At 39.8% G+C, this 243793-nt stretch overlaps 8 protein-coding genes and 1 long non-coding RNA gene across 20 annotated transcripts; 6 read left to right on the forward strand and 3 right to left on the reverse strand.

The window, feature by feature from the left end:
* Nucleotides 1–1458: 1458 nt before the first annotated feature.
* On the reverse strand, nucleotides 1459–48508 carry LOC144195938 (zinc finger SWIM domain-containing protein 6-like). Its single transcript, XM_077715838.1, has 14 exons — nucleotides 47558–48508; nucleotides 17800–18156; nucleotides 16545–16693; nucleotides 14595–14745; nucleotides 12855–13034; nucleotides 12367–12537; nucleotides 12141–12287; nucleotides 11928–12074; nucleotides 11287–11547; nucleotides 9723–9858; nucleotides 3386–3543; nucleotides 3099–3262; nucleotides 2906–2987; nucleotides 1459–2633 (listed from the first exon to the last, which is right to left on the reverse strand). The coding sequence occupies exons 1-14, from the start codon at nucleotides 48174–48176 to the stop codon at nucleotides 1768–1770; spliced, it is 3588 nt and encodes a 1195-aa protein (XP_077571964.1). The 5' UTR covers nucleotides 48177–48508; the 3' UTR covers nucleotides 1459–1767.
* Nucleotides 48509–53149: 4641 nt separating this feature from the next.
* Nucleotides 53150–54747, forward strand: LOC144195616 (small integral membrane protein 15). Its single transcript, XM_077715373.1, has 2 exons — nucleotides 53150–53279; nucleotides 54169–54747. Exon 2 carries the CDS (start codon nucleotides 54173–54175, stop codon nucleotides 54386–54388), a length of 216 nt encoding a protein of 71 aa, XP_077571499.1. The 5' UTR covers nucleotides 53150–53279; nucleotides 54169–54172; the 3' UTR covers nucleotides 54389–54747.
* Nucleotides 54748–55085: 338 nt separating this feature from the next.
* LOC144195615 (NADH dehydrogenase [ubiquinone] 1 alpha subcomplex assembly factor 2-like) lies at nucleotides 55086–70829 on the reverse strand. The gene is made up of 4 exons (XM_077715372.1): nucleotides 70577–70829; nucleotides 59263–59352; nucleotides 57610–57650; nucleotides 55086–55472 (listed from the first exon to the last, which is right to left on the reverse strand). The coding sequence occupies exons 1-4, from the start codon at nucleotides 70689–70691 to the stop codon at nucleotides 55224–55226; spliced, it is 495 nt and encodes a 164-aa protein (XP_077571498.1). The 5' UTR covers nucleotides 70692–70829; the 3' UTR covers nucleotides 55086–55223.
* Nucleotides 70830–70928: 99 nt separating this feature from the next.
* Nucleotides 70929–78719, forward strand: LOC144195614 (DNA excision repair protein ERCC-8-like). The gene is made up of 12 exons (XM_077715371.1): nucleotides 70929–71309; nucleotides 71411–71506; nucleotides 71707–71808; nucleotides 71918–72041; nucleotides 72278–72359; nucleotides 73017–73085; nucleotides 73634–73700; nucleotides 74523–74626; nucleotides 74943–75067; nucleotides 75528–75725; nucleotides 76000–76086; nucleotides 77704–78719. The coding sequence occupies exons 1-12, from the start codon at nucleotides 71233–71235 to the stop codon at nucleotides 77761–77763; spliced, it is 1191 nt and encodes a 396-aa protein (XP_077571497.1). The 5' UTR covers nucleotides 70929–71232; the 3' UTR covers nucleotides 77764–78719.
* A 602-nt stretch (nucleotides 78720–79321) lies between these two features.
* On the forward strand, nucleotides 79322–83868 carry LOC144195515 (very long chain fatty acid elongase 7-like). Its single transcript, XM_077715217.1, has 9 exons — nucleotides 79322–79362; nucleotides 79439–79491; nucleotides 81130–81203; nucleotides 81281–81471; nucleotides 81569–81649; nucleotides 81925–81981; nucleotides 82047–82152; nucleotides 82232–82368; nucleotides 82838–83868. The coding sequence occupies exons 3-9, from the start codon at nucleotides 81140–81142 to the stop codon at nucleotides 83081–83083; spliced, it is 882 nt and encodes a 293-aa protein (XP_077571343.1). The 5' UTR covers nucleotides 79322–79362; nucleotides 79439–79491; nucleotides 81130–81139; the 3' UTR covers nucleotides 83084–83868.
* Nucleotides 83869–86817: 2949 nt separating this feature from the next.
* LOC144195985 (3',5'-cyclic-AMP phosphodiesterase 4D-like) lies at nucleotides 86818–205682 on the forward strand. Of its 11 annotated transcripts, XM_077715941.1 has the most exons (20): nucleotides 86819–86987; nucleotides 87643–87748; nucleotides 91828–92022; nucleotides 97412–97516; nucleotides 101937–102073; nucleotides 106599–106837; nucleotides 185573–185764; nucleotides 188226–188262; nucleotides 188346–188422; nucleotides 188770–188819; nucleotides 191960–192072; nucleotides 197293–197386; nucleotides 197635–197810; nucleotides 197933–198031; nucleotides 198106–198270; nucleotides 198867–198966; nucleotides 200036–200190; nucleotides 200325–200447; nucleotides 200520–200702; nucleotides 201077–205682. In XM_077715941.1, exons 6-20 carry the CDS (start codon nucleotides 106647–106649, stop codon nucleotides 201611–201613), a joined length of 2292 nt encoding a protein of 763 aa, XP_077572067.1. In that variant the 5' UTR covers nucleotides 86819–86987; nucleotides 87643–87748; nucleotides 91828–92022; nucleotides 97412–97516; nucleotides 101937–102073; nucleotides 106599–106646; the 3' UTR covers nucleotides 201614–205682. The 11 variants fall into 11 exon arrangements, with proteins under 11 accessions (XP_077572062.1, XP_077572063.1, XP_077572066.1 ...); XM_077715936.1 differs by lacking the exon at nucleotides 101937–102073 and having other exon boundaries at nucleotides 86818–86987; XM_077715937.1 differs by lacking the exon at nucleotides 101937–102073 and having other exon boundaries at nucleotides 86818–86987; nucleotides 87702–87748.
* A 1878-nt stretch (nucleotides 205683–207560) lies between these two features.
* On the reverse strand, nucleotides 207561–215305 carry LOC144195986 (ras-related protein Rab-3C-like). Its single transcript, XM_077715947.1, has 5 exons — nucleotides 215138–215305; nucleotides 213631–213855; nucleotides 211348–211466; nucleotides 209384–209508; nucleotides 207561–208758 (listed from the first exon to the last, which is right to left on the reverse strand). Exons 2-5 carry the CDS (start codon nucleotides 213853–213855, stop codon nucleotides 208568–208570), a joined length of 660 nt encoding a protein of 219 aa, XP_077572073.1. The 5' UTR covers nucleotides 215138–215305; the 3' UTR covers nucleotides 207561–208567.
* A 920-nt stretch (nucleotides 215306–216225) lies between these two features.
* LOC144195717 (uncharacterized) lies at nucleotides 216226–217558 on the forward strand. The gene is made up of 3 exons (XR_013326145.1): nucleotides 216226–216630; nucleotides 216697–216747; nucleotides 216816–217558. It is a non-coding gene; the product is annotated as an uncharacterized LOC144195717 (long non-coding RNA).
* A 112-nt stretch (nucleotides 217559–217670) lies between these two features.
* On the forward strand, nucleotides 217671–223428 carry LOC144195312 (serine/threonine-protein kinase PLK2-like). Of its 2 annotated transcripts, none has more exons than XM_077714853.1 (14): nucleotides 217671–217856; nucleotides 217932–218039; nucleotides 218151–218267; nucleotides 218724–218853; nucleotides 218936–219119; nucleotides 219467–219665; nucleotides 219754–219901; nucleotides 220395–220489; nucleotides 220644–220779; nucleotides 220916–220996; nucleotides 221164–221323; nucleotides 221420–221549; nucleotides 221630–221740; nucleotides 222591–223428. In XM_077714853.1, exons 1-14 carry the CDS (start codon nucleotides 217671–217673, stop codon nucleotides 222780–222782), a joined length of 1977 nt encoding a protein of 658 aa, XP_077570979.1. In that variant the 3' UTR covers nucleotides 222783–223428. The 2 variants fall into 2 exon arrangements, with proteins under 2 accessions (XP_077570979.1, XP_077570980.1); XM_077714854.1 differs by having other exon boundaries at nucleotides 217690–217856; nucleotides 220674–220779.
* The last annotated feature ends 20365 nt before the right edge of the window (nucleotides 223429–243793 follow it).

The following is a 243793-nucleotide window of genomic DNA, read 5'->3' on the forward strand; positions in this document are numbered from 1 at the left end:
TCAGTTGATGCAGTTAGGTGATGCTTATTTGAGCAGAATACTTATCGTAAAATGTTCTCTGCTGGATCGATTGCAACCAAAACAAAGTAGGTTAACCCAAAAAATGACTTCAAATGAAACTTTAAATATAAACTTTAGACCTTTTGTAAATGAGATGCAAAACAGGTATAAATGTGCAAAATGGATCAGTTTGACAATACACTGATTTAAAAATGGTTTAATTAACAATTACTACATTAATTGTAACTATTAATTCAATAAATAATATGCAAAAATGTTTAAAGTTTATATTGCTGATTGGTTTCCTTGTATAATTTACAAAGACAACTGATAATTTAATGAAATAAAAGAATGATTGAATGAAAGATTCGCTTAATTTATGCAATACATGTTACAGTTAGCCTGATAGACCAATTCCTACCACACTTCTTCATTATATACGATTGGATTGTTTTTTAACCAATATCTGTATCATGGAATATGTCCCAATCCGTTCGGTAAATCCATAAATTCACCTTAGTTATTAATCTACGCAAAGAAATGACATTTTCTCCCTCTTTTTGAAATGTATGGAGATGCACCAGTCCAACTCAACAGAAAGAAAAAGAGGTTTGGGAACAAAACATTATCGTTCTCCTTTCATACACACGCAGACGCACAACATTCACAATGTGACGAATTTCCTCTCGTTTATAAAAAAAAAATCTGTACACGTAGTAGTAATAATATTATTATCAATAATAATAGCGATAATGTTTGTAACGAGAACAACAGCAAGAACAATAATACCGCCTGTGGCTCTGTGGAGTTTGTTTTTTCCTTTTCCGCTTCAGCGCTTCGTTTTGCAACCTGTTTTTTTTTTTTGTCTTTTTCTTTCCTGGGAGTTCCAAAAAATTAGACTGCGTTCTGGCCAGCCTCCAGTCAGAAAGATTAAGTCAAACTCACCGCCCCTCATTTGGATCGTAAGCTGTATTATGTGCATTACAGTAGTGCAACGTAGTGGCTTTATTAAAAAAAACTATTAAAAAAAACTATTAAAAATAGATGGATAAAACTGGTCCATTCAAGTGGGACACTGGACCACCCCTGGAGTCCAACTAATGTACTCTAATTGAGGTACAAGTTAAAAATTAAGTAAAACGACCCTTTTTTCTCAAACTGTGATTTCCATTAACCACTCCAATTTTGGGGACCACCCAGAGAATCAAACTAAAGCACAAAAATAACATGTGGCATTACAAGATACTTTTAAAAATGTGTCATTTCATCTAATTTCATAGAAAATTGAGATATTCAGGAACCATTCTACTTTTGTTTTACACTAGAGTAGCTCAAGACTGACCATCTCAAAATAAATGAAGCTTGAAAATGATTAATTTTGATCGTAATGCAAATTAAATGGTGTTTCCAAAAGGTACTTTGAAAATGATCATATTTAGTTTTTTTTTTTTTTTTTGCCTGATTTGAGCCTCCGAGATATGCATTCCACTTTGTACTTTTACTTTGAAATTAATAGATCTTCAAGGGAGGTTCCAGTGTTGCCTTGAAGAGTAGCTGTTCTCAAATATCTGTTATTTTCTTTTCTATCAAATTTTTAATAAAGTGACTTTCATTCTGAAGCCACTCATGTCTCATTCCCCTAATGCACATAACGAAGTCTATGAAAAAAACGATGGGCGGCTGGCTGGGCTTGGTCTTTCCGAAAAGGTGACTGGCCTGACCGCAGTAAAAGAAGGCAGAATCGAGTCGGTATAAAAGTAGCGGAGCTCAGCCGAAGCGCTCCCTCACCAGCATCATGAGTTTCTTTTTGCCCTTGTAGATCTGTTTCAGGTTGTCTATGAACTGCGTGAATTGGATGTGTCCGTCATGTGCCATCATGAACGTCTCACGTGCCTTCCCCAGGAACTCAATGAACTCGCTGTAGTGTCGTGGGCTGATGTGCGTGAGGCGTGAGTGCGTGGTATTGATGTAGGCCCCGATGGTAGCGTCCAGCAGCTGCCTGAGCGGCGCCTTGTCCAGCGACATGAGCTTTCCCGAGTTTCGCCGGCTGTGCAGCGCCGACACCATTCCCGGCGTAGTCAGCGTACAGCGGCGCAAAATGTCCGAGAGCACCGTGGCGCACTTGACGCTCTTCACCACCAGCGGGATGACAGCGGCCAGCTCGTTCTTGCCCAGCGACTGACTGAGCGCGCAAGCCCAGAGCACGTCGTTGATGGCCGGGTGCGTGTCCTGGTTGTAGCTGAGGTTCAGGTGCGCCATGGCCAGCGTGGCCAGCTTGTAGGCGCGCATGGGGTAGCCACGGTGCTCCATGTAGCGCGCAATGGTAAACAGCTGCGTGTAGCTCATCCCCGTGGTGGCGGCGTCCAGTACAATCTGGTAGGCTGTCTCGAAGGCAATGTGGTCCTTTTCGCAGAGCGTCAGAGCCGAAAGCGCGCAGTTCTGGGGGTCCTTCATGGCGCACTGCAGGGCCAAGGTGCGAGCAGACGACGCCAGGTTCTCCTGCTGGTGGCAGTCCAGGTGTAGGCGCACAATGGTGCTGTTGGACATGACCGTGGTGGCCACGATGCTGGTGGCCTCGGTGGGAGTGAAGAGGGTGAACCAGCTCTGCATGATGCTGTCCAATGCGTACACGCCTAATGCAAACACACAACGTGCAAAGACCAAGGGGTGAACTACCTTACAGTTTCCATGCCGTTGATGTAATAACACAACTGGATCGTCTTTTACAAAATGGCAAAAATGCTTTTGTCATACTTTTCATGCTTCCCTACCACTTGACAACAGGAAGCTTTGTATTTTTCTCACAATTTTACGATGCGACATCTAAAATTAAAGTTTCTATGAGATGATAGCTTATTCATTCCATTTATTTTTAATAATTGAATACAACACAGCGATAACTTACCGACTTCCGTGGCACACGTGACTAGCCAGCGTACCATTTCTCGCCGCCTCCAGTTTAAGGTCGAAAGCGTTATTCTCATCACCTGATCAAGACAAAAGAAGCATCAGTTAACAGAAGCTCAATGGAAATATTTTAGTCCTGAGATGTATGGATCAAACCAATTGAGCCCCACAGTTTTCCACAGTGCACCTACTTGCAGTCCCAGCTCAAGGGCAACTTTTAGCAGCGTGATGTCAGGCAGGCTGTCCATCAGCGTGGCAATCTTGAACGCGTCTTGCGCCAGTTTGAAGATATGAGACGATGAGTGGATGTTCTTCTGGATAGACTCCAGCACTGTCTCCAGCCTCCGACTGTCACCTGAAAAACCAAGAGAACACAGTTGAATATATTTAGGGCGAGCAAGTGCACTAGATAGCCAAGCCTGTTTTGTCCTAATACTTTCACAGTTTGTTTTGCTAAGGCGTGTGCTAGAGTACATACCTTTGGCTGCAGTGAGCATGGTGGAGGCCAGCTCACACTGCTGAGATTCAATGTGGCTGAGCGTGAACCAGCGTGGGTAGCGGTTAGGTACCACCGACACAATATGGTGAGGCCTGGACAAATCGCCGGACGATGCCGCCGACTCCAACACGGGCAACCTGGGAAAAAAATGACATCATGTGATAAGATCCCACAATTTCAATGTTTTTTTATGATTTTCATGTAGCATGGGCTGATTTAGAGATTCGGGATTTGCAAAATGACAGTCATCAGGAGGAAAATGCAGATAGAGAGCCAACAGGAAAAGAAACATTATTATTTATAAACCCACCCGAGATGTAACAAAACTTTCGCAGAGTGAGATACATTTTACATACAAAGCCATGACTACTCTGTACAAAAGGCACACCTGCTGGATTGAGAGTGGCTATTGGGGAGATGAGAAATGAAAACCTTGAATATTAAAACATGGTTTCAGCGGACTAAAAATTTGCATACAACCCTCAAGTTGCTATTTAGTCAGCATGGATCTCAGCGAGACCTGCTTTGACCGGAGGAACCTCAAGCTCTCATCATTCTCATCATCAAGGCAAGATGGGCCAGGGTTTCTGAGGCTTATCCTGTGGCCGTCTCATCTCCTATTCTGCTTCACTCTTCCTGCTCTGTACCGCTCCCTTTTCAAAAGGTCTCCTCTGCTTCACAAGGCAGAAACCTGGCCTCCTCTCAACCAATCACAAAGCTAATTGACTCCGTGGGGAAATTAGAGGATTCACCTTCCAGCCGCACAGGGGCTGGACATACATCAAACAAATACCAGCACATGCTCACACACACATTCACATACAGACAAAGTCACACACACACACCTGCCCTTTTGGAACACATCAAAGCAACCCGGTAAAAAGCAACGTGATGCTCAACACCAACTTTCAATTTCGGCGCATGTTGTCCTGTTAGTGTACGAAGGCCTGTTCCAAAAGACACTTTCTGCATGACACAGTTGCCAAAACATGTTACTGTGAAAATGAATACTTGCAAGTAAAATTATCCCTTTTTTCTTCTTAAAAGGAACAGTTGCTGCTATTAAAAAGACCTATACAATATTCACAATTAAGCATTAGCATTTTTTTTTAGATTTACTAAGAAGCTCACATAACAGTATTACTTTGAAGCCAACTTGTGGGACAGCCAACTTTAATGCACTTAAATGCACAAAGTGGAAGTTAATGTTTGTTTATGCTTTTGTCTTAATGTGGCTACCAAAACCTGTGTAGTCCACTCGGCTGTTTTACTTTGCTTGTGTTTAATGATGTATAGTATTTATGTACAGTACTAGTGCATTTTTAGTCTGCCTATGCGTGTAGTGTGTTTTTCAAAGTTGTATGATAGCGCCAAATACGGTATTGTTTAGAGGTTAAGTAAAGGTTGGTTTTTGGTTGAAAAAATTAACGAGAGTTAACTACTACAGTTGATGAACAATGAGTGAGAGAAAGTTTGATCACATAATTATTATAATTGCCACTTGCACTGGCCCTTAACCCATTTTTGAAGAGATTTTAACCTTTTGAACTCACTTTTCCACAAATTTTGTGCAATGATGACACGGATGTTGTACAGCAGACTGCTGAGCAGCGAGGAGAGTTTGAAATCGAACTGTTGCTTGTCAATGACAAGATTTAGACAGTTGGTAGATGAAAATGGACCAAAATAAATCTGTCATATTTTGCATAATTGAACCCAAAGGGCAGTCAGGAGTATGCTGCAGGAAACAATACTGCTTTTAACCCAAGATTGAAATGTATTTTGATGATGCGCACCTCTGCTACGATCTTACTATCTATGAGTTCATTAACATGAATATGTTCATGCTGTCCCTTTATTAAATAAATCAATCTGAAGTAGAAAGTGCATTATCATGATGAGAATACACTCTCTTAAGCCAAATGCCCAGCAGACACTATAAGACTATGCACCTGAAGAGGATACAGCAGTATTCAGGCATAGTACAGACAATTTGTGCTTGCACAGCAGGGAACATTCCTATGTCGAGTAAGCTGAATAGTATTTTAAGAATGGATGGCATGGGCATGGGGAGATGTGTGCTGATAGCTAATAGCCAGTAGGTTGTGTCCCACAAGCAAACGGCTTCATCTCCAACCTCAACACCATCTGCCACGATAGCCAATTTTCGTTGCAGTCTGGGGTGAAATATTCAGTGCAGAGACGAGTGGTTTTCGGCCAGTCCTCTCTAGTCATCTCGCGTCTGTTGACGAAAACGCTTCCACAGATTCCTAGCGATATCTTTTAAAGAATTGAGCCATGTTATCACATTAGGTTTAGTAGTCAAACAATAGGCACGTGTATACTATTCTATTCTATGCAAAAATATGAAAGGAATGGATGGACTTTTAACTGATATAAGAAGGATGTGTGGCCTCGTGAGAGTGTAAACACCTCATGTAACATTATACTCTGGGCCTGAAGCTCTTGTAGCTCAGTGAGGCAGGCACACTTGTGATGCGGTTGCGTCATCTACTGGACTAATGGTTGCCATTATGTATGTTTACTGTGTGGGCTAGTAACCTAGAATTGAACAACTTGTCCATGAAACTTTTTTTTAGTTAATGTATGATTCACTGGCTGAATTTCTGTTATTTCAAGCTGTAATTGTGCAGGAACCAGTGAGGAGATGGGGAAGATCAGGTGCATAGATGTGAATCAATATAATTGTATGTACTGTTTTAACATGAACACTGCACTTGGATACAGTATAGTAAACTGTAACTCATTCCTGATTTACTGTAATATAAATGTATATTCTACATGAGACTGAGACTCTTAATAAACATTACACAGCAAGCGGGAAGTGACAAAAAAGAGCCTGCTATGATTCATATAATGTGGCGACCATTTGCACTTGTTTAAGATGGTCAAGCAAGAGCCGATTTCCTTCCTCTCTCCCCATCCAAAACACGAGTGACTAAAAGTCTTTGCCATACTGGGGGCCCTTGTGGAAGATTCCTGGGGTGCGGCAAAGCAAAGAAAAAGGGCCCTGGGTAAAAAAGATGGAGGCCTCATCAACATTCCACGCTTTGTTTGCTTTGCACCAGAGAGAGCCAGAGGGCCTTCATTGAATTGGAGCTGGAGAGGCCAGCCAGGACTGCTGAAAAATAACCTCCTCGACGTGTTGGGAGTGGAAATCCATATTGAGCTTTTGTTCGCTATCTTCTCCATAGGATGTTGTGCAAGCGTTCCCTCAAGTATATAAGTACAGTAGCATGCATCCATGCTGTGGGACCAGATCAAGTGAGAGTAGGCAAGATAGAAAACATCTCTGAACAAGGTCTATAGATGCAGGGGTTGCAGGGAAGATAAAGCCTGACACAGCTCACTTTGTTTTGTATACATATCTCAATGGAACCCCCGATAAGACAGAGGAAAGGGACAGGAAAGGCAAAACTGATCACAGGGCATATATAGGCCAAAAATCCATCACAGTCACAATGGAGTCTCCAATGTAGGTAGTAACATGCTTGTAGAGTACAGTAGAGTGCACTGTAAGCAATTCATCATAAAGTAAATGATGGCTAACAAACATTGCTGCTTTCTGAGACCCAAAATACGAGTCTGTATTACGTCGACAAGCATTGTTAACACTGAAAATGATTTTCTGCTAAAAAAGAATTTTGGCATATTAGAGGGTTTTAGAATGGGCGCAAAATCAAGAATATGGAAATAAACCACAGAACAAAAGGAAAAGCCAAAGAAGGGATTTGTCGTAGCTAACCTATATCGAGTTAATCTGGGATAATGAATTGGAGGTAGCACTCTTAAAACACCTAGAGATATATTTACCACAAGCGGAACAAAGATGTGGGAAGTGGGAGGTGGGGGACCCAGTTTGGCCTGTTTTACTCAAATCCCGAGGCCACCAGATGAGGTATTTGGTCAGCATCTCCATGACGACCAACCCTCCCCTGTGTCACGGTGTTTTTCTCATGTCGACAGTAAACCCCCTTTGCATCAGCAGACAAGAGCCCCTTCCATACACAACCTTCAGAGACCTCTGGGACTTTTCATTTTGGAGAATGTTGCAGACAATGAGAATAGACATTTTATTAGGGACTCTATTTGAATTTAATATTACAGATTAAGATTATACTTTTAAAACAGTCTGCGGTGTCTAGCCCCATTTCAAGCCAATGTCACTGCTTTAACATTGTCGCAATGAGAGCATAAACAGTGCTGCGTCGGCAAAGATTATGCAGCGGATCAAAGGTTGTGGATTATGGAGAGGATCTAGCTTCATTAGCATTGCAAGGCTTGTATCGCCTATGGAAATCGCGAATGAAAATACCAGGCGCTCTTTGGCTTTGGAGAAACAGCGATAAGGCAAATGTGGAAGAGCAACAAGAATCATATTCTTCTTCATCTCCTTCAACATTTTGATTCAACTCTAGTTTATTCTCTCCCAAACCAATATGTCAGGTCTGCATCACATTTGGTACACCCACGGTGCAAATATGTCTTAGTAGGAAACGTACAACCCTCTCAGTAAAGCCACGTATGTCCACCCACTTAAAATAGTGCCTCTTGTTTCATGTAAATTTCCATATAGATGTTAAAGGCAAAATTAGTCATTTCTGACATGATTAAATGTGAAGCTGTCAATTGTAGCCTAATACTAAAGGGGAGTAATGTGAAAAGGTCTTTTGCTCTCTCTCTCTCGCTCTGTGTGCATGTATCAATGATAATCTTATAATGGGGCCATTAAAATAGCCTTGGCTCCTTTACCTCCTCCTCTATATTTAACTGTCTACCATCCCATGGGAACGGTGAGCTATATGCTCTCGTATTACACTATGCTACATTACACACATTCATTATGTGCTGAGTAGACACCACCGGGCTCCCAAGAGCACCCATAAGTGGCCCGTATTATTCTAAATCGGCCTGTTTCACACGACAGCGGGGTGTGCGGAGGTGTAACAAGTGGGAGAGGTTGACTCTGGGAAAAGTTTGGTGAGCAGTTGTTGCGAGCGCTTCTTTGTTGTGTTCAATTAATCCAAGTGGGTTGCCCTCGCTAGGAAAAAAGCAGAACTTCATTCAAGTTATCATTCACCTGACTGTGCATTCAGACGACTAATTTTCCTTCAATTTCCACTACCTGCTGCCTTTTGCACACTCATTGGTGTGTGCGTATGCACCCCCTTCTCCTCATTATAGCCACACTAATTACACTCTCATTAACGTAATTAATATTCACTGATCCAGCTCCCGTGAGTCACAACATCAAAACACAGCAGCAGAGTCTGATTAACACACATTGTCCACACACTGATGCGCACGTAAACAACACACACAAAGGAGACCCAAAATAGAGAGATCACACACACCATTGGCACAAGAGGGATGCAGGCCAAAATAAACACACTCAACCACACAAAACGGTCTGGTGAAGACACATGACAAGATATTGAGCAGAGCAGTACTATCACGATCCTGAATTAATAATGCAGGTCCAAAAGGATTAACATAAACCCTTCAAGCTTAATTAAACCAAATGGCCAATGTCTGACTAAAGGTGTGACAGGCAAATTTGTTTGGCACATTTCAAACATTTTGAAGCAGCCGATTAGTGAGGTCACATTTTGTAAAAGTACTTTAAACTACAATTACAGGAGGTTAAATATTTCCACTCTGTCCAATAGAATAATTAAAATATTAAGATGTTTTATATGACCTCGGCCCACACCCAAAGGCAGGTGTGAATACTAGACGAGTGCAATAATACTCTGGTAAAATAATTACACATTTACTTTTTCATATGTATACTTTTCAGAAAATAAAATGTTAAATTTAGGTCTTTATAAATGTTGTGAAAATCAAGTAAACAACTTTCAAAGCCAAAAAAAGGGCCGTTTAATAATAAAAAACAATTGAGACTCAGTTTCTTTCACCGAGAAAAAGCAATACTTTTTGTTTGAATCCCAACTAAAACTAATAATTGTAAACACTGTTTGACTTTAAAATCTGTGCATGAGTGTGTGTGACACTGAGCTAGTGGAGTGGGTAACGATGTGTCCGAGTCACCAGAGAGCAGTTCTCCGCTGCTCAACAGCCCCTGATCTGTTTGATGGTGACTCAGCAAGGTTTAAATGTTTAACATTCATTCTTTCATGCATTAAATGGAGTGAGGGTCCCTAAAGTCCAGATCACAGTCATTGCCCCTAACTTAAGACCTAAAACTTAACAATGTCAGTAAGAGTGTGAGTTTTTAAATCTTTCCTTAAAAACAACAGCTCCCTTTAGAGTGTGTGTATAGTGCATCACCTACCGTATGGCTCTCAGTGCAATTTTGTACGCCAAATCAGCGTCATGAGGTAGGAGAGAGGTGAAGAGATAGCGTGCGAAGGTGTGCATGGGGACGCTTTCTCGATGGACGATCTCCCCGAGGCCAGAGTACGGACCAGCTGCAAAGGACAATCAATGTAAAGGCTCGCGTTAGTCAAAGACAGAATGGAAAGTATAGCATCCGTTTATAGTAGCTATGGAAATGCAATGCCGGTATTTAAAAAAGAAAAAGGGTAAACAGTCTGGTGTCTGTTTTTTTATGACACCACAATTTACATTTACAGTCTGTTAAATTCTACTGGTATACATTCATCTAAATGTTTAACTATTGTGGCTGTGGTTCTATTCGAAATTACCCAAACAGATCTCACATCTGCCACCGAAAGAAGTCATTTTGGAGGCTTTAAAGTGTTGTTTTACAAGGTTTCATACAATTATTTTGATTTTCTTTTCATATCTTAGACTTCTATTTTAGTTTGCTTGGGCGTTAATATAGCTTTTTACAATGTTTATAAGACATATCACATCAAATAGCAGTGACAGCTTTGAATAAGGTGGGAGCTGTGAAAATGGCAAAGCAAAAGAACTTCATCATTACTTGGGGAAAAAAACTATATCTTGTAAACATTTCTCCCTGATGGGGCTCTGTGTTCTCGTTATTTTTGATTAGCCTCTACGGAAATGACTTTCTTGAGCTTTCTTATAGGCTTCAGTGATATAGCACCACCTGTGGCTTGGAATGCTCTTTGGATGCATTTTTCCATAGGGCTGAGATATTTTTAACCATGTAGCGAGAAATAATATATTTGAAAATAGTATAAATACACACAGACATAGTGGTATAATGGTTTCTATGTTTTGGCCACGTGCCGTTTAAAAAAACAATGATGTCAAAAACCATATGGTCTGGCTGGCCTCGCACGCTCGCCCGTGTCCCACCCCACGCTGTCGTCTCTGGTGGGTTATTTTAAACCCCTAGACCACAGACCGCATCACAGGGTGGCGGTGATGCAGCCTCCAGGGGCCAAACTGGGTGTGTGAGCGTGGCGTTCTCTATGAGAAACAGAGCCAGAGGTGGGTGGTCGCGCCAGGCCCTGGTATGGATGGGGGTTTGGGTGGAGATGGGAGTCCAATTTTCACTCCTCCATGTTGTGTCTGCATTCTAAATGGACACACTGCTGTGTGTATAAAGTGCTGACACAATGTATTGCAAAGCTAAGAGCTTATTTTGGTCACCTTGGTCTCTATTTGTGCCACAAAATGAAAGGATAAAATATGCAGAAAACTACTAGTTCAACTACAAATTATGCACTCTCACATATTCGTTTTTATCTCTATATTGAATATAAAAAAAAATCATCAAATATGCGGCATAGAATGGCGGGTGGCTAGTATGTCTGTGAAATTGATCTCTGTTATTATTATGTGTAAAATAAATAAAATAAAAACATGGTATGCTAAAAAAAAGACATCATTCACTCTCAATGCATTATAGCCATTTACAAGAACCCCTAACACACATTCTTGCAAATGCGCCAGTGTTCTACCTTCAATCAGAAAGACAGCCTCCTTTCGAAAGATCTTGACAAGAGAATCGTCCACTTCCACTTCTTGAAGTTTGGCCAGCAGCTGCTCCTCGTTGCGGCACACCTTCTCCTGAGCGTACAGGCCGTCTGGCATCACGCGCTGCTGGCCCAGGCCCATCAGCGCCGTCTCCACTGCCAGAGCCACGTATGACTCGCCGTCGCTCAGCAGTCTCTGCACAGGCATTCTTTGGAGGTCTGCTCGAGTCACAACGCTAGAACAGTCTGTAAAGAGGCATGGCATTGAGGTGCTTTTGAGATTTTGAAACTTCAGTGTTGATAAATAGGAAAGAAAATTGGGTATAATTTTGCATAGCATAGCTAATTCTTGCCCAAATGACTCAATGTATAAATTAATAATCTACTCTTTTTAATATAAGGGTGAAAAACAATCCTGTGTATGGCCTTCATTGGTCAAACAGGTTATTTTCTGTGTTACAATATGATCAAAACACAGTCCAACAAGAGCATACATTTTCAGGGAACAGTAATAAGACATACACCGATAGAAAACAGACTTGGAAATGACACAGGGGAAAAAAAGGCAAAGTCAGGACATGCAAATTGAACACGCAATTATCTATTCAAAAAGTTATCTTTATTACCTGAGAGGTCCAAACAGGTATTGGATCCCTCGTCTCCCATCCGTCCCGACTCTGTCAGAGTGCTGAAGAGAGTGCCAATGGGATCCAAGGGATGTCCCACCCAGCCTTCCATGTTAGTAATGGAAGTGTGGCCTTTATGGAGCAACTCTGAGAAAAACAACATACTATTCATCAGCCATTCCATTCCATGGAAACTTAAAAATAAGGCATTACCTTTCTTGTGCCGGCGGAAGTGCTCAAGTTGCCGCTGCTGCTGCCGTCGTAACGTGTTGACCACGGCAATGGCCAGTCGGAGTGCTTCTCTTGGGTAACCGTGGGAACGCAGAGCATCCACCCTAGCGCAGGCTGTTGGGACGTGTTCTAGGAGAAAGACAAAGAGAATTGATAAGTAAATGGCGACGCCCATTGCACCGCTCGTGTTTCGATATAGTCCACTGACCGTGCCACAAAGGCCAGCCACGCGCATCAAAAAGGGAGCCCTCCTGGTTATCGTGGTAACAGTAGTTCGCGTAGAGGTCACTGGCGATGATGTGCTGCAGATGGCGGTCCTGCCAGTGCAGGTCGCAGGCCTCAATGGCACGCATGAACACAGTCCTATGGGGCCGTATCTCTGCAGAGAAGAGAGGATGAACATATTTACTTACACAATGTACCAATTTCACAGGAATTAGGGGTTTTATGTATATTTTTGTGTGAATACACATCAAGGAAATGTCCCTTATAGGCAGGTTCAATATGACCTTTTTTGCAAGGATATAATTTACAAAAAATCTCCAGGTACCTCAAAATCTATAAACTATATTCACAAAAACGCATTGTGTGCCTCAGTGATCAGTCAGGAGATTAAATGAGTCATCCGTTTGTGAAAGAAACAAAAAGAAAAGCCGCCTAATTATTTTATGACGATTTAGTTTGCGTGCCACCGACCTTGGTTGGCATGGGCACCCTGAGGCAGCGAGTGGGTAAGGTTGGGCAGTTCATTGCCGTGGTTTCCATCTTCCCAGGGGCATACGTCCACACTGTTCCAACTGCGCAACTGCTGCAACCAGGATGCCTTCTGCTCCGCCTTGCAGTGGGGATTCAGTACAATGCACATCCACAGGGCACCTGGTGAACACCAAAACATGAGGGTGTGTTAAAAGGTGGGGCAAATCTTATGCCACTGAGCTTTAAAGGTTATTAGCCACATCCAAGGTTATATACAATATGATGAAATGATATACAGTGGGCTCATTTTTTAATAACAGCAAAATCGAGCTTGAGGAGAGGTGTTTAGACTTTTCATAGTCAACATGCAACTTCAGGGTATCTTTCAAAGAAGTGCATCACTGAGAGTTCCCTCCCTGTTTTTCTCTCAGAACACATTTTGTACCCCACAAAAAAAGTATGCGAAAGAACTTAGGTAGTCCCGAGGCAACACAGACTGCACACACATCATTTTGGAGCAAATTGGAACAAACAGAATATGAAAAGTGGTTCGGCCTCATGGGATGTGGTTACATTCGGGGATATTACTCTGAAGGCTGTATTGCACTCCCCATTGTGCACGAGGATGGAAGTTGACGGACGGGTTTGGGAGAAAGGGCGAAGGCAAGGACAGTACTTGAAGAGGGGGGGGGGGGGGGGTGGTAGAACATAAAACAATTTAGAATAAAGTAGGAAAAGGAGATGTGGACAAGGAGGTTGGTCTTCGAGTCTATAGGAAAACGAGCAAACGCATGCTTAAAAGGAGGCGAAGACAAAAGAGTAAGGAAGGAGAGAGACAGCGAAAAGAAGAGAGTGAGAGAAAAGAAGCGAGCGCGGAGGCATTGAGCGCACATCACGGGGAACGATAAGGACACGAGAAGAAGGGTTTGAAGTGTCGACTTCAAAACGAAGAGCGCCGGCGCACACGTCCAATTCCGAGTGTGTGTGGTGCTGAAACAGATGAGATCATTGGGCTGTCCAAATAAAAAGTGCAAAATGAGAGCAAAAGGGAGAAGATACATCATTGTCAGCAGGCCGAGAGGCGAGACAACAAAGGCTGGGAAACAACATGATGGCTGTCTTCTATGTTTTTTATGCTTTGAGAGCCTGTCACATAGCCACTGAAATCAAAATCAATTAACGATAAGTTCAATGAACCTATGGTGATGAGCTGAGAATTTGCTTCTTAACATATAGCACTTTGAAGGTTAATGATCATGCTTTCATTGAACGTGGTGTATACGAGTGATATATAGTATGTAGAACATGTTTGAGGGGGTGTTGCATGTGTGTTTATGGCATATTTTTAGCATGTTGTCTATGTTTACAGAGTGCGAAACAGACAATCCACCACGAGGATGAAATGTGTTGGATGCATGTTGGTGGAATTTGCTACAGAATGTGGGTCAGGTTTGTTGAGTACAATGCCACCATGTTAGAGGATTGTATTGCAGGATATTGCTCATATTTGTGGAACGTGTTACTGCATCATGCCCATGTTTGAAGAGCTTTATCAGGCCAGAATTTAGACTCTAGAATTTGAGGGTGTGTAGCTGTGCGTGTATGTGTGCTTATGTGTACCATAAAAAAGGGATAAACACACAAACACGTGTGTGTCTTTAGGGCAATGTCTGGTTCCAATCAGGCACCTTGTTGAATCAGTGCGTGCTTTTGTATACTGTGTGTTTGTGCGTGTCGTACCCAATTCGTCCCAGAGCTGTCTGTACTTGTCTGTCATGGTGGTGCCTTGCTGTCTCCACAGCGCCAGCCGAGGGTCGGCCATGAACTGCTCTGTGATCAGTGTTAACATCCTCGCTCCGTTGGAGTCACGCATCTTCAGCATTTCACGCACCTACAGGGGCCAAAAGACAGAAACATCAAGATACGGACATACTACACACAGTAGCAATCATAATAATGGAATTTAATAGTGAATGAATTTTAAATATCACATTTCAAGTAACTAAAATAGTCTTTACGTTGCGTTATTCGTTCAGTCCACATGGGGCGATAAAATGAATATTTTCACTTTATAATGATGTACTACTGAATAAATGTGATTAATTGTATATGAAAATATGGTGCCTACCCTTATGAAAAAGTAACATCCTTTTATGATGTTTCTATTCTGTCATTCATCATTCAAATTCATTCATGTAATTCAAAAAGCAGCTTTTAATGTGATGTTTTTGATATGTTTTTGTTGGGTTTTAAATGCCGCCTTGGTTCCCGACTTTAGCATTTTATTTTCATGGTCAAATCATGCAAAGAAATGGAGAAAAGCTTCCTGCCCTTTGGTATATTCAAATAATGCATTGGAAACTGGGTGCCTTGCGGGGAATAATTGCCATTCAAAATGCTTTCCAGCCCTTCACTCTCGAACTACATTTTGAAGCTGCACATTCATCTCAATGTGAGGTCACAGAGAATGTGCTCGACAAATGGCACTTAAAACAGAGTATACAGCTACTGATTGTTATGTAGGCCGATTGGCCTGCAATCCACACTTAAAGATACACTGGCAGCATAAAGGAGAAATAGCGTCATTTCTTTAAGTGATGGTCTGATCTCTCTGTGTACAATGTTTCACACTACTGTGCATATAAGCTGACAGTGTGTGCACATGTGGATGCATGAATGCTGCTAAAAGATCAGGGAGTCACACAGCCTGGATGTTAATGCCTAATGGTCTTGCACTGCTGACTTTATTCTGTGGACAAAACACACTTAGCCCAATCTTATCTTTGCTAACGTAATACCATGCCACGGTACGCCATAGACGGCATATACAAAAGTACTATAAAAATATTACGAAAATAATAGTTCTCACTTTTTTTGTTTTCCATGCATTGAACCATTGTTGGGTAATAGTTGATTCACATAGCAAAATAAATAGCTCGCCAAATTCAACCCTCCTCATTAATGTAGTATTATTTTCAATTCATAGAGGGACTGAGCTATGAACAACGATATTATATGAAAACTGATTGCACTACATTGCAGTAAAACATCAAGGCTCTCAGAAGAATTATAGTGCAAAGTTGACTTCCTGTCACCTTGTTACCCAGTTCCATGTGCCAGCCTGCTGGCTTTTGAAACATGACACCTTAATAACCCTTTTCATGCTGTTTTAAATTCACTTTCACACGACATTCATTGCTTGATTGTTGTAATTTTATCAAAGTAAATTACACCTCAGGCCACTATTCAGAGCCATACAGCACTGTTAAGTAGAAGTTTTATAGAGTGCTTGTATTGAAACTTTTTCAATTGCAAAGGTCTACCTATCTCTGTGGTCCATAAGTGTTTATACATGGAGCATATATGGTTCACTGGCTCCCTTCCAGCAATTAGCTGCGAGCTAAGAGCACAGTCCTGCTAATGCATGTGCGGATGAGCATCGGAGATTACTTGGAGAACAAAGGTCTCCTCTCTCAAGGGAGGGGTTGGGGTGTCTAAGTGCACGAGAGAGGGAAAATATTAACCAGATGCAGAGAAGGGATACTACATTTGTCTTCTTATGGCGAAAAATAAAAACCTGAGGGCAGAATCATTTGCAGACCTGCTGGTTGGGGGACTGGATGTGCCTTTGTGTACTGTATGTGTGGTTGCGATGCAAACGTAGAGGAAACAACACTGGCGGCTGTTGACCTTGCTGAATAGCAGGTTGAGCTGCTTGCCCGAGCCGTGGTATCCACCCTGGGACAGGAAGAGTTTGACTTGCTTCTGAACCTGCTCCTCGTCCAGATGCCAACAGTTTTCATCGTCCACACTGGCTCCCGCTGTGGGGTCAGGTGCCCCTATATGACGCACACGAACATAAACAATTATTGCACAAATGTTCTCGAATGTGAGGTCTCTCATTGAGTCTAACATGAAATTATGTTTTTACTATATTTTGAGGTTATATCCAGCATGCCATTTTTGATCCATGGCAATATCCCTTTATTATAAAAGCCTCTGCGTTTCATATATATTAACAAAATATTTTTTTACAAGTTGGATATAATAATAAAATCGTGAAATTTGAATTACAATATTAAGTGTATATTTTTTATTATATGAATGCTATTACTCAAATGTTAGAGGATTATATATATAAATATATATACATGAGTATTATACATATACGAGTAGTATTAATATTGTAATTCTAATTTCACAATTTTATTATTACATCCGATATTTTGTTGATGACCACATTGTGTTGTTAGAACCATAGATCAAATTGCCTTTGAGTTGCACAATGTGTGAGAAACACAAATAGGTGCATTTATGGCCAAAATGCATACAATTGGACCACAATAGGGAGTCAAACTGATATACAACATAGAAAGTGGTCAAACAACTGCACAGAGCAACAGATTTACTCACATTTAACATCTTTGCAATCATCCCCATCTCCTTATCACTCCACCTCAAGAGGTAAATAAGGGCTCTATACAGTGTTGATTAGAAGTACCCAATCCCCCCTTTACTGTCTGCGTCCCATTAATGAGGATGGCATTGATCCCACTGCAATTTGCCTTCACCACTGAGTCGATACACTCACATAAAGGTGAAGGCGAGACAACAAACTGTATACAAAGACTCCATGGGTAAATGCATGAATGACATACTACACACAAAGTATTGGAATTCCATAGTAGCTCGCCTTTAACATAAAAAGCTGCAATAATATCATATTATCACGATGCCGTTACTCTACGAACGGAAACAATTGTCATATAGGCATATGTTTATATAATTAGAATGGTACAACTCATAAAAAACATTATTTTCTTTCAAAATAGAGTAAAAACCAGATTATATAGTGAAATTGATACAACACAAACACTGCCAATAATAATGGATAATTTAACCCAATGATATTTGATCTCAACCATTCATTCAACCACTAACTCACCATGGACCTGGTTGATCTCAGAGTTCTGTGACAGGACCTCATCAGCCAGTTTTTGTGCGGTGGGCAACACCTCGGTGTGGTGGACCGATATAAGATATTGGACGAATTTCTGCAGCTGGTCACGGCTCATCTGAAACAAGGTTTCCGAGATGGGCAAGTGCAGTTTGACCTGCTCTGGTTTACGGACCCGATAAAGCGACAGCGCCACCACGTGAGCGCAATAGAAGATGTCTTTGTTGCCACAAGTGCATGTAACAGCCGTGATCTTGCAACGGTCAAAGCTGACACTGACACTGCAGATAAGTTCTGGGGAGGAGGATGTGGCTGGATCTTTTACTGTGCCACTCAGATGGAAACCTGGAAAAGAAAATGACAAAAATCCCTTAGTTACAATTCTCTCTGGAAACACGACGCCAAGTTTAACCATTAAAACAGAGGCTTAAAATGTATTATTAATTACAGTTCAGGTAGCTTTTACTGGAATCCAGTGTACGTACTTTTCTCAGCTGAGAAAAAGATGAAAAGCAAGAACTATTAACTTGAGACTGCTTCTTGTGACTCCGCAAAATGAGCATTTTTAAAAGACACCTAGGGACTGAAGTTTATAACTTTTTTTTTTACTTGTTTAAGGATTTACGAATTTGTGCAGGGGACACAGAGGGGTCAACTTATTTTGTCTTTACGAAGAGAACAAAACGCAACTCACTAAATGCACTCACTCTTTTGTCAGTTGCACAATTGATGTAGGTATGATTGAGGCCTCCAATTAGTTTGGAGACAAACTGATGTAAACAATAGTAAATGTAATATTTATTATTATATGTGTAAAGTTCCATTTAGACAAACCACTGACATTTCGCACTATGCCAATTATCTGGTTTGGGTAAGGGGAATCATGGGATTATTGTCATGTTTGTTGTATACACTGTGTTGGCAATTTTCAAAATACCACATACTATGAGAGCAGTAATATATTGAAAACATCAGTATATGTCAATGCCTCTAAGTGAGACATCTCAGCGAGTTCGCATCTGGAAAGTAAGTGAAGAACAACAAGAAAGAGGTGTGTGGGGATGTTCCAGTATGAATTATACACCCACCTTTTCCTCCTCCTACTCCCATGACTTTGAATATAATGTTTGATCTTATCCCTGACTGCACAATCTAGAGGCGCGGCCACTTTTGATTATGGCATGATGAATATGAATGAGTGGGGCGTAGTCACACACACACATACACACACATACAGACATGCACACACAGGAACATATGAAACAGACGCCCAACCACAGCATGAGGTCATGCATTTATTAATAATGGGAGTGGCTAAGGAGGGTTATGAATGTATTTATGCGCTCAGGAGAGATTGCATGAACTACACAGGCAAAGACGTACATCGCCGAAATATGTTTATCAAAGGGCCGCGTGCACGCAACGTTGTTATATCAAGCATGTATTAGACGGGATATCAAAGCGGTTCTCCATTGATGTGAGAGGCCAGGGAGGAGTTCCATATTTAATTGCACGCACAAGGAAATGGGACGCATGCGCTGGCTAAACAAGGGGTCAGTTTTCAAGACGTGTGCAATCATGACAGATTAAACCTTAAATAAAACAAAAGCAGCCATTTTTATAAACAAATCTGAGAGCCAGTTTAATTAGATTTTTCAGGTACTACTTGTTTGCCTGGTGACGTTTTAAGTTTTCTTCCTACATAGCACTTCTTACTTTTGTCAGAATAGGCTCGGCTATTTTATAAGTAGCAAAGGATTGTCTAATTCTACTTAACTCCACAGTCCGGCTACTTCTGCTACCTCTTCTGAGAACATAAACCGATGCAAGAACACTATCTCCCTGACCGGGAAGTGCTGGCAGCAAATATGCAAACATAGCCACAGAAATGTGCTTGTTTATTCCCCCTGCTGTTGTGAAAGCCAGCTGGCAAAAAGCAGGACACGTTTGTGAACAATATTAACACAAGACGTGGCGTGGCGTGCGCGAAATATGGCGACTGCCTGCATCTGCACTGATCAAAGCAAGCCACTAGCGCTGCAAGGGAGTCACGCCGACTCACCTAAGTGGGACAAAAAGGCTTACAACCGTGCAGCTGGTGCTACAACGGTAGAAGACTAAACCTGACAATGTTTCTGTGTAAGTACACATGAGAATGAGACAATGCTTTGGGGAAAGATGTTTCATTTTTGTGCCCATAAATATGCTCAAAATACCTTTGGGACAGGTGGGTTACGAAGAGCCCCTAATTAGGATCAGTCGAGGAGGTAGTCTGCCCTTTGCCCAAGGATAGCTGGGTTAGGCTCCAGCAACCCCAGCAACCTTTTTGAGGATGGACAGTATGGAAGATGAATGATTTTTTTTCTCAATGGAAAGTGGTCACTATGGCAACAGTAAAGATGCTATACTCCAGCATCAAAGTGATGCTGAATGAGTTTAGATGACCGACTATTATTGTAGTGTAATGCAAACTATTGAGAGCATCTTTTGGTTGTATGTACGCACGTGCGTATGTCTGAGAGGGAGAAAGATATATTTCAAAAGAAGAACAGAGAGTGCAATCAAAAAAGAACATCCAAACATGTGAGCACAATAACAACAACAAAGCAAAGTAATTCATACAAAGACTGAAGAAGCTGCTTTTTCCTCAAAAAGCTTTTATCAATTTCACCCTACAAGGCAAAATAACACAATCCTTCTTCAAATTCATCACACATGGTAGATGAAGTGGTAATAAAACTCATTCAAAAGTCTATTTTGTTTCACCCTCCCACAAACCAACCAACCAACCCCTGCGCGTTTCCCACAGCTCTCCCACTCACTGACAGATGGGGAGGTAATGAGTTTTGCCTTTCCCTGTCCAATCGCCTGGGCACCAAAAAGTAGCCCCCACGCCAAATATGCCCTTTTAATTTAGCCAAGTGCTGAGTACAGGGTATTACTGTTTAGTCAAACACATACACATCTCCCATGACTGCGTGTTGAGTGGGTTTGAAACCCTCCACGTCTCATGTGTTGTCTATTAATGTGACTGGTTCCCACCCAGGTCCACCAAGCACCAGGCCCCCCTTTCCTCCCATTCCCTAAGTCGTGCTCACGGCTCTTTTCTTTGCCGGTTCAAGGGGCCAGCCTAGGCTTTTACAGTAACCATGACGGCCATTTTTAGAACAAGGCTCGAGTGAGGTTGCCCTAGAAACCCTTCCTGGCCGCAGCAGTGAAATCACACGTATCCTGCAGCATTGTGAAATAATATTTATAAATATTCTATATATTGATGCAGTATTTCCTATATTATGACATGAAGGCTTTAAGGGACTACCCACCCATGTTCTTATGGTGATGGGGAATTCTACATCAAAGCAAAGCCCACCCTTAGACACACCATGCAAAAACTTGTCTGGCTTTGCAGTCTTTCAAATATGAGCGCCGGCTAGCTGGAGCAATTTTTGTGGATTCACCCGACCTACCAATGACCGTTCGAAGACAGCAAGACACTATATAATAAATCAAAAATCCCACTCTATCACCTTCACAATTCGGAAGTGACAGACATAATAGCTGAGAACCATAAACACAACAAAACTAGAGCTGCTGTCTGCCACAGCTCACACACAGACACTCACAAGTGAACTTGCATACATCATGAGCTATTCCACAAGGGCCTAGCAGTCTTATTAATTGGCCGCACGAGATAACACATGATACGGTAGAAAATGGAAAGATGAATAAATAATTGATTTTCTCAAAAGTTGATAAAGAGAATATACGGTTGGTTAATCCACATCCCAATTCTATATACCAGTTTCTTGTGGGAGAAGCCGCAGACTGGGAGTCTTCACCCTAACTAGATGGAAGAATGCTGCCTTTATGCATGGCCTATGAAATGGGAATTAGCTCTCCACAAGAAGGCGGCCTTGCAGGAATGGCGGTCGACAACCTCACAGTTTTGCACAAAAGCGTTCAGTGTTCAAAAATGAGGGAGAGAGACTAAATTAGATTGAGTAACAAACATTTTTTCTAATTCAATTATGATTCCAAGTTGAAGTAGAAGAAGGGGAGTGGTCATTATGTCTATTGGTTCAATTGGGAATGACCGTCAACAAAATCTCATTGGGCTGTGCAAAAGTCTGACTCCATGATTGATTCCTCTGCGAGAGCGAGTCAACAAAGAGAGCAAATTGATGTTAAATGTGACCGTGTTCATCCACTTTGGCATTGCACATTAATCAAATTACCTCATCAGACAAGAGGGAAGCAGGGGTGGGCGGTTTAAAACGAGCTTTTTATGATTCAAAGTCTGGGAGCTCCCCTGGACGACTAGAAAATATGGTATCCGACTCCTGTGTTGACCAAAGATGGCCTGGTAAAACCCACGTGGATAAAAAAAGGCTCTTGGGCTGGAATCCGATCCGAAAAGCGCAGCTTTGCAGTGGGTCGAAGAGGGGTCGCCGGGCAACCCCCAACTTTAGACTCTCGTACCACCCACAGCCAAAAGAGCTATACTCTCTTTAACCTCCTCATGTGGCTCGATTAAGAAGCCTTTTTGAATCGCAGCGCATGTGTGGTCCTATATGGAAGCGCCCATAAGGAGACTGTAAACAGAGATCAATGCTATCCTGCATGAGGCCTTGCCTCAAATGCGTACGTGTGTTTGTTAGGTGTGGGAGGGGCTGGAATAACACAGCTGAGCTTCAAGGGCGGCCATATTTATGCCCTGAACCCTCCGGGGAGGGCAAGGAGCCTTCTTCTCCCCAGATGCCTTTTCTTCGTTGGTTATCCCCTCTCTCACGATCCCATTTTGCTTATACAGCGGTAACTTGACTTGCAAGTTCTCTTAACTTCCTTTAACACGCTCATAACTTAGTCATAAGTGTGTTTTATACATTTACATGCATACATACACACATATTATTGAGATATAAGCGGCTGCTAGGTTTTTTTGTTGTTGTTATTGCAGTTTTGAGTCCTAAAAGGGGAGGTATAAGATGTTTTGAGAAGAGTGATATAAATATAAGGTGTTTACGGTATGGTGATTATCTAGCATTTAGGCACCAATGCACTTTCCACAATTTACCTAATGGTACAAATGGTCAAACATATGCATGCAATAAAAACAATTATGGGAGCTGCTCCAAGATACCACTTAAGCGCAGATAATCAAATCATAATAAGGTGGCTCATATAATTCACAGAAATACACGAGAATTAATGAATGTATTTGTCACAAAACAATTTCCTTATTAAAAAATAGTAATGTAATAATAAAAATGCTGCGTTTGGGGTCAAATAGCGTTTCCATTCAGAAATATGATTTAAGACATGAATGAATTGTGTTACAAAATTGATAATGACCAAGGTACCACTTATCTCAGGGCATTAATTAGCATTCTGTGATATTTACCCCCACTGTTCCAAAGAACAAAAAGTGCAAACTAATGATCAGGTTGGAAAGGGGGAGGGTGTGTACAGCGAAGCCCCGGAGATGGTGGGGGGATCGAAGTTGTCACTGGCTGGCGTTTGCAAGTGACAAGCTGCCTCCAACTGCCACTTAGTTGCCAAGCGCAACATCCAGAGTGACTTGCAATTTTCCCAACTATCACTTTCAAAATGGATTGTAATTCCGTGGGATGGGCGGCCCTGTCAGCGGTAGATCCCAAAAGGTTGCCGCTCTGAAGGATGAGTGGCAACGCAGCCGAACGTCCGTACCAGGAGGAAAATCGAATAGAAAAAGAAATGAGAATTACATTCTATGGACAGCAACAGGAAGGCACATCTATAAAGGCATAAATTAGATGTCAAGTATTCTTTGACAATGCGTGTGCAAGGATAGTAACAAGAACAGGGACTGTTGGGGGGGAAAACATTTTTAAAAAGAAATTTTGCTCAACCACCCAGCACATTATTTAATTACAAAAAGATTGCACCGTTGCCATCAAGCACCATTAAATTCTCGGCGTGTAGTCCAAGGTCAAAACTTGAACCAGCCATTAAACCAGTTTATTTTAATGGTGAAATCAGGCATAAACATGAACTATAGTGTTTCCTGAACTATAGTGGTTTCATTATCAGTGGCCAATATCAGCTACTGCAGGCTATTTTGAAGGTGATTGAGCTCTGTGCAAAATAACCAAAAGTAATGCATTGTATTGCATTTTTTATCGTTGAATGATATATTTAGTGTGTACATAGAGGGCAATAATAAATCGAGTAATTCAGTAAAGCTGCTGCAACGAGCCTTTCTTGGGTAAAAGGATAATCAACCTAGGTTGTTTGCTAATGTGAAAAAAATAAATCGTTTTAATCGCTCTCCAAAAAACTTCTGTTCTGGATCATGACAAGTTTTGCTTATTTATTTAGATTTAGCCAAAAGACAGCGTGGCATTTTTACCATTAAAACATATAGGTCTCATTAACAGCTGTTGAAAATACATTACTGAAAGAACAAACAAGCCATATGCCTGTTTTACAGAATTTGATGTGCTTATCTAGCAGAAATAAGCCACAGCTTGGATCCTAAACTAACCTCCGCTGTTTGAATGTGTTTGCTTGGACTTAAAACAAAAATATATAAAAGGCATACAAGGCTCATGTCCGGGCACTATTTATAATGCATTTGAAGAAAGTCAACAAACAAAGCAACATCCTAAAAAGACAGCTGTTTATTTTGGGCCGAGATGGTGGACCTTTTCCTGGGAAGCTGTTTGTCTAACACTAATGTTTATATTCAACGCTTCATTCTAACATTACCGAGTTAACTTGCACATATGCAATTGACAGACTATGTATTCATTTCACTTAAGTTGCTGGCTTTTTCGTCTCATGGCTGTACATTAACTTTATATGATAGCCATCCCTGTGAGGTTCATCAGCCTGAATGAAATGTAATTATCAAGGTGTGTCCCAGTGCGGCCCGAGTGAGCTATATGGACTGTAGGGGTAATGGACCCCATTGAAAAGCCATCGTGTGCTCCTTCAGGCCTAACGACAAAGCTGTATAGTGATGGGCAGTAAATATGGCACAAGATCTTCTCCGCTGGTCTAATCACTATCAGAAGCAGTGAGTAACAATTACAATCCAAATCAGAATATTTCTGTCATCAAAATATATCAACTCCAAATTCAGTTTCTAAGGGATGGAACACAACATAAGCATTCTTCAAAGGTATGATTTGTTGGTCCCAGCCAAACTTGATTCTGCCAAGTTCAACAAGAACAACACGTTTGTAGCTTACGGTCCTTACTAACACATTTTATCATTCAAAATTCTGGTAATTGTACTCTACATTGTTGAAATAGTTTTTTTTGTCATGTGTTAGATATACAGTGTATTGATTTAACTAAATTGTATGCTGTTATATTGTCATTTTATATATAATAATAAACTTTACATTTTTTTATTCATCTAATTGCAGCCATTTGTTGAGATTAGTTACTTTCACCTGATTAAGATAAGACAAATATTTCTAAAACCGTTTTCTGAAAATATCATGACCAAATTTGACTGCAGTTTGGAGAATCACCCAATATTCCACATTGACACACTACACTCGTGATGACTCTAGGCACACAAACTGGTTTCACCCTCCTACTCCCAAGCAGCTCCTCCTCCCGTCAATAATTGGCTCGACTCTAGCTGCCACCTCCCATCACACACACGCACACACTTCGTGAATGTTCCCTAGCCTTGTGCTGACCCGTTGTGTGTGTACTGACGTCACTTACTAGACAAGGGGAGGCATCATTCCAGACACACACACACACAGTCACCCGTGCACACATAAATACACTCAGGCCCTAGTCGAGGGGGTGGGTTGCGGCGGTGTGTGTGTGTGGGGAAGAGGGTGCATTCCTGAGCAGGCACACAGACACACATCACCACGCCTGGCGGAGGGGAAGCGTGGGGAGCGCTCAGCTGTAGCGAGTAGGCGGGGTAGAGCAGGGGGATGGTTGGCGGATGTGAGGCGAGGGGGGAGTTGGGGTGGCAGCAAGCCAGCGTTCCTCTGAGCTCAGCACTTCCCCTTTCAGCTCCAGCCAGCCACTTTTTTTATTTTTGCGTGACGTGCATCGTAGCAACCCCACCATCTCCTTTAACGCTTTCCTTCCTGGACGTACGGAGGTCACGCTGGCTGTTATTCTCCTCTGCAAATGTGTGTGTGTGTGTACCTGCAGGTTTGAGCAAACACACACACATGCACATATAGCACCGCCTCATTCTGCCTAACAGACCCCCAATACCCCAGGACACAGCTCACAGGTTCATATTATTATGTGGACAAATATAGATGACCGCATAAAAGCACGCACCAGGAAGTCATTTTCATTTTATTTTGAGCAATGTTGGCTATCTTTGTGTTGCGAAATGTTCCTGTTTGTCATTGTTTTTTGATCACTGTGAAGATAAATGTGCAGTTAGCGTCCAAAAATAAAAATATCTAACTATTTAAAAATGGGGAAAACATGCAGTTTGGCCTAACATCAGTATCAAAGTTCATCCAAACATTTTCTATTGTCCTTATTTCATTGGGGTAGTCCAGGTAAACTGGAGACTATTCCAAATTACTTGAGACCAGGAGACACTAAGACTTGGTCACCAGTGAATTGTACAGTGTATATAGACAAAAATGCATTCTCACGCTCCTTCAGAGCTCTCGGATGGCTTCACACATGGATCAGGATAAGGACTTTTGAAAATATTTTCAGAAGCTTATTTGTCAGGTCAACCAATCAGTGCGCTGCCAAAGCCTGAATCTCCTTGTTTGTTCAAATTTATCCAAAATGTTTTCTATTATGTAGAGGTTAGGAGATTGTAAAGAGTGGTCAGGTTAATTTATATCAGGCTTTCTCATCCATGTCATTATCTAACTGTGTACTCTGGTGCAAGTAGTATTGGAAAAAGAACAAGTCACCTTCAAAATGTTCCCACAAAGAAGAGAACATTGAATCTTTAAAAATATAAGCCTAGTCAAAAGAACACTGGATGCGTCAGCAATTTGGATAATCCTGCAACTTTCTCGGATTAGTTGGGTGATAGCCCGTTTATTTTTCCAAAAGAAGTGCACCAGGGCAAGGGCTATAAAAACATGGATTGGAAATTTTTGTGTGAAAAATAAAAGGGATGGATGGTCCATTTTTCACATAACAGGCTACACATAGCCTCACATAGATTTGGACAGGACAAAGAAGTGTCATATCTCACATTAACCACATCAGACAATCCGTGGAAGTAGGGTGGGCATAGAAGGAGGTGACGGGTGGGATGTGAACATCTCTCACATTTTAATATCGCTTGACACGCGTCGTGCAGATTCTCTCAAGTTGACATCAAATACCTGCGGTCAAGAGGGGGCAAAATGAAGGGACCATAGGATGAAGATGACGACGATGGAGGTGTGGGAGGGACTGAAGAAAGGTAAGAGAGCATGGGGTCGATTCTGGTGCCTGTAGGCTATTGCTGTAAATATTGACGTTGATGTTAGGAGCACTCTCCCAAGGATAAGCTATAAAGCAAAAAAAAAAGGGAGGAGGAAGTATCACAAGATACAGAAGGGGTGGGGGGAAATCAATGAGGGGTGAAGCCTTGCAATCGGGGAATTGAGCTCCTATTTCTCTTCTCTGGGTGGTTTCGGTTTCAACTCACACTAAAAGCAAAAATTACAGAACCATCTAGTCTTTCACTGCAATGGACATCAAGACGAATTGGACTTCTCTGGACATGAGGAGGAAAGACCACTTTATCTCCACGTCTCCCAAAGCCACTCTCTTTTGTTGACATCTGTATGAGTTGCCATGACAACCCACTGCCGGTGCAGGCGTGCGTATTTGCATTGGAGAACGCGTGATTGTTGGCAAATAAAAGAGGTGTGCACAGCCCAGCTATTCATTGTCTGTCGATCAGCCTGCTTTGCCTCATATAGTCTGTACGAATTATTCAATTATTACAGGTTATATAGCTATAGTGTTATCACATTAGATGACTGAAGACATTGCGACTGTCAGTTCGTCCCTGCTTCAACAGTGCCCCTCCACCCACAGTTTTGTTCACTGGGGTATGAACCCGGAACCATGGCAACCAGAAAGGACGTTGGAAGGACCTGCGAGTTCACCGCAAAGAATAGAGAATGTGTTTATGCGAGACTTGTATCCTGTGGGCAAGTCAGCATTCACCCATGAAGTAGGTCAGTGAAATTTTCCCAAATTAGGTCAGTGGCAGTCAATGGGTGCCAATGTGGGGTGGTGGGATGGGGGCATGGTGAAAGGCGGGGATGTCTAAAGCCACAGTATGCTTTGGTGGTCGGAGTGCGCTCCGGTGGTCTAATGTGGCTTCCCCAGCAGCGTGTGTGGGAATCAGCTTTGCGTCAGCTTTGTAGCGTAGTGTGACATCATAGGGAAACTAAGAGAGGACCTCAAAACGAGCTCCGATCGCAAAAGGTGTGAAACTACTAAAGCCACTTGAATGAACCATTGCACTAATGTAAATATGTTGTCAAGGTTGTCTATCCAAGCTGCAATCGAAATAGTATATTTGAGTATGCAGTAATATATGGAAGAAAGTGGTGAAAACGTTTGTATGTTTAAAAAAGGCTTTTTTTTTAGATGGCATCGCTGCACTAGTGGCATCGGCCGATTTCACACAGCAGGGTACTAGAATCCATATCAGTAGTCAACAAAAAAATGTTACTAGTGCCACACTACTCATTACGACAATATGAACTACTCTCAATCATGACTCTGAATAGCTACAGTACACTACAAATGGCCAGCTAGTATCCGACTCCACTATCAAAGGCCACAAACACAATATTCTCTAGAGAGAATATCACTGCATGCTTTCTAAGTGAGCTACTATATTACAATTGGCCTCCAAATGCCCTATATGAAGGACTACTACTCGCCTATGTGATATGGTTGTGGTTTTTAAACATCTGATCATGGTGTGTGTCTGTGTGCTACAGAGCCTACAATCACGTCAAGAGCAGAGAATTTAAAAGGTATAATTCCATAGTCGAGCTCAGTAAGGATATAATTGCAAATAAACAAAATAGTGTGAGTTGTGCTAGTTCCAAACAAAAGTAGAGTGAAGAATCACAAGTCCCCATTAGCAAAAATGTTTGCCACCAACTTCAACCTATCACATTTTCTCTGCTCAAACATCATTGGAATTAGGAGGCGTTATGATTGAGAGTGCTTATGAAAAGCAGTCCGATTTGGTTACAGTGCCTAGGTCTGATTATTTAGCAGTGTTTCTCCTCCACTGGGCCCCCCTCCAGCTGTTTGGATGGCTACTTGCTTGTCATCTGCCTCTGTTCCTTCAAGTTTTCCCCTCCCTGTTTTCAAGACGCCACAGTGGGAGCGCGGCTTGTTGCCGATAAATGGCGGAACACAGGACACTTTGAAGTGCGCGCTGCGTTAGGAATGTGCTTTCATCGTCCCGCATCTGTCAGTCAAAGCTAGGAATCCAAAAGAAAACTTTTTTTTTTGCTGCACAAAGCATACACCCGCTCTCTCGCACCCACCCCTATGGTTTCCTCTTTGTGCATACACCAAACAACCAAAGCGGCAACAACAGGCAGAGTAGGCTGTATAAATCCTTAAAGCGCTGTTGCCATGATGAGAGCATGAAGGACTGGTGTATTTTTAAAACCAGGGAAATGTTTCTTTGGGGTGTGGCAATGTTTTACTCATTTGGTGAATGAGCACGATTCAGTGCCATTGACTGTAATAGACTACCAATTATAACGGATTGTCACTCATGTGACACAAAATTGCCAGTGACCTTCAAAACTGACTGTCAATAATTAGCTCTTAATAACAGTCACCGTTGTGAACCTGTCTCCAAATGTAATAAGACTCAGAGTACATGAAATTTCTACATTATCAAAACCGGCGGATTGTGAACTACTAATATTCCAATAGGCCTCAGGCATAAAGGCAAAAGTCACTTATGTGAACCTCTACACAACCAATGGCCCCAATAATTCACAAGTCTCCCACTTCCTCACAGGGGAAGTGTCTGCGGGGTGTTTTCTGTCTCCAGAGGAGGGTGGGGGGTTCTGAGATGAAGTGAAAGACCACTGACAGGTGTCTTCTACGGGCAAGCGCCCCACCTAATCCCATGAGCCCGAAGCGTACCACTGACAGTGACCGAGATGGTGTGGGGAGGGGACCGTAAAGCTCTATTCCCTGGGCAGAAATCGGACCGCCAGGAGATGTGACAAGCCCCACGTCCCCCTTCGTCGCTTTTACCCACCGCCCTCTGCTGCCAATCACGTGTCACATGCTTCGCACCCTCGCCAAACGCACACACTTGCATCTGTGCCAGGGCCGGGCTGTCTCTGCAAGTTAAAGAGACGTAAGGGAGAGAGCTAGGCGACACATGAGCAAGAGGCATCCAATGCGCGAGCCGAACGAGGCTTGGAGGGGGGAGTAAGCCACAATGAGTTACAGTGACTAACATTACCAGCCAGGGAGAAATGCCTGGAACAGAACGGCGGGGTATGCGAGCCAGAGAACTGAACTGCGGCCAGCCTGGATGGAGTCCTGGTCCAGATAAGTTGGGCTCAGACCAAAAGGCCCAGCCACAGCTTGTCAGCGACGGGAAGAAGGGAGGCTGGGATGGGGAAGAGAGCGAGAAGCCAGCTTATGGGCAAAACAAAGTGAGTGAGAGAGGCTTTAGAGGATTCTGAGCTGCAAATATGGGGATGTTGGAAGGGAAGTGGTGGCGATAGTCAAGCCAGCCGAGCTGGATCTGAGGCACAGAGGCAGGGCCATGGCCGAGCTGGGGCGGCAGAGAGAGGAGCCAAGGGCTGAAGGCCAGAGGAAGGAAAGAAAAGAAGGGGGGCTGGGAACAGGGGGGAGGCTGAATCAGGGCTGGGGCCAGGGGCCCCAAGCTTTAGATTTAGTCAGCTGTTCCCCTGGCCAGCAGCTGGAAGGACATACAGAGCGAAACGGGCAAAAGGGGGAAGAATTTTAATAGGAAAGCAGAGCAGTAAAGGGATAGATGGATGCAGCCGTGGTGATGGAGATTTAGGAGGCGGACAGTGGAAAAGCTATTAGATTCCAACTAGTAGAGTTGGACTCCCTCTCCACTTTGCAATCAAACATTCAACTCCAGTACTTCTATCTAGTATGTAATCTATATTTCAAATAAAGATGAAATTATATCAATTGACAAATCAGTAAACAAAGTAACCAAGGTAAATACAGTATATTTCCCCAGATAAAAAAAATGATGTATATTATGCCTGAAAACGGCTTGAGAACACTAAAAACACATTGATTTCAAATGGGGTGAGCAGAACAACAATACTCAAGAACTAATATTTGAAAAATGGACTTAAATCCCTCCACTGCTGACAGAAGCAGAGAGCAGAACATGTATATAGGAGGCAGTTCAGGATCACTGGCTCTTTTTCCCTTCCACAAAGGCTCGCCAAAAGAGCCCTCCTAGAGCCAGTTGTGCTCGGGAAACAGGCCTGCCATTCATTGCAGCGCACCAGCCACCGTGACCCAAAGCACACTCCAAGATCCATCACTAACAGGTGCCATATATGCACACTCTCAGGAGCCAATGGCAGCAAATGATAACACAATAAGTGTGTGAATTGTGAGGAATGTGGGATAGTAAATATAGCAGGGAGAAGACAAAACAAGGATGAGAGACACTAAATTGGACATGTTTGGTTTTTACAAAATGTGAGTCACAAGGGGGGAAGAAGTGGACTACGAGCAAAGCACTTTATGACCTATCATATTCCATTTAGTTGAACAGGGTATCGCACAAAGCATTTTGGCTGTGAGTGACTCAGCACTCACAGTCTTTGCAGGTGTGCGACGCTTGCATACATAAACTGCGTTATGCATATCAATGAGCTGCTAGTGGACTGCTGCTTCACTCTTTCTCCTGCTCATGCGCCAGTTTTACATCCCCTGAGGGATGTTTAGAACATAAAAAAAGACCATATAGCTAAAAAAGTTTGATTGAATTTGTATCTTTAAGTAAACGAGCTTTAGAGCATAAAACTACATACATACAACTTCAGTATGTGATTTGTTGCTGTCTTATTTGTTCGTCTGAGACGGCCGGATGCAGGACGCAGATGAAGCATGCTTCACTTCCTGGTGCCTTAAAGCTTGTTTCCCCAAAAGTAGTAAATACTACAATTGGTAGCCAGTGTGTGTCAAGTTGCTGGAATATTTGTATTTGATTGGCTCAAAGAGTCCTGGCATACAAGTTGCTCTCTTTAGGAAAATATTGCTTATTTGACAGTTACACATCACTCCTTATTATTATTATTATTTTTTTTAATCAGTAGTAAAATTTAGTCTTCAATTAACCTTAATGATGGTAGAAGCCAAAGAACTGGGGACAGCATGAAAACTCCACACATTGGCAAAAAAGACCTATACCAAAACCTTCTGAAATGTGAGACAAACTAATACCCGCTGGTATACTAAGGTATGCCTTCTGCCCTGTTTTACCACATCTCTATCACTCTCCCCTGCACCCATCTTCCCTTTATTCTTCATTCTACTGCCTCCCTGCCATCTCACCAACCATTTACTACACCCCACCTCCCTTTCTCCCCTCCTCCGCACCACTTAATGGCGCAGGCATCCAGTGTGGAATATAGATCAGTGCGAGATGGATGGGGCACCAGGAGCTCCGGCCAATCCCGTAGGTCCCAGACCAAAGATTAACTAAATATTAGCTGACAGCGAGAGAGCGAGGCCGGGACACAGCTGCAGCTGCCCGTGCCACGGCTCATGGAATAAACGACACAGAGTCGGCCACAGACCTCCACACAAACACACCGGGGAGGGGCGCAGATTCGGGCGTACACATGCAATCACAGGCGCTATGGGAGAAGAAGTCCACTAATCAAATTCTATCCTGCCAAGGCGGGCGGCGGGGAGTTAAAAAAAAAAAAGAATAAATCTTTATTAGGCGATGTGTCCCCTACTTTATCGATCGCTTCGCTCCTTCCCTCTCACAACCCCCTCCCCACTTTCTTTTGTTATTTTAGACGTGTCTGCCATCCACCCCAATCGAGTCCGGCTGTACATCAGAGACGACCATTACCCATGTCTCCCCGGGCCGGGGTGGCCTGTCAGTGGCTGTGAAAGGGTTAGGAGGTGAGCTGACGTAGTCACCCAGGAGGGATGGCGAGCTGCCTTAAAGTTTGCCAGGGAGACAGACAGGCAGCCAGATATGAGGTTCTGGGCGAGAATGCAGACAGACAGGGTGGAAATGCCACTGTGGCAGCCAACTGTCAACAATGTTAGAACAACTCTCTGCCATTGTTGAAAGTAGCATACAGTTGCGCAGCAAAACGTGTGGCCGAGACCCAGAAGAACACGGCACAGTAAAGCCGATGGCTGTTTGCAGAGGCAAAAAATAAGCAATAAATCTGCGGGACTATTAAATATGTCCACACGAAGACTGACAGCCCAGTTTTACCACACTAACGTAATATGTAGGAATGTTTCCCCTCTCCAACAAAAACTATTGTACGCACACACGTGCTGAATATTGCATAAAGACAAGCAGTAGACACGCACTTTACCTGTATAAAAACAAGGTCTATGTTTTATTGATGACAGCATCTCAAGTAAACAAGGTTACAAATCGAAGCAGACGTGAAAGCTTTTGCTTCTCGTGAGAATTTAGCCGGATTTTGTACAAAGAGGCTTGAGGTTGCTTTGGCTTTACACAACTGAGACAATTGCCCAATTTCAACGTAAAGCTTAAATCTGCTTTGTTTGACTTTCCACTTCCATAAACGGTTCAATTGCATAAATTGAATGTATGTTACATATACAGTTTGAATTGAGCTTTCACCCGAGAAAAATCAATGATATGATTAACTCCAGGGGTGACATTAGATTTATTTACATTAATTTATTTGACCTGAGCTAACTTTTGTCTTGAGGACATGTTAAATAGACATTGATATTAAACAGAGTAGCCTGCAAACTGATAGACTGACTGTATTCAGATCTGCATCCATTTTCTTGCCACAATTCCATGATGCATATCTTAATCGATCAAAAATCAGAATTGTGTGATTTGACCGATGCACTGGAAATGTAAATGAAATGAGTGGAAATAGTAGAATGGTATTCTGGGGTGTAATACAGGTCTGGTCTGTATTTTTGGGTGAGTAATGTACTGCAACTGATGAAGCTTCAATTGCCAAAATCACCTCAACACAATCGATGGAATTCTAAATGATCTAGTAATCGACCTATTGTTTCGCCGAGCCCATTTTTTTTTACAGTTCACATTGTGCAGCAATGCAAATGTGACAGGAAAATCCAGTCTTGTTTATTAATGGAAGTGTCTGTACCGTTTCCTTAAAAATTCCATTCAAATCCTCAACCACCCACAAGCTGAATCTGAACTGCCCAAGAACACGCTTGTTCACAAGGCGCACGGACCAAACATTAAAGAAGCAATGTTGTTTGCCAGTGCAAAGCCTGTAAAACATAAAGGGGAGGAATCGCCGGGAAAACTCCAGAGAGCGACATCACAGCAAATAGGGCGAGCGCTGTTCCTCCTAATTTCAGACATTGGTAAACACAGCTTCTAAATGTAGCAGCAGATAGCCCCGAGGTCGGGACGCGTACTTGCTCTGACTGGGAAAGAGACGCCGATAGGGAGGCCGGCTAGCTGCATATAGGCAAGCCATCCACTGGGGGTTTGGACACAGGAAGCATTATAGAAACATGCTGTATCTAGATAGGGGCAGTGTAAATAAGACATGAGTTTCTATTGCCCGGCTTGGGAAATGAAACGGGTGGAAAATTGAGAAGCGCAGAAATTGTAGTCTAAAAGCATATCAAAAGGAGAGGGTGGAAAAAAGACACGTGGGATAATGAGAAGGAGCAAAAGGAGAGGAAGGAAAACGATGGGGTACTATCAAGAGCAATAATTAACAGAATGTTGATGTAGAATGACCCCAGACAGATGGGAACATAGGAGACTAAAAGTATGCCATGCATATTAATCAATCAAGGCCACGATTTGGCGAAATCAAAATTCAGGATCTGAAAATCATTTTAACGCTCAGCTGTCTCCGTTAGTTCATCTTCCGTACCACAAATCCTCGTAAGGGTTGCGGGCAAAAGGCAGACTAGTGCACCCTGGACTGGTCGTCAGTCATAGGGCACTAAGAGACAACCATTCGCGCTCATCATACCACCACCAGTGGGAATTGAACCCGCGCTCGCCTGCACCGAAGTCAGGGGAGTGAACCACTACACCTTCAGGCGGCTACGTCTGTTAGTTTCCAGTTTAATTTCCTTCACTCCATTTCAACTGTATTTATTCAGAGAGGTCAATTGAGAGCAAGCTTCCTTTTTCAATGACGCCATGGTTACATAATCACACAAAACCACAACAATAAATACAATACGGTGAGGACTGACAATTACATTCAGTTTGCATAACATTTAAAGTGTTTTCTTAAAACTATATAATTAAGTTGAACAAGTTACAGTTGAATTGAAAAAAAAACGGTCAAAATAAAATAACTAAACAGCAAAATCAATGGCAATTAAATACGAATATAGTATTAAAAATATGCTAAGAATCAAGGTGGCATACAGACCACTGAATAAGGGACTTAAGGGCAGAGGAGTGAATCAGTCTAGTTGATGTGCGTATGTGTCGTAGACATCAAGGCACTTTTAACCTCCCAAAATCCTGGCAAAGGTATAAATACGCAAAGTGAAGTGAAACAATTCAAGTGGCTGCCTCTCATACCAGGTCGGCCTCTCCCTCTCGTTTTCAGCAGAGGCTTGCCACAGAGTTCACATCCCGCATGCCACAGCGGCCTAACATCGCTTGCACCAGGCGCAGCCAGAGGCATCTCGCGCGCTCAAGATCTCCCGACACCAACACCATCAATGCCACGCCTTCCCCACATAACTCACATGGGTCCTGGAGGTAGCTGGGCAAGAAGTGTCAAGGGGTAAAAAACAAACAAACGCAAAACACTTTCTTCCACCTGGTGCACAATGCTGTTTTGGGCCGATTGTGGCTGAAAATGTCTTCTCGCCGAGTTGTTTAGATTGTTACTCAATAAAAATTACTTTTAAAGACATTTTATTTAATATACCTACCACCACAAGTTCACAAAATGGAACAGATTACCCACACCTATGAAAATTTCCCATTCATGAGCCATACCTTTTTGTCAAGAGGAGCCCGGCGGCTGAGTGATTAACGTGCCGGCCTCAGAGTTCTGGGTCCTGGGTTCAAATCCAGGTCGGTGTGCCTGTATGGAGTTTACATGTTCTCTTCAGGCCTGCGTGGTTTTCTCCGGGTACTCCGGTTGCCTCCGACATTCAAAAACATGCATGATAATCTCTAAATTTCCCCTAGGTATGCGTGTGAGCATGAATTGGTGTTTGTCTCCTCGTGCCCTGGGATTGGCTGGCCACCAATTCAGGCTGTTGCTATTTTTACCTATTAAGGACAGTTGTTAATTATATCCTTCACAACAAACAGGCTTTCACTGTATATAAACTTCAGTTATTACGCTAAAACTGGCTCTGATTCTTCACTGTTTTCCTTTCCTAATAAGAGGAGAAGAGCCAATAATATAGAGAAACTGCTTCTCTTCTATGTAACTGACCAGATAGGTCTTTTATTGGAACACAATAATTACAGCTAAGTCTAAGTAGAGCAATTGGCCACTCCCTAGGTGTGGGGGCCTGATCACGATGCCCTTTGGCTTTAGTAAATCCCTCAGAGGGGGTTTAGCGGGTAAAGTGATGAGGTCAATTGGGACAGCTCCACAAAAAGAGCAACCCCTATCTCCTCCTGCGCCTGCGTGACAGGGGTCAGCGGCAGGTAAGCCCTCATCGCTGGTGGTTGTTTATTTTCAGGCGCCGAGGCAGTGGCGCCCCAGCATGAGCTCCTTAAAAAAGAAAGAAGCATGTGCGTGCGTGCAGGAGCGGAATGGAGATAGCGTGGGAAAGAAGACAGACGGGAATGTCATCCACCCGCTTATCATTTACGTGCCTCACCTATTAGTATTCGCCTCGCTGTAAACACTCATGGTGAGCCCTTTGCGTTTAGATAAACATTTCGAGTGGTCGACTGTTAGAGCAAAGTCACACTTTGGCTTTAGGGTATTGTTGTGGGACAGCGGCGGGTAACTTTAGGCGCTTTACGCAAAAAAACACACTTGTTATGTACATACACATGCGAAAGAGAGGATCGTTTGTCGCCTTTGGGTTTAGGCGAAGCAGTTTGGCTTCTGGCAAGGAAACAGATGTTGATCAACCTGCACAGAGAGCCTCTGTTCAGTCTTAAAGGAGACATGTGTTTTTATGCCATTTAAAGCAGTTACCAGGTGTTTTAGTAACTATATCTCTGATGTGATGTGATTTCATAGAAAATCCCAAAAGATCAAGAATTAGTAGAATGGTTCAAGAAGTATTTGTCTTTTTGAAATTAACCCAAATACCAATGGTTCAATGGAGAGTACAGATTTCGGTGCCAGGGACAACTCAAGCAGAGTTAAGTAAGAAATGTGACTGCGACATAGTGAGCTACTGGACACAGACGGCATGGATTCTATTTTCCCTATAGTGGACAGCACTTCATCACCAAGGTCTCAATCAGTCACTACATAGAATCATTATATGTCATTACATATCACTGCCAGTGTTATCATCCTTCCCACGTTGAATGAGACACATTATCGTAGGATATTCTAGTTTATTTATTAAACAAATAGAAACATTGATTTCAAAGTCATTTTAGTCTTCTCTCAAAGCTGCCCTTGGGTTTTATTTTGATTTTTTCTGGTTGTGCTACGTCTGCTACTTGTTTTATATTGGACACATTCGATAAACATGGGGCGGCATAGTAAGAAGATCAGTTATCAAGTCTTGCTCCAGATCTGAAATCGACGGTTCAATCCCTGGTGTGTTACAGCCTTCCTGTGTGGAGTTTGCCTGTTCTCCTCGTGAGTGCATGAGTTTTCTCTGGCTACTCCGGTTTGCTCCCACATCCCAAAACCTGCATGGCAGGCTGATTGATCACTCAAAATTGTCCCTAGGTAACTCTTTACAATGACTGGTAAACTCCTGTTTATACAACACCAACAGGACAAACTGCTTTGTAATCAAGACTCCAATTTCCATACAAGTGTCATATTCAGACTATTGCTCCCCTAGAATGGATGTACGGTATCTCAACCTTCAATCAATGATGTCATGTTACAATTCTTTAAAAGAAAACTAGTTATGGCCAAAGTAACAGGAAAGTATTTCACCATTTAACACTAACATTTAATTGTTATTCCCAAGTAAGCGTCTAAAGATGTTGGAGCATTTTCTTTGGTCTTTTAAAGCTTTTTGTTGTTAAGTGTTTTAGTGGTTAATGTTTCTATTTTCCCTCGTATGGAAAGTGCAATAGACAGTAGACAGACAATAAACAGCTATTGTAATTATAGCCTCTTATAATTGTTATTACAATCTGATGCTCACACTTGCATGTGTGAATGTGTAAATGTAGCTTAAGTCATTATCTGTGCTCTGATGGCTGACAGTTGGACAAATTCCAACAGGGATTTTTTTGTGCAAATTAAAAGACAGTCGAGCCTTAAAACAAAAACATACAGCAACCATGGATTGAACATCCCATTGCAGTAACTGCACTAATTTGCGCTTATTCCAGCAGCCCATCAATGCAAATTCATTAAAAAACGAAAAGGGGGAAAAAACCTGGCCATCAGATAGGAGAATGCTGAGTGCTGCATTCCCTTGTTATTACTGCCCAATCTAAGGGCGGCGTGGCAATAAAAGTCATTAACTGAAATAGGAAAAAAATAGCATTTAATAGGCCGCTGTCATTGTGAATTTAGTAGGGCCTTCCTGCCGCCTGCCTAGCTCTCTCCTTCCTCTCGGGGAGGAGCATGGAACGAGGAGGAGGAAAACCAGTGGATTCCTAGACAGAGTCTAGCAGCTGACGCACGGCGAGCTGCCACAGTCTGGGAGCGGAGACAAGTGGAGTTGGAAAAGGGGCGGGTGAGGGGAACTGGGAAGGAACTCACGCAGGAGTTTTATTACTTTAGCTGGTTTATTTCAACAGGACACACACACACAGTCTGATATGGCTGGATTGAAAATGAGTTTGTGTGAGGGGTAATTTGAAAAGCTACATCTTGAGTGTGGTACAGAAGCCAAGATGGCTTTGGTGATTTAAGGTGAAAATGGCAATGGGTGATGTTGGCAAGAGGAATCAAGGGAGACTGAGATTAAGGGGAGGAGGGCTGGCACCAGTAGGCTGGAAAGACTGGAAATAGGGCAGAGACATTTGGACTTAGTTGATGGCAGGACTATCCACTCATGTGGCTTGAGGAACAGAAAAATCAGGACTGGGTGTGGAAAACAAAACTCTGAGGAAGATGGGATGAGTGTTTTTTTGGAAGCAAGGTTGATTCACTTGAAGTCAGGGGTTTATGATACAAACACACACAAGGACTGTCTGGTGTGCAAGGAACTTAAAAGAGGCTGCTTCAAAGAGAAACATTTGTGCATCTACTTACTCGTTTCTAATACTTTTCCAGACAGACAACGTTTTTTTTTTTTTAATCTCAACGCATATTGCAGCGATTCTAATTTCAGCACTATCTGGACATGCACACACACACACTTTTACTCAGGCGAATAAGCATTTAAAGACAGCCAGCAGAATTATTAGGAAATTGTAGGATGACATTGAAAATAAAAATTCCCATTTGAGATGACAAACACATTTTTGCAAGACTTTGCAAAGCATTTTTTTTACCAATGCAATAATAATGAAATCCGAATTTGCACACACCTCGGCCAAAGCTGAAATGCTAGCAAAATTAGAAGGGAAAAAAACTGAAACGAAACAATGATAATTGTGAACTGCTATTATTCTGTTTGTTTGCCCCTTTAGTTTGTTATCACGCTATATCCTGGTTCATGGAGGATAACCGCCAGACTGCTCTATTTGCACACTTTTCCACAGTACAGTTACAGCTTCTTTTCCCTCACACACTTACATAAAGTAAAAAAAAATGATATGATCAAGCTGTAATGAATGCATCCCTGGGAATCAAATGCCCACTGAGACTCAGGCGCTAGTAAAAAGGCAAAAACAGAGAATGGTGATGTTCATTTTTTTTTTCACTTCTCAGCATGAGGCTCGTTTTACAAGCTAAGACTGATGGCAGCAAGAATTTTGATAGATCCAAACAGGAGGATACTGAAGTATAATACAGCAGCTTCTAAGATTTTGTTCTAAATTTTACTTATGCTTAAAGTTTAGAACTAAATAATCTTTTGGCATTTATGGGGGAATATCTTCCTGGATTCAAACATTGCAGATAAAACTACATTTCTTATAACCTAAAATAGGTGTGTATCGCACTATAGTGCAATACTATGCTAGCATGAACTTCTGTCTTGGACTTTGAATATCAGACAAACAACAAGTAAGAGAGAGAGAGAAAGCTTAAGTTTTTTTTTTCCCCTGAAGACAGTCTTTCACATGAATGCAGCCGCTGCCCCCTTGCTGTCCCTCACGGACAGCCAGATGTTTACACTCGCTCCAGGCTCATCCATGTTTCCATGACGATACAAACCCAGGATTAGTCACAACGGCCGGGGGTAGACCCGCATTCCGGGATTTTGGCTCACCTCTGAGGCTGTGAGAGGGTTATTGTGCAAAACTTGAAAGGCATTTATTTTTATTTTGCCAATTCCCACCGATTCAAAGTATTTCAAATGCATTAGAAACAATTTGCCACCACCAACAACAAAAAAGTGATCAACCATAACAAAGAATTATATTTATTGAATGAGATAGTTTTATTTAATAACTCCTACTGCTCAAAATTATATTTTGAACTGACCCTGACCAGAATTTAAAAAATGGATGCATACTACAAATACAAAGAATTTCACATTTCTTGGTTTGTTATTATGTTCCAACTCCTTTTACCGATGTTTTATGACAGAGATGTCAAACTCATTTATGTTGTGGGTCACATTGTACAAAGAGTAGTTATGGTTCCATTTGAAGGCCCATCATAACTACGAACCAATATAATTGCCTCATATTGTAGGTTTATGACATAGGCAAGAAATTGAATTATTTCCTTTACCGGCCATAAAATGTATACATACATAAGGGTGGCCAGGGATAGCTTCTGGGCTTTGAGTTTAACACCTGGGTTTGCCTCAAATTTACTTCAGTATTGGTATTGAGGCAAATAATGGAGGCATTGTAATATAATCATACCATCATCACAACACCTTTCAGGACATCTAATATTAAACAATGATGACATATATTTACTTACCTCGTTTCTTAACTCAACAAATGAATCTGAACTTTTCTTAATTCAAACTATTCACCAATTAAATTAATTCCATAGAAAGTCAGAAATGTCAGCTTTTTGTACCTTGACGTAGAGTACAATTTCTACAGAAATTGGATTTTCAAATTCCCAGGATTTTTACCTTTACCTCTCACACAAGACAAGAAATGACTCAACACCCTTTCATTTAGAAAAAAAAGTTAAATACTTTCTTCATGAGAGTTGCAAGAAATAGGGACGGAGGCATTTCCCAACAGTTGTGAATCAGATTGTGTCAGCATCTTGTTAAACTGTCACATGGGTGCTGTGCATGTGGGCTCATTTTTGACGGGCTTAGGAATAGACGAAGAAAACATCGACAAAGGACTACAAGAAGAAAAGTACAATGAATATTATTCAGGATGGAGATGCACCCACACTCCAAAGCACTCACTACACAAAAAAAGACCACCTTAGCCTCACAATGTCTAGTGTGGTTGTGCAATATTATTACCTCATACATAATATATATAAATATATAAATAAATATACATATATACATACATACACATGTATATGTATACATATATATAAAAATAGGAAAAGGGGAATCCCCTACCTGGCAGTTACTGCACAGGTCTGTCTGTCATCATGACACAATACAAAAGAGAAAACCAAGAAGAGCAGTTAATGACGCAGAACCCTAATTAAAAATCTCCCGAGCATGAACAAATTAACTCAAGTTACGAGTTCAGACTCAAACAAGCACACGTACGAAATGAATTGAACCAGATCAGGAGGACGTTCACACTCAAACAGGGGCACCAATGCTGCCCTGTCTGTCATATTTTCTTCTTTATTCAATAACGTGAGATTCCCCAGACGAGCACTTCATTTTTGTCTTAGTTTGAAATTTAAATTAAAAAAAAAAACTCCAACAATGTGTCCTGTCATTCAAATTTGGGCCAGCCACGTGATAAAAATGACACGCCTTTTTTCATGCGAGGAATTAGCCTAACAAGGGAGAGAGGCAGCGGGCGGCCTAATGACATTGCGGGGAGCGACATATGCCTGGCATCACTATGTCTGTCACTCCTTGGGGACATTACGGTAACAGGATAGTAAGGAGGAAACGGTGTCGTGTGTGCATCTGTCTGTGTGTGTTACCTCCAGGCATAAAGCCCTGGAGACAGACAGAAGGGGGTGGGGTGTGAAGAAGAAATACAGACATGAGGGGTCAGCAGGAGGAGGACAGTAGATGAATGAAAGAAGAGGGGATGAACTTGACCCAGTCTGGAGGACTAAAAACAGGAAGGAGGGTAATGAAGTGGAAACATGCTTTGTCATGCCTCACCAAAGCCATAGGATTAGACTTCTATAATTAGAGGACGGGGGCATCTTATGCTAGACTTCCTTGTCGGCCGTAACGATGCTGCTAGGGTTCAGTTACACATGGAGACAGGAGGTTTGTCGAGGTGCGTGAAATGGAAGCTATGAAGAGATGGTTTCTTTCGCAACACTTTGGAATGGGCACTGAAGTGCTAAGATTCAACTATTCTGGAATGACATTCTGTCCATGTACATTCGTACAACAACAACGTTGTTAAAAACAGACCAGCACAAAAGACCTAGAAGACTGTAATGAGAACTCTGGTTAGCGATAGGTGCACCAAGAAGGCATGAGCCGGGTCCCAGGTTTCAATGTATAGGCCATCCGCTCGTTTAAGTGATGATCTTAAAACCGTCAGTGCATGCAAATTGATACCCATTAATAATGGAGTCAGTGAGGGTAATGCTGAATACACATTATAAATACATTTGAACATACAGCCAAATGTTCAAACACAAAATGTGTAGAAAACGTGCATGGCAGTTTTTTTTTTTTTGGTAAATATGTGCTTAGGTCAGTACCAAACGACTTTTGTGTGTGACTGTACGAACCATAAGACGTGGCTGACATCAGCCCACGTGGCCAGTGATGAAACACCTGAAAAATGCATGGGTTACTGTCTCCACTTTCCTACACTTAAAAGGCATTACATTAAGTAGACATTCAAAACTAGTTGAAGTTGAACAGCAGATTTCCACCACATAGCAACGATTCCCGTGGCAGACAATATGGCCCGGCCCCAAAAAATTTGCAATATAGCAGTGTCCCAAACGGACAGTGGGACACTGTAAAAGTATAATAATAAAAGTGGAAACAGGACAGTTTCTGGTTTAATAATTTAAGTCTTCTGGATTTGTGCAGTTTCATATCTAATTTCTGAGCTTTTAGCCAGCAAAGAAAATGTGAAGAAACTCTTAAGAGCACAGGTAGCCCACCTGACATATTCATCACTGCCTGCACAGAGCGCCGGACCGTCGGTAACGCTTTTGTATGAATATTTATTCGAAGAGGGCTGGCATCGAAACAGATGAGCTCGCACAGGGTGGAGTGAGCGAGCTATCTATCTCACTCGCTCCCCTTCGCTGCTCACCATCCGTTACTTCACTCCGGCAACCACCATTTCAATAGTCGCCCAACCACCCACCCTCGGGCTTTCCTGATATCACCGTGTCTATTTCTCTCCGCCTAAAGTGGCCCACCACTGCTAGCCTCTTCTTCTTCTATTCAATCCCTCCAGCAGGCTGATATATGTATGCTAAAGGATGGATGGAGAGGAACGGGGGGAGGAAAAAGTGTGTGATTAATGTCTTTGAGAAAAAGATAAATAATCACAGGAGACTGGGGGCTGGTAGTTGGCCTTAGGGGAGCAAATATGGAGAGTTTTATGGCTGGGGGAGGAGATGGAGGAGGAGAGGAGTACGGCGACAGCAGATTCATTCAAGTATATTAGCCTACCCCTCCCTCCCACACACACGCGCACAATAACCTCAGCTTCTATTCTATTGCACTACTGTCTTTCATCATCAACAATGAATCCCATTCCTATGACAGCACACATACACACTCGCACACACACAGACTGAACACTTTTTTTCCAGGCCACTGTATACATATATGTGTGTGATGGGCCAATACATGTGCTGTGTGATGTGGCTGACAGCCTCCTCCACCACTCCCCCTCTCTCTTTCTCTACCCCATGCTGCCCTGCTTTTAAGCCCTCATCCTCCAGTGGCTGCCTGTCCCCTGGAGTAGATTGCATCTTTTATTTATCATTTTTACCCTCCTCCTTGGCTTTATTTCTTTTCTTCAACCAACCAAACTGCGCTTCCCCTCCCACTGCAAGAGAGAGAAAAAAACTGGAGCGAAAATTGCAATCAGCATAACACGTCGTCGTTCTCCTGCTGTGTGCTCGCCTGTCATCCTCGCCTCTGTTGTGAGCGGATGAGACTGACAGCCCGTGCAGACGAGGACAAACACATGCGCAGATCGCCAGCCCCGGTCTCCCTCTTTCTCTCAGACACACACACACACACACACACAAACCAGACAAAGGACAGGCATAGAAAACAATTATACAATTAATTGATTGTCGAGGATATTTCAGAATGTCCAGAATTTGATGAAGATGACCCATGTCTTGAAGCATTCGAGAACAAACTGTACTTGGTGGATGATTTCAAATCTGGCCAAAAGGCGCCAATCACACAGATTAGAGTAGAAACCAGAATTGAGAAGATTTTGAGATGGGTATCAGTGATGTGATCCTTAGATTCATGCCCTGCAATTGACTGGCATCCACTCTAGGGTGTAGTTTGCCTTTTGCCCAAAGACAGTTGAGTTCCAGCAACCCCCGCAAACCCTTTTGAGGATGGCCGGTATGGAAGATGAATGAACGATACTTAAATCTGTATTGACACTCGATATAACTATTTTTATCAAACAAACAGGATTTGTGTCCTTAGTCAAATAGCAGGAAAGGTAATGATCAATAATTTCATTATTTGTCTATTTAATGCAGGAAATATGACTCAAACGCTGGATTTCCAACCATAATAATAATATATCATCCAGTAAAAAGTGGTATAGGGCAGTATGAGATGCATTTTTGAAAGTTTGGGTGAGACACAACTATCCATCAATCGAGTTTTTTGGTGCTTTTCCTATTTATGGCTGAGTAAGCAGGAGTCGGGAAAACAAAGATTTAAACCCAGATCACATGAATAGAAGACATATGCAGTGAAAAGATATTGTGGGGTCACTGTGCAGTCAGAAGAGAATTCCACGCACATGTTCTCATTACAGTTACTGATAAAATAGTGTACCCCATATGACTTTAAGCAGGCATTAGCATAAACCCAATGTGCACATATAATACAGTGTGCATGACGAAAAGCCATTCACAGCTATAACTGGGGGCAATTTTGAGACTTTTTTAATTAACCTAATCTGTTTTGGAGCGTTTGAAATGTGAGAGCATCGAGACAAAGCCTGCTAAAAAATGTAAACACCATCACTTTCGATATAACCATTCACCGTGAGATAGACATGACTCATTGGATGCCAACAACAGCAATAGACGTCCAATCCATTTAAAACATTTGAAATGGGAGGACTGGCAGGCAATGGTTAAGCCTCTTTTCATCCTCGTGTTGTGAATTAAAATTTGTTTTTCTGTAGTAGACATGACAAGAAATGTATTTGCTGACAGCCTTCCCAGTTCAAATGGATTGGACATCTCTTGCAGTCATTGTCAAGTTACAAGATGAGTCAGGTGGCATCTTTTAATATCTGTTTAAAAAAATAAAAATAGAAAGTGCTGAGTCGTTTTCAGATTTCATTTGGCACTAATAGACAACAGAAAACCGGTATAATGATCTTATTAATTTCATGTAGAAAATATGTGGGAAGGGGCGGAAGCTTTTACACCTCACTGCATCATTATTTTTATACTGAAATAATCAATATAAGAAGTCTTTTCTTGTAATTACATTTGGCCTTTTGTTAACCGAATGTTGAGGTGATGGTTCCGTTCCGCCTCGGCAGCTAAATCACATGAATGAGAATACATATTTGATTGGCTACTTCTTGTTGGGGAAATATGTCTCAGCAAGAGCAATCAAACCGTATTGTTTATAATATTCTTTGCAGTGTAAAAATGGATGGCAGTCAAAATGAAAACGAGACTGTGTGTAAACACCAAAAAAATAGGATCCAAGAATAATGTTGTAACAATGAATGTAGTAATATTAGAAAAATGAAGTATTTCCTTGTAACATGAGAAAAATGTCGTAATATTACAAGAATACAGTCATATGGGTAAATTACCAGATTGTTAAAGTCACAGGATTACCCAAAAACAGATTACTGAAAAAAAATAAACAATATTACGAGAATATAGGAGGGCATCATAATGTTACCAAAATTAAGTTGTTATATTATAGAACATCCAAAGTTTGATAATCAAACCAGAACTTCACAACAATGAAGCAGAGGCGGTAACCATTGTTGCGGCATGGTTTCTGGTAACTAATAAGAAATAATTTATCCTTAATTCAATAGGCAAATGAGTCCCAGAATGTGAATCCCATGAGTGTCCCATATGAGTTGAATAGTGGGGAATCTGGTAAACAGGCCATTTACACACAAGAGTGGCTTAGGAGAAGAGATGAGTGACTGGAGAGCTGGCTGCCTGTGTGCCTGTTCCATGGCTACTATTGTGCACTGCACATTCTCCAAACCCACAAGAGCTCCAGCCATCTCCACGCACACATTATTTGGAGGCATAGCAAGCCGAAGAGAAGGAAAAGGAGGAGGAGGACGAGGAGGAGGAGGTGGTGGTGGAGGAGGAAGATCATGCATAAAATCTTGTTTGAGTGATGCGTTCAGAATCAGATGAACCAGGGGAGGGTAATGGGATTAGAATCCTGAACGGCTTCCAAGGGTGTGGAGTGGGATTGACAGCTCCGAGTCCAAACGCACTGGATGAAATAGGATGAGGGTGAAGAAGAAGAAGGAAGAAGGAAGAAGAAGAAGAAAAAAGGAGAAAGAAAGGAGGCTGCTTAGCCCACATTCCCCACTCCCTCGTAATAAAACTAGGTGAATCATTTGCATCCAGGAGCCACATACGTCCTGGCATTGACAGAGCGCGTGAGAGAAAGAGAGAGAGAGAAAGAAATGGTGTTTGGCAACCAAAATAGAAGCACTGTGGCTTTAAAGAGCCTCAGCCCTCCCACCCTTCTTTTCTAAATATCGTCTATTTAGCCTTTGAAAAGATAAAGGGGGTTTTGTCTTTGAGACGGCTGCTGCTGGCTGAAGAGCTACAATGGCAGAAAAAAATAGGAACAAAGTGCTATATAAGATTGCAATGGGGAGTGGAGCGCGTTCGGGGGGCGGGGGCGGGGTTGGGGGGCGCGCTTGAGGCTGAGGAGAAGTGGGCTACTATTACGTGGAAATAACCGGCATTGTTTACACAAGCATTTGGGAATGGGGGGAGAGCGTGGCACTCACCGACTTGCAGGACGTTGTCCACCCAGCCTCCCTCCAGCAGAGTGACACCTCGCAGGAACGGCAGCTGGGTCTCGTCGTTATTGTCCCCGCTAGTTCCACTCTCTTCGGCCCCGGCGTTGAACGACGAGTACATGCAGATCTCCTTCTCGCTCCTCGGGAACGACCAGTATACGATCCGACGCTGGACGGGTTCCGGGATCCGCTCGAAGCGCTCCTCCACCCGTTGGAAGGGCCACTTCTCGGCCACTCGGCGAGCCGCGATGTCGAGCAACGACTCCGGGTTCTGCGCTTTGCCGTTCTGCCCCGTGCCGGATCCCGAGCCGCCGCAGCCGCCAGCTCCTGCTCCGCCGCTGCCGCCGACGCCGCCGCTGCCACACAGGACTCCTCCAGCCCGCTGCCTACAAGCCGGATTGTAGCCGGGCCGGCAGCAGAGCCGCTTGGCTGGAGGCTGCTGGACTCGCTCGGCCATGTTCGCACCGCTTCCGACCTGCCTCGCCGAGTCTCTTCGATCATATAAACCGGATAAGGAAGAGAGAAGGACACTCTCACGCCGATTGTTCGCCCTACATGGAAAGGCGAGCCTTATATGGTTATGTAGGCGTGGCCTAGATGTTGTCATCCAGCCTTTGTGTCTAGTGGGCGTGGCTTGTGTCAAGGGGGCTTGAAGGGGGGTTCTGCTATAAAAGGAAGCGGAGGCGGAATTCCCGAACGTCGGCAAATCCTTTGTAAAAACCGTCGGGGCGCGTGAGGGCGGGGCCCCGACGGCCGTTGGGGGCCTTTTGAAGTTTTGCCTTCTTCTTGGGAGTTTAAAGGCGGGGGCTTAATCCAGAAGCGGCCTCGGCGGCTCCTAGCGGGACAAAAGGGGGCGAGAAAGCCCACTTCTTTCCTCCCCTTTCATTTTTTGCTTCTCCAGTAGAGCCGGAGTTGCAGGAATAACATGACACTTGTTTGTCGAGGCCTCGCTCAACCCCAAAAGTTGACTTCCTAAAAAAAACACACACGCACAAAAGACAGCAGATATAAATAAGTGAGGTTTCCAAATAAATGGACATCAGCATTTAGTGGTGGGTTATGCACTTTTGGTCTTCAATAGAGGACTTGAGATTTATTTGATCTCGTTGCATGGCATTTATACAATATTCATCTTTCAGTACCATTGACGGTGCAAGACGCCCAATCAGGACACATGGACTAAGGCAACATTTTGGCCTGGTTGAATTGAATTGAATGCTTTTATTGTCAATACAAAAGTATAATGATATTTAAAGCTTCACCGCAAAGTGCACAATAACAACGACAACAAACAAATAAGTAATCAATAAATAACAATGACTAAGAATTATAAAATAGTCAACAGAAGTACTCAACAACATAAATAAGTGCAAAAGTTCACAAATAACAACATCAGACAAACAATTGAACAGATAAATAATCAATAAATATTGATGAATACATAATAAATATATAAATAGTCAACATAATAAATATTATTTGTCAACATATGTACTAAATAAGTTTTAATCAACATACGTCTGCGCATACATACAAATACATCTAAACACATTCATTCATTCATTATCCATGCCGCTTATCCTCACGAGGATCGTGGATGTCCTGGAGCTAACTTTTTCTTTCACTTGTAAAATATTGTCTGCTATGAGATATATTTAACTAAAACTGCTGATCCATACAACCAACGATTTATGAAAAAAACATCTTGTAAACTATCAGGGGCGCCCAATCTTTTTTATAACACTGTATTTATTGGAGCCAGTCTTTGCAAAAGTTATTTTCCTGCAGCTCAAAATATCTGCTCTTTCTCTGTGTCTGGCCACATGATTACACTCTCTTAACAGTCATTAAATGTCACGGAGGTGGATGGATACAAAATGGTGGTATACAGTTATTTAACGTGCCCACCTTCCTGTGTGTGTTCCTATAGCTCCTTTGCGACAAGAAAGTGTTGCCGTGCCTCTGCGGGTGTGAGCTTGCGGTTCCACCGCCCGCCCCCAGGCTCCCCAGCAATAAAGAGATGCTGAGAATCTACCGTATTAATTAAAAGGATTTAAGAAAAATGGTCACAAGTTTGCCAGCATGTTCCTTAATTGTCTATAAAATGTAGCCAAAAGTATGCTTGTAAATAAAATATGCTAGCAACATGTTTCCAGCTGCCCCTGTTGTGACTCTTGCAAGGGGGACTAAAAGGCTGCCCTTTGAACCACGTTGAAAGCAAGCCGTGCCGTATGGAGCCAGCAGATGTGACCTAACCTGATTTGGTTTCAATACTTCCCCACAGGAAGTTCATAAAGCCAGCAGGTCCTGCTTTGTTATTTCAGTCATCTTTCTCAGAGGGCCAACGGAGACTTTTTGGCTCCTTTTCTTCTTGCGGACAGGAGTTATTGCATTATAATTTGTGAGATTGTTCAAACAGAAAATTTACTGGTAATCACATTTTTTTCCCCAAATAAAAGCCAGGTGTCGTATGTTTTCAGAAAATGATTTTTCTTAACAAGCTTACATGAGTTTCACAGTGTGAGTCCTAAAAGAACAGCACTCATACATTTTTCTGCTTCTCTATAACTCCATTAATGACTGCTCATCTAAAATAAACATTAAAAAAAACAGGTGGAGGTGTCACAATATTACGATACCAAAAGTTACTCAATGTCCTTTTGCTCTTGTCTGGCTACAAGATAAGCCATTATTGCCTAAAATGCATGCATATTTCGTCGGCTGTATGTATACATAGACATGCTATGTAACCTTTGTGACGATGTGAGAACATCACAAGACGTGCACAGATGACTGGCTGACTAAATGACTCCAAGGAATGTTAAGACTTAAGCAAAGAAATCCATCTGACGAGTGTTCAACTTCTAATGTTATGATTTTAAATGAATACAGGACAAATAGTGTCAAATTTGTGAAAAAGACAACTTAATGCATGTTTTTGTGCACCTATTGAGATTTTGAGGTATAGTACATGAATATAAAGATTGGCTGCTCAGGAATAAAATGCTGAAATGCACTCAAATTAAAGCTCATGCAATGCAAAACACTTTCCACAGTCAGCAAAACTTCCAACACAAAGAGCACACCTGGCTTCATTTGTTAAACATAAGGACAGAAAATTAAAGACACTTGTTGCTAATGATACGAACACACATTTAAAAGCAGGCTCAGAGTGCACAATTTCCTCAAGATTCCAAGCAAACACAATGGATGAAGGCAGAATCAGGGGAAGAGGAACCCAAGACAATGGAGAGAGAAGAGCTTGCCATGGAGGAACATGGTTGGAACAACGAAGATTTTGAACCAGAAGAGGAATAGGAGAAGACCAATCATGAAGCAGAGGAGGACGATGAAAATGAGATGGCCCATGAGGAAAGACAAGACAAAATCGCACCATAATTTTATATTTAGGTGGGACAATGAACCCTAATTGTGGATATGGTTTCCAATTATGTCAACTTTAAGAACATTGATGATGTCAGCTTGGCCAAATTGACTGAGTTCTCCAGCACCAAAAATTGGGCTGAAACTGGTCAATGAGTTTCCAATTGAGCGCAATGTTGCAGGACACAAACACCATGTTTTTATTATGTGCCGGGTAGCATACATCCATGTTCACTGTGAAGTTGGTGGACATACTGTGTTGATCAATTACAATGTCATTATTGAGGTTATTGGCCAATATTACTCTCTGTGCTTTCATGAGTTCAGAAGGACTTGAAAGGCTCATCCACCATAATGCTGTCCTCAGATCTAACAACACCATTCCGGGCTTGCACATCCCATTTATGTGATGATTTGGGACAATGGCCGCTTCCAAACAGCAAGCCAGATCACAGAGTGGTTCACCACCAGCAGTAATGAGTTTCTAAACATCCGCCTGACACACAACTCCCCTTTCTCGAACCCTATCGAAGAGTTCTTCTCATCGTAGGGATGGAAAGTTTATGACAGACAACCATACACCACAGAGGCTGCTAAGGGCAAAAGAGCTGGCATGTGTTGACATCCCAGTGGAGGCCTTCCAAGCATGGATTTGCCATTCTAGGGCTTATTTCCTGCGGTGCCTGGCAAAGGAGAATAAAGCCTGTGATGTGGATGGGGTGATGTGGCCTGATGTTTTAGCATTTGAGAAAAACTAACAAAAACCTGCAGGGAAAAAAAAAGCACAAAAACATTTATTTTCCATACTGCTTATATCACACAAGGGTATTGAGGGTGCTGGAATCTATCCCAGCTTACTATGGGCAGGAGGAGAGTTACACCCTGGAGAAGTTGCCAACCGATCAAAGGGCACACTGCTTGATAATCACATTTAACTGAATTGACATCACATTCCTAATCCATAGGGTTAATCTACTCTTTGCAGCTACAATAACACATTTCAACTCCAATACACTGATGTTGGTCAAGAAGGCCTAGTTCTCAGTCTGTTATTCATCTCATGTGTTCTATACTATGGGGTCGAGGTCAGGACTTGGGATTCAAGTTCATGCCCACCAGACTTTGTCCTCCATTGTCTTTATAAACGTTTCCCAGTGTAGAGTCATGTTGAAAAAGGATGGGGCCAACTCGAAACTGTTCCCACACAGTTAGGAGCACGGCATTGTCCAAAATGTCTTGGCATGCTAAAGTGTTCAGCAGTCCCTTGTACTGGAACTAAGGGGCGTGGCCCGGCTCCCTAAAAACAATCCCACACCATAATCCCCCCCTCCACCAGACTTCACATTTGGCATAATACAGACAAATATCGTTCTCATGGCAACGGCAAAACTCAGATGTCGATCAGATTTCCAGATAGAGAAGCATAGTTTGTCACTCCAGAGAACTTTTCTCCATTGCTCTAGACTGGAGGTGTGCTTTATACTACTGCATCTGGTTGTTTTGCATTTCACATAGTGATGTATGGCTTGGGTGCAGCTGCTTCGCAATTGAAGCCATTCCATGAAGCTCTCTTTACACATTTCATGATAATGTGAAGGGCATATCAACTTTGGAAGCCTGTTTGGTTGACGGCAGAAACTTGGCAACCTCATCAGATTACGTGCCTCAGTATCCTCTGATCTTGGTCCATCACTTTAACATGGCCTACCACGTAGTGGCTGAATTGATGTAATTCTCAAACATTTCCACTTTATTTTAATACAGCTGACAGTAACCCCTGGAATATTTAGTAGCAATGACAGACTGGATTTTTTTTTGTAAAGGAAGCATTCTGAAATAGCTCCACAATGAGGTGATTAGAGCAACACATTCTTTCAAAGATATTTGTAAACCAAATGTAGTTAACAAAATCTGATACTTCATTTTAACTAACCAAATCTTCTCATAAATATTAAATTATAAAACAGAAACTTCATGTGTACCAGTCAACGCTCCTTATCTCACTGGGTGCCATTGACAGGGCTAGATGTCCAATCAATTTGACTGTCCAGTCCCCATTTAGAATTGATTGGACGTCTAACACCGTCAATGGCTTTTATACACGAGCATGTAAAGGCAGTACAGTTTGAATGAATTGCACGTCGATCGTTGTCAAAGTGAGGGGCCTAAATAATCGACCATTCTAGTAATATAAAACGGTTAAAGGTTCTCCATCGTAAAAAACTACAAGTCCCACCAAAACATGAAAAATACATCACTTCCGAACCAGCTTTGACAGCGGAAAGAGAAAAGGGATCGATATATACAAACACCTCCTCGCACACAGGTTAGTTTTCATTTCATCTGTCACGTCTTTTGGAGTGATCGTTCAAAACTTACCTTTTAAAATCCACATTTGTGGCAAAATGTTGCTTTGGGGGCTTCTGGTTTTAATCCAACTCTAACCGATAGCAGGGTACAGGTTAGCTGCTTGAAGCTAATCCGGTTGAGAAATGTCGTTTAGATCCCTACGGAGCCCTCCAAACTTCACGTGCATTACTAACGACAGATAAGTAGAAACGATTCGTGCTACATTTTTAAGGACGTGGATCTACTTTTGCTCGTTTTCAATGATGACCAAATAGCGCGCATCACAATAGTAGTTCTTCTGAAGATGTGACGCTCATTTTACTCACACGTATCGACGACTACACGTTAATTACGTCTCTATTTGCTCAATTTGTGTTATGGCATGTCCATTTTAACTCACTCACTGCCTTTGATAGCGATAAACATCAAATCTGGGAGGGCTAGATCGATCGTGTTTCCGTGCCACTGACGGTGATAAAGGTCCAATCCATTTGGACTTGGAGAGTTTGGACGTTTATCGCCGTCATTGGCAGACAATGAGTTAATATATGAATTCATGAAAATGTTTTGAATGAAGAGATTATGTTCTGGTGCTTTCTTAGTGTATGCGTTGCAAATTGTTAAACAGATGTTACACTTTTAAACTAACTCTACCTGACTATCGCCACTATTGGCAGGCAATGAGCTCACCAAAATGAGAGAAATTATGCACTAAATAAATCAAAACAACAATCACATTAGAACAACCATCATATTTACCACCTCGGTTCTCTAATTTTGTTCTAACTGACTTTACTTTAGGAATCCTTCCCCCAAGTGTTCATTTACAGCCATACCTTCCTAAAAATTAGATTCTGTCTTCCCAGAACAATGATTGACATCCGAGCCTGGGCACAGTACATCGTGGAGTGGGCCGCCAAGGACCCCTATGGCTTCCTTACTACGGTGTTGCTGGCGCTCACGCCCCTCTTCATCGCCTGCGCGTTGTTGTCGTGGAAACTGGCCAAGATGATCGAGGCTCGAGACAAGGAGCAGAAGAAGAAGCAGCGGCGGCAGGAAAACCTGGCCAAAGCCAAGCGGAGCTAAAAAGATGGCCAAATGGTCACATGGGAGGAAAAAAAAGGACAGAGGCCCAAGTGGTGCCTCTGCTGTTGCCTTTACTACCAGCACAGACCCTCTAAGGCGGGGATGGGCAAAAGCATGACCCTATCCGTCCAAAAGTGCCGAGACTGAAATCCCCGTCGGACTTGCAACAGCAAGTGTCTGTGTGACATTTTTATATTCAGGTTTTTTTTTCTTCTCCCAATTACACCGTGCATTTTTAACAAATTGCATTCCCTTCTTAACATTTTTTTCTTGAATTGATATCAAATGAAGCATACCTTCTGTACCTAACAGCTTTAATCATCAATAAAGTTTTCATGTTTACTATAAAAAGGCCTGTATATTTTAAGTTTGATTCTTGGTTTAAATGTACTTCATTATTTTCTTTGTTCAAATCTCTGTTCTGGTTTGACATTCATGAATAATCTTTTAAATTAGATCATATTGAGAAATATAAATACCATATTTCAATACGGTGCAGGGAAATAATTCACAATATGTTGTGATAATGCACATTTCCTTTAAAAGACTACTTAGCTATAGAATAGATTTTAACTTAAATTGACAATATATAATAAAATCTCAATTTTGTCACTTTAAAATGACCAAAATCTAAGGGTATCTATCTTGTTTTCAACATTACAAAATGTACACCATTATGAACATCTCTCATCATGGATGCAAATAATGTTCCTCTTGTTTATTACCACATTAACCTTAGGTACACCTGCGTAATGAAGGAGATCCAATACAAAAGCTGGACAAATTCCATTGCATTATACACAGCCAACTGGTCTCAGTCCATGCCGCTGTCTCTTTACGTTTCTTTTTTAGAACTAGGTTGCCAGGAACCCGGCTGGAAAGTGTTGGCGGTGCTGGTGGGCTCTTCGCTGAACTCCGGCTTGCCAAAGCTGGTGGCAGCTGCATGGCCTGCAGCCACAGTCCTGGATGGCGTAGCCACCAGGCCTTCCTCGTGTTCCTTCACTTTTAGAGCCAAGTCTTTCTCCTCCACCTCAGTGGCCTTTAGCTTTATCTGTACCCTGTAGGCCTCGTTCTTTGCTAGTTCCTGCATACACACATAGAAAGGACCATCATTTGGCAAAGAGTTGACACAAACTGGAATATCGTCAGGATTAGTGGCACGAAAAATGAATGAATGGTATAGACTGATCAATGGCCATGCAACTTTGCAAATGTTAATCTTAAGTTTCTATGTAAAGAAGCGGATGCAATAGGGGAGGGTTCACATTTTATGAATGCAAATAAAGAAGGGAAACGTGGATTCATGCCAGTCACACAACTAGACCTCTGATTAAACCTGAGCCCCCAAAATAAAGAAAAAAAGAGAAATGAAAAAAACACATTCTAAACCCCCACATTATTTGCACTCTTGGTTTAAATCTTTAACGGGGGTCCAAAAATCTGAGAGAGCATAAGGTGTGATAGAAATGAAGTAAAAGAGGAATGAAAAGAGATGCTGTAAGCAGATAGAAACCGCAAGATACATTTTTAAATACACCAATTCATTTCCCCCTTTTTTTTGGTACACAAAGCAGCATCTGCTTGAGTGTTTAAAGAGAAAAAAAACGAGTAAAGGAGAAACAGTGGCACTGCCAGGAACAAACGTGCATAAAGTAGGACATTCTGTATATTACAAAGAGTGAAATGTCTAATTGTCCACGCTTGGAAAAGCCTGCTCAACTAACATTCCTGCTCTAAACGTCCCCATCACACACACACACACAGAAACGCACACACACACCACCACTTGAGCCATGTCATAAAAAGGCCGTGCCGACTGGGCTGCTGCCGCAGCGCTCTGGCCTGGAAAAGCGAGCGACGCAGCCAATAAAGCAACACTTTGGGGGGAGAAGGGAGACAAACATACCAAGCTGCTTTTCCAGGCTGTTAATGACAGGATTTAATCCAATCAATTTATGTCGGACTTGGACAGGGAAGAGAAGGGTGACAAGGGGGTTCAGGGTAAATGTGCTGGGAGGGACGCTTTGGCCGGTCCAGCTGTCTATGAACGGACACGAGGCAAAGTAAATTGGAAGAGAATGTTCTGGCAATGCACTGGGTAGGGATGGCACAGGCACACCCTGGCAAGGAGAGACACAAATGTGGGAGCGAGGGATTTCCTATATGGAGCCACATATCGTTGCGGGGCCCAAATCCTTTCCAGCATTCTTGCGTTTAAAGAGCAATTAAAACCCAGAGAGAGAGAGAGAGAGAGAAAGAGACGCTGGGGAGGGGAGGAAAGAAAGGACAATCTTTCAGCATTCCCATGTAGGAGAGAACCGGGAACAAAACAAATGACGCAGGCGGGCTTCTGGTTTAACAATTCATTTCTTCGTTTTCAATACCAATTCTTTATTAAAGTTGTGGAGGTTCTGGAGCCTATCACGGGATTTGATGTCCAATCATTTGCAGGGATAAAAACTATTCACACTGTCAATGATGACAACAGACTACTCAGAATCGTGCATTAAACAAAGGTGGCGGAATTACTCAGAAAAGAGTATGCAAATATGATTTTCAGTGTCACTGATGATGATAGATGTGAAGCTGTTTTCATCCTTTTTACTGTGAATTTAATTGTTAGTTTGTCATGAGTAGACAGCCAATTCATTTTAAATGGGAGACTCTGTGGCAAATGAACATCCTTTGGTAAAAAAAAAGGCCTTGTAAATGAAATACTGGTTTATCCGAAAACTTAATTCGAAATTTCTCTTCATTATTATATCAGGAGTTCTTGATTTAACGAAAGGACTTCTGTTCCTACGCTGGCAACATAACACACATTTTCCAATGCAAGTCAGATATTACTTTTAAAGTAGAAATGTATTTCTATTTAGGCTAGCACATGATTATGGTTTCTCTCATAAGGCCATGTTTTTAAATAAATACAAAAGTGAAGTACAGATTCCTGAAAGGTTTTCTTCAGTACTGTCACAAGGTCACTTTGTTCAATAATCATTTCCCACTACTAGTTTTAACTAGGACATGGTGTTTATTTTAACACTACTCCCAAAAGTTCCTCATTAGAAAGTGAAAAAGAATGAACAAATCAAAAGCCTCTCCTTTCCCTTGAAAGCTTAAGCCCCAAGAGTCCAACCATCATCACAGCAGGGAGGATGCTGGTGCTGATGCTGTTTCTGCTGGGTGGTGGGCGGAAGTGCATGGCGATATGGGAGACGTACCTCAATAGACGGGGGCTCCTTCCTTCTGCCTCGGATCCAAGCTGCGGGAATAAATAAATAAAATAAAGATGGATAGTGAGAGCACCAACATAAACAAATCTTGCAGTCGAATTTAAAAGCAGCATGAAACTTCTTTTCAGAAAGTGGTACCATTTTTTTTTATTGGTGGACATGGTATTAAATGGAATTATGTTTTTCAATTCAAATATTTGGAGAGGGGAAAGTCAAATAAATTGCTGGGAATTGTGTTAGCGTATATTTTAAAACCCCAATAGAGCGAGCTTTGGTGGTTTGAAGAGTGGGTGTCTTATAGATTTAATCCTTCCAATCTAAGTGTAATATTATGGCAAATATTTGCAAATATTGATAGTGCCAATTGTCAGGACTTATATCAAGAGAACAATGACATAGACCGTATTTGTATGCTGACTTTCTTGGCCTAGGGAGTGTAACAGTGGCAACTTAACACTAGCTTCTCCTCTATGAGTGTTTGGTAGTATGATATTAAACTGAACGATTGAATTTCACTTTAATTCAGTTAGCCGCCCATTTAGGCGGCTACACTAAATCAGCTGGACAGTTCTGAATGCTTACTTGACGAAGTTAATAAGGGCGATGTCTGTCTACGGGGGTTCTCGGTTACCGATGGATTTCCAGTCCTACTGAGACAATGTAATCAGAATTATATTGAGGGTTTATCCATGTCATTTGTAGGGAATGGACTAGGGAGCTGGCCATGGTACTAATAGCAAATATTTACAAGTAAATAAAACCCCTTTGGAAAAATGTAAAAATTGCATTCATTCCTTAACCTGGTTAAAAAAAGCTCCTCCTCTCACCTTAACATAGGTCCATAAGTGATATTTTCCATTACTAATGGTCGACAGGGTTTTCATAACACTGTACTGATGTGCATACCAAAAGTGAACATTTGTAAGAAATACACTGCTTGGCAATAAATATAAAACAATCCCATTTTCTATAGGAGGCCAAATAACGTCTTGGAGCAGTGAGCCTTTGAGTCGGGAGGCGGGAAGCAGTTTGTCCACTTGGATTACTGAGGCGGTATCGACTCTGATTTCAGAATTTGAAGCACACATACATTCTGTCATTTCCAATCAGTACCTTTGTCCTTTTTACCCCTTCCTCTCTTGTGCCTGGATGTCTGTCATCTGCACCCTCTCTTTTTTTTAATTTTTTTTTTACAGAAGCTCTATTTTGGCTGAGCTGGCTTCATAGTCTAGCAGGTTCAGGGAAGCCAGATAGAGATAGAGAGAGAGGAAGAGAGAGCGAGATAGAGCCAGAGAGATTCTCCAACTCTTCCTCCAGCTAGCGCAGGGGATTCTGGGCCCTCTTTTATCCTCTTTCTGATTTGCATGCTAATGAAAATGCATGAGGGATGGGGCGAAGCAGGATGAGGGGTTTAAGGTGTATAAAGCAAGCCAAAGACAGAGGGAACCGTTTGTATCCACTTGTAAGGAACCCTACTTTATCGAAGCGCATGTATAACGCTAGGTGTCTTTGATATATACAGTATAGTATAGTAAAAAGACTGTTCCCAACCCCCATCTTGCAGCAAGAGGGTGGAATTAAAAACAAGGAAGACATCTGCCAAGGCCTCGGTTTGATGCTCGGAAAGGAACGGACACTCACCGTCCCACTCGACGGGTATGCTGCCTTCCATATATTCATACTCTGTGGGATTTGAGGCCTCCACCAACCGCTTGGCACGAAGGACTCTCCCTGGAACAAAAGGAGAGGGCACACGAGATGATGCAAAGCAGGCCAAACAAACAACAATGACTAGTCCCACACCCATACACACACATAACCCCCCCCTTGCTCACATATAAATACACGGAGGAATGACAGCGCTGTGACAGGCCATGGATGATTACCTCGTGGCCCCCGGGCCCTTCTCCTCGGATCTCGCTGAGTGGCTCCAAATCTGGGCTAAGCCTTTATGCAAATGAGGCTCCTTTTCACCCTACCAAGCACCCCCTCCCATTCCATCCCGACCGCCTTTTCCGACCAGCTCTACCAATGGCGGCGCTGCGGCTAACAATGCCCTCCAAAATCAACATCAAGCCGCGCAGGAGACAAAAGAGGTCAGATATCACAGGGAACAGTAGGGAGGAGGGGGTAGGCACGAGCCGTGTGGAATATTAAGTGCTCTCTTTCCCTATCAGTGTACGGCACGAGGTACGCCAGCAGCAAGGCCGTCACCAATTATTTTGGTGAAATCTGCTGAATTGGCAAGTTTGGCTGGCACACAATGACAAGGAGACAACCACGAAAGAGGAGGGCAGGTGGAGCGAGACTGAGAGTACGAAAGAAAATCACGGGGTGGCGTCATGAAACGTGCGATTGCTTTGTTTCCCCCGATTGACGCTCACAGGTAGTCGCATGTCCGGCTTCCTCCCCGAAGAAAAAGGATGGGTTGGGAGGAGGTAATAAGAGGAAGTCAATGACAAAGAGAAAGAGAGAGAGTTATGATGGATGGGAAAACATGGCTAGGAGGTAAGAAATGGATGGGTCAAGAAAACAACACGCTCTAAAAGACCGACAATCTGTCAGGATTCTGTCTGCGCTCCAGCAGCAGCTGACTGGACCCAGACTGATGGCCTTAATGCTCAAATATCTGTGGTGTGAGGATTAATGGACGAGAGCATGCCGAGTCTGAAGCGTTCAGCCTCCAGTCCACTGACTAATGCCATTACGCATTTTGCCCTTCCATCACAGGTATCTAACTGAACGCCTGCAAGCCACATTGTGCCTTTCACATCATATCATGCAGCTCAGGAAAAGCAGTCCTTTTTATCGTGAATTCTTTTTTAAAACTAGCTACAAAGTGATAATGCAACGACACCCTGTCTAAAGAGTTAAATTGATTCCTTGTTGTACCTTGCATCCATTTTTGCCAAGCCATTTTAATCAATGAAAATTTTATGAACTCACTTACATACCCCCCAAAAAATTGCCTAAGAAATGTCCTATTTTTTTAAAGAAGGATAAACAATGTACAGTGTTGTGCTGTATGCATATATACAATGAATTTAAATAGCAACATGATGAGTATCACCTGATCAGAATAGTGAGCTAGGCAATATGTACTATTAATACTCAACTGGGCGGCTCGGTAGACGAGTGGTTAGTGGGTCGACTCCACAGATCTGAGAATAAAAGGTTAAATTCCAGGCCCGGATGTATACTTTGTGACCACCTAAATTATAAATCAGGTCGGTCAATTAGGCTAGCATTACTTTGGTTCCCAACAGATTGTCATTACAGGGTGTTGAAGAATCCATAGTAAGAAAAGCAACCCAAGACAGTCTGAGATTCTCCAATATTTTCTGAGAACCTGTTTTCCAGAACCCCCACACCACACAGCCCTAAGCAACTTCTACCTTCCTCAATCCATAATTTCAGAACAAAAACAAAAGCAAACAAAAGGCTGCGGTCTCCCGGCACAGCGAGCAAATACATTTAACAGGTATGCTTACTACGAACAGATTCCATTCATGTTGGTGTTTGTTGGGTGTGGGTGGCGGCAGTACAGTTATTACAAAAGCCCCACAAGCAACATGTTCAGTTACAGCTGATGCCGAACTAATACGCTTACAGAGAAGCGAAAACATCGTCTATATCTCTTTTCTCAGCTTGGTTGCATTCTCCTGTTCTGACATGGTTTTCCGCTTGTCTCGTTACTTTTGCAGCATGACTAAACCTCTCTCCCCACTGAGGCATTTATGGATGTGAAGAACACACAGTATGTAGATAATATTTATGAAACAGCTGATCTCTTCACCACATATAAACACATTGAATGCAAGCTAGAGGAGGTTCGTGAGCTAAATTGGTGCTCTGTTGGTAACCTCGCATTTGGAACAGCTGCACAAAAACACGCATAGGCTGTAGTTACACAACCGGGAATGGAGATGACACAGGGAAATGCAGCATTTGTCGAAATTAAAGATAATAGTAATAAAAAATAAATAAAATTAAAAGCAATTGTTGCTTGGTCGGACATTAGTGCGTGAATCACCAGTTTTGCATCAATAAAGTGAAACCTTGACGCTCATGGGTTGATCTAAAAAGAGATATGTCTGCTCAAAAAGAGGGAAAAAAACTAATATCTCCCCAAAAAAATAAAAGAGCTAAAAAAATCAAGGTGACTAATCGAAGGAAATCCATAAAAAAAGTCTCAACAATGTAAAATCCACTCATATGATGTTAAATTAAAGAGTTTTTGCTTACTGGAAGCTACTCACGCTATTCATACTTGAGATTTGTAGAGTGTATGTCTCAACAATGGCTGTCTTTACAGGGTGACTTTGACCTGTCTTTCTTTCATCAAATTGGTAAGATGGCCGTAAAACCAAGGGATAAGAGGAGAAAGTGTGTATGAGTTCTCAGCTTTGCAGTGTTATTTTGTGGCTTTCCATTAAGACTTTAACAGCTTGCATGTGAATCCCATTAAGCTGCTGGTTGATGAAAACCCAACATTTCCTCTACTTAAACTTTAATTAGAAAAGCTTTTATGACAATCTAATGGAGGGCTTTTATTGGGTATTAGATTAATGTAATAACATAATATATATTGATCGTTATATATTATATAGTAGTTGTATTAGGGAGTTGAATTTGTGCTTGTGGGTTGAATGAGGAAAGGCATCCGGTGTAAAACTTGTATGCTCGGCCTAAGATGAATCAACTTTCATCCATTTGACTGAGAAAAGTGGATATTTTTCAATAATTTTCCTCATTGTTCTTAAGCTGCTGCTTATACCCTGAAGTCATGTATTTTCCAGTTAAAATGATTATTTCTTTAATCAATATAACTCAGATTTTAACCATTTTCATAGTTGCTCTTCTGCCCTGATGCTATCTCTATTTTCCACCTCAATTTTAATTTGTTTATTCATTTGAACTCCACTGACTGTCTTTAAGCCTGTTTTGTCAAAGAATAAAAGTGGGAGAATTGAGGGCCCCCTCCCCATCGCAGAGACAGAGAGAGGTATAAAGGGTGTTAGGCAGCTCGCAATCTCAGCGGGACCCATGTGACAGCTCTGCCTCCTCATCATTCACAAGGGAGTACCTACTTACCAATAAGCATGCACGCACATAGGCCGGTGAACAGGAAGATTAACCTGGGGGACAGGAGTGAGGGCGCTGCCTTTCACCGTGAAGGACAAACAGCAGCATTGCGTCGGGGAGGGTGGTAAGGTGGGGGCTGGGGAAGGGTTCCAGCAGCTGTAGGAATGAAATCCCGCCGCATAAATATTCATTACCCCTCTCACCTGTCTGAGTACAACTCATCTGTGAGCCTGTACTTGGGGGAGGGGAAGATGGCGGGAGGAGACTTAGGGGTGGGGCAGTGAAGGATTCGATATGGGGGTTGTGGTGGCAGCATCTTAACGTGCCAATTGAATGGCAGGCACTTTAGAATAAGATACCAGCTGTGTTCTTAGAGGAGGCTGCTCTTTGAACCTTAGATACACCCTGCTAAACCCTATCACCCGCGCCAGTACACATTCTCATACACACACACACACACAACCAACTTGACACATCATCTCCCAGGTGATTCCCGCCAGGGGCGACCTATGAGATTTTTTTTCACCTCCGCAATGTCGTGGCGGTCGTTTCTAGGCTGTCAAGTGTTAGCTTGTTTGATGATTACCACAGATGTCAAGGAAGGGGAAAGGGACCTGAATGGAAACATCTGGAGAGAATATGATAAACAAATGATCGACGGGTAGACCAAGACCTAGCTGGAGATGCACCTGACCTGCAGTATGGAAAAAAAAGGGGGCAAGCTGAGACGGCTCCTTTTGAATAACAAACCCAACATATTGGTTTAGTTAGACCGAAACTAGTTCTAAGCCCTTTTCACATTGGTGTAAACAACATGCAGTGTGCCACCATTATTTCAAATGAAACTGGAGTCTTAGGACTTTTTCCACAAGCAATGCAGACCATGCCATCAAAAAACTATTTAAAAAAAATCAGGAGTCTAAAACAAAAGACCAATTTTGTGGTGTTTCTTTCAATTTGGAATGTTGATAGAGACAATGCATTAAAACTTAGGTTTGGCAATGAATTATCATGTTTCATTGCAGTCAGAATTATGAATATGATCCAGTAGCACTGGGCATGGTAGAGGTTTTTAGTATTTCCGTAGCAATGTCAGCACCCCTTGACAAGTAGTGGAGGCAAAGGCCAGGATCAGTGTTTGCTAATTTTGAACCATACCAAGGGGGTGAGAACAGAAATGGACACACTTTAAAAATGTCTGACAAAGCGTTGATTGTAGCTTAAGAAAAAGGGCATGTTAAACAAGCCCATCTGTGGGTCTGTACTGAGCCTGTTTTATTTCATTCCATGGGGATGGGCACCAATGGATGCATGGTAATGGAAAGCCTTATGAAGATTGAGTGATCCGATAAGCAACAGTGATACCAGGGAAACCAGGTACCAATCTTGACTCTCTTGCCTCCGATCCTTAATCTAACTGGGAGGGAGAATGGAAGGGGATGTGTGAGGACTGTAACCATGGATACCTATTAGCTGTGAGACTTGTGACACAGAGAGAGGTTTAGAAGGAAAAGGCCAGCCGTTGTTTTGCATCCGCTACGGAGCAGAGGAGGTTAGGCACAATCTAGGCCTTCTGCTACTCCTTGAACATTGTATTTTTTTTACTCTTTTTAAACGTTACCTCATTCTGACAGCCCCCATACTTGCTGATTCTGATGGAGGCTTGAGTGACTTGCAGAAAAAGAATGCCAATTTCCCCGGATTGTCACATTCGCCTAAACACAAGCATGCTTATGGGGAGGAGGAATATGGTGCACCCGCTCTCTGAAGACTTCTTGAAGTCTGTTCAGTGGAAGGAAAACATTGTGGCGAGCCAGGAAGTAAGTGTCCTTTTGCATCAGCCTCGCTTACCCTTCTTCTTTATGTCTGTGATGTCCATACACCGAACTGTCCACCCCTTTTCATTCACCTCCATCACACTCATCCAACCCCCTTCCTCTCCTTTACATTGCACCTCCAGACCCCCTGCCTCCATTAACCTGCCTCCACCTTCTACTGTCTGCCCGATCCACCCACTAATTTCACCCTCTTTCTGTCAAAAACCCTCCTTTCACTTTCACTCTCCCAATTCTTCCTCTCTATCCCATACACTCTGTAATTTCACCCCGGATGTCAGCATTCTCCTTGTTCATTGTCACTCACTTTTTTTCTTCTTCTTTTAAACATTCTACCTCGTCTACCCTCCACACTGTCTTAGTCTTATCGCGGCCTATTCCTCTGCGCCTGTCTGCTTCATTAAAATGTTCCGAATAGGCGACAAACGGCTTTTCCTTCTGTGCCAGTCGAAACTTTTGGTGGAAGGAAGCCCCTTTGGATTACACAGTGTCTTTTGGCCTATCTTGGATGAACGCACAGTAGACAGTCAATTGCATCTATATATGAAAATGACTGTCTCCGTAAATTCTCAGTCATGCACATCAATGTGAACTGCATGGTTGAATCAAAGCAAATGAACTTGAGGGTTCGTCGGAAAGAGTACGTTTATTTTGAGAGTTACAAGAAACAATTGCCAATGATTTGTTCAAGGAAAAAAACATATTAACAGTGGAATTGGAAAGGGGCTTGATTTTTTTCCCCCTTGGTAGCATATTACCACATAAATTAATTAGCACAGAAACAAATGGAGTCCATGAAAAATTACTTTGAGCAATTTGATAAGCCATCTATCTAAAATACTAAGTAGTACAGTATCCGTATCAGCAATACTGTGTAGTCACATGGACCAGATCAATGCCAAAAATATGCATAATTACAAACGATTATTCTGCACTTAGTCTATCTCTTGCAAAGAAATGGCTGTCTTATAGAGAGAGGGAGAACATGGCAACATGGTTAGATGTTGATGACTTGTAATTTCTCAATTCGTATCACTACTATTTCGTCTATCAGAAAAGTAGTCAATACAGTTTTTATCGTGACAGCCCTAGTTGTGGTAAAGGCAGAGAACTAGAGAAAACTAGATGGATGTAATTAGTAATTACATTTGAAAACTATTTTGTAAGTTTGACCGTGGTGAATAAATTGGGAGGCACATTATTCAAAACACACAAAATTAGAATTGCTCATGTCCAGCAAAAACGCTAGCAGCTGTTATCTTCCCTAATTAAACAGAATTTCTGATTCACATCAAAATCAGTCTGAAGCCCAATGCTGTTTATTTGCAAATGCAACTATTAAACACAGATAAAAAGACCCAAACCTTATCCTGAGTAAGAAATCACACAAGAACCACCCACTCAGTAAACACCACACCCCTTTCAGCAACAAATAATCATGGCTTTGCAGATTTGTGCTCAAATTGTGTGCTCAACCCAACTTTGGATGGTTTAGGTGTACCCAATAAAGTGACTAGTTACAGTGAAGCCTACCCAAGTTCAATGCAAAGACATGCAGTGTGAACCATGATGACATTGGTGGCTTTGCCCTACTTGTGATGCTGTCCCACAGGAATTTGTCGCCTTTTATCTTAGCTTGAGCATCCATCTTTCCAAATGCCTTTTTAATTTAGTAGTTAAGCCACTCCATGATGCTCCTTCTCTCTCACCCTCTCTCACACATACACAAAGACGTGTACACACACACACACTGCCTTGGCAAGCAACAACGTGTGAGATGAGCCAAAGACATTCGTGTCTATATAACGATTAAGCAACCTTCATTTAAACCTTGCGCACCGCAAAGCTGGTGATCAATTAGCGTGATTTACTGTAGCAGGTCTGGACATTGCCAACGCACGGTAAACGGGGCTTTCATGTTCCTACTGTAGGGAAGACCTTCCTTCATGGCACTCGAGGGACAACTTGTGGCAGAATAAACAGTCATTTGGACCCACGTCTCCCTCTGCTGCGACTCTTTCCATGAAAATAAGCGGCTTGAATCAACGCTCTGATGACACACGGCCATCTGTTGTTGTGTTAAGTGTGTTAGGGCATGAAGCAGAGTGGGGACAAATACAATTGCTGATTCTTTTCAAATGCAGGGCTGATACAAATACAGACACATGCAAAGAAACAGACACCTCCCTCATCATCCCGAGAGTGGGCAATCCTGAAATAGCCGAGTGCAGGCCTTTTCAGTTTGGACTTCATAGGGGGAAGCTGGCTGATCAAATAAATAATAGACAAAAGGCATAGGGATAGTGATGGTGCGCCTTTTCTCTGACACAGCGTGGCACACCTCTGAGGAACCTCTGAATCCCCTCCATTCTCTGCACGCAGGGAGAGAGCAGCGATAGATTAAAACTGCATGGCAGACACTGCTAAAAATGAATAGGGCTAAAAATACTCTCCTTTTCAGGCAGACATGAAAGCAAACTGCCTTTCCTCTGTCCGGTATTGAGCAGCCATTGATTCCCTGAGACAAAAGGCTACACCTCCTCAAAGAGGTAAGAAAAATAGCAATCATACAGGCAATTATTTTCAAATGCGCCTGCAGCGGCCGATAATGTCAGCGGGCCTCTTCGCTTTCTAAATAAAAAGGAGGCGACGGCAGCCGCCGGGAGCTGCAGACGTGCTTCTGAATGAGGGTTAGTAGTTGCTTTTCGGCTTACATCTGGCTACCATGACACGTTGCCCCATGCAGCGTAAAGCATAGCTGGCCAGGCCTTGGGGAGCTCACAAAGCCAGGAGAGACAGTGTAATAAATATTGATTCATCCTGCAATGAGCAAATCAAGGACTGGGATGACAAGCGGATGGACATCCAGTGGCTAGAGACAACCATCAACGGGCCAATATGGACCAGCAATGGCAGCATTGGGTATCTTTTGTTGCTCTCTCTCTCTCTCTCTCTCTCTCTCTCTCTCTCTCTCTCTCTGTCTCTCTCTATATATCTCTATCTATCTCTCTCTCCCTCTCTCCAGGCACGCACTTCACTCTGAGGCCTATTCATTTTGATGAGAGACACTGGAAGAAGCAGAGGGGAGCTTCAAAAGAAAGTCCTCGGCTGAGCCCAACTCGCTGCACCATACTGAACTACTCTTCTGTACTGAGTCACAATCTTTGCTGGCAAAGCTTCAAAGTGGGTAGGGGGGTTGAGAGGCAGCAACAAGGGGAAGATGGGGGCCAAGGGGAGGATGGACTCACAGGCGTAAAATAAAAGAGGTCTGCACGAATACACGGTGAAACTTTGAATAGTTAAGTAGTAGAAGAGCCAGCAAAAAAAACAAACTTTTAACAGATGTTGAGTTTATATTTACAAGTTGATAACTCTATTGCTTTAATGTATTAATTTACTTTACTAATTGGGTCTATGGTATTCTTATCTGTTTTGATCTCCATCTGAAAAATTATACCTTTTACTTCTCTTTTAATTTTACAATATATATATATTCCATATTATAAGACTGGAACCTTCTGTGATAATGCTTATTTTTGTTAAACTCTAGTATGCATTTTAAATCACTACTGTATATGCTATCTTGTCCGCCTGATGACATCATTTTAGACTACTGCAAAAACCAGGTCTTATATTTCAATTCCCATAATTTTACATATGCTCTTCTTATAGAATTTAGATGGCCGCTCTTTGGGAGTTACATTAAATAGCCACCCAAAAAATCAATACTATAGTAGTAATAATAGACTAACAGGCAGTCGTTTTTTGTTTTTTCGTTAAAGTGGCCTTACTTTTTTTGCTGACTAAATAACAGGCCTTATTCTGTATACATACACTTGTAGCATTAAAACATTATATTGGTGTGAACTGACTTGAACTTCTTTCTTAAATAAAGTTCTCATTATCAGCATGTTAATGGAAACAATTATATGTCGGCAAAGCCTGGCTTCAAATCACTCCCCTTTTGTGCCACCAATCCATGTTCACTGCCATTGGTATAAATCTTTTGAGGTGAGTGGCGGCTGATTTGCCAAAGCTAATAATGAGGCTCATTCTTAAAGTTTTCCAGCAATGAAAATGTACATTTGGGCCAATGTAGAAGTCCAATTTTTTTATGTAACTGATGAATTTGTGGTGGCGCAAAAATAAAGGTGCACAGACCCTGGGCTATCGTTAAATGTAGAAAAAAAGACCAATATACCTGATCAAAACATGCAGTACCTTATACTTTTTCCACTTGGCTGAGAAAATAACAAGACGGCTGCATCCTTTTTAGTCCTCTCTTGGAGCAACTATTAAAGTCTTCATACATAGTTTACCACACGCAAGATTGCTTACGCCCCAGTTTTCTAAAGTTAACAGTCCGAGAGAGGTAGAAAATGGGAGCAGCAAAGCATGGATAAAGGTAGGAGGATGGACCATGAGCACTGGGGGATGAACAAATGAATAGAAAAAAGTAGGCAGAGCGGAGAAAGCTCTTCCTCACCCTGCCTGAACCGACCGCTGGTATGCAGCAGAGAGAAAAGCCCCGCGGTCCAAGCCTCAAGGCTTTGAGCCCACGCTCGGCCTATCAGTTTAAGATCAAAAAGAGCTCGCTTTAGCGAGACATATGGGCTGAATAATGCATCTGCTTTCATTTCCACAGGCATGTACCATGCCAAGTGGCAAGAAAAGGACGATGACATAAATATGGCCTATATGCCATAGGGTCGTTATTAGCAGTGCATCGGTGTGGTTGAGTGGGTGTGCTCAGGGTCCACTGCTATGTCTTCTCCATCGGGCCAGCGGTGTCAGTCTTTATCATTGGCCAGTCAAACGGTGGCCTGTAGCGTGATGGGAAATGGGCTTGTGTGATGTCTCATTTGAATAGTCTGACAGCCCACAGCCTTGTAATGAATTATAAATATGAGGTGGGCGCCAGTTTCCTTGGCAAACTGCAAAGAAAAAGGTGAAGCACAAAGTCAAGTTCAGTCAAAAGGAAACCATGCGTGGAAGCCTGCTGTAGGCTGGATTTCTTCTCTCCAGACAAAGAAACAACTTCACACAGGAACAGTTAATTATAATTGAATGCATATCTCACATTCTATTGAATAAGGTTCACCATATTGTCTGAATAGTACTGAAAAATAATTGTGTACTGAATCGTCTATCCATTTTCTATGTTGATTATCGACATTAGAATCATGAGTGTACTTGAGGCCTGGTTGCCAGACAATTGCTGGAGTACTAAATCATGTGAAATTAGAAGTAGTTGTTTGCAATAGCCTCTTTTACATAGGGATCTTGCAATATCTTTGCATCACCTTCAGTAGGATATACTGCATTCGTTTGCTTAGTCTTTTATTACAGAGCCTGTAAATGTTTAGTCTAAGTTGTGGTATAAAATACTGCTTGCAATAATTCTCTTAATGCAACAGGGTTGTTGAAGTCTGTGTCACATGTTGAACTAAACATCACAGCCTGGTATTTGCTGAATTATGCTTACAAGACACACAAAATTAATGTTCACATGCAACAATGAAGTTAAAAGAAGTGAAAAATATCAGCATATTACAGACAGAACATTGATCTGACACTGGCATTTCTCACACCTAGTGTGTCTGTGTGTGTGTGCTTTAACAACTATTTGAGACATTATTCAAAACAGCAGATGAATAATGATACTGAGCCTAGCACCCCATCTAGCGACAAAGCGGAGGTATTACAGGGGAAGAAGGGCGATCCAGTCAAGGGTACTTGTACAAGTTTAGGGACAATTTTTGCAGATCAGTCATTATGCAGTTGACAGATTGCTATTTTTCTTTCGTGTCGTTTTTTAAAACAGAATCTGCACATTATATAACAAAGCACAAACAGCAATGCAGCTAGAATATGGTAGTATGGTAGTATGATTCACAGCGGGAGATAGACAGTATAGTAGGTGGACAAATACATACAAATTTAAACTGTAAGATCACGTTTTTTACATTTATTTAGACCAACTTTTTTATTAAGTAGCGTTTAGGATCACTCAAATTAAGCATAACATGGCTTACCAGTCCATGTCTTCTGCTCAGGGACATTGTAATACTTATTTCCAAGGTGATCTGTGCCGACGTGTTCTCGTACCACTCCGAACGTCCTCCGTAAAGCCCCCAAAATTTTGTTCATATTTACAGAAAAAAAGAAAAGGATGTAGTTGCAGTAGGAGGACCTTTAGCAGTCTGCACAGCACTTCACGAGTATTGTTGATCCAACTGTTCCGGTAGGAGTGAAAATACTGATCGCACTCCTTTCTGATTGGCCAGCTGTCACCAACGCCCCATTTTTTTAAACCTGTTATGAACTGGTACGGGCGGGGTGTTACTGAGAAAATGCCTTTTGGTTGGATGCAAGACAAATTCATGAACCAATCAGCTCTTTTGTTACCGGAAACCCTCATCAAGCGCTTTGTTTTGTTCAGAAAAATATACTTGGAAAAACATCTACTTAATTATGAGCACACTATATCGATTGTAGAGTCTACAAACTACTAGACAATGTCACAGTTTAAGAGTTGAAAGTGCGTGTTAATGTCCAATAGCATAAGAAATGTCTTTCCTTTTTTAGTACATTTTCACTTCTTGTTTGATAGCATGCTAGCACTGTGGTTAACATTGAGCAAATCTTGTCAATACACTGATTCAACTCAATATTTTGTTACTTTGAAACAATGTTGGGTTATTTGGCAGCGAGGAGGGCTGGCCTGGATGACCCTCTTCGACTTAAACGTGTGGAGTCGACGAGAAGGTAATCAAAAGCGCATCGCCAGAAAATATTTCAATGTATTAATGCTGAAGCCCTTGGATCCATGCGAATCTCAACATCAATTATTTCTACATCTTTAAAAGGGTCCTGAGCCTGGAGTTGAATGCGGACAGAGAAATGGACAGAATCCACGCAAATGGCGTCAACACAATTGACATTGAAGTAATAGAAGGAAAATAGTAAGTCAAATGTCTTCCTTTGTTTATGAACTAAAGAAATACAAATTATATCCAGGCTGTTTTTGCACCTTTTTCTTCTTTATTTCTCATTGTATTATTTTTATGGTAAATACCTTTCAAAATGACTTGGCGGTGCTTTGTTTTGGATTTTATCAAGTTATCAAATTACTAGTTTCATTTCCTGAGTGTGCATTTTTTAGCATGTTGTCTGGGGGTGCTGATGGAGTGATTGTCATCTATGACCTGGAAAACTTAACTGGGAAAACGCAGTACACCTGCAAAGCTGTTTCCACTGTTGGCAGGTGAGCTTTCGCACCATTTACACTGTATCTCCACTAGAGGGCAGCATCCTATTGATAGCCAAACAATTTTTTTCCCTAAAATTAACCATTTTTATGTACATAAATTCAGGTCCAGCAAGTATGCCCACAAATTCAGTGTGGAGACAGTCCAATGGTATCCTTATGACACAGGCATGTTTGTATCCAGTTCCTTTGACAAGACGATGAAGGTTTGGGACACTGAGATTCTAAAGGTAACTCATACACCAATTTAAGAAACTTACACAGAAAGTTATTTCCAAAGTTGTGGCACAATTGATTCCTCTGAGTTCATTTTTTGGATTTAATCTAGATTAGCTGTTGTCAAAAACCAAGTTTAGATCTGACTGACTGACAATTTTAGAACCATTTTTAAGCCCCCCGTTTTCCCCACACTTGATATAGTCATATAAACAAATGCTTACTCCTATTTCTTTTGGTGCTCTCTCAGCCTGCTGAAGTTTTTGAGTTTGAGGGCAACGTCTACAGCCATCACCTGTCTCCCATCGCCAGGAAGCACAGTCTAATTGCAGGTATGTATTGAATCATCATGCACTTGCTGAACGTAACAGCGGAATGAGCTGAAGCTTGCCAAAAGGGACATCTATCTGGCTATTTATACCCCTTTGAGTAGATGTGACAACGCCCCTTTTACTATCCTTTAAACGTCGACACGTTCGCTTCAGAGGTCAGAAGTGGAATATACCCAGGTTGCCTCTAGGTCTGGCCTCAAGGACATAGACACGTGTAATGTGAGTTATACATGCTGTACCACCACATTACCGAGCAGGAACAACTAGTTACCCATACCGGATGCTGTTTTACCGGTACCTCTGAGACAAAAAGGTCTCTTTCTCAATGACATGCCTGTTTGTTTGTGGCTCGAGAGGTCATCTTTTAAATGTGTTATTTAAAAAAAGTCAATCATTTAATTTGATATTTGTATTTTTGCTGAATTTCACATTCTCTAATTGACATTGATTCTCCTCTGATTGCATTGGTGCAACTTTTGATGTAAATCGTTGTTGCTATGATGTAATTCTACCACACCTTGTTTCTGAAAACCTGGAAGGCAGGTTTTTGTAGCTTACTTCAATCACCACTCCCTTGTAGGGTTTTGCAACCAGTACAATATGTATTGTTCGAAAGGAATGTGTGACAGAATGTTATTTTTTTGTGTGTGTTTTTAGTTGGCACCAAAAATCCTAAAATACAGCTGTGTGACCTGAAATCCGGCTCAAAGATCCATATCCTGCATGGTTAGTACGCTGGACTGCAAACATACACACACTCACACTCATCAAAAATGCATGACTTGCAAGAGTTTGGGTCTCAAAGGTTAATTGTTTTTTCTTTTTTATGTTAAAATGGTCAGTTGATTTTAAAGATATTTTAGCGTGATACATATGCAAAAAATAGCAGAATTTTGGTAAATACTGTCATTTTCCATACCTCCTCACAATGGTCGCCAGGGTGCTGGAGCCTATCCCAGCCAGCTACAGGCACCAGACAGGGCACACCCTCCAATGGCGGCCAGCCAATTGCAGGGCGGGGTAAATACATTTTCTAGCAATTTAGTACCGACCTCAATAAATTAAAATATTATACAATGTTGATTCATTTGATCCCAAGTACCATTTATATATCTGTAGTAGAATATGTTTTCAGTTTTTTAATTGAACAATTGAAAATAATACATTTTATATGATGATATTTCAGTTTGTCTGGATGTAGCTATGGATAACCAAATACATAACATTCACCCCCCTCCCCAATTGAATGAAAAACAACTTTATCCCTACCTCAGGTCACAGAGCCGAGGTCTTGTCTGTTCGATGGTCACCAAGATACGAACATATCTTAGCCTCTGCCAGGTAAGCATTGTTTATGTTCTGTGGTACTTGCATTTAGAATTGGTGAATGCCACTTACACTCATTTAGTGTTGGGATTTATAATATTGAGCAGCTCTACCTAATGACGTCTCCGATGAATGTAATTTTCCCACAGACACACATCACCGACAAAAATAACAGGCATTAGATGATCCCACCAATTTTTCTTGTCGTTCTCCTTCTCGGCCATCTGGCGACATGACGGCCCAGAGTCAAAGAATATGGTGGCACATCTCTAAATCTACTTAGACATGTCACTGAAGCATATGGCTGATGCAGCCCCCCACCTGTTTTATGCTACATTAGACCTTCTAATTAATCTAGTGGGACCAATGTGCTGCTCTCTCTCTCTCCTTGGACTGTAAATTATTTTGAAAACAACTGGCACCGCACTAAAAGGCATTCAGATCTATTATTCTGTCTAACTGTGCAGCTGAACAGGACAGGTTTGAAAAAACAGATAACCTCACACCTGCCTGATAATCAATTTGGGTGCGTGTTAAATCCCCATGGACTGAATTTTTTTTTTAAAACAACAACAATAGTTACACCTGCCCAATTCCCTCTTCACATACATAATTATGTTCACTTTGGATGGGCACTACTATCAATCAAGGCATTTAAAAACATATTTTTCATTATTATTGAATTGTCAGTGGTTCATAACTGCACTACATCAGATATTTGTTTTGATATGTGAGATTAATGTGAGTTTTGAACAATAAAGACATTTAACTCATCAGTCAGGTGCCTCATGGGCTTGCCCTTATTGGATAAAACAAGATTGTTGATTTGTCTCCTAGTGCCGACAGCAAAGTGAGAGTGTGGGATGTACGTCGGGCATCGGCTTGTCTGTTTACTCTGGATCAGCACAACGGAGACAAGTCAAAAGCTGCTTCTGAGGCAGGTGTGTTTCCTAACAAGTTTAATCTTATAATTGTAGGGCTTTTGTTCTGTAAATTGTATTGTTACTCGTTAAAAAATTGTTTTATTGATGTCTTCTTTTTTTTTAGCAACAAATGGCCTTTTTTCTATTTTTTCACCTTCATATTCTTCCTAATATTAAGAAGACAAAAAAATGGCGTGCTTTTCATGTATGGAAAGCATTTGGATGCATCCAGTTGTCTTAATTAGAATTTAAGGTCTTATCATGATGCAGATTACTTAGAATCAACAAAGGTGTTATGGTAGGGTAACCAATGTTCTTCCTGTCGCTACCCTAGTGAACACGGCCCACAATGGCAGGGTGAACGGCCTGTGTTTTACCAGTGATGGCCTGTACCTGCTCACATCTGGGACTGATGATCGCATGCGTCTCTGGAACAGCGCTACAGGAGAAAACACCTTGGTATGTTGTATATTGTCAGACTATAATTACATGTTGTTAAATTATCCGGTTGCATTCTTAAACTAGTTGAGGATTTATTTAGCTGCCGATATTATGACATCATCATCTGAAATATAGCTTGGGGAAGCTGGCAAATTTGCCCTGAGCTCTATAAGCAGCCCCCCTGTTCAGATTTGCTGCTTGACTTGTGCCAAGGTTGCTATGGTGCACACACATACTCTCGCTCTTTCTGTTTCCGTTGGAAGACAAGAGTCACCTAAGTGGGAGAGGTCCTTTCTCGTGGGATCACAGAGCAACAGACCTGAACTGGCTCATAGATATATAGCAGTAGAAATCAGACAGGCACATTTTAACAAGAATTACTGGACACATTTCCCAAACATAATAAAGTGAAGCCTTCAACTCATGCATGGTGTAAACTGTGACCAATATTTTAGATAATCTTTCCTACCCACCTCAGGTTAACTACGGGAAAGTGAACAACGGAAGCCGCAAAAGGCGTCAGCTCACAGTGTCGCGGGGATGTAGTCCCGAGTTTGTATTTGTACCATACGGCAACTCGGTGGCCATATATGGCTTGTACACTGGTGAGCTGGTCACCATGCTGCGGGGTCATTACAACCACGTGGACTGCTGTGAGTTTCACCCTGACCACCAGGTGAGATGTTCCCAAGCAAACAATTTAAAATTCAAAAAGGAGATCTATCCCATCCCACTTTTAGTGTATTGTGTCATGCACATGTTATGTTTGTAATTCACTATCGGAATGCAGTCAAACTACTTAACACATGGCAAAGAAGCCACCCATCTTTAAATTGTCATCCATGATCTTAACGCATGTTTCTGTCCACATTTTTCTTTTGTTAAAACAACTTTGTGTGGGTTCTGTGGGCTTAGATGTTCTTTTTAAAATGTCTTTTTCTCATGTGTAGGTGCTGTACAGTGCAGGTAAAGATGGTAACATACTGGCATGGGTTCCAGTTCTGCGATGCCCAGATATTGAGGATGACTCAGATAAGGTGACACTCATTTTAACTTACAAATGTAACAATGCACTTCCGTTCCAAATGATAAGTCATCTATTTCACACATACATAACTCACCCTAATCTACAGTTGAAGGCAATCGGATTGCAAAAACACTCATGTTATTTCTATGCAGCACTGTCTGAAGTAGAATCAGACTAAACCGGTTTGGTTTCAGGTCAGTCAAGATTACCAAAATGATGTCATTTGGTTGAGTGGACCATTAATGAGGGAGAATTTTTGATAATTTTCTTGAAGATCAAACGTTTACATACATAGACATACTGTCGTAAAGTATTTCCGTTTAACTGCAGGAATTGGGTTAAGCGTTTTGGAGAACTATCCCTAAGCTCCTGACAATACTAAAAAAAATGTTCAATCGAGTCAGGTTTTTTTGGTGGTCTTGTTCACTTTGAAGGTGTTAAAATTAGGGTTTTGTGATGACCACTTCAAGACATTGACTTTATTATCCTCAAGCCACTTTTGAACAGTTTTGCTGGTATCAATACCCTTTTGTGACCATGTTTTAGCTTCCTGGTTTTGAGATGTTTCCTTTTTAGCTGTATGTAATCTTTCCTCATACTGTCTATTTTATGAAGAGATCCTGAGTTGAAAAGTTCATCTGATTTCTTGGCTGCTTTTTCTTGATTTTCACATTTCAACCATGGAAGCAGAGCGTTTGAGGTGTGGCCTAATCGTCAGGTGTTTGCCAGTTAATTCAAGTTATCAGCTAACAATGTTTAGCAACATTCAGGAACTTCCAAAACCATTACCTCATTTTCTAGTTCCCTATGTTCTTTATATAGACAGTACTTTTGACATGTTAAACTTTTTAGCACAGAATAATTAATAGAAAACTCCGTTAAATTATTTCTTCCAACATGGTTGCATTTAACAAAATGTGAACAAATTCAGTATTCCTGAATGCCCTGTGACAAGAGAGATTTAGTCTGATTTAAACCAAGATTATTGCCAAGGATTTCAGACGAGTTGACACTGCGCTTTTGTGCATACAGCCTGCACACAGGCACACTAACGTCACCACTTTCATCATTGTAAGTTTCGAGCCATTGAGTAATTCTCATTTAATTGGTCATTTCATTCTCATGGCATTGAATTCCTCACAACTGGAATTTTCCGATTGTCTTAACTGGTATTTCACTTCTCATTCCAGCAGGCTTCATCACTTCATACAACAAAGCTCTGAAAAACTATTTAAAGAAAGGCGAGCGCTATCCGTTTGAAGATGATTAGAAACCACTTGCGATTTTTTCAGTGTTTTATTTTACAAAATGCCTGCCTTTGCGTAGCATTGCAATGGGTTTCAACCTCTGCAGTGTTAAACAACCTCTTCTAGCATTGTAGCTTAAACTTTTGAAATCCTGTAATCATTTCTTTAGGTTTCTCTTTTTAAACATTAATGTTTGGCGTATTTAAATATTGTCATTATTTAACTCTTTCAAATTGAATTATCAACACAGTATCATTATTAATGTTACTGTAGTTTAAAATGGTATTCAACTTGTTTCCCAGGAATAAAAACCCATTTCAAATGCACTACTGTATGTCATTGTTTGTAATGATGATGATGATGGAATTTTCATTTTACAGAATGTCAAATCATTAGTGAATCCCGCCTTACAAGATGCATGGAGCAGCGATGAAGACTAAAGGCCCTTTCACAGTGTGTATCGTTTTCTTGGCGGTCGTCACGGATCAGCAAGCGAGGACAGCAGAGTCGCTGGCCTGTATTTCAAAGCACTTGTGGACCAGCCTACCAAGATGAACGATAGGGATTTTTTTTGTTGCTAGCTGCTCTAGTGATGAGACTCTGAAGTCACCATGCAAGCTTTTCCTCTTTTGGGTGCTCCTTTTGATGTCACTGTGACACCCACTATCAGATTTAACAGTTTGATGCCATGTAGCTTACCATTTCTTTGTCCTTGCTGCAGACACACAACTTGGTGATAACAATGCTCCAAGGTTTCAACAATGGACTGTGATGACTTGATTATGGTGCTAGCAAAGTTGCAGATTCAAGGACTACAAAAATCCTCTTGTGGAACAACAATCCTCACATCATGACATATTGGTGATTGTGTCCGGTTTACGTAGTTGCTATTTAAAGTGTTTGGACAGTGAGAGGACTCTTATGCATATGTGAATGATCTTTACTTGTGATTTTATGTTTTCTGCCAACACTAGTTTCTCTAAGGATGGGAGTGACCCTTGAATTTTTAAGATAAGATTGTCTTTTGTCATTCCTTCTTAAAATTAGCATCTGTGTTTATGTTAGGGGTGTTGCAGGGGTGGCCCTGTCGAAACCTTCAACGAGACAAAAATGATACATAGCAACGCCTTACTCTAACGGCCTTGGGCACATTAGCATTTTGTTTGAGGTTGCATTAAATTGTTTTTTTTAGGAGCGCCATCTTTTGTTGGATTTTAAACTTTTAAAAAAGTATTATATTCTTATTAAAAAGGTTGTCAAATACTGCTGTGATTGACTGTTTACCATTTCGATGCTAGAGGATAAGTGGCACATAAAATGAAAGAATGCAAAAAAAGTGTGGAAGAAATAGTTAAAATATTATTTAAATTACTGAAGAATAAAATATTTAAGTAAATATTTTTGTCAACTTTCTTACAGTAGCCTTGTGCTTCTGTCTGTTCCACTATGAGCTAGAAATGCAACAATTAAAGACCTTGAGTCACACATAAGATAGGGAATGGAAATACAAACATGCAATCAAGGAGCAATCGTGCCAAGATTGTCTGCATGGTGCTGTGTATCGTCTGCACACCATGTGTATCAGCTCTTCTGACCTTAAACAACTCCTCACACATTTTACTTTCCTCAAGTTTGGGATGAAACATTACAGCTTCTAGATGCATCTTTACATTTCCATTTCAAATTATCTAATCTGCTGACAATTAAATTGTAATATATAATCATGTTACATTTGGATTTTAAAATGTGCATGCCATTAGTTTGGTTTCCGGGAGATAACTATTGCAACATATTGTACATATTGTACAGTTTCTGTTATATCTATGACTGATCATTATGACCGCATATGTGACTCATGCGCTTAGATTGAAAGTGACGTCTTCATGAGGATTTGACTAGGACTGATTATAGTACGTCTCATTTGGGCTGCCCGGCGGCCAATCAACGGTCGAGGTAATGAAGACCCGCCCCCTTATAAGGGGTATAAAGCGTAGACTCTCCTCTCACGTGATCACTTGGAAGCATCCCGCGACACACCTGTGAGCTACCTTATTGTATATTCTTTCCTGGGGTTCATTTCCATTATTTGTATTAAAATTTCTTCCTCTTTTGAAGTCCACAATTCAGGGGACAGATTGCATACCGGACACTTCTCCCGGCAATTGGAGGTAAATATGTAACTTTGAAGGGATGCCATGTGTTGGCAGGTTAAGTTTATCGAACGTGATTGGTGTGCAATAGCAGGAATACTTGTTTTTCTACTCTTGCGTCAACGCATCTCATATGCAAGCAATCTTTTGTCTTGTTTTCAGTGGGTATTACTGGCATGAGCTCGTGTGTGTGAACTCAAGTTTTTGCTCTATTTAAAAAAAAATGTCAGCAGATGCTTATTTTGAGTGTGAGGCAGAGATGATAAAAGTTGATTAAATTCAGTTTATGTTTTTGGCATGTGAACTATATATTTTAACTTCTATTGATTGTGGTTTGATAACGACCTTTTTGAAAACCGGTTCTGTGACCTTTGACTAGAGGGAGGGGGGGGGGGGGGAGCTCAAGCTTCAATTTTGGCATTTTAAAACTAAGTCATGATTTCCTAATTTTCCTCATGTGGTGAAGTGTCAAACTTTATTGTGCTGTGGGAATGGGTGAGTTTTTTTTTTGGTGAAGAAAATGAAAAGCTTGCTTGGCTGTGCATTTTATTCAAACAAATTATTATACTAACTGTTAATATACTGATTAATTATACTACTGTAGAATCTAATGTCTGACTAGTGGGGTTCCTTAAAATTGATATGGAATCTACAGTTTCTCACATTATCTTAACATGTTGTGCAAGTAAGTGACTCTCCATCTAGTGTTAAAACTGGGAAATGCAACAGCGTGTAGACGGGTAATGCATGTGTGCCACATAATTACTGCACTCGATTCAAATCTAAACTGAGGCTTCATATATCCTGGAGGCCTTAGTTTGGACAGCTCTGCCTTAAACTGCAGTGTTTTATTTTCTCACCTCACTGAAATGCTAAATTGAAGAGCACAATTGATGTGCTGTATATAATTAATTGCATGCATGGCAAGTGTTTGAGGCCTTTGCTAATAAAAGTCCAAATTTTGAAAGCAATGGTAATTATCTCAGGTTGGCATTTAATGCTTTGTTGCCTGTTTAAAGTAATTGTAGTCTTTTACATCGTGATCCAACAGAAATCTAACAAATGACAAAAAAATAACTTTCTTTGGCTGTTTACTAAGATAAAAGTTCACTAAAGGTAACAAAGTTTAAAAAGTCTAGGCAGCATCAATTCTGGGAGGTACAAATAAGGTCAGATAAGTCAAAACAAGTATCCAAATTTGGTCACAGCTCTTTTTAAACGATTACCATTGGCCTTTTACAAATTCGGAAGTGTTGTAAAATAGCCTGCACTTTAACTTTTTAATTATTTTTATGTTCAGCAAATCTTTGGCAATGTGTGGATGATGACAGTGAAATACTTCATTTGTAAAAGTAAGGGCTTGTTGGGTAGGGAGGGTTTATTTTGTAGCAATATGTAGCTATTATAAATCCCTCTTTAATCTGTTTGCTGTGAGACTGTCACTTATTGTACTGCCCAGACACTTGTTGCTTTGTGTGGCCTGCATGGCCCTGTTGTTGTCAACTAAACTGCCTTTTCATTTTATTCTGCAAACAAAATGCTCATATTGCTAGTATATATATTGTCATTAAATAGCACAGCTCCATTGAAGAACAACTCAAAGGTGTGTTTTGTATTTAACCTGACTGTCTTTCTTGCTTTTCATTTACCTGGAAGTCTCTAAAAAATGGAAATAAACAGTATAAAGACTTCAGCGCTACTCATGTATGATGGCTTCATCCAAAATGCAGGTAGGATTCCCTACATTGTTTTCACTAAATGTTTAAGAAGGAACTGTACAAGTGAACTGTATGATCTCCTTTTACAGATGCTCGCACGGAAAATTGGCTACTTATGTCATCCCCTGTTCTGCAGAGCATCATTATCATGGCATACATCTTTTTTGTCACGTCACTTGGCCCTCGCCTCATGGAGAATCGCAAAGCTTTTGACCTCAAAGGCATCCTGGTGGTGTACAATTTTGGTGTGGTGGCCCTGTCGCTCTACATGTGCTATGAGGTAAAACTCATTAGCATGTGATTTTTTTTTTTTTTCAACTTCTGACGCAACTGAGAAAAGGTGTTAAAGGTTTTATTAAATGGGACTCTTATTCTAGTTTTTCATGTCTGGATGGGGAACGGGATACTCTTTTCATTGCGACCTAGTGGACTACTCGGAGTCACCACAAGCCGTGAGGGTAAATTTGCATGGAATCCTATTTTTTTTACAATTTTTTTTTTAGATTTGATTGTAAATGTACACTCGGCTATTACTTAAAGTAATTTCAGTGAGCAATGCACAAACTTCCAATTCCAGTAAGTGAAATGGTTGCTTTGTCATTGTAACAAAAATGCACTTGCTTGTCAAAAGTGAGTTTCATTAACATTATATAAAGGCAGGCCAAGTGTATTTTTTGGATAATTTGATTGTCACAACATTGAAGGAATAGTGACTATTTTTTTCCACCTCTAGATGGCGGCAACTTGCTGGCTTTACTACTTTTCAAAGTTCATTGAGATGCTTGACACAGTAAGTTGCCATGATCTACTAGTCAGTGAATTCAGAGAGATGATTATTTCCTCACTTTCCTCTAGGTTTTCTTTGTGTTGAGGAAGAAAAACAGCCAAGTGACATTTCTTCACGTTTATCATCATTCTATAATGCCATTTACCTGGTGGTTTGGTGTGCGCTTTTCTGCAGGTAGTACAATCTCCTTCCTTGTATACTCCTATTTTCCCATTCATGCACCAAAGTCACACTTCCTTTCCACTTCCTCAAGGGGGTATGGGGACTTTCCACGCCGTGCTCAACTGTGTTGTCCATGTCATCATGTACACTTACTATGGCCTGACTGCCTTGGGTCCCAAATACCAGAAGTATCTGTGGTGGAAGAAGTACCTCACCACCATTCAGCTGGTATGACATTTTTACTTCCTCTTTCAGGTTGATTTTTGTCACTTCTACAAACCAACATTTGTGCAAACGTAACGTATGTGAAGAGATGTTTTGTTTGAAAAGGCACATTAGTTGGATATAGGTTTGGGGTAATTTTCTCAGTCCTACAGTAACTGTTGATTCCACTTGAAAGCAAATGAAAAAAAAGTCTTACTGGAGTAGAATTATAAGCCATTCCTTCCAAATTACTGCTCAATCAACACTTCATAATAATTTGAACAAGGTCATGTTCCCTAGCTTATTGAGGAAAATATTGCAAAGTACTTTGTCAAGGTGCAGTGCTACTTCCAGTCTAAAACCTTCAGAAAAATTGAAACTGTTTTGTATTTGACATTGTTAAAGTAGGTGGCAGGAGTAGGAAATGGAACCAGTGTAATTGTATTCTGATGATAATCACTGTGGTAGAGGGCTAAACATGTTTTCTGTGCAGATTCAGTTTGTGATGGTGACCACGCACATCTCACAGTACTTCTTCTTGCACGACTGCCAATACCAGTTCCCCATCTTCATCTACATCATCGGCCTGTACGGTCTCATCTTTCTCTTCCTCTTCCTTAACTTCTGGTACCACGCCTATACCAAAGGCAAGAGGCTTCCAAAGGTGCTGCAGGCTCAAACATGGGCTCACCACAGCAACGGTGTCATGAATGGCCATGCAAACCACAAAGATGACTAGTTGGAAGTTCAGCACAAGCTATTTTGCAGCATTTTCTACTTTCATAAAAGACAATCTTTAAATTATGACCAAAGTTATATTTAAACCTGACGAAGGGATTTGCTTTTGTATTTGAATACACATTGCTAAAGCCACAGGAAAGTGACATTCATACTCGATGTAGGGCTTCACCTATAGCATGACTGGGACTCTAACCTTGATCTACGCTCACTCTCAAAAATGAGATCGCCAGCTCTCTTGTCTTAGATGGTTCACACAAAATGTCTGAGGTGGTAATTTTGCAAGGATAATGTTAACTTTCACATGCATGGAGAACAAGGAAGTCTGGTTGAGTGTTAGATGTTGTTTCCCACCTAAGGCTGGAGTCACAGGTGCTAATGGTGCCAGTTTCAGTGAAATGTTCTTAAAAGTGTGACCAATGATCCCTGGGATGTGTACCAGGGGGATGTTCCTCTAGAGCTTTAGGGCTCATTGTTAAAAAATATACAAAAAGAAATATAGTTAGTTGAGTATTAAAGTCTAACATGCAGGGAAGGTGTCTTTGGCTCAGTAACTGGAGCATCTGTCTACTGTTATGATCTTATCCCCAAAGTGAATGCAGCAGCGCTCCTAAGATTGATGTGATATACTCGTAGGTTAGTGAAGAGGTTTTCAGATGGAATGATGCTGTTCCAGTTTACATCTAATTTCCTGTTCGTTCCAATTGTTGACAAATTTAAGATTAATGTGACTTGTTTATATTGTTTTATATGTATTTATATATAATAAATGATGACTGTACTTTATCTTGAAGTGTTTCATTTTTATTTGAACAAGATTAAATTATTTTGCAATACTTAATCAAGATGAAAGCATTGGTTTGTGAACTTGATATTGGTTTAAAAAGAAAATGTCACGAAATAGTCAACTGCTTCCCATGTTCTCTTTGACAGCAGCAATGCAGATAAATGACAAATCATTTCACACCTTACTCTGTTTGTGTGTAGGTAGCTGTCAACAGCTTGACTGTTATCACTCAAACAAATCTGATGCTATGGTTCATCTCCACACACACACACACTCAGGACTTGTCTACCTTGCCGCAGTGTATCATATCTCCAAAGTTGATTTATTGATCAGTGCTCTGGCATCCATATCTTGCATCTAGCTGAGTGGCCTGAACATCATGTGATTACATTTGTTCTCTGGCTTTACAAACTAACCCATTTCTCATGCTCTAATAACTATTGCCGCTGTTTTCTCGGGTGTTTATGATGAATATTGTCATAACGGCGGAGAAGTCATCTTTTGCATCGTATTAGCATAACTTTTCCACTCCCATGAGTTTGAGCCCTTCAGCGGGCCTGCTTGCTTTGCTGATTCCATGTCTGCATTCCCGTTTGCTTCATTTCTCCGAGCAGCTCGTCTAGCTCATCTCTGTACAGTATCTCCACTATTTTATTACTGATTGGAAATGGGTGGGTCTATTGGGATAACTACTTAAAGAATGGGCTTAATGCTAAGCTTATACCCTATATTCAAAGATGTTGTTCTCATTGAACTTGTATAAAATTATTTTCTATGAAATGCAAATATGTCAAACTCATTCATTTCCATCCTATTCTGGAGATCATCTTCCTTGCCTCCTAAACTTTCCTGATCAGGTGATAGGACAGTTCAGGAGGCTCTGGGCAAGGGAGATCATCACCTCCATATTACTGAGGGACTGTGGATCAGCTTGCATGGGTCATTCTGCATATTTAACTTCAGTCTCAGTTTGTAGAAGCTCCCCACCTTGTGGATTTCCTGTGTGGCTCCAGTTTTTATTTTTTTTAACCTAGTTCTGTAAAGTCTTCTGTGTCTATACTTGCTGCAGTTACCTGGGCAAAATCTCAAATATGGGATGAAATTCAATTCTAATCTGATCTAATGATAGGTGACATTCACATTGAATTTGATGACATTGATGGAATGAGACATCCAATTCATTTTAACCCTGAGGAGGGCAAGCTAACCCATTTCCTTTGGTTAGCAGGGGGAAGAAGACTAGGAGAGTTGGCAAGTACATGGAGGTTTTCCACCTTTATTTGCTCAGTTTAGAGGTGCCACATTTGCCCAAAGTGTGCCCCCCCCCCCCCCCCCCCGCCCCAACAATGCATCCGGAAAGCATGGTTATAATCCCCTGTATGTTTTTCAATGCAGAAGAGCCAGTTGGCTGTTGGTTCACAGTGCGTGAAATGCCTTGGGCTCAACATGTTCCAGTCATGTAAGTAAAAAGGATGAAGGGCTAATTTGACATGATGACTAGTGATAAGTGTGACACCGTGACATAGGTGAGGTCTGTTTTTTTTCCCCCTCTTAGTACCAACCTTTCCTGTGGCACAGGAAAGTGAAAGGCACTGCTTTTACCTGGAGGTAATCATTAATCTACATGTTTTTTGGAGTTCTTGGGAAAAGAGAGAATGGGTTTATGTGAACTTGTGTGACATTTTTCTTGGGTTTCAAAACCTACCAGAATATAGCGCTTTATTGATCCCTGAGGGGACATTCTTTTTATACTGAGAAACATTTTCACACACTAAACCATCACAACCCTTTTTAAAATAAGCTTTTTGATAAATCATTTGAGGACAAATATTGATCTTGACGTCTGATAACTCCCCAACCAGTCGCTCCTCATTCAGTGTGACATCTGAAGAATAATGGCACAGCACTTTTGGCTTGCAGAGGTTTTAAGCTGTCTCATTTGGTCTACTTTCCTTGAGATTCGATCGTTCATGTCATTCTTTATTTTTACCAATCTGTGGCATGTGGCTATGGCCAAGAGTGCAATGCAATTTCCGGGAATTCTGTGAAGCATCTGGAAAATTCCATTTTTCACACAATTCCTCTGTAACTTGATTAGTTCCTGTAAGCAAAAGGAAGGGGCAGGGTAATTTTGGATATTGCATCAATTCCTATAAATTTTTCCCCATCGCTTTGGGTAAAATGACGATTTGTTGCAACACTTTCATTTTTTTTTAATCTCTCTTTACAATTCAAAAATGCTTGTGAGCCCACTGGTTATAGCTTCTCCATCCAAATGCAGAACAACCATACACTGTGGTTTAAATTCATTGGAAAACCAAGGGTAACATTGAGGCCAAGAGGAACAAAAAATAAAAACATTTATAAAAACCACTTGTATAGATTACTACACTGTGGCAAAACTGTTAGTATAGATAACTCAACTGTATGTACATTTTAGTAATCTATGAGCACTGTTTAGTAATATGTGGGTATTGAATATATATATATATATATATATATATATATATATATATATATATATATATATATATATATATATATATATATATATATATATATATATATATATATATATATATATATATATATATATATATATATATATATATATATATATATATATATATATATATATATATATATATATATATATTCTATCATAATATATGAGGATAAAGCTGTTCTGAAAATAGATGAGATGAGTTATATAAATATATATAATTATGGTTTATGTATTATTTCCACACATACACATAAGAGCGAAGGCATGATTCGCCACTTGGCCTTCCTCCTCCTTCAGTCAAATCATCACTCTTGTCTATTACCTCATGGTTGGTCCACATAGTTTGTTCCGCTCTCCTGCGCGAGTAGGAGGCGGAGGGGCCGTCCTCGAGAGTGGTGCAATTGGTCAATGGGCGAGCAGGAAACAATGTGACGTCGCTGGCCCGTGCAGCTGGCAGCTCGCAGAGGAGAGTTTCCTCCTCTCCTTCCATCAATAATGAAAGAACTCGAGCACGCAAACGGAGTGGGAGCATTGTTGTGATGATGCATGCATGTTTGTTTTGATTCTAGCTGACTGGAAGTACCAGTGACTGGGAGACGAGGATCAATAGATGTAAGTCTCTTTATAGATAATAACAATAGCTGTGATGAGTGCAATACATTTAGCATTATGTGCTTGTGAAATCTCCCTTTTTTCCCCATTTATGGTGTATGATTAAGCATTGCATTGAAGTTCATTGGGTTCAGAAGGTCAAATGTGTGGGTAGCGAGAGAACAGTGCTGCACACTGCAATGCCTCACTTGGAGTGACGAGCTCAAGGACTTTTGACACCTTTTCACAAATCAGTAATTCCTTAACTACTCTAGGCAAAGTTAAACTGCACATTTAATGCTATTCTGAATCATGTACTATTGTCTGAATTGTGGACATGAACTAATGATGGAGATTTATTTAAGGTCACTGAGACATTTGATAACTCGGTATAAAAATGACCCATATTGATGGAACATAGAAATATCCCAATTTTTATGTGTGTTAGAATGATGAGTACTCAATGAGTCTGTTGTTGTTTGTATGTGTGATACTTTCCCTTGTTTTGCTGCCCATGTAACTTAGTGGAGTTTGACTGACACATATTTTTGCAATTCAACTGTCATGAAAGCATGCATTGAAATCCAATACTATAATATCCAACACATAAAAAAATAAAAATAAGCTAAATAACATGCAGGTTTATCCTTTGCTTGCTACCTCCCATGTGACCCAGGTGTTTCTGATTGTCTCATCAACCTATGTTTGTCTAATTCAAACCTGTGTGTTTGTCAGTCCTTGCTGGATCGTCGCTGGTGTGTCGCTTGTGTCCCCCCATCAAGGTTTGTTAAATCCTCATCATTTCAGAGCACCTCCCAAGTTGTTAAAGTTTCTCTTAGTACACCTTCACTCTATCTTTACCTCTCTTAGAGCTTTGGCTTTGATACTACGATAAATGTGCCAATGTTTAACGACTCGCAAGAGGAAATGAACTATTGGCATTTTAGGTTCATTTACAAATACCAATCTGACCCCTTAATGAGAGTAGCATTGAATTCCAACAAGGCATATAAGCTTTGAGTGTATTATGAAATTCACCCTGTTGTATTGGAAAATTCATCTTTTCCACCACGTTGTGGAAACAGTAATGTGTGGTTTTTCTCAGGGTACTCTGGTATCCTCCCAAAAACATGGATGGTAGGCTGGTTGAACACTCAAACACTGAAAATTAGAGTTATGTAGTGCTTGATGTCAGTGCCAAGGATGAATCACTGAGAACCAGTAGTGCTCATTGAGTCCAATCAGTGAGCTTTATTTTTTTCTTAACAAATGAGTTCTGCCATCGGTGATAGTAACTACTTATATTTCACACTTCATGTAACACTGGTATTTTTGGAGCAATTTTTAAAAGAAAAATGTTGTGTGTTTTTTTTTTTTTTTTTTTTACCCTCGTCACACCAGGCCACCAGCTTATGTCATCATTCATTTAATTATTTGAGCACAGCATGCTGACTCACAGGGTAACAGTGCACGGAGTTGTGGAATTATTCTGCCAGTGCTGGTCAAAATGAAAAGGCAGCTACAGCTATTTTGGGGAATCTCTCTGAAAGAGGACATAAACTGAAAATTAGATACTTTTGTCAAACATGCACTAAAGCACAGTACATATTGTCCTTGATGATAATCAAACTAATAATCTAATATTTATGACCATATCCTATGGTTAAGGGTGTGTTGAAGAGTTTTTCTTCCTCCAATTAGTTAGAAAATGACCTTGTAATTATACTATTCAAGGTTCTAAAATTATTGGTGATCTATTTCAACTTTGGTCTTTTCCCAGTTTGCTATTTGTATTGAAGTAATACCAAAAGCTGGGGATAAATGTTTTTATTAGTTTTGCCAATCTCATAATTTACTGTTCTCTAGGCCTGCTCTTTATGTTGTAGTGTAGGGCACATAAACCTAAGATTATTTTATTCTTCATTGTTAATGTGCATTGATCAAGTACAGTGATGACAACATTGATCAAGTTTGTGAAAGACTAAATGAGTAAGTTGAATAGGAAAAACGTAGATGACGTGCTTACTTAATTCATAAGCAACAGCTGCCTCTCTTTTGCAGCGATAAGTGGGGATGAAAAGCAGCCGTGTAAGGCATGTCTACTTGCCTCCCACTCAGTTCACCCCCTTTGATCCGGAACACGTGGATATGTGTAAATGTTTATCTGACTTAAGCTTGTTCCAGATGGTGCTCCTTTCTGCAAAGAGCGTAACTCTAAGAGAAGCGCTATGGTGCTTTGCAGAGGTTAAAGTTCAGGGGCTACATTACAGTAAAGGAGGGGGGGGGCGGTTGGCCTCGGTGCCAACAATGTTAAATGTCACATATTTCCCGAAGCCATTCTTGCCATTTTATAAAAGGACTATAATGGAAAATATTATATAAGGTTTTTTATCGAAGCATATTCATGATTGTAATAATAAGGCCATGTTTGTTTTTCCTTACAAGGCAGAGGATCCAGTAGTGCTCCAATACAGACATATAACTACATTTTATTTTAATAGTTATTTCCCCTAATAACCAAGTACACATGCTACACTATTCAAGGCCATTCTAGTAGGCCTGGCTTTCATTTATTGTTTCTTTAAACATACCTCATCTAAGTATCTGGACAAGGATGCTTCACGCACGCAGATGCTGGGTGATACCGTCATGATTTGGAGGATAGATGTTTTACTCATCCTAAAAAAATCTTGACTAGAATGACTTTTTAACCCTTAATGGAGTGTTCCCATGTTTTCTTCCTTAAAAGGGAGCGACATACATACACAGAACATCATTTAATGTACTTGGACAAGCACACTGGCTGCCCTTTATTGCTTTACTATTAATAATCTATTGGAATGTTCCTCGTCAATCCTGATTTTATCATGGGAAGAACTGAAATATAGTTGATTTTGTATTCTGGCCTAAATCTCACTTGAAATCTGTATTAAGTGTACAGGAAATATAGAATTTGTGTTAGAAATGGAAGTATACAGGTTAATACAGGGTAAACCCTGTTGATATTACAAGTTACAAAACCCTCTTAGACCCTGAAGTCTAAGTTCATTGACAAAGGCTTAATGTTTGCATTCTGGTTTGTTGTTTCCACTGTTACTAGAACATCATATTATATGGCAGTAAGATTACACTTACTTTACTGGATGAAGTTGTTATTAACTGTTGCTGAGGCTGTCTTCCATTGAAAAAAGTGAAAGGAAAAAAAGTCATCCTAGGTCAGGCCAAATAATAAAGGCAAAGGTTATGAAAAATATGGTAAGGATTGATGGAATGAGTGTGGACCAAAGTCACAGACTGGAAGAAAAAAAAGTATAAAAAGATTAGATCTTTACTTTGTACTAAGGTCTTTATGGCTATTTATGGTTCAAATTTGAGACCTATTCAGTACCTTTTGTGCAAATTAGTGGTATCCTGTAGCTAAAAAGTTTTCCAAGTAGAATTAATGTGCTGTTGTGCATCAAGGCAATCTAATGATAATTGCGGATTTGCGTATGTTTGCGGGTACATGACGACACTGTGCGCTAGACGTGACCTCGAGGGCACATTAGCAACCGTCTGAAACTGAGAAGAGAGACACAGCTGTGTCCCTGAGTCCATCTGGAAGGAAAAGTCCTTTAACTTTGTCTGCCTGGATGTCCTGCCATTGTTTATTTATTTTTTGCTTTTTACCTCTAAAAAGATAAAAATCACTCCGCAAAAGGTTCGAAAGGTTATGACCATGACACTGTGGGGATTTGGGAATTGAAGTGGCGTGGGGGGGTTGTAGGGTAGATTTATGAAATCTCATGAGAATGATGAGATGTGCTGCAATGTACATCCGGAACCTTATTAAACAACTTTTGTTTTCTTTTTGTGCCGGAATCGTGGAACATTTTTCCATTACAACTGTTGACATTTTCTAGCTTTTTTTTGGAAGTGGGATAGTGCAAGCAATGTCACCATCCTCTGTGGCTTTTACATTCCCATGCTGACTTGTTTTATAGGAAAAATTTCCGGTTCCATTCTGACTGAATTAAAGAAAAATATAAGCTAATGAATAAAAATAAAAATACATATTAGTTTAGGGTACTAATATAGTTCAACTTTAGTAAACTGGCTCCAGCAACCCGTGACCCTAAAAAGGATAAGAAATGCATGAAAACAAACCAAAAAAAATCATATTACTCAACTACTTAAGTCATTTATTAATGAAAAGAAACATAAACCTAAATCAAATGAACAAAAACAACCAGATAAAAATAAAATTTGCAATAGTTTTATAATTTTACATGTAAAACAAACAGGCAAGAAAGCAAAATGTATTACTGAAATATTAAAGACAGTCTTAAACAAACCATTTTTTCCTAACATAAATAAGTTCTAATTTCATTGCAACAGCCCAAATACGTTAATAAACATGCAAAAAAACAACAACAACAACAACCCTATTAAACAGGATGTGTATTCATAAAAATAACCAGTATAAAGACAAACAACAAAGTTAAAAGAATAAAACCCACAAACATGAGTAAGCATACTTGTACATACAAATAAATCCACATAAATTATTATTACTCATTCTTCTTGAACTTTTTTTGATTTTCATAAGGCAATGAATCATTCACTTGGCTTTTTTTGAGTATACACTGGACCCAAATATTCCAATTAGATTTTATAATAGAGAAAAATAGTGAAGAAGAGTATAGAATCCAACTGAAAAGGACAGAATGCACAACTTTTATCTTTTGTGGAACAAAATATGCCAGTGCACTTTTAAAGGCCCATTCGCTGAGGATTATACATTCACTTGCATGCTCATCATGGTAAGTGTTAATGAAAATGAGTCATTTATTCATTTTTAACACTACTTCTCCTTTTCCAGGAGTACTGGGCCAAAGCTGGACTACACCCTTAAACTGGTCATCACTCAGTCGTAGGGCACACAGAGAGACACTCAACCATTTGCCTGCCCCGCCGGCGAGTGGGACTCAATCTCACGCAGCCTGAACCGAAGTCAGCCGAAATAACCACTGCAGCATCGGATGGCCTTAGGATAAGTCGGGAGAGCATGAGTCAGGTATGTGAAGATTTATAGATAAATAAAAGATGAGCTGCATAAAGAGAAGGCAATCACTAGTCGTCAAGAGCCTCAAGGTTTCTTTTTCCAACCAATACATGCCAAATCAAATATGTTTTTCTGCAATCAACTGTTTACGCTAGAAAGTCATCAGAATTTTTTTTGAAAAAGCATTATAATTTTTCAAAACAATAACTCAATGCGAGGCTTTGAAAGAGTTTCCCAGCCTTGTTCTTGAATGTAATGCATGGACCAGGGCTCTCCGACTCTGGCCCTCAAGGGCCAGTCCGTTTCCCATATTTCCCTCCTCTACCAAATCTGAATCAAATGAGCAACTAATCATCAAGCTGTCCCGGGGCATGATCACTGATTATTTGATTCGGCTGTATTGTTGGAGTGAGACATGGAAAACAGACTGGATAGGGGCCCCCGAGGACCTGAGTTGGAGACCCCTGGTATGGACAAACACTATAGTTCTATAGTGACCTCTGCAGGCATCAAAATGTAGTGCATGCTTAAGCAGCAGATAATGGATAATTTCAGATCTACAGATCACATTTAACCTGGGCTGGCCCTAATGCGTATTTGTTCTATAATAAATGTACTATTATACATTATTGGGTTGTTTATGTCAATGCTAGATTTAAGTATAAACTGCACAGTATTGTTATGGATTAAGACATGGCTGGAATAATTTAGAGATTGTACCTGAGGCTGCAAATCTGTGATGACACTTGAATTTGGCCCAGTTTTTGTGTTTTCCTCCTGAAGGTTCAGGTTAAACTCCATATTATAGCACTTTTGTGGCAGGTCTTCTTGATTTAAAAAAATATTCTCTCTCAAAGAGTTAAACTGTATACTGTTTTGGCAGTTTTGAGAAGAACAACTTCTCCATCATGATTAAATACCTTGATTTTAATTTCACACAGTTTCCACTCCACTCCCCTGCTGTGATGACCCAATTTCACAGCACAAAAAGCAAATAACAATATGAGAGGTGCGTGAGTCATACTTGACACTTGGAGACAAGATGCAAGACCTTGGTAGGGTTTCAGCAGCTAATTTACATTTCAAGTAAATATATTTCATCACCCTGCCAAATTGCTGTGAAATTGTTTCGAGGTGCTACAAAGGTCTGGCTGCAAGTCAACAGATGAATGGCAAGAGAAATTCAGGTTAATGCATCCAATATCACACTGTCCTAAAGCCAATAGCACCAACTGACATCTATTGTTTCCCATGGGTATGAGTTGAGGTGTGTGTGTGTCTATGGGAGATTGCATTACACTAACTGAGAGCACCTCAGTGCGTTGATTGCAGTTGATTTATGAAGGAAAAGCCTGTGGGAGTGGAAAGGACAAGACAAGGTCATGCTAACCCATTCGCTGAAGATCCTTACCTTAGGTCTCACTGCATATAACATCATCTTAGAAAACTCCTTTAAAAAAAAAAAAAAAAAACCGGCCTGGTGCACAATTGTTGCACCACTTGGAGGAGCCACTGCTGCATTGGAACATGCATAGATGATGGTTTCTATTCATTTATTCTTTTTAAAAGGGTCTAATTGTATTAATCAAGACATTAGTAAAGCAAGAAAAGGAGTAACGAATAACATTTTATTTGGGAAAAACTTGGTAAACATTCTCAATGATATCATAAATAAGACAGAGGAATATGTTGGTTACACTTTCTATTTTTTCCACCATGTATGTATGATTCCATGGTTCATTCGAGGAGGGTGGAATGAACTTGCTCATTTGCATAAGCAATATACTATACTCTGCCCTACTCATCGTTCTGGGTCGTCTCTCAGAGAAGGAGCCTTTTTAGACATTTTAGAATTCCTATCTAATTTAATTTGATACTTTGTTCCATGTTTCATTAATAATTCTCATTTTCATTTGCTAAGAATTGTATGTCATTATCGTCTGTTCACTCAAGAGCATAAAAAATATATATATCTGTCTCAAGAGAAAGTCGACTATGGCTATCATTCCCTCGACTTCATTTCTCTTCATTTGCAAAGCCCACAGTTTGGGGAACACTTGTCACATCTACTTTACTATCAACATAATTCATTTCTTTGCATCTTCTTGGTTCTAAAGATGACACTGATGCCAGTTTATTTTTGTAAAGTATAGCTGAACTGGGTGCACAGCGCTTTTGATCATTCAAAACTTTAAAAATAAATTCATTAATTTTCCGAAAAACTTCGCGGGGATGCAGCAGCCTATTCCCGCTAACTAGGGGCACAAAAAGATGGACAGCCATTCTCACTCACACCTAGGGGCAATTTAAAATGTCCAACCAGCCTACCATGCATGTTTTTAGATGTGGGAGGAAACCCCTGTACCTGGAGAAAACCCACACAAACCTGGGGAGAACATGCAAACACCACACAGTAAGGATCTACTTGGAATCAAACCCTCAAACCTAGAACCGACGTGCTAACCACTCGTCCACTAGGCCACTTTAAAAAATCCTCTTTTCAAAAATTGTCCCGACTAACAAATTTACATTATTTGTGCAAGTTAACACATTTCCAAACTCTAGTAAAAGTAGATATATTGATATCTACTTTCACCTTAGGTGACCAGTAAATATGGCTAGAAAGGCGAGTCGCATGCATAAAGATTTCACACAAATTGGACATCTTTTATTATGATTGTCAACAGAACTGTATTGTACTGAGAAGCCAGGGCAGAGATGTGCTGTCCTACTACATCCCAAGTTATATGTTTGCCATGGAATGACAAATGTCATCCATCAAGGGTTGGGTAAGATCTATGATATTATTTGCTAAACTTCCTGGTGGCCTCTCAGTACTTGATGCGGCTTCACAAGCGCTCATTTTGACAGGTGCTCCATTTCAGTAAATAAGAATCTAAGCTTGTCTAGGTAATGCACAAGCGCCCACGGAGTTTCGCAAATGGAACAAAAACCCCTCTTGATTAACATGGCGCACGCATGTGCTCCTTTGCCTTCAAAGAGAATAAAAGCTTCAACCAACTCTTCTCAACTGATAGGACAGCGACGATAAAAGGTTGAGATACTTTCGAGGGATTATTCAACGAACAGCCTTGACATAGAAAGAAAAAAAATCACGCAGCATACTGAAATTCAAAAGCCCCTTTAGACAGCTGTGGGCAAGTGGACCCTTCACGTCCCGATTGTGTTTTTTTGTCCCCTCCCTCTCACTTGCTTAATGTGATGAATTGTCATCACACTTACCAATGGTTGAACATTGAATAAAAATGCATAACTGGAGCACATTGGCCTTCATAGACGAAGCAATATAGTGGAGTTTACTTTTTGTTCATCAGAGGTATGATTTGTTAAGGATTGCATCGTAATTATGGTGTCTATCAAAGGGCCCTCACTGATTGGATATTGATTTTTTTTTAAATCAGACGGCAATAAAAGTGTTAAGCTTTTATGTGACAGTCTGCAATTTTAAAAACAAATATTGGTGCACCCAACATTGATGCGCAAACTAACATTTTTTTTTACATTCCCTCGTGTGTACTACTGTTCACATATTCTCCACTTGCTTGTATTGGTGTCTTACTGCTCCCTGAAAATCCTCCCATGTTCCTAAAACACGCATGATTTGTTAATTAATTACTTTAGATTGTCCACATTATGTGTGAAAATTCATTTTCCCGTACCCTGGTAAGACACTGTGATGTCCTAGGATCAGCAGTGGCTTGACACAAGGAATGTGACATTTGTCGCCAATTACTTTGCTTGACAATTCTCCAGAGGCTCCAGTTATCCTTGTTTCTCCAGCAACTTTTCCTCATACTTTTTCCCTTCCTCTTACTTTTCTGCTGTATTATGCTTATTTAAAAAACTCTGCGTTACAACTAGCTTCTTCAGCAAAGACATTTTGTGACCTTTTGAAGGGAGTCGATTACTGGCTTCTGTACATTAGTGTAATTTGCAGTTTAAATGCTTAAACCCCAAGAAAAAGAAATATGATGATAAAGTAATAACCATATCCAGAATTATCTCACCTTAAGGCTGCAGCTGCAGTTTTATTCAATTACAAATTGTCAGTCAGTAATGTTTTATTCTTCGTATTTGTCTTTGTTCATGTGAAATGAGGAAAAAAGAACAGCATGTTGCATTAAAAAGTGCCTATTTTATCCCTATTTTACTATTACTTTAAGATATAATGTTTGCTGAATGTCTTATGAATTCAAATAGTTGAGTTGTTGAGATACAAGGCACTCCTACACCAACTATAATGATCATGGACAACTTGCTTAATGATCTTTAGCTCACTGAGAAGACTGCACCCTTGCTAAAAACTAAAGGAACAACTTCCCTTTCAGCTCAGACTGAAATCAACCCCCTGGGGTTACTCCAAGTCACCCGCACCACTCCCGCTGATTTTTCAAGCACACCAAGAGTCACAAAAATGAAACTTTTCTCTTTAAAGCCAGCACTCTCCTTACACAACATTTGGCAGAACTGAACAATCACAATTTAAAAAAAAAAAAGACACATTTATAATGATTTGAACGTCCATTGCTGTGAATGGCAGTCATTTAATTGTACCTTTTAATCTTTTTTCTTTACTTATAGTTTTGAGACAACCTAACACTAAAAGAGAGAGAACAGAGCTGCATGTTATTTTTAGTCAGTAACTTATTATGCCAATAAGAGCAGCAGTTTACTTGAGTTACCAACAGATGCAAAAGGTCAGCTCTTTCAGGATAGGATGTTCATTAGCATCACTCAGAATTGACTTGCTGTAGCAAGAGCTCCAAGGAAGTCCACCACTGACTGATAGATATAGGAATGATTTCCTCCTTTTTATTTTTATTTTTTTACAACTAAACTCAAAGGTTAACTCATTTAGCTGAGTGAAAAGAATATTCAAGGCAGGGACCGTGTGGGCCCCATATTTAATTCCGGCAATTAGATGTGCCATTCTGCTTGGAGTTCTTGGGGATTTTTCTAGCTCCAAAGGTTTTCCACTCGGTATAGGACATTCAGTTCAGTCATGTTCAAAAAAAGACAATAAAATGAGAGGGAGTCAGCCAGGCAGGTGTAGACTGAGGGTTATTAGTACAAGTAAACATAACAGGGTTGTGTAACTCTGGTTGTTAATTCACTGACCTTTACCTTTTACTGCCTAATGCATTCTCATAGGCCAGTGAATCCCTGTATGACCCCCACACTCATGCTTGCACACATATGCATTGTAAACACAGACTTGGTTGTCAGGGAGATCCCAGCGGCCTCGGGCTCTGATGAGATCAACACAAAAATCTAAATGTTTCCAATTGTTGGTTTATGTACAGATGTTAATGGAGTATCTCCTCAAGCTTCCTTCGCAACACACACACACACACACATCTTTTTTCTCCCCCTTTGCCAGCCCCCATCCTGTTCAAGCGTGTGAGTGAGTCCTGCGTTGTTTTCAGAGGTGGAGCTCACCATGCACAAAAATGACCTGTCTGTGGATGCTACCAAGCTCGACAGTGTGAGTAAACTACACCTCAATCACTGTGATGTACTTGTATCTTCATGATAATCATCCTAATTTCCCCTTTAAAATCCACACAGAAATTACAAGACAATATGCAGTCAATGTACAGTTGAAATGAATTGCGGTACAATTTTGTTGTATTAAAATGTAATTAAACTCCCTTTTTCCAGCAAATTCTGACATAGTTATGTGAAACAATTTACAGGAATATTATAAATCTTGGAAAGTAAAAGTGGCATTTAAAACAAATAAAAAGAGCAACTAAATAGAAGGAATTAAAAAAATGTTTCTTAGGAAATTAATTAGCTTTGCCATAGAGACAAGCATGTAAATGTGAACGCAAAAAAAAAAAAACCTCATAGATGGTGTTTAGCCCCCTGACTGGATTGGTTTCTAGCATGGTGCTTCTCCAGGCACACCCAATTGACAGGACCCCTGGAGGTAGCCCCCAAACAGGCATTTGCATCGATAAGGAAGATTCACTGGCCTGCCAAATATCTAATGTCCTGTACTTTGGAAGAATGGATTCTTCAGTGGTTAAAGGGTTCTTTTTACTTTATAATCTTGAAGAACGGGAAGAAATGTGTAGAGGCTACAAATGAATTTAAGTAAAACAAAAACTGTAGAATCAGGTTACACCAATTCGTCAAAAGTATGAACTGTTGTGAAAAAAAATGCATTTTCTCATTGTGAGACATCAAGGACTGGGAAACTAGGGAAAAAAATGGTTGTCTGTGCCATATTGTCCATTATGTTCCCCCTAGGAGAAAAAATGGTTTGTGTCTATTGTCTGGTCAACACTCACCTTCACCTTGGTGGATGAAAAAAGCCGCTTGTGTGATGTTTCTCATTGTCATTTCACAAAGAATGACCAATCTTTATTTATCCTAACGGTGAAAGGTATCTCCATGACTAAATCCACCCAGCCCCTAGCAAAATAGTGACCTTGCACTGTTACTGAACTCTTGATTAATGACTACCACAGCAATGCGGACACCATGACGCATTAGCTGGCCATTGGTGTGACATTTGCAAATGTTGGTAAGGGTAGATCAACACTCTATGACGCTCAATAGTACGTTAAACTGTTTTTTTCTCTAAAACAACTGGAAACCTTTTCATTCATATGACTAAACGAAAAATACATGTTTCCTAAATGCAATCTAGTAGATGTGATTCAAGGATATTGGGCAGGCAAGCAGAGCATCACTATAAGGTTCAAGGTGGAGGAAAGGAACAAGCGTGGACATCTAGAGGACGGCTAATTAAAGGCTTTGAGGCGAATTTAGCATTCAAAGATGGAGCCAGTCGCGTTTCTTGTCGAGGGAGGGATGCAGGACCATACTGATGAATGTGCTCTTGCTCACAATGATTTTGAGGGTGGCACACCCAATCATTCGCAGTTATTGAAGAATAGTCATGAGTCACCTTATCAGCGTCGCCTTGGCAACACAGATGCAACTGTAGCCCCAGTGAACGAGCCAAGAGAATGGGACAAAATGCACCTCGCCATCAATTCCTGCGCACACATCTCAGTTGCTACATAAAGCTGCGAGGGTGGGCTTGCAGCCAGGTGCGAGAGAACGTACACAGCGGATAATGGACAGAAATTTCATTTCACGCAAGGAAACAGCCAAAAACTAGGCTTTTAATTTGTGAAATCAAATGGATCCAGTAAAAAATAACAAAAGAAAGCATGGGCACTCAGGTAAAAGATGAGGCTGATGTGAGGAAGATTGAGTGACGAATTACATTAAACAATGTTAGTGCAGGGTGACATGATAAGAGAGATGGAAAAGTGACAGCTGCAGGAAATAAGCAGTCATTATATGGAACAATAGATTGAAAAGGCTGATGAGTCTTTAAATCTCCAGCGGTAACATTTTTTGTAGTGATGACAACAGTGCTTGCATTTAATGATTGCCCTAACTACTCAGCATATTAATTCTGTTGACTTTGAGTCCCAAAAGGCTCTTTATTTGTTTTGCTAAAGCAAAGCATCTTATTAGTGCAGGAAAGAGCAATTTGTTCATTCTGCATTGTCTGTACCATTTTTCCCTCATGGGGGGCTGTGGCGGTCCTGGAGCTGATCCCAGGTGACAATGTGGGGAGAAGCGGGGTACACGCTGAATTGTTATCCAGCTAATCACATGCCACAATGAGACAAACCTGGACCTTTTCACACTGGGCTGCCGCTAGTGTGAACGAGCTTTTAGCCTTGATTTCCTCAAGTGCAGTGTGCATATTTGAAGACTGCTTGATTTAATGACTTCCCCAATGACAATTGAGAATCAACGTCCCTTAAAGTAGAAGCTGTTATTTAAGGAAAGCTGGTGATTATAAAACAGAGCAACACAAAGAGTGGCGGTTACAGTAATCAGGATCGTCTTTATCAGTAATTGGCCAGGCCAAATGATTTGTTTTGTGAGCAACTGCTTATCTACCCCCTTTATTTATTCATAATAGTGAGCAATCTTCGGAATATTTGAAAAAAAAATATCTAAATGTATTATGCAGTGCCTGATATTGCACATGTCTCTAAACATTGCCAAAATTAATTTGTTTTAGCTGTCTGATACCAAAATGTTGTATTGTTTTTGTTTGTCTGCTTCCCTGACTTGGTCCTGTCCTCATGTAATAGGTGGAGGGGTTAGCTGGCCTACTATTTATTCATTATTAAGAACTCTTCCAAAAGAAAACATCACCAGCCGCTCACCATTCTCATTTCACAGTCTGTTGAGCACGTTTAAAATGGGATTAATCTCGCAGGTGTTTGGCAGCATGCTTCGTGAGAGCATTGGCTTGACGTATGGAGAGTGATTTGTGAACTCTTTTCGGGAAGGCCGCTATGCTGATTTCATGGCACGATAAAGCAACCATCCCTTCGGGGTCAAAGTGTAGCAGTTTTCAATTCATGCCTGACAAAGTGGATTTTCTCTTCCATGACAAACCAAATATAAATATCAGACTCTTGCAGTAGAAAGGCTGAATACATTGACAGGGATGCTATTTCTTTTTCTTCAGTGTTGTTCTCCGACATTGGCTTTTTGTACAAAATGACAGTAAATGTGATGCATTTGTTGCGATAAATTGCTCGCGCCCCAAAAAGCTCTAGCTCATTATTCACTGTGAACAAGAAGGAGAAGTAGTAGAAAATGGTTTAATGCATATGCCGTTGTGTGTTGTTTGGGATACATAGTCTCCATATGTCTTTCTGGGCTGGTAATTTGTGTGTGTCGGTATATTCCTGATATTGTGTATTGTAGAGGAGTGTGGTCTTCCTTACCAACTTGGCTAGATGATCCTCAAACGTGATTCAGAATTTTGCAGTCCGGTAAAATGATTATCAATGAAAATTTGATGATAAAGGCAAATAATTTGTTGAAAATCCACCCGATGGTGCTGTCGTTCTTTAGCCTAACTTTGGTGCCAATGACGTGGAATCGATTCCTGTTTGGTGGCGTTGCGATTGCGAGTGTGAATGGTCTCTAGGTGTGTCCTACAACTGACAGGTGACCAGTCTAGGGTGGCTTTTGGACCAAGTCACCTGACATAGAGTCCAGGACCTTGCGACCCGGACAAGAATAAGTGATGTTGAAAATGGATGAATTAACAAATTTGTTGAGAAATGACACAGATTGCAATTCAAAGCCATATTAGACAAAAATAGTTATTGTCATATATGTTCTTGGAGCATTTTTTAAAATGAAAATTACATGTTAGGCACCTATTGTGAAGAAATCATAGCATAATCAGTGTCTGCTAGAAGTTTAATTGTTATTTTCTCTTACATTATCTGCCCAAATTTTCTGAAAAACATGCAAAATACTCCACTCTTTAATTTAATAGTATGCTATTTGACGACATTTGGCAAAGATGTGAAGCCTGTCATAAAACATGGTCAGTTTATAAGAAAGGTTTTGTGAAACAAGTGAGCTCGATAGCCATTTTTTTTAACACATTCAGGATTCATGGTCTAAAATAGCCAGGTGAAACAGCATATAATTGGTTGTTAAAACACACACTCACTCATGGACGCAGAACTACACACATCCTGTAAATTCCAGGGTGCAGCCGATAAACATCTCCTTTTAAAACTGTAGACCATATGTTCATGTTTATAAGTCTGTATGTATAAGGATAGGTGTTACTTACAGTATGTAAAAGTAAAAATAAATGGCTAACAATATTTTACAAAAACAAGTGCGTATTAACCGCATTTTATAAGTCATACCTTTAGATTGTCAAATGTAATTAAGTAAAAAGTACAAAACTAAGTGTTTTATACTGTTAATTTTAGCTGATTCAAACATAGGTGGTAGTAAAACGTTGACAAACAATTCAGGCTCAAGGATTATATAAATAACTGAAACATTTACTTAAAATGATTGGCAAGTTTTGATTTTTTTTACAGTATGTGTGCATGTTGAAGATAGCATCTTCACAAGGAATATTGACATCACTTTTACCACTCAAAATCTCAAGCCCTCTCTTTGGGAGTGACAAGATACAAAAGAAGCTTTCATCAAGATAAGGATCAAAAAGCTTTCCGTGAGTGTCTTTCAAGAGTATATATCCACGACGGCTTGAGAAAAATGAGGGCATTCAATTCAATTTTTTTTTCTTAAATGGTAATAGAGCACTTCTCTGATTGTAACCTTTCTTAATAATCTCCTTCAGCCCTTTTTAAAAAACTCTCCTTTCACTCACTTTACTTTGCGTCTCTGGCTCAGTTCAGAATTCCTTTTAAGATCACTTCTCCGATGTCATCCCGCAGAGAAGAATTATGGAATAGCCCAATGAAAAGTTGTGCGTTTTTCACAAATTATCATATTTTTTTGTGGCTCCTTCAATGATCTTGCTGCAGGAAACCAGGGAGGGGTCCCTCAGAATCCTGGCAAGACTCTAGTGCCTGAAGCAGATGGTGCAGATGGAATAAGCAGCAATGAGATAAATTGACTTGAGAAAAGTGAGCCATCAACATGCCAATGTCTTTACATTGAATATTTATTTATTTTGTTCTTCTTTCGATCCAGCACAAACAATTTAACCAATGAGGTTTTTGCTGAAAAGCACCTGGCTGTAATCCACCGATTGCACTTCCGAGATAACAGATTGGTGCAAAGGTGTCATATTGTTGGGATGGATATAAAATCTGCGCCCACAGCAGCCCTTTGTGGAATAGTTTCCTCAACCCTAAGGGCCCACACGTATACCCTTAGCCGTTTACCTATGTGTCCACTCCAGTCCACTTCTGACATCACTGAAGGTCGTAACTCAAAAACAAAATCCAAGATACAAGCGACTAAAATTAGTTTAGGTGCAGGTTGTCCTGGCTCTCCCTTAGATGTCAATGCAGGGTTGCTGCTTCTCCACATTGAGAGGAGCCAGATGAGGTGCCTCGGGCATATTATAAGGATGTCCCCTTGATGCCTACCTGGTGAAGTGTTCACGGATTATTCCATTGGAAGGAGGCCCCAGGGTTGACCCGGGTAGGCTTTGTCTTACAGCTGGCCTTGGACTGACTCACGATCCCCCTGGAGGAGTTAAATGAAGTTGCTGGGGGGACGGAAGACTTGGCGTCACTGCTGAAGCTGAACAATGGGAGCTGATTCATTGTTGGATTCATCTGAGTCAGATAGCAAATGAGGTGCAAGTCTAGCATTAGGTTGATTCAAAATTAAACTTACTGTCATAGTTCAATACAATCAAAGGTGAGTTCCCCTTTAGTAGTCCAACTGGATTCTTTTCAAACTTTGTAGTCTTCATTTAGATTCTGCACTATAACTAGGGTATCAGTTTAAATGAATGGTGCTGTGAATGAGGGTTATTAAGGCCTATGGATTAGTTCCAAAGGTAAAAACAGCTTTCCTTCTCAGTTTCTAATCAGCTTCCTTAAGGTTGAGGGAGAGACTGACTGACCATAGGGTTGTTTGCATTGATTTGTTCTGTTCTCCAGCAGCCGCCAAATTTCTCGAAATGGCCCGGGGAAACCAGCAATTTATTTTGGACTGAAAGAAATTGTTCTCTAGGAATGGCACAGAGGGTAACAGTCAAGACTGCAGCATACGTTGTTGCTGTGGCTTGAACATGAAATAAGATCCAAAAAGCAATACTCTCTTTGAGATTGGATTCTGTGTTTATCTTCCTCTCTAAATGATTAATCCATATTATAAAAAAAGTATTGGTCAGTCCTTTGTCAAACCAACCGTACATATAATGGAGCTTGATGATAGATGTGAAAGAATTTGATCTTTAGTTCAATGACAATCTCTAGGTAGAGAACCAAGTAAGTCAGACAATGGAAAAATGGAAATATTTTCGTTTTTTTCATGCAAGTATTTAAACACTTAAATTCAGGTCTTCTGCTGCAGACTACCTCAGCAGCAATGAGCACAAGAGATAGAAACAATGCTTTGCTAAGCTCATTTGAAACTCCCAGAACAGCAGAAGCAACTGTGATGACTGCCATTAATCTTAAAAAAAAAAAAAAAAAAACAAGAGCCCAACACCTGCTAGCTTTCTGCCTACATGAAAAGTCACCCTTTTTTAAAGACCCAAGGTGCTGTAGAGCAATAATTTGACCTTCCACAATTCAAATGGAATGACTCGACCTCCAATGAAAGTACATCTCAAAAGGAGAAGAGTGCAGAAGTGACACACTAGGCTAATTAACCTTCATATGATAAAGTGTCTCTTGAGACATTTGGTGCCTGATTTACTAAAGGTTTGAAAAAAAACTGCTTAATTGATTGCACAGACAAACAATGGTTTTAGATGATCCACTAATCAGGCATAACTACCATTGCTTCTGCTGAATGAACTAAACTGCAGCACAGTTTATGTGCATATTATTACTGGATTTTATGGAGATTTATTAATTTAGCACATACACTGTGAGTCATCAAACTCGAGATGACTTGTGCTGGATAATTTTGTTCTATAAGTGTTAAGTAAGGTACAAACCAGAAAAGCAGTGGTGTAGTCATGAGAAGAAATTCTATTTTTTAAAATATCCCCCCAAAAAAGAATCACAAAATAAACAGGATGTGGCGGCTGGAGAAAAGTTTGTTTTTAAGGTAAACAATTATGTAACACGCCCACCAATGGAAGTAATACGTACTGTCCAATTTATTGCCCCCGCCCCCTCTTTGGATTTGAGTCCAGATTAATGACTGATTCAACGACTGCCACATTTTATATAATACAGTGGACAAGCAGAATGATAGCAATATCCTGTTTATCTTTATCACATTTAGGGTGTTAACAGGTATTATAATTTAGCTAATTGAGTAATGAGATTAATCATTCTGTCTTCAGCCTGCTTAAATAGAGAGTTAACTAAATCGCTTCCCTTACTCCCCTCACTCTGATGATGAGTATAATGTACGTAATTATGTGCAAATGGCTGTTCAATTGCTTTCTGAATGAGGATTGACATGTTGACGGATTCCCACTCATGCGAGTTATTGCTTTGTGAGGCTTTTTTTTTTTGCTGTTACATTCTCCATTTTCTGTTTAATTGTTTTGTGTCATCCCACCCAATGGTACCAAATATTTCCGTTCTATCTACCAGTGTGTCCATCGCCAACTGACCAGAATGAAGCAGGGATGTCAATCTTACATGACCAAACCTTGTAAATAGATAACTAAGCAAGACAGCTCTGGCAAGAAACCCTGATTTTTTTTACACAATGATTTGGACCTAAAATAGCTAGAGGTAGCATTTTGACCAAAAGTCTTCCTGCAATTAATCATTCATTTGTTATTCCATCAATGCAATATGAGACAAAATGTTCTCATTTGACTTGTGGCGGCATAACAGGTTATCGGTAAGAAAAGTGGATTAGGGTCTCCTTTAGGTTTTAATTACTCTGCCTCTCTATCAGTATTAAAAGCTTGTGGCAATTGATCTAAATGTCCTCGGTAATAAACCCCTTTTGGTTAAATAGATAGCGGTCTCGCAATATTTGATCAGTCAAACAACTACATGTTAACTCAAATAGAAGAGTACTTTACAGGACTTACTGGGCCTTGTAGAAGATAAGATGGCAAGAGGAACAACAGCAAATAAATGTCTCAGGCTAATCCAACCATGACCTTTTTGTAGTAAACCAGATAGTTTAAATGGGACTTTCTCTAGAGGTGGACTTTATTGTGTCTATTTTTAGTGAGGGACAGTACTGCTTGTACACAAGATGTGGAACTATCACCTGGAAAAGAGCAGCGTGAAATGTTCTAGTTGACGTGTGAGCCTTGCTTACAAGGCAAGCATCGTTATTCATGCCCAGCAAATGAAAACCACTCCGTTTTGGGGCAAGATAAATTGTCGCTATATCGGCTTCAATTTATCATGCTTATTCAGCTTGCGCATTTGTAACTGTGCGTTCATGTGTGCCCAGAATCAAGGATACCCCTGCGAGCGCTTGATAGGCAAATAACTGATTACCTTTCTACTCTCCCTAAGGGCACTTAACGCCGAGAAACCCAAACAAAACAAATAATAGACAACGTTAAATTGATCTCCATCTAGTCCACTTCCTGCCATCTGAGCCTTGGGTGCATTGTGTGTTCAATAAAAGGAGAAACAAAATTGAAAGAAAACAACTCATTCTAGAGTTCAGTACATCACCATCCTGACTGAAGGAAATGAGTCATTTGTCTGACTATAATAGAGTAAGTCTGTTTCTCAGCATTGCAGCTGTCTTCAATATATATGGGCATCGTTTAAATAATCCGTTCATTTTATGCTACATCGATCAATTTAATGTGCTTCTTCTTAGTTTACCTTGGTGCTTAGAAGTAACCCCGCAGGAAATCATGCCATAATTTGCAATAAAAGCAATCTACCTCAGTGTGACTGGAAGCAACAGAAGCGCATAATAAAAATAGCTGCAGCAGCTTTGCCTAACTGAGTCACATTATGGATCATGGCTTTTGCGCCTTTAGGGTAATAAAACCTGCTTATTTTGTAGGATTCTCTGACAGTCTACCTGTTTTTTTAGGACAGGACTGTCAGATTTTTCTCTTCTATCTTTGCATTCTCATAATTCTGTTTTCTGTACCTATCCCTTAGGTGTCTGATGAGTCGACGGACCCCCAAGAGACGGAGTCTGTCACCTGCATGGAGCCCTTTTTGGTGCGGAGGCTGTCCTGCCGGACTGTGCAGCTGCCCCCTCTGGCCTTCAGACAGGCTGAGCAGATGTATTTTGAACGCAAAGTGGACGCCGATACTATCACCGTTCCTCCACGGCCGAATACTCTGCCCCTCCGTATTCCACCTCTCATCGCAATTACATCTGCAGAAACTGGCAGGTATGACAGCATGTGCATTTTTTTTTATGTCAAATGCAGGAAGAAATTTCAGGATGAATTGTGTTTATCTGTAATGAGGGTGATAATCATGGTTCTCAAATTGAGATTTGGGAATGCAAAATAATTAGGAATAGTCATTTAGGAGCCCAAATTCTCATTAACATGTATTGTCACATTAACATGATATATTTGCATAATTAAGGCAGTTTTAAACCAAATGTGTTCTATTACAGGAAAACTCATTTTTGTTTTCTAGATTATATTCTTTTTTATGACTAAATAAATCTTTACCAGGATCAAATTAGGAATTAAAGAATACATTTAGACTGTCAAAAAATATACAAATATTTCTTCTGTATTACACAACAAGATATGAATATCCGTTCATTCATGTTCTGGACTGTTTATCCTCACAAGGCTTGCAGGGGGTGCTGGAGCCTTATCTCAGTCCATCTATGGTTCAAAGTACAACAAGAGCGACAATCATTCACACCCACACTCATATCTCTGGCCAATTTAGAATGGTCAGCCAGCCTACCCAGAATGGTTTGGGATGTGAGAGAAAAAACGGATTACCCGGGGAAAACCCACACAAGCCTGGGGAGAAGAGGCCACGCAGGAAGGTTCAAAACCTGGTATTGAATCCTCGAAGTCAGAACTGTGAGCCCAACCACTCCCACCTACACTAATACTATGTTTTGATGAATTATAGTTAGACAACCAGGGATGTGTGAAAAACTCTAGCTAGCCTCACAGAAGTAATTAATTCAATCTTGAGTGATGCTTAACTGAGAGAGCAAGTCTGTCTGCACATTGGGAGCACGACCTTGCCATGAGTGAGAGAGAAATGACAACCCTTCAAGAAAGCAAGATGTTCCGGAGTATGTTTAGCACAAGTCAGGCTTGAGAGACAAATAAGCATCTCATTCGGTGCTTCGTATGAAAAGATAGTTTTCCCAAAGGGGAAATCGGTACCATATCCAAGTAGTTGAAATGGATTAATTTCACGGTCAAATGCAGCTGTCAGTGGAAGTCCGTCAAAAGATAAAGAAGGTATCCCCTGACTTGGCCTTGATCGTTAAATCAGGAGTCAATATAGAATTTTTGTACATCAGTCACGTTGTCTGGGTGTTCACTTGTCCCAAAGCTCTTGTCATTGTGAATTAGTAACACTTTTTCTCTCTCTTCTTCATCATGTTGTTTTTCTCCTTGCCAAAATTTTGGGCAGACCTGCAGTGCATGGATAAACAAGGACATGAATAAGGCTCAATTGAAATGAGGGGTTCGTAAAAAGGAAAGGAAACAATTGATGATTGAGATGCAAAAATAACAGAAAAGAAATTCCAGTATCCTGTAGAGATAAGAGAACGTGAAGAGCACACTTTTATACTGTACCAAAAAAGGCCTTCTGCGTTTCCGACATTTCTGAGGCTTTGTTTAAAATCTTTCCCCAAACAATACAGCAGCTGCGACACCTGTTTTTTTTAAATTACAGCCAGAGGAGAAAGACAACCCAATGGCAATAATGAGCGTATTTGTTGTTTTTCCCAGAAAAGATGAAAGATAGTGAAAGGTGTATGGGATTAGAGGAGAAAATATAATTTTCCTTAGATCACTTTCATTTTCAAATTAGTTGGATTTTCTTATTATGTCATAATTTACCCTTCTGTTGACCTTTGGTGTCGCCATACATTTTGGAACAAAGAAAATATCCAAATTATCCATTACCATGAATAATGTTCTCGTACTACTATAAATGCAGACATTTAAATATATACATGCATGTCATTTTGTCAAACTCTAACACTCAATTCTTATAAATTAAGTACTTTTTATATCTGATCTTTTTTACATTCTAATTTTTTTAATGTGTAATCACTAAGGGGCGACTTATGGATGGATGTATACACTAGATGGACGCATTAATAAATCGATAGTAGTTTGATGAATGTATAGGTGTAATGGATGGCTTGAGACGGAGTCAAAGTCATGATGGATAAATGGTCAGATGAAGCCATGGATAACTATGATGGATTGGGAGATAAAAATAGAATAAAAAGAAGGCTTTGTGGATAGATGGTAACAGGAGATGGATAGCTTGATGACTGGTTGAGCAAATGGATGAATAGGTGGACAAACAGCTAAAGGAATAAATGGAGTTCATCTTGTGTGTTCCAAAATGCGGGTGGACATCACATTTGTGTTGAACTAGACTTGGTGTTTCCCATAGGAAATAATAAGAGAATTATACTGGAAATAGTATTTGAATGACCCTATGACTATATATGAATTCATTCATTTATTCATCTTCTGTTCTGAATATCCTCACCAAGGCCGTGAGGGTGCTGGAGCCTATCCTAGCATTATAAGGACTGTAGGCGACGTAAACCCTCAGGGTTGAAGGGGTGCGGGAGCCTCACAACCGTGCAACTATAAAACTGAATTTACGGCCGTACGGCAACAATATAAACTTTAACGAGTGTTGACATATTGTGCTGAGTCAGAGCAACATTTATGTTCCTGTGGTCATCATCAAATTTTTCTTTTGATGCAGTACCATCTATTCTCAAGGGCCAGTTAAATATTGTAAATATTGGCAGTTAATTATTGTATATGGACATAATGTGCAGAACAAAAATCTTCTTCTTGCTTTGGTGCTAATTTTGGACTGGTTTTCTGAACTATTTTTTGCTGACACATGTTTAGGACAAACATTTCATGAATTTGCTGATGTGGACAGCAAAAGGGAACTCCAGTTTCCACAAGGGCAGGGGTGTCATGGTCATTTTGGTTCTGTAATTGAATCTGAAAATGTTTAAAATTCCCTAACAAACAATATATATATTATATACAGTTACATAGATTCTCCAGGCGCACAGTCACTTTAAGGTCACAAGGTAGAAGTGCTTGCCAACCAAGTCGTGATCCATCTTTCCAAATGGCCCTCTAATTTCTATAGTCACTGATAAAAGCAGACCAGTATTTCTTCTTCATTGAACTGTTGCAAAAAACTTTACTTTACTCGAATACATTAGGGGATATTGACTTTGCTGTTTATGTTAAGTCAATTATTAATCTTCAACTCACTCTCTTAGGATAGGAAAAAAAGTTATATAAATGAATTAAAACAGAGCCAACAGTGATTTGGGTGGAAGGCGATGGTAAAACATCTTCTACGGCAACCAGAGCAGGTTTTCTGATGCCCTCAGAGTGTAACAGCTTGCATTGATGGGAATATTCCACAACAGACAGATTTGAGCTATATTTTTCTAAGACCAATATTAATGCAATTCAAAGTAATAAGGTGCTCTATTCAAAGTCAACTGCTAAGGGGTCAAAACTCTCTGGATGAAGGAGCCAATCCCAGCCAACTATGGACACTATTAGATGGACAACCATTCACACTCACACTCATACTGAGGGGCAATTTAGAGTGTTCAGCCAGCCTACCATGCATGTTTTTGTAATGTGGGAGGAAACTGGAGTACCCGGAGAAAGCCCACACAGGTCCAGGGAAAACATGCAAACTCCACACAGGTGGACAGACCTGGATTTGAACCCAGAACCACAGAATTGTGAGGCCATCGCGCTAACCACTCTAGCTGCTGGGCCGCCTGATAACAAATATGTGTGTTTTTACATTTTGGAATACAGCCATTTCTTTGTTATGATTTTTGATTGATAAATAACTAAGAAAAGTTGTTTTATTATTATCAGAGTTGGCTGCTGTTGAACAGTTTGGCCTAATATATACTACATATTGTGTTGTGACATAAAATGTGGCATTTGGCATTTCTGGATAAAGGCTATTTATTAAGCAGTCCAGCAAGTGTGACAGCTTTTATACTGTGTTATTTATTTTGCATCAAATACATGAATATAAAATTTGACAGTGGCGAGAAAATGGGTTATGCAGGGAATTTTAACAAAGGCCATGCATCTTTTCTTTGCTTCAGGCTTGACTCATTCATAATTCAATATGTAATGTGGAGAGCTTTACAGACGTCCCAAGCTGTGATAATACCAGCGTCAACATTTGGGTGTATCGGCAATGATACATGCATTCCGAAAACAGTCTGAGGCATTAATGAAAAAAGCAAATATGTGTGTGTGTGCCTAGAGTGCCACTCTAGGTTTTCATTACTGCCTCTTGATTGAAAGCATTGGTTCTGTGAAATTTACATCTGAGCTTCTGAAGGCACGTGCAAATGTTTACGGGCAAGGGTGAAGTTTCTGCTAAACATTGTGATAATAATAAACTGTTTGTATAATTGTTTTCAAACAACATACTGGAGAAGCAACACAGAGTATCAAAACTCAAATCACCAGATGTTCACGCGACACTGCAGACATTTTATATCAAGTGGTTGCGGTAGAAAATAGTCCATATAGTAATTATGGTGCCATTCTTTAACTAATTGTAATCAATGTTCAAGAAAAAACAAAACCGGTTTTGTCATAGGCTGGGAACTGCACACTAACACGCAGCCTGGCTTTTGTAATTATTATGGATTGCTGTGGTAAATATCTATTTTTTTTTTAGAAAGTCTGGAGTTGCGAGGGCCTCAAAAAAATCCATTCTTTTTAGTCACAGTTCTGCAGTATGTAAAACATTAATTTTCATTCAATCAATGCTTGCTGAAAAAGCCTGTTAGCATTGGTCCCAAACTGGGCAGTTGGTACTTTATAATCTTCATTACCAGCACAAATACATATTATTATTTATTTATTTATTGATTATTTATTTGTCTGACTCTTTATTTTTTGTGCACTTACATGGAGGAAGCTTTAAATCTCATTATACTAGTATAATGACAATAAAAGCATTAAATTCAACTTGTAAGCACATTAATATCTAATTGAGGTATAATTTAAATAGTGCTTAGAGAATTAATTATAATTAATAATCTATCATCAAATGACTCCATCAAAAATATAAACTGAGAGTACTGCATGCCAGGTGTGTTAAAAATAAGTCGGCCATCTGTTGTTTTGTTTGAAGGTTATGCCAGGACACTTTCTCGCCAAGGACCTTGTTTAAACTTGAATACTAACTTAAATGATAGGAAATGTGTGTGGATAGTGTACAAGAGCACACACATACCTCAGCTCAGCAAAACCACGCTGTTGCTGCTTGCTTTGTGAACTGTGTGTCATCACACTTAACCTGCCGCCATAGTTTTCCGTCACCTTGTTTGGGAGGAAAATTACACTTGTTAAGAGTGGAGATTGCATTTCCCGCACTATTAGTTTCTAGATAAATGGCCGTACGCCTCAAGAGTTATGTGCAAGATAAACACATGCACCTGGCAACCCAAATGCGTGTATATATATTGCTCAGGAAATAGTGGCAAGCTTCAGGGTATCTTTGATGAACTGGGTGGATTTATTTTTTTACAGTCTGATATTATCGGTGGCACAGCTTGTTGTGATGCCTTGTGATGGATTGGCCACCAGTCCAGGTTGTGTACCCAGTCTCTCCTTTAAAGTTAGTTGGGAGGGGCTTCATTTCACCGAGACCCTAATGATAACAAGGACACTGTAGAAAATGGAAATATGAATGGTATTGCACTTGAGCTACAGTCTCTAACCACCACACACACACACTTTATCTTTATTCAACACAACGTACGTAAGAAGATTTTTTTTTCTTACTATCTTTATAAAAAGGAATAAGAGATACTATGGTTCCTTTTTTTTAAAAAGCCGATTAAATGTTTTGTCTGAATTTAGTTCTTCAAGGTGACCTTCTATTATTTTTTTCTAACTTTTAATTTCATTTTATCAAGTTTGGGAGACAATATGTATAGAAAATGAGCGGAATGTCCCTTTTCAAGCTATCTTAGTCAGTCATTCTCAATTGCAATTCCAAACAGCCGGACTCTCATTGATATGTAGCTGACTGGATCAAATTTTAATATTTAATGTTTTAATTTAAACTCTTTGCACTGTTTAGCCTTTGGCAAATGGGTTTGTTCTTGGGCAACTTTTAAGTGAAGTTATTACGTGACTGTTGGTGAGTTTATGTAGGAGGCTCTAAAATGGGCAGGCACTTCCATAGTAAGGTGCAATTTTATGCCACACTGTAATCGATTTGAAATCTGCTTCTTTGGCTTTTATAAAATGTTAACAGTCAAATCAAATGAAATAAATAACAATGGCATAAAATTGGAATTAGACCCCTTGGAAAAATATGACTTTATTCTTGTTTGGATGTCTTGTTACAGTATCCCATAGTTTAATTTGGTCAGAGCCAATGTTATTGTTTCATATATTGCGATGATAGATCATTTTTTTCCGACTATTTCCAGGATTCCCCCAAAATTATGGAAACCAAAACCCAACAAATAGTAACTGCCTTTAAATTTTGAATATGATGCCTAATTTATTTTATATCAAATGCATCATTTTGCACTATTTTGCTTCTTGCCTGCGACTGACTGACCATCAATTCAGGGTTCCCCCTGCCTGGTGCCTGTAGTTAGTTGGGATCGGCTCCAGCACCAGGCTTTTGCAGATAAGCATTTCAAATAAATCAAAGAAAGAATGAATGGATAGAAAATATTGTGCTTTCCAATATTTTTTTCCTGTGATATCAAGTGCTTCAGTTGAGGGTTGATGACTAAACCGAAGTATATTTTTGACATCTTCAGTGCAGAAGCTATAGTATTGACTAAATTTGTGTGAAAAAAGTCGTGCTGATGAAACCATGACGTTTGCTGTATGAATCACCAAAAAAAAAGATTTAACATGACATCACAGTTAGTTCTGTTAGTCTGTAAGCCACATTTGTCCACCAAATGTTGATATTGTGTCCTGCCCGACCAAAAATATGATTTCCATGTATGTGGACGCCACATTTATATGGTATTAAGTAAATATTCAATTGGAAAAGACTTACCAATACTTAGTATAGTCATTGAAATTGAGATCCACTGGTGTTTCACATTTTTCAACACTATGCGATCCACCCATAAATTGCTACTTTTTTTCTTCTCCATTGCAATCTGGATGCAATTCAATGTTCTACGTTTTTAAATCTTAATCCGACTGCATTGATTTTCAATTGATCGGCAGTTAAATGATTTGGCCGTCTGGCCAAAGCTTCCTTGATCCATCTGCCTCTTGCAGGGGAGGTGCTTTGGGTGGTTCTCTCATGTTTAATGCACGATCTAGTGTGCTTCCCTATATTTGCCGCAGGACTGTGAATGTTGCACAGGAGTACAATGGGAGGTGAAGAAAGGAGGTGTAGCTGACGTTTTCCTTGTTTTGCTTATCCAAAATTGCACACCTGCAGGATTAGCCCAGGATTTAACACGTGACACTCTTTACCCAGGTGCGAATGTAAACTTTAGTGACACTTGGGGGGAAAAACATGCAACTTTGGACAAGTAATGTTGTACTACTTTGACTGAATGGAGAAGTTTATGGACTTGAGCAAGCTTTAAAGTTTGCCTACACTACGGATCTGTCCACAAATGAGCATCTGAATGTACTTTATATAGTAGAGGTTAAAAGAAAAAAAGAAGGTTATAAGGTGGGGGACAACATCATGGATCCTGGTAAAGTTGGGTCGCAGCCGGCCGTGGCCAGCGACAGTGTCGGAACCGGAACCAGCGTGGGTGCAAAGGCGCCCAAACATTTGTGGAGGCAGCAGAACCAGGGTGCGCTCTCGCCGCTTCACCACGCTCTACTAGTGCGCAAGAGCCACCAGCGCGTCAGACAGCGAGGCTTCTCCGACACCGAGCGGTATCTCAGCCCTCTCAACATGGATCGGACGTACGCCGTGGACACGGGACACCGACCTGGATTGAAGAAATCGCGCATGTCTTGGCCGTCATCGTTTCAAGGTCTTCGACGGTAAGCTTCGAAACGCTCTTTTTTTTTTGAACGAGGGGAGAAAAAACAACGCTGGCGACGGCAAATTGCTTTGCGATGGGCGTCGTGCGCGTCTGTCAACCCATCTTTAAGCTCCGGTTCTTCTTTTGCACAACTTTGGACCGGTTCGATTTACTACTGCTTTGTTTTTTGGTGTTTTTTCTCGTTTAAATGCTCAGCCGTGTTTTACACCACTTTGTCCTAATGGGAATCGTTTTTTATTTTTTATAAAGGAACAATTATAGCGTCGATCTGCCAGAAATGATTGCAACTTTTGATGTTTTATTGAAAATGATAAGTTTGAAGGGCATTAGAAACAAGAGATGATTTTAAAATGAGGAAGCTTTGTGACACAAGGTAGTGAGGCGTTCAAGTGCAAATGACAGCTGAGGTGTCGCCCCACAGGCAGGTCACGGGAATATAAAGATGTGCAAATCAGCAGCCATATTATACACTGATCCAGAAGGATTAACGAGGACTTGGTTAGATCCATTTTACCAGTGTGTGACACAAGGCTTTTACTTAACAGTTATGCTCATTAAATGTACAGCTCATGACCATGTGTGCATTAACCTGAATAGCATTTAATCTGGCCAACCAAACATTCATCAATATTTCTGTAGTCCTGTTCCTGCCCCAAGATTTGGGGTGAAATCCAAATAGCCCCCTGATTTGTACCTGTACCAGCAATTGCAGGGCACATAATGAAACGAACAACTATTCACACTCACAATAAAACTGCCATTGATTGGCATTTGACTCTTAATAGAGGTCAGGTGAGTGAACCACTCCCCCTCACTAAAAACAAATTGAACTGAAGACCAAAAAGAGCATTTTTTTCCCCATAATTAGGGCAGGACAGTGTTCTAGCAGTTGGCCCAGTTCTTTTTCTACTGGAATTCTGGCTTCCTTTTGTCCGATAAAAGCATGATCTCCGAGTGACTTTAAAGGGGACTTTTAAAAATGACTGGATAATTCATAATTACATTATGTACACTGTTTTACACATTTGTTATGGCTTGCAGAGTTCTATGTTTGTCGCCCCAGATGTATACTAATGTGACCAGTCCACCCCCCCCCCCTTTCCCTTCTGAGCATTTTATTTGGACACTCAAAGGGGATGACAGCAACATTTTAATGAAGCACTTCCTCCACACACACACACACTTATATATATACACACAAAACGGCAGAAAGGCACAAAAATGTCTCTGGTGTGTGCGGGAAGTTCTCTAATTACGCACGCGTTCAGAGGACAGTGCGCCTGACTGAAAGGGGGGGGGGGCAATCTGAGGATGCAATCTGAGAAGGTCACTTCAGCTCCCTTGTCTAAAGTGACTGTTAGAGATGCAGGTTTGATGTCCAACCACTTGACGTAATCTCCTCACCTTTTCCCCCCTGTTTTTCATATATTGATGTGATAAAAATCGAGCATGCAAGCTTGGTCCGCTACTTACAGGATGTTGGTGTGTCTGCTTTGCTGAGAAGAATAGTTCCTGTCTTTTAGTGGCAGAACAGTCACACGCAGGAGAAGCCGTAGACAGGCAGGGATGGAACGTGAGATAAGAGAACAGGCAGAAAATATGCAGCCAGGCAAGCAAATTGCTGTACTAATACACCCATGTCATTTTAAAAAAAAAAAGGAAGGTAACACCAATGTAAATTTCTTTTGACATATTTCACCGTATACTGCATTACTTGACCCGATATAAAAAGAGAGCAGCACTTGAGGAGTTAACGGCCCTAAGCAAATTGCATTTTACACCACAGACTAATGACGTTATAGCGATATGTTATATGGATATACCGGACTGTGCATTGCAAGGAACGGCGACATACCAGAACAAATTCAATTTGTGCCAGCACGCTTTGAATTTGCAGTTGGTCATCGGCTGGCTTTTCATTTCCTAGTGTGTTGGATAGTATGGCTTCATGCTTTTACATATGTTGCATTTGCTTTGGGTGACAAATTTTTATGTCAATCTTAGTGTGACATTAGAGTGTAACCTTGTTTTTTCGTCAGAATACGTTCACCATTGTGCTATTATTGTTTTTTTCTAGTCCACTAATCCCAATTCGCAGTTAATATTTAGAAAATTCATCTTTTTGTTGGAACCTGAGCTGTTATTGTTTTTGTATTCAAAGGTAACTGTCTTGTCGATTCCATGCCGTATTGTTCAGGGTCAGATTTCTCAGTAATGTGTTGTAGCACTATGTCTGCATACTGTGACCTCCTGATCTCCTTTTCACACTGTATATTAAACGCAGCAAACTCTGTATTGAATGTTTTTGAAAGAAAGATAAGTGCTAATGTAAACAAAGAGAGAATGAAGAGCACCCAACCTAGTGATTGGCGCTCCTGGGCACGTACTAGAAGCAGTCTTGGCATGCACAGTAGCATATAAAATTTACCATGCTCTGCCTTTTGATTGTGTCACTAAACTACAGCGACCAATTCTAAAGTGAATGCATTTTGCTCGCTAGTGAGCATTTTGAGTTCCCGACAGAAAACAATATTTGCGTCGTAGGATGACAGTTAAATGGCAACTTATTTCCTGCTCTATAACAGTAAATCTATATTTCTAAATGTGAAGAAAATTGCAAACATTACGAAGGGACTTGGAATTACATCACTCGACAGCCATGTATAAAAATGAAAATGCAGAACATTGTTGTTCCCATGTGGGTTTTTTGGAAAGATTATACTTCAAGTGCTGATTTTGTGTTCTACTTTGTATTGTTTAAAGGCCACTTATTGTCATCCTACCTTGACATTCAATTAACTAAGTAAAAGAGGGTCAAGAAAAAGGAATATGAAGCTTTTGGCCCTGTGTTGCTGATGTTGTTTATGTGTGCCATACTTTGGAACAACCTCAATAAGTGAGGCGATGGCATGCCTCATTTCTTCACATGAAAACCTTGGCGATCAAGTTGCTTCAAGTCGAATAACACTGATGCATCTCCTGATTAAAGCAGACAGATATAAACAACTACACTGGCACTGTCCCCGAAGAAGAAGGAAAGGAAAGGAACAGCCGGCTTCGCTACTGGCTTTTGCACTGTACCATTATTGCGTATATGCGGTTAGACAGCGGCCCTTTTCCCCATAGAGTCTATGTTTTTTTTGGTGTGTCCCTGAGTGGCTGGTGCAGTGCAAAGTCCGGTAGCCCCCCTCCAGGTATAGCACATCACCCAAATGTGTCACAGTGAAGGCTGGGCTTAGATGCCCCCCAACCCCCCCAGGCTTCTGTGAGACCTCAGCGAGAATCTAGAGCATACTCCCATGACGACATGGCATTTGTCCAGTTTGTATCCTGTTGCAGAGATATGGCAGGGGGACTTTCTGTAATGGTGGACATTTCTGTCAAAAGGAAAATCCAGAGTTTAATTCTAAATGTACAGTTTAATAAGAAATATTAGTGACTTGGTGGAAAGGAAATGAGGAAATTAAATCAGTATCCGCCTGACAGTAAAGAGGTTCACTTGCCTGTCTTCAGTCCAGGCAGTTGCCGACTCGATTCCCACTGGTTGTGGTATAATTCTTGAGTGTGTATGGTCGTTTGTCTGTTTGCTTGCCCTACAGCTGACTGGCGACCAGTCTTTCATTAATATAAGGTGGCCAGACATTAAATAACTCATGCTAATTACAGTTAATTATTATCCTGAATCCTACATACATAAAAAAGTAAAGAATAAAACCCCTTCAAAAATCTGCTGGTTTTCAGACACCCTTAAGATACCTTTATTTAGATTTGTCCTGTTGGTCTTCTGGGCAACAAGCACAGATTACAAGCCTCGCCTTTACCTCGAGTTCCATAATGTATTTAGTCAGCATTGTTTTCATTTTCTTAATGTAGTCCGCATGCCACTACTAAAATGTTTGAGTCAATATGGCGCACAAGCTTCTGATGATCCTACTGAACTTAAAGCATGTTTTTGAGAAACTTTGCATAACCGTCATAACCTTAGATATGCAGTCATAGCGTCATAAAAGGGATGCAGGTAATGTGATAATAGAAATGTTACCAAACATTCCATGTAAGGAGACCAGCATCAAATCTCATACCTCTCATATTCAACTGGCGATCATTTGTGACTTTTTAAAATGAACATCAAAGCCAGATAATGATCAGATTTGCTATTTTATGATTCATTTTATCAGAAGCTTAGATATTTATCCCATCCTTTGCTTTTTATTTCTCTTTCAACAAGGTTCCAAAATAATGAGGTTATAAAAGTAGACACATTTAGGCTTTCCACTGAAGCATTTTGAATCAGTCAGATGTGGAGTAAAGCCTCTACCCCTTCAATGAGAACTCTGTAAAAGGTCACTGAGCATTCAGCATTAGAGTCAAATAATCAACGTTAACATTATGCACAAGCACAGGCAGTGACTACATGCCTGTGGCACCGTTTGCTGCTAACCTTGGCAAATAATCAGAAGCTTTCCTCAACAGCACTGTTCATTTGCTGACGACACATGAGAAGCTCCTTTTAAAGAGAAGCATTGAATTAATTGCATTAGAAACAAATGGGAATTGAAACATATAGTGGCAAGGTAGGCGACTACGTTGCACAACCACATCACAAGTTTAAGGTCAATGGTTCAAGTAAGCCGTTCGTATGAATTTTGCATTTGTCCCTTGTGCATGTGTCCACTTCCCAAAAATCATGCATGGTAGGCTGTCTACAGTCTAGGATTTACCCCACATCCTGTCCATAGTCACCACTATAAGTTCCAGCACCCTCACACCTACACAAACTACTTTATTTTATTGTACAATTGACTCCACACCGATCATTGGATCCATTCTTTTTTTTTCAGTCACAGTTGCTGTAGTGGTTCATTGGTCTTAAATTTCATGTTTTTGTGATCCTTTAATTGCCTGGCAAAACACATCAGGGGGCTGCCTAGTATGGAAGCATATTGCTTTTACTTAAATAATAAAAAATCCCTGAACCACGTCAGCACGTGTCTTTCAGGGTCTAGAATTCGTAGAACGTAACGCTAAGTGATGCTCACTTGTTTGCTTGTTTTTATTATTTTTTTTCCATTAATGGCCAGTGTCAGGAAAAAAAATATGAAAAACTAAAATAAATCATACAGAAAAACTGAGTTTTAAAAAATATTTAGTAATTCCAAAAAATAACAATCAATTTCAGAAATGGTCAGGGCTTTTTTTCTATTATTTTTCTTGTTATTGTAGCCTAGTAACTACTACTTGGATAGCTTTTCTATAAGCAGGGCACATGCTTTAAAATGATTGAGTAGATGATTATAGTATATTTATATATATATTTTTATTTGTTAATGGGCGGAATTTTTAAATACAAATCCTAATTAATGTTGTTCATTCATGTCATGCTGCTTATAAAGGAAGGTGAATTCGAGGTCAGCTGGGATCCCAGTTCATTCTTGAGCCATATGCTATTTTCACATCTTTTCAAATTTGAAAGGAAAATGTACAGTAGCTAGCAAAGTTGATAATACTCATGGCATTTTAATTAAAGACGTGAAAGAATGCTGCGACAGTTCATGGCAGTGAAGTACTATAGCTAGTATTTTTGTTGTTTTTCTTGATGTTCCCTTTCTATGAACAGAATGGAACATGTTTTTCCAATTGTTTACTGTTTCCCCCCCCTCTCATTTCTTAAAGCACTTCAATCATCTTGGGTGATTGTGCCTGTGTGGTGCGATGTTTGGTAGAAGGTTGTTGAGATTAAATTGTCAGTAAATTATTCAGCAATGCCAATATGTAAGCAAGCTTACTGTGTTTTATAATTAGAGTACTTTTTTTTCCAAATGGAACAGGTGGATGGGGAAATAAAGTGACAATTTGCTCATGTAAGAGAAGGGAAAACAGGTGCTCTTTTTGTGAGCTGAATTTTATTTTATGAGTTAAAGATAAGAATTGCAAATTTAGCTTCTACGTATTTTGTTTCAAGCAAACTTGAGTCACGTTTAAACACATTTTTACATTTGCTTTATTATCCTAGGAAAATGTTCGAAACTCTTTATGTATCTAATCGCTGCACACAGCCTAACAATGAGAGGAAATTAAGCCTTTTTATTATTGTATCTCTCTTATTATCCATGTAGTGCAGGGCTTTTATTTACTGTGACTCAGAGCTCTCGAAGGTAAATATAGAGGTCCTTCTCAAAGATCATTATCTCTGGAGTTTGGTCAAGTAAATTCTTCAACTGTCAACAAGGTTGTGGAATTTGATAGACCTTTTAAATTCATGGAAGCAGAGTACTGCTGCTTCGAGACGGGACCCCTTAAGAATGCCTGTCTTGATAAAGAGGGATTTTTCTGCAATGTGGGCTAACTGCATTCAATGGGGCAACATAGATCATTACGGAGTGTTTTTCCTATGCGCCAGTGTTGGCCATTTGCAGGGCATGTTGTAGAGGCATTTACTCACTAATTACATTTTTGGGACAATTGTAGTGTCATTGGACAAAATTTGGACTTTTTTTTAACTGACATTAAATAAATTAATTTAGTTTCAGCACTGATTGAAAATTGGACAAATTAAAGTTAATTTATCTTTTGCAGTCCAATTCATTATTATGGCCAAAACAGTTCATAATTAAAGGTGTGCAACAAAAAGGCTTGTGATTTTTAATCTTTTAATACATTGAAATAGGATTTTTCAGCTTGTTCTCATTGTGCCCTGTGATTGGTCGGCAAACATAACATGGTATACCCTGCCTACGACCTACTGTTTACCTGGATAGTCTCCAGGACCGCTGTAATCCGTGTGAGGATTTTCTTTCTCCATTTCTTTGTACATTCTTTAGATACTGAGACTTTTACTCAGATGTCACTTATAGTCCGGAAAAAAAAACGACTGTAAACTGCACGTCGCATTTGTAAAGGTACGTGGAGTGTCTTAGACAAAAGCCCATGGGTTTATCTGGTTCACTGGAGTTGTGTTTCAGCATCTTTTCCTTTTTCCTGTTAGGAGTGGTTACACAGCTCTTGTAGAACATGAACAAGATTTTCTCCTCTGCAAAACCACAAGGGAGCATGTCAAAAGAGCTGTCAATCATGCTATGGTTCAACATACCTTCATTGGTATACTGTATCCCTCAGCACATTTATGATTCCTTTCACCCTATCTTTTTCATGCATTATTATTATTCCCAACTGCTCTGTGCTGAAACACACATGGGTATGGATTTGTGAGCACTATGCTGAAGCTAAAAAATGAAAAGGTCTTGGTCTCAAGGCAATAAAAAAATATATAGTATATCTTATTGAAACAGTATGTTTTTCCTCTACTGCCTTATCTGTATTCTCTTTTAGTTGCAAGGTTTGTCTTGCTCCTGGTCATGATTAAATGCATGTTTTCCAAACTTGAAAACACCTAATCAAGATTTTGGACAGCAATGGACATTGAACTAAATTTCCCTTAGTTTACGTCTAGGCCAGAGAAATATTGGTTGCCAGCATGTTTTTGGAATTTGGGAGGATACCGTAGTACCCAGAGAAAACCCATGCAGGCATGGAGAGAACATGCAAACTACACTGAGAATGGGCGAAAACCACCAAAGATTGAAACTTCGATCCCAGACCTGCAACCTGGACAATCTAACCTCTTTTACTGTGCAGCCCTAGAATATTTATATTATTAAAAAAAATCAATCAAGTATATAAATAAATTGCGAGCATTCCTGTGAAAATAAACAAGTTGAGGTCAACACTATTTTCTGTAGAGTGGATGGGATCAGGGCTTCTAATTATAAGCCTTTTTATAATCGCTTGCCTTGGTGGTGCTTATGTTTTATACAGAGAACGTCTGTGTGTTTTGATGGCTTCAAGCTAAATTTAAAAGGAAATAGATGATTGTGTATCAAGGGAAAGACAGACTGACAATGACATGCAACAAAGGTCCTTGGCTGTTCCGGGCCATGTCAGGGTCACTATTTCAGTTTTTGAATTAGTTTTATATCTGAGTGGTATTACATATCAAATTCGCCAGGGGCCAAGCAGTTCCAAAATTGAAAGGTTTAGTGTATACTGGTTTATTGTTTTTCTGCAGACCCACAGGCAAGAATGGAGAATTGGTTTGGATGGGTCCCATTAGAATGCAATATTTGCAGCAAGAGCAAGTTGTGAGATGTGGAAGATATAGGTCCAGTGTTAATTTGCTCTTTTGGATTTAGAAAAATGAGTGTATTTATTTCTGTTTAAAACTTTTAAGGGCTACAAATCAATAACTAATCAAGTGTTACAAGAATGTGCTTTACTCATACGCAAGCACATTTGGGAAAAGGCGTAAAACTGCCATCATTTACTTTTTATACTTTATTTGTCACTTAACTTTGCCTCCTCTCGTCTGTTTGTGTGCATGTGCTGATTTGTGTTGAAGTGTTAGCTCAGTAGTCACAATTTGAGCAAACTAACAGCTGAGCTAAACTCCAGGCGGCTGGCAACAAGCCAAGGCCAACTGGAGCAAGCCTGGAATTTTGGTCGGAGTAGTATTGCCGCCGCCGGACCCTTTGGAAGCAGAGCGCCACAGCAGATGTGTCCAACACAGTTAGGTGTGCCCGTGCTCGTGGAGTCCATTCGCTTGACTGTACTCGTTTGCATGATGTCCTTTTGTATATTGAATTAGATCAAATAATTATGAAATAGATGTGTCCTGTTTGGGTTGAATCATAATCGGTTTGTATTTTCCCGGAATGCATTCACAGAAGGGCACAGTGATCATTTGGGAAATAGTTACCATGGCTACATTAGTTAGACGGGTGCACTGATTTCATTAGTGTTAAGGTCTCATGAGGATTCTTCGAGGATAGCAGGCATTGGCCAGGAAAGAGGTATGTTGCGAAATTATTCGAATAGATGCCAAGACGATGGAAATATTTTTTTTTGTTTTCATCCAGCAACATAATTAGGAGGTCAAATTGGAAACAATCCTTTGAAAAAAAGTTGTTCGGTGTCGTGATAAGAACTAATTTAAAATTTTATTAGAGGCAAAGGCTGGGAAAAAAAGGAAAAAATGTATTTGCATAAAATCAAAGAGAAATTGCATTGTTTCACTGAGAATTCACGTCAACGTAAACTCACTTGAACACTCTCCAGATAAACTTCCCTGTTTAGAAACCAATCATCTGTAACTGAAGTTTGTAAAGAGTGTTATGTTCTGCCTTCTTCCCTCTCATCTCGTTCTAGCAACTGCTATTCTTCAATTTCGGTATCTCCCAAAAAAAAAAAAAATAATAAAGTGAACAGGTTCTGGTTATGATAGACAGACAGCTTTGTGAGGAAGAGCATTTACTCGTAAATACCCACTACTGGGAAGCTGTATGTGTGAATTGTCATTCTTTTAACTGCGTGCCTTACCATGTTATGTTGTCTAAGCTTTCAGGAAAACCAATTACCCTTGTTTCACCAAATTCCGTCCGAGACTTTTAAACCCTCCTTTTCTTAATGAGTGGATGCACCCAGATGTTGCCCCAGAAACCGACATATTTTTGGCATTCACCTCGTCTCAATTTGTCCTGAGCAGTGGATTGTGTAGAAATTAGATTCCCAACCTGCTGACAGAAGCTGCCAACACATTTTGATCAAGAATACAGATTTTCATAATTGACTAAACCACATCTTTCAAGAACTGTGAAACTATTGCTGTATTTCAAATCTAATAACAAAGAATGTCTCCAAAGTTGCAAGATGCACAATACATACGTTATAAAGCTTGTCTAGTATTGTGAGTGAAGTATGCCCACTAGCATATTTCCCTTGAGTCGCTTTTTAATGAGACTGCAGGACTGTCCATGACATTGAATCATTGCTTTTTTTTGCGGGTTCTAATCTTCCCTCATTTTTGTTTTGGTTTATGTTATGTAGGGTATGGATTTTCTTTTTAAATTTGGTACTACGGAATACTGCTTGAATGTGACTTTGTTTTTGTGGAATACTGTAATTAAATGCATTAACTAAAGGCATATTTTCTTCTTATCAAGACTTTTGTAAAAAATACATCAGACTAACGCTTTATCGTATATGCTGGACTGCAAATCTATTGTTTCCCGTTGACTAAATTTCGAGCTTGATGCTATTCGCACAAATTTGTGTTGAATGTGTTTCTACTGTGCATTTATTCATACAATAATTCATAATTTTCTTGTCAGACCAGCTACTCGAATTTGCATTTACTTAGTGAGTTGCAGTATTGGTATTTTCTCTCCTCGTGTGTATATATAAAATATGTTATTTGTGCCAAAATATTTTGAGCAACAAAAACAAAACAATGCTAGAGAAATTACGGAATATCCAAAGTCAAATCGACCACATTCCTGTCTAAATACAGAAGCGGCGGCTTGTTCACTGATGACTGATGTTTGTAGGTGGAAATATCACACGAGAACAGTGTGAACACAGTGTGTTAAAATGGGGGGTGGGGTTCTGTCATGTTCTTTCTTCCATCAGCCACTATATGTATGTAAGGTACATCCACACACATTTCATGTTAGTCTAATGTGTATTTGTCATCCTATAGTAATGCTCTGCTGTCATATTGCTGTTATTTTTGTGGTTCAATTCTGTATATCTTTGACATCCAAGCACCTAGAGTGAACCTTACAGGATGTACCACACGTATACTACCAATGTGTTAGAGGGGACTCATTTGACAGGAGATGACACTTTTTTTTTTTATAAATTAGCAGTGTTGTTTTCACATAGTTGTGAGAGATTTGTCATTTAACTCGTGCTGGTCTTGTATATACAGTTTTAAATTGTTTTTTTTATGGAGCGGTCCTGTTCAGCTTTCATGGAAAGGGTTTGAAACAGTATCTGACTTTGTTTCCACAAGCGAGTAGGCGGGATGGCATGGGTCAGCCTTCTACAGTAAATAGTGTGACGTCAGAGAAGCGAGATTAAGCGACAAGAGGGGAAATCAACATTGTTGGCCAAGGACAACAATAGAGGATACCCATGTGGCACCTTGTTACAAAAAGACTTGTCTTTTGTTCTTCCCATTGTTTTGTGAATAAAGGGATTAATCTCCCGTTCAACAGACAACAGTTAATCTTGTTTCTATAATCAATAATCTAAACACACATTTTTACAATTTGCCAGTATTAATGGTGTCTCTCGTGAGAATAATGTGTTGTATGTAGCAAAAACGTTGATGATTTCAAGATTAGATTACCGTTTCACTCAAAAAAAATGAATGGGTTGCAGATTATTTGAAAAAGACGCCCAAAAACATTGCAATTTCTGCTCACTGAAACTAATTACTTTACCAGATTTATCAGGATTGCAGCTTTTCTGTTTCTTTTTAGGCATTTTGTTATCTTTTATTTCTATTATGTCCACTTATACCATAGCGGGTGTTTTAGTGCAATGTGAAAATTACTGATCTTGTTGTACTTTCACCATGCTATGCTTATGAACTCGGTCAGCTTCATGATTAATATGACATCATAGCCACAGGGTCAAGTGGCACTTGCCAGTACATTCCAATCGGAAGAGCTGTCTCAGAGGAATAAAAGGGCAACAGCGCTGCATTGTTTCTTTGTCTTATTTGTCCTTGGCATACATTTTCTAACTGAACTGTACCACTTGCTTTGTAGAAGGGGGTGCCCTTGTACCTCGACCTTTTTCCCCCCATTATATTTTACATGGTCTGCATACGGGGAACTCTAGGCTTTTGCATTTCTTCTGTCATTTTTTCTGCCTAAAATTTTGTCAACGTCTAATGATCTCAATTCTTCGATATTGTTTATGGTTTGTGCAACATAAACCCAACTGCTCAGCAAAACAACTTTCCCCCCCTGAGAGACACAAATTGTCTATTAGCTGAACTAAGTGTGGAGTGTGGAGTGTGGTAGATGGCACAAGGTGGACATTAAACCAGTTTGGATGGAGTCCAACTGAACTTTATTAAAAAAGAGAACCATTTTTGGTCACATTCTTGCTTACACTCAGCACTGTAACTTGGGTTTTGGTAGACATTTGTAGATGGGGATGGCAAACTTAATTTGGTCAATTGATCCAAAAATTAATTGACAACCATTTTTAATTTTTAAACTATCCAATGGAGGCATTGGCTAACTTATAGTATCCTAACTTTCAACTCTATCTCTATGTACCTCTCTAAATCTATATATGTATGTATATCGATAGGGAGCTAGCTTTAAATCAACAAAAAAAGAACTGCAGGCTGGGATGAATATTATTTTCATCTTTTGAGGTCAGACACGCAGAGAGAGTAGGAGTCAAATCATTTCCATAATGACAGCATTGCCTTTTTTGGGTGCCCATAAAATCATATCAGCCAAGTATCCTTTTTTTGGTCATTCATATTAGTTTAATAATTTTCATTTCTCAACAAAATGCCCATTAACTCCGTATATTCACCACTTTAAACTATGCTTAGACACCATATGAAAATCCATGCAGCAATATTAAAAAAGAACACTTTTAGTAAACATTCTCACAATCAGAAAGCACTCTGGAGAATTCATCAGTGTCATCTGGCCTGAATAGCATAAATCTGCCACCATCCTTGACTCCCCTGGAGTTGCCACTTACGTTTTTTTGTGGCACATTAATTAGGGGCTTTCCTAAATTAGTCTCTCAGGGTCCTTTTTAAAGGATGAAGCTGCAAGGCCCTACTTCTGTTTTACATGGGATGACTAAAATTGTGATCTGCTGTGTGTGTGTGTGTGTGTGTATTTATATATACATTCACACATAGACGTATATACGTATACACGTGTCCTTGCAGCTTCCTCCTTTGAAGGACTCGGAGACTAATTTCTATATATAAACCATACCGAGTCATTGCTGGATTGTTAAAATGTTGTGAGAATGGGAAGGGATGGGCCCATTCAATGGCAGTTAGTTACATTCATGGTGTGACCTAGGATGTCTTTCATTGCCTTGTTATACATTGCTATTTATTTTGATCTGACTTTGAGGATACCCCTGGGCTGAATTTATAGATTTGGCCTCCTCTGGGATGTAGTGGATAAATATTGTCAACACAAGCAGCTGTGCAGTCAAAGCCCATCAATCGGCTGTGATTTACAATCGAACAGGCTACTGAAATTACTCTGAAGTCTTTTCCGTATTCAAATGACTAATTAGCCTCTATGATTTACGTGATGACAGAGGTTGTTACGGACATGGCAAACAAATTGGATTATTTACCTAAAGGGCAGGGTATTTAGTGAGAGTGAGCTGATATTTACTCAACATGAAAAATAGGTTAGCTTTTCACAAATTCACCTAGTCACGCTATTTTGTTCTAAAAGGATTTTGAGCTATTTGCTGAAAATCAGGAGCATTTTTAATTGCCAGGCATTGTTCCATGGTAGGCTATGTGCAATGCATTCTATAGAGGCACCATGTCACTGCTCTGTTGTACCATCAACACAGTTGCCGGTTTGTTTACAACAGCCAAAATTGGAGTTGTGTTTCTTATTTCATTCTTATTGTTCATTCTACACACTTATTTCATTTTGAAGATAATTTTTCTGTTCTAAGAGTATGTTTGTTGGATTTTGATTGGTAGTTTATTAGGTTATATTATCACAAAATTAGTGGTTTCAATAGTTGTTGTTTTTTTACACTGATATTGCGATAATTTCTGAGAGTATTTTCCCAATTCAAATTTGTCATTAAGACAGGCCTTGTCATAAGACACATACTAAGGTACTAGTGCCACGTTGCTCGGTGTTGCCTCTATTTTCTCCACAAGGTGACTCCCATGTGAAATGGTAGAGAATAAGATGATTGTTGCAGCATCCTAGGAGAGAGAGTTGATATACTGCACCTCACCTGTAACTTGGATTCTGCTGTGAGAATAGCCTTGTCCCTTTGACCCAAGAGACTTTAAAAAGAAATTAAATAGAATCCGTTTCTGGAAATAATAACTGCTGTTTTCTCATGCCGCAAGCGTCTCTATGCCTGAGGGATTTTCCGTGTACCTGCACAATCTTGCCAATGGCTCTGAGTAAAGATGAGCGCCAGTTTAAGTATTTATGCTAGATGATAAATATTTATGCTAGATGATGGTAGATTCTTCTCTCCGAAATAAACTGGCTACAACACTGAGTCATCATTAGATAGGATAGACAAAAACAAATTGTCCCGTTTTGATAAAATGGTCCAAAATTGAACATTTTGTTTAATATATATATATACATACATACACACCAATTTATCTGTTCATGCCAAGGTCACTATCACATTGACAGATGAGTAAACAAGGGAGTTAGGTAGGAGTTAGGATTTTTGTACCTTGTGATGATGTATCACGCTTTGTAACCTTGAAACACTTTAGTCAGTCATAAATTCAAGACACTCGCTACTGAAAAAGAAGACAGACACCCTGTAGAAGAGCCTGCAGCATTATTTTAGTCGGCATACTATTTTCTTAAAATTGATTTTTTTGTATTTGTACGACTCTGACAGATAATACCACGTGGTACCATGGCAAAATAAAAATACAGTCATACAAAAAATATTTATATTGGCCATTATTTGAAAGAGATTAGACTTGGGACAAATTATTCCAATGGATTTAAAGGTGACCGTCTATTCACTGTGGCATTTTGTGATCCCGGTTTTACTTGAAGTCTAGTTCATATTGTATTATGTTTCTTTAAGTGATGTCATAGGTCCTCATTGGTATCTGTTTCTTAAAATTTGAGCATATATTTACTTTATCATTTCAACGTGACTGTTGAATATACTTTAATACTTCAATCCATTGGATTCCGTCATTTTTTTTAAGTATGCATTATGAGGTGATTTTTGGTTTCCACAAAATCTATGGATTCAATAAAGAAATGGTATTTCTTAAGAAATCATTAGTTATAATTTTTTTATAAAGCATTTGGGACATCAAATTGCAGAATGCTCAGTCGGTCAGTGTCATTTTTATGAGGTCTAAGTTTGAATTGTCACCCACACTTGTTTCCTTGCAAAATTCCCAAAACATGATCATTTGGTCAATTGCAGAGAATGTATGAATGTTACCCGTGATTCTAATAAGGACATTGAAAATGAGCTCATGCTGGGCAAGTGAGAAACCGCTAAATAATGATGAAAGCTTATTCGGTGGTGCTGATGTTCCTCTATAAGAGCCTTCATTGTGGTTAGTAATTGTGTTATGACGGCTTTAGCACTTAGGTTTTAGCTAAATGGTTCCTTTATGACTGACCATCAGAATGCTTGGGTAATAGTTGCAGGAAGTCTTGTCCTCTTGTCATCATCATAGACTACAAATGATCTTCAAATTAGCAGATGGAAGGACGATGGATGGTTGCTTGAGCTTTTGCATCCCACCTAGGTGCTTGCGATTAACAAGGCCCCGAGGGAGAAGGGGCAGATGGGTGTTTTCGTAAAGGAGTGAGAAGGTTAAATCCATAAGTGACAACATAAAGGTAGGGTATATAATCAGCCAGTGAGCCACAGAGCAAATTCCCTAGGTGTACTTCCATTTTGAGAGCAGTAACAGTGCACAGCAACCCAAGTAAAAAGCATGCTTTCTGGGAGATAAAAATCAAGGTATTTAGTCTGCTAGACGTTCAACCATTCACGTTCATGCTCATACCTAGGGGAAATTTTGAGTGTTCAATGGGCCTATCATGCCAAATTTTGGATACCGTAGTAGCCAGAGAAAACCCATTAAGGAGCGGGGTTAACATGGAAATTCCACACAGGAAAGTCGGAACCCAGTCAGGGTTGAAAAGTATATTAACTATAAGGTTGATGCTCCAATGGGCCGCCTGATTTAAGTTATTATTTTACTACGAAAATGTAAACATTCATAAAAATTGAAAAAAAAAAAAAAGAAATTTACACAGCTCCAAAAAGATGTCTGAGAACCAATCGCGTCCTTCTTAGAGGATCAGTATCTGGTGAAAAAGATCAGGTTCATTTGGTGATATTCATTAATTTTTTTTAAGACCAACACCACAACAAAAGAATCCAAAAGTACAATGATATCCACAAAAGAAGAGAAACACCTACTTAGCATTTTGAATGTGCAACATACTGTAGCTAGAAATAGATGAATTGGATTTAAACACGTCAGAGCTGGAAGGACATTCTGGTCGCTGTCAGTCATGCAAGGAGGAAATGCAGCATCCTGCAAGGGTGATAATGTCTGCTGGTGCATCATTTTTATGCTTTACTTTTCACTTAAAATTGCCTCCTCTCGCCTACGTATATCAAGCGCTGCATGTTCTCTTTATACACAAATGAACTCCCTTGCTGATTAATTGATCTCCTTTTATTAAGCGGCTTATACATTGTACATTTGACAAGATAGAATAGAAAATGTCCACAACTGTTGCCGTGTTACAGGTTTTAAAGCTAAGCAGCAACCCTGGAATGAATTACCCTTATTCTGTGTAGGTGGTTCTTGTTTGAAGTTATTTGCCAGTCATCTATTCTTCTCCTTGTCAGATAGACAAATGATTGTTGCACATGCAATTATAACACCATTAAAAGGATAAGGACACCAAAAGCTCAGTATGATTTGATTTAATTCAATCCAGGAAAATTTGATTAGGTTTCACCTCGGGCCACAGAAGAATAACATTATGGAACATTCATCCTGAAATGACATTTATTATAGATATGCCCGCGAATGCGCAACTCACATTAAAGTGTTTCTAAGTCAATCGCATGAATAAGTCATGACTACTTTGAAGCACATATATTCTACATGGTTGTCGTAATACGCTGTGGATCTGAATGATGGGAAGAGGGGGCCCTTGGAGACGTGCACTTGTCGTTTGAAGTGGTACAAGGATGCTAAAACGCCTGATGGATTTTCACCAGAGGAGATCTTGAAGTCACTCTGGTGTCCCAATCACAGAAAAAGCATTGGAAATTTGAGACGGCCTCAAAACTCTCTAAAGTTGGCACTGTTCCTCGTGCAAACTTTCAATTTCCGACTTGGCTCCTTGAAATACAGTAAACTACATTTAAATTCCCTGCAGCCTCCTTCTACTTTCGTTTGGATTTTTCTTCAGAAACTTTGGAAAAGAAAGTCTCTTAGGCTATAGCTTGAGGTTATTGGTGAGTCTGCGGGTGACCACTCACAATCCCCCAAAGATGGAGTAGAGAGCCTTTCATGCTAAGTGGTAAGGGATGTGGCCAATCAAAGGGTGAGTGAAACGGCATCCCTGATCAACTTCATGGGTTGCCAAGGGTAGTCTCAGAGCAACTTGGTCCACTTATTTGAAGAATTCAACATGTTTTCTTTGACGTTTTTCTTAAATTATATCTTGTGGGGCAATAGTAAGTTAAAGATAACGTACCAAGTAATCCAATTGTACAGAATTAAATAAAGCAGGGCTGACAAAAACAATTGTTTTGATAGATGACAATTACTTTTACATTTCAGCTCACAAAGTATGTTATTTACTGTTGCATTGTACTGGATTTAACAATTATGGTTTAAATACTTGATCATTTTGACTATATAATGCATTTGTACTTAGAAGAAAGGGGGAATCTGATTTAAAAATGAAATGTCATTAATCAAAAATTATAAACAGGCCTCAAACACCATGAATCTATGAATTATTGCACCCACCCAGTCTGGACTGATAATAAATGACCCTGATTTATAACTGTTGATGTTTGCATAGTGTTGAGAGCCCAGTCTCCTAATATTTGCCATTTAATGTTACTAGTGCTATGATTCTGTCAACATAGCAATGTCTATTGCCCGTGGTGCATGTTATTGTCACGTGCTGGTGGTTGTGCTCAGAGAAAGGACCTCCAATGGGTTCAAAGGGACAGCGTCCTCTTTGGCACCTGGATTTACCGAGCACAGATATGGAAGGAGATGAGGAAATGGGGGGGCGGGGGGGGTTGGTTTGACTGCGGGGTTGGTGTTGTAGAGAGCGGATGATTGGGAGGCTCAGAGGAGTTGCTGAGCAAGCTCAGCACACTTTGTAACGCTGGACAGCTGTGTTTAAAATCGCAAAAGCCCGTTGATGCACAGGTGCAGTGCTGCAGAAACCTTTCCTTGGGTTGACTTAAATACCGTGTCTCGGGGCTGTAATTATAAATAGAATTTTGTTGGCTGTAGTAGAACTGATGATGGCAGAGAAATGTTCCACAACCCTCCGATTAATGGGAAAACCCTCTCATTGCCTTGAACCGTAGGACCTATTCTCTTTTCACCAGTCGTTTGACACAATCATGAGTAATAGATTTTGTCTTTTTCACTTGGATGGCCGTGCATTTCGCGACCCAAAATGTTTGTTTTGCTTGGCATTCAAAGCTAATTAACTGTGAAACATGCGTGCCGCAATAAAGGCTTTACTCATTTCTCAGTCCTCGCTGCTCAGAACATTACGTCAAACTGGGAAAAAAAAAATAGAAAAGTTCAATGTAGCTTTGGTTGCATTTAGTTAGTTCCGAAAATGACATCAGTCTGGTTGAACTCTCTAAATTGCCCCTAAGTACGAGTGTGAATGGCTGTCCGTCTCTTTGTGCCCTGCGATTGGCTGACCACCAAGTCGGTATGTCCCCTGTAAGCCGGGATAGGCTCCAGCACCCCCCACAATCCTTGCGAGGATAAGCGGTACAGAAAATGAATGAATGAATGAAGGGTTAACGCCCAAGATAGCAGTGAAGTCTCTTTTTCTGAAGAAAATATGCAGTGATAACCATATGATGTGCACTGTAGGATTATATATTCCTTCATCCAAGCCAATGTTTCCTATAAATAAACATAAACACACTAAAGTCATAACCTCTTTTGTCCTGATCCCATTCGGGCATGTTTTTTTGCCCAGCATGATCAAATCACCGGGGTTCCTGCCACATGCTGTCCCTCTCTTTAAACTGTGTTAAAATGTCTCCTGGGTCCTGTGCTTGATGTCCTATTCTTGAGCAGAATCACGCACTCGTTTGCTTGCCTGGCACAACTGAAGAAAAAAGCCCAAATGGCATTTTTCTGAGTTTATATAATTCCCCGCTTGACCATCCCAAACTAAAAGATGTTCGTTTGAGCAAAAGCACACAATATACAGCGCTGCCATCCTTAATGTTCACTTGGGATTGGCATATGTAATGTCAGTTAAAAAATAGTAGCAGCTATCAACAGTGAGAAACATTTTTTTATGTAAGACTTTTCATTATCTAGAGCGACCAAAAAGAAAGGATGAGAAAATCCCATCTGTTCTCATATGATATGTTTTAAGGTTTCAAGTGTACAGAGGTTGAATCCCCAGGGAATAGTAAAGAGAATAGTGGCACGTCCCATTTGGCCACCAAGGAGGAGTGTCCTCCCCGGTCTTCCCTACATCGACAGTGTGCAATGTCCTTCGTTCTAGGCTTGGGGAGCTGCCCATGCAGTGTGCTGCCATTGATTTTAGACACGGCACCAAAAGGTCTCAAAATAGATCCCTGAAAAGCAACTGAAAAATAAAATAACCTAGAGGGTTTATCATTTGGTGTTGGTTGGATTAATGTCTCAGGAGGTACGCTACAGACTTGCGTGATTTGTCATCGTCGTGCATTATGATGATTGATAGACTACATGTGCACAACCTGAAGGATTCGTCTAGGATGTTTAATATTCCAAGGCGCATTTGTCATTGCAGATGAACTAGATGTGAGTAAGAATTTGAGGTGGGTAACGAAGGAGAACAAACTGTCTTGAAGTGGCGCTTAATAAGTCTGATTAATTGTTACTGAAAATCAACCTTCAAAGTAAAGTACTGAGAAGTGTAAGTCATCATTGGAGATTTTTCACAGAGCTTAAAGTTAATGGAATAATTGGGTTCTTCATGCCACCTGATGGTGCAGTGGTTCTTCCACCTGACTTCTGTGTGGGTGGTCTGGATTTGATTGCCACTCGGTGGCGCTGTGATTGTGAGTGTGAGTCTATTTCTCTGTGCCCTTGGATTTGCTGGCAACTAATTCAGGATGCTTTCCGTCTGCTGCACATGGTTGGGTGGGATAGGGTCTAGCACCCCTGTAACCCTTGTGAGAATAAGTGGCATGGATGATGAATGTTTTTCATGTAAAATGAGACATATTCTAAATTAAACTCATTGTATTCTATTCAATGAATGAATAGATGCTGTGTTGAACCTATTTTTAATTGATGCCAAAAAATGCATTGCTTTTAGTGTTTTAAACAGTAAGCTTGTGTGTGTGTGTGAGTATCTTGCTAATATTATTTTTTTACTTTCATTGCATTTGAAGTAAGTTGACGTTTTCATATGGGAATGAATGAATAAAAAGTAAACTCACTACATTTACAGTATTTCCAATAAATGTACGTGTGGTTTAACGAGACTGCTATTCTATAATAGATCAATATTTTTTTATAGGAGCATGAAATACAACTCCTGGGCTGAGGAACTCACTGTTTTCTGCTTCAAAATTGTATTATGGCTCGAATGGTTCAAACAAGCGCTGTTGTGTCGACAGAAAACACGCTAAATAAAATAGCATCCACGCTGTAGAAAGTGGCAGAAGTATGATTGACAGTCGGCACAGGGGATGGGTGTGGTTAGATTGAAGGCAAAAGGCAAGCAGAGTTGCTTCATATTTACTGGTGCAGTCAAGTGGCACGTACATGTTTTGTGTAGTCATGGATTAAGTAGCGCTTGGGGCTGTTTGTGGGTCCACTGCGTATGCTCCATCAGCTATAAACATGTAATTCAGTCGCTTGGTAATGAAGTGCTGTCTTCAAACAGGAACAATATATAGCCTTTTTGTGGGTTTTCACAATATAGATTCTTTTCAGATTTGGGGCACCAATAGCTTCCATACCTAGGCATTATAATTGGAATGATTGAAACCTATACATTACATTAGCCCAAAATTGCAATATATCAAAACAAGCAGTCATTATTGGTTACTTTTGGTAAAATAAAGAAAGTGTTTTATTATTATTTTTGGCTATTTGGATAGAAGTAATGGCGAATTTTTAGGATAATGAAATAAAATAACATATATATAAACAGATTTTGCCCTATATGAAAAATTGACTCATTTTCTGTATAAATAATTTGTAATGTTAATCAATGGCTAAGCATTTGCCTGCACATGTGGTCAGAGAAATAAACATGCATGTTGAAGGCAACAACGTCTTGAGCATTGAAGTCCCCAGAGTTGTCTGTAAGTTTTCTTGTATTTTGCTCCAACGGCTCAGAGCACGGAGCCTCGCGGAAGCCCTCTTTTTTTTATTCAATAGGATGATAATGAGACCAGATCATAGGCAAATTGGCTGTGATTTCGGAGACGTATCTCCAGTTCACTTTCTGTCCGATTAAATTAACGCTGGTCGATTTGGAGGTGCAAGGCGGTTCTTTGCAATGTTGGAGTAGCTAGCACAAATTTGTTCATTTCCTTCCTTGTCATGTGTTTAAAAAAAAGGTTTTTGCATGGAGTTTTTGCAATGTTTGCAAAATCACCCTCAAGGGTTGTAGCAAAGATGCTATTTTTTTAATGGGTTTTCCAACAATTAGGTTTGAAATGAGGAAAGGGTAGGCCCAACACCCCCCCTCTAATCCCCTCCTGAGCAAGATTGCTTCTTTCTAGGACCATGATGATAGTGCCTACTGGCTATTTGGGACACTGCCCTCAACTTCATGCCTTTCTTTTATCCTACACATTTGTATTTACTGTTTATATTCCTCATATATCTTCTCATTCGTATTCATCTATTTACTTTCACCCAGGGTTTGTTACCAGCTGCTCTCAGCAACTTGGCATGCTGCTCTTGCTCATTTACCTTCACTATTTTCCTTCTCCTTCTCTTCTTCCTTTTCTTCTTCTTCCACTTCTTCTTCTTCCTCCCACCTGGCCCTTTACCTTCTTCTGCCAATGCCAAAACTCAAGCACTCATTGCAACCATGCCTGGGGTAAATGTAGAAAAACAGATGCACACAAAGATCTGCCAATGGGCCACGTGCCCACTTTTAAACAAAAAAATTCAAGAGGATTTGGAATATGGCATCACTGTAAAATGCACCCAACTCCCTAGATTTTGTGAAAAAAAGTCACATAACCTGAATTGTATGTACTTTGATGATATAATATCACAAAATCTCATATTGAGGGAAAACAATACAATCGTCTTGTTACAAGGAAACTCAATTGCTATTGTCCCATTGGGAATAGTTGGAAACTGAAAATCTGCAGGCTTCCCACAGGTTTTTTCCTTGACCTGTGTCTTTGAACCTAGCAAAAAAAAGACCTAAAACCCCAAAGTAGGCAGAATTATATTTAGCTTCTGACATAAAACATTCCAGGTTATCATTAAGATGAATAAGAGTATTATGTCGTGACTGCATTTTCTTTTTGGCTTTTAAAACATCCAATGTGTCGTTTGCAAAGGTCAGTCACTAGATACTTAACACTTACGATCATAATAGTTTTCATTTACATTAATCCTTTCAAGGGACTCAAGGTCACCAAACAATAATTTGTGGAGCTCATAAAAATCTATGGGAATGTGTCCAAATCTGTAAAATAAAGTATTGATTGATGTCATAATGGTAGTTCTATCCAGTCATTATCGTCATTTGTGGGTCGTGGATATGCAAACTATGGAATGTCTTTAACCCAAGTGACATCATTATTCACAGTTTAGAAAAATGTATTGCTATGCCATTTTTGTGATAATGCTAGTTAATGTAGGTTAGAGAGATATAAACAGATATTGCATGGATAAATATGATTTGCCGGCCTTCATTTTAGACAATAGTCTGAATGTTACTGCAGGCCAACTAAAGAACATTTCTGCACTGATGCTGTCATCTATTGGTCAACTGGAGTTACTGCGGGTTAATTTAGAAAAATACATATTGCTTTGTTTTAGGCTGGCATGTTTTAGAGAAAAGGTTTTGTATTGTTGGTTTAGGCCCTAAACCTACAGGACCTTTCAGCAAAATACTCCCTAAAGTTTAGGATTTTGCTGAAAGGTCCTGTAGATATCACACTTTGGGGTGGGGGTCTGAAACATGCATGTTCCTCATCTGAAGACAATATGTAATTTAGCATTTTTTTTTGGGGGGGGGGGGGGGGGGTAAAATATAACCTTTCAACTTTTCTGGAAAACTAAACTGACCAATAATTCTCAATGAATATTCAGGAAATTGCATGCTAAATTTGATCTTATTCCTCACTTAATGGCATCAACCCTAATTGGTTGGTGGTTTTGTCATTTGACTGAGTAAAAGTGCAATTGCTTGTATGGATAATTATTATTATTATTTATACACAATTCATTTAGTTTTTGTTTGTCATGCAGTTTATCCCATAACGGATTCATTTTTAAGTCATGGATTAGGGAATGGCGACTCCAAGTGGGAATAAATGATATGACATCAAACATCTTGTACATACAGATTATTTAGTATTGGCTTCAGATTTGAATTTGAACAGTGTTGGGGCATTCATTCATTAATTTTCCAACCATTTGACTATCGTACTTCGGGGCAATTTATAGTGTTCAACCAAACTCCCATACATGGTTTTGATGTGTGGAAGGAAACTGGAGTACCCAGATAAAGAGCATGACGGCACAGGGGGAACATGCAAACCCCACACCGGAACCCACCAGGGATCGAACCATCGTTCTAGAATCATTTGTACTAAATGGGAATAAAAGCATATCCTCCATGTCAGGTGTAATCGCATCATTATAGTTCTCATTGATTTAAAAATGGGGCTTTTGTACAGATAAACATTTTCTGTATAGTAGTTTTAACTGGTCTATATGAATACTGCTGTTTGCATGAATAAATTGAACTTTGAAGGCCAAATTATAGAAGGTTTGAGGCCACGGTGCACCTTTTCCAAAGCCCTTGTGGATAGCACTTCATAGTTTCTATTACAGTCCTTACATGACACTGGTAAAAGAAAAGAAGGATTTGGTTCTCATCAATGCACATTTTATGTTGTCTTTTAACAGACCTTTTATTTCTAAAGGAAAAAATAGAAAAGGCTGAGCATGAGTTAAATATTATGCATCCGGGTATGAGTCACATCTTTTTATCCATCCTTTGCAGTGTGGATAAATGATGGTAAATGTATAGCCTTTAGAGCTAGGTTTCTTTGTTATATAGTTCAAAGCTCAAGACCAATCATTCCTATATAGTTTTTCACTATCACAGTATTACAGTAGGTTTTTTTTAGGGGGAAAAGAAAAACAATAACTTGAATGGTCATTCCAATGATATATCAGATAAAGATTTCAAATATATTAAAAATGTTACTACAGAATCATCATTTCCCCATAAAATATTCATTAACCAAATATTGTTATTTGATATTACAGTATTTAATTATTTAATGCAAGCAGGTTGCTGAATTGGTTGCCAGCCAATCACAGGGTCCAAAGACTCTAACAACCATTGATGCATTAAAATATGTATATCGGTCAGGCCATGTTTTTCAGGTTTCACAAGCTTTGGGATGCTTGTAAACTGGCTCTCTTGCCACATTTTGGCTGAAATGAGTACAGGAATCTCTCCCTCTGCATTAAAATGAACAAAAATGCATATTGTGGAACAATAAAAAATGAATCCAATTGTCCTTGGGACTCCTTTTTGTTTCTGTGGTTGCCTGACCTCCCTGCTTCATTTCTTGGGGCAGAGTGGCACCTCCTCCCTGTTTTTTTTTGCAGACACAGTGGTGGGATGACATTTCACTTCTCAGGCAATTGTTTTTGCAGCTCAGCATGTGATTGTGTTTGTGAATGTATTCTTTTTTACAAACGGCTAGTGTCAGTCGCATGTGGGGGAAAATAGGCGTAAACAGCCTCACTTCACTTTCTCACTTGGTCACACATTTCTCTCAGATGGCATTTCCCTTGTCAAGTGTTGTCGAAAAGGCGAGACAAATGGTCTTCTTGCTCCATGCATTCTTTTTAACAAATGCCGATGTGTTTCAATGCCGTGTGGAAGGGAAATGTACATCCCTCATCCCATTATTTTTCTATTCATACATCTACCCGGTTCCTACCTTTTTTTTCTTCATTACAATTGTTTGCTCCAGCCTGTAGTTTTTAATGACTTTTTCCTCTCCATCTTTGTTGTTGCCCCTGGTAACCAGAAGAGAGGGGGGTTGGGATGCACAGAATTGTCGTGCGGCGTGAGGAAAATCTTGCTAAGAAAAAGGTCAGAGGAAGAAAAGCAGAAGTGAAGGCGCCAAAGAAAGAAAGAGCACAGTGCGGATAGAAGAAGAAAAAAAATGACGATAGCTGGCATTGCCGACGGAACGCAAGCTGCAGTAGACAAATGTCCCACAGTTTGTGGTTCGCCCAATCAGTGTTCCCGTGATGTAACGCGACAGATCCCACTGACTTAGCTGCCACATTGCAGCTGTTCAATTCATTTCAACGCTTTTACGCAGAATTCAATTGCTTCCTGTCTGTGTGTTCTGTGAAGGAGTGACAAAGGCCAAAAAATTGACAAACGAAAATGTTGTTATCATCCGTAAAGAAGCCAATGTGATGTTTTGGAAAAGAGATTTCTTTTAGGCTGATCAAGTGTTTGAAAGTATTGTCATCATAATCTGCTCACGATTCCAAACGAGTTAACAGTTAACGCTCATTCTGATCTCACCCAGGAAGCAGTGAAAATAATTGGAATATCTGAGGGAGTATGATATTGTTGGCGGGTGCAAGTGTAACTATCAGCTGATTTCACTTGTCCTCTCACTGGGGAGTCGATGCTTGGCTCTCTCCTTGCTACTACTTGCAGGAGCAGAGCCCAGAATATGATTGCATGTAAAATAAATACCTCTGAATACTATAAAATATATATTTCCTAATATATATGTATTTATCACAAGAATATGGTTATTCTTCCTCCTTGGTGGTGTACTGAAAACTTTATTAGTAGGTCAGTATACACTGCTCTCACAAACATTGTCAGATATGAAGTCATTTGTACATCATGTCCCCTCAAACATGTAAATATTTAGGAATACTCTTGGCATTCTAGACTGTCCTTCACCCCATCTGGACGCTGAACCTGACATCAAATCCCTTGCGCCACAGAAGCATGCTGCTATCAAAACACCTTATCAGTATCACTCAAACGTGCTTCATTCCTCCCTCTTTTCCTCCTTCGCTAGATACACACATGCACATGCTTGCTGCGAAAGATCAGTGGCTTGTAAACCGGCTGCAGTCAGCAGTCATTTTCTGTGTGTGTGAGTGTCAGTGTGTGTGTGTGTCGGGAGGAAAAATGGGAGGAGGATGTGGATGGATGAATTGCTCGATTGGATGGTGCAGAACTCTAGCAAGCCTAACTAGATTTAGTCATGCTGAGGTGGTGATAATTTTCTCCGGTTAGTTTTCATGAAGCAGTATTTTGGGGGGAACACACACCTTCATTTAGTCCAACTCTTGCCAGGTTTGGATTTTCTGGACTGTGGCTTTCTGAAAGACTGGAATCGTTGTTTCCCCCCCACCCCTCCTTTTTTTTCTTTTTGCCTCCCGCCTTCTCTCCTGTCTTGCAACATCCCTTCATCTTCTCAGTGTTGCAGACAAAGGCAGCAGCCCTCCTCTGTGATCATCTCTTGTCAAGGAGACAGGTGGAGGAAAAAAAGGATTTATCATTTTTGTTTGGGTTTTTTTTTGGTTTACCTGGGAACATTTTTTTCCCTTAAACATCCAGAGGAATTTGGGGTAGAGGGCATCTTTTTGGAGATTTTTCGCAATCGGTACTGCTACAATCGAGGAGATTTTATCGTTCGATCTCAGGCGTATTCCTGGTGCTAGTGGTGGGGCCAGTGGCTAAGCCCCGGGCAAGGCATGGCCCAACAGGCAGCCATGGGGCCGACGCATCAGGACACCCTGGCCGTGCCCCCTATGCCCAAACATTCCGGCCTCAATGAGGACTTGGTGAAGATCTTGCGTGAGAACCTGCTGCACCCGGAGAGACCTCGAGGACACCGGCGCTCGCCTTCCTCGATCTCTCCCCGTCTCTCGCCGCGCAACTCGCCGCGGCTCCTCCGTCGCATGCTCCTCAACAACAACACCCACAAGCAGCGGCGCTTCACCGTAGCACACACATGGTGAGAGCATATACAGACGTAATGCACATTTAAAAATAATGCTGTCATCTGCATATCTTTTTGGGAAAAACTTTCAAGAACTTTAACATTTCGTTATACTTGTGGATCATGGTCAATCATGCAATCTTTTACTTTCCATTCAGCAGAAAGCCATTTTTTTTTCTATTTTACTGTCTACTTATTGTGATGCCCTGGTATGTGGGAAGAGAGCCATTTTGGCTGAGTTTTTGCAACCTATGGAAAACCATAAAATCGAAAGACATGCATTGCATTCAAACATGAGTTGCTGTCATCCACAGCTCACTCCTCGCAGTATATTAGTATTTATTAAATTTTACATGCACTGTCTCTTTCTTTTGCAATGAATTTAAAACATTGTTTTATTATAACTGTGTTTAAAAGGCTGTGGAAGGGTTAAGATATTGCCATTTTTCTTTCTTCTTTTAGGAGAAACTTAAACAAAACTCCTTCAATGATCAGCTTATTGTCCATTAATTCCATTTTAAAATATTCTACAACTATTTCAATGAAGTTTTCTTGCAATACTGTATTTTTGTATAGTATAGCGCTCAATGCAGTGACCTTTTTTAGAGTATTAATCCATGCTCTATTCTTATATATATCTACCAAGCTATCAAGCTCCCACGGCGATTGCTTTCATCGATATTCCCTGGCCGCTGCGCCATCATCCCGCTCATCCTTTCCTCCACCCACATTAACCAAATCCATCTTCACCCACTGACTTCCAATCTCCTTGTAATTGATGGGTTCTAATTTTATGCATGTACAGGATGTCCATGATTTATGACAGAGTTTCGCACCCTACATTATGAGGTTGTGTGCGCCGCTTGCTAAACTAGTTTCTGTATTTGCTTTGCTGCTTTTCTTCGTTAGTTTTTTTTTTATTTGACGTAAAGAAAGAACATTGGACTTGCTGACGTCAACCATTAGTGTTTCGCTCCATACTTGTCAGTCTTCAGCATGCCGCCACAACAACCACCATGTTTTCCTCCTGATTTGGCGGAAACCATTCTGTGGCTTTTGGCGTTCATCGGTCCTTAAAACAATGTTCATGAATACAAGAAATGCAACACCTTATTTTAGACAGAAAATCCTAACCCAACAAATTGGACAAAACACAGTTCAAATCTATTTCTCATCATAGTAGGTCTTCTGAGCCGTTCTTAGTCTGGTCCCCCAGCTAAGACCTTTTTGCCAACTGTGATACTGCCAAAAAAAGCCAGAGACATAATAACCATGACTATCATTGAGACACACAAACCCCTCCACCCCAATAACATACATAATATGTTACCGTTCTATCAATGCTTCTAATGCGGTTTTCTGGCACAATCTATTTTTAGTCATTTCCCTCCAATTATATTATCGTTGTTATCCGTCTTTCACCAACTACCACCCGTATATTGCATGTTCCAAGTGTCATTTCCAATTTCATAACTTCTTTATATGTGCCTGAGAGCACATACGAGGACACAACAGTTTGTCCTTGGTGGTTATTTTAGATTATATAACCATTTACACCACCATTATCATTCCTTCCCCATCTCCCACTTAAATGAGATTTTGTTTTGTTGTAAAAAAATAATCTTTTACGCTATGCACATTCAATAATCAGAGGATTTTTCTCTTTTCTGCCATTGGCTCAAGATCACCACAATGATATGATGCCAATAGCAGATGCGGCAAATTGTATCATAGCTTCATTACACCAAGAACTGTCATGATCTAAATAGGAACTTATTGCATAATTTAGACTCATGCCTAGAGCTAGCATTTATAATGTGATGAATGAGTAAATCAATTGAATACCGGTCAAGTCCTTTTTACACACCCACTCTCCACCCACTTGTCAAAAGACTGCTGTGTTCTGTAACACCAGTAATAAGTAATCTCTGGTCAATACTTGTCGTCTTGTTGTCGTTTTACTGCACCCACTTAATTTCATGTGTTTAACAGAATAAATGTATGAACTGTGATAGACCAGTCAGTACGCTAGATTTTTTAAAACTAGTCAGGCATGTTGTGGTTCTAGAATTGTTGTTTGTAATACACTTCCTTGGTTTCAACTGACACATTTGTTACACTCTGTCTTGTTTGGCCTTTACCACCTTTTTTCCTGAGCTATCAATACAACTTTAGCGGTAGTGCATAACTCGCACAAACACAACAGCAACAAAAAACTACAAATACTACCGCCAAATCCACCAATGTCATCACAGTAAAAACAAAAAATAAACTTGAACTTACTTCAGTAAGCGTGGCCAACTGGCACCAAGTAGCCAACAATTAACATGTGTAATTCACCATCTTGTTGAGAAGTCTGCTCTTGGTAGAGATGACCTTCAAAAATATATTTTGCTATACTATTGTCTTGAAGCAATGCCTGTTTCTAAATTCAGCAATTGTCATTGTAATCATTCTCCTGTTGTCACACATAGTAAAGCAGGGAAGTGCGAGTAGTCAAGCCGATTAAAAGTGATAAACTATTCATTCTTTGGGTGTGTGGATTCAAAAATGACAAATGATTTAGATAATTAAATACAATAAAACACATAACTGGTTTCAAATTCTGGAGAAAAAAAACACTTTTAAAGTCATTCACTTATTATACACCATAGTGCTGTCAACCACAAACCTTGTAGAAATAAAAACCTCACCATACCTTAGTGATTGGAGTTGTAACTGAGGAAATGAACTTTAAATGTTTGGCAGAAAAACTGACTCAAACTGCCTGTGGGTGCTGATATGGACTGAGATGTGTCAACTTCTGTATGTATGAAAATGGAAGACAAAGTTTGTGTCGTGACTGGCGTTTGGCTTGCAAAAAAGGAATGCCAGGCGGTAAACAAGGAAAAACGCCTGACTAATCAAGGCAATGTGCTGTGTTGATGTTTTGACATTTAGGGTGGAAAAAATACAACAGCAATAAGAAATGTCAGATGAAAAAATGATGTTGCAGACGAGTAGAGGTGTTGCACCGTGGGCAAAGGAAGACTTGTGAGAGCAAGCGAAACTGGTGTAATTTACAGCAATCATCTTATTGTTTTACCACCGCAAGGATTCACAATGCCACTAGGCGCTAAATTTTGGTGACACGCGCACTTACTCGCTCACAGTGGTAATACTCTACACTTCATTAAGGAAACAATGTCTCTCAGTGGAATGATTGGACTGATGGCAGAGCTGTGCTGCTCCATAGGGCTGGACTTAAATGCTCGAATATATATATATCTCATCTCATTATCTGAACCGCTTTATCCTTACTAGGGTTGTGAGGGGTGCTGGAGTCTATCCCAGCTGACTTTGGGCCATATATACACTTTTCTTTTCCCCCAGTAAGCATCAATATGACACAAGTGCTAAATAACCGAAACAAACATTAAAATCTTTTTCATATCATTCTAAATACTGAGTGTGGATTAACTGTTATGTTGGAATATGCAAAGCAGCGCTAAGCAGAATTGTGTAAGGTCTGCCTTTGACAAGGTCAACCATAAAACTAGTACAGAGGAGCTGTTACTTAAGAGCAAGCCAACATATTAGGGTCTCAAAACAGTAGTTTTTTTCTTCTTCTTTTTTTTGGCCTTCACTAATGAGGCTAAAAAGTTTACACGATATATTGTGGGATCAAACTAAACTATGTACGTTTTATTTTTATTTATTTATTTCAATTTCAGACAACCAGGACAGTGTGTATCAGTTTTCACAAAACGAACCAAACCCAGTCAGATCCTGGTTGAGAAAAGCTGAGGAATTTGTCCCAAAATAAGTCCAAGCCATTTTTAATCTAGTATGACTTTAAGTGACTTTAGCTTTGCACATCAGGAAAGCAGCATTTAGCTGCCTTGTGATCTTGCTTTAATGAGGGTTTGTGGGAAGCAAAGATTGGGCAGGTACTTGCATTATAAGATGCAGTGAGACGTCAAACCCTTGACAGATATTTTCATTTGCAGAGCTTTCCCGTTCAAAAACAATAGCAATCAAATCACAAATTGCAGACATGAGAAACCAGAATCAAGTCCCACTCATTTTTACCAATAATATGCACAAAGCAGTGGAAAAATTATCTGAATGGTCACCTTTTAAAACAGCAACACACCCTTTTCCATCAGTTCTTGGGTGGCGGATATCGTATCCTATTGGTATAGGATTGGCATAAGATATATCTTGAAATAAACAGATTGGAAGTGAAATCATCAGCATGTTGACATCCCAATAAATAACCTCTTAAGAAAATACCAGTCGTTGCAACAAGTGACTAGAATTTGCTTGAGTGGAATGGAATTAGTGTTCGATAGGGGTCGATAACCGCTTTGGTCCGTAAAAGGATGTGGCTATTGCTAAGAATTTGTGTTGAATGCACAGCAAAAGTGACAGGCTTTCAGAATTTTAATTCACATATAGTGACACCTCTATTACCAGAGCAGCACACCGCGTGACACATGTTCATGCGCAGCGATTTATGTAATTGCTGCCACAGCCACATGCTCTTCATAATAACAGCACAATACTTGCAGTTTGTATCGAGTTTTGGCATTAGTGAATGTCAATGCTGATTTCATCAGTGACTAAAAGAGCTGTCAGGGAAACATAAGACCTCTGCCAATGTATGGGGGCAGTAGCGTTCAGAGCCATTTTATTTCAGTACCACACAGCAAGAGGAAGCAGTGTTTACATTGGTCAGAAGACAAGAGGGAGGCAATAGATGGAGATAAATGATAAGGTCAATTAAAGTCCTTGTGCATCACAACATAAACACAACAGATGCCTGAAAACTATTGTACAGCATAAATCATATCAAGTGGTTCATTCATCACTCCAGGTGACATGGCTCAGTCATGATTCCAATAAAGAAGACACAAGTGCCATTTTATTCTTTTGGTATTTTTTTGTTTATATGCTAGTGAATGAATACCCAGGGAATAAATTAGATCAGGGTCCAAAATTCCTGTAATTTTTAAAAGTACATTTCTATTAATTGGAAGTTATGCACACTACATGGACGAGATGCTGTTAAAGTAAATTGAATTTTGACTTTTGGATACCCCTACTTATTAGTATTTATTTTGGGTACTGGTTTAAAATTTAGGGTGGCCTAGTGGGTGTTTATTGCGTCAGCCTCGCAGTCCTGGAGTTGAGGGTTCAATCTCAGGACCATCCTCACTGTGTGAAGTTTGCATGTTCGCCAAATACTACTCCAGTTTCCTCCCACATCCCAAAAACATGCATATTAGACTGATTGAACACTCTAAATGACCCTTAGCTATGAGTGAGAGTGTGAATGGTTGTACGTCTACCTGCGAATGGCTGGTCACCCATTCAGGGACTCCCCTGCCTGATGCCCATAGTCAGTTGGGATAGGATCTAGCAAGTTTCCCCTCAACTGACGCTGAAGTATTTTTAATACTGTTGCACAACCACATGTGATGCTGCATTGCAACAGTGCGACTAGCACTTTATGTAACAGGAAGAGTGGGCCATATCAGTGAGGCAGGGAGGGGATAGTGAGGGAAACAGGTGGCAGTTAAGCTGATGCCTGTGCTTCTTCTCTAGCCAAGTGGTGTGATGGGAAGATTGTTGACAGATGATTGATGGACTGATGGATGATGAATGTTTAATATGTGACTGTGGGTAGAGGACCAAAGTGCATGACTGGCTGAGATCGCTCTTTGCATCTTTATTTTATGGTTTGTTACTAAATTGAGGGAATAGTCGAGGACACCACTGCAAGCGATAATCCCGATAATACACAGATTGATGAATACTAAACCTATCAGAGCTGACATTACTAGTTTGGGAATGGCTGAATTTCAGATGCTGCTCTTGTATCTGATCTCATTGAGTTGTGTGTTAGACGACACGTGGTGTAAATGTCCTTAATGTAAAAGACAGTTGCACAAAGTATTTAATTATCCAAATCACACATTTCATAGAATTTTGATAATATTGGAGAACAATGAGGAGCACAACGAGAATAATGTGAAAACCTATAAATGACCTTCAAGCGTATCAATTGTGTGACGAGCGTGACCTTCACTTTCGCCCTATGTGAAATAGGGAAACTTGAGGAAAGAAAATAGGGAAACACTATTTACAGTTAGTTTGATGATGCGTTGTGTCTGAGACTCAATCAAAACCAATTTGAAGTCTTGGATTATTGTTGTTTAGTTCTTGCAATATCTTAGATTTTGAAGGTTTGGAGCATATTTTCTTTTTTTTTTTCTTTCTTCAACTATCACTGCTTCTTTTGAATACAAAGCAAGGAGGATTGTTCAGGATTTTATTAAGCCAAACGATGCCATTTGCCTGGGAGAAGAAATGATTTGCATATATATGAATCTAGCTGCTGCTGTTGCTTGAGCATCAACATGTCATTTGACAAATATAAGGCAGATTGGGCATACACGATTTTGCTTGTGACACGCACACTATCACAAATGGGCGCACTGCAACTTCTTCGGTCTGGCGAACAGGGATTTGTCAGGGTTGGGTGACTCAGCTGTATCTTTGTGTACATTACAGAGATGGGTGACAAAAGATAAAAGAGATTTCAAATTAAAGGAATAGAAAAGCACAGCACTTGCGCTCACGGCCGCTACTAGCCAATGAGAGAGCAACTCTATCACGGCAAATTCAAAATAAAGGCTCTTAAATTTGTAGCTTTTTTATTTCCTTTCAAATAAATTAAACTAAACAAAAAATGTACACTTAGAAATGCACAGCACCCCATAAAGACAGATATGTCCTCAGTGTGTATTTTAAGCAAATACAATTGTATGGAATAATAAAAATAATTAATAATAACAATGATAATAATACTAAGGATGATGATAATATTAATGATGGTAATACTGATGATAATAATAATGATGATAATAATTATTATTATTATTATAAGATCCAGAAATTTTACTCTGCAGTTCTTCCATCTACCAATTTGAACATCGCTTATACTTGTCAGTCTATCCCAACTGACTACTGTCAAAAGTCAGTATGTCCACCCTCGTTGACTTATACTCTTTAGTTATGTCCATATATGCCCCCAATAAGAATAAATACATGAACGTATTCAGCCATTTTTGGTTCAAAGAAAAAAAGTGGCGTGACCTGTGCAAATTAGTGGCATGCAGCACACATTCGGTTCTCCATGTTTTTCTCATTTTAGAAATATAGAGAAGACGTTGACAATAAGTGGCTTTCAACTGGTCCAAACACAGTAAGGTGGAGGTTAGCACTCTACCGCTTTTCATTAAACAATGGCACACATGAATGGGGCTTGAATGGGCACAGCTGCAGAGCGTCATCAAAGGTTTTGTTTTGATATGCAGATCTCTTGTTTGATTCGGGCCGATGACAGGATTCTGCCGGTGGCCACAGTAACAAGCACATACCCACCCCCCATTCATTCTATTTTTAATTTCTTTTGAATATGGAGAAGTAGTCTGTTTGAAGTTTTATTTTAGTTGCTTTATGAAGTGATATTGATTTCCTGTTTGCTTAAAAATCATAGTTTTATAGCACTATTTGCTCCATTTGCACTATGTAACAACCCAGATGATGATGATCGAAAAATATGTTTAGCAAAAATTTGGCTTAAAGAAACATATAGTAAAATGTTCATATTCCCAATTAATAATTCATCTCAAAAGAAGTCAAAGAGTCAAATGTGGATCGTGGCAATTCTTGAGAGAATAAATTGAAAAGTCAGGACAAAATAAGTGAAGTAAAATCCAACTGGCATATTATTCGGATTATAAAGTGCTTCTTTTGTTTATTCTGCCCCTCTGCGGCTAATTCACTTACCCCACGCTGCTCCATCCAAAATGACGACAAATCCTCCTTGTCGCTGGAAATGCCCTTTCCTCCACAACGAATGGATTTCTGTGAGATAAACTGCTCGCAGCTACTACTAGTTCGAGGAGGCCTTTATAGTGACTTTCCATTACTAGAGTAGAATAGACTAGACTATTTAACGACTCTCCTGAGGATCGGGAGTGTAATGTCTAGATCAGTGAGCAAAACTAGGTCATTATAATCCTGGACTTTAAGGGGTTCGAGAGCTCGATCAGGATTCTACCGAGTTGAACACAGAATGGTAAGAAAGAGCTGTTTGTATGTACTGTATTTGCTGGTGATTCCACATGTCAAAGGGGAGTATTCTGCTTCTAAATGAACGAATGTTTTTGAAGCGTGGTAACCGCAAATTAGACCAGTTGTCCACACAAGCATTGTATGTTCATTTAATGATGTATTTTATTGTTTTAAAAACCGCAAATTGCTGTACTGTTCACCTCTACAAAAAGCGGCGCACAGCTACAATTCCCGCTGTACAGGTTTTCAAGTGCCACTATCAGTCCTGTTTTTTTTTTTTTCGACTGATCCAACATAGACAGTTTAATAATAACAAGATTTGATTTTTTTTTTAAAGTGCATTTTAGGACACTCAAGGACACTTTATCGCCAGATATACAGAGAAATACAAAACAATGCAAAGGTAAAAGCACAATCAAATGATTATACTTTTAAGACTTCTGATTGATCAAAAGGGGTCGTCCCGTTCAGTTGGAATGAAATCCTGCACCCACTGTAGCACATGGCTTTAGATAATAATTTTCCGATTTTTAATTCGGTATCTGGTAATATTGTTTGTATTTTCCAGTTCTGCCACCAACTTCAAATCGACATCTAAACAGAGACATGTTTTCCCTTGCTAAAAATCTAAGGCACATCAATATATTCCATCTACAGTATCTTGCACTGCTTCATTTCTTTTCCAATTTTCCTACAAGTACACTCTGTGTACTTGATTGCAAAAGATTATAAGTAACAACCCTTGTGATGTATGTGGCCGCAGAAAAGCATGCAGTGTGAGAAGGAGTTCTTAATGGAGTGTGTTATCTTCATAAGGCGGTCATATAGTCATTTGTACTCGTTTTAACTTAACATCATTCAACGATAAAGCCTTCATTTGCCACTCGTACCATTTCATTTTAGAGGGATGACTTCAGATTATATGATCAAAAATGAGGGTTCCATGTGCTTTATTATCACATTAAATTGATAGGTCTTTTTTTCAATCTGGAAGGTGAGATGATTTAATGATAGATTACTGTGGTAAATCCATTGGCCTGAGTTTGTTAAAGAATGATGGAACGTAAAGACACATTTTCAGTGCGGTGACATAAAGATGGTGATAAACTAAGATCGCAAAATAAATAATCTAACAATTGGGCTTTCTTGTTAAATCGGATACTACTCCTTTGTTGATATCCCTGTTTATTTAGTCTAATTTTAGGTCAGTTCTACCTAGCACTTCAGCTTCCCTCACCGGCTCAACTTGGTTTTAATATACATATATTTGGGGTACCATATATCATAGCTCCAGTACGTTCATTTGAAGTGGTGTATTTTTCCAGGCCATTAAACTAAGTCTGACTAGATCCGACGTTAGATATAGATGCCATCCGGCTCCCTGAAACTCCTTTTTATTGGCCTGAAAAATGGCATGGTTGTTACTTATATATATAAAGAAAATAAGTGACAATGTGATAATGCGAAAGAACAACATGCAACGGTCCTGTGCCGTGAAGCCACTGATGTTATGATACTGCTAATACATTTAAAAGTAGACTGTGTCTGTGACTAGTGCCTTTTTGATTATTTGCATGTTTTGTGTATATATGTGCAATTTCAATCTCTGTTTGCTGTTGTCAGGCAAATGCTTGCTTTTTGTTACAACCTGTCCTGATTGCCACTCGTCCACTGTCTCCTCATTCATTGATGTACTCTTCTGTTTTGATTGAATCGATTTGGCCAAGCTGTTCTTGCTTTGGTGAGTGATGAAAATGAACGGCTCTCAGTAACTGCGAGTGAGTTTCTTGACTGCTGTGAATTGCTTGAAAGAGACGACTCGGTCAGCACATACAGTAAAACTCTTTTTACGGCTAGGTGGTTTTAATGTAAGATTGCACTAAATTTCCACTCCATAACTCAGATGTCAACTGTTTGTGGGAGTCAAGGTCTGGTTTGTTGTCGTTTTCAAATACAGTAGTGAATGAATGTGAGGGTGTGCTGTGGTCGTTAAAGCTTTTGTACTGTAAAAACTATGAATAATACCCTAAATATAAGTAAACAACTATAAATATATAAAATATCACTGCAAACAACAGTCCAGTTATTTACTAAGTGGGCTTCCTCTCCAAGTATAACCTTAACAATTTAAGAACTATTCAATTGTATCCAATTCAGGTTTTTAACAAGTTCAACCGTTTAATGAGTTGTACTGCATCAAACGCCCATTGGAGTGAAAGATTGTTTGTCAGGATTTCTCGGATTGGCTAACAAACATGGGTGTACTCCAGCTCGTTCCCACAGACAAGTGGGATAGGCTTCAATTAACTTCTAACCCTGAATAACATAAACTGTAGAAAATTGACCCACCTTTTTCTTTTCTTTTTTTTAACCAAACAATTAAATACTTTGAAAGTACATATTTTCCAATATAAACCTTTTCAGGTATGTGGATAAATAATTAAAATGGTGAGTGTTTCGCAGTGCCAGGTAAGTGCAGCCCGTCTGGCCTGCAATAATGAAGCCTTTCTGTTACGAGTAGCTTTCAGGGACAATCTGGGTATTGAACTGAACTGGAGTGGAAAGATTAGTCCAGGTACTTCTACTTAAAAACAGAACAAGACCTCAAAGTACCTCACATGGCATCCACTGGATGCGGCAAAGGGGTCTTGGGATCCAGTTCAAGACAAATAGCATGCATCGACAGCAGTTATAATACTGGCATGCTGCACAACCGTGAATATATTTATATATATTTTTTTGTATCACTCGAGGAACACATTTTACCCAAATTAAGACTTGATATGTACATTTTTTTGTCACCTGCTGAGTTTGTAATGGCAAACTCAACCTTTCCTAAACCTCAAATGGTTCATTGTCTTGGCAACATTCACTGCAGTAATGCCCACACAAGTAAACAAGGAAACCTGGAAAAAAAAATCACAAGAAAACAGTTACATCACCTCCCACCCACGGCATGCACAAATACAAAGGCACAAAAGGATGTGCGCACACTCCAAAATAAGCAGAGGTTTAGCTGAAAATATCCTTTTTATCCTATGTGTTTGCCTGAAGACTTTTTATTGCACCACTGGGCGTGAAGAAAAGCTTATACGGGGAAAAGGAACTAAATGTGCACAATTTTGAAGGCTTATTTATTCATCAAAACATAACATTTGGGAACTGTGGTCATCATGCTATCATTGTATATTGAAAAATCACTTGTCACTTGTTCATCTATCCAATATTTGCTTGGTAGAGCTACCCGGACTATATTTTCAAACATTTAAGCGAACATCGTCTGTTTCAATTAGCAATATAACTTATTCAGATAGCATGTGATTTCAGCGCTCTTTAAAAAATGTTGAGCAAATTCCTCCTTTGCTAAAACTGTAAGAAAAGAGTGGGGGGTTCTAATGTTGTGAACTCCATATGACCTGCAGTCAGAGTATATCTCTAGCAGTGTACCAATGGAACATGCTGCAGTTATTGCACCAACTGAAGTTAACGTTCCAGGGAATGCAAACACTCACACCAGCATACCATCTAGGATGCCATGTGCAGCCCAACCAGCTGTTTGTTTTGCGACACTCCTGAGAGAGCCTTGTTAAATCTGTCATACTCATTTATTTTTCTCTTACATTTTCTCTCCCCTCATGTCTGCAGCATTCAATATTTATCCCTATTTTCTTGCAATGTGGTTGGAATCTCAATTTGCCAGCACCCATGCATCATAATAAAACCGTTCTTTCATAAGAGGGAGGTGGTTAACTGCACTCAAGTCTGAGCTTTTAAGAGGCCTGGTTTTTAGGCCTGTACGATATCTCGATTGTAGTCCGACAGTATGCGCGATGCTCGTCCTATGATGTGAATATAGAGCATGATGATGCGTGGAACTGTAACACAATTCTTTGCGACCTCAGTGTTGTACAAAATAAGGGAATGGAAATATTGTAAAAGGCAGAATCCTAACAACATCACACATTGCATCTTTGTAAGCACGCTGAACTTCAGAAACCCAAGTTGACCTCGCCATGCCCTGCTATGTGGCATATGCAGTGCTAGGTGTGAAGCTCCTCCCCATTAGGAAAAAATAGTAACAGCTCAATTCCTTAGAGGACTTGATCAAACTTTTATATTAGAATATCATTGCTTAAATTCATATAGTGTAGAGAACTGAGAACTGGTTCACACTCTTGGCATTCAAAAAAATGGGGACATCTCTTTTATTCATGAAGATGGAACATGTGAGGTTAATCAGAACTGGGACTAGTTGTAACGCCACCCATTTTATATCACTAGGATCACGAAAGAAAAGACTTCACATTTGCTAAGAAGCCCACCACAAAGAGCACACTACAAAGATTTATGTGGGGTTGAGATATACTGCACGACTTATAGAAACACCTTTAAAAAGACTTATTGGGTCATTTTGCACTAATGAACGTCTTCAAACTGTGACTGCAAACTGCAACTGCTTGGAGGCTGAATTGCACTCAGGAGATTTTGCCAGCCGTAATCCCTAATTTATGTATTTATTTGCTCTGTGCACAGAAAGGAAAAGCAAGCCAGCAAGGTAACATTATTACATCTCTGTATGAAATTCTAATCATTGTGACACGTTTTTCACGGGTTCTACACCTCTAATCTCTCAAATTTGCTGGGTGCTCACAATACACTGTCAGCAATCTGTTCGGAAAAACAGATGATTAAACACATTCACCGTCTGATTGCTGAACTCTTCATTTAAATTTCCGCCCTTCTGTTAAATATTCATTTGCATCGTTAACTCTAATGAGACAGTTATGCAACTTCCCCATCACACGTTTGCATTAGAAAATGTAGTGTCGTAGTTCCATTATGGCATTGCTAAAATAGCAAATGAAATGACACGTAAGACTAACAAAGTCCAACAAAAACAGGACAAACCGAGTCATTGAGAAAACTGATGTAAAAATGGTCAGGAAAAACTATTAATTTTAAAGACTCAAAATCCACCACAATATAGGACAGAAATTCAAAATGATCACAAGAAATGCAACCTTATGAACGCAGGAGTGGGACGTTAAGTCAAAGTCAGAAAACAGATAACGGTGACATGCCTTCTGAAATCCCAAGTACTGCTAATGTGCCACAAGTATGTTACATGGCCTGTCCATACAGCTCAACCAGATGCCGGAATGAAAAAGAAAAAAAATACTGAAACAACAACAGATATGACAAAATGATGTTTGCCTGTGGCACATACTTGGTGCTTTTATACTGAGGTCATGCTGTGTGTCCAGTCATAAACTCAGAAACCTGTGTTGTCAGCAAAGAAGACAGAGATCCAGGAGTGTCGCATAAAACAAAGAATCCCTTTGCCGTCTAGACTTCTTGGTGCCATTACGTCTAAGTGGACTCTATGTTGATTTTGTCCCTGCCCATTTTTGGAATATAATAGGAAACCTAAGCTGTTTTAGATAAAGCAAGCTGACTATTGAGCTGATCAAAGTGGTCAAGTCTTCATGGATAAGATCATTTGGAGAGAAAAAAATTAACATACCTTATATATTTTTGCTGGTTAGCCAATGGATAGGGACACCGAGACACAGCATTTATTATTATTATCTCTATTTTCTCCACATCCTGCACTGACTGCGCAAAAAAAATCTAAGGGGCGTCATCTCTTTTTCAAGCATGTTACATCCAGGCAGGAAGCATTTTCGGTTGTTGGTGTGCATATATATGTACGTGCAAGGAATGGGTTCGTAAATCCCCTGAAGCGTCTGGTGGCCCAATACCAAACAGTATTGTTCAGTCATACTTTCGAGGTCTGGTCAGCAGTATTTTAAACCCCAAATTTACTAGGTGCCATAAAAAATGCCTAGTCTGACAAAGCAAAGCATATTGTACAAAGTGCAGTTATCTTTTCTTCGTCCAATGTATACATAGCGTCAAATAAAAAAGTAATTAAGAACAAATGAATTCCCAACTCCACAAAATCTACGAATGATAATGGTGTATGGATACTTACTTATTTCCACCATTGGAATAAGCAATACTACCATGTGGATCCAAGCAGTATTCACTTGCACATACTACTTATCTCTCAGGCAAGTGATTAAAAGGCATTCTTATGCACTTTGAGCGTATTGAGGAGCACACACCTGTTTCTCGCAGCTGTTTCTCCAGGCGCAAGCTGTCACCTTTCGCTTACGACCACACACTTTGAAGGTGACAACTGTTTGATGCTGTAAATCCCCCGGCCAAGTATCCTGTTGCCTGGGTACCAGGCCTCATTAGCATTATAGGATTGGAGAACTTTCAACATGTTAGCCTGTCACTTGATGCAATTCTCTCGATCGTATGCAGTCAAAAGGCAGTGTGAGCACGTTTGTGTACAGGTGCATCTTCCATGGATTGATACTACTAAAATCCGTATTTTTTTACATCCTAATTTGGGGATGTCAAACCAATTCCACAAAAGGCCAAAGATGATGTTGGATTTGGTTCCAACCAATACAGGACAGACAGTTAAACTAACAAATCGTCCCCTTTATCAGTTGGAAGGTAAACTTGCAAACATTTCCCCCTTTACCACTCTTCTTATCTTGAAGGAATCTTATTTCACTTAAGGGTATCTAAGGGTCCACCATTGCTACTACAAACATATTCAAATTTTTATTTGGGAAGAGAGCTTCGCCGTTACCAAGGTGTGTGCGCAGAGGAAGGCGCAAGGTTCAACTCGGTTCATCAATAAACCGTAGTGCACCAGGCCAACGATAGCTAAAGGAGTTGTTTTTGTTGTTGTTGTTTCTTCTCACTACTGCAGTAAATGGATATAGACTTGTAAGAATTGTATGTGTCCATTAATCAGAGGGTGTCGGGGTCAGCTCCAGTCATCTAAAATGTGCTCCGATGCTTGTATCAGCACAAATTACACCTGACTGAAGTAGATGGATTAACCCCTCCTCCCTCTTTTTTCCCCTTCCCTTCTTCTCTTTATTGTAGGTAAGTTGCTGAAGTGAGCATGGGGTACCTCCAGAGGTAAAGCCTTCCATGTTTAATTATTTCTTCTTCAAATTATGTAAGGTAGTGTATATAATCATCTTTCTTAATCATCGTAACTGACTCCTCGCCTGAGGTGTGTTTCTTATCGGTCACTTGCTTGTTGTGGTTGGCTGCTAATCTGTTTATCTAATCAGATTCGGAGGTTACAGTTCTCTCTCATTAACTTGCGGGATATTGATCCTGCCGCATTGGTTTACGTGGTGTCCCTTGGCTACACTCCCAGATGGAGAGGAATGCACCATTTGCTTTTGTTTTTTTTTTTCTTTTTCATAGCTCATCAATCAATCCCGGCTCATCTTGGGGTTGTTGCTTATTTAAGATTGCGGTAAAAATAGCTTTCAAAGGAGACATGGATTTCTGGAGATGCAGTTTAATGTGTGTGGAGACTACTAGATGTGAGAGTTTGTAAACAAACTATCAATGCCTAAATGCCTTTCTGATCTTAGAGGAAGATTGACATTTTGCATGTATTCATAGTTAAGTGTCATAAATTGAAGATTACGCACTGCAAGTCCAACTACTAATTTAAACGAAATACTTGTATAACCTATTGTCTACCTCGGATCGAAATATAGATTGGAATAAATAATTAAATATAGTAGGCCCATGATTTCTTCCAAAACAAAGAGAGGTTTAATCCATTAACACTGTCCCAAAATACAAGCTAATAATGTTTTCTTAAAATGGACATGAGCTAATGCAAAAAAAAAAAACACCCATGTTTTTAAAGGTCAAATGCAAAAGTTTTTATATAACAATAAGCAAATGTTTGAAGTAAAGTAGTGCTGAATCTTGGCTCCATTCAGATTTTTTACTTGAAAAATGTGTTCATCTTTGGAGCCACATTTTCCCTGAAAACTTGTCAAGTGCTCGGACTTCGACCCCCCCCCCCCCCGCGCCCCAACACTGTACTCCGACCACCTGCTCCTTTCCTCCCCACTTGTTAAATAAGACATATGGATGTAAATCTATAACGATGGTGCACACGTGTTGAATAATTCATGTGTTGAAGGGACGTCATGTGTCGCACCCACGCTGGTGGGCCACGTTGATGTTAATGCGTCCCCGCACTGTGAGAAATGTTTGGCGTGGCTAGGCTTGCACATCAAAGTGAGTGTGTGCTGCAGTGTGTGTGTATTTGTGCCCATGTATGTGTGTATGGCAGGCTGATGCATCCTACTGCGACTTGCAGAGAAGCCCAGGAGCTTCCCTCTGCCTTCTCCTTTGCCACTGGTTCTTCGGCGTTACATAACGATCCTCCTCTTGTGCGTTCCCTTTCAGGAGCTCTGTACTTATGTTATGTGGATATGTTGGATTAGATTTGGGGGATCGATTTGTTCTGCAATTTCTTGAAATCTGCCTGTGATATCTATTTTGTAGATAAATTTGAGTTGATTAGTCTGAAAGATTTTTCGAGGGTACTAAGAAACCTCTTTTCTGGTGAAAATTACTCAAAAGAAAGCACAAATTTATGTTTATGAATGTAGTTAGCTTTTTAAATTAATGACTTATTTTATCATCTCAAATTTCTGCTAATGTATAAAAAGAAAAAAATTACTCTGGTTTTAAAACTCGCATGACCCTCTTGAGGATAACTGGATCAGAAGATGAATGAATTAATACATTTCATTGATAGCGGTTTGTTAATGTGCTCTATGAATAAAGTAGAGTTGAATTAATTCACAATACAAAAAGTCGAATAGATCCATCAGCCAGTAAGTAAATAATAGTGTGAGTCAAAGTACTACATCCAAAGGTGGTACTCTTTGTTGCAGCAGGTGCGACCGCTTTGCTCTGGTCTTACTCAGGCGAACAATAATAGCTGTAACATGACACGTTGTTGATCTCTGTACAGAGCTCTCCATTTGTATGTGCCCTGCATTGTCACAGAGTGGTACACCTGGAACTCTAATACATGGCAGGGAAAAGAAACCCTAGAAAATAGCAACAAATGCGTTCATCCTGTTAAATGTGCATTATCAAACATTCATTTATAGCAATCAGACTAATGAGGAGCAATGCAAAAACGAATAGCTCTAGTCAAGCACGTAAATGGTTGTATTATTTTAAAAGTTCATGTGGGGGGACTGCCGTACCATAAACAAACAATTGCAGTTACATAATATTCCTAGTCCATGTTACCTTGTACATCATTTTAGGTTCCAGTTAAAATATCAAGAGTGATAAGGTTTAGTTATATTAGTAATAGTAGACAAAATTATGGGATTTGTATTTGAGTTGTGATAATTGACTAATCACAAAAAATAATTAGGGTCTGGTAGTAATGTATGTTAAATGCGGGCTCATATGTCAAATTCCTTATTCATCTGCGTGTAACTATTAATAAGTGAGGCACATTCTTCTCAGTGTAGTCTTGACTCCTAATTTTCCTCTTTATTTCCTCTTTTTGCCAGCCATTTCATGGACGTGTAAATGAAAAGGAGGTGAAAGTTTGACTTTTAAATGTCACAGTAGCCATGACTGCACACACACGCAGATGGGGGGGGCTCATTGCTGCGTGCCCCTGAGTCGCTGCTGTCACATTCAGTCAGGACACAAAGCCTCGACACCCCACTGCATTCGTGTAATAGCAAAAGGCCAAGAGCAATATTAGTATTTTTGTACATACTTGTTTATATAGCTTTAGACAAAGAAATACTGTATTACTAGTTAAAAGGGAAGTGCTGAAGCGGCCCAGTGGGTGAGTGGTTGGCGTGTCGGCCTCACAGTGGGAGAGCTGGGTTCAAATCCAGGTCGGTCCACCTGCGTGGAGTTTGCATGTTCTCCCTGGGCCTGCGTAGGTTTTCTCTGGGTACTCCGGTTTCCTCCCGTATTCCAAAGACAGGCATGGTAGGCTGATTGGACACTCTAAATTGCCCCTAGGTATGAGTGTGAGCGTGAATGGTTGTTTGTCTCCTTGTGCCCCGCGATTAGCTGGCCATCAATCCAGGGTGTCCCCCGCCTCTGGCACTAAATCAGCTGGGATAGGCTCCAGCACCCCCTGAAACTATGATTTCTCCGTACATTCAAAAAGCATGTATATATTATTTTAGGTTTGTGTAAATGTCAGCATGAAAGGTTGTTTCTCTACTATACCCTACCCTTAAAATGTCTTATTCTGTCTGATGCGTTAAGCGCACCACTCTTTAATTTTTATCTTTCTCCATGGTTGTGAAATGGAAAAGCTGACTGTCCTTAAAGCGAGGAGGGAAAAAATATTTTGAGCGTAGAATGATGAGGTGTCAGGGCCCGCCCACTAATTTATAATATTATAGAACACTAACGTAGACGATTTTGGGTTCAGTGTGGAAGGGCGTGTGCAGCTCAAGCTGGTGTTACTTTTTTCCTACACTTTGTAGACGGAAATTTTAGCGGAGATCCTTTTCAGCTGGAATATAATTTTACATCCTGCAAAGATTCTCCTAAACTGTAATTACTTTAACAGTTTAATGTCACACAAGTCCCCTCATGCACACAGGGAACGCACTTCCCATATGCTGTTCCATCTTTCATAATTCATTTCCTTGAATGAAATTCAGGCCAGTTTGTAAACTATATCATCAGAACAACATCGCTTTTTTTGTTTAATCATTGATCTTTCCCATCTGGGTCCAACAATGTTTTTCTTTTTTTTTGTTCAATGAATTGGCAGTAATTCCTGAATAGCAGGGTCATTACTCGGCCGTACCACCTCTCGGTGGAATTTCTAATTACGGTACCATTGACAATCAGTCCATCAAGTGTGGTGATTAAGACTACGGCCAGACAGCCGGCGTAAGTGGAGAGTAGTCAGCCTGAGCGTTTCGACCGCAACAGTGACACAACGTTGGTGCAATGCAGTAGACGTCTATTTTTGGAGGGGCTTGAGCAACGGAGCTGGGAAATGGAGGTGCTGGGGAGCACCATTTGACTGGCAGGGAGGAAGGAGGGTGCCTTTGCCAGCAGGAAATGGGGACAAGGTGCAGATGCAACAGTGTCTTTTGGAATGAGGAGATTGTAGACCTCAGATTTAGTTCCAATTTACAGTATTTAGATTAGATTAGACCATTCAACACAGGAATTGGTTTGGGATTCAGCTTGATTCAAAGACAAGTGTGGTATGTACACTATGTAGTTTAATTTAAGATCCTGAAACTGCATGTTTTTGAATGTGTGTGCGTGTCAACTAAGACAAAAACATGGTGAAAACCCACAAGAGTAAACCGAAAACTGGCAAATTGTCACTACTTATGAGGACAATTGGTATAAACAATCGATAGGGCATTGTACATTTGAATATAACAGGCATAATTCCAAGCCAAGAGATTATCAAAGCCAATGCCATGAGTAAAATAATGCAATTCTTTACTGCTGAAGACAGACTTTAGTTGTTTGTATTGCCTTTTTTCAAGTTTTCAAGAAGGTTGTTCTTTTCTTTCACAGGAAGAGTCTGCAATTCAAAATTATAAACATTTAAAAGAAATCGCCACCTGGTTTTCAAGTGCTTGAAATTTATAATTTCCAAATGTCACTTGAAGTCACCATGTTGCCCTTCACCTCACCTAATAGGTACTGATCTGATTACAAATTGTGTATTTCCAATGGTGAATGAGTTACCATTTGCTGAAATGCCACTGTGTGTGCTTGTGTGAATAGTAAAGATGAGGGCTGCTGCCTCTGGGCTTCATGCACAGCATGAATAGAAGTGATGGACAGGTTACCTTTGTCAAGGAAGCTAAATGTTTGTTAGTTTCCAAATGTTGTCATCATTCTGGAGAAGATCAATTTCATTTAGATACACTGAATAGTTTGCAATGACAAACATAAGGATGCCTTACTACTAAATTCTCAAAAACATTCATATTAGATTGATTGGGTACTCCAGAATTTTCCATAACTGTGATTGTGAAAGTTCTTTTGTATATGTATGTGCTGCAATTGGCTGGCAGCAGGCCCCAACAACTCCATAACATTTCTAAGGATTTTTAAGAATGATTTATTCTAATTTTTGAATTCATATCTACATATTCTTACATCACTGGGCAATGCTGTTCATAACCTTAAAATGAAATTAGTTGTCATTTATTACATGTCTCCATGGAAACACTAATATGATAGGCTGCGATATTTTCTTCTTTGGCTTTGAATTATAATCGTTAGTTTAGTAACTGTCCTTTGAAGCCTCCTAAATAAAGTTTTTCCTGTCACTGCTTTTACGACAAACGTCCTCCTCCTCGTGCGCACAAACCGGCCACAGTCTCCCAGTGGAACCGCAACTCAGCCCCGGTGTTGGCCACAAGTGGATTCCTCACCCTTTACCACATACTCCACCCAGCCCACGAATCCCAAGGTGCAAGCTGACAGAGGAAGCAAGGCGGTTGTGTCTCCTGGCAGTGTTTGAGAAGCTGCTGACGTGCGTGTCGGGCAGGAAGTGTGCAATAAGCAACGCTAGATCCTGTTTTTCAGACCGCAAGCAACTGGAGGCCTGCCACTGTATATGGCTTGTTGTGCAAAACACACACACACACACTCACACTAACACAGAGAATGTGCTCACCTCGACCTCTAGTCAAAACTTCCTTGTAAATCACTCTCCTTACCTAAATTCCGAAATGGATGCCTGCACGCAAAGGCACACGCTTCCTACAATCAGTGTCAATCATGCATATGGGGAGGTTGTAGTTATCTTCACACCTCAGTGCCTATGAATGACATCATGACGTACAACTTTCTTTCACATTGTAAATAGGCTTTAGTTTGTCCACACCAAAGCAGCAGTATTTTTGTAACGAGGTAAAGCTCTGCAATTAGTAAAACTTGGACAAATGTTGGTAGTTAACATAAAACACTATTTTGAGCTAGGGTTTCAACCAGATGTACTCTTTTGAGTTAAGTGTGATTGGGAACCATAGCAAGTATTGGGGCAGTGTAGAGATGTAATTTTTTCACTTCTTGAATGATTTGGAGGAATACAATTCTTGGCATTTTAAAGAAAAAATGTTACGATGACTGTAGTTGTGCTTCTTAGAAAATCCATTCAGTTATTATATCGTGGACTCCTGCCATTTTGGATGCTCATGCAGTTTCCTCCCACATTCACATGGGTGTTGATTGTGCCCAATTGGCTGGCAAACTTGTGCGGGGGAAGCCCTCCATTTTCTGCTTGAAGTCAGCTCTGGTGGGTTTTGAACCCAAGAGGGAAAGTAGTATTGAAGACGGTGTAGTTTGACTCAAAAATATGTTGGCTCTTAATTAAAATAACAAGAAATTTTTCTCATTTTTTTTTGTATGAGTGAGAACATGGCACTAATATGATTTCCGATAAGTAATGGCTACCAAAACCTATTTAGAAACCATTTGTATATTATTTCCATTTATATATGTAGTTTAAAGTAATATATGTAAGTTTTAAAGGTGTGGTAGAATATCTTCCTTTTTAAAGACAACACTAGTTTTACACTCCCACACAGTTGGTCATCAAATTGTGCTGTGCAGGCAATGGACATTTGTTTGGATTTTTTTTTTGTTGGATGGTAAATGTCAGATTAAATTTGCTTGATCATAGCACACTTTTTCAGCCAGTACCAGTTGGATAAGCCTGAGGCCAGATTCACAGGCTGCGTTGTGTTGAATGAATGTTCCTGAGCCCACATGGTAATATCCTTTGCACGATGCTGGCTTTTAATTCGGTGCGGTCTCAGGATTAGAAGGTAAAACCCTTTTGCTGTTGGTGCAGAGATTTCTCCTGATTCTCTGTATGTGCCACAGAGGATGGAATCTCTTAATTCCTTCAATATCTACATGGAAAATCGCGTTAAAATCTTGCACTATTCGTTCAAGTACTTGTTCAATTTCACCCCATTATTACTTAAGAATGGCTGAACTTTTGGGGATGTTTTTTTTCTAGTTAGTGTATCATCAAACTGTTCTAACTGTCCCAGTCTAACGTACATCGTCATCTCTTTAAAATGTGTTGTAGGGATCAAATTCAAAATGGGAGAATATTTGAAGGAGGGGAAAACAGGCATGTTCTACTTAAATTTTAAATATCTTTTCCTGAAAATTATTCAATTAAATACAGGTTGAATAGGATTTGCAAAAGAGTGTATACTGGTTTTATTGGCATTAAAACTGGGATACAATACATAGTGTCTACTATGTGAAATTATAACTTTTTACTCAATTTCCCAATTAAATCATACATATTTGTTTTTTTCAATATATAAACAAAACTCAAAGTTGATGGTGGGAAATGAGGATTGTATGCTCTTTATAGTAGAGTTTTTTTATTTTTTAAATCCCCTTTCATCTCTTTAAGGCATTACTCTCACACTCAGGAATTCAAAATGCAGTAGAAGCTGTGCTTGCGTGGTCATAATGACGTCATTGGATAAACAGAGGCGTACTCCGTGAAGAAAAGAAAGGTGCAGCAGCAGATGGATTGACGAGGGTGGAATTACTTGTGTAAACATGTGTGCGCATATACAGTTTGATTTTTTTTAAAAATATTTTTTGGAACATGTGCACACGTGTGTGCGCCTACAAGCCCCTGTGTAGACACGTTGTTCAGGAATGGTGCGCAGCCACGTATGGTAAGAGGATCAATAGGTTTTAGCTAAGGGGAGAACGAAAGCACACATCTTACACAGGGTCAGGACATCCCACACAGGGAGGAGGGGAAGAGTAGGAGGAGGAAGAGGAAGAGGAAGAAGAGGAGAAAGAGGAGGAGGCAAAGGGAGGTTCGGATGGTTCATTGTTGTTGTTGTTGTTATACCTCCTCCCTTTTTGTCTCTGTGCCTATTTCCTTACTTTCCTCTGCGAGATGTTGAGAAAGTATACGAGACGAAGCTAGTCGAAAGGTTTGCAACATGCTCGATCACGCCAACGCCACTCCTCCTCCGCCTCATCATCCCGCCGCTGCCCGGCTGCTCCCTGTCAGCTGTTCTCCGGCGGAATGACTCCCTGAAGCCGGCTCACCATGTGGATGCGGGGCAGGCATTTCCAGACCTTTGCTGGAAGAATACCAAGGAAAAAAGGAGCGGTGTCGGCCCAGAGGGCTTGGCGTGGGTGGACACACTGCTGGGAGTCCATACGCTGCAGTTTTTGCACTGGGATTTAATATGTATTTTTATAGTTATATCATTTTCATGGATTTCATGGTGCTACTTTATTAGGAAGCTTTTTTCCCCCCTCAGACTTTTAAATATACCTTTTTTGCCAGCAAGCATGGGACACTACTACACATGATACCGGTGTTTGCTTGGTCTTTGCCTGTGGAGAGAGTACTTGAATCCAAGCTTGAAAAGAGCTGAGCAAAACTCAGCATGAAGCCTGGCTTGTGTCCAGGCGTCTCCAATGATAGGACCATGAAGCATCTTAGCCACTATCCCTTTAGAAGACACTCCTGGATCTGGTGAGTTTCAGTAACTTACTGCCGTTGTTCTTTCCCACCCATGTAATCTCTATCTAGGAAATATGTGAAACTGGGCCCACATTTCCTGGCATTTTTTCGTCCACTACAAATGTAAACAAAGGGGGAAAAGATCTATTGCAACAAGTTGATGTTTACTACTTTTGAGCAGCTATGGGAAGAAATAAGCTCTATAAATGTCGTTCTTCGTTGTTGGCATTTTCTGCTGTCTGGTGTTTATTAGTCATCTCCTCTGAGGCTGCACGATCTTTCGGGAATAATGTAGTTTTACCCTGTCTTTGTATGCTTTCGAATGAGAGAAGGCTAGTACAGTTAAGGCGATTGTGTCAGCTGGAAGTGCTGTTGAGAATGGCAACTTGTTTCCTTTTTGCAAACAATGGACATTAAAGGGAAATGAGGTTAATTTTTCATAGTTTAAACCAGTTTGTCTTGTTGTTTTCTCCAGCAAATCTCAAAATGTGAATCGAATATGCAAAATAGTTTTTGTAGATTTCTTTTTTTCTTCTTTTAAATTTAATTTTTAGGTCATATCAACATTTTTTCTAATTCATACATTATGTTTTTCCTGTTAACTATTGAGTGGGATATTTTTCAGTCACTAATGGAGTCAGGAAATGTTCTAGATACAAAAAATTAAGAAAATCACATCTTTGCTAGGCAGGGAAAACAGTATTCATATTTTATACATAGGCAAAACAGCTTGACAATTCTGATTGCCTGTGTAAAAGAAGAATCTAATTCAACTATGAGGCTGAAAAGTTCAATCAATGTAGTATTCATCCATTCATATTTATTCGCATGTTAGAGTAAGAGGTCCTATTCTTTCAGATTAGTGTCATTTTAGGGTATCAGCTGCTACTTTTTGCTCTCCATGGGAACCCTGTGGCCTTTATGACAAAATCAATTTTGCTCTGTAGTCCGGGGTGTCATGATTATGTTGCCACTTGAGGTGTGTTCATTGTCTCTAACAACTGGCAGAAGTGTTCCATTTGACAATTTTGACAACAGGGTTAGGGCTTGTTTAACAACAACAACAACTAAAAATCACCAATAACTCCCAGGACTTCACTAGATGACAAAATATATTTCATTTCAAAAAATCCAATTTTTGCTGTGTTGTGTAGGGAAATTGCTCAACACAAACAATGCCAATATTAACTTCTATTTCATTTCTGTCTCTTTAACAGAAGCGTCTCGCCTAAATGCACCAGTAAAATAAAATCCCAGTTTCAATATTTTGATTTACTAACTTATTTGTTTTTCAATCGCTATGCTTGCTTGTAGCACCAGCAGGGGTGAATCTCAGATATTTACCATTCAGTAGGGGCACAAAATGCTTCTGTGTCTGGCTCTCCTCTGTCACCCGTGCCGTTTTATGGTAATTCTGCCTTCAGTTTTAGATTCGATTAGATTCGATAACTTTATTCATCTCGTATTGGAGAAATTCACTGTCACAGTAGCAATATGGAGAGAATACAGACACAGGAAAATACACTTTTAGGTATTAAGATAACGGGTTGTTGATCCTTTAATACCATTACTCTTTGTTTATACTCTACACTATCTGTTTTGTGGTCTGTGAGACCATTTATGCGTCCCACGGGGTGCGCAGTGCAGCGTTAACCTAATTATGAACTGATTTGAAGCATATCAGGCATGTTTCTTACTGATATGTCTCAGTTTCTGTGCATGGGCGCTAACGTGGAATGCCACTTTTTGCCCACAAAGACCTCACTGTTTCACCTCCTTTTTTCTTTATTTGTTTTCCCCCTAAGAGGAAGCAACGACTCACTTGACCAAAAAGATTGTTTAAATCATTGTGTTTATTATACTTGAGGTTTTCTTTTTACATCTGGTCAAAAATGTTCTTTATTTTCAACCTATCTTGCTTGAATTATCATCCACAATTTTCTTCACTTCTTCACATATTGTTGCTATGCATTTTTTTGCATTCTATTTTGTAAATGTAAACCCTACTGCCTTCTGGATAGTTGCCATTGGCCCTTGCAATATAAAAGGTGACATTAACAATACAAGACACCAGAAATCCTATAAAACAAGTATCCTTTAATTTAGAGGTCTCCAAACTGGTCCTCGAGGGCCGCTATGGGTGCAGGTTTTTGTTCCAACAGATCCAACACAAACCGTTTAACCAATGAGATTTCTTCTGAAAAAAGAAGCACCTGATTGCACTTTTAGTATACCAGATTGGTGGAAAGGTTTTCTCTTACATGTTGGAATGAAAACCTGCACCTACTGGGGCCCTTTCTGGAATCGTTAGTGGACCACTGCTTTAATTATTCATCCTCAATTTCACATAGGAATGGCACATTTTATTAGAACACCTGGGAACTGTTTCAATTTGTAGCAAAGTGCCCTAATAGTTTCTTTTATTGATGAAAACAGACAGAAAATCATTTGTGCATTATAGTAAATCAGGTTGTGAGTAGTCAGTCGAATAAATTCACTGGACTGGGACAAAATGGTTTCTCCAGCTGGAGACAACCCTTGAGGCCTTCTAGACAAAGTATATCACTACATGGTATAAAATTAAAGCATGACAATAGAAATATGAGTCTTTAGCCACACTATGTCTCTGATGGCAATGTCAGGCAGGGCCACATGACACCATACTTTAAAAAAATACCACTGCAAAAGCTCCCCAAAGCCCAGAGGCAGCTTTGACGTCACATCGATTGCAAATATCCATTTCTCTTTCAATTTGATTTATCTAGCCACACTGTCCGTACAGCAGCTGCTACACGCGGCAGCTCAATCTACCGTTCATCTCTCCTACAAAAGGAGAGAAGACGGACAGATCAATAAGGAAGAAAGAGCACCGAGCTAGCACCTGTCAGCTTTTGGAAATTAGCAACCTCACTTTTGTTTTGACTCAATGGCAACTAACTAAATGGGAATGACTGATTGTATTTTAGGAATTTGAAATGTGGTTGATTTCATCACTTTCTTCCAATTTTCCAAGTGGCAGGACACCAAAACCCTACGAGATAATGTTTAAAAGCCATTAGAAAACATAATTGGAGCCAGTGTTATGTCAGTGCGGTTTTAATCTCACAATGTGGTCCTCGACGTGAATGTCATTTACAATGGTGTACAACTCTGAAGTGTGGTTTTACATCATTGCATAATTAGTATGCAATATGTGAAACTACACTTCATCATCACAGTATGACATACTGCAATGATCAAAATATTGTGAAATTAACTGGTCCGGATGACTTTGAACAAAAAATATATTAAAATATGTTTCAAACTAGGACAGCTTTTAAATCTCTAATTGGAAAAATATATGATTCCCTCATGAGGTGTTTATTATTACAAAATCTCAGACACAAATTTAACAAAAAATAGTCTCATTGCACTGTAAAATTACTAATAATTACTGACTATTGTCCAACTTGTAACTCTTGCAATGTGATGACATGATGAAGGGATGAAGGCAACTTGCGATCAGACGGAAATTAACCTAATATGTGTGAGAAATCTGAGGGCCATTTGGGGGCCATGTACGTCAGCCTTGAACCCAAACAAAACCTGAAGGTGGTGAAGGAGATGCTATCAAGCCTGGGTCCTTCCTGCACCAACAAAGGAGCCGTCCACTTCAATAGTGCCACTGCCGCTAATAAATGGCAATGAAACAAAACAATGTGGCATACCGCAGTTGTGCTTGGAGGAAATCCTCTAATAATAATAATATACTGACAATGACCTGCTCTAATAAATGGCAATGAAACAAAACAATGTGGCGCACTGCAGTTGTGCTTGAAGGAAATCCACTAATAATAATATACTGACAATGACCTGCTCTCCAAGGGCATCGCGGGCATAACCTTTGTCCCCATTGTGGGAATGGTGCAGACATCTGCCAAGGTAAAATATTCATAGACTACATTTTTAATGAAATTTAGGGGGAAATTCACAATAAATACTACAAATATTACAAGCCTCATTATTTTCAATATACAAGGGTTTATTGGGCCGGAATAACAGTAGCACTACCATAGACGAGTATTTGATAGGCTGATTTATTTGAATTCACTTGTTCAGTTTTAAATACAAGTTTACATGCCACCCACATTTCTTTTCCATAAGTAGGTATTTGGAAGATTCTGTTGCTGCTCTGCTGCCATTTTTCAATGTTAATGAGGCATCGCCACCAGTACATGGCAGCAATGTGCCAATTAAGATTTGAGATAGTCTAGTTTGCTCCCACCAACTTCTTTAAAAAAATATCAGAAAATGGTGGCGCCAACAGGAAAGAAAGAAGCGGTGTTGTTCGAAAATACCTGCCTGTTATAGTGCTAGTTTTTAAAGAACAGAAAACCTTATGGCATAATGAAAGAGTGGAGTCTTTGCTCGATTGATTCGGCATATGCATGCATGCCTGTATGTAACAGTAGAACATGATGTGGGTGTCAGTCCAAATGCTGTAGAAAGGCTTTGAAAACAACTGTAAATGTATGAGATAATGAATGGAGCTGTAGTTTGTCCATACTTTTCACACTGGTGTATTTCATTTTTATTCGCACAGATCACTAATGAGAAAAAATGTCAACGTACTAAAAAAAAATATATATAGATTCTATTCGTCATTTTTGCATGATCCTACTCCAAAGCTAATAGCAATGGAAACCTCAGTCCCTTGAAAGAGGTAGTAATAAGAGCTTTAGTAGACGGCCAGCTGCTGTGGAGCAACTGCGTCCCTTGTGGTCGGTGTCGTCGGGAGGTGGTGCCTGACACGCGTTCCGGGAATTGCCCTCATTAGCGGTGGTGCTCGGTGACGCTGACGATTTAGATGACGACAGTGTTTATGACTGGGCGTAATCAAAGACTTAGGAGGGCTTACAGAGGGAGTCCCCTCTTGTACCTGGCTGGTCCAAGTCATAATGACAGACTTGAAAGGCTCTACATTTCAACTTTCCTGCCTTCTTTCTATGGCTCACTTTTTCCCCCAAAAGCTACCCTTAACATCCACGTTTGTACAGACATTTCGGACAAATGTTGAGCCAACGCTCTCCTGCATGGAGTTAGGTCTGTGCTAGCATATGATGAATCTAATTGGTTCCTTTGCAGAAACACACTTGCACTTGTACAAACCCAACTGTTACATTTTTCATCCATCTGGTAGCACGGACTTGCACATTGTTAGAATGTAGAATCAGCCGAGTCATTAAACACATCATCGTGATCGAGGGTTCAATTCCTGATGGGTTTTGACCTTCCTGTGTAAAGTTTAAGGGCAGGTTTTCCCTCTCCCTGTGTGGATTTTATCTGGGTACTCCAGGTTCTTCCAACATCCCAAAATACATGTGTGGTAGAATGGTAGAACTCTAGGTATGAGTGAGAGCGTGAATGCTTGCAATTGGCTGTTAGGGTTTATCCCGTCTATTCCCCTGAGTTGGCTGGGATATGTTCCATTGTGAAGATAATGAATGAGTAACAAAAATAAAGAAAAGGAGTAATGTGGCCAGGGAGGAGAGTTGATTCAAAGGAAGATTCATTTGTAAATTGGAGCCAGGCCGTGATGCGCTTTGAAAGTGACGAGGAGGCTCTTATATTTTATTCCTGGTTTTAGAGGAAGCCAATAGAATTGACAGGGGATGCAGCTGATGTGCTTTGTGGTAGGGGTTCGTGTACTATTACCATTCTCTTATCATAGCCATATTTTATGTGCATTTTAACATGAAGTAAATATTAGACTTTCCATATGAATTGTGGCCTTACATTCTCATTTGCTCTGCTTTTGGTTGGATTTATCCATGGTCCCCTTGTGGAATCATTTGCTTTTTGTGAGGATGCGCGTGGACAAGAGCGCATTGGATTGACCTGCTCACATGATCATGCCAATGTTTCAAGCTTGTCTTTGCCTGTGTGTATTGAGGAACATCCTGGATTTCCTAGACTGTGTTGTTGCACAATGTCAGACAGTGCCTTATTCACACAAAAAACATTTTCTTACAGTCTAATGACGTTTCCCCAAAATGTTGAGATAAAGAAAACCACAAAATAGAAGTAGGATTTTGAGGGATTTGCCATGCAAACAGAGAGGGAGAGAGAGCAAGATGCACGCAAGTTGTAGACCAGCATGTGGCCTCAACTCTCCCTCACACACACTTTCACTCGCGTAGTAGTGATGTCATCAAGGCTTTAATGAGGGATTACTCTGACATCACCGGGCCCACTGCCAGGTTAAACCTATTAGCTGCCCCATGTGCTCATGCTGTATTGCATCTCGAGTGTTGTGTGTGCGCGTGCGCCCATGTCTGTCTCTGTGTGGCCATGCGTAACTTTTAAGAGGCTTCCCACGTCCATTCATCTCTCTATCATTTTGCCACAGTGTCTGGAGAGGGAGCAGGTTTCACTGTTGTGTGCTGAGGACATGAATCCTGCATTAACTCGATGGTAGCCTCTCTATGGCACTGTCACATCTGTTTCATTGTGTTCCTGTCAACTTGAATGAACACCTTTTGTTGGTGTTCTAAATCAAAACTGTCTTTTATTTTTATTATTGCTATGTTAGGAATCCCAAAACATGAGAAGTAATTTACATGCTCACCATTCTTATACTGTATACAAATGAGCACATTGGATTTTGGGTTTTTACACCAAAAGACATGCAGCACAATAGCCGGTAGAAATTAAAAAACAAAAAACTCACTGGACTAATCATGCAGCATTCTAAATACGGGAAAAAGCGTTTTATAGTTGAGAATATTTAATGTGTTTATGTAGTCCTGAATTGCAGAAAATAAAGGTTTTCATAGGCCCACTTTTGACAAACATGACACGATCCCAATATACCCTTAAAACTGAAGGGAAAATGTCCAAACCACCTTTAGAGAAAACATAAGAAAATACATTTCCACTTCATGTTTATGTCATTAGATTACAGTATTTAAATTTGTAAGGGCTTCATCAATCTTTGGTGTCCTTTGCCAATAAGTCTGAGAACACATTAAGAGCAGTTTATTGTCTATAATGCAAAAATCTCGGTCTCGGAAACAAATGCAGGAATCAATAAACTCAGTTTGACAATCAGACCAGTTTATGTTCAGCCACGTCTTCACCACCAATGGCATGAGATTATGTTTACGTCATCATTTTTTTATTTCAATGTTCTTCCCACTGTATTGTGTTTAGTAAATGTTTTCACCCTGTCGTCATCCTCAATTTTGTCATTTCCAGCCCTTAGCAACTACATACTGATTGGTCACCTGTACCATTTCAAAACTGCCACATTGCCAAGGCAACCACGTCATAATCACAACATGGCTGGAACAGCCAAGGTAGGCAGGAAGTGCAAGACGAAGGAAATAAAAGAAATTGGCCCTCGTCACACTCTATTTCTTATCTTGAATGTTAGTCGTTTTTTGAGCGACAGCTATGACATCAAGAGGAATAGAGTCCTCAGCCACAGTCTGAACACGCTGAGTTTTCTTATAACTGCAACTTTGCTCATTCACACACAATGCAAGATGAATAGGCAGTCTTTGTCACTCTGCTTTCCTGCGGCCTAGGTGCAGTTGCCATGGCGATAATCTGCTACCACAGTTTTTTTTTTCTCCCTCTTATTCGTCATTTTTATTTTTTATTTTTCTTTAACCATTTTAGCCACCGTTGTCGCAGCAAATTCAATTAACTCTGACGTAAGTCCGTTCTATATCAGCCTGTCAGTTAGTGGTGTAAGACTGACGGGTATACGTATCCCCCCTACCATAGTTCACCTTAGTTGTCACTCACGATTATCTTTGGTAAAACAATTGTACAAAATGATACTGCACTGAATGGATTTCTACATTAGATACGTCTTCTGTCCGTCACATGGCTTGGCTCGGCATATACTTGGTTCTCTGTCACAGTGACGCTCATTGCTTGCTAATTAAACAAAAAGGGAGGAGACAATAACATGCCATTTGGTTGACTTGCAAACTACCGTTGACCCCTGAAAAAAAAAGAGACACCGTAAAAAAAAGATTAAACCATTCAGAAGAATGCGAGTTTAAAGATGTTGGTGTGGTTCTGCAGTATGGGCAAGGGTGGAGGGATCGAAAGCGGGGTCTTGAAGTTAGAGGTGGGAGCTCAGGTTATGTGATGTAAAGAACCTTGGAAATTCTCAACTGCTTGTTTTAACTTCTGGTTTTGGAAGAGGGCCAAACAGCAAATTACTGGACCCTTTTCTTCATCTCTTTGAGCTTCTGAAGGGCTTTGTCTACGATGTCTTATATTCACGTAAATAGGGTGGAAAAATACAATATTTTCCGCACGAGGGTCATCTAAAATCATTTTTTTTTCAAAAGACGCAGTGCGCCTTATAGTCCAATGCGCCTCATACGTGGGTCAATATTGGTTAATCACTGTATGATATTCCTTTTGACAAAACTCCATCTAGTAGATGTATAACACAACTCTTAACCACTACGACTATTACTACTACTACAGCTCCATCTAGTGGATGTATAACACAATACCATACCTACTAATACTACTACCACCATTACTGTGATCATTAAGGTCAAGGAAAGTTGCAGCACTCACTGACACAATCCTCCTGACATAACAGAGAATACATTTGAACTCAAAGAGACAGATTTTGTTGAGCTCCTAGTATTCAGCTGTACTCAACATTCTTTCTTTTAACGCCGAGCTGTGTCTTAATGTCTGGCACTCTGGCTGCAAATCACCTGTGTACACACACGTCTGCACTTAATGTGCGGACTCTGTCCGCCTGCTTAGTTTCATCATGCATTGTTTAGCATTATGTCTGCAGGTAGCACTTTATGATGCCAAGTTTCACACATGATTACCTTGACCATGGTCAAAAGATGTAGTGTGTTCAGTGGTGTACAAAGTTGACAGGGTCTACAATCTCTTGCCTACATTTGCAACCTATATCATATTTGTATGAATCTGGTTGGCTTCTCGAGAATCACTACTACTTCGGATGTGCAATACATTTCATATGCAACTGTCCATAGATTGGTTGTTGAAGAAAAATACATTTTATCAGTAGAACCCATCATTGGCTATCTGCAAACAGTAATGCATTTTATAATGTATGTATCGCATCAGTGCAAGTATTTTGTCACCTCTGGTGAAATGGGGGCGTACGTCAAGCACAGCTGGAGACCAAGTGACGGCACTATCATCCGTAACGCTCACAGCTTAGGCAAAGCATATGCTTGATTTTTGGCGATGCGTAGAAAATGGTTGTCTGCATCCACAGGGGTATGCACGTCACCTGTCCGACATGCTTACCCAAGTCCCTACACGGGTTCTGGGTGCGTATGCCAGTGTCACATTGTTATGCACATTAACCTACAAACAACGTGCTGGATGAATGTGACGAATAGAAAGCAACAGCTGAAACACCACTGAGATTCATAGGATTGTGTTTGTTTCTATGTGCACAGTTCATAGACTTTCTAAATAGGCTTACTTTAAAAACAATGAAACATTATCACGTGCCCCATGTTCGAATTTCTGAAATCATGTAGTTTTAAAGATTTATTTGCAGATAATTAAGTCATAATGCAGGAAAAAGTGTTTGTGTTTTTTCATGCCTTATATTGATTTTATTGATTGTTTTATGATGCTGCTCTTATGCTCTGACTTTTTTTTCCTAATGACTCACTTGAAGGCACAGTACAATGCTGTACTACTGTCCTCTATTGACTCATGCTCGCTTCTGTGTTACGAGACTTCCCTCTGTTGGTTGAACATTTCAATTGCCACTGTTAAATTGAGATTTAATACCCTCATTATATTCAAATAGCTGTCGTCATTGTCTACCTGGACAAGATTTACATTATCATTGTCTCATTGTTCCTTGTCTGATTGTTTTAACTGTTTATTGTCAATATCCCTCACTGGGTTTCTTTAAAAAAATAATTTCAATAACTTAATTTGTCGGTGGCCTGGTGGTCGAGTGGTTAGGGGATTTGGCCCACTGTTCTGAGGTTGAGAGTTTGATCCCAGGGGGGGTCCTCACTGTGTGGAGTTTGCATGTTCTCGCCTGGCTTGCGTGGGTTTTATCCAGGTCACCCGTTTTCCTCCCACAAATTGACCCTAGGTATGAGTGTGACTGTGAATAATTGTCCGTTTCCTTGTGCCCTGGAATTGGCTGGCGACCGATTCCTGACCATAATAAAGTTGGATTGACTCCAGCACCCCCGCTGCCATTGTGAGGATAAGCGATTTGGATAATGAATGAATGAACTTAGTTTTCTCCTTTACATGGTATATACTATAGACAAACATTGTATGGTCTTTATATTGATTTTTTAAAATTAGGCTTTTTCCCTATATCACAAACGTTTAGAAGACTCAGATGGAGGGTCACCTCAAATTAGCTCTAATCATCTCTAGCAGCCCCACACCATCAGTAAGGATGAGCAATACTGTTGACGAGTTTCACAACTACATCCAATTTCAATCTGTTTTCCTTTGCTCCATTTGCAAAAAATATGGGTATCTCAAAGGGTTCCAATAGTTGGGCCAAATCATCTGTTGATCATCCAGTTTGGGAAAAAATAAACGTGCACGTCAATTATCATTTATGGACCACAAGACTTTAAGGATGTGTAAGTGTGCCCATGCAGCCAGTCTAGAACATTAGTCAAAAACATACTTGATTATGAGCTGACAGATATGATAAATTAGTTTGCTCTGGATTTGCACTTTGCACCTTTGCTATTGCATCCCTCGCTCTCTCTCCCACTCTGTCATCTTTTTTCACTAAGTCACACCCACCAACCTCCCTCAATCTCTCCAATTTTCTCTCCTCCTCCTTTTCACTAAACCTCCACACTGAAGCCAGAGTCGAACCAGGCACACTTGGTTGGTGTTGGAGAAGCCCCCCTTGAGCTCCCTGAGCCCCATTCCTTGTCAAGATGAGTTTACCGGTCAACTCCGAGTACCTATCGCTGGAGAAGATAGCACGCTATCGTCACGCCTGCTCCAATGGCTCGCCCTACGCCACCAACAAGCCCATCGACATCAAACCTCGTGGCCGGAGAGGGTATGCGAGGGAAAAGGGTGGGCTAAAAGGAGTCAAGAAAGTTGTGCGTTTGCTGTGAGATCCTCAAAGTCAGCTCATACTCTAACCAATGGCTTTGCTTGCATGCTTTTGAGTCTGTTGAGTTCTTCCACCTGCTCTAGTCTCTCACTGTTTACTTAACAATGTATGTGTCTGAGTGTGTCTGTGTGTAGGGGTGTTTTGGTTCTTGGAGCCCCTGGATAGAATGACACCTCATAAATATACAATTTTGGAATAGATAACTGATGAAACAAAGTGAATCTTCTAGATAAATTAGTGATGAATAAGATACCAATGATAACGCCAACACCAACAATCCTTTTATTTTGCGTAGGACATTTTCTTTTATTTTTCTTTATTTTATTGGTACTGGTAATGAAGGAGTGACATAAAAGCTCAAGTCTTTGTGACTTAATTTATCTTAGGTAAGGGGCTCCCGTGTTAACATTTTTTAATTTGTTTTATTTTAAAAACGCGGTATGGACTGAGATGTGGAAACACTTACGACATATGACAATGATAATATAAACTAAGTTTGAAAATCATGTTAAGAGGTAAAGCATAGCTAAATAACTTGCTCAAATGCATTGTCAAATACAATAGTTGAAAGTGTAACAAGTTAGCAAATGTAATGATTTTAACCATTTATCTTAAAATAAAAAACAGTCAAATGAGGACTGTCTGCATGTATCAAGGCAATTAATGAAATCTTGTTTTTAGATGAGCAGACTTGAGTCCACAAACTGCAAACCTTGCCTTGCCTGTCATGTTACTGCATCTTCCTGTGAGTGCACATGCCTGCGTGTGTATGTGCGTCATATTCCCATTTTCCTTATTTTTGCTTTTTCAGACAACAAGGTTGGCAGCAAATGAACACTCAATCAAGGTATGCGGGCGCAGCATTCGTAATTCGAGCACTCTGCATCCATTAGGGGCCCGCACAGAAAATTTTAAGACCTTATTAGATCTATTATCATGCCGCCATATTTTTGTTAGCAGCACGCACGCACTCTGTGACCTCAAGCAAACAACAATAAAAAAATATATATATTTTTTAAAAACAAGCAAGATGTATGAATGTAAAAACCACATATTTTATTGGATCTGGTGTTTTTATGTGTGTCAAGTACACGTATTTGCATACGAACTTAAGATAATGGTCGTATAGACACAGATATGGATGAAGCTTTGTCAATAGCACGCCTTTGCCATCTGTGCCTGCTGCATTTAATGCTATTTATATATGTCCACGTTTACTTAAAGCAAGCTCTCTCAGTTTTGTCGATTGATTTTTTTGTCGCTTAAATATGTGCTGCAGCCCTTTTATGGCTAGGTTAATGCTGCACTTGCAGAATAATCAGCACTAGAGGGCTGTATTGTACATCAGGGTGGGCACGTGGTATTTATTTACTTATTTTACATTATGAGGAGCCACGTAAGGTTAGAAACTCCTCAAGGTAATACTGATTCAATTGATGTAATTCAGGTTTTTGCATTAGTGGACTATTTATTCAATTATTTTTTGCCACGAACATTCTTGGTTCAAATGATTTGGGAACGTCTCATAAAATGACATTTGAAGTTGCACTTTTTGTTGTCTTTAAGAAGTTACTATAACTTGATTCATTCATTAGCGATAACTTGATGCGACTGGTCTTGACAAATTGTGACTTGGCTTGACTCCACTTAATCTTGTGATTTGACCCGACTTTCCAACAAAAGGAAAAACTTGGGATGTGACTTGGAAAAAAATCACTTGCAACCCTCTTGTGATCCCTGCCAGAAGGACTCATGCAATTGTCTGAGTCGTTCCTATTTGGAGAAGTGCCATTGTTTTATTTTTTTCCTTTCCTTTTGACGCGAGTTACCCCTAGGGGTGGTCAACAGTAGTGTTGTTGTTGCCCAACATAGTGTGTGACGTCTCTTTTGCATACCAATCAGTCGTATGGCCAAAGAGCTCATTAAAGCCACACACCCCCTTGACAAGAACCCAACTTCACTGGTGGTTGAATTGCCTCTTTGAGAAGTTCTATTATTCAACTAAGTGACAGTGGAGTTTGTATTTGTATCATTTGTTTATTTTAATTTATCCATTCTCTGATCTGCTTATCCTCACATCGTCACTAGTCTAGTAAAATGGGTTTATGGCTCAGAAAAGTTTGAGAAATGTCTTAAATTGGCTTTCAATCGGATTCAAGATGAATCATCAACGACTATCCCCGAGTGTTGATTTGAGTATTTACCAATGTGGTTTGTTTGTGTGTCTGTGGTGACGCCCACACCCCATACACTATGTACATGGAAGCTTACCAGCTTATATACATACACTGAAGCATTAGCAACTTGCATTCACCTCAAGGCCTTCACCTCTCTCTCCCGTCGTCATCGTCATCGCCACAACCGCCTTCCTTTTATGACATGAAAGGCTGTGCGTGCAATTGAAGGGGATGACCGCAGTATTATCAGTCAAAAGGTTGCGGCAGCTCATTTGTTTTGGCTTCAATGGGGTCTGCAGATGGACACAGTTCCATCTGCATGTTTTTATACGCTGTGCTTTCGGTGAACAAAAGGAAACCTTACGCTGACTGATGTCACTATGCTGCCACTTGTCTGTGGTCACTCAAAAAGGTTCAAAGCTGCTTTTAAGATGACCTCGGGGCTTCCTGGTGTTAGACATCTTGTCTGCATGACAGAATATGAAAGAATAACTGTTGAATCAACGTTTTTGGTGAAGAACCTACAGCCAAGAACATTCGATCACACACTCTTTACATTTTTGTTTTCTTTAAATGACAATCAAACTTTTCTGCCCCACCTTTATTAGATGCTACGTGTCAGAGGTCATTCACTCATTACCTATCTGACATACAGCAAATACACTGCATGGCCAAAAGTACAATTATTTGAGTCCAAATCTCGGTGTGTGGTTTGTTCCAATATTTCTTTCTAAAATATTTTTCAATCATGTATTTTTCTAGGGTTCAAAATGGGGGGTTTCTAAGGGCTCAAAGGAATTACTGATGAGAATTTCCCATGCACCTCAGTCCAATCATCCAGTCTAAATTGTGATTTTAACATTTGACAGACATTCATGGGAATCCTTTGGAGATTCTCCTGCTCTCTGAATGTATTTTCTATAGATGGGGGAGAAATGTATTCTATAGTAAACTTTTCTGGAGTAGCAGTTTGTCTTAGGTTGCCGTGGAAGCATGGTTGATTGACTTGAGAGAGTGTAAGGATGCCTGGGAGTTAGAGTGGAGTGAAAGCAAATCCCGCCCTTTGAGGAATTACTACGGCCAAAACAACCCCTCCCACTTCTACTCAAAAGCCAAGCTGCAGCTGGGGAGTGAAGCAGAGAGCGAGCGAATAGTCATGTAACTCTTTAAACTCCAATGAAGGGGTCGAGGGTGAGGAGTCGGGAAGTGGAAGCCTGGAAGTTGTCTGGATTAAAAACAAGAAGGACTAAGCGTTCAAAGGGTGTTGGGAATCATCTGGAATACTGCAGACTTGTTTCAAGGGAGCACCAGAGATCTGGTTCTGGTCTGTGTGTGTATCAGTATAAGTAAAGCTGTCGAATGTGGATGGGAAGGCGAAAACATGAGTATCATTCTAAAGCCAAGGTCACGCTCCACCAGCTCCCTGAAGAACACAGAAGGAATATGGTAAATATGTGTGTCTGGGTCTGCGCGTGTCCATATTTCGGTGTATTTGTTTGGCACACACCATTGTTAACCACTACCTTCCTTCCTGTTTGGGTTTCACTCCCTGTTAGTTAAGTCCACCGTATGTTAAAAATGGTGAAACATACTCCACGGTCTCTGCTTGACAAGCACCCATGGAGTCAAGTTTTTCATCGTAGCGATGGAAATCTGTCAGTTGGAGGCAATAGATGTCAAGATACACACTTGCTGGAAACCCCTCAGTTACCTTTCTTTTACCTCCAGTGTATGTTTTTTTGCTTAGCTTTAAAGTACTGTTCAATTGATTAACAATACCCATTTTTATTTATTACTGCATACGTTATTGGATTGTATTTTTTTATGATTGGGATTTACAAATAAAAACTAATTTGATGTCTAATAAATTAAGATAGGTGGATTTACTTTAACTGAATTAGGCACTTCCAATACTACCTCAGCAATATTCCTCTTGCAAAGTAGTCTTGGCGATGTTTAAAAAAATGTTTTGGTCAAATTATATATATTTTTTCACTTCATTTCATGAATGGCCATTATTAAAACATTTTTTATTTTCTTTTGGAAAATGTGTGCTTTAAAAACTATTATAAGTAAAGCAAAAGGCATGAACTTTATGATTCGAAACATGTTATTTAAATAATCCTACATCCATGTGCTATTTTAAAGCGATCTTGAAAATGACTATTATATTATACAATCATAAATGATTGGAGAAAAATGACTTTATTTCAGTCCTCCATACAAAAGAGAATTAAATGACTAAGAATACAAGTAAAGAAAATTCAACAATTTCAATGATCATCTACAAGTGCAAGGTACTATTTATAGTACATGGTTAGGCAGAGTCATTATCATTCATGTGATATAAACCACTGGTTAATCATTGGGCAAGCAGATGTGTCCCTTTAACATTTGACATGGAATGACAAAAAGTGGCACAAAATATTCATACACATTAATATTAGCGCTTGCTTACTGTATTGTGATACCCATCCCTAGTTGTTTATGAGGAAAACCCTTTCCATCTAATGCGTTCAATGCAGCTGTCAGCTGTCTTTTTGATAGAGACTCAGTTGCTACTGTGCTTTAAAAAGAAGGATTTGCCTTAGCCAAGTAAATTATTGGAGTTATAATTGGCCTTATACTTTAACTTCAAAGCTTACTGACAGATTGCAGAATAACTACACACCTTGTATGCCATTCATCTATATAATATGTCGTATATATCTTATCTCTTCTCATTTGCTGACCCCTGAATTGGTGTCCAGCCAATCGCAGGGCACAGGGAGACAAACAACCATTCACGCTCACACTCATACCTAGGGGCATTTAGAGTGTCCAATCAGCATGTCTTTGGAATGTGGGAGGAAACCGGAGGAAACCCACGCAAGCTCAGGGAGAACATGCAAACTCCACACAGTTTGAACCCAGGTTACCCCGCTGTGAAGCCGACGCGCTAACCACTCAGCCGCTGGGCCGCCCATATTATATACTGAAATGGAAAAGTGTTATGACTTTTCAGTAGCAGCACTCCAGTTAGGATAAAGTGGTCACTTCAGCCTTAAAACCGTGGCTATCTACGTCAGTGCTATTTGTCAGTCCAAGAAGTAGTATTCTTTTGTTTAGTGCTGCACATAAACAAAGATGCAGCCTGAAGCACAACCTGCCCTGCCCTCGTCCTGTCTCAACTCGTCCTTGGCTGTCAGCTCTCATTTTCCTCTGATAAATTCTCCTCCTGTCGCTTCTCTGCCATGAGGATGGATCCCAGTAAATATGCTCTTCCACTGTCACACCGTCGACAGCCCTTCAGATAAATCTCTGAATCCTTGTTGTGACTGTGTAGAATTTCTCTTGTCTTCTATCTTTGTATTATTTCGGCAGATCTTTCAGCAGTCTTTAGTTATTGCTTAAGAATCGCATGAGATACAGTATGCAAGAGGTGTTGATGGTTGTGGGAGATAGTTTGGCCTTCTGTGTCAGAATGAGACAAACAACGTGTTTGCACCTCAATCTGACACCCTCTTGTAGCATGTGTCCCATTTTGTAGGACGGTGGGAACAGCAAGGTGAAAACTGGTCAACCGTACAAACTGATTGTTCCCTCAAAGTCAGAGAGGCACATTGGGTAAAGGGGTAACATAATGTCTCACAGTTCTGAGATCAAGAGTTCAATCCCAGGCTCCACCCTTCCCGACTGGAGTTTGCATGATCTCTCTGTGCCTGCAGAGCTTTTCTAAGGATAATGCGATTTCAGCCCACATTCCAACATCATGGATGATAGGCTGATTGAACACTCCAAATTATCCGCATCTCAAAATATGAGTGTGATTGGTTGTCACTTTGTGCTCGGAAATTAAATAATGTGATGAATCAGCTTTGAAAAAGTCAAAACTGGTCTCTGAAAATCAACATTTATACATCTCTAAAATCGACCTTCCCAAAAAGCAATTATTTGATCTAATTATTCAGCCAAGAGACAAAAATATAAAATCTAGCTCTGAAGATTAATACATTTCCAAGTTTAGTATAAACCAAAATTTACTCTAATCCCGGCATGAATACATTTTACATTACATTTATATTTTAACTAATTTTCTCCCCAATAAAAATAAGAACAACAGGGACAAAGTAAGTGAGTTATGAGAATTTCCTTCAGGAATCCTCTACTAACCATCAATCTTGAACACCCTTGGCTCCCATAATAAAGAGGCGTTACTGACATTAGGCATGGAAGAATGGGAATGTATGAAATGAAGTGTAGTCATCTGGCCTTTATCTGATTTCAGTTTACTGATGGCATTCACATGTGCACAAGGCCTGTTTTTTATTAGTTGAACTAGAGGCTGCGAATTCCTTGTGACAGACTAGTGGAACCGGTTGAGTGCGTGATCGTAATTTGTAGAAGTGTCATGGCTGAATAACTCAATTGAATGGAGCATTGAGAGTCAGCGTAGAGAGCAATAAGTGAATGTTAACTTTTTTACTCCGAGTCTGAAAAAACGGGAGTTACCAGTTGGAGCTGACAACACCATTGGCTACTATTCACTTCTATGCTAATTTGCTCAGAATGAATGCCATTGACTTTTGTATCTAAATAGGGTCAGGACCTTAAATATATATTACTCTCTAGTGAGAACCAACACATTCATGGAATGTGTTTATAAGTATAATAATAATACTGTTGGGTACCTTGGCTTTAAGGTCGCACAATGAAAAAAAAGCTGCTTATTTTATGTGTAAATGGGAACAAGTTTAATGGTATTCTTCACTTTTTAACCTGCAATAAAATTGCTAATAAAAGAACAAATAATTCGCACAGTTGCCTAAATAAAAATGATGCAGATAAGTGCAACATTAATGATTACATTATAAAACACCAATGAAATTGGTTCATGCTTTGTTAGCTGGCTATTGACTGCCACAGGAAATCTACTCTGTTTATTTTGCTAGATGTACTGCCAAAAGCAGGTTGGCAAACTGACAAAAGATGCTACTCTGTGTCCTTAGTGTGCAAAAGCAGGTCTGGCAAATGTTTGTGTTTGAAGTGTGTTTAATTTTGTAGCTTTTTAAATTTAAAAACATACCGCTACACCCGTAAGTGTTTGTCCACAAAACTGTGATTTAAAACTTTACTGTGGGTGTGTTAATAATGCGGGGGAAAAACAATAGTCAGTACACTTTGCACTATAATCTCCAATGTTAAATGAATACACCTCTTAAACTGTCTTTGTGAAGGATTTTTTTTCCTCTGTGTGTTCCGATGGAGGTGTTTTTTTGTTTTTTTTGTCCAGTAAGTTTATATATGAGTTTAATCTGACACTATGTTGTTCTAGCTCCTAGTCGTTTTCAGAGAGGTTTTTATACATTTAACTACGCAACTTGACTCGCGTGGGAAGCTTTGTTTCTGTAGGGTCTGATATATCTTGAAGTAGCGGCTGTTGTAAGCCGATCTTCCATCTTTGGCCTTGTTACCATTCTCTTGGAAGTAAACGAGACATATTTCTGTCTCACAACAACAGATAAAGGCATATCTGCAATCTGCTGACTCTTTAAAGATTCATTTTAGTCGCTCCTTGTTGGGAAATGTCAGAGAGCTTTGTGTCAGAGGGGAGAAGACCTTCCTCGTCATCAGAGCTGACGTGTTTGAAGTGTGACGTCATTGCTGGTGCAATACTTCAAAAAGGCATTCCCAGAGAGGGTGCGTCCTTTACCCCACACAGATGCAAGATTTTAGTGTTTTGTGTCAGTGCATGCACTTTAAATAAATGATTATACAATACCAGCATTTGTTGCAAATAAATACACAAAGTGTGTTTGTGCATGTGTGTTTGAATGAGAGAGGCCAACTTGAGTGCCCATTCCTCGGTAGCCAAAGCTGACACTCACTGCTGCTACCCACACAACAGGGAGGTGAGAACCCAGTGTCCAAGTTGGTGAAGGGTAAATGCCAGATATGCCCTATTTTTGTATGTGTGTTGTCATTGTGACTCGGCAAGCTCTGGCTTACACAAACAGAGAACATACAGTATTAAAGAACATTGATCGATTTAAATGCCTAAATATATATAAATATTCTATAGTTTAGCTTTTCAGCTCTAAACCTTTATCCTCACTACTCAAGTGGCATCTATAGGAAATATGTCACACTTTTTGTTGTTGTTCTGTTTTTTTTTTTTATAGAGGAAACAATACATAAATGTTATATTCAGTTATGTATCAAGCTTTATAATAGTGGAATCTCGGGTGAATGGCGAGAACTGCTTGCTCTGCTCTCACCTGTCCAAGAATCCACGTGTGTAGAAGGGAGTGCATGCCTGAACACGGCACGCACGTCATCTTTCAGCGCAAACACTACAAAGTGCGTCACGTAGGATTAAGAACTTGCCCTTATCCATAGTGAGGATGACGATTATGTGAGGCACGCAGCGTCATAACAGTTCGTCACAGGATCCCCTTTCTAACCACCAGACGGGATTATGGGTTGTAGATTTTCCCTAACTGTGACATAGGTGGTATCCACCATCCCACCTGGAAACAATCTCTACGGAGACCAACTTGTTTCCAGTTGTGTTGGGAAAAATTGGGTTTTAGAGCTGTGGTAAACAATTGTGCTTATGGGCCACATGAGATTAAATGTTGTCTTGATGTGTGCAATGAATGCACTTTAATTAAATGCTCATTTATTAAACATAAACTAAATGTTTCATGTGTGTGCAACATTGTTGACTATTTTACAATTTGCAATATCTTGCTTTATAAAATAAACCATTAAAGAAACAATTAATTCAATCATTTTATTACTACACTCTATAAATATTTATTATGGTCTATATAGTCCATGGTTGGGTTTGAAACTGAGCCCCTCACTGTATGCTAAAGGGGAAAGTATTTTAATAAATACACTACATATGCACGGTCTTATTAGTTGCTCTTGCAAATGAGTATTGGCAGTAAACATGCATTTATTGTTTGGTTACATTTTGTGTGTTTTCTCCTGTTTTCCCAGTTTCGACGTGGACAATGGAACATCATCAGGTCGCAGCCCACTGGATCCCATGGCCAGTCCAGGATCGGGCCTCATCCTGCAGGCCAACTTTGTCCACAGCCAGCGGAGAGAGTCGTTCCTGTACCGCTCGGACAGCGACTACGACCTCTCGCCCAAGTCAATGTCCCGAAACTCCTCCATCGCCAGCGACATGTGAGTCTTTCTGGTCATTTCTAATTCATCTCTTTTTTCCCCCCTTTGTGCTGAAAGCTTTTCATTCTATTTTTAGACCTTTTTTTCCCCTGTCTGAGTTTGTGTCTGAGTGCCACAGCTGGATGTTTATCAGCACAGGTCATAAAGCTGCCACACAGGCCACCTTTGGCTCTGGAGGGAAGTGTGCATGACCAACAGCTCGTCGAGTGGTGTCACATCTATTCTTATCACGTCATGCACAAGGCACTCAGTGAAGTATCTTAAATCACTGCTTAAACGCCTGACGTTGACGCACCGCTTTTTTTCGACTCACCGCACTTGCCTAAATAAATTCTAAGATACGAGTGTGGAAAAGTTAGCCTTTGCCAAGATAAGAATTTTCGGTTTTGATTGACACGCCTTTCCTCGTATTTTGATGACATGCTCGTTTTGGTGGTTTCATGGTTGGTTACATGAACCAGTTGTAGAGGAAATTAAATTTTCAGCAAAAAAAAACAAACTTCTTGACTCGGACTGAAGTGAATAAGACAAAAAGATCACAAGTGAAATGACTGACCTCCGTATTTTTTTTTATTTTTAATTTTTTATTGGACATGCAAACAGCTATCACATGATAATTTACTAAGAGATTGAATATGACCACAATTTAACACAAAGTCACTCATAGTACTTTACCTGACATGAAGAATCTGCAAAACACAATTGAGGGACTAGAAATCGAATGATAAATAAAGTGATACATAAAACGTTAAATAAAAAACCCTCATAAATTAATGAAAAGCAAAAGTTAGATAACTGAATGGAATTGTGAAAACACTGTAGTGAACAATAATATTGTCAGAAATATTTCTTGATTTTTCTGTGAATGTGTCATAATATTGCATTGGCCTCCCCCCCCAAAAAAAAAAAAACGAATTTGATTAATTATCTCTCCATTTTCATTAGCGCTTATACTATCTAGGGCACAAAGATTGAAAGCCTTTTTTTACGCTATTATGCACTGTCACTAAGTGGAAACAGAACTGCACTCGGGGTTAGCAAATGTAAATTTCGAGTGAATTTAATCAATTAAAAAGTAGGTGTTATAGAATAATAAAGTAATTTGTAATTTATACTTGTAATGTCCAAAAAATGTCACATTTGACAGTTTTAGTTTTACAATTGAATAATTAGCACACTTGTTTTTTGCAGTTTTAGCAGCCATTAATAAATGCCAGTGCTAATCAATAATTGTCTATTGTGCACTCCCACATAGAAGAAAACATCTATAAATAGTATATTTTTTTCTGTAAAATTGTACAACTATTCAAAACAGTCCATCCTTATTATTATCAAAAGAAAAAAGAGGAGTTGCGTCATTGTTTAACTTACAATAAAGAATAACTTTACGAACAAAATGTTGAAGAAGAGCAAAACATTAAAGTGCATCAATTTGCTTCAAATTACCAAAAGAAATCTTTATATTTAGCGAGGGATGACTTTCTTTTCTCCTCTTATGTCCATCTCTTCCCTCTGCGTGTGTGTCTTCTGATAGTGAATGGGTGTTGTTCAACAGGGAAAAACTATACAGCTTCAAAGACAACTTTCTTTTGATGATTATTCCCTAATTGATTGCTCATGCGGAGTTGTCAGCAGGAGACAAGTCTCTCCATAACGATTTCTTGGTGCGAAAAGCCCCTACACCATGGTAACAAGAATGCTACTGTCACGCATCGCAGGGTTAAAAAGTGGTAATTCAGCCAAATGATGTCTAAAATCCCATAAATTGGCATATGTATGTTTAAAAGCATTATTCTCATCAAATGGTGTGTGAGCAGCCGGTAAGTGTGTTTCGTCACGGCTACTTTTTTACGTGTTATGTGTCATTGGGAAGGTAGAGATCACCTGATCAAATGTTCACCGTGACCCCTAAGTTCAGCAGCACAATATGTGTGACTCATGGCTTTTGTAGTTGAAATTCTTTTGAGGGGGGAGCAGAGTGTGTAAGCCTAGACCCTCATCTGCCATCCTGTTGACTTTTCCCAGAATTTGTGAATGATATTACAGAATAGGAAATCCTCACACGTGGGGGATAAAACTGCGTCACAGCATTGTAGCATCCTGGACCATTCTGAAATCCGGTCTTCAGTGACTGCTTACATGACATCAACGAGTCACTGGGATGGAATGCATAAATGACACTGAAAGCAATTGTCTTGAATTTTAAAAAAAGAAAAAGTAACAAAAAAGGCAGAACCTGGGATTTCCAACACAATTTAACTTGCAGACCACATTAAAGTGTGCATCTGTTTTTAACAGTAATCAAAATCATTTTAATCTTAGGTCTGTCATGGACCTTTAAAGTCTCCCAGATAGTTAATCAATATTAGAATATTACCACAACCACTTAATTCTTGAAGCTGTTTTGATCAGTTAAACCTTTATATACTGATGTTTCAGGTCTTTCTTTTTTTGTTTTCAGACATGGTGACGACATGATTGTAACACCATTTGCACAGGTAAGCGTTTTCACCGCTATTTGATGTTCAGGAATGTTTTCGTTGCAAATAATAATTACCATATCCTCACTTTCGACTTTCAGGTTCTTGCAAGCCTCAGAACTGTACGGAATAACTTTGGTGCATTAACCAACCTGCAGCAAGACCGAGCGACAAATAAGTATGTTTGTATACTACTTAGCACAAACTAACCTTGACACATCTGTTTTGTCTGCCCTGTGTTCACCCACAATGCAGCTTTGTATGCCCTCCTCTGTTTACCAGTGGTATTACACAAACAGTGATAACAGCCGCACAGCATTTGTTCATATTATTATTAGTGTGATCCAAATAAAACCAATTGACGCTTGTTTTTTCTCATCCACAAAATAACACACTCTTAATCAATGTAATTAATTTGCTAACCACAATCTAAGTACATCTCTCGGTTGAATGAATCACATTTTTAAGTATTGTTTAACTACGTATATGTGTATTTTTCAAGCTGTGTTTGCTTTTTCAATACAGGAGATCACCCATGTGCAACCCACCGCCAATCACCAAGACCACTTTTACAGGTTTGTCCTTTATGTCAACATTACAGCCATTGTGTGGTTATTTTTTGACCTACTTTATAAGGTTTGTTTTGTTTTGAGTTGTTCCTGCTGTCTTTGACCTATACATATAATATAAAGCCGAGTATGATCCAGTTTCACCTGTTATAATGCATGAAATTATCTACATTTAAATTACTACCAACTACATGAACTAGCTTTTTTTTTACATTTAACAGATGATTTTGAGAAAGTGGGCTATTCCAGACATGGGTCAACAATCAATCCAGTCCTATTTTTAGTCACCAGTTATACTGGTTCGTGGTCATTATGGAACTGTGCCATAAACAGAAGTGAGTCAAGGTTGTGGAGTTTTACCTCATTAAAAAACGACCTAGCCCATTAATCTGTTTCAAGAATCGAGTAATGTCATTGACCACGAATATTTTTTCCCCCTGTCAATACCAACCCGTTCTGGAATTGGTTAAAAGGTGTGTCTTAACCCTTGTTGCACACTTAGTGAGGTTCATGCTTCTTTATCCCCTTGGTCCCAACTAGTCCCGTTTCGGTCGGCCAGCTGCTCCGCTTCGTGCTTTTTCTGCAGCCGCACGCGTCTGTGCAGCAGCAGCACAGTGGCCTTTCTGAGCACCCGGTGTCTGATGTCGCACTAGGCATGAGAAGAATGTCATTGACGTCAGCGCAGTGGCTGTCAGTAAGGGTAGCACCCCAGCCGCTGACACCCCATCTAGGTAGGTTAAATGGTTAGAAAAGAGGACCCAGAAATGAAACTATTTCAGGAGCGGAAGAAGGACTAAAGTGACAGAAATGAGTAAAGGAGGATATTGTGAAAAATAAATGACATGGGAGCTTCTCGCTTTTGATAGGGTATCTTTTTCACGCTTCACGTGGCCACTGTGACACTCACTGAATTGCAACATTATAGAAGATGAATGACTCTTTGTCATGAAGTCGTCATGTCGTTTTGTCCTTTTTTTTCCGCTGGATAGATGTCCTAAGAGTCATACGCTTTGAAGCAAAAATATGCCTTGAAGTCCACTGAAATTGAGCAAAAATTATGGTGATTGGCATTGAATTATAATGGTTTGGCATGAGCTGAATCACAGTTTTGGAGTAATTTTCAAGCATTATAGAAATAAATACAATACTTAAACTCCCATTCACTCCTCTGAACAGTTTTAATAAAGCTAACGTGCTTGCTTTTAGAATGTGGAGCCAAACCCACACAAATATTTGAAAAGTATAAAAACAGGGTAACCGCTGTATGATAAACTGACATATAACAAAATTAGTACGATTGATTGGAACCACTTCAGGGTGAATCCAGCTTGCTTCTCATAGTTCTGTGCGAACCTCATGACGATAAGAGGAATGGAAAAAGAAATGAATAAATCAACAATGAAAATAAAGACTACTCACTCCTGAGTGGGAGGTTATTGTGCTGGCAGACAATTTTTAACTATATACACTGTTATAGCTCAACACACCCCTGATACCATCCTGATTGAGCCCCTCATGCAAACTATCAACCCAAAATAATTAATTACCATATCATATTCATTTGACAACAGCAGTGTCAAACCAATTCCACAAAGAGCCAAATAGTCCTAGAATCTGTTCCAAATAGTTCAGCGTATACTGGTTAATTAATCAAGGAATTTTCTGATGAAAAAAGCAGAACCTTACTGCACTCAACTGATGACACTTATAAGAGATCAGATTGATGAAAGGATCTCCTTTTCATTGGTTGCGAGGAAAACCTGCAGCCACTTGGCCCATTAATGAAATTGGTTTGACACTAGTGACTTGCAGCATGTTCCTTACAAGTATAATATAATTCAAGAAAAAAACTGACTTAAAATATTCCCTTCCAAGAAAACTCTCGCTAACTCGTACTAACCAAACAGTGCAACTTAAATTTCCCAACATGTTAATCTTGCCTCTTAATCAAGATGTTTCAACATACTTCGTCCATATAAATTTCTGACCTACTTTTCCGCTTAGACAAGGCTTTAATGTCAACTTTTATGGCTCATAGGATGAGAACAAAAACTTCAATTGTGTGTTCTTCACCAGTTCTAGAGGGGAAAAAATATCAATTTAATATCCTATTTTATATATTTCCCCTTCTATTTAAAGTATGATTTGTATAAAGACCCCTAAGCTTTGACTTCTATTCCCTCCCTCATTCTATCGATTGTCTACGTCTTCCTCAGCGTTTTTGAATGCTGATCATATGCAAGACGTGTCTGCCCTTACTCACTACATTGCAAGGAGCTCCCTTGCAGCTCTTCAGCTCCGCTTATAATCCAGTCCTTGTGTTGTCACCCTCCCTTCCCTATCTACAGTGCAGTCCTCTCATGCTTTAGGTACAGCACGTTTTGGCTGCCAGGGACGCCGAAGCAACAGCATCCCACCCACCTGAGCCCCCTCCATCCCAACACACACACACACACACAGCATCTGTCTGGCTAGCATACAGGATTCTACCCTATTGGATACTACGGATGTTTTTGTTTACACACAAGGAGGTTGAAGCAATTTGTGCTAGTGTTACGTGCGTCGTGTCTGAGCATGTTTGCGCGCGTGTGTGTTTGGTAGTCATGTCAGGATGCTTCGACGTGCATCCAAGGCGGTTTTGAGCCCCCCAGTCGGGTCCGGCATTTCTTCTCTCCTCCTGGGATCCCCCAGAAGACTGCTTTTCATCCTGCTACATGACTGGAATTACACCTCTTGTATGAATGACATTGTGGAACTGGTGAGCAAGGAAGTGTTGTGAGTGTCTGTGCATGTGCATTCCAGCTGGACTGCTCACGGACTTCTAGGTCTATTCGTTGTTATCTGCCATTGGCATCTGGACTTGTTTAATTTTCCCGGCTGATATCAAATCGGAACTACCCATCTGAATTTTCTAGAAGAGGAATAATCAAGGATTTGGGACATCCAGGCCTTACTCGCTAAATGCCTCTCGAACCCACACACACCCTTAATAGCTGGACCATCCAGTATGAAGAGTCACCCATGTGTTTTCTCGGGGTATCCCAGCTTAGCTGTGTGTGGGGTGGGAGACCCCGGGCCTGGGCCGTCCACTAAGTCCCTAAAGCGGGCCTTTACTGACCCCTTGCCATCCTGTCTCGCCCCAACAGAGGAGGCCTATCAAAAACTGGCCACTGAGACTCTGGAGGAGCTGGACTGGTGCCTGGACCAGCTGGAGACCCTTCAAACCAGACACTCAGTCAGTGAGATGGCCTCTAATAAGGTAAGAAGAATTCAAAATATTTTGGTGTACTGTATTTCCTCAGAGAGCTACAATTTCCAATTGTAAAGATGTTTATCTCTTCTGTTGATGGCTCCACTAAAACTAGACTAGGTTTTGAGGTTAAATGAGAATTGTGAAGAAGACCTTAATAAGATCTGATGTTACTAACTCCCTTGAGAAGTCACTGGAAGTTTACCTGTATGTAATGCTGATTTCTGAAGATCCAATGCCCGACAAAATCATAAACTAGTATTTTTTAATTAGCTAGGAGCCACCGATAACAAGTGAAGAGGCTTCCAATTTCCACAGTCGAATCTGAGATACTATGTGGAACCAGGATTGGAATGACTCAAATACAACCTAATTTGAAAATACTAATATTATTTTTGACAAAAGTTAATATTTCTAATTGCAGTCGACTTTGGTGAAGAGTAGTAGCCTGAATGTCTTTAGTAAATATTTGAATGCTTTAAGTGTAATGGTGCAATAGAGGTTGGAATAGTTGTTGGGTCGCACATCTGTTTTAAAGTTCTGTGGTCTAGGTTCAAATCTTTCATGTGTGGAGTTTGCATGGGTTCTGTGGTTTTCTCCTCCATTCCAAAAACATGCCCAATGGTTTAATCTTCTGTAGGACGATGTGTGTCTTAGGCTTCAGCTGAAAGCCCCACATGCCTACTCCCCATAATGAGCCACAGTTGATGTGATGTCATACCTAGGGATACTATGATGCTACTGGAGAGCTGTTTTTTTAAATACTTGGTATAAAAGCTAACCTTTAAAATTGACCTCTGATTATACATGTAGCTCATAACTGACTTGAAAAAAAATACCTAAATACCTTAATACATTTATTTTAACTTAAGTAATTAAAAAGGAGGGGCATTTGTACATTTGTGGCAAAGAATCACAATATAATTTCCATTAACTGCCTTGGTAAAACTTGCAGAAGATTTTTACCAAAACTTGCTTTTGCTTGTTGAAAATACTTATCATCACATGATACTTTCATAAAACCAATTTCTATCAAAATGGAGTTCACGCTAAATTTTGCAGACAATTGTGAACTTTACAATAAAAATTTTAAAAAATACAGCTAAAATCATATATTTATTGCCTTTTGTGCAGAATGGCTGTTTTTCATAAGCCGCCACTAGCAGCACCTTTGAGAGCCTCATGGCCAATTAAAGTGTGTATACTATATTCTACGTCTACAGTTATATACAGACAGCGTGTCATCTACAGCTATGTCACTAATCAGAAACTGCTCATCTATTAGCATTTCAGCCTGTAGATTCTATCGTGCCTGTAAAATTATCATCGTGCAGCCAAGAAGCATGCTAAGTCACACCTGGGGTGTGTAAATGTGCATGTGTGGGCCTGTGTTTGTCTTTGTGCATGCGTATGCACACTGAATGCTAAGCTACTGCGGTGATGTCACCTTGTGCTTCACCACGCAAGGGGGTAGTGGGTAGGTTACGGAAATGGTTGAAACAAAAGCGTAAAAATTGCTCACATCAACTAACATGAGATCCACGCCTTCAAAACATAGAAATGTCTTGTTTGTTTTTTTTCTTGTCCCACCTTCATCACCACCTTGCCTCCGTGGCTTTACTATATCTGGTTGCTATAGCAACAGCTCAGACATTCGAGCATCCTTGCCATCACAATGTAGCAGATGCATTCTCTTACAGACAAAGCTATTCCTAGTTTGTTGAGTACATAAAACCTGACCCCATCTAAGCAATTGAGGTCATTTCTGTGAACATTTACACATACGCTAATATAGGGAATCAGTCCCACTTCAAATAATATCCTCACGGGGGCGCTGGAGCCTATTCTGGCCAACTACTGGCAGTGGGCAGGACACAACCTGAATTGGTTACCAGCCAATCACAGGACCCAAGGAGACAAACAAGTATTCACCTTCACACTAACACTTAATTGCAATTTAGAGTTTTCAACCAGCCTATCAGGCATGTGGGAGAAAATCGCAGTAACCGGAGAAATCCCACATAGACACGGGGAAAATGTAAAAACTCCACACATGAAGGTCGCAACCTACTCGGGACTGAACTATTGATCTCATAACTGTGAAGTGAAAGTGATAACCACTTTCTCACTGGGCCGCCCAATCATCCAATTAAGTTCACAATATAATATTAGTAATGACAAAGTTCATTTCTGGCAACATAGTTTAACATCATTTAATAAGAGTGTAAATACTGGAATTTGGTATTCTCGTGTGGTGAATATAGTCCTTAAAGGGACGTGTTCTACTAGGTGATGTCAGAATCAAGCTTGTGTGTGTTTAGTCTTTGTGTGTTTATCTGGGTTAAAGGAAGAAAGAATCCTTGTTTGTGGGAGGTCTTCACACGTGCTATCGAAAATGCATGCTTGAGCCTGTCCACAGAATTGAAGTGGCTATATAAAGTACCTTATTTTTGTCCAGTGTCTCCTATGTGCCGGTGTCGCTTCCAAAGGAGCTGATATTTTTGACCAAAGAACAAATTACTCTTGGGGCCTGGCTCTGTCTGGTGTGACACTTGACAATTTATACCCAATACACTGCCTTCACACCTCCTGTACCAACTTTTCATACTTAACGGTTGTGCATAATACTGTAGAATAGGGCGAGTTGTGCATATGCATGTGTGTGTCAGTTGGCTCCTGGCGTCATCTGCTTCGGTGTTTCTGCAAATGACACTGCTTGTGATGTGAAAGGATGCTCCTTTGTTAAATACCGCCTGTTTTGAATTCCTCTTTTTTTTTTTAAACCCTGAGGCAATACTTCATCAGCAAGGGCTAAATTAGTGTCATTTGTATGCACAAATTATATCTTGCAAGTCTCTAAGTTTGACTAACTCAATGTGAGATGGTACAGATTATTTCTATTGAACACCTCTAACTATAGTTGTCTTTAAACATATTCACTGCAATTTCCCCTACATAAATATTTGATATTTACAGAAATCTGCCACGGTGAATTATTTATTTTTTTCTGTAATATTTCACTTCTACTTAAGTAGTATTTGAATCATCGCCTCCTTTTCCCAGTCTTTGTCTGTATACTGGCACGCTGACATTATCCCAGTGACTCAGGGCTACATGTGTGAGCTCATCTTTGATTAATATTAGATCACTTTAGTCACTACTGAACAGGGTAGCTCATTCGGTCACAAAAACATATTAATATATAAAGAATGCCCCAGCATGGCTGTATATTTTCCACAATTTAGAGCCAATCGCACTGTGGGTGATCTCAAATCCGCTCCTGTCCAGCCAATCAGAAGCATGGATTACCTCATGCCTCGCATGCCCATTGGCTGCTGTCACGTCAGGAGCAGCCTGCATGCTTCGCAGGGGGAGATTCGTGTCACTTACACCCAGCCGAGCAGGAAGGAACAAAGACAGCCGGGCGGTGATAGAAATATTCCGAGGCGTCCCCCCTCTCTAACCAGTGGAGACTCATCCTTTTGTTGGTCCAATATTCGCATCCCTTCTTTTCCCCGAGGATGTGCAGTTGTCCCCTTATGCGCCCATCTGATGTTTGGGCGAGCCACATTCCACCTGATCTCACTCAACGGATGCTATCAAGATAGATGATGTCAAGTGCTATGAAGATGCTCTCTGAACTTTAGATCTAACCTCTGCAACTTGACAAATTACCCTTCCTCATTTGTGGATATTGCTTGGTAATTTTTCCAAAATGCCCGATGCAAATTACCTGTTCTCTGTGTCCTGGGGATACATTAAGGTAAGACGTCACATCAGTTGAAATAATACTATAATAGAGTTAAATAAAAGCAAAGTATATAATTTTTTTATTTAATCTATTGATTTGCAGTTAGTTTGCCACATTTAATTTTTACAATCAGTATAATATACGTGTCTTCATTAAATCTTATTGTAACATTTTTATATTATAATGTTCTCAGTGAAGCAACAAAAGATAAATATAAAGCTGTGTAAATTGTGTGTGTGTGTATATACACACACACACACATATATATATATATATATATATATGTATATATATATATATATATATATATATATATGTATATATATATATATATATATATATATATATATATATATATATATATATATATATATATATATATATATATATATATATAGCAGCTTTTAAGGTTTGAATGGGGAAAAAAACTAGTATTCATTCTTTCATTCATTCATTCAGTCAATGTATTTATTTGAATCACTCGTGACTATTTTAGCATTCAGTGTTTCCTTTATTAGTCATAAAAAAAAAACCTGTGGGTGTTATTGAATAGGAGGTCAGTACCATGCACAATAGGGCAGTAAGCACCCTAGCAGTGCCATAATGGTCTATTTAACATGATTAATATCAAATCCTCATCTTTTGTCAATATACATTCATAATGTCTTTAGTCTGAAAGAAGAGGCTTCAGGATGATTTTAAAAAAAAAAGCAGATGTTGTTATCCAATTTTATTTATTATTGTTAAGCACTTTATAAAACCCATGATTTCAAGCACCATCCATCCATCCATCAAATTACAGAGCGCTGCTGATAAGTGAACTCCCGCCACTCCAATTAGACCGAGTTACATAAATGATATAAAAAAAAAAAACCTCTGACGCAGGAAATGTACGACTAAACCTTGGTACAAAGGAAGTAAACCAATAGAAAACTATTTTTTATACACTGGTGTTGTCAGTTTTGAGATTTGTTGAATGGAGAATTTCAGGGAAAATTGCCTTTCTATTGTTTGTATACATACACATTAAGTATGAACATTATGCACATGTCAATATATAGCAAAATACACTTATTGCACATTGCTTTATAGGGTGTTAACTCCCTAGATTTAATTCACAAGTTTGCCCTTTTATTATTGTTATTGTTTCATTTAGTGGTATGTATTTGCAAAAATCAATCATAAACGGTTTCATCTTGACCAATTCGTGCATGTATTTTATGATTTTGGGAGAACTGAATTCTTGAACTTGGTTGAAACAGCTTGGAACAGGTCCTCTCTGCTGTTTACCAAGTAAAATATTGTTGGATGATTCATGTGTTTAAGAACAAGTCTGATTACCAGCTCAATAAATCCATGTCCCAGTACTTTTAGTTCATTCTTTTCAACATGTTTTGTTCAAATTCTAATGCTGTTGTATTACACACAATGTGTCCTGGTACGATCCAGTAATAAGGTATGGGTTATGTTGTTTGCAGTTCAAGAGGATGTTGAACAGGGAACTGACTCACCTGTCAGAGATGAGTCGCTCTGGGAATCAGGTGTCTGAGTTCATCTCCAGCACCTTTCTGGGTGAGCCATGTTTTCAACATTGTATATTTTATATTATATGTCAGGATTAAAACACCAGTGTTTGAAATGTGGAAATGTTAATCGAGCTTTTTTTTTTCTTCAACTCACCCAAGCGGTCGAATACTTGCAGAAAAATGACATTTTGGGACATTGATAAGCTGTCTTAAACTGACATTTCTGCTTCAAATTCTGTCTTAATTGTCTTAAAGCAATGTTGATTTATTTTTTATCTGGCCCTTCCTTTTCAGACAAGCAACATGAGGTGGAGATGCCATCTCCTCAGTCTCAAAAGGACAAAGAGAAGAAGAACAAGCCCATGTCTCAGATCAGTGGGGTAAAAAAGCTTCAGCATTCGTCCAGCCTCACTAACTCCAACATCCCCCGTTTTGGCGTAAAGACAGAGACGGAAGATGAGCTAGGCAAGGTATCTTGCCCGGCACCCTCCTTGATTTATTACAAGGCTGTCTGGAGCATTTTATTCGTTACCCAGTAGAGCTTGCTCCAAAAGTCAAATACTTACCATTTTCTCTCATGATTTACCATCAGGAGCTGGAACATGTGAACAAATGGGGCCTTAACGTGTTTAAGATCTCGGAATTCTCTGGGAATCGGCCACTGACGGTGATGATGTATACGATATTCCAGGTATCCCTTCTTACTACAACCAAAGAGTTTACTATGTTTGGTTTTCTAAATGATATCTGCTTTTTTTGTTTCAGGAGCGAGACTTATTAAAAACATTTAAAATTCCACTGGACACTTTTATCACCTACCTGATGACCTTAGAGGACCATTATCATGGTGACGTGGCCTACCATAATAACATCCACGCTGCTGATGTCACCCAGTCCACCCACGTGCTGCTATCCACACCAGCGCTTGAGGTTTTAACCACACGCACGCACACATTACATATAAATAAATACATTTGTACTCACAATGTCAAACTACTGTTTGACACCTTTCGCCTTATTGTTAGATGTGGACTTTTTGGTACTAAAAATAACCCAATTTTCCTATTAAAAATGAACATTTCAATTTTTCTTATTGCACATTTCAGACCTTTGTGAAAAGTAACATTGTCATAGTCACTTTTTTCTTAAAAATTGTGATTTTTCACCATAATTATGTCATTTTTCATTTTACATTGTGACTCATAAAAGTATCTTCTTTTTAAAAATACAACTTTACTTTCACCTTTTTGGCACTAGTTTCTCATAACATGTGAGTTTTTCCCAGAACACGTTTCCTGTGTTCTTATGAAGCAGTAAATTTTTTCCTTCGATGTTTTTGGTCTTGTAACACTTTGTACTCGAGGAGAGGCAAATAAGCACGTATGACAAAATACGCACCAGCAAGCACGGGACAATAAGTTCAATCAAACCAGAGCTTGCTCCAATCAATGCCTCGTGCTTGTGAGTATATTTTTAACCTTCGGATTTCTGACCGCCCCCTCCTCTTCCTCTTGTCTGGTTGCCAGGCGGTATTCACAGACCTGGAGATCCTGGCCGCCATCTTTGCCAGCGCCATACACGACGTGGACCACCCGGGAGTGTCGAATCAGTTCCTCATCAACACCAGTGAGTCTAAAAGTGGCACCGTCTTAACGGCTACGTCACACACAATGATCACAAAATAGGTCGTTATGTACACGTTGAATGATTTCACAGATTAACAAAGTGTTTTAATTTACGGTTGCACAAATTTTTCTTTGAACTGATTCGATGGAATTTTTGGTCATTGATCGCTATGCAATTTGCTTTTCAAAAAGACCTTGCAGAAAAGAACTAAGGTCCAATTTGGAGTCATTGTCTCCAAATGACATAAGAAGTGCTTCCCTCAATGCAACATATTTTCTGCTGACAAGTGAAATAGAATAGTTTTATTCACCCGTATAGTCGATGGCAATTGGATTGTTCCGGTTATAATCATTTCTCAACGGGTAGGTCGGGACCAAAAAGTGTGGGAGGGAATTGCTATGAGGGAGTTAAATGTTTTCACCGGCAAGCAATGTCCACGTGTCGAAGTACATTTTCACGTGTGTGTGTGGGTGATCACGTGTGATGACAGACGGCAAGGTGGTGGATGGAGTTCAAAGTGGCTCATCAATAGTGCTTTTCAGCTTCAACTGAACATTATTAGCCACTCACGCTAAAAGCTCTTCTGGGAAACTAAGCAGTCACTTAAAGCACCGCTCGCTTTAGAAGCTGACATGAATGAATTGGCACAGGCATTGCAAATGACTTAAAGCAACGGTACGTACATCCAACTGTTATAACTTACAGTGAATCAGGGAAATCAATCATTACTTATTCATCTTTGAAGCACCTATCTATTCCTCATTGCCAGTTTATTTAACATTAGTGTCCCGGCCACCAGGACCGGACATTTGGTCGCCGGTCTTTTGGTCCCTTTTGGTCACCGGTCAAATGTACTTAGATATTAAACAGTACTTATATATTAACCTCTCTCTCTCATGAATATAATTTTGAGAGCAGCATTTGACCGGCAACCAAAAGACCGGCGACCAAAAGGGACCAGAAGACCGGCGACCAAACATCCGAGCATCCCCGGCGACAACTCTTTTAGACTTAAATTGAAGTAAACTTTACTACATGACTGGTTCTCAAACATCCTTTTCCTCAACAGACTCTGAGTTGGCGCTGATGTACAATGATGCGTCGGTGTTGGAGAACCACCACCTGGCAGTGGGCTTCAAGCTCCTCCAGGAGGAAAACTGCGACATCTTCCAAAACCTCACAAAAAAACAACGACAATCAATGCGCAAGATGGTCATCGACATTGTGAGTGAAAAAAACACTTTGCTTGTGATTTCCCATTGGGAAAAATCTTCTGTTATTCTGTTCTCTTTTCTTTCAACTAAAACATGCTGTCTTGATATATCAAGACCTAACCCACTGCTTTGTTTGTGTCTTAGGTGCTGGCTACTGACATGTCCAAGCACATGAATTTACTGGCTGACCTAAAAACCATGGTGGAAACCAAAAAGGTGACCAGCTCCGGAGTCTTGCTGCTCGACAACTACTCGGACAGGATACAGGTCTGCTCTCAAATGAAAAAGATGGGCCATTTGAGGGCTTCAATGAAAACTATGGAATTGTCTTTTCTGCAGGTCCTGCAGAATATGGTGCACTGTGCCGACCTAAGCAACCCCACCAAGCCCCTGCAGCTGTATAAGCAGTGGACCGACCGTATCATGGAAGAGTTCTTCAGCCAAGGCGATCGCGAGAGGGACCGGGGCATGGAAATCAGCCCCATGTGCGACAAACACAACGCCTCCGTGGAAAAGAGCCAGGTAAGGCCTGATTTCGGTGGAGTATCAATCTCAGTTGAAGCTGTGTAACCTGTCCATTTTCAGTTCCTTTTTTATTTAACTTCATAACATTGTATATTAGCGTTTAATCTTAAATAGGTGCATTGTTTGTCTTTAAACATTTATTCAGGATATGTCTTTTAATTCAGATTTGTTGCATAGTACATCTAGTATATCAAGTAAAAAAAATGAATCAAGCGCATTCATAGTGTAGAAACTTCATAATGAATGTATATTTTGGTTTTGATAAACACTTGGGCTTAATACACTAATGGGCATTATGGTGGTATATTTAGTTTACAATGTCTAAAAAACACTTAAGTGGTTTATATTAAATTGTAAACCCTCATGTGCAGGTGGGTTTCATCGACTACATCGTGCACCCTCTGTGGGAGACGTGGGCCGACCTGGTGCATCCGGATGCTCAGGACATTTTGGACACGCTGGAAGACAACCGGGAATGGTACCAGAGCACCATCCCACAGAGCCCCTCACCCACTCTAGATGAGCCCGAGGATGGCGGCCGGCACCCGGCCGGTGACAAATTCCAGTTTGAGCTAACATTGGAGGAGGACGGGGAGTCGGACACGGAGAAGGATAGCGGCAGCCAGCCCGAAGAGGAGGAGGAGGAGGAAGAAGACGAAGAAGAGGAGGATGAGGAAGAAAACAGCTGTACGGACTCCAAAACCCTTTGCACGCAGGACTCTGAATGCACTGAGATACCCTTGGATGAGCAGGTGGCTGAGGAGGCAGAAGTAGCAGAAGAAGATGAGGAGGAGGACACTTCCTGCTCGCCAACGTGTGTCACGGAGGAAGAGGTGATAGAGGAGAAGGAAGAGCAGCAGGAGGACAAAGAGGAGGAGGAGAAAGAAGCGAAAACCCCTGACACATAACATTTTAGGACGTGAGGAACTATTCTTCTTAGCAATGATTATTTATAGATTTTTTTTTATTATTTGGAGGTGGAGCGTGCTTGTGTGGGGCTTTATTTTCTTACTTGCCCTCCTCAAACACGTCTCTTCAAAGCTCTTCTTGACTGTATCACACAGGCAAAAACATGCGGCTCCAAAACTAAGTGCGTAATCGCACTAGGCCATTCAAACCGTGCTTGAGATCACTTGACATCTTGAATCCAGAACATTTATTGCTGAACCGTGCAAAAGTTCAATTACATTTCAAACCAAAGGGGAGACACCAATGTGCAGCACTGATGCTGTCGCTCAATGGGCCAGATGATAAATACCACTTTGTAAAATAAAGGTAAAAAAACACACACACATACACATGCAATATTCTGGCCATGATATTTTCAGATTTGCAGATTTAGAACTGAACAAAAACGGAAATAACCCTTAAAAATATATGTGCAATTTCATATTATTACAGATGGTCCATTAGACATTTAATCATGTTAGATAGCAATTTAATGGAAATCAATAGAATTCACAGAGTGTCATGTACATAAAGAAAAAGAACTGAAAAACCTGATTAAAAATAGGCAGTGTTAATTCCAGCACGGTTTCGAATGGCCTTCAAGTGCCAAAGGCCAACAACAGGCACAGCAAGCACACGCCCTCTTTTGAGCCCGATCACGACAACCAAACGTCTGCTTCAAATGTGCCCAAACAACAACAACAACAACACTCGCTCACTATTTATTTTGTTTTACTCAGGAAAACTTTGTATTCCTGTTCAAACTGAGGTGACTTGGTTTCCCTTTCTCTTCTTTTCCTGTGTCTGAGAGGGTGTGTATGTATGTGCGATGGCCTTTAGAAACACATTTCAGATGTGGAAGTCTTCCTTGCAAAGCGGAGCGATGCTGTCTTTTTGTCTTGTCGGCTTCAGATATTTTCTACTGAGCGAGTGTGAATCATGAGGTGTTTTTTGTTTCTTTTTTTTTTATTATTGTGTGGGTGGGACTCTTCTGAGGCATTTGCACTTGCTCCGATAGCATTTATACTCCTTACTATACTCCCACTCGGCTAACGTGCTAGGTTTTTTTTTTATTTCACTTTTATTTTCACCATAGAGGAAGTGAACTTGGACAAAAAAAAACTTAAGTTGATGTGGGATAAAGCCTTTAACTTTATTGTTGCCTACAGTTCTTTTTGAACACCTCCTCAAACAATGCAATGCTTTGTAGTCCATACAACAACAACAAAAAAGCACTTTTTCCCCTGCTTTTAAATAATTAGGGTTTAACATGACTAGTAACCATTTTTATCTTTTATTAGATTCAAGTTTGTTCATTTAATATTTTGTCATTTTATCTGTTCCAATTTTTAATCCACTGCGTTCAATACAGTGGCGTCTCCGTTTCTGGACAAGACAATCAGTTGTGTCTGCTACACTGACACTTTCACATACCTTTTTTCTCATTTTTATCTTTTTTTTCACTTTTTTTAATTCTCTTATTTAAGTTTAATAATTTCCTCTTTCACGTGTTTCATTTTGCCTTCATTCAATTTATTTTATTTATTATTTTGGACTTTTTTGGATAAAAAATATTTTGTGGGACATTTAGTTTTGTTATTTTATTTTTATTTTCACTTGCATAAAGTCTTAATGCCCTTCTATTTTTTATATGATTTAATTATTTGCATCTGTATTTACTTTTCCTACAAAATGCCAACGTGTCTCAAGCACTCACTGTTTTATTTATTTACCCCTTTTTTCCTCATTTACATCTATTCTTAGCAGATATTTTTTCTATTTAATCATAATAAGGTGGTACAGTTAGAGTCACTGTAGCATAGACAGACTTTCCAGTTCAAACATCCAAATATTATCCCCTAACTTCTTCTCCTGTGTACCTAAAATATAAACTACAGTTACCAAAAAAAGGATAAACACACTTGAAGACTGCACACTGATTTTCTTTCATTAGATTTTTTTCACTCGTTGTTTATTCTTTCATTTTAGTGCCAAATTTTCTTCTTTTCCTCACTGCCCTTTTATTCTCAAGCCCACTCGACCCCCTTAAATGGAATACGATTTGATTTGTTTTTTTTTTAATCGCTGTTTACAAACATGATATTTATTGTTGTGTATATACGATATAGTAGTTAATATTATTAATGTTGTTACTATCAAAACGCCGTTTGTTGTAAATGGTCGACTCTTAATCATCCCTTTTGGTGATGGTGTGGCTGTAATCACGTACCTCTTGTTGAGAGAATGTGTTTGAGAGAAAACAAAAATAAGATTTTTAAAAATAGTTGCTCGGGTAGAGGAGGTATTCGAGGCGCGTATGAGCCAAATTGTTTTATAAAAAGCAACTGTTCCTTGGCCCATGGGCTGTGCCTTAAATTCAACACTTTCACGCTTGTTTTCTTTCTTCTCCCTATGCTGCTGCTTTAGGGATTTACGGTGGCCTGCCAGAACGGAAAACAAATGTTCATGTCGTGATAAAAGTTGGAACACGCACATCACGATTACTATGTCAGTAGAAAAATAAGCCCATAGAGTTACAGCCTTCAAAAAAGCATCTACAATATAGGATCAACGTTTCCTTGTTCGTGGGTGTCCAAACTTAGGCCCATGAACCCACTTTTTCTTTATTGGGTAGCAACAAAAGCCTGTATGGACTTCTCAACTGTTTTGTTTTCAGTAGTGAAAGTATATATATTATTTTTGAATATTCTTTGTACCTTTTGAATGATTTGGTTTCTGGTAGGTTTTATTTCATTCATTCATATTGACAGTGAGAGACATCAAATCCATGTCAATGCAGCTATTGAGTCATCACGTCTAATTGCTATTGATGACCACAGATGTTAATAATAAAATTGGATTATTAGGCTGGCAGCAACCAAACTAAATTGAGTTCAGTTGAGTTAAGTCCAGTTTGCTTAAAAATTTGAGTTTTGGGGCGTAAACTTGACTGTAGGTTTTCCCCCAAAACATGGAAATTTAAGTGTAATTATAGGTTGATTTACAAAAAAATGTTTCACAATGTACAAGGTTTATATTATTATATTTAAGTATTTGCTGCTTCAATGCCATCCATACACTGTATTAGTGTAGCCTACCAAATGTTTCAATATCACACTTTTCATACCAACAAATTAATGTCACTTAACTCTTTTCAAAACAGTTTGGGAAGTGTCATCAAAACAAAACCATGTGGAAAATTATCACTTCAACCAATACAGAGAATTTATTTACAAGCAACGACAACAGTCACTATTATCAAGCTCTCTTTTTTAAAAAAACAAAATCACTAAAATCATCGCACCTAAACGATAACACATCTTTTTTTTAGCAATCAACCAATTAGGCCTTTTACTTCATGAACATTTGTTGTGATTTTTGGTAATTGTTGGCCACCGTAACAATTGCCTCACCTTTCTATAAATTGCCTTTTTGTTTCTCTTTTAAAGCCAAACTTTTCTTCAAGGAAAGCACACAGGCTTAGCGACGCGCACGCATACACACATAGACGCACAAACGTGCATGTTCAGCCGCTGCTGCATTAAATTTGGCTGAATAACCGACAATGTATGTGCGTGAGTCGCTAAGGGACACCTTCCTCGCTTACCTTCCTGGCAATAGAACCTAACACACCGACCAACAGAGACTCTTCGTTTGACACATATACTGTAGACGCTCAACAGCCCTGGCCCAATGGAAACAGTCTGTTCCTCCTTTTTTTTGTGTTTTATTTTTTTAAAAGTATGAACGGAAAAACACAAACTGTAACTTTAAAAAAAAAAAATAAGTGATGGGAAAAGGTCTTCTGGACAATTATTTTTTGGGGGTCATGTCTTTAGAATGCCAACTTGTCTGGACGTTTCACAGGACAATTCCAAATGTTATTTTATTGGAATCCTTGTTGTTTGCAGTCTATTGGATAGCACTGTAGAGCATATGACTTTGTGTATAAAAAAAAACAAAATTGAACTACAAAAAACGTTTTTATATGCAATGGATTAAATAAAAGCATGGGTTGATTCTGCCTTATCTTGGTATTCTATGATCATTAGTCTTATTATTATTATTGCATTATAGTTAATTGACACTATTTTTAAAATCTAAAAAAAATGTCTCTTTGCTTCTATTTGCTTGTTTTGTTAAAAAAATATGTATTTTTTTTTAAGTCTCACATTTTAACTACTACTTTCAAATAAATATATATAATTTGGGGCATCACATAACTGACAATAAAATGTTCTCATAGATATGCTTAACATGGAACTAACTCTTCATCTTTTATGTGAGATACAAAATGTCCCACAACAGCAGAGGACTTCATGTGACGACTACTGCAACCTTCACATCGGTAAGCAGACTGACTACAAATTAGAAATGCTAAATTGAGGAACTTGGTAAACATGTCAATGTCCAGCATCTTTATATTTTTTAGGTGTACTACCAAATACCATTCCTTTATTTATATATTAATAATAATTCCGTTAAAATCGAGTTACAGAACATGTATTTTTCATTCATTGATGTTATATTTTTGTGTTATTTTCTAGGTACAAGATTTTCGTATTGTCATTTTAAACAACAAAATGCCTTTCCAGATACAACCCAACTGAGGCAGTTGTAACATCATCTACTGCATTGGATGGAGACAGTGCAGACCATTCCGGCACCTTAGAAACAATGTCAAATGAAGACGGTGGAAAGGAGGCTGCAAAACAAAAGGCCTTCCCCTCATCTTTGAAGGAAGAGGAATGACAGATTTGGGGGAGAAAAAAAAGACCTACATTGGAAGCAGTACTAGGCACCACAAGTAAGAACGCTGACACCTTATAAGGTAAGGACATGGTTGGACGAGGGTGTCTGTCACGAGGACGTGGGTAGTCGCAGCAACTGTTGTGCGAGACACTTAACTAGGCCTATCATAGTCACCAATCAAAAATTAACTTACTCTATTGTAATATTGGGTTCAACAAAGGGATGCAATAATTAGGGATTGTCCTCACTGTCATAAGCAAGTTCCCAAGGAACCTTGAGACAGAAGGTGCTTGTAGAGGCTCACCACTGAGTGGCAGTGGAGATTCAACAAGTACATTGGAGGCCCAGTCATTACCATGGTGCAAATAAACACAGTATCCATGCTAACCGTTAAATTAGTTTTATTTCCTATCCTTTCGAACACAACCTCCTTGCATAGCCTGTCGGTTGTGCAAATTACCCTGGTCTAAAATGGACACAATCACATCTTAATTCATGGTTATGCTAAGATGGTCAAACACACTTGTCTCAAATACACTCACACACTTGCACACAGTCTTACGAATCCATTTGACAACAATGTAGTTTGACACGACTGATGTAGGGATGCCATCTCTTTCTTTCCCTTACAAAAAAGGTTTACATAAACAATATCACACACACACATACATATACAGCAGTCATAGATAATGGAGAGACTATTTACAGGCATTTAAATTCATAAAATATTGCACTTATTGGCCCATTTGCACGTCACGGGGAGCACTACATGCGTTTTTAAAAATCTGTAGTATTATATATATATATATTTTTTTTAAATTAACTGGGACATAAATCTACTTACGAGGTCATGCATTTTCCCACTGTTATTTCGTCAACTACACAACAAAGCTCAAGGGATTGTAATTTTATTTTTTCCTTCTTTTTTTTGTCGTGATTAACTTTTCTTGTCTTTTGGCACACATAGTATGTTATAGATTGCAGAGGTTCTAACAGAACTGGAAAGGCTTTTAAGGATATTAAAATAAGCTACAATTGGATCCAGCAGACTTTTGCAATGCCTTCGGCACCCGTTAGTAGGAGCCCTGGCTCTATTAGCATGCTGGTTCCCGAAGGAAACTATGGCTGTCGTTACCCCCCCCCCCCCCCCCCCCCCATACATACACGCACACAACCCATCCACATTACAGTATACTACTCTTACTGTAATGTGTTACTGTTACAATTCAAAATAAATGCTCATCTTTTTTTTTTTAAGTAAGCACATGATTGCATTTTTTTATGGCATGTTATGTAAGCCCATGTAGAGGACGATGCGTGGAGCAAACACACAACTAAAACAGAACCGAGATTGATTTGGGAGATACTGAGAAAAAGGCCGCTTTTTAGTGTGGAAAATTCCCCCGAATGTTCATTAACCTACATATACAACCGCCTCAAAGTGTACCCTATTTGGATTATCACCACACGCTTAAATGTTAGGCTAAGCAATCAATCACTGCAACAAGAGAAGGTAGAATTTGGCCATTCAGAGGTGAAATGTTGCCTCCATAAGTGAAACTGCAATTGAAATGTGTATAGTTAGAATTGTACTCTTTTACTTTACACTATGTGCCATTCTTGGTAGTTTGGAAGAGAAAAAAACAGCTAATTTTTTGGTGGGGTATTCCATTTTTTCACTAAATCAAAGGAGTCGGGAGAAGTAACCTATACTAATGTCTGCCTAAACCAAGTTGATCATTTGGTAACACTGAGTGGCGCTTCACTTCTAATTAATCATTGAAACAGATGTTATAACTTGAATGATTTCGACCATAGTAGTATACAGCAATTTCTTCTTTCAGTATGTTGATGAAAAGATGAATTTATCTGGCAACCATTTTAGATTCTGCAAACATCCGCATAATATATCTCCTTTAAATTGAAGTTACACAACATAGTCATTAAGAGTTTAAGTTACTTTTTTGGATGCTTTATGATGAAGTGGACTACAAACATGAAGGTTATTGGTGTATCTAAGGGCACGTCCTCTAACTTCTTATTTGCTCATGGAAGAATGTGACAAAGGTTAGTATGGCAGGATTTTAGTAAGTCTACCACTAAACGGTCCAGGGGTGATGGGTTTGGGTATGGTGGGCATGAGCGCAGTACAGGAAGTAGAACTAACAGTTGCAGCTGGGCTGCTGGGGGGGCGGAGCACTGTCAGTCAGTTTGGCGCTGGGCGCTCCCGCGGTGGCGGCCGGGTCGCCGTCCAAGCTATCGGACATTTTGTCACAAATGAGATCGACGAGACGCTCAAAGGTCTGCTTGACATTGATGTTGTCCTTGGCGCTCGTCTCGAAGAACTCAAAGCCTTTGTCAAGGGTCAATCAAGAAAAATGCTACATTAACATATAACGTTGACTGTAACTTTGATTCTCAAACTTTTTAGACAAAGTACCATTTAAATTTGAAAGAAAGACTAAACTAGGGAGTGGCATTTCTAAAGTTATTAATAAACACAAAACTTTATAGGATTTTTTTTAAATCATGATAAATATCATTTTAAATAATCTTATCATTATCACAGAACTATCACAAAGTCCTTAAAATCAAAATATTACAAGAAAAAATATCTAAACATTCTTATATTGTCGCAAAAAAAGCAGCTAAGTCATAATACTAGATAATGATTAATTTAAAAATATAATTGGAACATCAAAAAAAGATAACACATAAACATCTACTCTAAATATAGTATTTCAATGCTTTAGTTTTATATTAGCATTAGAAATTGTTTCCACTTTTTTTTGCTTTCATACAGCCTTAGCATTACTTTAGCCTTGAACAGTATAATTTCCTGACACACATTTTCTGCAATCTGCTGTAAATGTTAAATACATGTAAGTATATATAGTTTATAGTAAACCGCAAACCTACAGCAATTTGTAGTTTAGTTGACAGTGTGAAGCCCAAGAAAGGTTTTTTGTCACACTTACCCAGCTGTTCCGCCAACAGCCTTCCGCTATCCACCGACACCACTCGTTCCTCATCCATATCACACTTATTAGCAGCCAACACCACTTGTGCATTATCCCATGAATATGTTTTTATCTGGGTAGACCTGTGCATAACAAAAAAAATGACATCGCAGTTGAACAACAAGTGCAAGCTGTTTTTTTAGGTCAGTTTGCTCTATGGCAAGAACAGTGAGATGGACAGTGGCCACCATTTGGACAGGTCACAGGTCAAACCTGCCTCATTGTTTGTTAGGCAGCTTGTTGTGTGAATCATTGCAGATTGGGTCATGAAAGTGGAGCAAATGCTTCTCATGTTTACCATTTTGAAATGGGTCTTTTTCATTTCAGGAGTTCTGCAAACATTTCTGTTTTCATCTCATTTTTGTATTAATAGGTGAAATGTAATGAAGGATGCTAGTTATGATTATAAGTAACTGATAAAATTCAGGGAATGAATGAATGTTGCCACCCTTTTCTTATGTAGTCAGCAAAATCAGCATTGTGTAAGGGGAAATGTTCTTTTTTTCGTGCCCTTTTTACATATGCACAGAAATAGCTTCTGACTGACATTTAGAAATGTTAAAACTGTTCAATATGATAGCAAATCTTTCAATCCTCTGCATTCTTCTTTTTTTCATGACCATGGTTCATAGATCTCTTCAAAATTCTTATTTGTAGATCTTTATTTTGCATCATTCTTACTTCTAAAACCTTGACAGTGTTTACCATTTACCTTACTGCCAAAAGTTGCAATTTTAAAATAATGTCAACCACTGAATAATTCCACTTAAATAAAGTTTAAAAAATAACTATTGGTAATCCTGGAAGGACACAGTTGAAAGAAAACCAATTGTCTCTTAATAGTGGTTTAATAAAAAAAATGGCTCTAGCATTATAATATCTATAGTTGACACTTAATAAAATGTGTGCTTGCTTTGTGCTCACTTATAAAGATTATTAATGTAATTTATTTTTTGTTGACTCAAGAAATATTAGAAATCCATTTGAACTTAAATTTTCTCCACATTCATACTGTGCTTTAATGGTTCCACTGAAGTTAATGAATGAAAAGTCCTGCAGCAGCAATGCATCAGTGTGTGTAGAAAACAGTGCCTGTGACTCTGAGAGACGCATTGAGAGAAAGAGCTTAAGAAGCAAATATATCCTTTAGTGCTGCAGTCCGCCTAAAAGTAGGACAGCGAATACACCGCAGCCTTGGGGAAAATAGGAGCACGAGAGAGGCAAAGAGGCTGTAAGAAGGCTAGACATGTGGCACATCTAAAGCCTATGAAGAGGGCTGTACAATATGACTCATATGTTTCAGAAGAAAAACTTAAGAGGTGCGGCGAAAAGAAAATATCCTCTCCGTGCATGTCATAGACAGGATATGAAAACGTCACACAGTTTAATTCAGGAGCAGCTGAGGAAAGAACGGTTGCCATGGCGATCCCTTTTTTTGGCTACATGTCGTAGAGTGCAGTGGAGATGGGGAGAGGCACAAAGTCAATATAGTGTATAGAGTGTGGACTGCGTTGCTATATGGATTTCAATGTGACTTAATACAGGTAACATAATACATAAAGGTTAAAATAAAATGCAGCTGTCTCTGTTTATTCTCCAAGAATTGCAGTTTCAGGTTACCATAATTCAAGAATTTGTTGTCCATAGGTGTGTATATGAGTCTGTTTGTGTACATATTATTTCTATATGAATCATAACATGAAAACATTGTTAATGTTTACAATGGAATGTCAGATAGAGATCATTTCCCAGAAACCTGCTTTCTAAAATCGATTGCGGCCAAATTTAGACTCTCACAAAAAAACTACTTTGCCTTGATCATGTAAATTATTCAAGACAATTTAAATATCCATTATGCACACATTCACATCAAGTCATGATAGATAACTGCTTAAAAATGAAAGACGAGATAAGTGACTTACCAGTCTTGTACAGCGCCAAAAGATTCCTCATTAGTGATGTCATACATGAGAATGAAGCCCATGGCACCACGGTAGTAGGCAGTAGTGATGGTTCTGTAACGCTCCTGGCCAGCTGTGTCCTACACACATACATACACATACTGTCACATGTATACACAACTGTCCAGTTGATTAAAAAAAGAGCCTGGGCTATACAAGATGCAATGTGTGCATCAAATCGCATTGACTGTATTATGTTCACCATGCAGACATCATTATGCTGAGTGCTTCACAATAAATCTGCAGTGACATAAAACAGTGACTCAATCGTAGCGTCTCCTCGAAATGCCCAGCCATGCAAACCGTGTAAACAGAACATTAAGAACATCAGAGCTTCGGAGTTCAGCTGATCAGATGTTTCATATACAGACTAAATGTACATTTGCAATCCATTACATTAGATGTGCATATGCAATATGAGTTATAAATTGGAGCATTTACCCGCAACTGTATTACCCATTTACTGTAGTAAATCATTCTGTGTGTGTGGTCGACACTGAAGGAGCTAAAAACGGCAGCCTCATTGAAAATGTATGCCAGCCACTGCAGCTCTAACACCTGAATGAAAATGCTAATGTTGATGCTTTGATGTGCTTGATTATATTCAAGGAGGAAGTGTTGGCAAGGGCTATTTGTTTACTCCTGATTATGTTTGCCGTGAGTTACATAATGACCACACAAGGCCTTCCCTTCGCGATGGGCAATTTGTTCCGCCCACAGAAAAATGTATTTTTCGGGGAGCGTCTGTCTGTGAATCATGATGGAGGACTTTTTTTTGGCTGCTCCACTTGGCGCTGATTTGCTGTCCATCCATGTGCTTATGGCTATGACCACAGTGTGCTGGCTGTAGCTAGAGGCCCAATCTGACCTTCACTCTGCAGAAATTGAGCTTGCTGTCTACACACACACACACGCTATGACCTTTTAACCAACACTAGCAATGACACAAAGCACATGTACTTAGGACATTTATATTAGACCATTTTGTTGTTAAGATTTGAGGAAGGTGTGTTTTTCTTGAGATTTATGGTAGAAAAAATGATTTCATCCCAAGGTAAGAGCATGACCAGATGTTTACATTTTTTAAATGTGTAAATAGCAACTAACTGTAAAAGTGGTGCTTGTCGCTCAAAGCAAATTACAGCAAATAATCTGAGGCCAAGTGGCGCATAGGTGGGCAGAGGCCATTACTTTTAAGAGAATTGCTGTATTGAGCAGTTGAGACTGAAATCCAATGTTTAGGATTTACTGTGTCTGCATACTGACTTGTCAATTATCGATGACATTAGTTAATTACTTGCCTTTTTTTGTTGCTATTTGCAAAACAGTCTGGTCTCTACCTATTACTTTATTACTTTTGTTCTAAATCATCAACTACCCTGGAAATCCAGAGTCACAATTATCGGGCAGAATCGAACAAGCTGGTTGCTTGGAAGCAATGAAGATGCTTAATAGCAGTTTAAAAATTCACAAATCCTGACAGGAAGGTCACTACGTTGTGGAGAGACACGTTAGAGATGTAAATGTCAGGGGATAGCCAATTGCTGCAGAATGGTCTAGCCATGACACCAGAGCACGATCTTGACAGTAACATTAACCTTTGGTGCTAATTTGCAATGACGGCAAAGAAAGAAGGTGATTGAGAAAGAACGAGACATGATACTTCTGTATCTACTAATTAAAAAGCTCCGAATATTTTTCACTTCTCCACAAAAATGAAGTGTCAGTGTGTGTTGTTCGCCTCCCGCTGTGCGCCAAGCTAACACTTACTGGTCTCTTCTCAGTAATTTTCCAACTTCCATCAGCCTCCCCACTTCCAATGAATGTCAAAGTACGAAGACAAACTGTAAGATCCCCTTTTTTTAATCAAAAACAGAGCCCTCCTAGACTTTTTACTGGATTTTATCTTCTAGTTTTATCTAATTTAGAGCCATAAAAAAACAGATGATCTAAAATCTAAGCATTTTGTTCTGTCATGATGCACAATTCATTTTAAACATTAGGTCCTGACCTTTAAATAAAATCTATTAATCAATTTATCAAAAGGACACAACACAAGATAAGATGACTTTAAATGAGATAAGATCAGATACAAGGCATGTGGTGAGGCTAGGATAAGGATTTTAGACAGCATGGTCACACTCTGGCCATCTGCACCTTCAACTGGTATTTTAGAGAGATATAGCTTTTGATTAGGTTAAAAAGAAAATCACCACAAGTGGCTATTGCCCAAACATTTCATACCCAAATTTGCAGCTTGATCCTCTTGTCATTTTTATACACCGTCTTCACTTTGAAGTCGATGCCTACGGTGCTGACAAAGGCCGAAGTGAAGGCATCATCGGCGTAGCGGAATAAGAAGGACGTCTTTCCCACGCTGCTGTTGCCGATGATCAACAGCTTGAACATGTAGTCGAAGTTTTGGTCACCGCCCTCCCCCTTCCCTTTCGCATCCTGAGTGGCAGCCATCTACATTGACAATGAAAAGAGGATGAATAAGTAGCTATTTAATGATGTCCTCAGCAACATCAGTATGGTCTTAATTATTATTCCTTAACCATCCATCAAGGAGTGGCTGGCTGGTGGTCAAATGGACAAACAAATTCATCATATTTTGTCAGCAGTTCAACCTTGGCAGATGTCTAAGTGTCTTTTGAGTTTATTATCACACTTTTCTTAGCCCGTCGCCCCCTGCTACCAGTTTCCAAGGTGGGACTTATGTTGTAATTTGACAGAATTATGTCATCAATGTAGAAAGAAAGAAATGAAAATGACATTGTAGCTCACTACATTTTGATGCTCCGTCTTAAACATTTCAGTTTATGTAGTAATCATAAAAGTTTGTCTTGACATTTTTAATTTAGTCCTGTATCATTATAACCCATTAAATAATAAAATAGGGTAAAATTGTCTGTAAATTATTTGGAGGAAGGTTTAACAAAACATCCACTTATTTCCTGAATAAAAAACTCAGAAAAGGCAGAAACAAATTCCCATTCTTTAGCGGAAAAAAGACAGAGTTTACTGATTTCTTAGTCAGTTTGAGGTTTCAATTGTGACAGAACACAACATTTTGTGTTTTCAGAGATCAGTCCGTGTTCAGTAAAATCCAAATGTCAATTTGCGTGAAAGCAATTTGGATTCTATTGTTTTTTCTTATTATTATTTATCTCTACATGGGGCTTTAATACTGCTTGGCAGAGTTTAACCGGCCGGCACAATGATCCAAAAACTCTACATAGTATAACCATAAATATCAGGTTTATGCTCTGCCCTTAACACATTGCCACCTTCAGAATGATTGATGTCAACACTAACTATAGCCTTACTGGGTACCATTCACCTGAGACAGAGAGAGACAGAGAGAAAGACATGAACACAATCAAGCGCACGCGCACAAGCACAGTCATCTTTGCTCCAAGGTGAATCGCGCATCACGTTCATTGCTATTAAACATTCTAAGTCTGAGTCTTTCCATCATTTTAGAACATTGAAAGATACACCAATCATTTAGCACTTCATCCCATCTTCGGAAAAACATACTCGCACGAGCTACCAAAGACGGATTCGTTATTTACACAATCATTGTGTTATATAAAATGGCACGATGTTGTAAGAATGGGGGGCATATGAGATGGGGAGGAGGTGATGGGGAGGGGCGCTAATGCTAGCAATCTGTCTACGAGGTCATTTTTATGACACATTGGGAACAATTTATATATGAAACTATAAGTCATGCAGAGAAACAAACCTGTTTCCTCGGCCCTTGGCTCGGACGTTTGCTCTGTGTTAATCCCCCTCCTTTTGTTTTATGAAATGTTTGTTTTTCGTCTTCTTTCTCTTCCCCCCTTTCGTGTCGCTCGTTGGCTCTGCTGAAGCAATTTCAGCACCAGGGAGCTGTTCCGACCGACCGCCTCCCCCTCCCTTCTCACTTTCCTCTCCCCCACTCCCTCCCTCCCTTCTCTCCTTTCCTCCCATCGAGTATGCTTCCTTCGTCATGATGGGAGTTGTAGTTTTCTGTCAACTAGCGTCAAGTAGCGTGTTTTAGGATGGCGACGCGACGAAAATAAATACTTAAAACAACAGTTAGTTTTATGGCTCACGTGTCATAAACAACGCCCCATTACTTGATAAGGTTGTTTTTACCTTCCCGTACAAGTCCATGTTGCGATCGATGAAAAAAAATAGGAAAAAAAAACCTAAAAGTTGCACCATAAAGAATATAAATTGTTCTGGTGGATACGACCGTTGAATATTATCATTATCAAGATGAAGGTTTTTGATAGGAGGATTTGTCGGTCGAGGTAGGTTATTTACTTATAAAAAGACATTGTATTCATCCTAACGTCTGTGGGGGAAGCTGTAAATACTTTTTGGTTGGGCTTTAATCCTTCAAAATACAGTAGTATTGCACATTATGAACATTGTGATGACATGCACTTTGGTGTTTGTTTTTTACTTCTAGACATTTAAATGCTACTTCATACCTGTCAACCTCTGCCGATAACTGCCTTTATAAATGATTATGATTCCCCAAAATAACATTGTGAGCAGCACACCAATTCTTATTTATGATTTGAACTTTTTGCACTAAAAAGGGAGGCACAGTTTTAGCCAACACCTTGTAGCATATTATTCATGCATCATTCAGGTGGGGCGTTTTATTGCTTTTATATTTAATCAGTGGTTAACATCTTTATACTCATGCACTTGATGGCAAAGACTGATATTATCTGCAGTTACCTTTGACAAGCATTTTCCCACAGGGGGCAGTACCATTTCATTCTACATTCTTATGAAGGTTTCAATTATGACTGAATCTTTTATAAGCTTTTTTTTTGTTGGCTACAAATATAGGTTTGCCAGATTTATAGTAATTGGCATCTAGTGCAGTGCTGTGTAAGTTTGGAAGGACATGAGCTGGAACAGAGGCAAGGCAGTTTTTTACCCACATTCCAAAAATGTGCTAATTGGGACAATGGGAGGCTTCAAATACTCTCTAGTGTTAAATGTGAAACGTGATAATTGTTGAAAGAAATTGGATGAATGGAATCGCTAAATTACAATCTTTCTGATTCATGATATACTTTCATTTTGTGATATTTCAGCTATTTGCTGCCTCATCTGCCGTCTTTAAGTGTTCGAGATTAACTCCATTCTTGTCACATGTGCCAGGTCAAAGGTTAACTGGATCGGAATACCTTCTACCAAGGCTATTTTTGTTTAAAAAATGCCTTTTGGAAGGTAAATACATTGATGGGAATCTTCATTGTGTATGGCTTTTGTATCAAAATGTTCTTTTCCTTATAGATTGATTTGTCACAGTATGAAAATGTGACAGTGTTTCTCGATCCTGGAGCGGTGAGTTAGTTTTATCAGTGTTGTGGACTAGCAGTTGGTTGATGTGGCCTCATCTGATTGGTGGACAGATGGATGCGCTTGGGGAGAAGCTGCTGAAAGAGCACCCTGACGATGCGCGTGTCATAGCTTGCCAAGCTATCCTTTCCCCAACTGACCTCATCAGTCTGTGCTTGGTTCAGGACTCAACCAGACATGGGCCTACGACGTCCGTGCCGTGCGATACAGCCTCAGTGGGAGTGTCTCCGTCAGTAACCTGCAGGAGTCACAGTAATATGTAACTTCTGAATCTAAAAGGCAAAATGGTTATTTCGCCTGGCTTGCGAGCAGCGTAGTTTCAATTTCCACTCGGTGGCGGCATGATTATGAGTGTGAATGTGAGTGGGAATTCTCGTCTGTCTCTTTGTGTGCCCTACGACTGACTAGCCTTTCACACCAAGTTTGCTGGGATAGTCTCCAGCACTCATGGACCCTGACGAGAATAAACAAATGGACGAATGGATCTAAATTTCATTAAATGCACACCTACCCTCAGGGGGCGGTAATGCTCCACAGGCTTGCAAAGCGAAGCTCAATGCAAAAATCACTATGTACTACTCTATAAGTTGATCTGCTTGCCGAAGACTGTATGCATCAGATACTAAAGATCACAAATATAATGTTTGATTGATTCTGTTCAGCCAAAAAAACGATGAAGATGTATAATCATTTCACTATAAATGTTAGAAACATGTTTCTTTTCAGACGTGTTGAGCACTGTGCAAGCGTTTTAACAGCAAAGGCGGTGATATTAAATATGACGTCACAAGGAGGCGTTGCCCCTGACTGCGGCCGCAGTATAAAAACTCATGCGAGCGTTTAGGATGGGCAGTCAGAGCGCTCGGAGATAACTGGTATAAACACACATCCATTTATACACACAATCAATGGAAGTACAGAGGTCTGCCGGGCTCCAGCAGGCTAAGAGCGGCAACATGTGCGAAACGACGCCGAGGTCCGGTGAGCCTCGGCGGAAGAGAACCGAAGAGCGAGGCGCTCCTTCAGAGATGTCCCGCATCATCACCGATCCGGCCACTGGCAAGTGCTACTGTCGGGGAAAAGTTCTGGGAAAGGTAGAGAGAAAGACGTTGCAGAGGTTTAACTTTATGCAGGTATTCAATCCTTGCTTGACAAAACTGTTTTTTCAGGGAGGCTTTGCCAAGTGCTTCGAGTTGACCGACCTTTCCACCAGCAAAGTTTACGCAGCCAAAATCATCCCGCATGCGCGCGTCTCGAAACCACACCAAAGGGAGAAGGTAACCCCCAAAATACCCAGACAATGTATATGGATTCATTCATTGATTTCATGACTTGTTTTTTTAACCATGTGTGTGTTCTTTTTTCTTTTCTTTTTTTTCTATGCCCAGATTGACAGAGAAATAGAGCTTCATCGATTACTTCACCACAAGCACATAGTGCATTTTTACCATCATTTTGAGGACAAGGAGAACATTTACATCCTCCTGGAGTACTGCAGCAGAAAAGTTAGTAGCATGGGTTGTCAACCTTTTTCCCCCCTGCTTTCTCTCATTTTCCCTTCAAGCGCATTGGTTGTTTTTTGGTTGAAACATTGAAAAGGCATTCATATCCACCAACTGCAACACTTTTAAAATCGGGCGCACCGATTATTTGGTGATGAATATTGCATTAGACAATCAACTGTTGTGATATACACAGTTAACCTAAGGGTAATGTTTTAATATCAACACTTGTGTCTAACTAGTGTTTAGAATGTTGTGTTAGAGTGGCAAATTTCCCAAATAGAAGTGTGCCATTTTTTTATGATTGTTGGGGGTAAAAAAAACCTTAAGGCTGAATTACTGTCCATGAAATGAGATGAGATTATTTCCCCATTTCCCTTTATTGCATTTTTTGGGATGGTGTTCAGTTAATATTGTCTCTAGTGGACTCAATGACCAATCATTTTTCCTTTTTTGCAGTCTTTAGCACATATCCTGAAGGCCCGAAAAGTACTCACCGAACCAGAGGTGCGCTACTACCTGCGACAGATTGTCTCGGGGCTCAGGTACTTGCATGAGCAAGAAATTCTGCACAGAGACCTCAAGCTCGGTAAGTCTGGCATGCCTTTGATGGCTTGCAAAGAGCCTTCTCATTTTGCCCCGACTCATCTTTCCCACTATTCTCTTGCTAGGTAATTTTTTCGTAAGTGAATCCATGGAGCTGAAGGTGGGTGACTTTGGTCTGGCCGCTAAACTGGAGCCGGCAGGGAATAGGAGGAAGACGATCTGTGGAACTCCCAACTACCTTTCCCCTGAAGTGCTGAACAAGCAAGGTCACGGCTGTGAATCAGACATCTGGGCCTTAGGCTGTGTAATGTGAGTTGACTTCACAATGAGTCCCTATGTGAACCCTTTTATCTCTGGTTGTACTAAACATTAAACAAACTGCAGTATTTATAGCCTGTAATGTATGATTGATGATGAACATTGTATAAAGTAGGATACATATTTTTAGTTACCATATATGCTGCCATGTATTCAGTGTATATAGTTTAAGGTTTTAGTCAGTGTTTGGTAACTGCAGTCATCATTTTATGGTCTTAACAATGCTCATTTTGTACTATATTATTATTATTTGTATTATTATCGTGATCTACTAGTTAAATCCTGTTGGTGACAAACTAGATGCATGGACAGATCCTCATCTGCCCTTCTTGTCCCAGGTACACAATGCTTTTGGGAAGACCGCCATTCGAGACCACCAACCTGAAAGAGACATATAGGTGCATTCGGGAGGCTCGCTACACGTTGCCCTCCTCGCTATCGCCGCAGGCCAAGCAGCTCATTGCCAGCCTGCTTGCAAAAGTACCAGAGGAGAGACCCAATCTGGAATATATTTTAAGGCACGATTTCTTCACACAGGTGAGAGGCAATTTTTCACCGATGGGATCCCTTTTTACCTCCCTTCCTGCCAGCTGGGTGCTGAAATACTTTTGGTGTCCCCTTGTAGGGCTTTAGTCCAGAACGTCTGTCATCAAACTGTTGCCACTCTGCACCCGATTTCCACATTTCCAGTCCGGCCAAGAGTTTTTTCAAGAAAGCGGCGGCAGCACTCTTTGGAGGCAAGCGGCACAAGGTCAAATACTACGAGACTCTGAGTGAGTATGATTGACATACTCAGCTAATTATTACCATTATTCTTCACAATTACAGGAACCACCAGCACTAAAAATGCAAAACACAAAATACGTAAATATAAGTACTACCATTTATTTTTGCCATCATTTGTGTTGCTATGGAAAATATTTGAAATCAATACACACTTTCATGACAACCTCACAACAGAAAATCACGTTCAAAAGGAGGATGTAGATGTCAAGTCTTGTTTAACTTTGTTTTGACAAGTATTGCAAATAGTTATGGCAAAATGGTGGCATGAGAAACAAGGTTTCGAAAACAACTGAATATATTTTCATGGAATATTTTATTTATTTTGGTCGTGGTTAGGTCAGTAGAAATGCCCTTGAAGGCCCACTTTGCATGTAGTGTGTCCTTATTCTGTGTCGATTGTGGAATATTGAGGTGCCCGTTAGTCTAGATAACACCTACTGTGGCGGGCTGGCCTTAAAGATATTCTTTTTTATTCTTCAGATAAGCTCACAAAAGAGGAAGAGGAGATCTACAAGCTGCAGCACGACCTGGAGCGAACTGGTATTAGCCAGCAACAGAGCAAAAAGGCAGCTGAGGTAAGAATAAATTATGAATTTTCATACGGAAGCACATTAAAAAGGCAATTATTTTCAACCATTTCGGCTTGAGTCATAGTGGGAGGAGATGAAACCTACTCGGCCGCCATTGCACATTTTCAAACACTGTCGTCATTTGGTTCATTTACCCCAGAATGGAAGTTTACTTCCGCCATCTGCCCAGAGTCCCGTCGCCTTGGCAACAGAGAGACGATCCCTGACGACACGAGATACCATCCGTCTGATCGTGAGGGGGAGCTTGGGAAGTTGCAGCAGTAGCAGCAGTGAATGTGAGTTATTTGGACCACACACGTACATTGGACACTTCATAGGAAGATGCTAGATGTGAATATGTTGCTTGGTGTCTGGTTGTCTCCACTTAACTCCGATTTAAAATGCTAATTCCATACCATATCGATCCTAAAGGTCTTGAATACAACACCACGGGAAGTGTTGCCGACACAGTTGCTGGTGTATTGAGGGGATGTCTGGAGAACATGCCTAAAAGTGAGTTATTCCTGCCACCTTTAAGATATGCTAAAAAATACTCTGAATATATACTCTGCAACTTTACTGATGTTAGTGACTCTATTTGATGGTCAAATATATGACTAGAACAGCATATTTTCTGGCAAATGAATCCTAATCCCCTTTGTTGTGTTGCCCACCCGCAGCAGACAACATTCCTCACAGTACCAATAGCTCTGGCCTCCAGTGGGTCACCAAGTGGGTGGACTACTCCAACAAGTACGGCTTTGGATACCAGTTGTCCGATCACAACGTGGGCGTTCTTTTCAACAATGGCACTCACATGAGCCTCCTGCCAGACAGAAAGTACGCGTCCTCTCCAGTGTTACTCTATGCAAAATTTGCCAAGTGCTTTGTACTTGAGCTTTTATCTCATTATGTTGTTCTCTACTTTATCACCAGGACAATCCATTATTATGCAGGGTTGGGCCAGCGCTCTATTTTCCCCACTTGCGAGGTTCCTGAACATTTTGTGGGCCAAGTGACTGTGCTCAAGTATTTCTCCCATTACATGGAGGAAAACCTCATGGATGTAAGCGCTTTTCATCGTCCTACTCTATGATGAAAGCATGTTACAACTTGGAAGATGCCAACACTTTGTTGTGTTTTCAGGGCGGTGACCTGGGCAGTATGACGGATACACACATGCCCCGACTCTATCTGCTCCAGTGGCTCAAATCAGACCGCGCCCTCATGATGCTCTTTAATGATGGCACTTTCCAGGTAAACATTCTTGGGAAAACATGGGTGGGGTTGCTAGGAGCAGAAAGATAACATTGAATTCACATTAACAGCAACAGATCAGGAAGAGAACATAATATTCACCCACAAATGCATGCATTTTCTAATTGTTATTGATACTGAATCTGTGTTATATGTACCAGTATGTTAGAGTATTTTGACTAAACAATCCAGGTACAGTAATATGGTGAGCCAAAATAAAATATTTATATCTTGTGACGATTTCATGGTAACCCAACCTCCAAATTATAATATTTTTGAAGTGAAATGTCTTTGTGCCATTTTCCTGCATAGTGACATTAAATCCTTGGAGATAAAAGTCAAGCTTAAAAGTGTTTTTGCTGGAACATTTGATGGTTTCGGGACACTTGTGTCATGACCATTATTTTGATTTTAAATTCATATGGAACCCCTCTCTCTACCCATCAAAACTAAATGTGTGAACTAACTTTTTTGTTGTGGTCTATTCCACTTTTCTGATTTAAAGTTCTCTTTGTGAGAACGTGAAATTAAACTCTAAACAGGAAAACCGGAAAACAAACAAACCCTTATCAGAGAGAACCTCTTTGATGGAGCATAAACAAAAAATAGCACACAGCTTGACAATGGAAAGCTCATTCTTACCATGGCACTTGTTGTGGTTCTTAGGAGTTGGTGATAACTAAGAATCAGAAAAATGTCAACCACCTCCTTAGATTGCATTTCTTCAAATATTGTTTTTACCAGTATACATTTTCAACAACAAACTCGGTTTGGAATCACAAAAATTGGTGCAAACCAAATTTTGAAAGATAAAACTGTAATTCAATTTGTTTTTTTTTTTTTACCAAAGGTGAACTTTTACCATGACCACACCAAGATCATCTTGTGCTGCCAGAAAAATGAATACATGCTTACATACATCAACGAGGAACGCATCTCCAAGACTTTCAAGCTCAGCTCTTTGATGGCGTCTGGGTGTCCCACTGATCTGCGCGAGCGCATGCTTTACTCGCTCGAGATGCTGCTGCAGTGGTGCAGCTAAAAATTTGACCCTGAGTAAATAAAAAAGCACATATTAGACTCAAGGACTTATACATCCTGCATTCATCAGTGAGGAAGTGTGGAAATGGAATAATGGATGAACAAGAGTCTTTGGATAATACTAAATCGGACTCAATGTAATGAAGGGGAATGGAAGTTTCACTGGAGGAGAGACAAGTATGTTGGACCCAGGAATGTTGGTACGATCCAGATCCGTTGGATGGAAAGGAAGAAAGAAAGAGAGGATGTCTTTTGGGAGGATCCAAAAGCTGGGCTGGCACCAGCTTAAAACAAACAAAAAAGGCAGCAAGACTGTCTCATTGTTGTAAATGATGTATAGTGTAATGATCTAACCCGCCATACAGTAACATGTAAATATACATGGATGGGCCAGGGTTCAAGTGGTCTCAATGTTCTATATGTCCGTCAATTTGTGTGCGTGTACTAGTGAGTGGGTGGCAAGATAGTAATATGCAAAGAAAAAAATACATTTTCATATTTTGATTGATAACTAGGCTACACCATTGGGGAAGGAGGTCTTTTTTTTAATTGTCCTTCAAGAGTATTATCGTACTACCTAATTTATTGTGTACAGAAAAAGTGGAATATTTATTTATTTAATAATAAAATGCATTTTTTTAAAACTATTTTCACCTTGTTACTGTGCTTCCATATACATTTAGTCATGGTTCCATGAATTATTAATTTTTAGAACTGCTTAGTCTCACAAGGGTCACGGAGGGTGCCGGAGCCAATATAGAGAGCCTAGCTCTCTATATAGGCTCCAGCATCCTCCGCGACCCTATAAGAATTATTTATTTATTTTATTTACAAAGTAATACTAAAAGGATTCATTTTCTGAGAATCTTAACTGCAGGCCTTTTTGTTCACGTAGTAGCTTCTTTATATCTACTATTGAAGGGCCTTTTGAGCACCCTTTCACCTCTGTAGCTTAATTAATTATAAATTGGCTGGGGTGGAGTGGTTACTTGAGTCATCTACTTCAGAAGTTCACTCAGAATACTAGTGCTCTGTAGAGCTCCAAATTACTTGGCTAGTGCGTAGACATACTCCATTTGGGAGAGCTGAAGAGGATATGACCTGCGTGCGGTAAAAAACGGGAATTATTCATATGGCAAGACCTCCAGGGTTTGATGTGGTAATGGATGCTTCAAATAGACATTTGCTCCAAATAGACGGTTGATGTTGATGGTGCGTGGCATTCGAGGGCATTTCGACCTTGGGTCTTAAGGAACACAGAATAGCATCTGCATCAGAGACATGCATGCATGCTCTTGAAAACTCATCAGATTGAACAATTTAGGGAATTCTACAATAGAATTAGGTATGAATGGAAAAGAAAAACACGACAATAGCTAGATAGGGTTATCATTCGGGTTTATTTTGATGCAAATTGGCTTTAAATGTAACATTTGTTCAGTATCCCACAATCCAATTTGTCTTTATTGCTATTCTGGCAAATTCCAATTGAAGGTGTTTATTTTAAGAGGATTTTTCAAGTTACCTGATTGCTCCTTTTCCATCAAAGTGCCCAAACACCATGCACTCATTCACTTATCATGAAAGCTAGTGTCTTACAGAAGAAAGAGTTTGCATTGTTTATATGGCACGGGGCTGCTCCATCGGTGAATCACATCACTTTGAAGAAGACGTTGCAGTGCGTGCCGACGGGCCTCTAAGCTGTGAGGATAAGACGGTGTGACAAAGCGAATCCTTTATCTGGGCTTTTTGACTCCAGTTGCCTGCAAGCAACAGTCTGGGTCAGGGTACCAGACGTGATTGTTATAAAGGGCCAAGAGTAACATAATTTAACATTAACTCTCACAATATTCAGAACGGCTTTCACATCCACTTCAATGCTGTCTGTGTGTGTTGGCTTTCACTGATTTGTGGTAGCATTTTTCTTGTTTGTGTGGGTGGCAGGGTGCTTCCGAGTGTTGCATTGGTATGTCATTGGTCACATCCAAACTTGCTTGTTTAACTTTACTTACCTGTTTTTAGTTTCTGTTTTATGTTTTTATACAATTCCTGGGCTGGTCTACATAATTATACCCCTGCTACTTCCTTTGCTGTCATTGAAGCGTGATAGGGTTGCAGATGATAAATGAAGTGCATTTAGGTGTGAAGATAAAAACTGAAAAAGATACAAAACACTGTGTTCTCTACAAAATAATAGTACCATGGGTGTGTTCCTATTTAAAAGCTCCTTCTACAGAGATAAATTGATTCACACACGTGTGGCACCTATCGAGCCACAAAGCATATTAGAGTAATTGCAAGCGAAAAAACATAACACGTTATCCGTCGCACAATTTTTCGGTTCCTTCTTCACGCTGAATTGTTTTTCAATGAGGCGTGGAAAATGCTAAGAATCTCCACTAAAATATGTGGAATTATTAAACACAGGCTTGCCAAGTCAAAGGGGAAAGGCTGCAGAAGTAGCGTGCCAATCCAGTGACTCACTGGACGAAGAAAGCAAATCTAAGACAGACAAGCCCGTGCGAAGTAGGTGGGGCAGTGTTGCTTAACCCATGTCAATGCTCCCGATACTCATAAATTCTACTCATGCTCTCACTAGGTACTCAAACGGAGAGATATATCAAGTCAATTTACTCATTAAGCAAGTGAAAGGGAAATGGTATTGTTGACTGCGAGAGAACTGTTTTGATTTGATTCTTCCATACAAGGGAAACATTTCAATTTGTCGCTCTGCAGGTGAGGATACCGTGCCGTCAGAGGCGCGTTCATTCTAACACGTTTTTCATTCATAAAAAGCCGATTGCCCTTAAAAGAGCATGCCGTCAGGTCAGAGTCATCAAGCACAATATTTCCATGGGCAAGTGACGAGCCAATCAAACGGCATCATGACTCACTGTTACATGGACTGACTGCAATTGAGTTGAGTGGGAGACACGCTGTTGTTTCTATGGCAACCACTTCGCTCACTTGCTCTGTCGTCGTCAAACCCTCACTTGTATACATCTGTAATTTATTTGTCTGCTCTGTCATAGTCATTGCTCCTCCCAGGACAAACACAACAATGAAATTACACCATGAATGGCTGCACAGCTTTCATTATCTGTATATATATTTACAGAAAAGTGTCATTTACTGTTCCAGGTAACATTAAGAAATGTTGGAAGCAAATATAAACTGAATATGACAAGTAATTAAAACCAATTATTGTAAGTATTGGTAAATAAAATCCAATGTAAATATGTATGGATAGTAACAGTTAGTAAACCAATGTACTAGAAATAACTTAAGTGTAAAATTACTAGAAATGAAAATTTGTACTGTGTAATTATAGTGTGTATAGTATTCTTAATTTTAAAAAAACAAGTTAGCAAGGTGGTTTCTCCACAGATTTTTTTACGTGGGGATAATCTTTCATTTTTCTTTCTTTCTTTCATCAAAACTAACTAGTGTATGTCTGCAGTCTTTGTTCACGTGGTACACTTAACAAAGAATGTCCAGGTGCATATGTCGATTCTCGCCCTAAAAGTTGGCATGCAGGATGAGACAAAAACATCTGGATCTACTCTTTGGGCCAAACTGATACAATGACTCTTCTTAATTATATGTTGTGTGCTTTGTGTCTATTTGTGTCAGCATGAAATCCCACCTGCAGAATAAAGACTGGAGTCTGACTAACAGGTCAGGACGGAAGTATACTAGCACGGCATGTCTGTCAGCAGAATCTATGCAAACCTTTGCCTCAAAATGGCTGGAATTTACTTGCTTTCTCATTGAATATTTATTAGATAATGGTAACAAACTAGATACTTGTTAAAAAAAAAACCTGTTAGATTCTGTGTTCCAATCTAAACATTCCAAAATTCCACCCAAATGCATTGGCACATTTTCATTCAGAATAAACGTTTCACTCTTGAGTTTCGCTTGGGCATGTTTAAACACGCCTCAGTCAAACCTTTACCAAGTCAAAGGTTCTGGCCTCAGGCCACTCCTTTATCCTGGCACGCTGGTCTTTTCTTCTTTTTCTTTTTACTACCTTGAATCCACCTCTGATAATCATATCTGCGAAGAAAGACTTTTTGTTCATTAGCCCATGGCAGTGAAATTTATGGCCATAAACATACTGCAGGTCAGTGGCAAACCATGCCCACTATAATTGGCCCTTCACCTCAGCCATGACCATAAAAAAATGACATTGTCATAGCAACAGCACAATGAATTTGACGCACACAACTGCAACCTACGTAGGAATATACATATATAGAATATATATAAAAATATAAATAAACATAGGAATGACTCAAGAGTTTTAGCGACAAAAAAAAAAAAATATTCTAGCACAATCCTAATTCATTTATTGCTCTGAACGATTTCATTGCCAAGTCCGTCAAATATGACCATAGAGTATTTATGACTTTGGAATTCTCTCATCAATTGCATTTTTTTAATGAATAGGCTGACGAGTCTCTAGTGCAGTTTGTTTCTGTTGTTATAAAGACCGGATAACCTGTCACACTCTGTTTAATATTTTCCAGGTGTATTAAAGAAAACCTTGTTTATGTCCCGAACACACAACAGTTTTCCAAGAAGTCCTTTGCCTGCACTTTTGTAACCAAATGTACAGAGAAAGGGTTTTGTATCGTACAATATTTGTTCTCTGTCTGTTTTCTTCACTGGTTCAATTTGTGGGAACATGTTGTATAATACGCCTTTCAGTGTCTCTGGAATTACAAATGTTGTCTCATGCTTGTGTCGACCGCGAAAATGTTCCAGACAAACTTTTCTAATACCTTGAGTGCTTAGTCTCATTCTGGATAGAAAATGTACAGACGGATATGGTGCCTGAAAATTGATTTTGAAAGACACAAGGGAGGACATACAATGAATGACAAAACAAAAAGCTTGCAGCAACCACATTGATCATTCATTTGAAGCCAGTGGCAAGGGCTCAAAGCCAGAAAGGCTTAACAATTTCAATATAATTTTTTCATGAAATGTGATAATCGTATCCACGCATATTCGTTCTGCCCCTCCCTAGTATTTTTCTTGTATGCACTGCTTTCATTGCACGAGGGCGGAAATTTAATTGGTCAAAAATATTGATTTTCTTGAAAATCAAACAACTGCGTAATTCCATCCCTCAATGACGTCAGCATTTTTGATGTGTTCGCGCATTGATGAATTTGATGTATTCACTCATGTTCATTCTGCCCCTTCCCTAGCATTTTTCTTGTATGCACTGCTTTCATTGCGCGAGGGCGGAAATTTAATTGGTCAAAAATATTGATTTGCTTGAAAATCAAACAACTACATAATACCATCCCTCAATGCCGTCAGAATTTTTTATCCTCTGACCAAAGCAAAACTAGTGTACTGTCTACTTCGATTTGCAAACCATGTCTGTATCAAGCTGCACACATGCATGATTCTGTATTGATCTCGCTCCATGGAACATGCACATCTTATTTCAACTACCTTTTTTCACAATATTGACGAAATCTCTCGCTATGATGGATATATTACGTTTTATCTGCTTCTAAAAATACTAAAGACCTAGATACCAAAATCTGTTGTGAGCCTATCGATCAAAGATCATTTCATTTGCTCGGCTCTCACTTTAGTCATATAGACACATTTTTTTCTGTGCATGCTTGTGGGATTAACTTAAAATAATACAAGGTTTTATAATAATTCATTAGAAGCACGGTAATGCCAGAATCAACTCATCCATAATTGAGTCACCATCATGTTTTTCTCTCCAAAAAGTGTGATGTCATGGATCTCCATCTGTGGGTATCTGCGTCAAGAGGTTCCCGTCAATGACAACACATGTTCCAGGCAAGGAATATTTATCTCTTTTCTCCAGTTGAGAGTTTCACAGTTTCTCTTTCCTCTGTGAAACCTCTCTGTTTTAATGCTCGAAATTATACTACATATCACTACTACTACTCCTACCCCCACCACTATTATTACTTTAATGAATCCGATGCACCTTGTATTTCTAGACCTAGTGCATACTAAATTCAACTCCTCCAAATTTTTAAACACTTGAGGAATTTGAATGTCTTCCTTTTCAGAACATCAATCCATTCCATGGTTTAAATAGTACCATGAATGCAAATAATTATAACATTAGTTTACCCTGTCAAACCATTTTTCCCAGGTATAATTTATGGACATAACTAGACTCTTTTTGAGACTGTTGTCTGAGAATGGCTTTTTTATTAGAAACCGAATGACTGAATGTCGAGTGAAGAAGGAGGGAGATTATTGTAAAGAGAATGACGCAAGAGCCTCACAGCGAGACTGTGTTTTCACTCTTATTACTAATCAATGGCGCACAGGAGAAAAGTGAATGCTAGTGAAGGATTTAATTACTATGCTGATGCATGTGAGTCTATTCATGGATGTCTCTCACACAGCTGCATGAGACGTCTATTACCTGTTAGACAGGCTATCCACTTTTTGACATGGATAGAATGTCTTTATCGTCCATGTAATAGAGAAATTCCATTTTTGTGGTAGTAAAGTCATCTTGTTAATGAAAGCCGAGTAAAAATAAAACCAAATAAGACATTTTTAGTCTCATATAAATGTGTGAAATAGTCTGATTCCATGAAGACTGAGTAAGAATGTTTTTTTTTTGTTTTTTTTAAGCAAATTAGACTAAAATGTCAATGAAAAAAAATGATGACATGTTTTCATTGTACGCCTCATTTCTTTATTTTTCAGGCAAAAGCCTGGACAACAAAAGTTTAAAATAGGTTATATCATCATTGTTTGATAATTAGCCCTTAGGAGAATCAAAATGAACATCCAGTCCCAAAAAAATGAGTGTTCCTCAAAGGCAGGCAGTAAACAGTTTATGTTTGATTAGCCCTCTAAAACAAAGTATTTTTCTTAAAAATAAATGATTAAAATATAATTCTAAAAACAAATGTGTTTGATATTTGCTTCAACAGTGATGATGTATTGGGTTCAGCAATATATGTGAATATTTATTTGTGGGGGGAAAAATACATGCAGTAAAATCAAGAAAAATATATTACAACAAACCAAGTTATTGGTTACTAGAATCTGCTTGACAGAATATTCAGTGTGCATCGATAACCAGCCCTTGCTCCAAAGTCATTTGAGATAAATCAGATGTTAATCTAATGAGCATAAGACAGGGGTGTCCAAACTTTTTGCAAAGTGGGCCAGATTTGGTAAGGTGAAAATGTGTGCGGGCCGACTATTTACCCTGACATTCTTTGAACCATTAACATTAAATACAAATAAACATTTTGGGATTTTTTTTAATTACAAATGGCATACTTTTACTTTTACATTTTTCTTTACATTTAGGTTTTTACCGAAATCACAAACCACAAAAAATTAAGAAAACTATCAAGGATATCTAAGTTCATGTGAAACATCACATATTATTCACTATTATATGCCCACTGTAGGAACAGTGCTGAAAACAAAACAATGATCACTGCATATTCAAACTGTGATTTTGACCATCACAAAAAAAATAATGAACTCATGTATTTTATACTGTGGTCAACAGTGCTGGCGGGCCGTGTATTATTGATTTCATGATAGAGGCCACGGGCCGGTAAAAATTTGTCCACGGGCCTTAATTGGCCCGCGGGCCGGACTTTGGACATGTCTGGCATAAGAAGTACTGAATACCAAAAAGCCCTCTTGTGACTATTTGCTGTGAAATTAAGGTAGTACAAAGGTTTGTAGGCGGGGGCTACTCTGCAGCTGCAGGTGCGTGAGTGCATCACACCTTCCCTTCCAACAGGAAAGACTTGGCTGTCTAGCAGAAGGCTTCCTGCTGCCTGAATGATCCCAAATGTTGCTTTTCCTGCCAGAGAACTTCCTGAGTTAATGAGCCATTGCAGGCTTTGCCACAATGGAACTGTGCAGCTGCCAAAACATGGCGTGTAAGCATGCATTTTACTTAGATTTGTCTTTTTAGATGAAAAGTTCATTTGGAAATCTCAATATTTCTGTATTTATTTTTGCACACTGACACACAATTGCTGCGTTCTCTATAGCCTGGTGGTTGAGCTGAGAGGGCCACGTTTCCTGCACAACAGGAAGTTAACTACAGGGCTAGAGAGAGGGGATGGGCTAGTGAGTGGTTGACAGATGAGTTCATTTTAACCCATTGTCCCCACTTCCCTTAGCAGGTGCAGTCCTGCCTTGAGCAGGCAATAACAGAGTGCATTTTGTGCTTGCTTTCCAATGATTTTTTGTCACTGTTGTGTACTGAATAAGCAGTAAAAATAGTGGCATGTGGTTTCTGTACTTACTTTCCTTATGTTTCCCAATTTGCACTCAGTCCTGGTTGACTGGCCGCTGCCTGTTTACCAAATACAAAGACAAATTGAATAGATAAAATCCCATCTGAAAGTCACCCATTCAACCTCATTGAGTGTATACATAACATAATGGAAGAATTGTAACTTTTATTTGATTTGATCAACCTGTTTGTTTTTCCAGGGAAAATACACTGTGTATTTGTCATTGGTGGCGCACCATTACAAATTTATTGGCCGTTATATTGTAAATATAGTGTACAAATGGACCAAGCAGAAATAATGTGAGACATTGCTTTTTTTCATATTGAGTGGATGACCTGTCTTGTACTAACACAGTTTTTAATAACATTAAACTTGTTTTTTTTTTAAATAAGGCCATTCACAATTTAATCAAAATGAGACAGTTATCAGTGCAGACATATGGGAAAACCATTTTGTGAGTCTGCCAGATAATTATAAAAGGAAATCTTCTTTTCCCGCACTCTCATCAGTTTGACTTTTACTTTCCAATGAACAGCATCGTCTTTTGACTGATTTGATAGCAATCAGTAGGAATTCAGAGCCTTGCATGCATCTCATCATCACACTTGACAGAAGTGTCCAATTAAGAAATCTGCATTGTCTGCTCCACAAAATCAGTCACCCAAAGTTCAATGTAAAATCTTATTTTATTAAAAAGAGGCGAACAAAAACGATAATGCTTGCATCCCAAACCTCTTGTCTGCTCTACACATCCGCACTGTAATTTGTGGATTTAATGGGGAGACATTCATCTTCACGACAAGCAGCGCTCAGGCATATAAATGTTCGAGTTACATTAGTTACGTAAGGGACAGTCCAGTGAAGAGTGGTTAACACATCTGCCTCGCACTTCTGGGTTCGAGGGTTCAATTGCTCACTGTTTGGTATCTGCAGGTTTTCCCTTTGCTTGCATGGGTTTTCTTTGGGTACTCCCATTTCCTCCCACATTTGAAAAATATGCACGGTAGGCTGACTGAACACTCTAATTTTTGTTCAATTGCTAAACTTCACACAGATAGCTGGTGAGCTTGTGCCTTTACCTGTTGACTTTGAGTGAAAAGTAGTGGTTAAACCCTGGGCTGGTTACCAACTAATTACGTACCTTTACACACTTATTTTAGGCTACAAAAAAAGGTGATGTCATGTGGAACATAACAAAGATAGGTGTGCCAAGATTGTCTTATTAATTTGAATTGATTCCAAGCATTCTAGGTCATAGTAATCCATTAAGCTTGTATCAAGGAAACTGGACTTTCTTGTTTGGGGATGATGTCATAATTTTTAGGAGTCCAGTCTCTTTATTTTGACTCAGATAACTTGATCTACTTTTGTGATTTGTGATCAAAACATAAGTGTCCCAGTCTTGGGATAGGTTGTATCTGACTATTGACCTAATAGTGAATAAGCTGTAGAGAAAATGCAAAGTTACAACTGGCATGGTTTATTCTTGTTCTATTCTAGTGTGTCTTTTCCTTGAGCTCATCTATTAATTTCACCTGTTATGTCCTACCGTGTCTACCAATCAGCTTCCCCTCACGTTGTCACATCATCTCATAACCCCATGCATTTGTAAGCTCCTTTTGCTCATTCCTAATTGTGTTCTTGTTGAAGTCATGTTCTATTCTATGTCCCTATTCAAATCATGTACCCTTTTGGTACCCAATGTTTTTGCTTGTCTCCTGAGATTTGATTCTATTATATTTTGTGGAGTTTTTAATAATGAACATTTTCAGTTACTAGGCTGCCTAACCTCCCTGCTCTTTACACTTGGGTCCTTCCTCTTTTCTCGCCTACTCGCCCACAAGCTGACAAAAGCAGTTACTTTGAGTCCATGCTGCTCTATATCCAGTCCACGCAGAGGTTTGCATCATTCAAGATTGATGCATGTATATTGAGATTTTCTTTGTGAGGCCTACTTTCAAGTGCCTCTCCCTGTGTTTTTTCTATGGCTTCCTTCCCTAACCCTCCACACTCCCTTCCTCCTCCTCCGTTTCTACATCTTTTCCTATGCCCTCCCTTCCTCTTTTGCACATTAGTATTCCAAGCAGTCCCTGCTGGTCCAAGCAGGGAGGCTGTCTGCCATCTTTGGTTAGAAGCAGTTGGAGTGAGACACCCCAGCACGACTTGACGCTTTTTTTTTTTTTAATCCGTGTGTAATTAACCACTGTCTGCAAAGACTCACATACAAACACCTTATTTTCTGACCGGGTGTGCAGTCAACTCTGATAGATTGCATTTGAGCTGGGTCACATCTCGACTTTCCTTGATAAGCCTTTCAGATGCAAGACATCACAATAAGACACATGGCGCGAGCAGAGAATCAAACCTGGTAAAAGGGTGAAAATTGAGAATAATAGTGCTCCTCTCCTTTTGTTGACAATTACCGAAAAATGGAAGGTAGACTTCATTCACGATAAAACCTTAAGTCGTATGAAATGGACAGCCACTTTCACTTGTTTACACCACTAGATGCATCCAGTCTGACCTTATTTTTAAAACAAAGTCTGTATTTGATTTGTATTCCATAGCTACAATCACAGGCTGCCTCAGCAATGCTTGTTTGATTGATTTAGGTGATCCGGCGGAGTGTCTGTCTGGATTATTCTGTAATAGCCAGTTGCAAAAATATGATACCCTTCCAGCTTTCATCAGCATGAATGTCTCCCTGAGCTGCGTGACAAGGATACACAACTATATCTTTTGGTACCCCTTGTCCTCAATTGTCCAGGTGAGAGCCAAATATCTGGTATCTATTTTTTTGCCATTTAAACAGACAGACTGCTCAATAGAGAACATTGAATTTATAACAACAATTCAATCTAAACCATGGACAGCCTAGTAAAGAAGAAAAAAACAATGAAATTAAGACAAAAACTTTCGAGTTTTTCTCTCACGATCTCGTCCTGCTAACATATAGATTTTTAAAAGCTAATGAACCGAATGCCGTTTGGTAAAGATATCCTATAATGCCATGTTTACACCTCAGAGTCCATTAGACAGCATTATCCAACCGAATGTTGCAAAGTACTTTGGCAGATTACAACTAGTGGCTCAGTTTTTTTTGTCCATATGTTCTACTTACATCATTGCTAATGTTTTTTTTTTCCTGACCACTTCAATGTCTCCAAATCACTTCACAAGGCTCGCCACCATTCACACGTGTCAATACAAATGAACTGACTGACCAAGCGGTCCAAACATTTCACCCACTTTAGTAGGTGATACTGAGTTCAAGTATGAACTAAAAAGACATGAACATTTAAAATTACATCTTAATATGGGGAAAAAAAGGGTGGAAAAAGGAAAATAGATTGACCTTGTTCAGACTGAACTCAGAAAACCCAATAGGAGGAATTGAGATATGAAGCAGGGTCACTTAGATGCTGCCACATGTATAGTGAGAGAACAAAATGTTGTATTCTTACATAAGGTACAAAACAGCCTATTGATTCAGTTTTTTTCCCTGTAAAAGAAAACTTTCATGCACTTAAATTAATTCTACAAAAGGAACAGGTCTGTTTTTTTTAGTTGTCTTGTGCTTTGACTGTTTGCTAATTATGCATTCAGAATTCCATCAAAAACCCAAAGGATGAAAAAAGGATTTGTCGTCACTGCCTATCAAAAAACATCACAAAGTCCGAGCTCGCACGTCGTGATTCATTAGTCGATATTGGACCGAAGTGGAATTCCAATTAAAATCACAGAAGACTGGATCAACTTGAAAATATACATAGCGATAGTCATGTTGACTTGCCAGGCCACATACAAATAGCATACATTTTTTCCACATTATTTCATTCCATCACAGTGTGGACTCCCTCAGTCATCCAAGGTAAAGGCCAATTCTTTGCCAGTTGAAGCGAGTTTTGTTTAAAGAGCAAGCCAGTTGTCATTTAAAAGTGCATGATCTGTGAAGTCCATTACGTGTCTAGAATGGCACTCAGTAGAGCACAGATTCCTTACAGGCATAGCCCATTTACTCACAAATATGGGAATTATTGTTCTTGTTGTCTTCAGTCTTGCACTTGAAAATCATACTCAAGTAAAAGTTGATTAGTATGTTTTTTTTGTTTGTTTTTTAAACATTAGTAGAAGAATAGTATGTTTCTTTTGCATAATAGAACATGTATAAGGAGAAATAAGAACAAAATAAACAAAATAAGAACATTTTGTTGTTGTCCCACTTTGGCACTTTTTGACATATGAAGTCATTATGAAACAAAATGAACAGATCATTTGATGCTAAAGGTAACATTTTAATTGCCCAATTCCATCCCCTGCCTTGTCTGTCATCTGAATGTTTGAGCAGCAGCAGTGGTGGAGTCCAAACAGCACGCAACACTCCACATACTCTACATAACACTGTATACACCCGTTAGTTGACACTTAGTGAACATGCGCACACATGCTGAAGCACACACTGACACAAACACCTTGAAGGCTCACAGATGCGTGATACACACTTTCACAGATTCCTGTTTTTCTTTCATCCTGCCCCCACACAAATGCACAAACACACTCTCCTCAGAGGTGGAGTGTTTGTTCACAATGCAACATGCTCTAACATGAATTTATCATATCCAAAGAAATTGCTAAATATTATTATACTCAGTTTGGCAATGTTTAACTAAAAGTGAAGAAAGAATCCATTGCGTTCATTAATGTATGTGCATTTGTATTATTTCATTTATAGTGTGAAACTGTCACTATTAAGGTTGTCATAATGGGCCTAAGATTGTAACAGTTTTAATGAAGGACATACATAGATTTAAAAGTAAGTAAATATAGTTGGTGTTGAACAACTTTCATTGTACTTTCTAAGTTCATTTATTAAATTGTACAGTTTATTTACTGTTGATTTTATGTCTACTATCATGGACATTTCTGCAGTATTCTGGAGAACTAAAATGCCCAGTGTAAAAGTGGCTTCTTATTCTATGCCTGGTGATTTTTTTTTTTTCAATTTGACTGGCTATATTTCCATTTTTGGTCCTGTTCCTACAAAACAAAGACAGATGAAAAATTATGTCTTTAGCAGGCATCGTATTTGCCAGAAAATCACAGCTCTGATTCCCCAACTCAGTTCTACTGTAATTTATAAAATAGAGCTGTAGTATAGGGAAAAATAGAACCATTACATTTATTGAGCAATTGAGGTTATAATATTAACGCTACATGTAGAAAATTGCTGGTTTGGACATATGGTTCTGTTTCAACAGAACATTCATGTGGTAAAATGATATATAATACCACCTTGATGTCTGGGGGCAGAAAATGGATGGTTTAGATTAATTTGTTTGTTCGGCCCCTGTCATGCTGTCTATATACTACATACAAAATAGCTAAAAGGGGAAAAAGATGGACGAAAAGGTAATCTTTTATCGACACTTTTCCATTTTGGCATCTAGTAGCTATTGAATTTTTATGTTGTAGTCTTGGACTGACTACTGTGCCCCCCCCCCCCCCCCCCCCCCAACATCCAAGTGGCCAGATGTGTAATTACAAGCAGTCAAGCGGCTCCAAATGCTCTCTAACTTACTGTAGGGTGCTTCCACAAGACTACGCTGCCCTTTTCCAAGCCACAGAGTGTCAACTAAAGGTCATGCAATCCGTCCATCTTTTTGTTTCCAGCTGCACATGACCACAAATTTGTGTTAATGTATCTTTTCCTTCTGTGTCTTCTACAGAAAGTCAGCAAAACCAGTGGCGCCCAAGTGTCACGTGCCCTGCCGTAACCACAGTGTGGTCAGTGATCATTAACTCAATGTGGCCTTTAGCCGACTAAACCGCAAGCCTCGGGACTACAGGCCCCCCTTGTGTGTTGTTGTTCCAGCTGCACTCACGCTTTTAATGGGTACACGTATAGTTCTGCAAACAAGATGAAGGGAGGTGGAGAGAGAGGTGCTCTTTTTGTTTTTTCCCTTAAAAACGTCTTATCTTTCTAATGAAGGGAACACAATTTGTATTTTGCTGCACAAATGTGGAAACAATTTAGTCAAATCATTTCACGATAATTAAAAAAATATATTTTTCAATTCAATTATGAAACATGCTAATCTGATTCATATCTTGAGTTCTAATACTATTTTGTTCCTCATCCTATAATCATTCAGGGTGGTTTCATTGAAGACTAGGGAAATTTTACATGAAATACAATTCAGCCCAAAGGTCCAATAATGAACATTCTAACTGACTGCATTATTATGATTTGCAAAATGGGGTTTTGAAAAATCCCCCCTTTGTGAGCTGTGAGGTAGAAGGAAAGAATCAACCGGACTCCTTTATTCAAGTGACAGTTTACACCCGAGGCGAGAGATACGGTAACTTGACAGACAGCACGCAACTGCACGGTGACAGAAATTATTCCTTGGTGCCCAATATCAAAAACATAGCACCTTCACTGCTCACTCGCTTCTACGCCACCCAACACCCTGATGACTCATCGGAAGTACATAGTGCTTCTAAGGGATTATGTCAAGAACAATGACAAATATGAAGCTGAACTTGTGCAAGCTATTTAACGCCTAGTGAAAGTACTGAAAAGAAATGCCTGGGCAAGCTTTAATTGATGATTCACTCCTGCATACCACTGACTGACACGTTTTCCCCCAAAGAGAAAAGAAAATGGTCTTTAGGAAAGGAAAAACGACATGCAGAAGTATTATGTTCCACAGCAAATTTGACTTAATAAATTCCTGAATATCAATAATATGAGTGTGACAATCGTTAGACTGCGTTTCATAGTTTCGCCAATGAAGAAGAGTTTTAAATAATTATTGAAGTTACCGATGTTTTGAAAACTATTAAATCACATAGCAGTAGCCAGAAAAGCAATTCTAATGTTTACGTTTCTGTTTTGTTTCCCCCTTCATATTTTTTCTCATCATTGTTTTTGTGGCTAAGAGGGAACCAAGGTCTGAAAGGTCCTCCTCTTCCTCTCATTTGCTCTCATTTACATCCCCCCTCACCACCACCACATCCATCTTTTCATGTTTCAAACCTCTAGGAGAAAAGCCTAAAGGTGACCTCATCCATTGTTGTTTTTTTCCAATCCGGGCTTCACCAATGCCATTATATGCTGAATGAATGACACGGAGCTTGTAAACAACAAACAGTCTGAGTGGGGAAAAAAAGCTCAGTTACAGTAATGGTATTAAACAAAATCACTGGGCTAAAGCTTAATATATTTAAAGATGAAAAACAAATTGGGTTAAATCCTATCTTAATTGCAACCCTAATAAGAAAAGTAATCCGAATAGCTGGATAGATGTTCTTCCAGAGTATGTAAAAGTTACCATAGCTGAAGTTTTAAAATCATTGGAACATCAAACAACACTTCTCCTGAGTCACCACCTGTAAAAGTCCAATCTCCCAGCTCCCAAACTTTTGCCCATGAGGGAGAGTCTTCTTCTATTTTTGTGTTTATGCCCAGAGCGTTGATGGGATCCCAATGCAATGATTCACTGCGTGCAAGTTGCAACCTTCTGCTTCTACTATATAAGTAAACTGATAACTGGTTCACACTCCACCACCTCCACTTTTTCCTTTTCCTCCCAGTGACCAGTGAGTTTGCTGTTCTCATCTTCTACATGACTCACAAGTGAAAGCGTTGATGTAGATGGGCCTCTGAGGGTAGAAAGTGATCTCTTGTGCACCATAAAATGCCCTGCTTTTGTATCTCTGGTTTTGCATTGCACCACTTAATTCCCATTTAGTTCTCCGGTCCAATAGCACTGATTTCTGCACACTTGATCACTCTTCAGATACTCAATACGTATGGCTAATGTCTCCTGTAATTGCAGTATACGTTATTATTTTTTCCATTCTACTACATTGGCACAGTACATGTACCAGACGTTCCATTTCAGTGTCTTCTTTTCACAGCTGATCAAGAGGTCAAACTCTTTTATGTTTTGATTTATGTTCCATGTATTGTAAAAGTTTCAAAGTTTAAGTTAGTTTGACAAAGACACGTAACATCCACATGCGTCACAATAATGCGTATGTGCAAATCCCTTAACCTAATGTACTGCCCACTGAAAAAGTAAGAGACCTTAAGCTGCACACCCATTCCGGACCTGCAAAGCTGAACCGGACTGGGCCTTAGGTTTATTAAAGTGAGGAAAGGGTGGAACCACTAGGGAGGAGGAGGAGGTGTGATGGCATCCTTCCTTGTGGAGGAAGCACATGGAAAGGAAGCCCCGCTTCTCCAGGGGCCTGAAGCAACACATTCACAGAGGAAGTCCAATTAATGACATGGAATGTAAACCATCTCTTCTTGGATGTGGATTTCCAAAGAGGATTAAGTGTCTTTTATTGCGGGAATGTGTTTGAACATCACACAATTCCTAACGGGCGTGTTCCTTCTGCCCACGAAAAAGAAGAATTTGCTTTGTTAGTCAAGCTACTTGTTCAGTGCAATTCTACAATTATTTTGTTAGCAAGCAAGATTTTGATCTGTATGTCTTTCTTCATCTTTTGTGTGTGTGTTTGTGTCTACTGTATATAGTCTGCAAAAGCATATAGAGGAACTTTTTCAAATGTATATAACCTTCTATTGGTGGGCAAAAAAACAAAAAAACATGCATGAATATTTTTTCCTTCAAATTTTTTCTCGATAACAAAAAAAACAACTAACTTTTTATCGATGACAACTTTTTTTCATAGGTTGTGACTTATACTAGGGAAACACAACATATGATTACACTACTGGTTGACCACTGAAATTAATTTGTCAAACATTGAAGAATCGGCCTTACTGGTTGACTGAAAGTTCTTATATTTGTTTCACATTTCGGTATGTATACCCAAGCTTTAACATTTGTGCTTTATTTTAAGACAACAGAAGAGTAAGGGTCTTCAATTTTTCAATCCAGTTATCCTCAGGTCGCATTTGAGTTGGAGCAAGTACACCCTGGACTGGTCGCCGTCCAATTACAGACCAGTGAAAGAACTCATAATATAGCTAAAAAACATTTGTTAAAAAAAGGTTAAAACAGGTGAGAAAAAAAAACAACAAGAAGAAACTAAGTCAGGGCAGAGATATGAAAACCTCAAAAATCAGAAATGGAACTGTTACGAGTACACTCTGCTCCCCAGTGAGAATAAGTACAAGCTTTTTAAAAAACTCTAGTCACAATCCATTTTTCTACCTTTTTCATTCCTCTTCTGCCTCTCATGTTGGAGCAGGTATAAAATGTACTTGTATATTCATTTCTTTTTGTTGCAACATCCTTACAGGAATGTCTTTGCACATGTGCGTCTTTTACCGCACGTCAGCGGTCTTAACTTGGAAAGGAAATCAGATGTGCTGTGGTTTTGTCCTATGAGGATAGGGTCATCGTCACATCAGAGAAGGTCATCCTGAACTTCAGTTTAAGGGAAGCACAAAGAAAGGGATTTGTTTGTGTGTGTATGTGAGTGTTGGGGGTGGGAAGGTGGGGAACTGTGTGTGTGTGTGTGTGTGTGTGTGTGTGGCTGCAAAACGTCTTTGGTTTACAGCGCTGGGAAAAAAGCTGGAACAATGCTGTGAAAACCAGTCTCCACCCAGGTTAGGGAATGAGGGGCTTGTGATTCAGAGGCCAGAAAGGTAAAGGAGAGCACGTCTTACAAGGTGAAACACCTCTGACACTGTTTTTGAGACCATTGTCCCCCTAGACCATTATTGTGCATGCAAACTTTTTTGATGTGTGACATTTGGATTATGAAATATGATCTTGTCAGAGCCCTAAGGTGCCTGAGCCTATTCCACCTGACCATGCTCTAGTTTGGAATATAAACTTTATATGTGAAAATTTCAGACTTTTTTGTGCACATGTCCAAATCTTTAATCCATCGATATAACCAACTCTGAGGAGCATTCATGCCTATTCTCGTAGGCATAACCTGTCATAAATTGAGGACTGGGACAGTCTACTAGCTAACCTGGAAGCCATAGGCAACATTAAGTCTGCAGGATCAATTTGTATAGATATATTGAATATTTTTTTCTCTCATAGGATCCGACTAGTCATGGCACATGAATGGATTTTTAAGCTATTTATGGTATAACAAAGAATAGTACAGAAAAAAGCACGATAACTTAAGGAATTTGTATAATAATTACTATTATCATGAGAATGCAGGCGCTTTCTGCAGCCACCTACTCAATGATTGTGCGTATTTATAAATTGATGGGAAAAGTAAGACGGAGGAAGTTTACAGCTCTGTCTTTGTTTTCAGGATATTACGCAGGCTCTATATTTAGTCCTGCTAAGATAAAACCATTTGTGCTGTATTCTTTGATGATAGGAAACTGTCGTTGTCACTCGCTCTCATGGCAAATATACTGCATTAACATTTCCTTGGCTTCACTGTGATGTAAATGTCTGTCCGTGTGCAAAATGTATATAATCTTCAATGTGGATGTTTACAAAACCAAAATAATTCCGATTTCCCCCCAAAAAATCTGTGTAAGCAGGGCATGACATAACAGTGCTGCTTGCAGAAAAAAATCTTATCACCCCCTGACCTCAACCCTAATGAGATTCTCGGCATAATCCTTCAAAATAGAATACAATTTGAATGACACCTAAACAGACCTAAGAGTAATTGTAATGAAATTTAATCAAGGGCTATAAATTGACTTTTTTTAAAATGCTTTTAAAGATTGACGGAATGAAGAACTTTAATGCTGCCTCACAACTTTATGAAAATACCATACATTTTCTATTGAAAAAGCATATAATTTTAGAGAAACAACAACAGTTTCTTGAACCAAGGTAAGGCCATTTTATTTATTTATTATGGTGTGATGAGTAGAACCAATTTAATGATGAATGTTGATGACAACCTTTATTTCACTGTGAGTTATACTGACTAAGAAAATGAGAACAAAGTTCAATTATGAAGTATCATAGCAGAATAATAAAAGAAATACATTTTGGACAAGAGACATACAGTATGTAGGCCGGCAGCTTTGCAAGTGAAGTGATTACATAATTTAACACTCATTGTGTGACTCCACTAGAGATTTCCATCCACTTCCCCAGTCCACCCACTATGTTTTACCAAGGAGAACTGCAAAACGGAGCTGTATGGCATACATGTTGAAACTGGTGAGTCTTTTAAGTTTGGGCCTAACTGCCTTAAGAGGGGAAGTGCGGCCATACACAAATAAATTCCTTCCATTAGTCTTCATTTGACTTGCATTAGCCCTGTATTACTCTGTACAAACAACTCTCAAACTAATGCATTAAAATACCTGGTCCGCTTTGATTGTTGTTCCAGTCTTTTGAAAGACAATCCTGCTTCTACTTTAAAATGTAGCAAAGGCTGAAGCAGCTATAGTGTAGTATGCCTTTCACCAAGGTCAGGTGGGATGGGTCCAAGCACCCTGCGTGCCTGAATGGATAAGCTGTATTGAAACGGAATGAATGAGTTGTCAAAGTGATAAGTATTGAGTGATAAGATTCATTATGTATGCTTAAGAACTTTCAGAAGTAAAAAAATAATGGCAGTTTGCTTCACCATAGAGTTTTTCTGGTGGACAAGAATAGGCAAATGATTTTATTACATTGGCTCAAAATTAGGCACTCCTTTTGATGTCCAAAGATGAATTGTCAATAGGTGCAGCCTCACTTCACCAAATGTGACCTCCCAGTGGCAAAATCAATGTATTTCTTTATTTATTTGTTCATTTTCCATACCACTTATCCTATCATATCATAGTGGCTAAACACTTAAACCCAGCAAAAGGTAAGGATTCTAAGGGGTCCATTAACAAAATGTTACATGAAAAACAAAAAGTTGAGCTCAAGGCATTTCTTAGGACACCATATGAGGAAATATAGACTAGAATACTTCCATACAAGCAAGCATTTTGCTTCCGTCACATGGCAAACGAGATGAATGCAAATATTTTTGTTGACGTCAAAAAGGGTGAGATTCTTGCAGGATTTTCCCACTTCAAACATTATCTGTTCTCCACCCACCCTTGGACTCTTGTGGTGAAATCGGTGGTTGCCATGGAGACAGAGTCACCCACGTGGCTCGTCATAAGGATCCTCTTTTCTGTGACAGCACAGCTGCTTGCTCCGTCCTGGACATTGCATACTTTTGAGTTTGTCCATTAAAGACATGGACTGCTAGAAGTAATACTTTTACGGGATGTAGGCCCACTTTAATTTTAGTTAATCTGGGAAAACTCGTAATTGGTCTCGTCATTGGCCCAAATATGGACATTTCCACCACTGCTTCTAGTGGCTGTTGCTGGACCAGTCACATAAATCTCTTCCTATGAGTGTGAGGTGTGACGTCAATGCTGGATATATACCATATACAAACACCTCCGGTTTGAAGTGTTCAAGAAAGCGGAAATAGAAATGCCCACGCTCACTTAGTGGCTCCACCTTCTAATCTTCAAATGTTGTGTTTTGAGGGCGGAGATAAAAAAAAAATCTGATTGCATACACAGCTGTAACTCAACTCAGAGAACAGGTGGTACATTTTCAAATGGATGCTTCACATTTTTTAGCTCATTTGTAGCATGCAGTGCTCAGACACTGAAATCTACAGAGAAAAGTAATGAAAACAATGCAACATCAGTTTCGAATAGAAAGAACAAATATAGTGAAGCAAAAGTTGTTGTTTTTATAAACAGTTTATTCTGCTCTTATATTCAATACCCCAATGGAAA

The sequence above is a fragment of the Stigmatopora nigra genome, chromosome 4 (assembly GCF_051989575.1).
Source record: "Stigmatopora nigra isolate UIUO_SnigA chromosome 4, RoL_Snig_1.1, whole genome shotgun sequence".
NCBI classification, from domain to species: domain Eukaryota; kingdom Metazoa; phylum Chordata; class Actinopteri; order Syngnathiformes; family Syngnathidae; genus Stigmatopora; species Stigmatopora nigra.

Coding starts and splice junctions, on each gene's coding strand:
- LOC144195938 (XM_077715838.1), bottom strand. CDS start 48,176: ATGACAACATCTAGGCCACGCCTACATAACCATATAAGGCTCGCCTTT. Junction 14,746..16,544: donor TCAACCTGCTATTCAGCAAG/GTCAACAGCCGC, acceptor TGGCCCCTGTAG/GTGCGTGAAATGCTGAAGAT. Junction 12,288..12,366: donor TGGCTGGCCTTTGTGGCACG/GTCAGTGGACTA, acceptor TCTTTCTCCTAG/AACACGTCCCAACAGCCTGC.
- LOC144195616 (XM_077715373.1), top strand. CDS start 54,173: ATGATTGACATCCGAGCCTGGGCACAGTACATCGTGGAGTGGGCCGCC.
- LOC144195615 (XM_077715372.1), bottom strand. CDS start 70,691: ATGAACAAAATTTTGGGGGCTTTACGGAGGACGTTCGGAGTGGTACGA. Junction 57,651..59,262: donor CATACCCGTCGAGTGGGACG/GTGAGTGTCCGT, acceptor TTATTCCCGCAG/CTTGGATCCGAGGCAGAAGG. Junction 55,473..57,609: donor AGGAGCCCCCGTCTATTGAG/GTACGTCTCCCA, acceptor GTGTGTATGCAG/GAACTAGCAAAGAACGAGGC.
- LOC144195614 (XM_077715371.1), top strand. CDS start 71,233: ATGTTGGGTTATTTGGCAGCGAGGAGGGCTGGCCTGGATGACCCTCTT. Junction 71,310..71,410: donor CGTGTGGAGTCGACGAGAAG/GTAATCAAAAGC, acceptor CATCTTTAAAAG/GGTCCTGAGCCTGGAGTTGA. Junction 71,507..71,706: donor GAAGTAATAGAAGGAAAATA/GTAAGTCAAATG, acceptor TGCATTTTTTAG/CATGTTGTCTGGGGGTGCTG.
- LOC144195515 (XM_077715217.1), top strand. CDS start 81,140: ATGGAAATAAACAGTATAAAGACTTCAGCGCTACTCATGTATGATGGC. Junction 81,204..81,280: donor TGGCTTCATCCAAAATGCAG/GTAGGATTCCCT, acceptor CTCCTTTTACAG/ATGCTCGCACGGAAAATTGG. Junction 81,650..81,924: donor AGTCACCACAAGCCGTGAGG/GTAAATTTGCAT, acceptor TTCCACCTCTAG/ATGGCGGCAACTTGCTGGCT.
- LOC144195985 (XM_077715933.1), top strand. CDS start 114,390: ATGGATCCTGGTAAAGTTGGGTCGCAGCCGGCCGTGGCCAGCGACAGT. Junction 185,765..188,225: donor TCCTCCATCGCCAGCGACAT/GTGAGTCTTTCT, acceptor TTTTGTTTTCAG/ACATGGTGACGACATGATTG. Junction 192,073..197,292: donor GTGAGATGGCCTCTAATAAG/GTAAGAAGAATT, acceptor TGTTGTTTGCAG/TTCAAGAGGATGTTGAACAG.
- LOC144195986 (XM_077715947.1), bottom strand. CDS start 213,855: ATGGCTGCCACTCAGGATGCGAAAGGGAAGGGGGAGGGCGGTGACCAA. Junction 211,467..213,630: donor GGATCAAGCTGCAAATTTGG/GTATGAAATGTT, acceptor GTATGTGTGTAG/GACACAGCTGGCCAGGAGCG. Junction 209,509..211,347: donor TTTGGCGCTGTACAAGACTG/GTAAGTCACTTA, acceptor TGTTATGCACAG/GTCTACCCAGATAAAAACAT.
- LOC144195312 (XM_077714853.1), top strand. CDS start 217,671: ATGGAAGTACAGAGGTCTGCCGGGCTCCAGCAGGCTAAGAGCGGCAAC. Junction 218,040..218,150: donor AACCACACCAAAGGGAGAAG/GTAACCCCCAAA, acceptor TTCTATGCCCAG/ATTGACAGAGAAATAGAGCT. Junction 219,902..220,394: donor CAAATACTACGAGACTCTGA/GTGAGTATGATT, acceptor TTTATTCTTCAG/ATAAGCTCACAAAAGAGGAA.